The sequence below is a fragment of the Lasioglossum baleicum genome, chromosome 4, assembly GCF_051020765.1.
Source record: "Lasioglossum baleicum chromosome 4, iyLasBale1, whole genome shotgun sequence".
Taxonomy (NCBI): Eukaryota; Metazoa; Arthropoda; class Insecta; order Hymenoptera; family Halictidae; genus Lasioglossum; species Lasioglossum baleicum.
The window spans coordinates 17,579,734-17,866,825 of NC_134932.1; the positions used below are offsets into that span (position 1 = coordinate 17,579,734).

Here is a 287,092-nt window from a genome sequence, read left to right on the forward strand (position 1 = left end):
AATAGCAAATATTCTTGCTCTAGTAGATAGATAAGTTTACTGTTTCAACATCTCGGCCATGATAAAAGACTCGGCTTAGCATTCTTTGCGAGGCATTGCAAAAGTGTCCAACAAAATTAAGATACAAAACAACGTAACGCGAATTGTCGTAAAAACGGCTGCTTTAAAGTCGTAACAGGGTGCGGACCGTGACCGTGATTTTCACGAATCACGATGCACCTGCCCTTATTCGGGTGGCGGGTTTTAATGCCTGGGCGCACCCTCGTCGATACAGTGAACAGCGTAAATGAGACGTGACTCGAAAACTAGTAGGGGTCCTGGCAGATCGAACACGTGCTACCAATGCGTCCACTTAATCGTTATTCTGATGCGTTCCGGCTATTCACAAATAAACAAATTACGAATACCATTGACGGTGAATTATGGCCACTGCATTATTAGTAATAACTGCCTGGCACTGTTTGAGACTCTGCTCGTGCATCCTATGCTACACGAATAAACTTGCTATATTTATCATACTCTTTTCTCGATTTTGTTATTTATTAGAATATGTTTAAGTATTTCCATGGGTTATTATTTACCATTTCCAAACTGAAAATGTATTATTTAAAAGCAAATAGAACAATTTCACCGACGTTATAATATTTATGTTACATTAACAATCACTGTCTGGCATGATACTGGTATTAGAATATGTATTATTAATTTTTAATTACTCGCATGGGCATTTACAATTTTAAATATTTTAATTTATTATTTATGAGCACATAAACGGAAATACCACCTACATTAAAGTATTCATGTCACACTTAAATAGCTATTTTATGTCGTAGAATTTCATAGACTTTAAGGCTAAATAATCGTCAATAATTGTAAATAATTATCAAAATGTTACAGGAACTAGATATTTTCAATTGTCTTATAATCCAGCAGTGAAAGTTAGTGTACGGAAATTTTGTTGGGGTTTTATGAGGAACTCCAATATGTATACCAGTTAAGAATTAATTGCAATGCTAGAATTCAATCTTTATTGATTTGTAAAATAAATATTATAGTGTCGCACATGGATCGCCTTAGACTGAGCTATTTAAATTTGGAGCATGTTGAGATATCAAGGACTTCAGACATCAGAAGAAAGAACCTCCTAAACAGTTCCTGCATCTTGCAACAAGAGGTCCTAATGATCATTATTAAACAGGCATAATTACCCATCATGCTCTCGTAACATATATATGCATTGCCACCAATAGCAGCCTGCATCAATCAAGATTTCACGCACATACAGCTGCACATAAGCGCCGTCGCGACGTACACAACCTGTTCGTCCGGCGTGCATTGTACATTCCCAGGATATCGCAGCGTGTCAACAAATGTTAAAGTACAGGAGCGACTGATACGAATACAGTTTGGTATCAACTCTCCATCTAGAACGCCCCATATTGTCCGGCAATTCTTTCCATTTAAAATCCTCCGGACCTCCGCTCCGTTCCTCGAACGACGATCGACGATCCGGAAGTCGCGGTTCCTTCAAAAGCTCTTGGGCTGGCGGCGGCGGCGACGGCGGCTACCGGTTTTCTGCGACAGAGCACATGCGAAGAAAAAGAGAACGCGGAGGGTCGCGATGAAAGTAAAAAGAGAAAAAAGAAAATGAAAGAAAAAAGAGGTGAAGACACGGAGGGGCGGACTACGATATCGGGAAGGTGGATGTCGTGTACCGCGTACCCGAGACATCGTACGTCAAAGGTTCGAGCCCGTGGGAACACAAGGGCAGAGATGCTTCCAATACCGAGGCGAGGCCGAGCCCGAGAGTGTTCCTACAGGTAGACGATGTCGGAGAACGTCTACGATGGGTGGCGAAAGAAGCATGGGGTAAATTGTCTTTCGAAACAGAGTGGAACCAATCGTCGCGTCGGGATCGGTTGTAACTGTGAATCATTGTTACGAGACCCTCGAAATACCACGGAACATTGAACGCTTGTGTCCGAAGACATTTGGTTGCGTATTTTCAAATTAACATTTACAACCCGTCGCAAGAAGTTTGCGATCGCATTGAAAAATTTGTACAATTGAACCAAATCTGTAGAGATCTCTCGCCGTGTCAGAAGAATTTGTTTGCCACGGGTAAACAAAATTTTGGGAAAATTGGCCGGAACTGCGAAGAAGAATCTTTTTTATCTGAGCCTGTAATGGAACTTTGTTTATAAGGAGAGATTAAAATTAAAATAGTAAAATAAAAAGGAGACTCAGGAACGAATAATGACCGTGACAAGTATAGGATCACTTATTCTGGATCACACATAAAAAATTTGTTTCATATTCTTTTAGAGTTAAAATTTAAATTTAATAATTTAATTTAATTTGATTTCAATTACATTGAATAGTGCAATAATTTAAATTGAATAAATCCAAAAATAATTTAAAAATTATTCACAGACGGTGTAATAGTTCCGCAATCAAGCTTGTTATTAGTATTATTATTTAAGTGATCGGCGATCTGAAAATTCTGATTTTATTTTGATAAGTCGCAATAGAAGCACGGCGATCACACAGAGGGGAGCCGACGAAAAGAAAAGAAATAGAAAGCCGTAGGCATCTCTCTCAGGTGACACAGTCGAAATATGCTCGTCGGCATTCCTAGACGTTTTTTCGGTCTTTGTCGAGCACGGCGTCACTATGTCATCGAGACCGTGGCGATTCGATTTGATCAAGCTCCACACGAGACTTTTGGATCCCTTCGATCGATTCGATCTACCTCGAGCCCTATCCATCTGATATTCACTGTTCGACGGCGCGGCGTCTCGATGCCGGAGTTATGCGGTTGCGATAACGAGAGATCTTGCAGCCTAGTAAGTCAAATTGCATAGCCAGACTTAAACTTATTCGAGGAAATTTTCATTACTGAAATATCTTGATCGATGTTACTTCGTTAACTTCATTATTTTCTCATAAACAAACGGTGAAGTGATATTAACATTCTTGCGGTTCGAAAGTTACTGAACATTTTTGCAAGGGAAAATACTAAAGTTGTATTTCAGATTCTAATATATAAATTTACTATCATTTTCAGAAGATTAATGATTGTAATAACAGTTTAACACGTTACAAATATGGGAAAATTTACATTAGTTATTTTTATTACATGTTCACACACATAAATTTTGATAGTCCGCTCCAGTTTTTCTTCAATTCGTCTGTGTACTTGTCTTAATTAATTTTCGCTAAATATGATATTAGATTACATTATTACGCGATTCGATCAATTTTACAACTTATTAAATAATGTCTGATAGAACGCGTATTGATTCCAATAATGATAGAATCCTTTCGGAAAGCACTTCATTATTGTCTACGAAAACATTAAACAATTTATAACGAAACCACCATACACTTGTACGTGGATCACCCCTCGATTCGCGGTAATTAAATACCGAGTACGTCCCCTACTCGCGAGTGGCACCCCTGCAAGGGGCATACTAGTGGGGTCGGGTTATTGATATTGCACCAGGGGAACAAATGATCCAACCGTGAATATGAATATTAATTTTACCTTACTAACCTCGGCTTCGTTGCAACGTTTTCCTATTTGTCACCGGTATAGAGGATCTTTCCTGCTCGAAAACATTACATCGAATTACAACCTTTGAACATTCATGAAAATAATAATTAATTTTGAACAATAGATCGGCATTCAAAATTAAAACTATTCTGCGTTAGATCAAACTAACAGGGATATTCAGACTTTAGGCGATTTTTATCATAATTTATAGTGATTGATCGGTGATGCACATTAGAACAATACATTTTTTAATGAAAATCTTTATACACTGAATTTTATAAAACTCTTTACTCTTTACACGTGTCCAGCATTTCGTGTTTTCAATCAATGAAATGAAATGAATTTTGCCTGTATAATTTTCAATCGTTCAGGAAATTATCGGAATTTCTTTGTACGTGTTTTACATTTTGTGGAAAGAATGCTTTGCATTTAACACGTTCGATACCACCATTTGTTTCGTTGTCTATCTCCATCGTTGAAATGTTAAAATGAAAGTCATGGACCCCCTGAATATTGTGCTATAAATTTTCGAACGAATTTACATCAGTACACACGTACACATGCATATACATATAAATCTCTTTCGAGGTTTTTTAATTAAAAAAATATATATAATAGTAATGGCGAATGTGATCATTGTATTGAGTATAGAAGAAGATGCTATAAACGCATCAACTTCTCCAAACTACTGTTCACCTGGTCTGATGCTCGAATGCACCAAACATTGCATTGCTTTCCAAAGAAATTGCGAATAGATTACTATTAGCTGTTCTATAAAACTCGAAATGAATTCCCTCGTGAAGTATTCCCAAAAAAGAGATCCAGGAAGTCCGTTGTACTCGCACACAGTCTCGACCTCTGCTTCACGTGGCCCTCACGTGGTTTCCTGCTCTCGGTTTTTCCATGTCTAGCCAGCACATGCACGATTGCGTAACAAAACACACAAATCATACGCACGACAGAAGAAACGGAACAGACTGATTTATGTACGCGGAGCGATGGTCTATCTGCATTCGCCTGACGAAATGCAGTTCGTTGCCTGGAACTAGCGTTTGCACCCGTGGAATGCGCCGCGCCGCGTTCAACCATCGGATACTGGCGACCACGGGGACTTCCTATGGGACTTCGGGCTCTGTTTCGACCAAAGACAACAAGAAGAAAAATATCGTATCGTGATGCATGCATGAGAATATTAGAAAAAAGTGTGAAGCCTATAGCGAGACACGTGCAGGCGACCTCCACGTCTGATTTCGTGAGAGATGCCATCGGAAGTTGCATCTGCTACGGCCATTGTACCGTAAAAAGTTCAATTTATTCATACTCTTTCTCGAAACGTTCATTTTTATGATACTAGAAATTTTGTAAAATAAAACTACACAATCAAGGAAATTATAATAGTTTACATATCAACAATTTTTCGATGAAGCAGTGCTTCTTTAATTTAGCACGTTGCTACGTAACAATATTATGAATTCCAAGTTTTTAGTAATAACTTTTCTTATAATGGACGGAGAAAAAGTCAAAATCATTTGCGCTCTAGCCCTATCAACATTTGTCTTTCATAGCAATGTTCACAGGTATTTAAATGATGTGGTTTTACTACATTAACAACTATAGTAAAAATATTTTACAAATATTTTCGTTATAAGTCGTAACTAAACTTTGCATGACCAGCAGAATAAATTCGTTTACAAAATGACTTTAATAACATACAATTGTCTATAAAAATGTAAATATGAAGATTTTCTAATTTGGTGGAAAGCTTGTATTATGCATACACCAACACACGGCGCAATTAATAATGAGTACAGAATTTCGTGGATTGATTTACAGGTGGAGAAAAAAGTTGGAAAAAGAATTTATTTGCAGGCAACGCTAAAACGTTATTAAAGTACATGAAATTTTAGACAGTCAGTTCGACCGCATAAATTTGCCTTCTAATTACCACAAGCTCTTGTGGTCTTGTGTCTTTGTGTTCGCCGAATCTCCCATCAGAGAACGTACCGATTGCAGCTACCATAATTAAGGACCCATTGCCCGGACACGCGCGAGCTTAGCCAATAAAAAACAAAGCGATAACATCCTCGAACAACTGGAAATCAGTGTTGGTGCCTGTGTGGAAGGGCTTCCCACCGGCATTCAAATTTGATCTTTCTAATGTCCCACGTTCTCTGGAAAACAGAAGATCTAACAGGAAGAAAGATGAACAACGGCGAGCCGAAGGCAGGAGGCACACAAGCGGCGCAGCGAGCGCTACTACGCGACCTCGGTAATTAAAACAAGATGGAACACCTCGGTCAACGCAATAAATCTCACCATTTCCCATTCCTCCCTTCCTGCTCATCTCTCCTGCTCCCCTGTCAGGACCCCTCCCCCGATATATCTTCGGCTTTCCCCTTATCCGACGATCGGTACTGGCCCCTTCACGACGGCCCCGACGATTTATTTTATTATTTGGTAGATTTAGCGGCGGCTACCGTTTATTGGAATCCACTCGTCGATCGGAGATTATGAGGCAACCCAGACGCATCCAGATGCAATACGGCTCTCCCGCCGCGCGTTACGAAACGGATAATTACCGGCGACGGAATGAATTACCGCGAAAACCTCCGTGGTCCAGCGTTCCGCGGATCCCCCACGTCCGCGACAGGATAAGTGGATTTTGTTGTTTCGCTTTATCGACGCATACCGCGCAACTGGAGCGACGGATCGAGATTGCTACTTTAATCGGCCCGCTACCGAGCACCACGCATCCGTGGGAACGATTGATCTTATTAGGACATCGCTATGTACACTGTGTAAGGGAGGGGGAGAGGGCATTTATAGGAATAGCTGAATAAAATGTGATATTAGAGAGATAATAATTTTTGAAGCGAAAACTTCTTTAGGCGCACTGCGCACACAATGGCTGCGAATGAGTCTGATCCGTCACGCTCCGAGGTGAAACGTTATTCGGGTAAATTCTCTGTTGTTTCTCTGTTTTTATTTTCGTTAACGTTGTGTAAATTTCTATACAACCGTTGGTTAGCAAGCTCTTCGTTGAAAACACTGTTAAGTTCCGTTGATTCACTTGAGGAAATTGCAGGATCTCCATTTTGCATTTCTTTTTGTTTATTTAGATCTCCGAGTTCTCATTACTCTTTCTGAAAAATTCTCGCAGGATCTCGTTAAAATTTCTCGCCACCTTAGCGCTCGGTCCATTTACATTCGTCGGCAAATCAGGTTACACGTGTTTTACACGTGATAACAACGATCGTCCGAATCCCAGGACCATGGTCTCCCCTAGGTGATGAAGTTAATTGCTCATTTTCTTGTCTCGTTAACGTTGCTCTCGAGCCAGAAACACGTCGGCGACGTCGGAAACGGAGCGACTCGGCGCACGTGTAAAGGAAATCGTTCGCCGATCGGGACATATGTCTTCCAACCGCGTCCATTGCTATTTGGAATATTAGTTCTATTTGTACATCTGCGTTCCTTCATATATCTTATGCTAGTAAGCATCGGTGCTTTTAATTTCCTCCTACGCCACATGACACATTGGCTTCTAAATATGTATACACATAGATTTCGAATTTTCGCTGTGCAACTAGTTTATTGTCGAGTTGTATTTGAAATTAAAATTTTCTCCATTTATTGCAATATACATATAGGAGTTGCATAGACATTGTGATATTAGAGATTTACTTCTTATCTTAATAATGTTATTAGATAGAAAATAATGTAATAGAATAGTTGTGATGTAATAGTGTTTTTATTGTTTCGTTTTTGATCTACTCATTATTGTCAGAAAGAATTATTAGAAAAAGAAAATAAGTTCTTATTTGGTTCCTGTGTCTTGCAATTGATGCATTCAATTTTTATTTTGCATGAAGTAACATTATTGTAGGAATCAAATATTTATGTGTTGAATTTTTATCTAGACCTTTTATTGATATTTAATTATTGATAGAATTATTTAATAGTTTTTTGTAACATATGAATAAAATATGTATACTTAATATGTAGATTTTTAAAAACTCTATTTATTGCTGTATTCAAATGATATCCACATTTTGAAATACTTTGTGCTATAGTTTATATACATAAATGTCTTATAATTATGTCAAAATTGAGAATTATATAAACAAATATGAACCCTGACTATTATTATTATTAGACTGCGGATCTTTATGCATTCGTAGCAAAATTGAGTAGATGAAATTCAAAATTGTTGGAAAATTTTGAAAATTGAAGATGACAATATATGATTTCTCCTGCATTAAAATCATTAACGGAAGAAATAACACCAATTTGTTTCTATTTCTTGCAATCGATGCAGACAATCTTTATTTTGCATAAAGATCCGCAGTCTAATTATTATATTTTAAACAATAAAATATGAAATTCTTGCATTATGATTTGCAGATTTTAGTATATTGCTTCAAGTTAGAGTTTTATTATACAATTATTCATATAAAGATACATACAATTGCATTACTTCTGTTGCAGTAGTAGTAAAATATTGCAGTAATGCAATTGTTTCTTTCATGTTTAACCAAATAATTGTGTAGACTTCAATAAAACTATTACGATTCCATTTCTGCCTAATAAATAAATGTATTTATACTGGTTTTGTACAGATAATTTTCTCAACTTAAATATCTATTTACATCCGTAACAAATTAGCACTGTCCTCTTTCAAATATTATACATATCAATCGAAGATATCTCGTAATCTAATATTAACATACTACATGTTACCAAATCAGAACTACCTTAAGGTAGGTATTTTATTGCCCAATTGATAAGTTTTGATCAGTTACGTTATTAAATTGCTGTGCAGCCTTATGAACATTTGCAGTAAATGATATTCCATAAAATTATATAGATATCAACTACATCGGGATGTAAAACATGCGATAATTATTAGGTTGTCTGTAATCGTAGCTATTAGAAAGTGCATCTGAAATATGTATCTAGTTTCCAGATTGAACAAAATTACCGAACAGTTGAAACATACTGAACTAAGGGGGTCGAACGAAAACGAAAGTTCCTTGCGTAGAATTCCAGAAGATTAAATTCCCCATTACTTCCTCTTATTACGTGCTCGATTAACTTTCCGGCGCGAGTGGAGCCACTAAATCCAGCGGTGTGTAATTAACCAGCGACGGCGTAACGAACCGCAAAAGCATAAAATTCTATTTTCTCAGTCAGACATACTCTAGTTCCGTTTCGTAGTAACTTCCTAATTTCGGGATTATTAACATAATAGCTATGCAGCCCACGCTGACAGAGTATTGTCCGTCTCTCGCACTGGAAATGATTGCAAGAATCAGGTCAACGGCAAAAGCATGTTTCATTAAAACAATGACTAATTGTGTTCACTTCTTAGCCGAAGATTTCACAACACACTGAACGTTCCACCGGTAGTAGGATTGTAGAATTTTACGTATTTAGAATGTTTATAAAATAAAAACTGCACATTAGAAAATCTTTGATGCAATGTAACTGTAATTTTAGTGTATTGAAATTAATCTCAAAGAATTCAGTGTCGCCAAATTAAGATATGTCCCCCCACTCTACCCTACGTCGTAAATACATATACATACACGTTTCGTCTCTGTCGTGCATGTATCCGATACTGAGAGAGGGGGTAACCTTTCCCCTCAATTCGTACTCCCTCATCTGGCGACTCTGCTCAAATTACGTACCTGAAATGGTCCAGAAGAGCCGCATACTCCACGCCCTCTTATGGTTATCGAGGCATAGTATAAAATATTGAAAAAGAAAGGACAGCAAAGAATTGAAAGAAAAGAAAAATAAATAAATCGTCGGGTGAAAGTAAAATCGAAAGAACGCTACGTTGTATAATATTAATGCATCATTTATTTAACACCTACGATGGCGATAACATGAGATGGATACGATGCGCTTAAGGTAGAATAATCTGCTAGGCAAAATGACGGTGTGCGTGCGTGTGTGTTCTCTTTTCTGAGGAAATGATTGAATGCTATAGAAAGGAAGGTAAGTAAAGAATCACATGTCGACACTTCGGGTGATAACTATTTTAATTTGTTGACTGGGAGAGGTTTCCAGAATTTCTGCAGCGCCCGGTGTTATGATACAATAATAATAATAAGAAGTATTATGTATATGTATATGTATATATATTGCATGTTTATCATATACATACATATATATATATGGCAAGGTCATTGGTCAATAAATATATTTCCTTAAGTCTGCAGCTAAATTCACCAAATAATTAATCTCTTGATCATTCAGCGTCGATCTCGATCCTCCATTCAATAAGTTAGCTATCGTGAGATACATTTAATTAATTAATGGTCTTTATCAAAGAAAATACACTCTATACAATTCGATAATATTACTCGAGGAACATGGACCACCCTCTTCTGTCTCACTCTCTCTCTCTCTTTATGTTCTGTAAATGGATGTACACGTCGTTCGGTACGAGAAGCGCCCGATCCAAGTGACGTCGGGACGATCGATCGATCGGATCCACCGTCCTCATAATTATTTGGAAAATTTAGACACGCCTTCAGTGGCCTAATCCCCTACACTCTATACGAACTAGAGGCTCTTTCGTTTCGATTGCCGGTCGGACATCAGTCACTATGAAGGTAATAGTGCGCGCAAAGTATACCTCTAATACTATCTGAGTTGTACGCTAATAGTAGATCCTTACAGTAATTAGGTAACACTATGTACACTTGCTCGGCACGGAGGGAACGGATTTCGCGACGCGGCGACAACGCACGTCCCTCCGGCCACATAACAAAAGTCCCTCTGTCGATCCCGTTGGCGATCGCACGCCGGGGAACAAAAACCCCCCAACGAATCAGATCACCCTAGCACGCTAATATCACTTTGCGTCGTCGTAAGTAAATAAGTACCGCCTTGTCTCTCTTCCCCGGTGTACGTCTTAGTAATTCGCGATCGCCATTTTGTCGCTGCGTTCCTCCTCGGTGTTCCGCGGACCTTCCTCGTTCCCGATCAAGCACACCCCGATCATGGCGTTCAGCTTCATAGCAAGTAGCGATGATGATGCTTCCGCTGCCGATGCTGCGTTCTGCAGTTTCGGGCTCGTGTTCATCGCAGCTCTCGCGAAACTAGTCCGGCCCACGAGACTCCGAAACTCGCTTCTAGAACCAGTAGAGATCTTTCGAATCCTGGACCTGGGACTCGAGACCTGCAACAAGAATTTCAGCCGATTTTCAGTCGGGACTTCATTCTGAATAGGCAGAGCCTGCTGTAATAGACTATCTACTGTAGGCCCCCATATAATGTCATCAAAGAATTGTTTAGAAAAACTGTATGCAAGGTCTACGTCCATAAAAAGCCGCATTACAGGATGACACTGCTTGTTCAACCACACACTACTTTCCTGTACAATTTTGTTCCATCTTTAATAACAGTGAAACAATCGAGGTATAATTAGCTCCGGTTACTAAGTGCACCCTGTATACAGTGGACCCAAAAAATATTTGCGGCTCTTTATGCAAAATAAAAATTGTCTGCATCGACTACAAGAAATAGAAACCAAATTGAATTTTATTTCTTCCCTTAATGATTTTAATAGAGGAGAAATCATATAATATTACCAACGCTTTCAATTTTTCAAATATTTCAACAATTTTGAATTTCGTCTACTCAATTTTAAGCATAAGGTAGTCTATTTCCGAGACTCGAGAAATGGTCGACATTTAAACAATAATAATTTTCTCATTTCGAAGCGCGAAGCCCCTACTTTCACAGACCATCATTTTTAGGGTATTTTTGTGCATGATATAGCAGGTAGAAAGCTGAAGACGCGTTTTTTGTTTAAGATGGCTGATTACTGGAACAACAGTGCAAACAAATGACTGAAATTATGTCTATCCTGGGTTTACACGAGCCATCATCTGCCCCCAAACTCAATAGTCATGAACATCCACGCGCATGCCGTTGAGCAATCATCGATTCGACCCGACCGATTTCACAGGCTGTCCCCGGGGACAGGACTTTCTCGTATGGGACAAGTAATTGGTTATACGGAAAGGTAGGAATGACTTTTTCTTTCAAGCGACCGGCTCATCGTTCATCGAAATTTATAACGCGGCCAGCCGCGTAATAAAAGAAGAGTCAACGTTTTGACGGATGCGAGGGTGCAGAACTGGTGATGGCACCCGCTGAGCGACACGGACGGACAAACCGACGCGACGGACGACGGAGCCAAGGGAACGAACGAAGGAACGAACAGACGGACAGACGAACGGACGGGGGACAAACGGAATATGTCACGAGATCGACCAGTTAAGATCTCATGTTCCTTACAACGGTTGCACGCCTGTGTCCGGGACTATCTTTGATCTTGATATCTCTCCGAAGGGTGACCGTGCGGATCATCCTGGTCCTCGAGCTACGCTTCGACGATACGCCATCCCTCGAGAATCATCCGTAATTAAGGAGAAGTTTATGGGAATCCGGCGGGTCTTGAGCAAACAGTTGTACTTGCCAGTGCCGGTCAGGTGAAGTGTCGCATCGTTCCGCAACTAGGGCTCGCTTAAATTTGGAAAGTTTGGGGTCCGGAAGTTAAATTGGTGCGTTTGCCTTTCTCTCCCAAAAATTGACCCGAGAGAATAGGACAGTGAAAGCGAGACGTAGACACTTCGAAAGGACGCCGCAAGCATAAAAAATGAACGTGTAAGAAAATGTCAAATTCAGTTATTTTTGTGTTACCTTCCCAAATGTGTTACCAATGGACTGGTGAGATTCTTACGATTAAAATGAGTACAAACACGACGTTAATCGGTCTACTTTTATAGACTTCATACTTATGTCCTTAATTTAACTATTTATATTGAGTCTGTAAAACTAGTCCAATTCACGTCGTGTTTGGACTCGTTTTAATCAGATCAATCTGAATAAACCACTGGTACTATGTTTGAAAAGGTAAGACAAAAATGATTGAATTTGAATTTTATTTCATGATTCTTACGCTCGCGGCACCCCTCTTTGAAGTACGTCTGTCTCTTTTCCTCTAATAGTTTTATTTTTTTTCCATTAATATAATAAAACTTGATGATCAGAACAGTTGTATAATAATGTCTGACATGTCCACACCTGGTTTATCATGCATACAGAATCTTATGTTTTCTTACACGTATTTAAATAGTCTTGCCTCATCTCAGACTTATTTAAAGAGACCCTTTTATTAGGTACTTTCTATATGTATTATATGAAAACTTAGTTAGCAAAAAGTTAACAGAAACATAATAAAAAGATAAATTGAAAATAACATGCTCTTAAATTCTTCTGAAGCTTTTACTGTATTGCATTTCATTTACCTATTTGTGCAATAAATTAAAAATCGATTTTTAGTTTCCTCGTTTCTCGAGAAAATTAATCAAATGTTTTACAGTATATTAATGGCTGTCTCTCAAAAAGACCTGTCGATATTAATGGATCGCGATTCGAATCGTGAAGCGTGGTAATCAGATATTACACGTCGATGTTAAATTAAACGGCCGTGAACGTGCGTCGCATCGTGCGTCGGTGTAATTTCAAGTTGCAGCTCTCGGAGTGGTAGATCGACGTTTTCGAATACTTAAATTCACGGCACGTGATACACGGCACGGCCGATTAAGTTTGTATCTGTCGGCGCACACGTGCCAGCACGTGGATCTACCTGCTTCAAAGTCAGCAACGTGTGCGCCCGTACGTTACCATATTGGCGCATCTACGCTGAAAGAAACACGGTCGGAGGCACAAAAGATTTGATCTTGCCGGTGACAACGGGAACGCGAAGCACTATTTGATAGGGAGCCACTGAGCCGGAAAATGATGCTAGAACACACCGTGAGAAGGGGGCAACTACTCGTACTTGGGGAATCGTGTTTCATTGAACAAATTACAGTACTTGAAACTGAGTCTCGAATGAGACTGTTGACTTTTATAAATAAAAGTTGTTAATCGCTGAACTTGACATTGTAACCTGCTTGTTATATTTTTTCTGCTTGTTATAGTAAAGTTGAGAGCACTACTTTTATTAACTTATCAATAGTATTTATTAATCTAATTAATATAAATGTGTAAAAAAATTTGACCTAGAAATTCAAGACCAAGGGCAACTTCGCGACAATTTTTTTTACAGATCTTCATCGATCCGAAGATGTAGAATACGCATATGGCAGCCAAAACCAAACATTTCTTTACTCCCTGTACATTAATGTATACTATTTTATAATATTGTAATATACAGTGTACATATAGTAATTCTAGTTTGGGAACATGAATTATAGAATTAATAATAAAAATTAAGATTTCGAGAATGGAAGGGTCTACCAAGTAATATTACAGAAATTGCAGATTCTTCACACTATTTATAATTTTCACACGACTACAATAGGTATTTAATCATCGCATTACTCTATTTACCCTAGGGATGTAGGGTCCGCACCAAATAGATTGAAAATATTGAGTTAACCCACAAGTCAAGACTGTGCAAACATTAGGGTATTTGATGGACTCACCCTTACGAAAATCGCCGAGTGTCACAGAGTCTTATTTACACAGATCGCAGTCATGGTTTCGAGCCATCTAACAGTTAGATGGCTGGACTCTAACTGACGATTTGTTACGGTTTATACTTATGTCATAACATAATGTCGTTAACCATTAAGGAGTCTTGGAAATTTGAACAAAATAAAAATGAATTGGTAACATACATATCTTTAAAAACATTAGAAGAACCAAGACATTGCTACACCATCTTCGATTTATCGAAATTATGAAAATAAAAATTACACATTTATTCAAATTCTATCTCTTACGATTAACTCCGAAAATTTTTATTGTATTCAAAAATCCTCGATCAAGTCATCGTTTACATACTTATGGTTATTATTCTCCTGATTGCATTGTTTGCGTATTGTTTTCCGTGTTACTTATTCGCACCTTCCCTTTCATTCTTTATCACTGAATTTTGTTATTATATGTATAAAACAGTGGTATTCCACTATTCAACTTATTAGTTGATCTGACCATCTTCAATTTTAATTGATCTACAGTAATGACCAAAATGATATTTCGTCTATTTGTAAAATTCACTGAACAAATCCCTATACACAGAATTCATTATTTTTCTATTCCATAAATTGTGTGTTATGTTTACAAAGAACAATTTGTAACTAATATTCTTTATTTTGATTTTATTAGAACAATGATTTAAGTGACCTTCATTTCCCCCGAATAAAATTGCGGAGCTTCAATCGACAGACATCAAAAGACGAATGAAATAATTAATCGTAACGATGACATATATAACAAATTCCAGGCAATACGTTTGGCCGGAAACAAAAGTGGAGGAGCCCCTTAGCCATAATCGACGCGGGTCCTTCCACTTAAATAAGGGAGGGTGACTCGGTAGCCCAACGAAGACTGGGCAATATTGTCCGCGCTATCTGACACACCATTTACCAGCTACACCCCCGTCCATTTTGTTCCAGCATATTGGCCTCTCGCATACTCGACCATGAAAACGTTATAGCCGCATACGCGGCTCACATAAATCGTTTTGACACTTATGGTACATTATTCGATGGTTGCAGCCCTCCGTGTTGAATTAGGATGCTCTCTCACGGGAATTATGATCAGACATGATCGCTGCTCCGAAACCGGAACACGACGTCGCGCGTATTTAATTGAATATAATTGGAACTAAAGTTTTGTAATTATTCGAATACTGAATTATATTACATCCCTCAATGATAAAGCGTAATCTTTCAGTAATAATTATTATTCTTCTAGTATTCTAATTCTACTCATTTTTCTCTGTTAAAAAATTTGGTATTTGATTGAATGAGAATCAAACTTGAGTTTGTAAAGGGAAAAAGACTCAAAAGTTTTAATACAATTTGAGATAGCAATAATTTGCAAATTTTACCATTTTTAGTCTCTTTATATTGTAAGGATGCCTTCAATTATAGGAGCAACTAATTTTATTGTTGCCATTTCTTTAATAAAAAATATTTTACTCAACTTTGATTAGGAAGTAGGCAATATTGGTAGCAAGGGTGGCTGAATTAATTTATCTTTGTATCATTCTGTATACATATTTAAAATATTTAAAATATACAGAATGGTACGAAAATAAAGCAAATATTCGGTATATTTAATTCTGTTATTTTATTCCAATGAATTATGGTTTTAAAAAACTTAAAAATCATGTTTCAATATTTAGTTTCAAAATAATGTAATGGAATATCCAATTCTATTATTTGAAAATCGTATGAATTTTTATTACAAATGTTACATGTTTTCGGTACTTCATAAAAACCTAAGTAGTATGAGGTACCATTGTGAATGGTCTGTGCGTTATTAAAAGGAACAATAATCATTTACAACTGAAGAATACACTGGAGCGTGTTTCCGTTTGAAACCTCAGATACGCAAAAGCCGGTGAATACAAAGTTACGGATGAACGCACCTGTTATGAATGTTTCAGTATTCAATATCGCGATATCAAAGAGCATGGCAAGACGGTACAAGGAATTCCCTCCGGCGTTTCCAACAAAGAAGCAGTACACAAAGTCGAAGGAAATTCGGACCGAAACTTCCCGATCCGAGAATTTTTCAATTCTGTCTTTTGCGTTTCATTGTAAACTTAATTATTATTGCATTGGACTAAGATGTTAATAATCATCCTCGTAGTCAAGTTTTATTTTAATGTGATTTCCCAACACTATTGAAAATATAACTACGTTAATAAGATAACTCATATTTAATCATCCTACATTATTTATTTGAACAATACTGCCATTCTATCATTCTGCCATAATTTCCACATATTCTTTAGAAACAATTCTTAACAATTGTATACATAACAAAACATAAGAAACCTATGTAGAATTTAAGAAACATTACTTGTGGTTATTACAATTTTTAAAGATATCTAGCTATTTCAGTTCAATGATCATTTAAATTGTATACACGACAGATGTAAAACTTATAAAATTCTTCAAAGATTAATGAACATTCAATTCAACCAAATAAATAATGAATGTAAAATAATTTTAAATAATTTACAAAATTAAATTCTGTTTTCATTGATTTATAAGGTTTTATTAATAGTATTTGCGATAGTATGTAATAATATTTGCAAGACAGTTCATATTTCAAATGTCAAAGAGAAATTATTGCACGCCAATGTCAAGCAATAAGTTGTAGGGATTTACTGGCTTAATTCTCAATTAATAATCGCTCATTGATGCATAGAAGGTTAGAAACGGGGTGAAATCAATGTAGGGACTTTCCTTTACCACGAGTATATTGGATTTCAGCTAGCGAGGGGTTTGACCCCCATTGATAAGGGTCATCACCATGCTTTTCGATACGCATCCCCCGACAGCGAAAAGGGTCGGTCGGTCGCTAGGGTCCGGTTTTCGCTTTTTAAATCGGCGGTGTTCGATTTAATTTCATTCCTATGTTTTCCTCTCTTGACGTCAACTTTGCCATTCGAGGTTAAGATGATTACTGCGGATCTTTATGCAAAATAAAAATGTTTGCATTGATTACAAGACACAGGAGCCAAATACATATTGCTTACTTTTTAAAATTATCTTATCCAGCTGAAACTAACATACATTTTTGTCATAAATGTATAAAATCTCCAGTCTAGCGATTACGAAAGACCTAAATATACGTTTTGTTTTCTCAAAAGCCAATCAGAGTGTCAGGTTTTATATGTATAACTGTAAAAATGTCAGGTTGTTTTCAAGTTACGAAAAATAAAAGACGATTTATTAATAAGCAAATTTTTTTGAGAAATCAAGAGATAATTTAAACCACGGTTACATGGCTGGTTTTTTGGACGTACTTATTAATATTATAAAGTACTCCTTTTTTAGAACGGTCCTCAATTGTTGAGGATCCATCTTGTTGATTATTTATCGTACAAATTCAGAAAAATTGCATCTAGCATTATCATTGAGTAACTGTTCTAATATCCGAACATGTTATCCGATTCATGTTGGATAATGGAGGTTCTACTGTACTCGCAAATAGTGAAAGGAAAAAAGTACGGTGGATCTTAAGCGGGGGTTTAAGGACGAAGAGGACACGCGTTCACCGCAGAGCCGGGCTCACCGGTTCACCGGAGACACTCCGGCTGCGAACGAGCCGACTTCGAGAGATCGATATAACCGGCGGCTTTCGACCACTCCCTCCATCCGACCGGCTGACCAATCGAGGCTCGCTAGCCATCCCCGGCTACCCTGGTGTCCCTCTTTTCCATTCTCTTCCCTTTTGCTCTCACCGGTAGAAGCGGGTATACAAGCGTGGATTACGTGACGTCAGCGTGCGACGCCATTTTCGAGGCGCGTGCCAGAAAGCCCCGGCCTGCACCGACCCGCGGATCGAGAATATTCTCCAGAGAATGTCCCACGCGGACGAGAATTTATGGCGAAGATTCCCTGAATTAATTCTCTTGGAAATATTGAGAGCGCCTCCGCGTCGCCACCGCGCCGCGCCGTAGAGCGCCGCACCGGCCCCTTTCTTTGTTTCCTCGCGACCGCCGCAAACCGCTTGACCAACACGGCGACGCGACGCGACGCGACGCCGATATCGTTCCCCGAGCTCCACAGTTGGCACACTCTCCGATTCTTTCCAAATATTAACCCTTTCTGCCCCTATATCGTGGCCAGGGTCGACTGTGACTTTGCGCCAGTTGGGGAGAAGTGGGCAATGACGGTCACTTAAGTTGTAGTAGAGCCATATAATACATTTGTTACTATTTCTTCGTATAACTAAAATTGTTAAACGAAAATAATTAATTTTACTCCAAATTAATTTAGTGAAACTCGCCCTTTACACTCCTAGGCTTTCTTCAAGTGTAACAGCAGCTCAATTTATTTATTTAGTATTTATGGAAATAATTACTCTATTTATAAAGTAGAAGGCGGTCACTTATGCTATAGTTGTAGTAGAACAACAATAAAACATTTGTCACCAATTTCTTCTTATAAACGAAAATTGTTAAACTATTTATGGGGTACGAAAATAATTAATTTCATTCGAAATTAATTTAGTGAAACTCACCCTTTGCATTCGATGGCTTTCCTGAAGTCTATCAGCAACTCAATTTATTTGTTTAGTAATTATGGAAATGAGTACTCTAGTTCAATCAGATTTCTAGATCTGGCAAAGGTTTGGACCTTGTAGGTACCATAATTGCCAGCGAAGTGTTTACGTGGAAAATTAAAAGAGACATTTGAGTTGCTTCACTAATAACAAAGTTGTGATAGAATATGGTATTTTAATTAATTAAGCTTTGAATTAAAATTGTTATTTTCAATACCTATTTACATTTAAAACATCTACGTATACAAGAAAATTCGACACAAGATAATGGATACCAATTTAATATAAAAATTATAAAAAAATCTAAGACGTATAGTTATATGAATATTTCTTATTTACCAAATATAAAGTGCTATACTTTTTCAACTTTGTTTCAAACATAAAATATTACGAGTCCCATAGGCGGAGTAAAAATAGTACAAATGTGTAAAGAAGTTAAATGATCAATTGTAAGAGGTATATTTCTCATTCAATAAATATAGATACAGTATAAACATGCTGTACTTTTTCATACACTTTGTCACAGATGTCAAAAATGTTACTACTACAATAGGCGGAATAAAACACGTGCAAACAAGTAAGGAAGTTGAATAAAGTGTCGGCAAGTCGGAGTTCAAATATATCATTCTCAATCAGCACGTTAATTCGACAAAATACCGTGAACGGAATTCAATCTCGTATTCACGAGGCGAAATTCGTATTTGATTTAAACCATCTAGGGGTCGCAACGTCGTTGCGGCTGCGTGCTCGGAAGCAATAGATTTCGCGATTTCAGTTCGTCGCTCTTCCGGTACGGATAACGAATCACGCTCGTAAATTCGTGTCTGTTCGCGGCCGCTGAGAATTAATGTTCATCGGGGAAAGATAAAAGTACGCGAACGGCATTAAATTAACATCTCGGATCCAGTTTTACTGCGTGCAGCGTCGGCCCCGCAATTTCTTGGTTTCCGCGGCACGTTCTTTCGCGACCATTCAACTTCCTACTCGAAGAAATGCCTCGTGCGTATTTTCCACGAAGCTTACTGGAGTACAACATTCTTTGTTAATCAAGTTTCGATTTCTTCCGCTTTTCCGAACGAAACTGTTTCACGTTGCCAGTCTGTTTCGTGTGTTCAGAGCTTTATGTTTTCGTAATGACCGTGATCGTTTGAATGTACTGATGAGAGATCTCGAAAAGGCAGGCTTGGATGGTTCATAAAACAATTAAAGATTACTTTAACAAATATGTTTTGTTACCATTAACTGTATGTACAATTAATACGTATACATAAAATACATATGTACACATTTTTAATTACAGCAATAGTACTTTTTTATTTAATAAGTAATTTTAAAACTGTTCGATTTTCCGAATCATCTCGGTCCCAATTAGTTCGGATAATCGAGGTGTAATTGAAGGTTTCACATTGTACTTACTGTTTTCTCTAACGCAACATACAAATTCGTATTTGAACCAAATTTTTATCCAGGATATAAAAATTGTAATTGATATACATACACGGTGTGGCCGGACGGGTGGTACAACAGAACAGGGAGTGATACTACATGTAAAAATAAGACGAAAAAAAGGAATAAAATTTTTTTCTTTAACGCTTCGTTTTCGAGGAAATCGAGTTTGAAAATGCAGCGTCTGACCGTGTCTGTCTGACGCGTCTGAGCGTGATCAACCAATTCTACTTTGTGCATATACTAAAGCACGCGACCGAGTCTAACGAAAAAATGTTATTCCTTTTTACTTTACTACGTTCTTATTAGCTTGCCGTGTTGTTGTATGCGTCAAATCTTGTAATCCAATTTTAAACCTCTTCACATAGCTCAATCTTGCCGAAATTTTGTATACACACTTGCTTCCGATGACAATAAAAGTAGAAAATAAAATATATAAAAAAAATTGGCTTAATATCACGTTTATATTAAAGTGCACTAAAAAGGAGAAAATAATTTTTTTCCTGGTTCTCCATAAAATACCGAATCCAGTTAAATGATTAATAATATTTTTCCCCAAAATTTCAAGCAATTAGTTTAAAATTTGTTCTGTTATCATATAAAATAAGTGTCGGAATATATAGAAAAATTTAATATTTTTAATAAAATCATGACATTAGTGACTATAAAAATAAAAGCGTGGAGCACCCACGAAGCACCATTACCTTCGTATTCCGACACTAATTTTATAACAGAAGAAATTTTGAAATAATTGCTTGAAATTTTGGGGAAATTATTAATCATTTAACTGGATTCGGTATTTTATGGAGAACCAGGAAAAAAATTTTCTCCTTAGTGCATTTTAATATAAGCGTGGTTTTTATAAAGATTTTTTTCGACTTATTTTTACATGTACATACAATCACCCCATACTCGGTTGTAACACCCGTTCGGCCACACTCTGTATAAGCATCGAGTTTACCAATAAAAGTTAAATAAATATTGAAAGCCTAATTAATTGAAATATGTTGACACAGACGCACAGCAAATTTTTTATTCGGCCACAAACAGTGTTCCAATAGCAGTGGACGCAATTTGAAACGAAGGTCAATTTAGTGAATATTTTTTAAAGGAATAGTAATTATTTTCACGGAGCACAGGTTCGATCAATTTCTACAAATAAATATAGCTAAGTGAGGCATGAGGCGCCGAGAAAATAATTACTATTTCAAACAGTACGATCGTGAAAAGTATCTGCTTTATTTTTAAAAGAATGTTGAATAAATGTTGGAGTTGTATGAGAATCCCTTTAAGGGAACGTTCACATAATTCACTAATCTCTATCAGTGATTTCAGAATTGAACTGTTTGTTGAACCTTCTTCTCCATCAGCGAATCACATTCAAGGAATTCCAAACATTTCCCACTGATTTCTATTCCACGAATCAGAATCGATTCTCCGAAACCACCTCTATCGTGGGAATGGAGAGGGCGCTATTACTATTGTCTTCTTCGGTAACTACAGAATTTACGTTTATTTACTATCAAATCGCGACTCCTGTGAACTCTCGCAGCAAAAACGTACCTTTCATTAGCGTGAATATCAAACTACAATAACCAAGCTGGAGTAACAATTAAATTTCTCTTGTCTGCATTCCTGAAGATTTTGTCAACATTCCTTTTCGCGTTCTGCTTAAAAATACCTTGAACTGGCTGCGACAAAAATGAAAGCACAATTTTCTATTACACACCTAATGTCTAACCGTGTACCTGTTCAATGTCTAATCTATGACAAGGACTAAATTATAAAAATTAAAGCATGAAAGCTGAAATCTATTAAACCACAGTTCCTTGGAACTACATACCACCCATTCCGAGTGGATTGTATAGTTTTGTGTGTAGAGTAGAGAGGAATTCTCCTCCCAAAAAGTGCAGCAAATGAGCAAGGCTGTAGGGAAGACCCCGGAATACCAGGACTTCCGCCATCGTAGAAGTTGTTGCCGCGATCATGTCGAATTTGTCGATACAAGCCGGTGACGGGCAATTAAATTAATGATTTCCCAGAAGTAATAGAGACTGTCTAGGTGGTGAGAGGTGGAGGAGGGAGGGAGTGTATAAAACCGCCGGCAGTAACGTCACACGGTGCGCCATGACCATCTAGAGTGGCGAGCGTCATCAGATGTCGCACGGTAATTGCGATTTATTTCTCTTAATCGCGCTTAAACGGCAGCCAATTTATGCCGGTCGAGTTAATTTTACGCAATTATATAATTACCGAGAGGCTCGGGGCACCGCGGCACGGCCTAATCGGGGTGCCAAGCGGCGTTCTAATGGCGGCACTTCAGATTCGAAGACACCGCGGGGACGCTTTGCTCTCCGAAATTACCTTCTCACCCTTCGAACGCGAAGTGATCCTTTCGAGGACTCGTTAAAGACTCCCCGCGTCCTTCGTGACGTCGACGAAAAACTTGGAATATTCTACTGTGCTTATTTCCGTCAATATTAAACCCCAACGTTAATTATGGAATTAATTAATACAATCTTTGCGACCTTCGTGACGTCGATGAAGGAGTTACAACCCTGCTGTATTTATTGTGGAATAATTGTAACATGGGCCTCCATGTCCTTCGTGTCGTCAATGAAGATCTACTATTGTGTTTACTGTACATTTATTGTATTCATAAATATCAAACTCCGATGTTTATTATTGAATTAATTAATACCTGAATCTTTTTGCGACCTTCGTGACGTCAAAGAAGGAATTACAACATTGCTGTATTTATTTCCGTCAATATCAGACTCTAATGTTAACTATTGTTATTGCATTAGTTGATTGCCAATGCTCGTGCCCGACTGGACAATACTACACAAACGGTTAGATTGTAGAATTATTGTAATTAATAAATGGACTTCCATGTCCTTTGTGACGTCGATGAAGGACGCTATTGTGTTTATTGTACATTTATTTCCATCAATATCAGACTTCAATGTTTATTATTATTATTATATTAGATGATTGCTAATGCTCGTGCCTGACTTGACAATAACGCACAAACGGTTGCATTGTAGAATTTGCGACAGATTTAGGGCCAATTTAGGAAACGCTTACATTCGCCCGCGCGCGCACGCTCGCTAGCTCGCGCTTCTCGGCTAGTGGCTCAGATTGAGAGTTGGTTCGCTGATCGGACCGACCAAACGAGTTTTCAAGAATTTACTTGCCGGAATGTCGGCAACGCTCATTATTCTAACTGGCGTGTGCTACCGTAAGGGCCAGTTGTGCACGCTCGCTGGTTCCGAGTAGCCGCGACCTCGTCGAGTCAAACATCGATTCTGGAAATTAATGAATAAATAAGGAAGGACTCCTCGTCCTCCTTCTTGGTTCCAACGAATGCCGATTCCGCGACTACCATTCTAAAAAAACAACTCCATCGCGCGGTGACGGACTACCAGATTTTTATAAATCGTACTCCGCAGGAACTGCGGGTTTCGGCGTTTCATAGAAAATCGAACGTTTTCGTTTTTTCGTTACGTTACGTTACGTTACGTTTCGTGCATCCAAAATCTTTCATAGAATATGCTCAGTTAGCACGTCTTTAATTTCTGTACACCTCTTTTCTTTTCTCGCCCCCTTTCTTAAATGTTTCTTTTCCATTCGCAAGATAATCATTAATCGATTTTAATTTACAATTAAATTATTGTTGCAATGAAACTAAGAATTAGACTGTGGATTTTTGTGCAGAATAACAATTGTCTCAGTCAACTATAAGAAGAGAAATTCAATAAAAATATTACTGCTTCCTTTAATACTCTCTTAGTGAGCTGAAAATTTGAAATACTTTTAACGTCTTCACAGTTGTGTATTTTTTGATTCAGTTGTATTATAAATGAATAAAATCCACAATAATTGAAAAATGAAATAATTAGTGATTGCATCCATACAGGAGCTATAGTGTAGAATTAACTAATGAATTTATGTCATACAAAGAGTGTCATACAATAGAGCAATGTATATTGACTCGAACGCGAAGGTTAATTATTTCTGCGTTAATACGCTAATATAATTATCCATTAAAACGTTCACTGTTCGAGCAAGGAGTTAAAGATAAAATTAAAGCAAATATAATGAGGAATTTTAATTACGCAATGATATAATATTTTGTTTGTACCGATTGGACAAATATTTCTCCATAATTATGAAGATATTCGCATTATTTTATTTATCTGGTTAGAGAAATGCTGTTCTCATTTTTATTGGGTCGTAAACACTTTTACGTTCAGTGGTAGAACAAAAGACCTTATTTTGTTATTATTAAATTTATTTTGTTGCAGCTAATTCTGATCAAGACGTAGTATAGTATTATACTTTTATAAAATTTGTTGGATTTTTTTTAATTAGAACTGGTACGACGATAAGACAAGGATGAGATAGTGAAAAAATAGAAAAGAAAACATGGGGATGAAAGGGAAGAATCTTCGTTTCTGCAATTGGTACGTTGACATGGCCAAAATGGCTACTGGAAGAGGGTCGGACCCATGGTGTGCGAAATCAATGACAGCGAAAGGGATGAGAGTGGAGAAGTGGAGCTCTAGTATCGATCTTCGACCCTTAAATTTCTATACATACATACACGCGAATCTGAACTAGCGCGTACTGTTGCGTTCTCGTTCCCGTTTTCACTTGTCGATTTGTACAGATTGGATCTCGAAATTACTTCAATATTTTTATCGTATTATAATAAATTATTTTGCTATTCGTAACATCAGTATACATAATAGTAGTCAGCAGATCGATAATTAAATAGTAAGGGATGATTTGTAGACGGCAAAAGTTATCACACAATTATTTAATTAAAATCTAAATTTTTTAAATATTTTTTGCACACCGTGTGACAAATCAGCATACACCTAAATCAAAGATTTAATTAAGTATTCTGTATGCCGATAGTCGGAAATTCAATTCAATTGATTAATTTCCAATCGATACCAATTAACCTTCATCCGTGTTTCCCAACTTAATTCGTCTGTTGATGATGTCAACTTGGCACGATGATAAAAAAATTATATAACGGAAAGATAAAGAAATTAACCTTGATAAGAGTGATAACTACTAAAATGCAACGTACCAAACACCATCAATCATATCATACGTGTAAAAACAATGACGCTGGAAGAAGAATAGAAAATCTGCTGAATAACATGAACAGTCTGCTAAATTTAGAGGACAATATAACAAATCAGATTTATAACAAAACTACACAAACTGTAAGGGTACAGTGTATGTACATATGTAGTGGAGCGGTGGAGATGGAAGATAGCGGCGAGGATAGCGGTGCACATACACTACTGTGCAAAAGAAAGAAGCACCCGGCCATATTTAATAGGGCCTATATAAATCAAATAAGAACACAGTAAGTTTTGAAAAAGGATTCCGCCGTTTAATTGAATAGTTCTGAGAATATGTGCGGATTATCTAATACCTTAAATGCAATAAATCAATCATTGTACAATACAATTTCTACATAAAGATATTGTTTGTCTTTATTATTGTCGTAATTATACTGGGTGCTTCTTTCTTTTGCACAGTAGTGTACGTAGAAACAAAAATCGCTCTCCTCAACGTTACGCTCACTTCGCCACTCCACTACACAATATTCCCATACTAAGTTATAGAATTGCTGGGCGATGAAATGGAAACAATCGAACATTTGTGATGACTAGACTGCAGATCTTTATGCAAAATAAAAATTGTCTGCATTGATTGCAAGAAATAGAAACTACATTGAATTTTATTTCTTCCCTTAATGATTTTAATAGAGGAGAAATCGTATGCAGGTATATTGATATTTTCATTTAAAAAAATTTTTCAACAATTTTGAATTTCATCTACTCAATTTCGCTATAAATGCAACATCTGCAGTCTAGTGATGACCTTGCCGATGACCTTCGATGTTAGAACAGCGTTAAAGCTTAATTAAAATACAGGAACATTGGTTAATATGAAAAATTGAGAAGAGTTAAGAAGAGCAAAACGTGCGACCTATTCAATGTACCGGTACAGATCGTTCGGAGCGAACGGTGCGGCGAAAATACAGCGGAAGTCAAGACGCGGAAGTTCCTGGACGTGGCGGAACGTTACGTCAAAAGTCACGGATGTGCCACATGAAATCGCGTGAGAATGCCTCGGGGTAACGTGGAAGGCGTGTTGGCGGCAACGACGTGCAGACAGATGGGAGTGGTCTCCGCAATCACGATGGGCGTGGTATTTTCACGGCGTGCTGCAGCTGCACCCTCCGTTGCAATTCGCGCGCGTTGCATTTGCCTTCAAACGTGGAGGCGAATTGAGCTACGCGAAATTTATTCGCTACTCCGCGTCTTCTTGCGCGATCGCTTGCAACACGATTCGAACAATTTTATTGAATTATTCAAATTCCTATTTCGACATTATTTCAGTTAGTGAAAACGATACGACGGGTTTCAACTCTTCATAATCGGTGAAACCGATTTTTAGGAATAATCAGCGTACAAATATTAATAAAGTCTTTTCATATTTAATGTGTACAAGTAAACTCTATTTCGTTGAATGAAAATTCATGAGATATGAATAAATTAACTAGAAAGAAAAATGCAAAAACTTTATGGTCAACCTATAATTATATGTTTTTCCAAAATTCTAGAAAACTGTCTGTAATTTAGGTGTAAATGTTGGAAGGATGCTTAAGTTTTCTGACGATGATTATTTATACATATTTACGATATTATTGACTGAATATTACGAATTGATTGTAACAGTAATGAAGAATGATACGTTTGCAAAGGTTACAAATGGAAAATATAATTATAACAAATTCACTTTCATGTTCACAAGAATTATTTAAATTTACTGCAATACTAATTTTAGTCACGCGGTCGAATATGTGCTAACCCCTTGACGTGTACAGACGTCTGAAATACGTCTTATAGATATTTATTATGCCATTGTACACATTGATGTAAAATGTAGTATCAACATAATTTATTGAATCAACATCAACATGTTTATTATGATTCCAGTAATTTATACAAAAATTCATTATACCGAGCACAAAATATACATAAAAATTGCAAGACTAAATTTCTTTGGGTTTTTTGCAACGTCTGGGAGCATCTTTGTAATTCAAATAATTATTAAATATACATATAGTATGACGCGCCGGTCATTTGTCGTAGTACGGTTACCTCGTACATATGTGAAGGGGTTAATAATTTTCACCGACTGTATAAGAACAAAAAAAAAAGCTGAAAAATCGAATTCATTTTATTTGTCTAGAAGATAAGATTCCAGCGAGTCTCCCAATAAATTAACGACGCGCATCCCGACGGCGACGTTTCGCCGCGAAATCAAGCGATCGAGCACGGATCGGAGCGAGGCCGGATCGGTCCCGGAACCATGGAAAAAAGGTGAGTCGCAGCGTAGCAGCAGCATCCCGATTGCAGCGTAGGGTACGCATGCTTTTTATTCACGATTTACATGATAAATCTCGTCAGGAGGACCGACTCGACATCAAAGTTGAAAGGCCGAGGAGGATCGTCCGAACGTCGTTTGTATCGGCCCGGCGCGGTAGAGCGAAAGAGCAAGAGAACGCGAAAGGGAGAAAGAGAGAGCGAGAGAGAGCGAGAGATCGGAGGCACAGAATGGCGCGCAGGTAGCGCAAGAAAGGTCGGTCGGCCCCTCAGATGCTCGCAATTAATAAGAGCTTAATGGGAGCTGCGGGGCCGATATAGCGCCGCCACGTTCGGGGCCCGTTTCTTCGTTGTTCTCCCACCGAAATCATCGATGCCGACAACAAAAACTCACGGCACGGCCGTAAAACATTTCGCTCCACTCGACGGAGGTGCTCGGGACACGTCTTTGCAAAAAGGGCCGCTCCTTTTTAACCCCCGCTTCTCGGCGAATTATATAAGAGACAGGGAAGAGTGTCCCTTCCGAAGGATTAGGATCATGTTGGGGACACGCCGAGCAAGAATTCAGGTCCAATTTTGCGATCGGGAAAATTTTCAGACTGCTATAGACTGCGCCAATGTATCATCCACTAACTTGTCAAGTCTGACGTGTACGAACCGATGTATGGTATTGGAACTAAACCTAATTAAACAACGCGCATTTGTGTATTTAGTATACGTAATATGTACAATATTAAGTCTGGGTTAGGTACAAGATGGTACAGTAGAACCTCCTTTATCCGAACCTCGTTTTATTAATGCTAAACCTCGCGTAGGTACATCAATATACAGCGTCTATCTTACGAGCTATAGCCCAACGCACAGCTACTATGATCGCGTATTTTGAAGTAAATGCTATGACCTTCATGCATCGATTCCAACAAAGAAGAAAACGCGGTCTGTTGTGTCCACACCTTTATGTACGAAAACAACAAACTTTTATAATCTTATCGATCTCTGTTATCGGAACAAACAAGAGCTGAATATGGGAGTACCTGTTCGGATAATCGCGATTCTACTGCACCATTCAAGGGTTGAACAAACCGGCATTCGAAATATGCGGCACTTCCCCTGTATCCCGATAAACCAAGAAAAACGAGTAGACCAATGCCAGACATCGCGCTTGTGTGTACGTAACACCCCTAATCGATAACACTTGGCGACTGGGCGAAATGAACCCTCATTTTACTCACCGGAAAGGGGTGCATACGGGCCATGGGGGTACGGGGGTGCGGAGGAAGCGTCGACGAGTGACTGCGACGGCGTCGCCGACGTCCAGTCCTTGTAGGAGGCCGCGGCGTGCGCGTGGTGCGCCGCATGGTGGGACGTATGGTGGCCAAGTCCTCGTGCACCACCCAACAACAGGCCACCGTAACTTGTCACGGCCGCCATATTATGGTGGTGATACTCGTGCACAGCTCTGCAACACAAACCGTGGAAACCTTTTACTTCGATCCTTGATGTAAATACCGAAGAGACTGCGGTATTGCCTGACCAGAAAGAAGCAAGAAAGAGGGCAAGAACACGGGGTTCTCTTGCGCGCGACAGGAAAAGAAAAGTAACTGAAAATAAAATAAAAAAAGAGAAGAACAGAGAAGGGAGGAGCGAAATGAGAGGGGGGCAAGAGGGTGGCGCGAGAGAGAAGGAAGAAAAGAATTCTCGATATCGTGCCTCTTCTCAAGAACGGTGACAGACTGGTAATTTATACGGCGGCCGACGCAAGATCAGCGCTAAAGATCTCTCCGAGCAGTGGTACCTGCTCCCGACGGTTTTCTGTATTTTTCACGTCTCGTTTTCTCTTTGCCTCCGCGCCGTTCTCTCTTCTTCCCACCGTCTCTCTTTCTCACCGAGCCGCCTTTTGTACGGTCCTTTAATAGGACCTCTCTGTCTGGCTTGCATCCCCCCGGTTCTCAGTCGGTCCGTCCCTCTCTTTCCTCGATTTCTCATGATTTTTCTCAGATTCCTTTTTTTCTCCCTTTTTCTGAACCCTCTACCCCTCCGGGCCTCCTGGCCGGCTCGTTTCCCCGTCTCGTGCACGCCACGACATTCATTTCTGACGGTTTATCCCGGCAGGCTATCGCGTAATGACCGTGTCGCGCCTGCCGGAGGTGGATTTTTGGAATGCGTGAAACATTGGCCGCATTATCGTCTGTTAATTGAACGAACGACGCTCGCGACCGTTCCGTCGATTTGTCACGGGACGGTTTCGCGCGTCGCGCGCGAAACACGAGCTTCGAGTGTGAAACCGGTCGAATTTAAAATGGAGCACGCTCCGCGGTGGACCGGATGGATGAGATTCTTTCCGAGGACTTCTTCCCCGGCTGTTTGTAAATATGCGGTGCAATCTGATCGGACCCGCAGAAACTCTATTTGCTTCAATCCGCCAGTAAAATGAATGCGTAACGATCAATTCGGGGAATATTAAACCGGCGGAAAAATGCTTTTAATGAGAGCGAGATGCGTGTGTGGTATACATATGTATACGGTTAACACATATCCGATAGTATGAATCAAATTAGTAATTTTATCGCCAGTAATGATCGAATGACCAATATTAATGTTAATCATTTAATACTCTGTATCACTATTTAATGTAGTCACTGCATAATAAACTTTTTAATGTGGTTATTAAAATTTTTGTGTGATACAAGAATGTAAGTAAGTTACTCCAGTTTCTTTATATCAAAATGAATTAAAATAATCCAGATACTGACGTGGTTAATCATATGCGATTGTACTAATTAAAAATCTTCCTGGAATTTATTATCAGCGTTTTCAACATACTCGTGCTCGACATGAGAGTGCAGGGTTGGCAACAGATGAAATAATAATTTATTAAATAATATAAGGAAGAATAGAACATAGGGAATCTCCAATTGTTTTAAATATTAATTATTTCAATTGAAAAATTCTTCCCCTGCGAAATATGTTGACGGAAGTTTCAATGGGAAAAAATAGAGTGAGTTGTGCACGATTAACTTCATTCGACGTGTCGAACTTATTACATCTTTTGGAATGCGCGTGAAATTCATTATTTTATTGAACATTTTGTACAAGAGACAGGTATGGAATAAAATTTTAATTTCGGTTGTAGCACGGCGGTTTTCGCAGGGTTGAAATTTTTATGAAATGGTGAGACCAGAAGTGAACTAAAATCGATATTGTAGTATTGTTTTTAACCATTTTGATTGAATTTAATAAATATTTTGTTGCAGCTTCCAGAGATTTTTGTTTGGATATCATGCAGCTGAGATATTTTAGATTTGGAAGTTGTGTATATGTATAGCTTTGTGTGTAATTGTTAATGGAATGATTAAGGAATGTTGATAAAGTGATGGGATTTAAGTTGCTTTTTCTATAATTTAGTTTAAGGAAGGAATTCCTGGTTGTGAGCAAACAATAACAGGACTGTTTAATATTCTTTATACTCAGACGGTAAATAAGTTTTTAATAACAAAACTGCTTTTTTATTGAATTTCTAAAAATTTTCCTTACAAACTTGTTATTCTTGTAATTGATTAAAATAACAAAAAGAAGTGTAAATAAAATATTCGATACAGATTGAGAATCTGACACTGACCTGAGGCAACACTAAACCTGCCAAACACTAAAAGTGACTCAATTGCGATACAATAAAAATGATTACACTGTATCTACTTAGATTTTGTGCGATCTCTACTAAAATTTGTGCTTTGTAAAGAAATTTATTGAATTAATTTTTTTTTTTTAAACACGAGACCGGTCATTTGTTCGGTAGTGGTAACTTTAGTGTTAATAATATGTACATTCTTATAATGTATTATTAAGATTAAAAATATTGAAGAAGAAGAAGAACAAGAGAAAATTGGTCAAATTGGATTTCAACGTGAATGTCCATTGTCCTGCGCTTATTTGCAGTAGATAAAAGTATTAAATGGACTCACCTGTGGTGATATTGTGGGTAATGAGGGTGCCATGGATCCGTTGGATACTCATAGCCTTGACCTGGATGCTGACTGTCCCAAAAGGAAGCCGGGAAGTTCCTCATGGACATGGGAGAGATGTTTTCTATAACAAAATTGCAAATACCGTGTTGTTCAGACATTTTCTAACACACAGGAAGTAAATTGAAGTATAACGAAACGTCCTTTACGGTCACCGAAAAATAATATACAATAAAACAAAAAGATCGTTGTTCAACATTAAATTATACAACATTACATTGGATTTTCTCTTTCAGGACAAACTTGTGCTTGAAATTGTGATAATAGAAAGATAATTTGTTTGATTTCAGGTGACTTTTATGCGTGTAAATAACGGAGAAGTCACGGTATCCTACTTTCACAGCGCAATTAATCCTTAACAGTTGTGCAATGGCATGACGTGCTTCAATTAAAAACCTCAATCTATTTTCCATGTTTTGAACACGCAAATTGTAACAACAGCATTTTCCAGTGAACTAATAATGAAATTTCACGATTCGTAAACATGCTTTGAATTCCAACAGCGTTAAGAATAATTGATTTTATACCAATACAAATGCAAAATAACCAGCAAAAAATGCTGAGTAATTGAGAAAAGTGTCCATTAAAATTAAGCCTGATAACGCCCTTTTAACTCTCTATGTCCTGGAAATAATTTAAAGTAACATAAATGTTATCACGATTCAATGAATTCGAGGAATTCAACAGTTTTGCGGTGCTTGGAATAGAAATAATAGCTGCATGTATCCGTAGAATTCAAAACGTGAAGGATTGAAAAAGAAAGATATTTAATTAGAATTAAATTCTAGATTATCCAATGTTAATCAAAAGTTTATATCTACGATTGAATATTTCTGTACAAGATCGAATAGATTTTAACCCAAGATTAAAACTCATTGATGAAACTGTTCAACGCCATGTTAGCACCGTGCGTAAATATGGACACTGCAGGCTATTCTACGGAGTCTTCCATTGAGAAGTGTTATATTAAATTATAAATAACGCTGTTGTTTTACAATTAATAATTGTTTTACAATTCTACTAACCACGAGTGACAACTCTAATCTTCACAAATAAGAAACAACGCGAAATTTAAAATTACACCCCTTACTGGTAGACCCTTTATTCAGACATGAGATATTTGGAAACATCAATTTCATAATTTCATAAAGAAATAATAAAAATTCTGTGTAGCTAAATTTCAATTTAATACTCTGCAACTACTCTTGTTCACGATTATTCAGATTGTAAAGATGAATTTGTACGGAATTATTCAATAAATTTAATTTGTTTGGCATGTACTATGACAAAAATCACTAAAAATCTTAGTAAATGCACTCTTGTTATTTTTATCAAGTAATTCTCTTCTAATCCTCCACACATCTAGTGTTAAAAGTTAATGAAAACTCGTCAATCGATGTGGAATAATTTGGCCACCCACTGTAATTGTGTCAATATCCAATAAGATTCTATTTCCAAATCGAAAGTGATCCATACACGGGTGACGTGGAAATAACCTTCGACAGTGAATCACGCAGTATCCGCCATAGATCTGCGATCATCGATTGACCCGGATCTCCTCGGAGAAAGAGACGAATAGACGGAGCAATTTCTATCGAAAGCGAGCGATCCCGGCGAAAGCAAGAATGTTTATTAAAATATTTGTATCGTTTCCCACGGGGCCAGCACGCGATTCTTTCGAGGGCTCACGATAAACGGGTAGCCGGATCCCACGAGATCGAACCGCACGACAGAAAGGTACCGCTCGGTTGTTTTACAAGCGACCACTCCAAAGCCAGAAGCTTGTCGTGTATCCTCCCGCGAGTCTCCGGGTCCTTGGTCCCAGGATTCCTTTTTCTCCCTCGAATCTCTCCTTTGGCCAATCCAAACACATATTCGAAGGTTGAACCAACGAGGTCGAACCTGCCGACGATTTATACTTCTAATTCCTCCTCTCGCTCTACCTCGATCTCATCTCCGCCTTCCACAGCTGGCTCTTAACTATCCCATGGTGACCGTGTCGACGACTAATTTATCCTGACTCGTGGAACTCCCATTATTTAACGTAACCAATGTCAACCAGAAGATATTGTTTGAATACACTAACCTTCATCCTTTTCGAATGCGACCATAGCTGTTCTGTCGATCCGTTTAATGATTACACGACATGAATAGCTTCATTTTAGCCCCTAGACTACCAATTATGGGGTAGAGTATCGATCACTGCACCTCGATCCATTGCATCGATATGTTGAGCAAAGCAAGACAAGATTCTTCACAATAGTGGATAATAAAGGTTTACGTTCACAAAATAATTCTCTTCTGGAATATCCGTAGAATTTTGTTTGTTGTTTTGTGTACTGATCTTGAATTTACGTGTACAATATTTTTGTTCCCTGACCAAGCCGTCAATGTTGAATAAATTATGAAACTTATCATGTCATTTACAGAGTCGCCAGGGGACGGAGTACGAGAAAGAGAGAGAGAGAGAATTGAGGAGAAATGTTACCCCCCTCCCTCTGCCAGTACCGGATTAGTCACGTGACATTACGACACACGCACGACAGAGACGAAACGCGTCACGTGACCGAGCCGTGGCGTAAGAGTAGGGGAATAGTGTCGTAGAAGGGGAAGATAGAGTGGGGATTCGAGTCTCAATGTTGCGACTGTGCGCGAATTTTCGTCGTCTTTATTGTTCGAATTTTATTGAACGTATTAAATTTGATTAAACTTGTTTAGTGCTAATCTTTTAATCTAGCAAGTTTAATCTTTTTCAGTAAACGATTAAGCTATGATTGCAGGAAAAATGTGGCATCAGTGACAAAATAGACACTGTTCTGAACGTTACAACATGTACTAAATTCATTTTTTTCTATTGTTGCCAATTTGACAAAAAAAATCTCAAAAAATAAATCATATAATTTAATGTATTACGTAACTGTACCGATTATTTCCACATAAGGTATTAAACACGTTTCCAATATACAATTATTCAGAACTTATCTTTAATGAATGCGTAGCGTACAAGATAACTTACTTTACGTATGAATATTAAAGAGTACTCGTTATCCTTAAGGTAGACTAATTGTAAGAGGTTGAGAGATAACGCAGAGTTACCTCTATTGACCTTATCATTGATATACGTATAGTGTAACAAATAAAATGTTGACAAAAGCTGAATAAATGATACAATCAGTTTACTGTTGATAGTGAATATTACATGCTCGAATCGCTTTGGGTTGCATTCCGGTTACGTAGTCACAAGTGGTAGATGCCACAGTAAATATTGCGCAACAGAGAGACCATCCATAAAATCAAAATTTACAAAGCAAGGTCTTTGAATACAGGTTGAAACGCTTGCAAACTACAATATTGGAGGTTTACTTTGATTTTAACACAAATTTGCATGGGATTAAAAGTAAAATAGAATTTTTGTTACACATTATTTTATACTATCACCATTTATTTCAAAACCTGTTCATTATAGTAAGTTATTATTCGTTGTTTAAGCCTTCACATACATTTTTTATGTTTAGTGTAACGTTCGGGAAGTTAACAAGAATCTATGATGTTTTAGTATTTTAACTATTTCAGCATGTAGATTTGTTACTGGAGTAAATGGTGATAACTAGACAGCGGATCTTTATGCATTTCTAGTAAAATTGAGCAGATGAAATTGAAAATAGGTGAACAATTTTAAAAATTGAAAATGTTAATATATGATTTCTCCTCAATTAAAATCATTAAAGGAAGAAATAACATTCTATTTGGTTTCTATCTCTTGCAATAGATGTAGACAATTTTTATTTGGCATAAAGATCCGCTGTCTAGTGATAACCAAGTTGGTAATATAAGTACATCGAAAATGAAAATAAAATGGCAATATCCGAGATTGGAAGAAAGATTTAATTTTGAACTTAATATAGAGTACGAAGTAAATTTAAAAAACAAAAGAAAAGTGACATACAGTTAAAAATTGGTGAACAGTTCGAGCCTTGAAGATGTGTATCGCAATCCCCGCAAATGTTTCGTCAACGCGGGAGTACCCGTTCGTCCGATGAACATATTAACAACGCTCGCAGGAAGGCAGAAGGGTCGGTTTGCGCGTGTGGAGAGATCGAAAAATGTCGAATCGATCGGCGATCTCCGAAGGGGCCAGTGGTCGGACGACGATACTTTAATCCGATTGGGTATCGGGTCGTCCCGGTAACAACTGACCCGCGACACTTTAAGCATAAAGAAGCCATGGGGCCGCATTGTTTCCCACGCGTGGAATGCCGAATGGAAGGAGGAAAGGGGGCTCGTTCCCGACGAACGTGTAAAATATACTTTCTCGTTGATGCCGGGCTCGGGAACTTGGCCGCGGATTGGCCGAGGCGGCGCGGCATCATCCTCCTACACACGTATCAAGAAAGATTGACTAACTATCGCGTTAAATATTGCGATTTGCTTACGGGGGAGAAGATGCGAGATAGCGGCCGGAACCGGCCTTCCACACACTTTTCGTCCTTCGTTCCTCCGCGTCCTTCGCCCTTCCTCCAACCCCCTTTGATCCCTCTCTTCCACTTTCTTGGGCCAAGCCGCCGCAGCCGCTGGCCACTGCCGCCTCCCTTTCCTCTTTCTTCTTTCCCTATCCCCCTTTTCTGTCTCTTCTGGCCTCGGCTCACCGGCCTCGGCCGACTGTCCTTTATTTATTAACGCAATTAAAGAAACAGAGTGTCGAGCGTCCACGGCCGGCTTTCTACTGTGCCGATGCCGCGGAGACGGCCGACGGGAACGCACCGATGCGATGGGAGAAGGGAGCCAGGGAGATGACCAAGGCAGAATTCAATTCTATGCGGACGCCAACGGAGCCTCCTGATGGAACTCCAAAGGGTTGTCGATGCCAAATTCACGGACATTCAATGTTCTTCGGACTTGTGTCTGATTTGTACGTAATTGGAGAAACAGTTTTGTATCTCTTTGCGCTCAGTCCATAAGTAAGTTACAGTCCCCCTCTAACTCCTGTTCCGAGAGAGGCACGTCTTTATGCGGTGGATAGCTATGTGAGAGTTGCATTGGCGGTGACGTATTGTGAATTTGATCGCATCAGTCAATCGTGTACTGTACTATATGTAGTATATTCATACAGTGGAGTAATTGTGAAACTTTTCCAAGATAGCACACTTATTTTGGTCTCTTTCTCGCACAAATTCCTGGAACGTCACCTGCCCGGATATATGACCAATGCCGGTCCCGGTCGGTGACCACATAACCGGGCATGTACTGTACTTTTCAGACCCATCGTGGACTCGTTGATGCAGTGTTGTTACGCGTAATTTGCGACTCAGTTCCCCAAACAGCCTAACAAATCTTCAACCTAGCGGTTTCCAAAGTTAAAATACTTTGTGCCACTGCAGACTCGCTCAGGCACCGCCAGTACGCTCAATTTGTGGCCCTCTTTTCCCTAAGCAGTCCTCAATTTCTCAACTTAAAGGTTTCTAAAGTGAATCGGCACGGCACGACGACGCACGCCGCCGAGGATCGCGCGCTCGAGGTGTCAGGCGTTCACAAATCAAAAATAGACAGAGACGCGTCATTAGTAGTCGGTGCTGTCTGAACGGTTGTCCAGGGCGTCGTTTCTTTAGCAGCGGCTGGCTGTGCAGCAGCAGCCTTTAGCAGCGACTCGCAATCAGAATAACGAGCTATCCGGTCGCACCGCCACATCAATCTGCTCTGGGTTACGTTTTGACGAATCGCGGCACCGGGACCCGCGACGTCTTTATAGAGCCACCTTCTGGCACGCGGCCAACGCCACGCGTCGACGCCGAGCGGCACGACGCCTAGCCCCGCGAGAAACTTATCCGACTCGTGTCAGCCGATTATTTTCCGAGGGCTCAAGAAATGAAACACTGCGAGACCGTGTCACCGCGAAGATTTACCGACTACATTTGTATCGGGCTATCGCCCGCGAGGTCGACCGATCGACGTCGCTGGATCGGAACCGGCGAGAATAAATCATTCCAGACTGGAATCGGAGGAACGAATGAACCAGAAAAAAATGCATGATCCTGGGATCTGTTCACCTCTTGCGCGATTACTACCTTAAACCATATTATACTTATCGCCCGACAATGTTATAGGATACATTATGTCAAAAAATACCAAGATATCTTAAATAAAACACAAGTTTTCAATTTTCGTCAAAATTTATTTTGTCGCCTTCAAAATAGGCCCCTTCCGAGGCAATGCACTTCTGCCAGCGCAAAATCCAATCATCGAAGCACTTCTTATAAGCATTTTCTCGTATGGCCTTCAGTTCCTTCAGCGAATTTTGTTTCACGGCCTCCACCGACTCAAAACGGCGACCTCAAAGGGGTAATTTGAGTTTGGGGAATAAGAAAATGTCACAGGGGGACATATCTGACGAATACGGTGCTTGGTCGATGACATTCGAGAGTTGTCGAATGTTTGGCCAAAAATTCGGTTATAACGGTCGCTTTGTGAGATACCACTCATATTCTCGTGCCCTCGATGTAATTGAATCACCGAAGGCCTTATTCAACATTTTCAACGAATCGATACAAGAAATTTCATTGGCAACAAAATTTCAAGTAAACTCCTTGTTGAATTTTTATTTCCATAGATTGGTAAACTCGGCAGCTGTAAACAAACTATGCGACAGATCGAGCTGAAAATCCGCGTCGTAATAGTTTACAGTACTACTAACTTCTGGAAACAAAAAATTTGTTAACATCTCTTACGCGGGCAGTTTAAATGAGGATGTCTCGGCACTTTTTGACACAATGTATGCATAGGACGCACTGTAAAAGTTACAGTACTTATGAATTCATGTAGAACAGAAGGGATACTAATTTTAATCTACATCTTATCTTGTAGAACAAGACACTTCACTGGGAAGTAATACTTCATATATGCAGTGACCTATCAACTGGATTGCTCAGACACCTGTTCTTGTCAAGAGTTATCATATATTTATCATTTCACAGGGAACGGGGCGATAGGCTTACACACAATGAATGTCAACAGCTATTTCATATGAAATAAAACGGAACTTTTTATTACTTGCAATACTATTTTGTTTTAAATAGTTCATAACATAAGTACGCAATGCTTGCTTGGGATAAAAGCCAATTTAAAAATCGAATCATCAATGTCCGGACATTAAATACATTCAACAAACCATGTTTGATAAAGTTCATGTAACATAAAAACATTAATACAAAGAAAATCTTATTAATTATACTTGCGTTTCTATGTCCGTCAACGCATTACGTAGGTAATATATTTATGCAAAATAAAAACTTTATACATAAATTCCAAGAAACTCTCTCTCTCTCTCTTTTTTAATCAACTGAAATACTTTCAATCATGTTTTCGATACGATCTAACCATTTCTATCACAAGCGCGTAAAATCCACAATCTAATAACAATCAAGAAATTTCCAGCGTGTCAAAACGTTGTCGTGCTTCATAAATGGTCTACGTTCCGTTCGACCATGCTTTGAAAAGTGGTCGGGCAACATTTGTCGAGTAGACACAGCCACCGCTCGTTGCGCGCCGGATCGGGACTTGATTTAAATCGCGCGACCTACGTCAATATTTCACATCAAACAATTAAACGTTCGCGGAAAGAAAACTGATCAAAGGCGGGCCGATATGGCGAGCGTCGTAACGTTTTCAATTACGGTGCATTAAATCTCGCCGCGTCATAGATTACACGGCAATTTTCATCCGTCACGATCCGCGGCCGAGAGGCGGCCACTGTGAAAAAGTGCGATCGTAGACCGAAGACGGTATCGCTGCTAATCTCGCGGCAGCGCCTTTGAAGACGCCAACATGTCGTGTAAGGGCGATGTCAAGTAATTGCGTCTCTGTTGCGCGGCGCAGGGCGTTAATTTGACGCCACCGACTGGAACGACGCGCTCAATTTCCCGAAGTCAACGTCGCCGCCGTTTCTGAGGCCTCGTATTCGCATTAGAGTACCCCGATAAGCCGCGCCCCTTGCACACCCTTCGAGGACGTTCCAAATTAACCCTTTGGTCGGAAGCATGCGCGCTGATAAACGCCCGCGATTTTTCAGTTTCGCCAAGCCGGTTACGGTGACTGATCGCGAGCGCTGTTCCTGTCGCGCGCGAGCTTGTGCTTTTCTTTTTCTTTGGCACCACCAGAAAATGACGGGGACACGAGCACTTGAGACGTCTAGGGGCTCTGATGACGGGTCTCGTTTATTTAGGCTTGCTGCTGGAAAAGCGTGGAGGAAGATTGAGGGGATTGACTACTGTGAAATTTCTAAAAATGTAATAATGACTATTATGGCTGTACTTTAATTTTATGGAAGTCGGAATAGGTAATTAAAATATTTCTTGCATTGATTATAAGATTGCTTGTGGCAGAAATATTATTCATTTCTATTAATATTCATGCTCTCTCTCTCTCTCTCTCTCTAACATTTTGTGAAATTTGTATGGCCCATAAATATTGTATAGAGATTCGTTAATAATGACATGCTCTTTCATGAACACGTTTTGCAAAACAGCATTTAATTATAACATTTCTAGCTTCTTCAAATGTAGATTGCAATTTTTATACATTTATAAAAATGAATAGATGAAACACGAAGTTGTGAAGGCATCAGAAGATTTTAAATTACACAATTGTTAACCTACTAGAATTAAAAGAAAGAGTTTCTATTTCATCTCGATTCCTTGTAATCGACTTAGAAAATTTTTATTTTGCACAAACATCCGTAGTCTATTTGTTGGTAAAAAGATGACCGAGTGCTACCAGTATATGTAACGTGTTGACCAAAATCAATGTTCAGAACTGGGACTTTCAAAACAAAAATTTTGGTACATAAAATGTTCTCGAGTTCAGCCCATGAAATGATCTTGTAAAGATTGGCAGTTTTATGTGAGTTCTGGTCTTCAAAAAATGAATTTACTGTGGTTTGAATTCCAGCTCAGAACATATTTGATAAAAGCCATCAGCATGTGCACAATGTTGCCAACAGGACACAATCTGTTCCATATAAATAATTTAGACATCGTACAAAGGCGTTCCATATGCACAGTATCGAAACTTCAATAAGCATCTTTCCAGAGGTCTCCGGCTTAGGCCAAGCAGGAAGCACAGAATGTTCTCAGTATACATATACTTAACACTTAGCGCGGTAATTGTCGTGGAAGCGTGAGCCCGTGCACATTCATCTGGACCAGTTTGCAGCACACGTCCCCGCGGAACGCAAAGTGGTTAAATTCAGATGCTTCAGGTGTCGAGCACAAGAAAGCACGATGATCGTTCGTGTAGCTGCGCCGATGCGTTCTTATCGTGCACTCCGGGGGCAAAACGTTTTATCGTCGGCCCGTATCGTTCGGCTCGATCCTGTCGTATTAAGTCACGCCAACCGCTCCTGGTGCAGGCTCGTATACCCATACGAGTACCGAGTACCAGATGCAATTTCTCCCGTCGCATCGCGTCTCCTCTCGTCGCAAGAACTCATTCCCTCGAGAGAGAGAGTAACGTTGCCACCAATTTCCAGGCGAAATTACGATTTACAGCGACACGAAACGCGGCCGGGCCCGCTTAATCTCTCCGACGTTCTTTTTCGCTTTCGGACGGATATTCTCGGGCCAATCATCCTCCGCCGTCTCTTTGTCCTATGTCGCGGGACCCACCGTCGCGGACTTCTTTCAACTCATTAGCCGGTGAAATATGTTATCGGCAGCCAACGGGGAAGACTAATAACGTCTTTAGCCTGACTACACGGCTACTCGGATAATTGATAACTCGGAGCAGAGTAGCTGTGATTAAGGGGTACGCGTATCGTCGATCTAGGTGCTCGGTACTTCTTTGATCCGCCGTGGAAACTGCATTTAGCGTCCAGTTCCTGCTCGATAAGCGGCCTATGGTCACGTCGAGGTGGTTCTCTCTCGGGAACCTTGTTTTACTTCTATCAGATTCTTATTTTATGCATGGTGTCTTAATGCACCGCCTTTATCGGTGAAATACTGGGCTCGCTTCGCTCGAAGCGCTTTGTAACTCTATCGGCTTTGCGGATACTTCTTTTTGGATGTATCAAATATTTTTGGTATAGTTTATTTTTAATTGAAATGCGATTAATCCCTGAACGTTGATGTCAATGCTCGAATACGCAGAAACTGCTACATATTCCCATTTTCTGCAAACGTTGTACATTTGAGGTTATTACAATCTTATTGAATGTCGTAGAAAATTCTGAGTAATGTATTATAAAAACTTGTAGAGAACATGAAATGTATATTCATGGTGAAGGAATCGTACGATAATTTAAATAATATGTAGTAACAATAATTGCATAAAAATTACACTGTCACTTTAAAATACAGTCAAACATGTATAGTGCATTTTGAAACACTTGATCTATATCTAAAATTGACAATTCTGAATGGGAATACCCCCTTAAAATGAAATGCCACTAAAAGTAAAATGACAAAGATTATTTCCCTGAATTCCTTATGATATAAGATCAACCTCGTGTTTAGAATATAACTGTAAAAATTTGCAACAATTCTCGTATGCCACACATTTACCACATTTAAACTAAAGAAGAATGCCAAACTTCGATTTTTCAAGGGTGCGCAGCCCTCTGAAAAATATTCTTCACGGTAACATTCTCGTAGGTAATAAGACATCGCCGCGCAATAATACGATCCCCGAGAGAACGTTTCCGTCGAGCAGCAAACACGTGCCGTAAGCGCCGGTTCAAACAATTCCCAACCCTTCTTATCGTTTCTACCTTGATCCTCGAGCAGAGGGTGTCTTTGTTCTAGCGGTGAACACGTTCACCCACAGAGACGTTCACTCCTTGTACGTATGTTAGCCGGCATACCGCGGCTAAAACTGTCTCCGGCAGTGTCTCTTCGTTCCGTCCCCGCCCCCCGTTCGTTCCCCCCGTTCCCCTGGTCACGGATCGTCGTTCGTTTCCTTCTGCTCTCCCTGAGTCAGCGTACAGCATCTCTCGTATCCAGGCCCGGCGAGAGAGCAGAAGCTCTTAATTTACCTTTCCTACGACGAGGAACCGTGGCCGCGATGAAACGGTCGCGGGGGGATGCAGAGAACACGCGAGCGAGAGAGACGAGGAGGGGCCGGGGAACGCGCACGGCACATAACAATTAGGTCGTGTTGTCTTGAATTCTAAGCAGGCTAGTGAACTGATCCTGAGCACTGCCGCGAGATAAATGCGGCCTTAAACGATACCGATATAGACGGGCTGCTACGCCGATCGCTTGCCAAACTCGCTCGTGCTTGACAACCCCCAACCCCCCTTCTGGCCTTTCTCGTTAGCGGGCTCTTTCTTTCGGGAACGACGTCCGCCAAGCCGCGGCCCTTCTGCTCGATGATTCGCTCAGCCATCGACTATCCGAGTCCTTTTCTGGCGGTTATGAATGTTTCTTCTTGTACCTTCGCTATGCCGTCGATGTCACCCCTTTTTTTTACGAGCCGTATGATTTTAGTAGCTCGACTTCAATCGCGCATTCCACCGGCGAAGTTCACCGTCCACCGCACCGTTTGCGCCATTTCCACGTGCAGAATCGCAATACACGTTGCCATTCGTATTTTATTAGGTTAACGAGTCTATGCTTCTTTATATGTAGAAACGGTACCATTTTTTTCTAAGGTCGTTCTGACCGGTAACTTCGTTCATAAGATTTCTCCTCTTTTATCAATTACCTACTACATGAAAAATGCATTAATACTTTACTCCAAATATTATCACGGTTTTTAAAATACTTTCACTAAATGAAAGATGTTGTGCATATGGGAGTCGTTATACAATGTAGCACAGGGAGCAATTAATGTATTTGTTAATCACTCAAGCGTTGAAGTTAATCTGCCTTGGAAGATATACAGAAACGAGATGGACGTTAATTTTAAAATTTTATTCTCACTTAAAATAGAAGAGTAGCTTTTTGTTTTCAGTCGCCATCACGAAGCTGACTCGATATTATATGGCAAGAGGTTACGGTAAACATAGGTATAGAATAATTTTCTTTTTCTTTTAGGAAATTATTAGAGGCAAAGAAAATCTAATTATTATAATCACGAAGAAAATCGTACTGCAATGTATTAACGCTTCTGTGCAGGTCTGTGAGATCTACGAATTTGCACTGTTTTAATTTTCTTTAAATTAGTTTTATGCAGTAGAGCACGAATATCATTATATTAAGAAAAGCCCTGAATTTTTGCAAGAAAATATCGGCGAAAAAATGGCACTTTCGACCCGTGTCCTGAAGTAACGCGATAAGAGAAAGTATTCCCTGTATTCGCTATAACAAGACAATTTTCTCCATGTCGGTTGTTTCCCACTGATTAGGTAATATTTATATGAATTTTTAAGTATCTTCGCCATTCTATGTCCTTCGTCCCCGATCTTCCTTTTGCCCAATTCTTGTCCTTCTTTTTGTATTCTCGCCCTCGCACGCCCCGTCTCCCGCGCGACTTCCAGTCCTTCTTCTTCGTCTCCTTCTACAGGCCGACAGCGAGGGTTTTAGGTCTCCAAGTACGACGACGGTACAATTGTTACGTGGCTTGTTAGCGTTGTCGCGGGCTAATGGTGCACTTTATTATCGGTCTCCGCTTGCTCCACGTTGCATCCCCGGTGGATGCGTTTAAATCACCGTCCTTTGATGCATTAGTCCCGGCACCGGGCTCATGGCTGTCCAATCTTCGACGCGTGTGCTCCGATGACGTCGTGGCACCGGGATCGTAATTGGAATGAATCGGGACTTTGATGGATTCCCGATGGAAATCGCTACTACCACTTACATTAATCTGCACGTTTAATTTTAACCGACTGTTGAACACTGCATTAATTTCTCGTTGTCATTTCTGATATACTCTTTCAAATAGAGACGGAATTGTGGTCTGTATTTTTATAATGTTGAAGTGCCATTTCATGACACAGGACGTGTAACGTAGTGCGAAAAACAAATTTGTAAAAAGTCGTATGTGTTCAATCGTGCAAGCAACCCTTACACAGGGGGGAGTTCCCGATATTAGTTCGTAATTATATTGTGTGCGTAAAGCCTTGTTTAAATCAACATTTAGATATATAATTCATAGTTTTATCACAACTAAGCTGCAGATTTTAATGTAAAATAAAAATTGCCCAAGTGAATCGTAACAAACTGAAATTAAATAAAATTTTCTCTTTTGCTCATCTTAAAATGTCGAAAACAATCGAACAATATCCTTAAGTTCTACTAATGTGTTTTCAGCTGTGCATTTGACATATTCATTATTTTCATAAATAAATAAAATCCGTAGTTGGTCATATATAAATAGCAAGATTTTATTGAAGTTATAAACGTTTCGGTTCTTTACGTTTATATCTACGATATTGACACTAATTTTGAAAGTTGACACTTCTTCACAGTATCTTACAAATTATAACATTCAGAATCAACAGAATTTGTTCGAATTGTGTTTGGATGGAAGAGAAACGCGATAATTATTGATTGTATAAATTAATTCGTAGTAATGAGTTAATCGTAATTTTATTTTACATCCCAGTCTTCTACCTCCTGCATAGGGCATAGGGCATAGAGAATGATGGAGATTATTTTCGAGAATAGAATGTGTTTTAATCGTTTGTAAATAACTATGAATTCGCGAAGAAAGGGCGATAACTAGACTGCGGATCTTTATGCATTTATGGAGAAATTAGCTAGGTGAAATGTAGAACAGTAAAATATTAGACAAATCTAACAATGGTGTTACGTTGTTATCAATGTAAAAACGCCATTAAGGAATGAAATGAATTTTAATTTGACTCCTGCCTCCCACAAATGATACAGAACATTTTTACTTTGCATAAACACTCGCAGTCTAGCGATAACTATTAGCTACGTTCTTTACCAAACTTCTCTAAGCTAATTTAGCTTCGAAAAGTGAACTGCATGAGTTGATAGAGTAACTTACCTTTCAGTTTGTCGTGCGCTAGTGCCCTCTGAAAGTGTTCCTCTACTTCGGATGCAGCATCCCTTCGGTAGTGAGTGTAGACCACACAATTTGGATGTAGGTACTGCGCTCTGCTCTCGCCGTCATCTGAGTCCTCCGCGGCAGTGCCAGCACCTACGGCTACGAAAAAATTAACAATGGAACATTTTACCAGGCTTTAACCCATTCAGACCTGGCCAACCAATTTCGTGACAATTTGATGGAATTTTTGTTATAAATATAATTAAGTCTATACATATAATAACGAATCAAACTCTCGTCATGGAGATTTAAAACAAAATTCTACCAAATATGAATATCATTATTTTAAGACGATATGAAATTCTTTGCTTTTGTAACCAATGTTTAAGCATTAACGTACAAATATAAATTTTCTTTCCTCTTCTGTGGAATTATTCAGAATAACGTAGATCGCGTGATAAGATATCAAGGACGATTCAAACAATAAATTCATGTAAGGATTGCTGGGAACCACCAGTTCAATATTATATGGTATAGTAGATTCCATTTTCAAAAATTATATGTCAGGTTATTCTTTTATTTAATGAACTGTTTATGGTATGGCAGGTCTAAATGGGTTAAGGCTTTCTTTAGTTCTATATTTTCATACAATAATCTTCACTAAAAATAGTGATATAAACAGATATTTTAAAATAAAAAAACACGGTCCGGGTTAGGTGCGCAAGGATATGCATTAAGTAACCAGGAAGAAAAATAAAAATAATAGGTAACCAGGAAAGTGTGTACCGTTTTAATCATTGGAGATAATGATACATAGTACACAAGGAGGAATTAATAATCTCAGTGATCTAATAACTTATCATGGCTGTCTAGTTAAATGAGATAATAGTTGAATAAGTTAATAGCCATTTGTTACATTCTCCGATAAACAAGTTTCATGTTTTAGCATCTGCAGAGTGTATGCATGTACAATTCCATAATGACGAAACCTAGAAACAGCGCGAACTTTCCTGCTTATCTGGTATTTAAATGAAAAATGATGTAGTTGTTTCTAATGATACACGCAACATATGGTGAGGCGAGTTTTAGAGAAAAATTTAACACCATCTGTATATTAGTTTCAGCTTAATACTTAAAGGAAGAACGATAATTTCATTTGGCTTCTTCGTCATAATCAATGTTTATTTTGCATAGAGAGTCCACTTGTGTATCAGTAAATGAAATCGTTAAGGAGCGACGAAAATGGTACGTCTATCCTATAATTAGTTTAAAAATTGTAGTTCCAACTCACTCAATTGAAAAATGATGTAGTTGTTTCTAATTCTATACGCAACATATGGTGAGGCGAGTTTTAGAGAAAGATTTAACCTTCGCAAGGTAATGTGGAGTCTCTGAGACCTCAGCTTCAGATTTTTGAACAGAATTTTTATAATATAATATTTTTATAATAAAATTAAATCTATTTGTTCACTTTTTAAAAACGAGTCTATTTATGAAATTCATTTGTCAGGGTCTAAGTGACCCCACCTTACTATTTATGTGTTATTAAACCTTACCTTGCGAGGGTTAACAATATCTGTCTATTAGTTTCAGCTTAATACTTAAAAGAAGAACGATAATTTCGTTTGGTTCCTTCGTCATAATCGATGCAGACAATATTTATTTATTTATCCGTGAATGAAATCGTTCAGGAGTCACGAAAATGGTACGTCTATCCTATAATTTGTTTAAAAATCGTAGTTTCAACTCACCGTCCGTCGACCTATCATCGTCTAACGGTCTGGTAGGATGAGTAGTGGTTGCGCCAGCGGGTGGCCGTGGTTGCGGGGTTGGTCTTGGCGACGCTGGACTGGGTGCTGAACCGACGGAACCGGCACTACTGGGCTGTCCTTGCGGGACACTACCACTAGCACCGCAAATTTCAAGGCCCGCTGCCTCTAGTGATCTTTGGTGCACGTTCAACTGCAACAATATTACATTCCTCAATTTTTGAACCGGCTTCGCAAAGGAGGAGGTTACTGAATTCTATGAGTAGTATATTAAACTTTTTCCGGTTTTTTTATTCGTCAACTGTCCTAAGCAAGCAATTACAGTTTATAAATTAAATAATATATCTTTAATAATTATGATATATTTTGCTAACGTATTTGTTTATTTCTTGTTTATTTTTTTCTATTTTTAAATAAACAAATACGTTAGTAAAAGATATATCATCATTATTCAAGATATATTATTATTCATTCGCATCCATCCGAATCAAGTTATTTTAAAATGTATAATATACATTGTATAATAATGTGTAATGTACGATGTTTAATATTATTAATATTATTAAACATCGTTCTCTAAGAGAAACGCAACGAATCTTTACACTATAATAAATTTGAATAGTATTCCGTGTATGCGACAATAATTAAGAACTTTGTTAACATCCATGTACAAAATATCTGTCCCTGATACAAAATTTTCTAGTCTCATTGAAACTTGTTCCATGAAAACATTTTTCAAAGAATACCATGTCCATCTTTTAAACAAAATCTATTAAAAAGTACCATTTCTGACATTCATACCCAACAACTTAATTTCTGAATTTTGCCATTTTTACTTTCTTCTGCTACGTTTATCCGAGATCCATCATGGGCAGTTATTTAACATATACGCTGGTTAATGAAGAAGAAATCATGTAGAGGTATTTTCAATTAAGTTGGGTTGCGCAGCGTTAGAGGCAATTCTTTAACTATCTGCGTACGTCACTATGGTTTATATAAGTATTCTTCAAATATTTATACTAAACAAGTTTCCTTATACAAAAGCAAGCGAGCGTTAAATTAAAGAAATACCTGGCCTCTTTACAATCAATAGATTGTCGTGTGAGCTTACCGCATGGATATACCATTGCGTAGGCAAGAATATTTTTATTCGCTATGGGAATAAAAAAAAATATCGACTTTTTAAATTTCTGTAGTTGAAACGACGACGCGTCTTATACCGCGGGTTGATTTAATGCAAGTGGTAGAGTCGTGTACTTGAAATATTTTCAAAGTTACGTTGCGTCTTGATTGTCGAATGTCTTGTAAGAAATGAACATTTGATAAGCTTTATTAATGTTTCACTGTTTATGCACATACGATGATTAAGATAGACACGGTTCAGCGAAACGTGAACCGTTGGTTTCGCGGGTCTTGATAAATTTCGCAATGTCCTTTCACTTAGTAATTTTCACACGCTTCTCCTGTTGGGTACGTGCGAGCACTGTTAAACCTGGTGATATTTGTAATTATCAGAGTTCGTGCAAACCATCATTTATTTACTTATTCATGTCATGGGCAGTCGCGAGCCATCATGTGCTGCGGACAGTTTTCTCTTAATCTGACGTTCGTATTCATATTGTTCGCTAATTGCAAGTGAATAATCGTGGAAACGAGAGTGTGTATCGAAAATTTAAATTATCAAAATGCCCAGGATATTTTAAAACATATTCTTTAACCACAAAAATTCTACAAGATGGCACCCGCCATAATGGCATATGTATATTCGGTTTGATGGTACTGTTATGGAAATTTATAATAAAATTACAATACAACTCACCCCCTTCTATAACACGGTTGGATCGGACAAGCTTCAAAACATTTTGAATTCTTTAACTACAAAGATGGTACAAAATGGCGGGGCATCATACGTTGCAATGGCGTACATTCAGTTTGGTCACATTATTATTCCGACTATCTAGTAAATTCTAAAATAGTCTCTCTCATATCGCTTGGAGTGTAAAACCTGTATAACATTCTGTACAATACAGTGGGTCGTCCCACAATTATTATACTCAAAAAAATTTTCCGCTAAATATTGTTGTTCCTTCACATGATTAACGACAACATCTGACGAAAATGATGTAAGATGTAAGTGCAGAAATGTTAGTTTCGGGCCTGTGTTAGTGTTGAATTTTTATGTACTTAAGATTGTTCTTAACATTCCATAGAAGCTAGAAAAGGCGGAGTGACGAAATATTCATGAATTTAATATTCTTTTCTAGAATAACGTTGTCAATCGAAGTAAAAGTGTTTAAAATGATATTATAACATTACACCAAGAACAACTATTCCGTCGCTTAAGCTTCGAAAACACAAGTGTGAGTATAATAATCTCACGGTCTGTATGTGAATCACTAGAAATTCATTAATCAAGGATGTTTGGAAAAAGCGTTGTGATAATAATCTCCCTGGACAACGATCGTGGGCATAACCGCACAGAGTATCGACTGCAGTTCCTCAACCTGCGCATCCCTTCCCCCAATCATGCCATTCAAAACCACTCAATAAAGAGCCGGCGGCGGACGCACCAATCGATGCTTGAAATTGCAACAACCCCCGCGTGGCAACGGTATCGACGTGTCCGTCGGGGGCAACGTCAAAATATCGTAGGCCCAACAGGACCGTCGACAACGAAATGCCTGTCGATTAAACGCTTCGATATCCGACTGTCAGCGGCGCGGATAATTCGAGGGATTTTCCACCCCCCCTTCTCCTTCTCCGGACCGGTCCGCCCCCCTAAATGTCATCTATCCGAGCGTCACCCCGTGAATCCGAGTGGAGCAAACGCAGCGTCTGGGTTGACGTTTAGTAGGTAAATCGTACGAGCGACGTCCTTAGAAGAGGGGTAGGCCTCCATTGAGCACATACCAAAACCAGGCGTCGGTGTCCATTGTGCACCCTACCCCGGGGTCGGGCAGACTGCAAATAGCGCGAGAGCTATGCTATGCGCACTGGCATCGTCACGGCTGCTCGCAACGAGAGACCAAATAGGACGTAATGCTCGCTATTCATTAGATCCGAGGGATGCAAATGCCACGCTGGGTCATGGCATTCTGCTCGAATTTTTTCGGGCCGCGTCGCTCTACGCGATACGATCGTGCCCGCGAGCAAGCCAACTATTCGGCCACGCCGGATCGAAAGATGGCACCGGCTAGCCTCTCCGAGCCCCGACGCTCGATTGAGACATTCCTGTCGACGTGTCGATTTAGATTACTCGATACTCGCCGCCGCAACGCGCCGCGTCGGTCGACGACGATCCTGCCTCTGTTTTCAGGACCATAACTAGTGGTGCCGTGCAAAATCACTAACCGTCGTTTATCACTAGATAGCGGGTTTTTATGCAAAATAAACGTTTTCCACTGGAATACTAACGAACTGCAGTGACATACTAATTTATCTTCTTTCTCAATATGTTTAACAGGTTGAAAATGATATAACTACTTGAAATTCTACTGATGTTGTTGCTGTTTCAATTTACATCTTCACATTTTTGTCATAAATGCATACACAGTCGCATATCACATTCGTGATTTTAACTTCGTTCACACCGTGACCGTGAATTTTTTTATCAAGAGCGAATTTGCTCACTGTCGCGTCTCCCCTAATTCTTCTTTTCTCTCATAGTTCTTTTTTTTTAAATATACATCAATTAGCTTGCAACAAATATCTGCGTATTTTAAAATTACCTTAAGTTTTCTGTATATGTATAATGTAAATTTACTTCATTTAATGATAAGCATAAAAAATATTCAATTTTTTTCCGTACCTTATATTTGAGTATTTAAAAAAGAAAGAAAATAATTCTTCCTCTCAGATCTCACATAAGCTATGTATAAAGCTTTACAAAATACCAATGTATTACTTAACAATTATAGGAAACGCATATGATAGTTTGAGAAAGGTCTTACAAATCTAAGAAATCTGATAAAAATGCGATGTAACTCGCAATTTTGTTTCGATGTCGTTAATAAAGGGTGTATCAAAATGACCTGACATTTTAAATTGCGCGCCATTTTTTTGTGGGCAAACATACAGTACTAATCTTTGACAATTGGCATCAGGAATGTATTGAGGTTTAGTCATGGAGAATTACACAAAAATGGGGAAAATATTGCAGAGACGGTTCGAGAAGTCCGCACGTCTTTTGGTCATCATAACGCACCATCTCGCAACACTAATTGTAAGTGACGTCTTGAAGTAATGTATAAGCTGCGTATAACTTAGACTTAATATATACAGTGATCTTTTAACCCATACTTTGCAAGTAATTTAGACTCTGATACTTTTCATAACAATCTTCAAATTCTATGAACTGTGCCACAATAGACTGTATCGTATCTAATCAATCCTGGAGCATTGTTCAGAGTCAGTACAGTGCACATACGTCGTCCCCGAAGACTTAATCTTGATCGTCCCCGTATCCATGTCACGCTTCAGGCCTAACAAGGGAACAAGGCAAAATGAAATCTTGGCGGCTAATTTTTCGAATTCACGGTTCGCGCGACCACTTTAGCCCCTGGTAACGTCTCTGGTCACCCGAGTTACAGACGCTGGGTCGCCAAGGACTTCGCAGAAGTCGCTCGGTTGTCCGCAATCGCGGACAATTGATGTCAATTGCGATCCTCGGTGGACGTTGTCATCATACCTCGATCAATTCCCCGAGCCGGGTCAGGGAAAAGATTGCGTTACCTCCTAGGCGGAACCGTTAGGAGCGTTCATCAACGCGAAAGCTTAACGAAGCTGGCCGCGCAGTTCGACGTTAATTAATTTCGCGTGTATAATCCGGATTATTCGAGGAACTCGGAGGACGGGATCGGTCGACGACAGCTGTACACGATTTTACCTAGCTGGCCGGTGGCTGTCGAGACGTAGTCTCGTCCTGGCGGGAGTCGAAGGTCAGCAGATTGACGAGCGATCGAAAGTAAACGGCGGCCGGTGCACACAAGCGAAAACCATCTAGCTGAGATCGTGCAAGGCGATCCTGTTGCATTACTCACGCGGCCTGCTGATCGCGATGATGGGCTGCACGGAGAAATACAGCCGCGTAAATGTCGGTATTTTAATGACGATAGTCGAGATTTCCCGCGTGGCATCGAGGCCAAATGTTTCCTTCGCCGGCGCTTCCGGAGAGTCGTAGCTCACATATTTACTGAAAGGAATACTACAATGTCTCCATCCACAGTATCCGAAATTCCTATAAAGCTTGTTTCATAACTACTCAGTATTATTCCACACCAATAACAAAATTGTGTTCCGCACCACATTGTACACGTACACGTTGGTTTCAAAAAGACGTCATTCATTTAAAGAAAAATATCATTTTACAAGCCACTTTCATTTTCATATATGTACATATAAACTTAAAATTCGAAATACTTTTCTATTATTTCTGTATTAATAATTAATGTGACCACCTTCATTTTGTTGAATGACTGAATGAACGAAATGTGAATGAAACAATATTTTTCAATATGACACATCTCAACTTTTCAGCTTTTATCTCGTCAAACAATTTATTTTATGGAATTTCTGAGCCTGCTAAGCTGACACTGAAAGCCTTAAGACACTCTTTACAGCAGGATAACTTCCTTCAATTTTAAATGAAAGATTTGAGCGGTAAAATGGAGCTTTATTTGCTCAAATTAGTATATTACAAAATAATGGCGGTAAAGATAAATTCACGATGAGGATGCAAGAAGGACTAAATGTAAATCTCATACAAAATACATTACTTGCATATATTACTAATTAATGATAAAAATTATCAAAAGTAACCCCTACACAATGTCTTTATTCTTTTCTGTAAAAATTAAGGTATTCTTGTCCCCATATAATGATGACATAGTGACAAAATGGACCTAAAAAACTAGAAATACTTAAAGATAAACTTTGTATTCATAGTTAAACTGTTAATAAAGACGGTAAACGTTAATAGCCGTACACACCGTCGACATTTCTACGCTACATAGTGGTACAATTTCCTGGCAAAACCAGCTCGCGAAAAATTCCCAGCACTGTTGCAACGAGAAGAGCACGCGCATCGTCTAGCACCGAATATAAAAGAGAATAGAGGTCCTGGCATAGAACGTCGTAGCCGAGAAATGGACCATGCGCGTACCCGCAGTCGATTTGCCAGGGTTAAACTTACACTTAACTTGATGCACGCCCATCTGTCCGCTGGTCTCACTAGCATAGCGGGAACTCGCGCAATAATAATGGCCACCGCCGACGCGACGCGTACGCAACTGCAATTGCGTGTATCGTCCCGTCGAATGACGAGCTGTGTACGCGTCACGCGGACACGCATACATCTTCTCGGCCGATTACGATCGTTCATTAGCGAGTCTGAAAGTCTAATTCATCGTATAAACTGTCTAGTTTATGCGGAGGATAGGAGCTCCTATGCGTCTGGCCTCACTAACTGCCACTTAGCGAGCCGCAACTTTCGCCCATTGAATATTACGCGTCTGGCTTGCGTCCGCGTAAACCTCGATTCACGGGAAGCAATCAACAGTTTTTTAACGAAATTCTTTGTGAAGGAAAACGGATGACGCCGGGAAAAGTGGAATCGTTCATGAAAGCGAATCTAACTTTGCGACAAATAGTTCAAGTTGGACAGGTGATTTTCATTCTTGGTAAAGATGTGTCAGAATTTTAGGGGATGTTATAAAATATAATTTATTATTCAAGAAGACGATCGATGTTGGACGGACGTTGCTTGACATCCATCGACTTTAATGTACCTATACAATTTTGTCTCTACAGTACACATAATGAACGTTCATAACATCTTTTAAATATGAAATGTTTGCTCAAGTTATACATATACAAGCAAAGAGAAATATTTAAAGATTTTACTATATTTTAAATTTTAACCCTTACCGGACGAAAATGCCTTGCATTGAATGTCCTGTCAGGTTAAATACGCTTATTTTTATATGAAACAAGATTATACCAGATGACTAGACTGCGGAACTTTATGCAAAATAAAAATTGCCTGCATCGATTCCAAGAAAGGGAAACCAAATTGGATGTTATTTCTTTCCTTAATGATTTTAATAGAGGAGAAATCATATATTGACATCTTCAATTTTTCAACAATTTTGAATTTCATCTAGTCAATTTTTCTATAAGTACATAAAGATCCGCAGTCTACTCATGACTTAAACGTAATTCATGTTTGGAAATGATAATGCCAGTACAAATGACCTCAGGAACCGCCCCTTTCAAGGTTGGACGACATTTCTGGAACACCCTGTACACCAATGAAATAAACGCAAGAGTTAAAATAAAGAACAGACCATTTTTTTACTGGTATAGGGGTGACACTCGTTTAACTATTGTTTATACGCGTTGTACAGTGTAATCGAATGACGTCTAAACTATCATGTTAATGTCAACCGTGATCCGATTTAATATACAGGGTATGTAACAATCTTTTTAACACCATTGAAAATTAAAATCTGTGGTCGATGAAGCAACGTAAATTTGGGATCCCGAAATAAAGGGCCTAACTTCGGACGATCAGTCACGGTGGTTCTGGGATCTACAGTCCAGACTATAATTCATGTTCACTCGACTGTCCAGCAGATTTATTTGCGATAGTTCGTGAAACAATAATGGCTACCGACCGTGTATACGCGACTGCAATCGCGCGTCCTTTATCATCGCGTCGGACAAGCATGCTGCACCTCGCGCACACCAGCGCGTGCGGTTTCTTGGATCATTACGATCGTGTTCGGGACAATCTCGAGGATCGATGTACCGGCGGTACTCGGTCCAAGGCGTTAGATAGGGTTCTAGGTATAATGAATTATCGGTCGGTTCCCGTATTCGTCTTCTCGATTTATCTTGTTACTAATATACGCTGGTCCAGGAAAGCGGAATTAATCCGTACGCCTTGATTTCGCTTATTTTGAAGATAGCGGCGCGGAAATGAAACGATGATGGAAATAGAAGTTTGCAATTCCGTGGTGTAGATGGAAATCAGAATTTCCACTCAAGCGCTTCTTTTTACATTCTAATTGTTATGATACGAGAATGTACAATCTAAAAATATTGACATTTTACGTAAATGAATAAAATAATAAAGATTACGAAAAAGTAACCTAGAAGTATAGATTAAAATATTTTTAACAAATTATTGTTAGAATATTTTATATTGTGCCATTAATAGACCAGTAATTAGCTTGTTCAAAGTAATGTTCACCATCTTATCTCTTTTGATGCTAATATATGTTTTAATCTTAAACATATAAATAGACAGATCATTATGCAAAATAAAAATTGTCTGTATCAATCGTAAGAAACAGGAAACAAATGAAAATTTAATTCTTTCTTTAACAATTCTATTGAATTGCAAATAATACGATATTCTTAAATCTTGTACTGTTTCACAATGTTTTGAATTCTGCCTATTCATTTTTATTGAAAATGCATAAAATCCATCTAGTCATAACTGCAACAAATCTAAGTGCAATTTAAAACAGTATGAAGATTAAACAATTTTAAGAGCATTAATATATTATTTTCACTACATTAAATGTATCGGTGATAAATATAAATTTATTGCGTATAAATACTAAAACGATAAAGTACAGGTTTGGAACGAATTTAAGTAAACATACTCTCCCGATTGGTAAGAACGGAATGCATTAATAAATTTATCCAGGATAGGTCAAAACCATGATTTCATTATTTCCTCATGCTAATCCTACAACATCCAGAGATTCGCATCGGCTATGACGGCTGATCTCGCGCGTGATTAACCCATGCAAGGTAAGGTCTAATGACACATAAATAGTAAGGTGGGTCTCTTAGACCCCGACAAATGAATTAGATAAATAGCCTCGTTTTTAATAAATTTGATATAAAGAATAACACAGGATAAAAGTAAACAAACAGATTTAATTTCTTTCATATAAAAATTCTTTTCAAAAATCTGAAGCTGGGGTCTGTGAGTCCCCAAAGAGGACTCAATCGTTCGGAAAAGCAAAGTTCTAGGGAATAAACGCCGGTGAGCCACGCAGTAAGCAGAGTCCGCCCCTGTTTCGCATCCCCCGCAATCAGTTTGTCGTCTCCGCGGATTCTCTTCTGGTCGGTCGCCGTTGACAAGCAGCCTTTTGGCGTGTATATCGAGCCGGCCGCGTACCCCGCCTAACCAATTACGTCCATACATCAGCAGTGGGTAGCAACGCACGAAAATAAGCTGACGGTGATGTATGCAGTGACTGATGGCGACCGGCGGAGGACGTGTGGGACGTAAGGAAAGCCACTCTCTCGCGCGGCTCTGCAACGCGAATATACACGCGCGGCTACGCCTTCGAGATGTTATCATTATCTACTATAATAAACCGGGGCTCCGGCATTCCACGGGGTAGTAGATCACCGACGTGATCCACAAAGAGCGAGAACCGGGCGTTCGCGGAGCAAACGACGCCGAATGATGACCGCCGGCATTCGGGGAACGTGCAATTGATCATGAACTTGGGTATCGCCGTCAGCAAGAAACTTGCTCCCGGTTTCCTGCGTTTTCTGCTGCCAGACTTCGCCGGCCGCCGGTTACTTCGTTTTTTCAACGGCGAATTCCGGAAATCGATCGGAGTCTGCGTCAATTCGAAATGGAGAACGGAAAGAGTATGTTTTATTAGATATTCGTATAAGTGCCTGTGGTTTCTTTGATAAATAAAAATCCTTCTTCTCATCTTCATGGGAACTGAATTGATTGGAATTAATGGTAATCTATGGTAGCACATCTAAGCACTGGTTTTGTGGTCTAGCATCGTCATGTTGAAAAATCACTTTGCCATGTCTTTTGCCATATTCTGGACGTCTTTCTTCCAATGCTCGACTTATGTAGATTGACTAATTGATCTCAATAACGATGAGCAGTTATGGTTCCTGACCATTTTTTAAGTGTCTGACATGGCGCATCATTGAATAATGCTTTTAATTCTTCATCTTGTCTGCCACATCAAAATCATCATCTTTGTTGTCACATTTATTACTCGGTGGTTCCAGTGTTTACTAATATAAGTTATTTTGATTTTGCGTGACCTCTACTTATCAAAATAAACAGTTCGTAACTGAACACAAACCACGAATACGCTGTACATATACGAAAAAGCTTTAAGACGTCACATGTGCCCAGAGAATCCCAAAAAACTCCGAGCAGACCGCATAAAACGTTTCGTTCGCTTACAGCGCACGCTTACTCCAGTTCGCATCAGCTTACACCGGTACAATTAAGCGAGACAGTAATTTGCACCGATGTCCGCGGAAGGGATGAAACGGTCTCGGGAAGAAAACGAAAGCGTATCGACGTATTAAAAGCCGCTACCGCTCGGTAAATCTTCCATAGATTACCACGGCGAGGCATCTAGCGTTCGCCGGACGACAATGTGGTAATTAATCGAAGCAAGCCTGTTCACGACGGGGCCGCTCTTCCTCCTTTGCTTTTTCTCTTTCGCTCGAGGCGCGTTGACTTCCTTCGAAACGGTCCACGTCCTCGACATCTCGCAGCCAACGAGGAGCTCTAGCCAAGAGCTGCTCGCGGTCTTTCAAAGCATTCCAAAGCACGAGCGCCTGTTCCTCCCGTTCCCCTATGGTCCCCTCCTTTTATCCCCCCCTTCTCTCCCCCTACTGCTATCCCTCCCCCTCCTCCGCACCAGCCCTCGTTCGCATCCACCACCAGAGTCGAGTCACTTCGCGTACCTAAGACCGCGTCTTTATTTGTTTCCCCTTTTGTCTTATAGATCTCTGAATCTTTGTATCGCGCCCGCCTCAACCCCCTCGTCGACGGTAAAATACTTAATACCTCGATGATCCGCGACATTGATTTGAATTTATGTGCCAAACAAATCCGGCCAGGTCTCGTTCGTAGACTTCCAGCATTCGACGTGATCGGTCATCGATGTTCTTGCTCGGTAGCCGCGGTGATCTCTGCGCCGAAAGCGGTCGGACCCCTTTGCGGCTTGTTTTTACACGCGACCGGAGGATTAATCGTGTCGACGATTTGGATCGTTTAGCCCGGGAATCTGGCAAGAGTTGGCGAAAGCGATCGTTACCGCTTGAGTTTCGGCTCGGTTCTTTTAAATGGAGTAATAACCGTTTTAGAGAAGATTAATCTATTAGGGCGCGATCGGTCTGGACTTGGTCGAGTGATTGCTAAACAGTATTGTTGATTGTAGGTAGTTCTACATAGGGTGCTAATAAGTTTCATTAGAATAAAATTGATTTAAAAGAACAATTTGATAATATCAGTCAACACTGAAGATATTAACCTTGAAGATCAGCCTTGTATCCTAAAATGATTAACTTAAAAGCGGACATTTCATACGCAACAACTTAATAGAATTAAGGTGGTCCACATGTTCCGCAATGTTCATTTAAGCTGCATGTCTATTGAAATTCACAAATCGTTAAAATGACATATCGGAAACGTCATGGGTTTCGGAGGATTATTTTGAACTTTCCATCATGAACTCACATATGTAATAGCTGTCTAACAATTTTTCATTAAATTTGAGATAATATAAATTATTTATAACTATAGGTATAGCCATGTTCATTTCGTTCTATGTTAACAGTTACATGAGACATATTTAAGGAAGTGTCTATATAAATATAAATGTAAACAAATCTATGAAACATGAATGTTTAATAAAAATTTGGTAGTGAATATTTAAGGATTCGAGTAAATGTAGATACAGACCAAATATCAGTTTTGTGTTTCTATTTATAGTTACAAACAAAAATATTCTAATTATTGTGAACGTGGAGAAAATTGTAGGGCAAGTAGTTAATTAATTGCTATTGAAATCAAAAAGAAATACAGACATTATAAGCATTGGAGATATGTTGGATATGTATTAAAATTACTCACAAGAAAAATACCATGTCTAGACGTATACACACCGCTAGAGAGGTCTAACGCGGAATTCTAACGTAATCGATTGGGTATCGAGGCAGAGATTGAAGCACAGAATCTGGGCTCGCTCATACGGCAGCTTGATCTCCAGGCTCCGCACTTTCTCGTGTTCCCAAAGTGGCTGGTATCGAAGGGGGCGGGGGGCCGATCTCGTTGTAATTTGTCGGTCGGACGAGGGATCGCTCCATCGTCCACCTGGCTGGTTTGCTAATGAACTAAACTTAACTAAAGGGAGCTCGTTCAGCGACGCCTTATCAATAGTCGTAATCCAGCGCCGCGGTCGAGATCTGCGGGCTGAGAGTAGAGAGAGAGTCGGACTCCTCTCATCTTCGTGGAAGATAGGAGAATCGTGTCGACGAATGGCCGTGTCCGGCAAACAAATTGCAAGATACCCCATGGTAGCTTGTTACTGGCTCCGCCTCCCCCTTCATCGCCTGTTCGTCGCGTTCCCTTTTCGTAGTCGATGCTCCTTTTCATCCCTTTTTCGGTCGTCGACCATTCTTTTTCGTATCGCCACTTGTTTCCGTTCTCCCTCCCTAGTTCGCTATTCGCCTTTGTCGAACAGATCGACGCGGCTCCTCAACCGCTCGGATTCGGAATTGATGTGGGAATCAGCCGGCCGAACGTACAGTCATTCGTTTCGGTCCGGATCGATGGGGGTTGTCTGGTTTTACATGGTTTTCGGGAGCCGCCACGGTGTTGTCGCTGCGATCGACAAATTTTACCAAGTTTGACAGCTATTCCCAGGTGATCCAACCACGCTTGACGTGTTAGCCGAACGAAACGCTCGACTGGAACGTTATCTCCGCATCCTTCGGAAATGAAGACCCACCAGTTTTCCACAGCCGTGACCATACTCGAATTATCATAATTTTTCGTGATTTAGTTTCGGTTATATATTTTAGCTGTCAGTAGCTCAGTACAGTTGGTGATCAAATTATTAGAGCCATTTGCACAAATTGCATTCAAAATGAAACGAACTCTAGTTACTATACTTTTCATTCTTTTATAAAATATGCACGTGAACTATACTGTAGGCAACGTCATCTATCACATTGCAAGTATGCATATATTATATTTTACACTGGGAATTTAATAATTTTATCACTATACGCGTTTCCTTGCAAACCATTGCAAGCTTGTCGATCAGTCCAAAAATATATGATCGTGTTTGAAAAACACAGTTGACCTTCAAATATCCTCTACAATTCTCCTGCGCTTATGTGTCTCCTAAAGTCCAAAGAATATAAAAAATACAAATGGAGAAGACCTACTCTTTGAACGTTTCTAGTTACTTGTCTGCGCTCGGAGGAAGGATTGTTGACTGACACGGTTGAAATGCACGTTAACGCGCTCAAATCTTCCTCTTCGAGCAAGAATCGTTCAAACTCCAGTCTCTCTCAATCTTTGTATGCTTTATACATCCTTCGTAGGTGCAAGTTGATATGCACAGAGAGATCTCTTGCACAAATTGCACTACAAAAAACAATTTCGGAAGTGCACGACAGAACAATTTGGGAACACTAAATCAACAGACATGTAGCATAAGTGTTCATTCACTGAATTGTTCACCCTAATTACCATCAGAATTTGGTGCTACAAATCGTTCGTGACTGGATTGATTGGTCCGTGTTTTTCGTTAATAACTCCTTAACGAAGCCGCGGAGAACATTTTTTCAAAGGAAAAAGTTACTTCAAATAATCTCTGGAATCGCCTAGTGTTAATATATTAGCAAATAATTTCCATAAGAATCTTTCAGTCGGAGTTATAATTTGTTTGATATAAACTAGTTAATATAAAGGTAATGTATATGGGAAAATATTTAATTTGTAGACACGACGAAGTGTCAGAATTATTAAAAATCCCTTTCTTACATTTTGCAGCATAGTTCGTTCTTGCCCACTCAGTTGAGTCGCATGGTCTGCATTAATATTTCTACATAAATCATAATGTTCTTACAGAATTTTGGTGCGCTGTCATTTCCAAGATTGTAGCGAGCGTGAACGCGAAATTCAAGGGATCCAACGGCTTCGCACATTAACACTTCTCCGCAGGCTTGTCGAGCGACATCGGCCGAGTATTTTGATCTGTCAGCGACGACTGTTATTCGGTTATTTCTCGTCGACGTTAATGCTAGCGGGAACGATAATGGCGGCGAAAACCAGCGCGGCTTGCCTCGCGGAACACGTGGCGCCGAAATTGAACTGCGCGAATCAGCGCATCAACATCAACGCCGGATCTCGTTGGACTTCAACGCGTCCATGCGATGCGGCATTCCGTGGCGCCCTTGCTCTCTTATTTTCCCCGCGTTGGGCGCGTAAATTGTGCGTGTAAACCGGCGCTATGAATTTCACGGCAACATAATCGTAAAGCGGATAAATAGAGCGAGATTCCAGCAGGCGTCGGGGTATCGTCGTCGGGCAAAACCCCGCGCGAATTTAATAACCCGTCATTTTTATCATATTCTCACCTAACGCTCGGATCGGGGTCTAATTAATCGACGTGTCCCACGACGGAAACCGAACGACGAGGATCGCCTTGCGAACAAGCGCGAGCGCCGCGGGGAACGGTCCGCTCTTTGAAGTTTCGCGCCACGCGCCGACCGATCCACCTGTCTCAATTAACCGAGGCGGTTATTCACCGCGATGCGATTAAACAGACGGAGAATACTTCGCGGTTCTTATTAGATTCTGCTGATTGGCGGACTCGGCCGATCGCGCTCTCCGATTCTGCGGAATGGACGAGACTCGTTCACAGAGATACAAACTTGTTCGACTTCCCCTCTGATTGATAAGAAGCAACTTTGTCGATCATTTCAGATTTTCAGCTTGTTCAAAGTTTAGATGATTTTATTCTATATGGTCAGAGATGACAAAGTTTTACGATATGCATGAAATACTTGAAGTATTTGTAAGGACTTCAGTTTTAGATGGCATACACGATGCATTCTGCAGATCTTTATGCAAAATAAAAATGTTCTGCATTGATCGAGGAAAGCAGAAGTAAAACAAAAATTGATTTTATCCCGCAATGACTTTGTTACGTTAAAAACAATATTACGATGTTCTTAAATTTTTTCATAAATGCATATAAAACCGCTGTCTAATGATCAAATTATTAGAGCCACAGTGGGAATATTCATTGCTAATGCGATAGATAATGCTGCCTATAGTGTTATTGTTCATTGCATATTTTCAATCCGTAGAATATTTCATAAAAATTGAGAAACAGCCTGTGCAGCTAGTGTTTTGTTTAATAGTTGATTGCTTTAATATATTTTTATGTAACTTTCGGAAAAATAGCTCCAACAATTTTTGATGTTAAATGCTTCTTTCGTCGACTTTTTAAAATGAATACATCTATTTACATGTGTTAATGACAGTTATTTATGAACAAACAATAAATATGATTGTTCAGTTAGTTTCAATGCAACATTTGGGACAATACTAGATATTTTCATAAACGATAACTCTTTCAGTAAAACGAAAAAACGCACTGTTTCTCGTGAGCCTAACTCATGGGAAAAAAAGAGAAAGCAACGAAAAGTTATCTTTTTTCAGAGATAGCAAGGATGCGAGATGCAGCTTCTGTAGCTACTTGTTCTCCGAATCAATAGAAGGGTGGGTTAAGTGGTTAAAATGTGAAGATCGACCTCACCGTGCGTGCATCAGAGAAAAAGGCAGAGGCGACGGTCTTGTGATAGAGACGGGGCATAGCAATTATATTCAAAATCACTTTTTTGTAGTTTTTGTGTCAATTATGTCTTTCACAAGTGCATATGGAATATTTTTCGTAGATTCTCCAACAATAAATATGGTATTCTAGAATAATTTCTTCTTAGCACTCTCATCATTACCTAAGATTAACGCTTAGATGAATATCCAAAGTATTCTCTGTCGTTTAACAGCATCGTACTTCACAGTTTCAATGCATGCTTTTATATGTGTCTTTTATAAATAAATCGATTCATAATTACCCAAAAAGGTATAAGTGTATAAAAATCTTGCTACTTGTCGACAAGATCATTCATAAATAGTCTGCGGATATTTATGCAAAATACAAATGTTTTTAGTCAATCGTGAGGAACGTAATGGCGATGTATCTCTTCGTTGCCATGAAGGGGAAGGTAGAGTGGAGACACAAGTTTCAATCTGGCAACTCTGGCCCAAAGGTATGGAAAATGGTAATATCAAAGATATATTTTTATAAAATTTGAAACTAATTTTTGTTCTCTTGTACAAATAACTGAATAATTGAATAATTTTCATTTTCTCATGATCGTGGGTTAAATGTCCGCCATTACCCCCTACTCCGTTACCCAGGTGCATCGACACCAGAGCGAAACAATCCCGAGAAGGGTCCAGCATAAAATCCTATCAATATTTCTTCCATCAACGAACGGTGAACGCCCAACCCGGGGTATCTATCGTGCTGTTCTCCGAACGAGCACACAGCGAGCGGGTGCTTAAAACGTGGACATCGACAAACCCAGGCGGTGCCCCCTTCGATAAGCGGTCGTTCCGTTTGGCAAAAAAGAATTGTGCCGGTATCCGTTTAATGTCCCTCCCCGTAAGTACCATACTGGCGAGATACGGCTGAGTAATATTACCGCATCGCAATATAAATGAAAACGTATCCGGGGACGCGAGATGATCGGGCAGTGGCGTGGCATCACGGGGGCCAAGGCGAAATTCCGTACAGAAGCTAGGCTATCCAGGCCAATGGGATGCGGGAGGGGAGGGGGGGCGGAATAGGCGCGTTAAAAGCCGTTGGAACCCTCGGAAGATACCGGTGAGACGAGGCCTTTAGTATCCTGTTATCAGACCCGATCCGATACGGTGACCAATAACTTCGGCTACCTACCGCAGCGCCAGTACTAAAGGTTATGCTCTCGCTGGCCAGCAGCCACCGGCCGCCGGACCATTTACCAACTTATTACTATGTACCCGTCTCTCGGCTCATTGAAAGTTCGCGCCGGCCAATAGTTGTCCAATAAAAAGCCGCTCTTTACAATCCCACGGCGTAACGTGCTGCCAGCCATAACCGAGATGCATAACTTAATGCACTTTATCGGGAACTTGTTCTTCCGTTTCAACCGGCCGACCGACGACTGTCGGCGAAACCTCTATGCGCCCCGTAATCCGAACGATGAAGCTGTGACGCTGTGCAACGCACCGATTGCGTTAGAATAAAGGGAAAGGGGCCACATAGAATTTTATTGTGAACACGGGCTCGCTGGAAACTGACGTCTCTTTTTATCGGATGCGAATTGTGTAGCGCAGGTTCAATTCGTCCCTCTTCTTCGGCAAGTGTTTCATTGCGCAACCTGTCAATAATGACATCTTTTTGTGGGGAACGCTGGCTTGGGATTGAATAAAGGTTACAATATTGATTCAAGCCCACTCTATGAAGCTAATCGTCATTCCACGTTTACTACCAGCGTTCTAGAAATTAGCACCCCAACTTTTAGAATTAAATAATTCTAAAGTGATTTTGTAACTCCTATGCAATATCAATTTCAAGTCCTATTTTTATTTCTGCTCCAATAACCTCACAATGTCAGCTCTAGTCAAATAAAAAATCACTTTTTCGAACCTTGGATGTTCTGTTATATTTTTTGAACCAATTTTCATACTTGTGCCAGATACCTACAGAGTTAATTCAAACAACAAGTCTTCTATTTCATTGAGTGATTCATATTAGTAGGTGTAAACTATGCGTATTCACTTTGATTATGGTAAAATGATGGTCTTCTCACGATGAACATAGTTTCAATATTTAAATTGTTGGAATATGCAACAAAATAGTGAAGATATATTACAATTGACAAATTTTTCAAACCTCCCAATAGGACCTTAAGACACCGGTGCCGGATTCTCGATTCGTCTTGGCAATTTAACAGGGTTCCAGAAGGGACTGACAGCGAGACCATTCCATTTTCACGCTTCGCAGTAGATTCTATTGGCTTGACTAATCCCGGCGCCTGGGCCTAAGTCGCTAAAATGGTCAAATAAAAGAAACTCCGCCTCCATCCAGCACCATGAAGAATACCATGAAGAATAAGACATAGTACCACTGAATTTCACTTTGCTACATTGGAATTCAACCAAACTGAAAACCGTGGAGATAGATAATCTTTACAGGCTTCTCACGAATTATTTCTTGTTTAGTGCCGTAGTCTTTCGCACTAGAACTACCACCTTAAGCAGATATAAAAATCGTTTTGAACAAAACCAACCCTGTCATAAAGGAATACACATATGTATTGTATAGGTATGTGAAACGGTTTTCTAAAAAATATTTAGTTTATGAATTTTAAGTGACGACATTTTTAAAGAGGTAGTTCAAATGTGCATTATATTTTTTAGTGCTAGTTTAAATATTTATTACACTCTATAATATTAATTTTTCTACTCGGACAAGCAATACATATGCGTGTACTCAGCTATTTTCAATATAATTAGTAAAAAGATTGTTTAAAATTACTACCAATCAAGGAACTGTCTCTTCAATTACGTTTTAAATGAAACACTGAAAATACTAGGGACTTGTCAAGAACAAAATTGAATAAAAATTTGGAGTGCAAAGGGTTAATGACAGAAAAACTTGGATTGTTTATAGATACACGTGTCACATCAATTAGCTTTTGCTATCGGTCAAATTGATGTAATTTTGCGGCGTGCTGAATTCGAGCAGACTGTAACAACTCAATTCTACGATAGTGTAATAAATATCAATCAAATAATAGTACCTACAAGTCCGAAGTATCGACGGTTACGGAGCCGACCTTTATGTGTCTGCACGAGTTTCGCAAGCCGCCTAATTGTTTCCTTATTCGTTGATTAGACAACGATTACACGGTGACACGCGAAACCTTTCATTTCCTTATGACTGGTGCGCGACATATGAATTCCTGTTCGACGTTTCATTGCATCAAATAGTGGCAGAACTGCTCTAGGAATCCGACGAATGCTCTCTGCACGTCGTTTTCCAAGAGTTTTGCTCGCCACGTCGTTTTACCGCGATTCCTTCAGTTTCGCGACCGTTGTTCACGGGCAAAAACGAACTGTACAGTGTAACCACGCGGAAGAATAACCGAGTAATGTCCTTTCGTTAATTCCATTCGATATGAAAACTTTCCCCGTAAATGAAATTTTAGTCTGCTGTTCGATAATAAAATATTTGAAGGAAAATGAATGCTGGAATAAATAAATCTTTGTATATTGTTATGTTAAATATATAGGATTGTTTCTTTCATCTCCATTCTATTAATTTTTATATTTTATATTCCATTTTTATATTTTTCGAAGGGATTTTTTCGTATTTGAAAACGCCTACTTTGAATGACACATTTGCACCTGATATTAAATTTAAGGGTTGACATCACAAGATTTATTTTATAGTTTCAGTGATTAGAACTTTTTTGTAGTGTGTCATTTCCTAAACAAAGAAGAAAACTTATGTCGATTGTATGCTTATATGTTCTCCAATGGCTGTACATTAACAAAACCAAAATAGAATATTATTCCCGTTTAAAGGAAAGTAATAACTGGACTGCGGATCTTTATGCAAAATAAAAATGTTTTGCATTGATTGTGACAACCAGGAATAATATAAAAATTGATTTCATCCTTCAACGACTTTGTAATGACAATATTCTTGAATTTTTTAAATCTTTTAATCTTAATAAAGATCCGCAGTCTAGTAATAATATATTTATTAGACTCTCTTCAGAATCTTCATCATAGATCTTACAATTAGTTGGGGTCGCTGGTGTGATATTCAAAAAGTCAATAAGCTTTCTATTCCTATTTTACAGAGTGTTCCAAAAATGTCGTACAATCTCGAACGGGGCCGTTCCTGAGATCATTTGAAGTGACAAAAAAATATCGTTACAAAATAGATTACACTTAATACAAAACTAAAGAGGAAGCAAATATGGAAACTGCTGAAACAAGTGATAGCAGTGACTCAGTTAAAGTACCCGAATTCTCACCTGCAAATATAAGGTGTATATCAGTGGCAGTAGAAATAAGGTCGAAAGGTAATCTCACGTATCCTATGGAAACAGGTCGATTGATTGCGAACGATCGTGGCGCATCGAAAGAAAGATCGTCTCGGCAATTGCGATCCCCTTTCGAAAATAATTCACCGGGGCCCGTGCGACACTTAAGTGCCTGTCAATCGTTACACGGCCCGAGTGTATAGCCAGCGAGAACGCAATCCTTTGCACGGTGGCCGTGATTCGATTAATATTGAACGGGTTACCCGTTGGCCGCCATCCGATGACTTCACAACTCGAGTTTTCCACCGCATATCTCCGTCATATAGATCTCTTTATCCTTCTCGCGCGTTGCGCTAGCTGCCGTCGGTGATCCCGACGTCTTTTTTTTTGTCGCAGCACGCGGTATCGCATTAGTCCCGATGCAAGTATATTGAGGACGCGCGAGTTCGTCTGAATGCAGCGAGGACTCTTATTACATTGAGTTCTGGAAACCTGAACGATCGAGCGCCGGCCTAAGAAACGCGCCGCAGCGATTGGAAGTCACGAGCGAGCGTGCTGCTTTTACCTGCGCCACAGAATCCGCGGAATCGAACCTCGATTTGCTCGCTCCGAGCGAATCCGGCCACTTCCAAGCTCAATACAGTGGAGTCATTTCACCGGTCGGACTTTTTGTCAACGATCTCAAGGCAACGCGTGGAAGTTCGACAGCGTCGCGCTTGTCCGCACGCTGGAATCTATTATGGTGGATGTAGGGTAATTGCTCCAGCAGTTAACCATGCAACCCTTTCACAGTACAATAAAATAAGGAAAAATTTTCTTATATTTTTATGATTAAAACCGCTACCACCTTCACTGCAAAAAAATATATACTCTAACTGTTTCTTTATATTTTCAATGGTACTAGGTAATCTACGCCTGATAAATATCTTTTTACTATCTTCACATTTTGAACAACATACCATTCTACGACAACTACGTTGAATATTTCTCATATTCTTTTTCAATGTTTTTCCATAAGATTAAAATGAGAACGAAAAAGTACCATAATTATCCCACAAACAATTCTCATAATTGTCCTTTTTCATTAATTCTCATAAAGCCATTATTCTCCTAACATTTCTCATTTAGTTTGATAAATGATTGTGCAGAATAAACATTTGCAACTGTTACATTAATTATTCAATAAAATCATTTTATTATATGTATAGGTTTTTAAATATTTTTTAAAATTGTATCATTATTAGTGAATACTTATCAGCAACGTCAGCAATGATGCTGTAAAGTGATCGTTTAAAATGAAATCTAAGCTGGAACATAATAAATTCAACGATTTGAAGGTAGCTATCTGGCCACGCTCATTATCATACAATACCTCCAATCTGTCAGAGGGGATCACTAAATGACCCAAAGCCGCTTTGGCTAAATCTTCATTTTGAACTACGTTTCATCACATTTTCTACTACAATACAATTTTCTATACAACCTGTATTTTCACATTAGCATACATTAGCATCCCTTAACTGCAACTTTATATTCAACTTTTCTTCAGTACTAAAAATTCAAAGCAATTGAAGCTGTGTAATGAACGACACAAATGATACACCAAAACCTGTTTGTTTAAGAAATTCCATAGAGTCACCTAGAGTCTATCTAACGTAAAATGACGCTACTGAAATTACCGGTCCACTCGATCCTCAACGTCGCAAGGTGATCCGACATCCAAGGAGGCCTAAATGCTTTCCCGAAAATGGCAAAAAACAGAAGGGCCGGACGTTGGTTTATCGAGAAGGTATCGGGATCGAGGATCAATCGCCGGCGTATCAGCGAAGCCAAGAGGCATCGGCGATCGGAATGCGATCCTCAGAAAACAGAGGTGGCCGGTGAACGCGCAGTGGCACGGAGCGTAGCCCCCTTTAGCGCGTGTCGCAAAGAATGGCGTTCCTAGACTAAAAACGGAACAGCGGCAAGGAATGTAACGTTGCAGCACACTTTGCTCGGGGCTGTGTGACACGAGTTCACACGGGGACGTATAGAAACGTGCGTGCACCATGCACACGGCCGACGTAATCTGGCCTGGCATGCGTGAGATATGGCAATGCCGTACCGATAATTGTCGCACATCCCAACAATTCCGCGACCATCTGATCTGCCACCAAGCTATATAGCGAACGTGTGACGTGTTACTCTTCCTAGCCACCCAGCGTTCTTATGGAGCACCTCTTCGATGACACTTCACATTTTAACACGTAGAACAAATCAGCAAAAACAAAATCGAAGTGTTTTATTTGACCCTTACAAGCGCCCCCCTCCTCCAGGAGCAGCTGCGCCAGAGGACCTACGATGATCAAACTTTGATTTACACGGTAGTAGAGTCTATTTAAAACGTGAATCGTGGAACTGTTTTATGAACAATTTTCAAAACAGTTAATATTAAAATCAGAGTGTTTTGTTTAACCCTTACAAGCTCCCGAAGGGCAGTTGCACTAAAGGCTCCTACGATAATGCTGCATAAAATTTTGATTTACACTTTAGTAGGCTCTAATAGGTTTCAATAGGTTCTATTGAACCCCTTTAACGAGCCAGACTTTTTAACAAAGTCTAACAAATATGAATCTTACATGTTTCATTTTAGAAGAAATAAAATTTGATTCGTTTGTAATCAATGTTTATGCATTAAAATAAATGTAGCCATACCAAAAATATACATTTTCTTTTCCCTTCTACGAGATTTTTGTGCATAAAGACGTGCTAATCACTGTAACTGTAAAAGAAAAGGTACGGCAAGGGGTTAAAACGTGAATCGTGGGACTTCTTTAAAATTCTTCAATACGCAAAGAAGTACCTAGTCAATAAAAAGAAATTAATACCACTCTATGGCTAAATAAAGAAAGTAAAAGCCGAAGTACAAAAGGAAAGATTTGTCCACATACTTCAGGTTCATAAACATACCCTGATGTCACAATTCTGATAAAAGAGTAACACGACTAATTCTCGTGTAGTATTAAGATCAATTTGCCTACAAAGTTTACTATCACCGTTACGAAAATTTATAATAATCTACTCGTGCATATACATACATACATACATACATCTGCATATACAATTCAACCATGATTAAATTTAGTAAATTGAACTCCCAATCGCTGTAATCACATTATAACCGGAGTGTCAACGCAAAGTTGCATGAACAGGGTTAACACATAATTGGCTTGCAACTCCCAGAGAGCAGGGCGCACTGCTTCTGATATTAGTAGCAGAAATTTGACGTCGTAAATCTAGCTCAAAGCTGGATAGTTGAATGAAAAGGACAGCTGCTTGCGGTGCGATTCTGGTGCAGTTCGCTGTAATCCAACGGGTCATCCAACGTGATGAATTACCATCGAGGATAGCGCTGTTTCTATGCTCCTTCCTCGTATTTGATGTTAAACTTGATTAAAGTGTTCTTCTGATTTTAACCTACCGTTTGATCCTGACACGCAAATCTTCGCAACTGTTAATAGTGAAGCGGTTATTATATTTCGGGGAATTAAGAATTATTTAGATCGCGTTGGACAAATCCCTCCAATGTAATTGGAATTTTGAATATGTTATATTAAACATATTATTAAAATCAGAATATTAAACCTTTGTCATTAACAAGTGATACTCGTGTGACGAAGATTTCAAATTAAATCTATTCAATTTAATAAACCATGGTGAATTGAGATGGTGCTTGAGAAAGACGATAATACGGTATGTAATAAATAGTTTAACAAATAACACTCATATAAATATGTATCTTTCTTAAAGATCTAATACAATTCACCATGAGATCATGATTTCCAATAATAATTAAGTTGACAATGCCGAAGGAAAACATTATAAATCGATGAACAAGGATACGTACAATTGATATGATTCTTGGTAGCCAAAAGTGAAAGGACGAAACGCTGGCGGCCGAGTTTTCGAGCATTCGTTAACGACTAAATCAGCAATGAAATTGGAACATGTATCGAGAAGCATTTAAATCTCGTTCTCCATCGAACGACCGGCCGGAAACAATAGCCAGCGAGACTTAACTAGGCGATCACAATGAACGCATAAATTCTGGTTAACAAATTCGCCCGGAAAATGGTTGATTCGCCTCGCCTCGCAGGTTGTCCCGTCTCTTTCCCGGGCGCACGAAACACAACGAGGCAGCTGCTACAATAGTCGCCTGCGGCGATTAATGGCGTCCGGTCGGTGATCGTAAATAACAATAAACCAGTTTACTCGAGGTACCGTCGGTCGCGTGGCTTCCGCGGTTCTGGGAACCGTTCGTGCCGCTTGCACTTCGTCAATGCGGCTCTGACGAGAGGCAATTAATTTCCTCGGACATGAATCGCGATCCGTTCGCTGAAAGATTTTCCAACAACCCGCGAGATAACAGTGGAGACGGAACTTCCTTGTCTGCCTTCCAACGTCTCGGGCAAAGAAAAGATGCCCGGCGACAAATGAGTCCCTCCGGAACTTTATGCATCTATACCGCTTAAATACCATCGATCAATTGGGAAACAAAACATTGAATTGTATTAAATACTATCCCATATTTTTCTACCTTTTCCTTTGGCGTCAGTATCCATCTTTTTATTGGATTCAGTACGATTGCTTAATGGCTGTCTTTGGAATTCTGGGTCCAAGTGAACTCAAAACCCACTGAGGATGTGTTTACACAGTGTTTAAATACTTCTTGGATATCAGCATTGATCTTATTCGAATCTTATCAGAATTGCATTGATCTTATTAGAATTTAGATGGAAGGTTTGCAATTCTGGGTCCAAATGGACCTGAGTCCTATCATCCAACGATTAACATAGCGATGATGGAAATAGATTTTTACTCATATTAGTTTCTCTAATATTTGCTAGAAGAAAAAGGTCCTGACAACAAATGAGTCCTCTCGTTCTAGCACTGTTCGGTGTCGTGCGGACAACTTCAAAACAAGAAGAGGGAATGGCAATGTCCTACTCTCAAATCCTGTCCATGTCCTACTCTCAATTAATTGATTTAAGTATACTTGCTGCTTATTGCAGCAGCCCCTTCGACATCAACTAAATTCCATCAACTCTCGAACGGCTTCCGATTTCCACATCCCCGAGAGATCGATCCACGTGTCGATCGCAATCGTGCCAGAAACTTCAGGTTCACCAGGATCTCGAAAATCTTGCGTTTGACGCACGGTGCGCACAAAGACGGAGATGGAGAAAGAAACGAGGGCTAAGAAAAAAGGCGAAGTGAGAGGCATCTGGCCGTCGGCCGCTCTGCAGTACTGGAAACTGGCCCCGGGAGGAAAAGCTTATTCAATTCAATTCTAATGACACGGTGCGCGAGCGAGGTGAATAGTTGCATTCGCGATATCGTTGCGGAGTCGTGTACGTCTAGAGCGTCCGGCTTCGACAAGCCGCGGCGCGACGGCTGGCTGTTGGTTCTGTTCCGCGAGTCCTTTCGAATGATGAGAGTATTCTCACCACGTTTTCCCGCGACAGCGGGGCATTACGGATCTTCAAAGCGGCCGCGTCGTCGGCCTGACGTATCGTTAATATAAATTACACCCACACGCGGCCGTGCGCGCGCGTCACTCGAGGACGGGGCAGCAGCATTGAAAAGCCGCGACGACGTATTACCAGATTCTTAAGAATGCTTATAATTTTACGAGCCTCCTTAATATGCGCTTAGCTTCTGCCGCGGTAGCCACAGCGGCAGCCTCCGCCTCCAATCCCCATCTTTCTCTCTCTCTCTCTCTTTATCTTCGTCTACCCCGCTCGCTCCCCTCGCCTACCCTATTCTGACTCATCCCTTCGCATGCCTACGTACGACATTTTCTACTTAACCTTTGAACCAAGATCGTTCGCGCGTAGCAGGTGCATTCCACCTTGCGGCGCGACGATCACTCGAAAATCCGCTCCGCGGAGGCGCGGTCGCCTCTTCTGTGCGCCGGAGAACGTCTATATTGGACACGGCTCAGCGAAGAGGGATTCCGTCGAGATTGGAGTTTCCTAGACTTTCGGTGTTTTTTTCTTCTCTCCCTGTAGCTTATTTTACGCTTTTCTTTCTTTCACTTTTCCTTCTTCTTCTTCTTTCTTTTTTGTATTAATGTTCAAAGAAATACCTGGCAGAGGCCGCGATAAGGAAGCACGGAAACTTCCGCGAGAGAAACGCCGGGAATGCCCGCTACCGCGCGAAGCAGAATTATTGAGATTGAAGTTTCTGCATCCTTCTCCGGACACTGCGGCGCGAATTGCTCGCCGCGAGATGGAAACGGAAGGAACGAGGACCAAAGAAGCCTGTGCGAAGACATTGAAGATCTCTGTCTTCTCTTCTGTTTCAATTTCCAGGGAATTTTCATTTGATTCTGCCGGAATTGCTGCTCTCTGCTCAAAGAATTATATTGTCTATCTGCGCTGATGAAGAAATCGAGTTAAACGTGTTTAAGCACAAGCTTCATAATTGTATTGTGGCCATACTGACTCGAAAATGTATTTCAAAATGTATTATGCATGCTCGGATTACTAGGTGCGATACACAGTCAAGTATTGCTGTTTACTTGTCACAATTTAATCTTCAGAAAATTGTGGTAACACCATACAATGTGGACCGTATAAGAAGACACAAGTAGATTTTGACGATTTCATGACAGTCATGATCCCATTAATACACATTCATTATTTATACGCGTTTTTGAACATGTTTCGTTAACATCGACGTTGATATTTTTATTGAACTGATGGACTTTCATTTAAGTTAGTTCTAGAAAAGTAGTATTTAGATGGAACGTTAACTGTGGGTCAAGATGGACCCAAGTCCAGCCATCCGAGGGTTAAACAAGTAATTCTCGATACAGTTTCTTAATTTATTCTTAATGGAATTATCTGGTACTTATCGTGGGAAATTTGTGCAGCCTCTTTAATTTTTCACTGCGAGGAATATAATACGAATAAGTTTTAGGCCCAACATTGGATGTATTAATTGTTTCTTATATTCTTATTTGTATCGATTGAAATCACAATCTGTTATTTAAACCGTCTCAAAACTACTGTACAATATTAAATATCTGTTGTGATTGCGAACAAATAAACGAATTGGTATAATATTGTGTGGTTCACTATAGCTAGTGGTTCGAGTCACAAAATCACACGAGGGACGTGTTAATTAAGCATCGGTTAATAGAGTCCAACAAGTTTCTTTCACTATGACACCACTACTACTTGGGTAAGAATTTCAATTAGCCGAGGAAACGATCGAACTAAGACAATTACAGGGAACAGGGTCGCATTTCCGGGTTTTAACGAATGAGCTGCAGATTAATTAAGCTTGCTCCTCTCCTTCTTTCCGACGGTGATCAAGGGAAACGGCACATGCCGGACACCATTAACGATAATTGAGCCATTCAATAGTTATTTAATAACGATCTATATCAATGGTTAACGTACATACGTGATTCTAAAACCGATCGTTTGTGATATTGCTTTTTACTCATACGTGACGTACATAGTACCATCCAAATGTTTGAAAATAATTATATTAAACAGGATGCGGTTAAGTTAATTCAAAGATTTCTTTCTAAATTAGCATCAAAAGAATCTAAAAGCTTGTCATCTTTGTATCTCATTGAAATGACCAACTTTATTTTTCATAACCTTCAAATAAGTATTAGATGCTTTATTTACTATTTAGTCTTACAATTTTGCTATTTTAATAATTTTCATCGAATTATTTTACGATACTGAAAAAATATTCGCAGAAACTGTTAAACACTCATTTCTTCATTGATAGATCCTAATAAAAATCTGCATAGCGTCATTTAGGTCTCCTAAATCTCAACATGAAGAGAAATTATTATTATTAAAATTGATATAATTAAAAGAAATATATTATAGCTCAAAGAGTAGTGGTAAACTTCAAGAACAAAAACTGGGAACATTTTTGCACGAACCTAATAGTTTTCCACGTGACATTTCTGTGCATTAATTTTGCGATTCACAGATCGAAAGGTGAAAGAGATACGATCCTTTATCTCGCAAGGAGTAATGGGAAACTCGTTTTGTTTCTCGCGGCATCCAGGAACCCGACGCCGTTTCGTATATTCCCCGGGGAATAGCGGACGAAATATCAAAGGTTTTCGCGGATCATTTTTCATTCCCATAATCGCTCGTCTCATCTCGAGCAGCTCGTGACACTGCACAAGCTGACAGTGACGAATCGACAGTTGTTGAGTCAACCCTTGAGACACTGGCCGCGACCGGTGTCTCTCTGTCCCACGCGTTTCGTGACTAATGAAAACGTAGCATCCTTTCGAATCCGACGAATCGAACCTTCCGTCGAACTTTATTCGCTCTAGCGTGAGAAATTTTCGATACTTATCAGCATTCAATGAACAACAACCTTTGACCATGTATGCGATGATTTCTGGATCGATTAACCACTATGAATTTACATACAATTTCATTTTATGCTACTTAAACTTTAGCTGATTTAAAGCAATAAATAAATAATAATAATAATTCAATTCACGATTTCAATCTCTTCCTGAATTTACAATTTTGTTTCTCTTTTATTAAGCATTCTCATCTTAGGTACTGAAATTATTATCGTATTAAAATTAAAACGATTTTGTTAATTTTCATAATGCATATATTTCAAAATGTATGTCACCCTTGGATGACTATTCTTACAACTACATGATTGATAATGATTAGAACTATTCACTGCTTTGCTCATCAATCTTTTTAAACATATTTTTGGAGCTACTTCTTACAGACACGATAGCTTTCTGATGTTCCTACTGTGACAGGTGTCCACTTAATTCAATCGCCAGAAACTGAGTAATGAAATTACGATTTTGATAATCTGGGTCAAAATAGACCCAGGTTCCGCCGTAGCGACAGAGGGTTGAAAATGTACCCAGAATAAAAACGTATTTCTCCTCTTAAAATAATCCTGTGACATTTCATGAAAATAAAATATGCAAGTAATAAAATATAATAAAAATTATCTTCATCAATTGTAAGATACTAGAGCCACATAAACATTTATATCTTTTTAAGATAATTTTACAATATTTTTACTAATATATTTACAATATTGTCATAAATTAAATTTTTAATAAAAATCATAAAGATCGTTTGACATATTATCTACAAAATAAATCGTTATTACTAAGTTACTAGACACATTTATGTTGGTGTAGTAGATCGTTTCCTAGTTTTCCGAGCAACAATTTCGTTGCAAAACATCGAACAGTTTCTTCGTGATTTTGCATTATGCAGCAGGCGTTCAACGCGGACAGATTTTAATTCCAATCGAGGTGGCAACTTTCTTCGCGGATTCCTTGCTGCCGATGGGAGACCGCCGCGGCGAGCAAGATTCGTAATTATGGGAGGAAATTAATGTAATTACAACTGGTCGCGTTCATACATTGACGATTACGCGCACACTTAAATGGCGACTCGGGAAGTCTCGCTCGTACAAAAACCGTGGCCCTTCTCCCGTCTCATAAACGAGCCGAGTGACTTTCGCGCACCATACTGGTTTTGCACCTTGAGTATTGAAAAATGCAACGGAGCCGAGAAATCGGGAAACTCGGAATAATAAATTTTCCCTAAAGTATTTTATATGCACATGTGTTTGGCATAGTTGGCGCTCCGTGTCTGAACTGCGATAGCGAAATCTCCCATAATTGCCGAGTTATCCAGGGTCACCATACAGTTTCACGATTCTTCAGCCAAAACAAAAAGAAACTTCGTTGTAACAATTAATTAAAATAGTTTCCTTCAGAAGTTAGACATTTTTCAATTGCTAGGAGCAAATTCTTTGTATAAAATTGGAAAAATATTTGAAATGAAAGAATTCCCTACTTCCACTATATTATCATTTCATAAAACTTTAACAATATAATTATCATTTAACAATTAAATTTGAAAATAGCGTTCATAAGAAGTTAACAATTTTTCAATCACATACTTGAATTATCAATTTATGAATTAATTAATAGAAGCAAAGTCTGTATAAAATTGGAAAAATATTTGATAGGGAATAATTTACTACTTTACTTTAAATTATTTCAAATATTGTGTCCAAGTCATTTTATAAATTGAATATATTTTATAAATAAACATAAAAATTGTTTGTAGTAATAATTTATGTTTCATATACCTTATCGATTGAATTTACAAAATGGAAAACATCATTGTTGAACACTTTGCTTCCTGCCTACGGTTAGGTACCAATTTTAAACAACTACTGTTCGAAGCTGCGGTGTCCGAGCGGTTAAGGAGATGGACTTGAAATCCATTGGGTTATACCCGCACAGGTTCGAATCCTGTCCGCAGCGAAAATATTTTTTTTTCAAAATTTTCTTGTCAACGCATCCGTAACATCTTATTATACAACTTCTGTATATTTATTATGTTTTTGCAATTGAAATAAACAATGAAAAAAATGTTTTTCCATCACCGCCACTGTACGTCACTATACGCGAAGTATACGTGGAGATACGGAATTTTCGTGTGACAATTTCAACGTAGCGTTTAAAGAATTTTATTATTTTTCCATTTTTTGTGTGTGCTTTTCTTTCTTACAGTTATTCTAAGCCAACAACAAGAAGAGCATACAAACGTACCACAGCACACGAATGCTCGGAGAGTGCGGCCACTCTCGCAAATATTCGTTCGTCTGAAAGTATGAAATATGCAGATTTTAACAGCGATTAGGAAGTTGTAATTCGTCATCGCACCTACGCAATAAGTGTTCCATTCAGCGGAGATTTTATGAAGGTGATAATAATTTGCAAGGGGTATATGCAGGACTCGATAAATCCTGCGTTGACGTTGATGCATTGCGAAAGATACGATATTTCTAAACGAAAAGAGTGAAATTGCTATATTGTATGACGCTTAATATTTACCGGAATAATACAATATGATTAAATAATTCTGTTTTATACAAATTTTCCTGTTTATCTAGACTCGAGTAAGAAAATACGAAAGTAATGTTTCTCTTATCTGTATTCGTTAATATTTATATACAAGATATAAATCTATATTGAGAAATATATTTTTTCATGAAATATAGTATCTCTTAGTTTTTAATTACTAGTCGATATTTATATCACTTTTAATACTTTCCAATGCTTATTTATGGGGTTCCCAATTTTGTTCATATTACTCACCGTTCAACGTTATTATATTTAAAACGCGTGTGGTTAAGTGATATTAAAAATGTAACAAATTGCAGAAGTAAAGGTGCTTCACTAAATTAAAATTTCTCTGGAGTAATTATAATGGTAGCAAAGAGTACGTCCTTATTACAACGTGCACAACAGTGACAGACAACGTCATCGTTTTGTAGTACGTGTTTGTGCATTTACAAATTCATCAATAGTAACGAACAAATTGCACCCAAATGTCTCTTTTAATTGTGATAATGTAGAAAAACATTTCGCTAACAGTTTCAAAGGTGCATTCAGATAGTTTGCTGATTTTTGTTATAACTCCGGGACAGGAAGTGATACAACAATTACTCTGCGTTCATTTAAAAACATGTTTTTGAAAAATTTAGCTGCACACTCTGAAAGTGCCATAGCGGCTTTATACTGAGCCAAGCATGATCGACATCTACTGCTTTGTCACGAAGTGTTATGGCACTTTTTTAGACACCGCGGTCATCGCGCGGAGCTTGTTTACATTACCGTCTTCATATTCGTTCACATCTGTCCGCGCGGACCAACAATCCAAAGCAAAACTCGCGCGATCGAAAATGCGCGGTTTCCGCCGTGTTTGAATGGAGTCTAAACATCACTGATGAATACTTGACTGTGGATTATATGTATTTACAAAAAAATCAATAGGTCAAATGCAAAACACTGAAGACATTTCAAGAGCTTAGAAACACTGTCGTATTCATTTCAACTCTATAAAATGATTACGAAAAGAAATAGATGTCCTCCATCTTGCAATTAATACAGACAATTTTTGTTTTGCATGCGACAAGTGCTTCTATAATTTTGCACGCCACTGCATTTAGTTGAGCCACCCCGTCTACATATTGTATCAACTGTTCTAAATGGAGTTAAAGAGTGTAAAGAGTAAAGTTAGCGGGAAACAAATTATTCCTGAAATAATGTGCAACGAATTTTGAACATTTGTCCGTATAAAACACAGCGTGCATATATAATAAAACATAAAGTAGCACGTCAGAGGCTCCTGGTAACATTAGAAACCTTTGACATCCCGGGGTAAACGAACGATGACGGCGGCTGAAGACAGAGGCCATTTCATAAAAATTCCTGGCCACCATTCTTTCTGGCCCCTCGTGTTTCTCTCGTTGCCCGCCTAAGCCCACGTAATTGAAGAAACAAAAGGGGACTGCAATTATGCCTGGCAATTACGCCGGCGTAAGCGCGCAGGCGCCGAGCGCAGAAGCATGGCGGCTTTCTTCCACGCTCGACGCAACTTTTTGATGAAATTATTTCCTCCGGCGGACACGTAAAACTCTTAGAAATGAATGGAGAGCCGCCCTGGTGTGAATTCAAACCAGACCGGAAGCGTGCTTCGCGTCGCGAGTAAAAATCATCCACTACGGGATGGAATTGAGCAATTTTTTCCCGAGATCAACCGTAACCAGACGCTTCCTTACAGGATATCTGACACTTCATCATATTTTTTTCATTTCATATATCATTCGTGCAGCCATTCTGCATTCCGTCATTGGGCGAACACAAGCGTGCTTATAAAACGTCGGTAATTTTAGAAAAAGAATATTTACGAATGATACAGTGAATCCACAAACATTGTACACTCCATTTTCTATTCTCGAGAAATCGTCGATATACGTTATGATAATAACGTTAAAAAATATCTTACAAAAATAAATCCGGGTCATTTTAATTTTAATTTTATCATTCATTTCGGCCTAAGATAATTTTGTATGACGTGACGTGAGAACTGGAGACATGTTTTGTCTAAAAAGTGGTACTAATTGCAGCGTTTCTGAAAACGTTGAAAAATTTTTTTCATGAATGAATCTATCGTAGATTTTAAGATTGAAAAAAATTTTTTTATATTTTTACAGAGGTTTCAATGTTTAGCATTTCTGACGATTTTTGTATAGCATTTTTTAACAGTTCTACAGCATTATAACAAAATAACTCTTAGGAAATTTATAAATTTGGAGTTATGGTTGTTTGTCATTCTCTCAATTACCTTGCAAGATATAGAAAACTTGAAGAACAGAGATTGTTTTTTTTTATAATTAACCAGTTAGTGTTAGAGCTTTTTAATCATTGTAAAAGTTATAAATACTATATTATACTATATTTTAGAGGCATTTTCTTTAACAAGCACTTAATGAGCAATCTTTAATTATAATGAACGGAAGGAAATTACATTTAAGTGACCGCGGACGCTGATTACTATCATACAGTTAAAATATTTATGTGAGTAATTGTTCCACCAGAAGCTTCATCAGAAGTCATAAATAGCAAATGACAGTCATCGATCAGAAAATTACCATCCAGACGATTTCGCAAACGTTGCACAAGATTGCCGACCGTCTTGATGCAATCGAAAAAGAAGAACCCGCGAGACAAATCGCTGACAATTAAGCGTGTAAATAATTAAAGCTTCTACGAACGGCATTCGTGGAGAAACCTGTTGTAAAAATATGATAATGGGAGGAAATAAGGCGACTCGTTAGGCAACAGATAATACCACTGTGTCTAAAAAATATGAGCATTTTTATAAATGTAGGCATCATTTTCGCAGTGATTGTAAAATTCTTCAGAATTTCAGTGCATAATTTTAGTATCAGAATCTTCTTACGATACTAATCGCTGCATTTATTACACATATAGTGTCTTCTATTAAGAAGTGTCATCTTAAATTACAGTTTCTCTGTAATTCTTCTCAGATAAAAAATAATGGGGATATGGCCTTTCCCTGCAGTACAGTTCTTGCGAAGATATAAGAAAATGGCTGACTATGGTAGAATCTATTTATTACATGAGAAGAGGGAGAAGGTTATAGCTAACGATGGAAAATACTTTGGATAAAATATTCTCTATTTTCCTATTCAAACAAAGGCCTATTCACCAAAAGAACGGCAGAGACTTCTTCAAGTACCTAATACATAGTGAACCTCGCATGATTCTCCGCCGGTTCACCGAATGCCGCGGGATACCGCCATAAAAATGCTTGCTCGTGCACCCATAACGAGGCGGCATGGCATAGCAGCTCGCACTCCCCATTTTCTCAAGCTGTTTGGATCGCGCGCGAGAGAAATCAAACCCGCCGACGTGCGCACATATTAGCATACGTTTTCTCTGGTTCGGGATGACCATAAAGCTGTCGGCTATCGCGGAAATCACGGCGAGCCATTGTGTGACCGGCGACAAATGTCCCGTGTCGGCCGAAAAAAAAGAAGTTGCAGAGAGAGAAGAGAGAGAGAAAAGGCGAAGGAGAGGCGAAGAAAGACGCGAAAGCGCAAATAAGACGTCGCCGCGTCGTTTAGTCGATCGTGGAAGCGAATCGGAAATCGCATGCGGAGCCACTGGAAAGGTTTACGACCTTCGTTATCCTCTTTGCGCACTCATCAAGCCAGGAGGAGAACGCTTCTCGGCATATTTCCGAAGAAATAAGTAAGCGGTGGCCGTGCACGCCCGACAATCGCGATCGCCGATGTGTATTCTCCGTTTCCGATTCACCGTTCCACCGTCCGTGATGTACTGAAATGGAATTATCTCGATCCCTTCGATTCGATCTCCCTCGTTCTTTCGTTCGCCGGCTGGTGACGTCTTCTTTCGTTTCTTTCGACCCTTTCCGTGAACGGCCAGCCCTTTGCGCCTTTGCCGGGAGATCGGAACTCGGAGAGGGTTCACGTAGAATCTTTAATTTAAACTCTTCTTTAATAAGACCCGATGTCGCATGCGCATCTTTAAACCGTCCGCTTGCGATGCCTTTTCTCGGACATCTCTTCCGCGTAATCATCCATGCCGGAGTTCGCTTTTCAGCTTTTAATGATATATTTAAAATTTAAACAGGAAACTCGCAGTTCTTTCTATTAAAAAAAAACTATGCGTTGCGCAGCCTTTTGTCGGACGTTTGTTCCGTTCAATGATCTACATACCAGAGGCAGAGTTTGGTTTTTAGCTTTTAAAATTAATGAAATAAGTGCTCTAGCTAAGGGACTGAATAATTGCTTTTTTGATACATATTACGACTATATTGTATTTAAAATTTAAACAGGAAACTCGCAGTTCTTTCTATTAAAAAAACTATGCGTTGCGCAGCTATGTGTCGGGCGTTTGTATCGTTCAATGATGTACACAGCAGAGGCAGACATCGCTGTTCAGCATTTAACATTCATGAAATAAGTGTTCAAGCTATGGGATTTCTGGATACTGATAAAATAATCGCGTTTTTGATACACACTACGAATATATTTAAACACGCGTATCACAGCTCTTTCTATCAGAAAGTAATTGGTGTGTGACATAATAAATGTATTTGACTTCGTGTGTATGTCACGGGATAAATGTGAGCAGTATAAATATAAATGTACCAACGACATTTCATTAAAGAAACAGACATTGTTACGCTTGTTATGCAATATAATTATTTACGTTCGTCAATATATTTCTGTAAATTTTGTAAAACCTTCGACAACGGTTTACAATAATTTCCAATCCACTAACAGTATCTTGATTATTTTATACACAACGTAGTTGTGCATTATTAATTGTTATTTTGCCAATATATGTTTACCTTAATCTGTTATATCGTAATGTTTACAAGAAGATTTTAAATGCTTTTTTTGTTCCTGATATACGAGCATAGTGCTACCTCCGGCCTCTTTTCGTTTCTACTATACTTATCTTTCGGAATGCTATGATTACGTAATGATTCAGTTACACGGTATTTAACATTGATAGAGAATTCTTATCAGTCTGACCTGTGTGTGGAACAAAAGGTGCTGAGACTGTGCGTGCTACACGCTTCGAGCTACACGCTCCCAACTCCGTTAAAGTCTTATCGGTGTTAAATAATTGTCATGCTGTAGCTGTGTGCGAACATTTTGTCGATCGTTTGATAATCCTCTGATCAAGAGACTCCCAATTAGTATTCATTGATGTATCACTTGTTAGTGTACACATATACATACATATTGTGCATAAACACGATCATTGCGTCTACTATATGTATGCTTACATACTTGATTCTACATGTTGTGTCATATTGCAATAACAGTTAAACTACGAAGACAAACTTAGAACTTAAGAAATCCCAACTACTAAAGAGTTTATATCAATTTTATCAAGCATCCATTTTTGAGTTGCCTACTTTTCTATTAGCAAACGAGGGAACTAATCAAACAAGGGCTGATTAATAAGCACGATACACTTTAGTCATGATGCAACTTGCGACGTTACTCATTGCAAGTCACTTATCCCTGTGCGAAAATGTTCTCCGCGGCTTTGTTAACAAAGCAATCAAAGCACGGTTACAGGCGGCAGGGCCAGCTGAGCGTGGCGTTGGCATTGGCCGAGTCGGAATTGGTCTGCTGTAGCGGCGCTCTGATTGGCCCGTGTTTTTCGTTAATAAATCCTATGGTAAACGAAGCCGCAGAGAACATTTTCGTAAATGAGAAGGTTATTTCAAATGGCCTTAGGAAACACCCTTTTCAAGGAAATTCAACATTTTTGGGATACTCTGTAAAATTCTTTAACCTTTTTCCTGTTTTAAACTGTATGGACTAATTTTTGTCCTAAACGTAAAACATTAAAGAGCCTACAGTAGTATCTGTAACGTCACGAATAATGGAAAGAGACTGGGAGAATCATCACACCGAACAGTTAAATAATTAAATTATTGGGTATATATAGATAGAATGTTAATTAGTTGCCGTTCGTTCCCTTGCGAGGACTCGGAAAAATGTTGTTGAGCTCACGTAGTTCACAGGAAAGTTTCAAGTAAAGGTTATAAGGATCCCCGCGAAGCGCTCTTCGCTCGGATGAAAAGCGTAATCGTTTCACCGCAATCTTTAAGTTTGCAGCTTAACCCCCCAAGGAGAAGCTTTTCATCGCTTGAATATCGAAGAATTTGTCGCTCCACTTGAAGCAGGTCGAGCGAGAAGACATCAAAGGATTCTTCCTCGACCCTGTTTCGGCTCCGCCCCCGCCTCTTTCTCCAACGTAATAATCATTTATTATCCCGGGCCGAGTAATAACCGGTACACGGCGATATTATGAAGTTGCGAAATTAAGGCTTTGTTTAAAAATTAGCTGCCCGCACGTTTACCGCGGCCTTATCATGAACTTTGCCCCCGCGAGGTCCATGATTTGCCTCAGCCTTTCTTCCTCGTGCTACTCCACCCAAAAGTAAGTGATGTACCAGGTATATCATAATTAGACTGCGGATCTTAAAATTTCAGGACCTCAAATAAAAATCATCACGATACTACAATTTATCAGTATTCATTTCCGACCTCGTGTGACCTCGAGGTCATTATGTCGTATACGAATGAATTCGTTTTTGCACACCCCTTCGTATAACATAAAAAGTACATAGCATTCATCTCTATATAAAATAATGCAGATAAAACAATTATAGACACTATTATATTGCTTTCAAAGAACAGCATACTTTTTTCCTTGTGACTAGTTTTAGGCGATCGTCATTAAGAAAGTGTCCGCATACTTAGTTACCGCGTGTAACTATTAAAAATTATATCACATATAACAACCTAATAAGTAGACGGCTGATCATTATGCAAAATAAAAATTGTCTACCTGAATTGCACCAAACTGGGCTGAAATAGAAATTTATTTTCTTTCTTAATATGTTTAGTGGGTTGAAGATGATATAGCAGTATCCTCGAGAGATTCTTTTAATGCGTAAACTATTTTAGATTACACCTTTTTTGTTATAAATTTTTGTTATAAATGCATAAAATCCGTTGTCTACGAATGAGTGTATCTTCGCAAGAGCCCTGTAATCACGGGGTCCGATTGTAACACGATTCATTGCAGCTCGCTGCGCTCATAACCGGGATCGAATGAATGAGAAGGAGGGAAGAAAATAGCTGCACGCGGCGATCATCGCGAGACGCACGAAATTGATGAAAGTATGCCGGGTCCGCGCATTCCGCGGAAGTTTCGAGTTCTGACCAGTTTTGGCAGGCCGAGGAGCACGGCGAACGCATCTGTTTGGCCGGCCGATAACACGACGGACGACGCGTCTTGTCGCGTTCGCGCTCTTATTAATGAGAGGACATTCCTGTCGAGCCTTTCGTGATCTTCGTTCACCGACACCGATCCCCCGAATGAAAGCCGAAAACGCGGAGGATCCCTGGATAGCTGCCTCGACCGCCGAATGAAAAACAGATGGTGACAACGCCGTGCTCGGAAATCTTGCTTTTTCGCGCCACGCCTTTGATGCCGGATCACAACACGTGGCCTCTCTTGCTTTGATTTCACCAGGCCTGCCGTCGAATGGTGACGACGGTGATAATTCTCGGGTATTTCAAGCGGAGACGTTAATGCGCTCGCGAACTGCTTTGCATCTTTAGGATTGCTCTCTACAGTCGGGGACGAAAAGATAGGACACCATATTAATCTTTAAGATAGGTTTCTGGTTATTTGGCTCAGTTTGTAAAACTGAAATGTATATGTAAATTTTCAAGATAAATAAATGGCACAATACGATGAGAACATTTAAAAAATGGAATGTACAAAAAGAATTTACGGTTTGTTTAATATTCAATGTGTTGTAGAGCCTCCTTCATTTTTTATCACGGAAATTGTTCGTTTCGGCAGAAATTTGTATAATTTATTAATCGTTTTCTGCCTTAATAGGCGTCATTCACGTTCAATGCATTGTTTTTATTGCAAAAACAAAAATTTCGAAAACATCCCCTATTTTGGTCCATAGATGACGTACACAAAGTCACATAAATATCGATAAATGATTAATAAGAAACCTTTTTAAATGAATACATTCCTGGATTGAAAACACAAATTTTACGAGAAAAAAATCATTGTACTACATTGGTGGTCAAAATGATAAGGCACCTCAAGGTTTTTAGCAATGAACATTCATTTGTACATATGTACATGTATGTATACATGTAGAAAGTAAATATGTAACAAAATAAGGTACTAACTTTTATATAATATACTAAAAATTAAATAACACGTTCAAACTATTTATTGTTTCTACTAAAATTGACTTTTAGTGTAGGCAAAATGATGAGGCACTTTGAATATAAAATAAATTAAAAAAGTATTAGAATTCAACAAAATTACACAATTTTTGGCAGTTTTATTCAATTCGGTGATTTGATTTCAATTCGGATGCTGTACTGTACTGCTTTCCACCTTCGTATAATATTCTTGACAGTCTTCCCCAAACGTTCTCGATAATGTTTAGGTTAGGAGATCTTGCAGGCCGATTCAAAACCGTTATATTTTCCACTTCAAAATAATTTTTTACTATGCGAACAGTATGTGCACAGCTGCATTATCTTGCTGAAATATATATTTTCTACCAGCAAATCTGCGAGCATATGTTCCAATTTGCTCTATAATTAAATTTAAGTAGCCAGCACTATTCATACGGCCTTGAATAAATTTTATTTCCATTTTTCTTCTATGTATAGCTGATTCCTCCCCGTATCATCACTGTACCGCCACCACATTGTCGACGACTCAATACCCTTTGTTCCTTTCTTAAATCATGGAAATAGTATTTGTATCAATCTGGACCATCCTTTAGTTTCATTTCATCCGTGAATATTATATAATTCGTTTCCACTGAGATTTCACGACATATACATATATGAAATTTTGAGTGTGTACAACGGTGCCTTATGATTTTGTCCACCAGTGTAGGTCCTAGACTTTCCAGTTCCCAAGATTAGCAAAAATAACGTGTCAAATATTTTTCAACGAACTATATCCTGTATAAATTTCATTAAAATCGGCGTGTGACACTTGGATAATGTCCCTATTGTTAGTTGCCCACGCTTGATCCAGTTAGAAAGGAACAGTGTCCACAAACGTGACCAGAGAGCTCTAAAATTTTCGACATGTCGTTACGTGTTTAGATGATAATTTTCATGAAAATCCTGCGAGGTATATTAAACGAGCGTGACACCGCGTTTATTAAACGGTGCTGGCAATGAGTCGATCGATCGAAGGGGAACTCGCTAGCTAAGATTCTAAATAGCGGGCGCGGGCGGAAGGCGAGAAGCCTGTATGAACTTAATTTGATAGAAGCCGCGGCGTCTGCATAAAATGAGCTAATATAGAGCGCTTCCCTTGAGCCAGATATTTTGCACGGTTCTCTAGTTTCCAGAGTTAATAGAGACACCTCGGTGCGTGCCGCAGCGGAAGCACACGCGTGCTCTCGAGTCACCTGCGTTTTGAAATCACAATTAAGGGATCGTGCGCGATCATCGCATCAATTCAGAGAGATCCTCGCCTGGCAAGTAGCGACCCTCGATTCGTCGGAAGCGTTAAAGGGCCACTTTAACAACACAAATAAAAATCTTTTTCTAATCATCTTCTTTTCGTCGGTCCATTTTGATCCAGCGTTACGAATGTTATTGTTGTCTTTATTAATTTATTTCAATCACGTACTTAATCTCATTTTCAGATTCAAAGGAATTTCTAGATATGAAATGTTACTTTTTATTACGGTCTACTCTCTTATCCTCCTAGGCTACAAATGCACAAACGTGTACTTATTAACTTGGAAGCATCTAGCACCTAATAGAACTATAAATGCACGTATTAAATCCACAGCGAACAACCGAGCAATTATTAATTTGTAAATTCGCTTACCCCGACAATGCGTTCCATATTTAATAGCAAGTACCGCATAATGAATCGAGTAATCGCCGTGTTAGCTCCTATGTTTCAACTCGCGATCCAGGGAAAAAGATTCCGATTACGATGTTGCGTGTTTACACGGCGCATTGTAGAATGTCGCTGTAATGGATACCATCTTTACGGTCAGACGAGTCCAGTCGCGTCTACATTTCCATTTAGCTGATATCTTTTGATTGGATTGGCCATCGCATCGTGCTGACCACGCACGTTGAAGTTTGAAAAAGTCGCAAAGCTTACCGGCACTGTCCCATTGAAACGTCGAGTACGAAACGATAAATGAAGATACCGGCGACAACATTGCAGAGAAATGTCTGAGAACATTCACACGTGTGTCATTTCTCTGTAGTTGCTGACGAGATTCCCTTCTCCACAACTCATGTTTAAACGTACGGCGACCAGTCACGCGACTAACATTTTACTCGGTCTAGCTCGGCTCGTACATGTAATTGCCAAAGCAGGGGATGTTTTTATTCGACGCGCCGTTCATATTCCGTGGAGAATTTAATTCTTTGCAATTCAAATGGACCCCACCAGGAGGGACCTAACTGTGTATAATACGTTCCATTTTACTGCTGTATGGATGTAGCAGCGGGAACGCTAATTTCAGGAAGCGAAACAAGCTCGAGAATACAGTGGAAAAATTCATACACTGCCGGAGGGAGTGTACGATTCTCTGAACGGAATCACATTTTATTATTTGTTAAACGACTTTAGTGTTCTACGAATAAAACAGGTAAAGTGTGAGACTATTGTCAATAAACGAGCTCTAAAAAAAAATAAAACATAAATTAAAGAGTATTAGTCTTTCAACGAAGAAGATAAATTTTTATTTTCGTTGATTTTTTAAAAATGTTAATTTTTGTAAAAGTCTAATTTTGGAGTGTCATTAATTCTTTATTATTCGTTGAGCGACTTCAATACTCTATGAACAACGTTTGCAAAGATTGTTAGTTTGCAAACGAGCTCTGAAGAAAAATAAACCAGAATATCAGTTTTCGAACAAAGAAGATACGTTTTTATATTTCGTTAAATGTATTAATGCTTAAATATGAAAATGTTAGTTTTCGCAGAGCTCTATATAGAGGTTCGAATGTTTATTTTACGTTAAACATGAAAATGTTAGTTGAATGAGGGTCCAATTTCGGAGTATTAATGATCTTCAAAAGAACGACCTAACTGTTGCAACAACGATGCGTTAAAATTATATCGCAGTTACGTAAAGAATTAGGCAACTGTGTTGCACAATGTAAACTTTTACACATGACGACTATGATGGACGCTGTCGTTCTCATATTAAAATAGACTGACGAGAAGTGGCAAGTTCGACATGCTCGCAATCGCTTGCATAAATTACGATCGAACTTGCATGATTTACTACTACGACTTTAAATAAGAAGTTTATAAATCACGTGTAGTCGGAGATAACTGGTACTGCAAGTATAGTTGACGTGTGACAAAAGTGGTCAAAGTATTCGTGTCGGAAAAATGAAATACACATACAATCTTAATCGTTGGCAGCAATGTCAGTGGTCTATACAAGGTGTCCCAACAATGTTGTACTTCCTTGTAACAGATGATTCCTGACATCATTTGAAGTAACCTTTCCTTTGCGAAAATCTTCTCCGCGGCTTTGTTAAGGAGTTATTAACGAAAAACATGGACCAATCAGAGCGCGGCTTTTGCGGACGGATTCCAGTTTGCCCAATGCCAGTGGTCTGTGTTTTTCGTTAATAACTCCTTAATGTCTATTGGCGGATCTTTATACAAAATAGAAATTTTCATCCTGAATTGCAGCAAACTGGAGCCAAATTCTAATTTATTTTCTTTCTTAATATGTTCAATAGGTTGCAAAAAATGTAATATTATTTTCAAATTGTTCTAATTGTTTTCTACTCCTTAACACAGCTGTGGAGAACATTTTCGCAAAAGAAGTGACTTCAAATGACCTTACGAATCATCCCTTACAAAGAAGTACAACATTTTTGGAACATCCTGTATTATTCTACATCAGTTTTGAGAAACACAAGGCTGGAGAGAAATATTAACACGTTCACTATCATATTTACAGTTACCATCACCATTGAATAATCTTTACTTAAAACGGTAAATAAAACTGATATAATCAATAGAATCGTATTAGTATAATGGAGACATGATGACAAAGAACAATCCAGAATTGGAACAGTGGATATTTAAACATTTTAAACTGGTCAATAGACTGCGGATATTATGCATTTATAACAAAAATGAATAGGTGTAATTCGAAACAGTAAAAAGGTTAAATGACTCGAACAGTGTCGATACACTATTTTTAACATATAAAAATTATTAATTAGGAAAATAAATTGTTACTTAGCTTCTGTAGATCGTATAATTGATGTATAAAAATTTCATTTTGCATAAAGAAAGTATGAACGTGTTCTCAAATCCTACCGTCTCTCTCTAGGGTATAATAATATGATCATAAAGAATAATAAACAATGATGCTGTCGGTAGCCATTCCACACCGTCAAAAGCAGCAGAATTTCCCCCAAACAGCAACGGTTAGGTGTCTGGCATGGACGTAGGTGGTCTGCAACGTTCGTTAGGGTACATTGGGTAGATTCGAAGATAAACAGAAGCTACACCTCGAGTAACACGTACGGAATTAACATAGCTGAGCGCGGTTCGACGTTTAAAAGCCAATCGCATTTCCATACCGGTGCCATTCGGCCCCATTTGAGGCCAGTGCCATTCGGTAACTTGCTCGTCTATATTTGCCCTCGGACCTTTCGAAGACTCATTTATATCCTGTTATCCATGGATCTTTACGCGGTGGGCTTCCCTCGTGTCCGAAGGTCGGTCCTCTAGCACAGGGTCCTCTTCCGTTGTAGCTGGGCGTCACCTTTCTCGTTTTTTTATCCATCCTTTTTCATTCCGCTTTGTTGTCCTAACCTCCACCTTTCTTTTAGTAATTTTTTCCTTATTTTTGTCTCTTTTTATCGTTCAATAAAATCGACTGTTCGGTGTTCGCCTTATCGGTTGATGGAATTTACGTTTTGTTGCGTATTATGCAACATCGTTGATGCACATATACACATGTACATGTATATTAGTAGAGATTATGCTTTCGACTACCTCATCAGTCGAATACTTTCGTGGTTCACAATTTAATGTTAATGTAGAAATCAATACATTTGTATAAATGTGAGTAATGTGACGTTCGTCTTATTGTATGCTGAATATTAGTAGATATTAGTTATTATTAGACTGCGGATCTTTATGCAAAATAATGTTTGCATTGGGTGCAAGACACACAGGAGTGAAATAGAAATATCTTTCTTCTTTTAATTATCTGATTAAGCTGTAACCAATACGCTGATGTCTTTAAGTCTTTGTAATATGTCGACTTAGTCCACTGCTTTAAATTGTGTTTACCCATTTTTGTCATAAATGCATCAAATCCCCAGTCTAGTTATTATTACGAGTTTATTTCTGACTCAACGTCAGAGAAAGAAAAATATAAATAAAACAGGTTTTTATATGTATTTGGTTCTTTCTTCATTTCTTTAATTGTCTTATTTTTTAGTATTATACAAAACAAATACTAGTTCCACGAATATAAATTACAACAAAGTTTGAGTAACATTTAATATAACTGGTAAACAAAATTGTTTAAAATAAGTAGCAGTCAAGGAACTGTCCTTTAAAATAGTATGGAGTTGATGGCAAGAAAATTGAAAAATAATTGGGAGTGCAAAGGGTTTAACGTCAAAATTAAATTATTACTTAAATTAAATCAAGTTAATATTAACATTAATAAAGACACTCCACAAAAATGCTGGATGCAGGGGTGATTGGTATCATGATACATCACTTGCTCATCGCCTGCTTGTTCGTATATATAATTATCGTGAATTGTTTTTTGTTATATATAATAATAACGTAGACAGTATAGTATCCTCACATAATTAATACAAGCATTTTCAAGTCTCTGAAACTTTTTGCTAATAATTATAATTGTACCAATTTGCATTTAGAAGACGAATAAGAGAAAACCATGAACAGGGAAGAAATCCAAAAAAAGTGTTCCGCCGACGAAACGTTGACGCGTCGTTACGCAACGCACAAATCATCACCATCGGCCGCATACTTTCTCATTAACCGATGCAAAAGTGAATTGCGAAACAGCCAACTGACGACGATTTATAAGGAATTTCGGGATTCGAGATTAGAAGAGATGCCGTTGCAGCCGATGAATCACTCGAAGTTTGGGGACCGCGATTCCTGGCATTCAAAAGAGGCGTTAAGTGATTAAACGACTAGTTGTCATCGGTGACATTAACATATTGCGCTCGCCGTGGCTAGAGTTAATGACTTGTATCCAAACTACTGGCTGTCATGTAGAAAAGAATTATATATGACGGAGACGACAGTTCGCGGGGAGACCGATGAAAGTGATCTCGCTGGATGCGAGTGAGATAAAAGATGTATGCTAAATATCGCTACGTGCAAACTCTGTTCACTTGAACGTACCTACTAGGACATTTATCTCTTCCACACTCCGCGGTTTTACGCTTTCACTGTGAAAGACTTCTGTATTGAAGGTAAATGAATTGTTGGCGCTGGAAAGGTTAAGTTTAACTGCCTTTCTATTGTTCACAAGAATCTGCACTTTTCGTTACGTACGCCAGTACAATATAGAATTAATGACGTGATGCATCTTATTTCAATAAAAGAATGTCAGTGTATAAAAAGTAAATAATTCTTTATAAAATGTTACTTGGCTATTTTATCTGACGTCTGCTGATTAGTAATAAACCAGGGTCATTATGAAGCGAACAATTCATCATTAACATCTTCCTATTTTTATACAGCAATTTAAATATTCATCAAATTCATTGAATATCTCAAATTGGTTTAGGCTGCACATAACCTGTTTTGAGATTATACTTCCGATTGTATGTATAGTCCGATCATATTCTCCAATCATATTCTTATAAAATAATTGCAGTTTGTAATACAATGGTTACAGATGGAAATCATCTTGACATAAGCAACAATATTATGTACTAAAAAATAGGTAGTGACCTTCATATTTCATGAGCAAATTCCTTTTTTGAATGTTTTTCTACTGCATCTTGTAGCCGACTTGTTCCAAACATTTTTTTAGCGACAATTACCCTGGACACCTTGTATATACAAATGATTAGACAGCGGATTTTATGCATTTATGACAAAAATGAGTAGGTGTAATTTAAAGAAGTAAAACAATTAGGAAAATTTAAAAACACTGTTACATCATTTTCAATCTATTGAACATATTAAGAAAGAAAATGAATTTCAACTTCACTCCAGTTTGTTGCAATTCAGGTACAACATTTTTATTTTGCATGAAGATCCGCTTATATATTTTTAAGCAATTTATTTTCAGGGAAGCTGACTATCCAATGCAGACTAAAATAAGTTAACCCTGCACGAAAGCAATGAGATTATTAAAAGTTTTAAATTAACGAAACCTGCAATTATTTTTACGCCAACCCAATAGAACGATATTCTGTAGTTCTTGTGTAGATGCGCGTTCTCCTTCGACGATGACTGATCCAGGAAAATCGGACCCGTGGAAGGGGTGTTGGCAAAAAGGTGGAGGCGGGAAATGAATACCGGCGTTTCCGCGAAAGCTCGAAGGTGGAACTTTCTCCCGCGGTCGTAGATCCTCCGGGAGCCTAAAGGAAACGTAACGCAACGTCTGGAAACCGATACACTTCTGTATCTGCGCGGCGGGGACGGGTTCTTGTTGCTCATCGTCCGGCTTTCCGCTCCCGATCGGATCGACGTGACTTTCGGGTCGCGTGCACCGGGAAACCCAAGAAAAACGAGTAACTCTATAAAAGCTAGTCTCATTATGAGCTTGCGTTACCCGCGGACAGCCGTGCGGACCACTCGAGCCGGCAGAAAATACGGCTCGGTATCGTAAAGCACTCGACGCGCGGTTACAACCGCTTACAAATGACTCTCTTAATGTCCGCCGGCCGCTGTATATATTTTACAAGGGAGTTCACTCTCGTCGCTATAACTTATACTTTCTGCGCCGGCTACGCGGCCGGGTAAGAAAAATAAGGATCGACGCCGGAGATACGTTTTCCATCGTTGCGGCCTCTGTTGTGCCCCGTTACACACCGGCTCGGCCGGCCCCCGGTTTCTTCTTAACGAATTGACCGGGGGAACGAGGCCGCGGGAAAAACGCGTCATTTAGCCCGATGAAGAAAACCGCTTGATTCCTTGCGGGACCGTTGCGTCGCGTCGCGTCGCGTCGCCTGCGAGGCCGATCAAATCGGAAATTGAATCGTTCGAGCCACTGATACAAAATCTAAACTTTGCCAATAATACATACAGTGAATCCACATTAACAATCATCGAAGCGGGTAGAAAATGTGTCGGATACACATTGTTTTATGTAAATTACAAGTCTGAACTTGTTTAAATATTTTCACAATTTTTATAATAATACGTGCTTGAATCAAAAAAATTATTCAATAATTTCTGACGGGAGCATTGTTACAGTTTCAATAACTAAGGAATAAACAATGTGAAACCGGTCATTGGACTGGCCGTGGTACGGTTAGTGTTAAAAAGAACTTTTTTTAACAAATACTAGAAGTTGTTTACGACTTTTCTATGTGAGCCCCTATTGAAAATTTAAAAAATACGTTTTGTAGATTTATGTCAGTTATATGTATTTATATTTTCCGAGGTGACGTTTTCTCTCATTATAATCGTACACTACAATACATCAATCGAAAGTGTCAAGAAATGTTTCTGAAACATTTTTTAAGTTGTGTCACATTTGCAGCGATGGTGTATTATATTTAAAATAATTCACTTTCGACCAGAGACTCTATGTAATACATATTTTACGAAGAATACAAAGGTGCATCTCGTCAAACAAATTAAACCAGTTAGCAAAAATGTGACAATGAGACATTTAGATTGAATTTAACTTGTAGCTGAATGGTGAATCAGTGAAGCGAACGTGCCAGTGACTTTCGCGTACGTAAATATAGAGACAGTGAACGGTCCTTGGCGTCGCGGCGCGGAGAATTCGCAGGCATTGTGCTTTAGCGCCGAGCCGAAATCGCCGCGTGCTTTTGTACGGTTTCGTTCGTTTTTCATGGCATTCCCAGCTCGAAAAGTGGCACGAAGTTTGCCCGGTCGGGCCACGGTGCTCTCTGGAAAAATAACAGCGGCGCTTCGCTCTAAATCTGACAGACCGTCGCACGCTAATTTAGTTCCGTTCGAATTGAGTTACGACAGATTAAACGAGACCGGATCGAGAGATGTGTTAAGGGGCTACATGTCTGCGGCAAGATAAAAATCAATTTTTCGAAAATGGGAGATGTATAGGAGAGAGTAACTGAATTTACATAAGAGCCCTTAACTTAGTTAATTAACAGCACTAGTAATAATGTAAGTATCTTTTTGTTAAGGATATTATAGCTGAAGCAGATTCAAAGCATAATTTCTAATCAATTAACCCTCGGACAACGGACGATTTTTGTAACTATATATTTGGCAATGCTTAAGACTGTTCACAATCATTTTTAAAAATTTACTTTTGATGATATCTCGTGTAGACACATTAGTCTTTCCGATATCCTCAATTAAACAGCTATTCAGTTAGTTAAATTGCCACAAATTGAGTACTTAAATGACAATTTCGATGTTCCTGGTCAAAAATGACTCCGACACAGCATTCGGAGGGTTAACACTATTATTAATTCTTGAAAGTCCACTTTTTGCCATTTTTGAGGTAACTTGTCATTAGAGTAAGGATCTTTATGCAAAATAAAAATTGTTTACATCAATTACAAGAAAGGGCAGTCGTATAAAAAGTGAGTAACCAACACAACTAAAGTCATCCAGATACAGAAGTGACGATATAAAACGAATTTTTAAAATTTTAAGTGACCAGATAAAAAACTTGTAAGAAAGCTTTACCATTCTCTTAGTAATTTTGACCAATTGTGCTTTTCTCAAAACTCCGTTTATTTATCTAATTTCTCAAACCAGCTCGACTGTTTCAATTTGGAACAAAGTGATTCTGTTTCAAAGAGCGCTTAATTATATTAGCCACTGCGTCTATGTATAGTCGAATGTCAATCTAATCTGAACTCCGTTTCTTCGCTCCAGCCAGCGAAGCCGACACGTCTCCATTAAAAGTGGCGCAACGTGAAACCGATCCGGTTCGCGTGAAAATGAACGAGAGCTAAACTGCATTATCGTGGTGAAATTTATGGGATCGGGATTCGAAGGAGAGTGGCCGGAACCAACGAAAACAATGAGGCCCGGGAGCAAAACGTTCCGACTGATTTTATGAACCCCTTCCCAAAAAGCGGGGGGTCCCTGGCGCCGCGCCAACTGGCCAACGGTTTATTATAGTTTTGTTATGACAGCGGGGCGTTTCGGTAAATTAATGTTGAAACAAATGTATCTCGTCCTAAGAGAGCGGCGGTTGTACCTCTAATTGAATTGGTAAACACCATAAGTTAACCGGTAAGTAGTCATGTCGGCATAAATCACTTTCGGAAGATGAGCTGTCACCGCGAAACGAAACGACGCGACGGCTCTTTCTCTTTCTCTTTCCCCGAGCTTGCATGGACGAGAGCATCATCGATGGAACGGACGATTACGGGGAACGTTATTCTCGGTGGTTTCGCGCGAAACTTCGTTCCGTGGAACGATCCGTAATGCACTAGATACTAGTCGATTAGAACTCCCGTCTAATTCCTAGTCGCTAATGAATTGATAAATGCTAAGTGCCATTTCCAATTAGATTGCTATCGATTCGTGTTCAGAAGTACAGTCCGTTATACATATGTGAAAGAGCAGTGCACGATATTCGTGATAAATTTCCTTACCTAGAAGCATGGCGCTGGGAAGTATAATATTGTACCGGATTATATATTTCGCTGAGACAATACTAACAAGGGAAGGACCTCAAGTGTCCGACTTCGATTTCGATCATTTTTTGTGAGACGATGCTATATATGGATCCCTAATGATGTCTACATAATATTAGGTGTAGATACTGAATAGTTTTAAAGATATAAACAATTAAACTTTCATACCTTGTTGATATATCATGATTTACCAGGTTGCGTGAAAGTTTAATTGTTTATATCTTTAAAACTATTCAGTATCTACACCTAACATTTTGCAGACAGCATTAGGGATCCATATACCATCGCCTCAAAATCGAAGTCGGACACTTGGGGTCCTTCCCTTGTAAGTCAATGACAAGTTTTGAATTATTTCTTTACCACACTTTCACTAACATATTCGCCACATTTCTCCGATTAAAATGAGCCCAAACACGACGCAATTCTATTATTAATTCTCTTAATCGACCTGTAATCCAGCACTCCAACTAGGTGACAGTTCCATTATCCGAACACGCATATTCCATAGAGTAGTTCGGATAATAGAGACTCTACTCTATCGAGGATTAAACGAGTAAATATCATCAAAATTGTGTCGTGTTTGGTATCATTTCAATCGGAAAAGTGTCGCAAATATACATATTGGTAAACGTTTCATGAAAAAATCATTGAACAATTTTGATTTCAATAAAAAATGTATGACCACATGTTACGCGAACTTCTACCTAAAATGTACAAAAAATCTAGAAACCGTGATAAATGTTGTGTCGATTGATATCTAAAGTTTAACATACGTTTATTTATTCCGAATAGAATTCATTAATCGTAACTCGCGATTCGTTGAAAGCCACAGGGACTCGCCCGAGTATGGTTTTCAAATTCTTGTTGAACGTGATTGATTTATCGAACGCTCTGTCACGGGGAAATGCCATGAATTGGAAACTGTCTTGATTTTACTTCGCTTTCGCTTGTACATTGCGAAGTTATGGGCGTCCACCCTCCACTTGTTCGGACTTTCGCCAATTAGGAATAAGAAGTTGGTAATAATGCTGTCAGCCAATTCGATTGTTTATTGCACTAGTCTTTATCCGTGTACTTCGTTAGGCGCATTGTTGACGTTCTTAATGTAGACAGTTTTATCGATCTTTTGGCGAGTTCTTTAGAACGACATTCGGTTTGATGTATTATTTCCGAAGAATGGATTCGATTGAATCTCTCGAGAAAAATGCAGAGCTTGAAAAATAAAATTCTAACCCGTACAAATTTCAATAACATTGTATCTCATAATTTCATCACATGTGCCTAAATCTATTCTTAATTATAAGAGGAAGTAGAAGTCGAAAAAGTAATTTTGCTATCTGTCCACGATGACATTTCAACAATTTCAAAAATAAATTCGAAGGGTTAGTATGCACTTCTACTACAAAAAGGTATTCAATGATAATGCTATAGGAGTTATCTAGCGCCGGACACTGAAGGTTTTCCTTGAAAACCTGTAGCGGAGTTTACTACATACGAAGACGTTAAAAAGAATGTAATAAAGGCACTTCGATAAAAATGAAACGGTAGACTCCTTTCCAGAATTGCAAGGGTGCGGGATGCGCGTTCTCATTTCTCGATAATATAATACAAAGATGGGATTTTTCAGTAGTCAAAAGCGCTAGATAAAATATCAATCTAGGCAGCGACCGCCCTGCAAAGTCCTATTTTTACGTTTATGAGGCGTAATTTGCATTATTCGGCAGCATGTAATTATGAAAATGCAGTAGAACCTGAATGTTATCGTCTGAATACTTTCCATAAAGAATTAGTTTGCGTTAAACCAACCAATGCGCTTACACGATTTACTGCACACTTCAATAAGGATTAAGTTCAGCACTGAAACTATATAATTGTTGTATTATCCGAACAATCATGTTCCACTAATTGGCACGGATAATCGAAGTTCTGCTGTAGCCACATGCGCAGTTGTATGCTTTCGAATAATGCAAATTACGCTCCCGAATAATACAAATTACGCCTCGTAAACGAAAAAATAGGACTTTTGAGGACGATAGCGGACTAGATCGATCTTTTATCTAGCGGTTTTGACTACTGAAAACCCCCATTTTTGCAATAACGAAAAAGTAGAACGCGCAATCCCGCTCCCTTGCAATCCTGGAAAAACGAGTCTACTCCGAAAAATGGACAAGAGACAAATATAGACAAAGTCATGACTCGACTGCGGATTTTATGCATTTATGACAAAAATGGGCACGTTCAATTTAAAAAGCGGAGGACGTATTAAAAATATTTAAGGACATCAATGTATCAGTTTCAGCTTAGTAGAATAATTAAAAGAAGTATACAATTTTTATTTGGCTCCTGTGTCCTGCAATCAATGCGAACATTTTCTATTTTGCATAAAGATCCGCAGTCTAGTCGTGGCATAAAAATTAGCAAATATTTAGCACGGAGTTGAATGAACGAATGAAGCTCATCAACTGTACTGCGTCAACATGATGCAGTGTCAAACAGATTCCATGACCATCGTGATATTCCAATATCTGTTTGATACGGTAGCGAAATTCTCTGGAATTGATACGTGTAATCCGGTATTAACGAGAATGTGATTGAATTTGTCGTACCGCATGGCTCTATCGATCCATTAAACACGCTCGTAGATCAGCTATCGGCAAAAACCGGACACGTATAAAACGCATATTATCAGTTGTTCACCGGCTGGGGCGGAAGAACGTGGTCGCGGTTGCGCATCGCGCGTCGCACACGAGGCCGATAGAAATATTTTTGCCGGGCTAAATGGGTTTCTTCGGAAAGTCGGAGAGAACACGAGGGCAGCAGCTGGCCGGCGATGCGACAAATCATACCTGCCGGACAGCCTACACGTTGCAGCCAGCCACATGCATGCCGATGCACTCGCCAGAGGGAGAGCCAATGGCGTAACCAGGGGCGGCTTTTCGATTGCAATGGTCGATCAAGGGTTAACCGTCGAACTGGTGTGAACAGCTTTAATACGAGGTGTGATCAAAACTCTGTCACTTTCCTTGCGAAGGTATCAGATCAAAATTGATGGCTTTGCTGGTCGCACTTTTTATACCCTCGTGTAGAAGTCTGGCAATTTTCATCGAGCTGCAAATATTAGTTCCCTTCTGCGTTAACACTAAACCTACCACCACCGGTCAAATGATCGGTTCCAGACTCTTTATTTTTACAATTATTGAAATCATAAAGAGGCTTTCGTGGTAAATAATTAAATAAATACATTTCGTGGAGCAGATATTATAATATGATCTGCGCAACGTTCTAATTGTAATCTTGTTATTTTTATAAGCGATTGCAACAGTTCTACGATTCTTTAATTAACTAGTTGTATGAAATCAGTTTCGTCAAGCGTCTGTTGCTTTTCAACTTCTTCTACATTCTACAACGTCTACGCGTCGCCCTTTGGACTCCGATTTCACTTTTGCAGACAAGAAGAACGTACAAGTAATAGTCACGCTGAAGCAGTTTCAACGTCTCTGTGGCAGATCTTTGCAATTTGACGAAAAATTCCACCCCTGTCCTTTGTTTTTTTTCCAGGTTGAAATGACAACTGTTTATTACACATGTTGAGACATTCGCAGCTCGATAAAATTGAACGAGCTAATACACAAGGGTGCAGGAAAATGATCAGCAAAGCCACGAATGAATATTCAAGCATATTAGATAAATATAAATTGTACAGAATCTAAATAAGTTCAATCTTCTCACAAGCTAAACGAGTGAAAAAGAAAACTGTAAGTATATTATACAACAATTTAAAAATGTTACATTATTTTCAACTTGCAAGCTAAATAAGAATACATTTCTTCGTGTAATTATTTTAACACTTCTTACGATCGACTTAGAAAATTTTTATTTCGTATAAAAATTCGCAGTCTAGTTATGAAACAATACTTCTGGACTACTTTTCCTCCATTTTAAAAACGTAACGAAACCAAAAGCTCTGTAAAATTTACATATGAAATTCTTTAAATTTCGAAGTTCAATTTTTCCACGCGTAGTTAATCCAAGGATTTCCAGATTAAAAAATAAAATGGGTATCTGACGCAGTTAGCCTCTCTTCTAATAGTTCGATCGTGTAACAAAAAAGCTCGCCACGATCGGTAGACAGAGAGCTCCCGAAACGAGCCTACCGTGGAAGAAGAAGCTGGAGCTCGCGGCAAGTAGTATTTTTACGCCAAAACACCAGCGAATTCCTGGGGTCCTGGTGGAGTAGCTGGCTCGGGCAGCGTCAGGCGAGAATAAATCACAGAAAAGGCAGAGGAAAGAAATCATGAGCGTGGCGGCTCGGAGCGGAGCGGCGCGGCGCAGCGGTTGCGCCGCAATCTAGTAGCAAGGAGATACCGAAGGGTTAATAACTTTCCCGACTTTTCCGCGGGCCATTAATTAATCGGATGCCATGTAGCTTTACGCTACCAGTGGGTAGGCAGAGAGACTGTGTGTCTCCCTGCAGGAGGAATAGATAAAGCATCGGCTAGAAGGACACAGCGCGAGTACGGGAGAAGAAGACTATGAGAAAGAAGGATATGCCTGGGCAGTGTGGTTCTACGAAGAAGGGGTGATCAAGGGGGACGGAGGGGGTGCGAAGGAATTGCTGGGACCACGAGTTCCGCAGGGTTAAACAGTCGGTATTTCAGTAATGGAAGCTTATCGTGTGCTACCGCAGAAGTCCGAGTACTAGTCCAAGTTCGAGGCCTGCTGCGGCTCGCTGCCGAGGCTCACGGCGTTTATTAATTCGCCACTTACCGCGCATACCCCGAGCTCCGTTCTTTCGATATCGATGAGGAATTGGGCGCGTTTAATCGCCTCGGACGCTCGTCCCTGGCCACGGGGTTGCGAAACGACCGTGGGCACCGAGGTACTCGTAAATACACTCCACGACAAAATAGTAGCACGCGTGTGCTGGTTATGAAGCTCACCTCGCTGGCGAAGCCTAACCTCACCTTCTTAGCGAGCAGAAGGAAAACGGAAATTTTCAAGGCCATACCATGGCGCACTCAAGATAATATTGTACACTAGCTTGTCAGTTGTCATGCAATCAACAGTTTAGACGATTTTAAATTCCCGATTCGTCCACAATGATAGGTGTACTGATTGTTTCCATCTGCGTTTCATCCAAAATGATCATCCAAAGTGATTGGTGAACACAGTAGGATCTGTTTTGATGAATCGAATGTGGATGCTTCATCCACAATGAAATTCATGCTCGGTTTTGATGTACGTACATATTTCTGCCAGCGAAGTTTAAAGATGTCTCATTTTGAGAACTATTGAATGGGATTCAGTGATTCAAGAAGTCTGAATGCAGTGTTTTTCCAGGATTTTTCACTGAAATTCGCCCGGTTAAATGTGTACGACTCATCCCCACCAGATGAGGAGAGGGAGCCGGATACATGCACAGGACACAAACGAAACGCGTGGGGAATACCGTCGTAGAAGGGGAAGCCTCAAAAATGCAAAAAAACTCGCGAGAATTTCACTGCTGGCTCCCAGACGTAGTGAAATTGAACCGTGCATTACTGTAGTCTGTACTCAAAGTGAAACAGTATAAATTCGCTGTAATATCGTTCACTAGCTTGGGAGTTGTCATGCAGTCAACAGTTAGATATATGTTTTAACACATTGTGGGCATACGAATATGAGTAATTACGATGACAGACGCTTGACATTTGCCAGTATGTGATCTTCGAGAAACAAGAGATACACACGTACTACCATTTTGTTCAGGAGTGTAGGAAGCCGCTCCCGCGAGGACTCTTTCTCGCTGCAATTAACCGACTTTGTCCCTTCTTGCCTCGTTACTCGGTTTTGCGGGAAGATCGTTCGCCGACGGTCTCGTTATAAGCGCCGCGAGCGGTTTTTTCGTGTGGTGGCCGGTTCGACGCTGGAAATTAGAAGCGGGCCTCTATGCGGGCCGATGTATATGAACGCCGCTCGTGGATTCTCCAGGACCCGGAAAGTTTTTGCTCGTTGGTCCCCGTTGCGACGACATTTGCGAGAATTGGAGATATTGAGCTGCTGGAAGTGGAACGACTCTGCCGAGACGAGGGGTGCTGGATAATAGTTTGAACCGACGTCGGTGACCGTTAACTAGAGTTCAACGCTACGGGTTTACGCAACCCGCCAAAACGACGGGTTCTAACATTTTTAATAAATTAGTAATGTAAACGACAAATATTTAAGAATTCCTGGTATAGAAAATCATTTTTCATTGCTTCTTATTTATATTTCAAAGCGACGCTGAAAGTTTTCATAACAGAGTTCCACATATGACTGTTGGCAAATGTGCCAATGACTGTACTATTTGTCTTACGATTGTTATTCACTGAATATATTTTATAATAAAAGATTTATGACTCGTAAAACTGTTTGATTTTGCTGAAAAATCTCTATTAGCTTATAATATTAGAAAGTTAAGCTCGTTTAAACATTTCAAAAAAAGATAAAAAGATTTTTACTACGATTTTGGCGTATGGTGCCAATCATTGTACAGTTTAACCTATATGAAATATTTTTTATAACTATATAGAGTGTTTGCGAAATCGTGGTACAACCGGCAAGGGGGTGATTCCTCACATAAAATTTAGTCGAAAATAATAAATATAACTTTTTCTTACGGGGCTTTATTTTCGAGAAAATCCAGTTTGAAAATTCGTTAGGTACGCGTGTACTTAGACAGAGTCTGCTTTGTTCGCTCGGTCTAGCCCTCAATTTCCATTGCCGCTTGCATCTGTAAACAGTATCGTTTAGGAAATTTCAATATAATTGATTTATTCTAGTAATTTACATTGCGATAGCTTCAGAAATACTAGGAGTTCCGATCTACAGCCAGAACTTGACCGAAATGACAGCAGGCAAGTTATCGGAGGTCAAGGAGTCTCTACATTGTTTATACACACAAGCGGCAATGGAAATTGCAGGCTAGACCGAGCGAATAAAGCAGACTCCGTCTAAGTACACGCGTACCTAACGAATTTCCAAACTCGATTTTCTCGAAAATGAAGCCCCGTATGAAAAGATACTGTATTCCTTATTTTCGACTAGATTTTATGTGAGGAATCATCCTCTTACCGGTTGTACCACGATTTCGAAAACACCCTGTATATGTATAATATGTCGTGAACGATTATTAAGTTTGTAAAGACGCATCTATGAGGAATTATTGAGCATATTTATTCCTTTTATATTATTAAAAAAAGACTAAAAATTTTGACACATTCTTGTTATTTTTATAAGGTAAATATTTTTACGTTTGGGACAAAAATATAGTTTTGCTTGGGTTACTTACTGTCTAGTTTCAGTTCGATGTAATAAAAGATTGCACATCACTCTTCTAGACTTCCATTTTAGAAGTGAAATGAGGGAACTACTCGTAAGGTAAAGATAAGTATATCAATGAAATCTTTTAAGGATTAAAACAATCTTTACCTAAGCAAATAATTGATCGTTGATTACATTGATTATTAATAATTGTCTACGAAAGTTTAGGTAAAGTTAGAATTTTGTAGAATAGTATTAAATATAATATGTGATTTGTGTATCATTAGCAACATTCGAGTTTGTCGACTTAAAATTAGGTTGAATGCCAATTACATACACAGATATCAATCGCGCTAATATATTCAATCTGCTAAACATTAATGCTGCCGGTCTTAAAACCGGTAAATTCATTAAACTGATAAGGGTATTAGGCAACCCGTAATATACATATATAGTATGTTGTAACTTTCAATGGTAGCGTTGATGACTCAACGCATCAAATCGGTTTTGTTTCATTAATTTGAAGCGAACGGACATTCACGATAAGTAATGATGTTCTACATACATGTGTGCGATCTGATTGGATCATTCTATTTGCGTAATAGCGTGAATAACTTATACAAAAATGTAAGATATGAGAAAGATAATATAAAAGTCTATGAAGTAATTACGTTACATGAGGAACATGATTATCTACTTTTATTTACTTTATGTTCCGTACTATACAGACATTTATTGATTTTTATAAGAATTTTAGCGACCTGAAGATAATACAACAATTCTTCCAATTTCTTTAAATATTTGTACTCGTTTACACAAAATCGGTAATCTAGATATTAGAATAAAGTAATTACATACAATATACAATATAGTCGTAATTATTGTAATAACTCGGTTTCGGATTTTATGTATTTATAATAAAAATGAGTAAGTCAACTAGATACTATTTAGTGATACTATTGTATTATTTATTTGTTGTAAATAATAAAATGTCTATTTAACGTCTGTATCCCGCAATTTTAGTGCGAACAATTTTGATTTTTAATTGAAATCCGCGGTCTAGTAGTAACTAGAAATGATTTAACTCACTGTGAAATAAAATGTTAAGAATTAAATAATTCAGATCCGACTTTAGTTCCAGAATGGAAATGGAAAAAATCACGAACACAGTATTGTTAATTTTCTAACGATCTACAAGGTACGACGCAATGACATGCGCTACGCAGAAGAATATTTGGACCGGTGGGCAACGACTTGTCCAGCAGAACAGGTCCTGCACGACAGCTTAGGTATCAAAGAGATTCCGACACAACGTCGGTCGCCCCTACATCCAGATCAGATTTAAGATATCTCAGAAACAATTTCTAATTAATTGCGATGCATCAAAACCACGACGCGGACACCGATCCACGGTTGCGTCAGATGATTTGTCTACCATTTTGTTTTATCATTCCTGGACAATACATATGTATAATTATCGCATATATATGTACCTCATGATTATATTGCGAAATGTTTTCTACATATATGAATTGTTAGAAGGAACAAAAGTTAAAGAATACTTTTGTTTGAAAAACTACCTACGTTTTGTTGTTGTCTACATACAACACATTTTTAAAACATTTTATGTACCATACACTACTGCGCAGAAGAAAGAAGCACCCGGCCATATTTAACAGAAAAGCGTAAGAAATCAAATAAGAACACAGGAAGTTTTGAAAAAGGATTCCGCTATTTAATTGAATAGTTCTGAGCAGGGGCGGATTAAGCGGGAAGCGGACTAAGCCCTGCGGTTTGGTTTAAGGGGTCCCGTGCTTGCAGCAGAAAATTTTTAGCTTGAAAAATTGTGCAACAGCCCCGGCTACCGCTAACAGGTATCCTTGCTAAAAGATAAAAAAAAAGGTCATTCGTTGTTCAATGTATAATGTATTAAGTTGCACTCTGTGGAATTTCTGATTACTTTTCGTTTTTGGGAATACTTCATGAGAGTTTTTCTTGAATCCTTCTTTTAGGGGGCTCTGAAATTTTGACCGCTCAGGGCCCCCAGTTGGCTTGATCCGCTACTGGTTCTGAGAATATGTATTATTGCGAATTATCTAATACTTTAAATGCAATAATTAAATCATTGTACAATACAATTTCTACATAAAGATATTGTTTGTCATTATATCTTATAATACAATACAATTTCTACATAAAGATATTGTTTTTGTCATTATATCTTGTAATTATACCGGGTGCTTCTTTCTTTTGCACAGTAGTGAATACTTCGTTTTATTTATCGCTTTATGTATACGTATGGGAAACAACACATTAAAAAATTCACACCACTGATCTCTGTTACGATGTCATCAAACGAATGAAGAATCACAACAGAATTTGATTGAACTTACCAAATATTCGCAGTTGGTATAAATCCCTTTGAAAACACTATCAAACAATGAATGGACCCCGAATTGGAATTTGATTCGAATTGCGGGAAATTTAATTAAATACGCAGCCGCATAACAGACATTTTTCATAGACAGAATCGTTGACAGCACAATCGTCATTATTCTGCCAACGATATCCTGGCTAATATTGTGTCGTCACTGAATTTCTCGAGCGAACGACAGCGGAAACACGAGAAGAATTTGGCGAGCGGTGAATCGAGCCCAGCCAAAAATTTGTCGTTCCACTGGTTTCACGAATTAATCGTGAATTGTCAGCAATTTGGCTCGTCTCGCTTTGTCTCGATCGATTCAAAATAGCAACAGACTTTGTCCACAATTTTACTACACCGCACCGGCGAGAATGTTTCATTATACACGTCTGTGGAATACTCATTTATTTTATTTGTCAAATTAATCCTCTGCGACGCTTTTTTCCGGATTTTCTATATTTATCTACATTCCCCTTTCTCCTTAAGTGTACAAGCTAGGTTCATGATGAAGGCTACTTCACTATACTTAGTTATATGAATAAGAAAAATATCATAATAATTAATTTTATTGTATTACATTATTTATACTGAAGTGCCTGAAAAACAAGTGCTTACGGAAACCAGAAAAAATGATGATCTACAGTTAACGAATACATCCGATTTTTTGGAAAATTAATAGAAATGTTATAAATGCAGATTTTTTCAAATTTCATTTGCAGTATGTTCGATACGTTCATGTGATTGTAATGAATAAAGTACTGACCACGGAAGGACCTAAATATAAATAAATCACTGGATGCGAAGAGTAATGCGTTCGATTTTGCAATTATAGACGTAGTGTTATTTATTCGAGGCCGATGCCTAGAGATTGTCCATATTCGGCATTGACATGGTCTAGCATTGATCGAGGTAAAACGTGGATCGTCCTAGATCATGTTCTCGGGCGGCCGAAGGCTGTTTCCTCTGCTTCCTGAAACCCGTTGTGGATCCACTTTTTTCTCTGTTGTCGCTGAACGATTCGCCTTTGTCCTCTCCTTTGCAACAGGTTATTTGCTATCGATTCGATCTCGCCACACTTCCGGGAGCCTTCCCTCGTCTACAGAAGAGATCTCGCGGCAATTCGCATTGTTCTCGACTCCCTCGCGACACAGAGATCTTACGCGCCGAGACGCGAATCGATTTCTTGGCATCTGAACGCGATCGACTGCCAGATGGCTTAGCAAATACAGGCAAGCCTCGGATCATGAACAATTCGGTTCAAGAACCAATTTTCCGGACATCAAGCGAACGTGTCTCGATTTTCAATGATAATGTCACATGTGTCACTTTAAAGATATTTCAAAACGAAGACAAAAACAAATAAAACTTTTTAGTGAGAATAGAAGCAGAATTGAGTGGTTCCAAGAGACAGAGGCAAAGAAAAAGAAACCTCTTCCAAACAATAACATTTCACTTGACCTTCAATTATTCTCCTCCTCCTTGATCTGCTTAGTGTTGTGTTTAGTTTACCTTCTTTGTGATACACAGGTTGATTGATTTTGAGTTAAGAACTTGTGCACAAAATACTGTTGTGAAAGTTTAAATAATCATCTGAGATCCAGGAACGAATTAATACATTTACAATTAATTCCTATGGGGACAATATTGGTTTCGGTTTACGGAATTCAGTTCGTGAACCGAAAGTTGCCTGTTTGATTCAGATGACTGCGGATGTTTATGCGAAATAATAATTAATTATTTGCTTTGATCGCTAGAGACAGTAGCAAGATAGTTTTTCTTCTGTTAACAATCTAGAGAAGGGTATGTTAAAGGATCTATCGAAGAATACTTAGCAATGGATCTTACTTGAAAAATTTTCAAATAATCACAGTTGTTGTTTACAACTTTTTAATGTGGGCCTAGATTGAAAATTTAAAACATAAATTTCAGTATTTTCTCTGTAATTCATGTAAATCAGGTAATAAACTAATTCGAACTTCTCGAAAAACTCCAAACCGTACGGTTCAATATCAAAGAAGTTATCGTCCTTTTAAAAATGGCCGAATATTACCTTGAGTCACCGTATGAGTACATAAATAAATTAGAGGTTCCAGAAATAAAAAAAGACATGAATTCACAATATTAGCAATAAAAGACACCAGAAGAAATCTACTGTTGTTGCTTTACGAAAAACGGCGATATTATTGTCGAAATGGTTTTGCTCGTGCGATATGCAATCAACGGTTATTTTCACATCGGAGGATCAGTTAATAAACTGACAAGCTCGTGGTCCCGGGATGACTTCCTTAAAGGCGAGTACAATTGAGTACATAAATAAATTAGAGGTTCCAGGAATAAAATAAAAGATAAATTCGCAATATTTGCAATAAAAGACAGCAGCAGACAGTTGTTGTTGTTGCTTAACGAAAAACGGCGGTATCATTCTCGAAATGGTTTTGCTCGTGCAATATGCAATCAACGGTTATTTTCACATCGGAGGATCAGTTAATAAACTGACAAGCTCGTGGTCCCGGGATGACTTCCCTAAAGGCGGTGGGCGAAGGGAAAAAATTGATATCGGGGGAATGGCTCGTTCGGAATTGCAAATCGGCCGACCAGATGGACGAGCGTTTGTCGAAGGGTGAAATTCCACGGACAGCGATCCAGTCGGACCAATGGAATAATATTTGGGTTACGCAAGCAGGCAGCGTGGATGAGACGACGAGGAAGCAAGGAAGCGAGGAAGGAAGGAAGGAAGGAAAGAAAGGAAGAAGGAAGAGGAACGGTGGCGAAAAGGAAAAGCCAGAAAGAAGAGGAGGAAGTGGCGGCGGCGGCTGCAGAAGACTCTTTGTACACCGTCTAACTGTCCTTCGTGACTCGTGACAAACCACGGACGCGTTCCTTCTCCGGCAGTCATTGAATTGTAGATTCGTATGGACAGATGGACACGTCCGTCGACAAACTTGCAGTACTTACGGCCGGCAAAAACCACCCAGACCCTGGAAATCTTGCGATCGTTTATATATCGTCGACAGATCCCCGGAGACTTCCGTTTCGATCCGAGCTCCGTTCGTTGTCGATTCTCGGTTCCATTCGATTCGATTTACGCGCCAGGACCCTCGACGCCTTCCTTCCGCTGATAGCTTCGTAAACGGAGACTTTGCGCTTGCTAAACGACAGGCAATTTCATAGGATGTGTACTTGTCGCCCCGCTTGAATACTTAATGTCCCTGATCCAGTCTACGGCACTGGGGGTAATTATTGTGGCACGCTTTTCTTGGGGTATACCCTATATTCGCGTCAGTGTGATCGATGAAACAATTAGTATTCAAAATATCGATTAGGTACGAAGTTTACGAACGAATACAGAACAGGGGAATTGACTCGAACCGAGGGGAAAAAGTTACCCCTTCTCCGCCAGTACGGGAAAAAAAGCGTCACGTGACTGGACCGTGGCGGAAGCGTGGGGGAATAGCGTTGTATCAGCGGAAGGTAGAGTGGGGATACTTAATCTGGCGACTCTGTTTCGAAGCGTGAGGTGCTTGATTAGAATTGCAAAATTAATTCCTTGAAGATATACTTGTGGATGCAAGAAGTATTTGATCAATAAATACCCGGTTCCTGAAAATTGCCTAAACTGTGGTAATTTTGTAAAAATTATAAAATATGAAAAAGCTTTTAATTCTTCTGGTATGGGAGACCGAGAGACAACTTGTTTAACTCTTCGCCTCATGACTCCTTTGATGACTACAATAATTTCCCAGCAGGGGGACGGATATGTTTTCATAGCAGGTGTCCCCTCATAGTAGAGGCTAAATATTCGTAGCCACTTAGCGTTTCCATTCAATTTATGCTAACTATCATTCTACTCATATTTATTAAATCCGATTTAAAACTTTCCAGTCCAATCCGATAAAGCAAAAGATTAATATTCGAATGATATGATGATTGTTTTCCGTATTCGAAATAATGTGAATTGTTGTTGGTACTATTTTTTAATTGTTATATATTAGATTATTATGAACTGCAGTGGAACTTGTATATGATTCAAACTAATTCTTATATGAAAATAAAAATACATATATAAAAATATTTTTAATTGATAAATTCTCATCAATTTGTTGAATAAATTAGTTAACGAAATTGTCTGAAATGACTATTCATAATTCAGTATAAGTATTCGCGACATGAAATGGCCACTTTAACTAAATTTATTATAGTTTATAAAATTGTGTTTTCTGTCTACTTCTGAGAAGTTTTCAAAGTTTCTTGAAAGTTAAATAGTGTGAATAAAAGAAAATTATTATTACTCGCTCGAGCATTTGCCGGCTAGCATGTGTGCACAGATTGTAGTTACATAACAGGCAAAATGATCGAAGGTCGATTAACGAGCAGAACAAAAGCGGAATCACGAAATACCAGCTAATTTCGCGGCGTGCCGTGCGCAACTGTGGCGCGGGACATCTTTATTCGTCCGCCATATCCAAGAAACTGTCCGCGCGTCCGTTTGCAACAATCCGAAGCCACAAATCACAATTAGCCTTACGCGTTTTCGCTCGGGTTTGAATTCTTCCTTATTCCGAACGCAAAGGTATATATTTAAACACAATTACGTACCGCGAGCTGTCTCTATTCACTGAAATCGCAAGCTTCTATCAAGGAAGACATATCGCAGCGGATACTTAGAATGCGATTCGAGCAAGGATACTGCTAAAAGTTAATGGTTTCTCGCAAATAATAAGTCACTACCGCTGTTCTATCGATAATCCGTTAAACCATCTGCAATTCTATTCAGTCAAGCAACTTGTAGGTCATCTGTATTTAGTGCGTATCTATTCGCCATTTTATACATACAGGGTCTTCCATTAGTAAGTGTTATTTTAACCAATCTTTTACAATTTACGATGTTTTAATGATTTTACTAACCACGAGTTGAAAACATCTCTTAATGGAAGACCTTTTATTATAAGTAGGGAATGATCTAAAACGAATCAGACTTTCCCAGAAATTATTATTTTTAATACATTAATCAGTTTTTTAAATTTAAGCATATTGTAAACATATTATAACTCATCGTATAGATTAATGAATTTACTATTTATTTTTCGCAAGATTTTGGCACTCTAAGCAATAATTAACAGACACAACGAAAAATACGTCACATACTTATTTTCCGGTATCGGCGGCCTTCAACAAGACTACTTTCGAAGCTGCTAAAGTTAAAAACACTTTCCACTTAATTAAAGTCGTTTAATGAGAGATACGTATCCACGATGAGCGGTGGCGAGGCAGAAAAAGGAACAGGTGATCAGCCGGCAGACGGATATTGTGACATGATAGTGCAATTAATTAAGTGAATTTTTGCCTAGTTAAAATGTGCAAGAATTGACGTAATGCCTTCGCCGTGCAGGTATGTTCACTGCATCGAGTCCAACAATGAAGAAACTTTAGGAAGTGAGGTCAAAGCAACGTCGTGACACGACGAAGATTGATCAAATGATGGATAATGCAGCAGAATTTGGCAACGAAGCTTTGCATTATGTATCAACTCGATCAATATTATTCAATCATTAAATATTATTTCTGTATAAACAAAGTTGATCGTTGGATCGTGGATGTTTATGCAATTCTAGCAAATTCCAACAGCTGAACAAGCTTTGTTTACAGATTTAATGTAAAGTTTTACTCAACAAATACATTATTCAAGTAAATCAGTCTATAAATAAAATGTTAAGTTTATCATAGTGCTACATTTATTCAGATTGTTTGAACTTTGTATTATTCTATGCAAATTAATAAAATTTGATAACTTTTTTTATGACAAAATTTGAGCGGTCCGGTAGTTCCAGTGCTAAAAAGTTGATTAAACTTATTGAAAGCTTTCGCAAAGAAGAAACCTGTAAATTATTGTCATTCTGTGAAGTGTATATAATTGAATAAAATATAAAGAAGTAACAACTGTGAAAAATACAATACAAATTTCCTTTTTTTTTTATAATGGTAGCTATTGATAGATACATTAAATATTTTATTAACTTCTATTTTTGTAAAATAATCCATCTGATATTTAGCATGAAAGGCCCCACAATAATATGAAAAACGACGCGATTTACATGAATTTCCAATTTTTCAAGTAACAAACAATTTAATTTAATGATTTTCTAGTAATCATTTACATTTCCATTTTGTATTGGATTCATAAAACAAATTATTTTGATTATTACAGTCTTACCAGTCTCACCCTTAAACCTCCGTATGGTATATTATTCGTGATTCCTAGGTGACGCATAGGTATCCTCATCCGAAATACGACGAAACCCGATCCTGAGCCATCATCTTATATCGGAATAAAACTGTACATATTAGTGAAGCATCCGTGCGAGTCAGAAACGACTCCGTCAAAACTATTCACTCTACATCAACACACTTGCACAAACATAAAAATATCTCAAGTTTTCGAATGTTCAATTGTTATTAAACTATAATTGTTCAGCTCGAGTAGTTCAGTTTGTATTCAGTTCCAAGCATCGCGTGATTCTCTCTCGAAGATTCACATAAACGATCACAGCACAGACCGAGGCGAAGTACCTGTCGTTAGCATAACCAGAAAATAGCGGGAGTAGCAATTTCCATCGTTGACTTTCGTTTTCAAAGACTTTCACGGTCCACTTGTAAATATGTGTCGATGATCCTCTCCGGCTTAATGCGATCCTTCAACCCTAACACCGAGCCGCTCGATGATCAGCGACGAAATCAAAGGAATCCCGGTGTCGTCTTGTTAACGACCAAGCTACGTCCGCGAAAAAGTGAGCAACGAAACTTTCACCGAAACGTCCGCGAAATCGAGGTGAACCCGCCTTACCGGTTCCCGCGAAAAAATTCATACGTGACCCGACCGTGATCAACGGTTGTGTGGCGAGCATAAAGTCGCATCCGTGCGTTGGGTGCCAGGCAAAGACACCGGTGGACAATCCGTTGCTCATCGTGTAAAAACCGATCAGACGACTGAAGTAAAACCTGATCTGATTCCCCAAAGGACGGGGACGATCATTTCGAGCCGGCGGCAACACGCTCCATTCGATCCAACGACAGCCCGATAGTGTCAGGATCGAAATCTGACGCAGACGATCGACGAAACAACGGTTGCGAACCGGAATATCACAATCGATCGCTAAACCCAAACACAAAGAAAAATTCTTTTGTTAATAATATTAATGTTGCATTATCGCGTCCATCTCATACTCAATTTTGTTTTTAATTTATAGTTTTATAATTTACAGAAATATTTCCCTGAGAGTCTTCGTTACATTCAAAAACAGATTGCAGTAAAAACCTTGGGATTGCTATAAAGCAATATACACCAATATCGTGCTTAGTATCCGGTAGTTTTAGTGTAAATCAACTATGCATAACTAAAGTGCAGAAATTTTTTTATAGGAAAGATCACAGTTCTATTATTTTCGGTGTTTCACTATTGTTAAGAGTGGAAATAAACGTCTATTTATTTTCTGCTTTGCACATCAAAATTTTCAGTTAATCATAATAATATACAATTGCTACCAGTCTTATTAGTTAATAAAGCAGATGTTAAAAGTATATGAAAATAGTTTCAGTGTAGAAAATATTTTTAAATATTGCATGTGGAAAATATTATCATATATGGAGTGTACAATATATACATTTCCTATAATAAATAAAATATATAAATAAAAGTTATTTCCAAGCTATAAGAAGTTGTGTGTGTCACCTTACGATCTATGTTATAATAAATTAATTTCATAATATTTAATTTGATAAATTTAATCGGATTACTACGAAAAGCATATTTGAAATTCGAAAAATATTAGTCAACTTCTGTGTCTGATTAATAATTCTCAATACACTAACAATGCAAAATTAAAAAATTACATGGTTTGTATTCGTATGCCCCGATGCAGATCCGCAGACCTAAATACCCAGCGGGATCACACAGGTTACGGTTCGTTTTTCGATTTCAAATAAGTGTTCTCGTTATCCTGGCAGACTATAGCACGAGAAATATCTTCGAGCTAATTCCGCTAAAAGCCAGGTGAATATACTGCACGCCGGACGACGGCGGCGGCGTCGGACGTTCGGGATTTCGTTTAGGAACCCTTAATTTCAGCGCAAATTCTTTTCCAATTACAGTTACTTTCCTTCGAACTGCATTAAACCTTGAAATATGCACCGCGGCGATGTCGTTCGGTTGAGAGACCTCGATCTTTAATGTCAATTCCCTTGCTCGCGCGGCAGATAAAAAATAATTGAAACTGTCCGGAGGGGGTGTGCGAGCCCAATTACGCCGACACGCCCCGAGGAGACGTTGTCGCTGGCGGTCGACGGATGCAGAAGCGATTGTTTTGCGAATTGGAAGCACACACACATGCGAAATTATATTCAAGCTGGAAGCAAAATTTTAAAATCGAATTATATGTCAAATCATGCTGGATAGATCACTAATAATTCCACTACAGATTTTATAAAAATAAGTACATCCCCTTGCCAAACATTAACGAAATTTAAAGGATTTATAAACGTTTTCAAAAATTGTTAAGAAGAGAAATAAATGTCCGTGTGGCTTCTGTATTTTGATGCAGACAACTTTTATTCCGCATAAAAATCCGCACTCTACTTCTGTATGTTAAATTAATGAAAAAAAATAGAAGTATTTACTTGGTTTGTCGATTTTTTAATGCTTCTGTTTCCATTGATTAAATTTTGGTTGCCCATGCGAATAAAACAAATTCAAGCTGTCCATTGAATACACTACTGAGCAAAAGAAAGAAGCACCCAGTATAATTACGAGATAAATGACAAACGATATATCTTTATGTAGCAATTGTATTGTACAATGATTGATTTATTGCATTTAAAGTATTAGATAATCCGCAATAACACATACTCGCAGAACTATTCGATTAAACAGCAGCATCCTTTTTCAAAACTTACTGCGTTCTTATTTGATTTTTTACGCTTCTCCATTAAATATGGCCGGGTGCTTCTTTCATTTGCACAGTAGTGTATATTTTTGAAAAAACCGATTATTCTTATGTTATCAGCGGTATGCCCCTCAGAAGAGTGAAGTAGGACTGAGTTTTGCGGAGCATTTATGGGTGTAGCTTTGGCGGCGAACGTGTTAGACATTCTGATTTTTACACAGTCACTAAATCACATCTCGCGAGATGCGTTTATGGTTGTTTTGCGGGGTGGGTCGTTGCGACCAGTTCAGTCTCGCGAGACGTTCTCCGGCTCGCTCGCGGACCTATGGCAATTAATTTGTTTTTCCGGCGGCGGAGCACGTGCACCGTGACGACGTCGGCATGAAAATGCCGAGAACCTCGTGAATGTTGAACGTCGGATGCTGAATCGGCGCTGCTTCAGAGGCCGCCAGCAAGAACACCGACTTCCTATGCATCGTTGACTCGGAAAAATGCTGTTGATCGCGTGGTCAAAGGGTTAAGTAAAGACATAGCGTTCTGCGTGCCTATGGGAACCCGAAGTAGCGTTCGACTATACCGCTTCTTTTGCCATGGAATCGCTCGCCGCGTTTTATGGGTAAAGCCCGGTGACGCAGTGGCGTGCTATACGCTTCTTAACCCTTCTGCACTGTTCGACTAACTGTACCGAAAGTATTCGTTGAATAGGGAAAATTAAAATTGCATTAGAAAAACATAGAATTTATGTTTAGGCGATCGGATACGATGCTTGCTGATTTCTATGACGTGATCAAATGTTGACCCCTTGCACTGCAGGTTATTTGCTGGCCGTGATGCCCCGGTATGAAATTCAATGTTTATTCTTTCTGTGGAACAGTGCATGACGTAGAAACTTGCTGTTTTTATCGACAAACTGTTGGTTGTTAGGGTAAGGCAAATTCTTCTGCATCGAATTTAATAATTATATTTTTACATGTACGATTAAATATCGTGAAATTCTAAAGAACTTCCACGCAACGTTTCAACTGTTAAATAGACTCACAACTTTTTCGCTACACATTTCAATTATTTTTAATAAGTGAAGCTCACGTGATTGAATTTCCTGACAAATTCTCTTAAAATATGTAAAAAGCAATTTTTGTCCAGAAAACTATTAACAAATTGGACATAAACTTTCAGGGACAGTACACGATTATGTTATCTTGTTCAGCTTGCCCCTTGTGTCAGTCATGACAATGCAATAACGGACTAATTTTTCTTATAGTTACATACATTACATTAATCTGGAAACTAATATTGAAGTTGAACAATTCATACATTCCTCGAGGTTTCCATAATTCATTAAGAGCCCCATGCTCGTCTACCGGAAACAGTGATATTCTCGTGACTTATTTTCGGTGTGAGCATGAATATCCTTATTAAAATGATCGCGGCGAGTCTCGCGGCGAGCTTATTAGTCCGCCCTAAGCATTGGTTTTTATCACCGGGGCATATAATGCATCCCGGCAAACGTCAGACAGCGGCACCAACCTTTTCCCATTGTATTTCTATTTCCGTTCCACAGTTACACGTCCCATTTCAATTACCTCCATCTATTAATGAGTCAATTATACGGCCAGGAGGGGAGTAAACAATTTTAATACACCCATAATTAACGCGGCACGATTCCGCGTAGGCCGAGCTGGCGGGCTTTTCCAGCGGCAGAACGAATTCCGCGCGGGAAATTACAGGAATCGCAGAAACGGTGCTCTTGTTAAATCGCGATTAAACCAGTACAGCTCGAAGCACGGCCGACCCGTTACCAGCACACCGCAGCGGCGACGACCTGTTCGCCAAAGTCGAAATCGTAATCCACGCTTGAGCGAGTTGTTCGTCGCCTCGGTGAAACAGCATTCGAAATGGAACATAAAAATTCCTTTGGTTCATTCCGAATAATTATTTCCTTTCGTATTATTGGAAACGATGGTTGAAATATTTATTTGATTTTGCAAGTATACAGAGACTGTGACTTCAATTATCCCAAGCGGTCCATAAGTTCGTGCGGGACTTTTATTTCACGTTGTACCATTGCTCCTAACAATTGCCTGTCAACATGCGCTTGGTACAGTCCGCGAAATTGCCATAATTCCAGGTGTAATTTTGTCAATTCAGTTTTAAAATGCACGATCTAATTATCCATGAATACAAACACATCTGAATAGTTTCGAAATAAAATATTTTTTCTTCCAAGTGGCTAATTTAAAATATATTTTTGATAATGGGATGTACGAAATTACCACAGTTCCATATATAATTATAATTTATGTAAAATACAATTTGTTCTCTCAAGTAATTAATTAAAAATATATTTTTGATGATGTGCGAAATTTCTATAGTTCTAGATAATAAATATTAGCTTGTTTATTCTATAAAATCTAAACGCTAATGATTGTACAGGGTGACACAAAAATGTTTAAAATTTCTTTAACAGAGGTGATTCGTCAGATCATTTCAAGTAACTTTTTTCCTTGCGAAAATCTTCTCCGCGTCTTTGTTAACCCTTTGCACTTCTTTGTCGAGTGTGACTCGACATCAGAGAATTTGGTTCTTTCTTTATTTATTTAATTTCTTATTTGAAAACTTTCTTACTAAACACAAATATAAGTTCCATAAATATAAATTACAACAAAGTTTGAGAGCTATATTTAATAAAATTAGTAAACAAAATTGTTTATAATAAGTAGCAGTCAAGGAACTGTCCTTTGAAGTAAATTTCAAATAAAACACTGAAAATAGTACGGAATTGTTGGCCATAAAATGCAAAGGGCAAAGGGTGAAGAGGTTATTCATGAAAAACGAGAACCAATCAGAGCCCGGTTACAGCAGACGGCTGCCGGTTTGACGACAAGTCGCGCTGAGCGTAGCGTTGGCATTGGCTGATTGGCTAATGTGTTTTTCGTCGATAATTCCTGAACGAAGCCTCCGAGAACACTATCGCAAAGGAAAAGGTTACTTCAAATATGATCTCAGGAATCAGCTCTGTTAAGGAAGCCCTGTATATTCAAATACATTAATGCTTGTCTGATCAGTGCTGGACGCAACCGTGTTATAGCAGGATTGACTGTATTTTTGTTATCTTAGGTTGCTGCATATGAAATGTCGGATTTTGAAATAAATATTATTGCCAATTTCTGTAAAGTGCCACAATATTGTTGTATGATTAGTCTCCATTCTGACAGCAAGTTGTCTTGCTGTTACACTTGAGTTTGTTTCCACGAATCTTTTCAAAACACCGTTATTTACAGACGTTTTAATCTCCAGAACGAAACTTTGCGAACCAACGCTGCACTTTCCTCTCGTGCACAGTGTCCTCCCCAATTGATACTACGAGTAGTTTTCGCAGCATTACTGCCAAGTTTATACTCGTACAAAAAAATGACACCAATATCAGAAGAAACCATATTTAAAGAAAATTCAAAATAGGTTTCGGAAATGCACAATTAGGAAGAAAACTTTCTCACCAAAATATAACTCTGATAACAGACGATAAGACTATAGAAAAGGTTATGTCAAAAACAATAGCATAACGACAGCAGCAACCTAATAAAAATCTGCACCAACCTAATGCATTGAATAGAAAACCCTAGACATCTTCCCCGGATTACCCTAAATGGTCTGGAGCTGTATCAACTGTGTAGTCCGTGTAGTAGCAATTAAATCAAAGTAATTCAGTGACTATTTCGAATACTTTTTCTCCGAAGTGTACCCAGCTCGGCTGGCCTCGCAGCTCACGATAGGTGGTCCAAGGAGAGTTCGCCTCTCACGGGTTTCGCAGTTTCCAGTCCCGGGTCGCGGGATTTGTCGGGTACGCGCATCCGACGAAACCGCTTTTCATTAGCGAATCGGCGAGCCGGCGACGAATCGGCGATCGTGTGTGTGTGCGAAGGGGGAAATAGAAATGGGCGAAAAAAAGAGGCAGAGAGGCAAACCTGTTCGCGGATTCGATCGCGGTTTTCCACCGCGTTCCCGATCGATTGCGCAACAGAGTTTCGCGGTGGTGCGCGCCTTATAGGAAACGCGGACCAGCGCGGAAAACTAGTCCGTAGAAATTTATTCCAGCGAAGCGAGAACAACAAATTACCGACCCGTAATCGATCTTTGCTAATGCGACGCGTCTGGAATGCCTCTCCGATCTCTGGACGGGCACACCGACACCGTTTAGACGACCGACGCCGGCGTTGATTTACGTGAAAATAAATCATTTCGTTCCGCGTGTCGTCCCGTTTCGCTTTAACGTCGCCGAGGAAAAACGTGAATTATAAAACGACCCTTTTTACCTGTATGCATTTTTTCCTCGGCCGAGTAAAGACCCGCGTCAACGTAATTGACGTATCGAGACGCAGGGAGAAGCTGTACGATCGATAATCGATTGACTAATTGCGGATAAAACGGAGAACTCGTTGCCGTCGGATTTTCCCGGTTGTTCAAGAATATTCGAAGCCTTCTGTCTAATGCATTAACACTAAACGTACAGAGTCTTAAAAGTAACTGAATGTTCCCTTATAAAAATGATAAGACTGATTTTAGTTAGACTTTGTACGGATCCTATTGTAACACGTGCTCTAATAAAAATATGTATACAATCATTTCTTATGTAATCATTTTTATTATTTCAATAATTGTAAAATAAAAAATCTGGAACTGGTCGTTCTGACCGATGGTGGTATGTTTAGTGTTAACAGAGTCGTCAGATGAGGGGAATTGACTCTAGTTGAGGGGAAATGGTTACCCTCTCTTTCTGACAGTACAGGATTAGCCACGTGACATTGTACGCATGCACGACAGAGACGAAAAGGGGGGGAATAGTGGCGTAGAAGGGGAAGGACAGAGTGGTAGGCAAGTCTTAACCCCTTACTCTACATCTACAATATCGTGTCAGACTTACTAATGAATTTTTACGATCGAGAAACAACAAAATAATTACTAATGAATATTCTGAACAGAGTCTAATAAATTTGTATGCTATTAATTTCTTTTAAATCGAAATAAAATCCTATTTTGGTTTTGTTAATGTACAGCTATTGGAGAACATATAAGCATACAACAGATATACGTTTTCTCCTTTTGTAAGAAATTACGAAGTACGAAAAAGTTCTGTTCACTGAAACCGTCATATAAATCGTAGCACTCTTTCCATAGCTTTGACTGTAGGTGTTGCTTCTTTTGATTGTACATGTGTAAACATAGCAAGTGAAGGAGAGTCCCTCGTTCACGTGTATGTTCATTTCACGAATACTCGTGTGTTTACGTGAATCTATTGATGTCTCGCTTGCGTCTCACTTCTGACATGCACAGTCGAAAAGAATCTGATCGAAACACAAACAAATCTTTAAACCGCAAACTATTTGGCAAAAAAGTATTATAATTTCGTTATTTCAAGGTAAAATAGAATCGAATTTTTTTATTCAAGCAATAAACTTTAATAAATAAGATATTTTCTATTTTGTTTGATTATCTTTTGCCGAAAAGAATAAATAAGAAAACATTTTATTGATTGAATTTCAACGCTTGAATAAAAAAATTGGGTTTTACTTCATTTTAAAATACCGAAATTACTTTCTTGACAACCCAATATTTACACAAATATTATAGATGTAAGTAACATATATATAAACTGCATTTGCGTATATCTATTCAGGATACCATTATAACTGTAATAATTATTTAATATTCTTGTAATACTCTCTCTATTCACGTTAGCTTCAATAACATTGATGAACAAGACAAGTGTGCTTGTTGTAGAAAATATTTATTTTCAAAATCTTTTAATCATTTTTCCTCAGTTATTCTCATCGGACCTAATAATGTGAGAATGTTACAATCCCTTGGTAGAAGTTAGATTTCCGAATTTAGCTGATTTTGCATGAGGAATTGTAAAATAAGTGAAATGGAAAAATTGAAATACCGAGGCAATTCGATGGCACACATTTGATGATTAACGTCAAAGAAATGCGTGAGTAAACACATATTTAGAGACATTCCGATTCATGTTCGTTATGTGGCCATGACCATGAATATGGATGGACGTGTAATGGGCTACGCGGATTGGTGGAGGATTAATTAAGTATCTGACAAATCGCTGGCTAATTTAAGTGAGTCGCTTTAGTGCCTGATCCCTCGATTATTCGTCATTCAATGGAATCACGAGAGGAAGAAAAAGCCGGACGTGAATCACTCCGACCAAACTTACTTGCGAGAAAAAAGAGAGCACAAAGATAGGACATTCGACGAGCTTCAGTCCATATTTTCTTGGGACGTGATCGGCTATAACATTGCTTTCTCGTGACGTCGACGGTGTTCTTTTACTGTCGTCGATTTTCAACCATTCTATTCGTTTACGATCAACTTTTAACTCGGCGTGTCATAATCTGGAAATGAGATTGTGTGTATGGTTAGACTGCGGATCTTTATACACTTATGAAAAGAAATGTTTAAAATAAAGGGTCCTCCATTAAAAGATATCATTTTAAATTTCGCGCTATCTTTTATTTGTGAGCTGTCACTCTTCGATAGGTGGTTAGTAAAATTGTATAAAAAATTTGTTAATTGTAAAAAACAGCGTTTTCTTATAATTTAAAACAACATTTCTTAATATATGACCCTGTATTAGGAAATACTAAAGTTGTGATAAAGAATATTCTTGTGACAGTAATAGAATTATATCCTAATTCTTCTTTCCATAAAATAACTCATGAAAATCATGTATGTATAAGAAAATAATTGCTTTTAGAGATACGTTTGTTTTGAACATTTATAGTACTATAAAGTCTTGCATTCATAATGATAAATATTGAACTAAACATTTGTGAAATAGAAACTAATAAAAATTTGACATACCACTCTATACAATACAAATAATTTAGCTATATCCAATAAGGAAAACCGGCATGAACTTTTCGTTCGATTTAACGTGTACTGACATGAACAAATTCCCGGGAAACAGGAATACAACACGCGATCGTTTAATCAAGCAAGCATACTGTAAGACCGCGAAGAAAATGAAAGTCTTATTAAATTTTATTAATACTGGTATAACGGACCGCGAAAGCCAGCTCTTCTACTGACTCATGCTTAGACACTGTACACAGTAGTACCGGTTAAATGCTTTATTTTCAATAGAACCATGCGTTAAATCTGAACACGAACTAATATTGTATTCATAAATATAAAATTAGAATAATTATGTCTACGAACAAATATCTAATCTCCATATACTGTTTTAATTGATGCGTTAGGACCATTCACTACTTTATTTATGAATTATTTTAAAACATATTTTCGCAGGTACTTCCTGTAGACATATTAATTTGTATATCATTCCTAGGGTAGCAACTTCTTATGTAATTAACCCCATGCCTTACAATATCGTGTCAGACTCGTGATAAGATTTTGAACGGACTCTAATAAATATATGTGTGTTATTAATCTCCTTTAAACCGAGATTAAATTCTATTTTGATTTTGTTAATGTGTAGTTATTGAAGAACATGTGGGCATACAATAGATACAAAAGTTCTAATCACTGAAACCGTAAAACAAATCATAGGGCAAGGGATTAATTGGTAATAATGACTAGACTTTATGCATTTGTGACAAAAATGATTAGGTGCAATAATTATAATCTATTAGAAGCATTGGTTTACGAAATGATATGCAAAAAAGATTTTCCAAAAATTATAATTCACAAGCAAAAATAAAAAAGGAATTTTTTAAACTCTTTTATTTGGGCCCTTAATGAAAATTTAAAATATATGTTTTGTAGATCTATGTTAGTTATGTAAATAGATCTACAAAACATATATTTTAAATTTTCATTAAGGGTCCAAATAAAAAAGTTTTAAAAAATGCCTTTTTTATTTTTGCACGTAACCTTTTAAATTATAATTTTTGCATATCATTTCAGAAACCAATGCTTCTAATTGGTTAAAAAAAATCAGGTCGTTTGGTACAATTATAAAAAAGTTATTCTGTTTTAAATGGCGTTCGAATACTTTCGTGGCTCACTGTATGTATTATACCTATGTATACATTGATATCTGTCGAAACTTGCGTTTTCGCTAATAGATGTCTACGACCGGGACACCTTTCTCGCTGCTATTCGATCCGTCACCTGTTTGTATATAAGTCGGTTTTGAAGATGCTTTGTTTGTCCCGGCGTCTAAGGCAGGGCCTGCTAGATAGCCTTACTGATGAGTCCTCTAGCAGGCTCAGGACGAAACGCTCCCTTCCGCCTCCTCTGTCTTTCCTTTCGCTCACACACATTCGCAATTGGCGTCTCGAGGAGAACCAATCATCCAGAGGAGGAGGAGGATACTACCATCTTGGAGCAAAACAATCGAGGACTACATTTCGCGCCCCGGGAAGGGGATGGCGGCTGTCATTCGCTCATCGCCTCGCTCGATGCGTAGTGCTCTACGAATCTTGCGCTATCGTTCCTTGCATTCGCAATTCGCAAATTTCCTCGCTCAATTCGCAATTCGCAATTCGCCTTGCTCAACTCGCAATTCGCCTTGCTCGATTCGTAGAGCCTCGGACCCTGCGGGCCTCTTCGCCCCGCGCAGTTCGCTTTGCTCGATATCGTAGTGCTACGGTATCCCGCTCGACATCGCAGTGCTACGTTATCCTGTCCCCTTCCGCCCTTTCGCGCTTCTTCTTCTCTACAAGGAGACCCCCAGTACACAACGTCCTCTATCAATCGTCGTCCTAATCCAGACCCAACCTCGTGTCTAAGGCAGAGCCTGCTAGAATAGCCTTACTGACGAGTCCTCCTAGCAGGCTCAGGACGAAACGCGGTTCCTCCTCTTTTTTTTCTCCTCCTTACTATTCTCTAATTTTGCAATCGTCAATTATAACGTTTTATAAATTCTTAGCTAACGTATCGGCAACGGATGAGACATGAACGCTCTCAAAAGAAATTTATAACAACTGGGACCAGAGACATTAAAATTCACGATGCAAAATGTAGTGCAGTACTTGCAAAGCAGAAAATGGGTGTCACCCACGCGACGTTATTTTCTGAATTGATAATATTTAATGTATTTTAAACCAGAGTAAAAATAAAAGCAAATCCGTCAAAAATAGAAGTTCACCTTTTAAAAATGAGAAAGTGACTTATGGGCCACTCTGTATTACCTCATCGACACTCTGGTGTTGTGTTTACTCGCTATCCTTGTTTTACATTCGACGCTGGCGACAAGAGATCGAGATACAAGTGACCAAAGGTATTAATAACACACGTGTATTTACAATTTACATACACGTATCTTAGTGTGTGTCGCGGTCTTTTGTGTCGTATAGTATTGTCTCGGACTGTACCTGAACGGGATCCTCGTATTGGCGCAATAATCGTAGTTCCCAGCATCCCTGCGTTCCGCGGGTCCGAGGCCCGAGCCGTGTCCGAGCGGCGCTGCCTCCGTGCGATTTTACGTAAGGACACGGCGCGGCGCGGCGCAGCAACTATGAAATTTCAGCGGGGCCGTTACCGTGAATTCATTAAGGAAACTTTTCTCCTCGCTCGCCAAGGCAATACCTGCATATTAAGCGTAATTACGCTCTCTGTCCGCTTTGTGCCACAGCCGCGCACACACGCCGCGACCGGGTGTAATATCGACGAGCACGTGAGCGCAGGCGCGCTATACATTTTTACGTGCAACCCTCTCGGTCCCTCGATGTTCTCCAGCCGAGAGCAACAGAGACAGGGGATCGGGAGAGGCTTTTAGAGCCCTTCTCCACTCGCGGGGGGAAACGCTTCTCCGCGTTTAATTTATGTAGGAAGCTAGGAAAGCCGTCGGAAAAAAAGGCCGAACATGTGACGCCGCAAAAACCATGTGTGCCCGCCGCCGTTATAATTTATACGCTAAAACGCCTCGCACAGTGGAGAACCGAGCTAGCTTCTGGCCAGAGTTTTCGGTCGGTTTCGTAAGTTACAGCGCCCGTAGTTCGGCCCTACAGTTTGCCACGTGGTAACCCGAGCCGTTTCTTTCCGCCTCCGAAACATCGAATTTTTCTACGTTTTTTTTCTCTCGCCTCTCCACTCCTCCTCTTTTTGTATTCCGCTTCTGTTTTCCCCGGTGTCCGCAGAGAGAGAGAGAGAGAGAGAGAGAGAGAGAGAGAGAGAGAGAGAGAGAGAGAGAGAACAACAGGAATGCAGGGGCGAACGGTAAAAGTTGTCCGATACGTGTTACTTAACGATGCAATGAACGGGTCTGAATGAAGAGAGAGAGGCTGAAATTGAAACTATCCGCTCGACTGTTGAATGGGAGAAAGCTGGGGAACGACGGAAATCTATACGTATGTCCGCCGGCAAAATGGATCCGCGGTTGATTTTGATCGATTGGCGAACGGAACTGTACTGGCTTGTGAAGTCAATCTTTATATGTATGCATGTTTTCACTGTATTTCTTGTCTTGGTTTTAATTATTTCATTACCGTCTTTGTTTAATTTATTTAACACTAAACCTACCGAGCCTCAAAAGTAACTGCTACATGTTCCCTTAAAAAATGACAAGACTGATTTTATTTAGCCTTTGTGCGGCCCCCATGATAATACGTACTCTATTAAATATATTTATACAATCAATTCTTATAAAATCATTTTTATTATTTCAATAATTGTAAAATAATAAATCTGGAACTGGTCATTTTGTCCGGTGGTGGTAGGTTTAGTGTTAAAGTCTACGATATCACGACATGCTTTTAACCGTTTCGGTCACGAATTGTTTATTCCTGGAAAAAATCATGGCTTTGTTAAGCAGTTCTTTAAATTAAGAAGAAAGGGTTAAATTTATACAGCTCAGTTTAAAGCGATCCGTAAGCGACACTGTTTATTGTACAAATAAATATTTGATTTAGCATTCTAGTATGCCAAGCTTCACGTTTCTCTAGTTAGTTCGGATAATCGAGATTCTAATGCATATATGAAACATTTCCTAGTCGAGTGTATAATTTCCAGCGATTTCAATTACAATGATGACACCTTAACTTTTAACTACACCTTAAGTTTGAAAAAACAATGGACTTTTTTACATAACTGATAATTCATAATTCATCTCCGAGTTATTGTTATAAAGATGTACGCTGTGAATTGCGCGTATATTGAGGAACGATAAACCTATAGTAACATGAAGTATCTAGAAATTGGTTTTACATGAGTTTCCCGATATTTTTAGTTGACGAAGACGTGATCAAACATGGAAGCTTTTAATTCAGTAAGTAAAACGTACATTAAAACAAGCTAATAGCTCTTCAAGCACACTGCGGCCTATTACTCTGAATAATAAATTCAAGTGCCTTACTCTTGTCTCAAATTTTATACAGGGTGCGGCCGAATAACATTTGCAAGCGGACACGAGGTGGTTCCTTATGAAAACATAAGAACAAAATATGGAATAAAATTTTCTCATTTAAAGCTTAGTTTTCGAGAAAATCGAGTTTGAAAACTAAGCTTTAACTGAAAAAATTTTATTCCATATTTTGTTCTTATTCTTTCATAAGGAACCACCTCGTGTCCGCTTGCAAATGTTATTCGGCCGCACCCTGTATTTAAAACGTTGTACTTCAGATTTTGTCTCCATTACTGTTTGATATTAATCATTGATTAATATCTGTAGGAACAAAACGGAATTATACTTCCACTTTTACAAATAAGTTTCAAGACAGCAGTGTAATAATTTTCTATTGCAATCTATAGTTGATTGAATACTTTTATGAGTAAAAAATATGTGACCATTGCAAGAATATAAGATACTCCGATGAGGCTTTACACAACCAAACTTGTTCCCCAATTTTGTTTTATAAAACAGTAAAAAAAATCGTAGATCAAGTTTTAAGCAGCCGTTGTGAAGATTCAATCTTCAAGTCTGCGATAGACTCGTTCATAGAAAAATGTGTTGATGCTTTCACAGCCGATTCAATTTAGCATTTTCGACCAAAAACGTGTCCTCAGTTTTTCACCTGCTATATCGTGCACAAATATCCTAAAATAAATTGGTATTAGTTTGTGAAAGTATAGAGGTTTTGAGCTTTAAAAAGAGTCCTTTATTAATGTCCTATATTTTTTAAGAAAATTATTATAATTCAAATATGGACAATTTATGGTTCAAATACTTTTCGGAACCACTGCAAATAAATTCTTGCTATTCCCGCAGAAGTTCCGCCATTCTACAAAGCGAGTCGAGAGTCGACGAAGAGAAAGAAGACGAAATCGTCACTGGAAGATTTTGTTCTTGTAGAGCCGCGTGTCCTCAGCCGCGCCACGTGATCGTCCCACCGATTTTTTCCCTTTTCTATGAAAAAGACGCGAGAAGAACAGACCGTCGGCGCGGCGCGGCGAGGCGACGGGAGAGGAGAGACACGAGAAATGGCAAAAGAAACGGTGTTATAAATAAAACTGAAACTCAGAGGTACATTAAACGTACGTGTTTTCTCCGCGCCCGTTCAGCGCCGCAATTTATCGGATGATCAAGAGACGGTGGAATAAAGAAACAGTCAGGAAGTCGCGATACGATGAAAATAAAAAGCTGATTGTGCGGCGCTTCCTCCGTGAATTTCCACCGACTCCGACGAACCGATCCGACGCAACGATCGAGGGAATACGCCGGTACAAAAAGAGGCACAGCACGAGGAAGTTCGCAGCGTGTGCGATTTTGAAATTTCCATAGGAAAATGGTTCCGTATGGGTTTACTTTGTGAATCTCCGACGAGATAACGAGCTACTAAAATAGTCGGAGAACGCTACGTTTCACAGACAATCGCGCGTATTTGAATAATTAATGAACATTGTAGAGTGGCTTTTCACAGTAGACTTACTTCTGCCGTAAAGGATTACGTTACTTCAACTTGACGAGTAGACTGCGGATTTCATGGGTGTGAGTAAGTCATGCAAAACTGAGTAGATGAAAGAGATGGCAACAAGCTTAGAGGATTTTAACAAATTGTTTACTATCGATTATTCCGTGAAAATTGGAAGTCTATGATCTGTGACTGAGAATTTTTTAATTGATCCTTATAGACAGCAATTTGAATCCGGAACTCACCGTGAGTAAAGAAAAGCTAAAAATGATCATGATCGCTAGTCTGAGGATTTTATGCATATGTGTACACACAACAAAAATAAATAGTTTTAATTTAAAATTATTAACGTGAAAAATAAACACCTGCAGCTGGCAATCGACACGTACAAATTTTATTTTGCATAAGGGTCCGCATTCTAATGATCGCCACTCGCAAAGAGCATGTTCAAAAAGCATCTTCAAATGCCGGCATGGCCTCTGAACATGTCCTTGCCCCAGTATTCAACGAGCATATAGTCAAACTCCGCAAACAGCCGCGATCCGCGCGCAAATCCATCATGAGCTACCCTAGGGACACCGCATTCCGCTCGAATCACCGTGATCCAAAAGATCGATGAATCACCGAACGGAGGAGAGCCGGGGATCCCCCGTCCAAAAGGTACCGCGTCCCCAGCCGTGTTCCGGTTGGAAAGATCGATCCATCGAATTGGCAAACGAGGTCATCGTCTATCGTAGGTAGATACGAGGACCTCTTCTTCGGGCCCGGGGGCCTCTCGGTTTCCCACAGAGTGTGGAGCGGAGCGGACTCTATTCCTGCGGGAGAGAGGAAGAGACGTAGAGGACAACGGGAGCAATAAGACCGTGGGGCGGAAGGAAAAAGAGCTAATAAAAGGCCTACACCGTGGCAAGAGGCTGCTTTAGGCCGGCCAGATCCCGCCCGGACGATAACGGGAGGACACATCGCCACCTCGGCGCGACGATCGTAAAACTTGGTCAGGTAAAGGCGCGGTTCGTTTGAGACCTGCTGCTAGAAGGACGGACGGGAGCTGGTTATAGTTTAGGTATTATAGTCCGAACGACGACTGCTCCTCCGGGGCCGGTCTATCGCGAAGAGGGGTGTTCGCGTACCGTACGTGTTCCCTTCGGGGTGGTCCCCGCGACGACATCGGTTCATTAATCGGCGAGATACCCAAGAAAAATGCGCTTTTACGACCCCACTCTTCGGGAGGTTGCTGGCTCCGATCATCCGGACATTGGTGCACGCTCTGACGCGATCCACCAGCGAGCTGCGATGTTGCAGCGATGCTCCCGATGGTAGCTGTCCCCGCAGCTCTCCTTTATTATCGGACGATTGCCAGATAACGCCCGATTACACTCTCGTCGCTCATTTAAACGGATCAGCCCGGGCACAAACGCTGAATCAAGACCACGTGTTCCGACGATCGCGCCGTTCATTTTCAGCATTAATATCACCGCAGTTGATATCACTGGAAGTGCATCGAGCTGTTCGCTAATGCGTAGCGGATGCGGGAACACGGATTTCGGCTTCTTTGCGAGGCCACCGCGGGGATTTTTGTGCGATTGATTGAGTTTGGTTGTTTCCAGTATCGCTGCAAGCTCTAGATCGGACAATCTTTTCGATTTGGGAACCCTTTGCTATAGCCTGCCGGGTTAGGCTCGCGATGACAATTTTAAACAGAATAATATTATACTAGATATGAATCCTTTCTTTCGAATGAACTCCTTTATTGAAGCACATACTACTATGAAAGTTGTGTGGATATACAATATCTGTATAAGTTACACTTATAGAAAAGATTGCTGTCAGGAAGACAACAAATAAACTATAAATAATTGCGTTTGCAGTCACGAAACAATTTAAACATTCTATGTATATGTATGTATAAGTATATGTATTTATATGTAAGTATTTCAGATTGTTTCATTGTTAGTTACTTCCATGCAAGTTGTACATCGTAATAATTTCTCATAGGACTGCTCTTCTCAATCACGCGTTAGTGCCTGATTATCGCTACTCGACGAGCGTACATACATTAATTAACGAGCTACAACGTGTTGATTGAGTGGAAGAAAGGTCTATGCTATTTTTTTATGGATCATCGGTTTCTCTGAAATTTGACTCACCAACAGCACGCAGATCTTTCGACGAGATACATCTTTACGGTTCTCCACTCCGATAAATTCTAATCAGCTGGTTACCATCTTGGGACGAGCTTGTAGCCGCAGCTCTGCAGCAATTAACTGTCATCCGTTAACTATTAAAAACGCGGTTCGTGGTGCACAGAGTAGTCACTAATTCCGGCCCACCCAATTATATAGAAAATAATACTGATTCGATTTCGCTTTAAATCTTCGACGATGGGAATGATCTCTAAAAATACACTGCGTTGGTTCCCGTAGTTCTCGCATGATTTATGTATACTGTGGCCTTTTAGATGTTCGGGTATTGTGGCCTCTTATGTGTTTTTAGGGTGACATAGATTAATGTCTACTACTGTTTTCGTACATTAAATATTTTCAGGACATTGTTTGCCCAGATTTAAAGATGAAGTTTCAAGCTAATTAATTAATATGTTAAATTTTGTAATCTGTAAAATGTAAGAAATCAGAGAGAGAGAGAGAGAGCACACAGTGTCATATATTTTAATTTTTTAATTTTTATTTCATTAAATAAATTAGGGTAAATTTTTTCCAATCTCTACCACCCAATCAGCCTTTCTATGAATAAATATTAATAAAATAAAGTAAATAAATATTGACTAAAAACCTATATTTGGGTATATTTTGGTATATGTATTCTAGTATATTTTAGTAGGTGTTAATATAATTTGGTACATGTCGGTATATTATAGTATATTGTACTCTACTACATTCTAGTGAATTCTGGTATATTCTAGTATATTTTGGCATATTTTAGTATGTTCTAGTATAGTCTGGTGTATTCAAGAATGTTCCAGTTGTGTAAATATGTAGTAAATTTTATTAAATTTTATTAATTAGATAATAATCGAATCCTTCTGCCTGGGACAGCATTATCAAATTTCTATGTAACTCTTTAAGGGCGACAATGGATTGTCCGTTTCGATGACTTTCTGATATTGTCCCTAGCTATCTTGAAATTGCCTAAACGAGACCAGACCTCCTGTAATCAATATTGAAATAGTCCTCACAGTCAGTACAGCGTACTGATGTTGGATCCGAGAGGTTCAAACTCAACACAAACAATACGTCTAGAGTGCATCTTTCCCGCATGAAAGAAGAAATGATTTGAGTCTCGAATAGTCAGCAGATTCCCGCAGGAAGATCCTAAACTCCGCAAACAGCTCCATTCCAATTAAGAGTCCCTCATCGCCGGAACAAACGTAACAAACGCTGTGCCACAATGGCACAAAGCGGACCGCGAGAGGAACGGGGATCGCGTCAAACCGCAGAAATGGCAGTTCCTCGCCGATACGCGTCCGTGCATGAAGAAACGGTGGCCTCCGTAACGAGAGTGCTAATGAAGGATAGCTAAGTTCTTGCAGAGTTCGAAGCGGGAGCGGCCTCTGCACCTGTCTTCTCTCCCTTTGTACGAAGGCGCGGCCCCGATGAGGATACCCGAGGGCTCCTAACCGAACCACCTTCTCGATTTCTTGTTGACTAATTTCTTGCCGGGGACCTTCCGCGCGCAAGGAATTTATATGCGAAACGCCCATGTGATACGCCAATAAACCGCCAGGACCAAGTCGTCCGGTGGGCTATCGTTTCGCCTCGGAACCGAAGTGTCCTCTTTATGACTTTATTGCGCGAACCACCGACCGGATTTTATATGAACTCTTGTCCTCGTTAGGAATGCTAGTCGAGAATCACGTCGTTGCCTCCGAGAGATTTTTATTGGACCTCGTTTGACGTTATAATGATCAGTCCGGGTGGGAAGTATTCGTTTGATGACCGCGGACAGCGTTCTTTTTCTTCCGTGAGTCGTATCGTTCTGGTGATTTATTCCGCGGAACCAGTCATTCCCCAGCATTTTTCAGACCCGCCATCAGACGGTCTGGATTGAGCAATCGATGCAATCGGGTGGCGAATTTACCCTTATGGCAATCTCAAAGGTTTCAAACATAGGTTCAAAAATGTGTCATATAAAATTGGTGACCGAAGATTTGAAAGACATTCCTGTATGTACAGGGTCTGTTCGGAAAGTAATGCGACCACATTTTTTTAAAAATCTATTAAACTTATGGGTACAAACATCTAAATTTCTACAAAGTAGGATCCGTGGGCGTCGACACATTTTTTCCAGCGCGATTTCCATGCTTCGTATGCTCCCTGGAAGGCGTTTTTTGGAACCTCTCGTAGTACCTTCGTCACAGCCTCTTTGACGCGTTCCATGCTTTCAAAATGCATTTCCTTTTAGCACATTTTTAATTTTTGGAAACAAAAATTCATTTTTGTCATAAATGCATAAAAAATCCACTGTCTAATAATCATATTTACACGCACATTTGTTTATAATCGGTATCCGGGTTCTCGTTTATATATATATATAATCGAGGTCCTACTGTGTTACCATGATCTCTAATCATAGCATGTAAACACCAGCTACAAATGTGTTAATTTTGCTTGACGCGACTCCCTTGTGTCCGCAAGCAAGATCCCGCATGAACATGGATAATTAACGATCTGTCCTTGTAAATATTATGAATCGGTTGTTTAACATGGGAATCGCGGTTGTTGGTGGTCACGGTGGAACCGCGGGAGCCCCGCTGCTATCGGTATTTAGCGTTCTCGTCGCTGACGATGGTAAGATAACAAACGGCGAAGCGTTAAACGGACTACCACCTGAGTGCCGATGCCGGGCCCCGGTGGTCGTGGAAGGCGCGGGCGGGTGTCCCGTGACGCGATAAAAATGATTAAGATCGAATAACGCGGAGTCCGCGGTGCCATTACGACGATGATCTATCGACGGGCTTCCGTCCCTCGTATTTCTCCCGTTGCGATTTAAACGGCCCCGCTTGGACAGACGTGAAAAATAACGCAGCCGTAAATGGATTTTAATCGCGTGACGCTACTGATTCACTCCGCCGTCAGATATGCCCAGGAATTAATAATCTCGATAAACGACCCTGTCGCGATAAGATTATCAGCCGATCCTCCGTGAAGTCCTCGGGAACCACCGCGAACTTCACGGCTCTTCGTGTTTCCTTCTTCACTAATCTGATTTGTTTGAGAATTATTGTTCCTCGTAGTCTGTGTGTGTTGAGATATATTTTGAGATTGTTTTAATCAGTAATTATTATATCCGTTAACCCTGGAGCTTCTGACTCACATTATAGTGTGACCGTGCATTCCTGAACCCTAGAGAAAAGAAGATTTTTGATCTTTAAATCATTTTAAAACTAGTAAATGCAGGAATAGTTCAGGAGTGAGAGAATCACAATTGCATCAATTAGAACATGTTTTTCATTTTTGAATTCAGATTGTTGTTCATTTTACCATTGTTAATAATGTGTGCATATTACTGTATTTTGAATGTTTATGGTGTAAATTCGATTTGAAACGTAATGTATACTTTTATAATCATAAATAGCTGCAAAAGCATCTTCATTATACAGATAATTTGACTTCAGTCGCATTTGTTAAGTCTAAATGTACAGAGCGTTCCAAGTTTCAACGGTCACACTGCAGACAAACACATTTCATTACGACTATACTCGAGAAAAACGTGTTGCATAAGTATGATAATCTAACAGGTGTTAACACATTCTGCCAATTAAACGTTGCAGTCCAGCTAAGGGTGCCGACTCCTGTATTTGTGCAACTGCAGAAGAAAAACGCGCATCGGGTTGGCTGCATAAGTGATATCAGGTAGTGGAAAAAGTTTATTCGATTTTCCATTAACGGTGAACCCCAAGATAATTTTCTGATCAAGTTAATAAATAATATGGACATTAAAAGCTCACGTTGCACGTCAGTGCTAATTACTATAGACAGCAAAATAGTATAATATTATAAATAGTATAATTATAAGATGTAATCACAAACAATATCTTTATGTAAAAATTGTATTGTACAATGATTGATTTATTGCATTTAAAGTATTAGATAATCCGCAATAACACATATGTACATACATATATATATTCTCAGAACTATTCACTTAAACAGCGGAATTCTTTTTCAAAACTGTGGTCTTATTTGATTGTATACGCTTTTCTATTAAATATGGCCGGGTGCTTCTATTTTTTGCACAGCCTATGTGCAAATTTAGTATTCTTGATAACAAGAAATGTGACAACATTAGTTACGAAAAGAGTCCTGGCGGGTCAATTACCACACAATATTTTCACGTCTCTTCAGAATACAGCTAGACATGCATAGTAACTCTTTTGAAGAAGATAAGTTCTTTAGAAGAACGATAAGATTGAAATCGACCATGTGCGAATGAAATGGAGAAATGCAAATACGCGAGCAACATATTGTACAAATATTGACTACGTTTCCTCAATGAAATAATTATCAAACTTAATTATTTAGCGAAAATGAGAGACGAATGAGTGTTCCAACAGGTACCCAACCACTTCCAGTGGTGTACCGTTGACCCCATAGACTGGAGAAACAATTCAATAATCCCTAATGCACACAGCACGTGCGTTTACCCTGTCACATTAGAAGAGCCACGAAATACCTTAATATATGTGGTGGGGGTTAGGCTGCGCATACCGGGTGTCGAAAAAATGTCTAAGCCTATCCTGTATCAGCTTACACCCATGCCGACTACGTAACACGAGCTAGGGAACACAGGAATCATCATCTAGCCATTGAACGGTCCCGAAGCGCCGATCCCCGCGATCAAGAACAACAACCTGACGCGGGAGAGAGGCGAATCAACCCCGTGTCCACAAGCTCGTTATCCAGAATCAAACATCCTATCCGTAGGATCCCGGCGCGGCGTGTAAGCACCGTTATAGGCCAAGAGGGAGCCGAAAAAACGCGTCTCCGTCCTCCCCTGAGTCGGTCGCATTCTCGACGATCGTCGGATAACGGAGGCGAGCGTTAAAGCTCGCAATCGCGGGCATGGCAAGGTCGATCTCTCTCGGTCCTCGGACAGGTTTCGCGAGGGAGTTCGGGCCGCGATCTTCACCTCCGTGCAACTTTTCTTCAGACCTTTAGTTTCTCGCACGGGGAAGTTCAGGACGGACCGTGGTCGGGTCTGAGCGGGTCGGGCTGGACCGCTCCGGGGCCACGGCGACACGAGTTTACTTTTATTTAAACGTTCCCTTCTTTCCTTTTATTTAGGGCCTGACCCAAGGGCGCTCATTTTGTTCCTTTGCCGGCGCTGACCGGTGTCCACCGGCTCTGAATTAATAGCCTCGCGTTTTTCGCCGTGCCGGCTAATATACGCTCGCGCTCGCGCTCGCGCGACCGAGCTCGATTTCGTCTTTCTCTTCCACGTTCGTTCTCATCCCCTCGTTTTTCTCTTCCTTCCTGCCAACCTGCCGCGGCCCACCTCCTTACACTCTTCCCTGCGGCCGTACGTGTATGTGCAAACTTCTATACGCACCGACGTCGCTTACAACGCCGCGTTCAAAATCCCCGAGCCGTTTTCTCACGCCGCGCCGCTACGAGCGTACACGCGTGTGCTTTATTGCCTCCGACTCCGAGACGCGGCAGACTACTTTCTGCCTTCGTAAGCGCACGGCCCGTTACCCTTTTTCCCGAGTTTTTCTGCCGCCGCCGATTGACGGATCGGTGATAGTACCACAGGTCCGTGGAAAGCTCGTTTCGTTTCGATGAAAATCTATAATGTAAAGGTACCTGTCCGTCTGAGAGTTTCTGTCGATCATTGCTCTCGAGAGTCAATTTGCGTGCCCATTTAAGAGTAGACTTCAGACGTTTTTTGCTCTCGGAGATTGACGTGAGAGTCAACCCTCGGAAAGTCCACTCAGCTATCTGGCCATTTGAATTTCATATACACTCCGGATTTTATGCATTTATGACAAAAATGATTATAAGAGACTTCAAGAGTATTAATATACATATTATTTTCACTACTATAAAATTATTAGTGAAAAATATAAATTTATATCTAGATTCTGTGTCTTACAATTGATGCACGAACTTTTTATTTTGCAGGAAGATCCGCAGTCTAGTTATGAGAATACTCGTGAACAGAATAGATGCGTCAAAGTTTGCTGCAGTTGTTGCAATGTACTTAATAAGAAAACAGAGATATTCCAAAAAGAAAAAATGCTGGACTAATTATATTGTAATATCTCATTATATTGTACTACAATATTGTACAAACAATACTATTCCCGATGTTTAATTTCTTAATTAATTTTTTAATAAGAATTGAAAAATCGGTGTCGATATTATAAATATCTTTAAATTGAGGATTTTATTTTTTCTGCGTTAAATCATACTTTCCCGCTCATTGTTTGATTTATGTATTGTATGTATAAATATACATATGTACTTAATGACTCTGTTAACCTTATCTGGAGTACACTGAAGGGTTCTTTCTTGAATAAACTTGAATAAACATTCAGCAGTATAGGTAGAATACAGTGACCAATGTGCTAAAATAAAATTAGTTAAAAATAGAAATGAAGGATTTCATTTAATAATTGCACAAGAATAAGAGAGCAATCTAACTCTTTCTCTCAGCTCGATCTTACTTGTTGCATGATCTAATCTCTGTATGTAATCAGCTCGTTTGGTAGCAAAAATACGTATGTGCACCAAACAACTAATCAGACCCGCAATGCAGCTCCGTATGATACTTATAAAGATATGGTGGACGTAATTCTGCTACTGAGTTGCCTCATATCCATGTATATGTATAATAATGTAGCCTAGGGTAAACATTCTTAAGCCAGCATGTAACAGTCGAGTTTATAACACTTTCGCTGTATGAACCGATTATGGCCGTGCAATATGCGTATTTTACTCGTAAACCCTTGTTAGTTATTCGTGTATTTCTTAAATACAAATATACGAATGAACCACGGAGTAGGTATTTAGTAGTAAATTTAGTAGTAAAAAATTTTATTACATAGAGGAATGACGGGCTAACTATGTATTGGAATATTAGTCTGGTTACTAGACTGCGGATTTTTATACATTTATATGTGATTCTTTACGTAAAAATAATAGATATATGTGGAATACCATTTTTTCCTCCGAGCCTTAGTTTTCACGAATCGTGTTTGCATATCCACGTACGCATGCAATTACGGCTAAGATACGACTTTCCGTGCAAAGTATCAGATCTTAAATTGCATGCGTAGGTATGTACATAGTTGATATGCAAACTCAATTATCTTAAGAACTGAACCTCGAACAAATTTTACCCCACAGAACACCGGGGGGGGGGGGGAGAAGTAACACGGGGTGCAACGTTGTAAATAATTGAAAATGTATACGATGAACGAATCTGTAGTTTAGCCATCTAGGGTTAGTCTTTTTATCGTGCCATACAAGTTCAAAAAATTTTTTCTATATTTCTTCATGCATATTCCGTGCCTACCATTTTGGTGATCCATATACTACTTTAAATGGGATACCACCACCCGGTTTATTTAATTTGTTTATTCTTTCATCCAATTTATTTAGACATCGCGCGATTCTTGTTGCAATCTGTGCTCTAATAAAGATATTTATTAAATCATTTCTCATAAAAGCATCTCTGTAATTTCAATAATCGTAAAATAACAAATCTAGAACTGGTCATTTGACTGGTCGTGGTAGGTTTGGTGTTAAACCGTTTTAGACAGATATCTTAAAAATTGAGCAGATAAAAATTTGTTAGCCTACATATATTTCTTACTTTTCCACTCGACGCTATTCTGCCTCTCTCTAGACAAATGATAAAACATACTATGTGCATAAAAATGCATAAAATTGTTTTGGTGATCTATTAGGTGCGCAAATATAAGTTCCTTCCTCTTTTTTCTACGATCATAACTTCTGACTGAATTCGAATTACTTCCCGATTTTGGGTGCCATCTGAAAGAGCGTTCTTTTAGTTTTAAGAAGAGTCGTGATGAGGGCTCTAAGAGTTTCCAGTCCTATGCAATAATTTCAAGCAATATGGCGTGCGAGAAGCATCATTTGCGTCACTGCTTACTCTTTACATTCCAGCTTAGGAAATCAGCTGTTGAAGTTACTGAAAAGGTTTGTGTGGCACTGGGAGAGAACGCTGTATCTTACAGAACATGCAAAAAGTGGTGCCAAAGATTTAAAGCCGGAAATATTTATTTGGAAGACGACGATCGTTCAGGTGCAACCGAGAAAGTTTGATGACGGTCAGTTAGAGGAATTGCTCAACGAAAATCCGACCCAGACGCAAGAAGAATTGGCAGAAAGATTAGGAGTGACACCAGACCAGATTTCATTACATTTTATGTACATAAAATTTGAATCTGGAAAAAAAGGGGAAAGAACTTATTTGCACACCTAATACATACTACTTTAAGTGGGATTACATCGACTTGGAAGAAAATTAAAACATCAAAATCGATTTATACGACTTTAAAAACGTTTTAGACAGAGATCTTAAAAATTGACTAGCCTCCATACATATGTATATTTCTTATTTTTCTGCTCGACGCTATTCGGTCTCTCTCTGGACGAATGATAAAACATACAAAACAGTATAGCGCAGTAAATGTCAACGGATCAAAGAATTCTTGATACATTTTTTCACATATTCCGTTGCTACTTTTTGGGCGATCCAGATAGAATCCGCGGACACCATACTTGATAGGTTGCGGAGGCCCATCCCCATAAGGGTGTCGACTGACGCGCGCGCACTCGCTCGAGGTACCGAAAGTGATTTGCGCTCTCGGTCGTCGGAACGCGGTGCGCCTTCTTTCTGGAGGATGTCCAACTACTGCCGAGAGACCCGGTGGCGGTTGTGGTCGCGCCGCGCAGCGTTCAGAAATTTCTCTTCACTAGTCCTCACCGTATCAGCGATCTACGTCGTTTAGATGCAGTTAGATCTGCCGGCCTCTCATTAGCATATTCTCGGCTCGTATAATTTACCGCATGATAAACAGTTTAAGTAGGTAAGCAGCGTGATACCTCATCGTCGTTCCGACATTCCTCTCAATGTCGGCTAAGTAATGCCGGCCGTTACTTATTATTTATCGCTCTGCCATGACAGGCGTATCGGGATTTCGACGATGCTACTAACTGGCAGGGTTTGATGTATGTACCATGTGATCGCGCAACAACGTCGCCGCTGATAACGCCCAATGATCCTTCTTTTTATTCTCATTCACGCCTTCCGCAGTCGTGTAAAACGTGATTCTGGCAAAATGATTATTGTCGTTCTTCCTCGAAGTGAATATACATGGCGTTTCGACAACAGTGGTACAACCGGACATGTGGGTGATTCCTCGTGAAAAAATAAGTCAGAAATAGGAAGAAATTTTCTAGCTTCGTTATAAGGAACGAAAGCTAACTGACGTATTTCTTCCTTTAATAGTGTAATTCCAATAAGTCGACAATAATATAACAGTATTTTTTAATTCTTTCAATATTTTCACTATTTTAATTTACACCTTCTCATTTTTGTCGTAAATAAAATCCGCTGTCTATTTATAATAACTGACCCCCCCACCCCGTTATTTCAGACTTTCAATATAAGAGCGAAAGGCACACAGCTATTATGGCCAGATTAAGACTTGTATCCCCACTCTACCTTTCCCAATCTGGTGGAGAGAGGGTAACTTTTCCCCCTCAATTCGTGCTCCCCCCGTCATCTGACGATTCTTACCTCTCCTCGAAGAAGTCTAATCTTCTCGATCTACTTTTTTTAGTCAACTTCTCGATTGAAGTACATATTTAAACAAAACTGGTACAAAATCTAAACAAATGCAATTTTGTCATTATTATAAGGCAATGTATGCCAATTGCGTTTAGTGCTCGGTAGTTCTAGTGTTAAATTAGATTGCGGATATTTATGCAAAAAAGATTGTCTCCAACAATTGCAAGAAACAGTTGCAGGAAAACTTACTGCTGTAAATTTCATTATCTTATTAGTGACACGAATGCATAAAATCCGCAGCTAAGTTATTATTCGAATATCTAAACGCAGTGTTCCACCGAAGTAGTATTCTCAAAATTGGTGTCACATAAAAATGGAGCAATATTTGACACGTTAATACGGAAATTAATTGCAGTGCACAGTGAATATATCAGAACCAAGTAATTACTACAATCGTTACTAACAACGCTGATCGTTTCTATGAACGAGATAAGTGACACTTATGTGAAACGAAGAAAATTCACGCGAACACTGTTACTTTTGTAATTTCTGGATGTCGATCAGGTACCCAATCGAAGGCAACTGAGTTTGCCCGGTGGCGGCCGAGTATAATAACCGTGTACGGTCAAATGAAGGATTCATTAAGGCCCTCGCAACTCTCGACGGAGATTTTTATTGTCACGGTCGAACGGCCGACAGATATCCGCGGAACAAATTGCCGGCACGCACGATGGAACGGCAATCGCGTTGCAGTGAGACGTAACGCGCGGCGTATTTGGGCAAACAATGAACGGAATGATTAGGAAAATCTATCGCTCGGGAATTCAAGAGAAATTCCACCGTACCCGTGGCATTACCGCGACTAGTTTTCTTTATTGAAGAACGAAACATTTTACATGTCCGGTTTCGCGAGCATGTCCTTACCAGAGTGGCCAGATATTAAGACTTATCCCCCCACTCTAACTTCCCCTTCTCGACGCTATACCCCCACGCTTCCGCCGCGGTCATGTCACAAGTTTCGTCACAATGTCACGTGACTATTCCAGTACTGGCAGAGAGAGGGTAATTTTTTCCAACTCAACTTTCTCAAAAATAAAGCCCAATACGAAAAACTTTATTCGACATTTTTAACTTACGAATGTTCTCTATGTATACAGGGTGTCCCAAACTGATTCACTTCCCTGAAATGGGCGGTTCTTGATGTTATTTGAAGCGACATTTTCCTTTGCAAAACTGTCCGCCTCTGTCTCTGTCGTGCATGTGTTACAATGTCATGTGACTACTCCGATACTGGCAGAGAGGGGGTACATCAGGTGACTCCTTGCAGTGTCGTCCTTCGTACGTGTGCGTGTATACTCGCGGGCGCCTCTTTTCTTGAGAATGTTGCGAATACTTTTTGGATCGTAATCATTGGATGCGCTTAATTATGAAATTTAAATGAAGAAACATGTAGCTCGACATTAATGCGGATTCGTATGTGCATATGCATGAGGTCGAACGTTATCTACTCGGTATTATTACATCGCGAATATGCATGTGCAAAAGTTTCCAGTTTCATAGATCAGGCACTCTGCGAAACGAATCAAAGGAAAACTGCTTTCGTCAATTAAGGGGATTCCGAAGGCAAAATGGAATACAATGTTTATTTTACGTTTATTAAAGCCTGTATCGTATTGCTTTCTTAATATCTGTAGGAGCCGCATAAACTACACAGTCAAATTACTATTTATATATTCCGAGAATGTAATCTTTCTGCGATTAAATAACGAAAAACGGACATTAAACTTCGCGTATGCAATCTAGACTCTAATACTCTAGACTGTAGGTCAGACGTATCTAGGCATTTTCATTGAAGGTACAAAATTATTCTGAAACGTTAATGTACGTGTAGCTCTCACAATCAGTTTAATCCTACATTCGAACAAAATTATTATAAAGCAACGAAAAGTGGACTAAAAGTATTATACAATCGAACTTCACGTGTATGCAATCTAGAGTGTAGATCTGACATATCTCGGAATTTTTATTGAAGATAGTATCTACACTGATTTAGTCCCAAACGTTAATGCACATGTAACTCTCACAATCAATTTAATTCCATTAACGAAACTATTATTATAACGACTAGCACGAGTAGCAATAATTAGAATCCAAGCTCTAAACTAATGAGTCACGGATCTCTATAAAATGTTGGGGCCACTTAATATGGATATAAAAACTAATTATCTAACCTCAATTTTAAGACCATATTGGAGATATTAAAAAATTTAAACAAGCTTTTGAAACAATTTGTGAATTACAGGGTGGGGCACCATTACCACTTCGATTCCCGTCATTATTATTATTATACATCATTTTTCGACATGCATAGGTTAAGAGCTTTTTATAGACAATAAAAAGCTGAAATCGATTGATACATAAAAAATATATGATTCCATTTAAAAAATCAAAGTTGACCTTCATAAGTCATTGATGCGTCCTGGAAACCAACAATCTCTATCGAAACACTTCTCGCTATGTATAATAATAATGACGTAAATCAAGGTCACAATATCTGGTGCCCCACCCTGTATATGAACACTAAACCTATCTCGATAGATTTCTGACTAAAACTGACTAATGCGTGCAGCTTTATACAAATATTGAATTTATTTCAAATCTGTACTGTTTCCACTATATGTATTTAGATAATGATTTCCCATGAAAGCGTCTTCATAGCTTCAATAATTGTCAAATGAAAAGTTATTCAATAACAAACTGAATTACTCGTTATTTACGTTAAAGTTGATATTTTAACACTAAACCCACCGAGCACTCAAAGCGACTGAAATGTCTTAGCTTTACAAAAATTACAAGGCTCTATTTATTTAGATTCTGTGCAATTCTTATCACAATATGTGCCTCAGTAAAAAAATCTATCGAATCAATTTTCATGTAACCAACTTCATAGTTTCAATAATTGTGAAATGAAAAATATAAAACTGGTGATTTGACCGACAGTGGTAGGTTTAGTGTTAAAGAAATTGAAGAGCGGTAAATGCGTTCGATAAATTATGAAAAAATTCCTAGTACCCATTTATAAAATCTCAGCCAAGAGATTAAAAAGAATATCAATCTGCGGGTTTTTCAATGTTTAACGCGACCAACAATCAGTTTTACGGAGTCGTTCGTAAATCACTGAATTGCACGCGGGGTCGCGGAAACGCGAAAGAAAAGGAAGAATGCGAAAGTGGCCGGTGTATAAATAATGTGAAAAAACGGTATTGGATACCCCACGGTGAACGGATGAGTTCATGGGAGGGCAAGGAGTACGGCAGGCAGAGGACATATTAAAATGATGCAGGGAGAATCCATGCGATGAAACTCGCAGAAATTCTCGCTCGCTCCCTTGTGTGCCAAACTATTTCAGCACGTGCAGCTAAAAGCAGGAATTCGTGGACTATGCGCGTCAAGTGAAACATCTCGAAGCCGCTTTCTGTTGTTTGTAAACATGTTTTACCAACAAGGTAGCTCTTCTTCGCCAACGATCGATTGGAGAAAGTCAAATACTCCGCTTTCTTTCACGTCGAGCATTGCAACTCTTGGACTATAAATATTTAAAAGTTATTTTTCCAGTACATATAATTAGACGGTGGATTTTTACGCAAAATAAAAATGTTTTACCTGACTAGCAACAAACTAGAGTGAAATAGACATTTATTTTCATTCTTAACATATTTAACAGCTTGAAAATTACATAATAGTGTTTTAAAATTTTTCTAATGTCCTTACTGTTTTATATTACACCTACTCGTATTTGTCATAAATGCATAAAATTCTCTGTCTACATATAATATGCATATGTATAATGTACTTGGGTCTATCATGATCCCAACACTATACTGTACAATAATTAAATTATATTATATATATATTAAAATATGAGTTTAAGGTATCTGAGAAAAATACGACATTTTAAAAAGGCCCTAGTACGATACTTCGGAATAAAAATAAGAATTTCACATATCTGTTTTTATTATAGGCATCTTTCCACCATGATAATCGGCATCCATTAATTTGTATTCAATTTCAAATTCTCGTTACAGTATATCGTATTTTAATTACTGCTCGTCAATGCAGCTTTTTCCCAGAAGAGTTGATTTCACTTTAACGCAGCACTTTGAACAAAGTGACGTTATCAAAAATGGCCGGTTGCATATTCGAACGTTGCGGAGAAACGTTTTGACAGGAAAGTTTCGCATCACCTGACAACCATGTGGATTACCTGAACGTTCGAGCCGCTTGCACGAATGAGACAAACTAGTTCCTCCAGTTTCGAAACAAACTCCACTAACTCGAATCTAGCGCTCGGCGATTTATGTATAACGCTCTGGGCAGTTCGAATATCGGAACGAATACTCGCGGGGTGTCATAATCTCGAGACAGGACTTGTCCAACGAGATTTCAACGCTTCTGATGCCCTCGATCACCCGTGACATTGTCGCAACAAGGATGTTGACGGCGAAATTATGGCAACTAATCTGTGTGGAATTTGGCGAATTCGATGAGAAATTCAAGAGTGTTGAAATGAATATTTCTCCTCGCCTCTACTGATTTCGATTGGAACTTTGAGCTTGGAAATGTTTTATTGTAAACCTGGTCGTCTTTTATATTTTAAATTTAAATACGTTCGGAGTCATAAGCAGAGTAGTCGGATGAGGCGAATTGATTCCAATTGAGGGGAAAAAGTTACCCTCTCTCTGCCAGTAGCGGATCAGTTACGTGACATTGTGACACATGCACGGTAGACACGTCACGTGACCGGGCCCCGCGGAAGAGGGGGAATAGCATCGTAGAAGGGGAAGCTAGAGTGGGGGGACAAGTCTTAATCGGATAACTCTGGTCATAATGGCTGTGCCTTCCGCTTTTATTGTATTACAAGTCTGAAATAACAGTAGGGGTATAGTTATTATAAGTAAATAGCAGAAAGCTTTTAAGTGTAACTTAACCCTTTCACTCCGAATTATTTTTCAATTTTATTGCCAACAACTGCCCACTATTTTCAGTGTTTTATATATGAAATTTACTTCAAAGGACAGTTCCTTGACTGCTACTTATTTTAAACAATTTTGTTTACGAATTATATGTATTAAATATAGCTCTCAAACTTTGTTGTAATTTATATTCGTGAGACTTATATTTGTTGTTAACTAAAAAATAAGAAATTAAATAAATAAAGAAGGAACCAAATATACATATAAAAACCCGTTTTATTTACATATTTCTTTCTCCGATGTCTAGTTATACTCGCCAAAGGAGTGCAAAGGGTTAAAACAGTGGAAATGTTAAAAGAATGTAAACATACTGTTATCATCGACTTATTGAAATTATTGAAGGAAGAAATGTCATTCAGCTCGCATTCATTACAATTAGCCAACGGAGCTCTATGCAAAACAAAAATTTTCTGTCTGAATTGCAACAATCCGCAATGAAATAGACGTTTATTTTTTTTCTTAATATGTTTAATAGATTGAAAATAATACAACAGTATTTTAAAATTCTTCTAATTGTTGTTGCTGTTTGAAATTACACCTACTCATTTGTGTCGTAAATCCATAAAATTCGCTGTCTAATTATAATCAACCTAGAAAATTTTTATTTTACATAAAGACTCGCTGTCTAAATATGTATAATTATGAGTACAACGCGGATCTTTGTATAATATAAAAAAATTTTCTAGATTGATTATGAGTGGATTGCGGATCTTTATGCAAAATAAAATTGTTATCATTGATTGCAAGAAATAGAAACTAAATTTAACGTCATTTCTTCCTTTAATGATTTGAATAGAGGTGAAATCTCATATTGGGTTGGAACGAAAGTTCGTAGCGTAGGTAAATGAAAATTGAAAGCTAAAAATATTTATTCATAGATTTATTCAACAACATATTTTTCATTCTGTTCTATTACTTTTTGCCATTTTCGAGGTTACTTCATTTTATCTTCGATTCTTAATTTGAAAACGCTACGAACTTTCTTCCCAACTCAATTATTGACATCTTCAATTTTTAAAATTTTTCAACAATTTTGAATTTCAGCTACTCAATCTTGCTATAAATCCATAAAGATTCGCTGTCGAATTATGAGGAATGTAAGCTAAGTCCTTGAGGGCTCTCGGTCCTGGAGGGATTAGAGAATGATTACACTATTACACGAAGGAACACGTCCATTGAAAAGCAGTTCAATGACGAAAGGTACAGACGCCTGTGATCGTAGAAAATTTAGACGTCAACGGCTCGTCAGCATCCCGTTCCTGACACATTATTCATAACCTTACGTGCTGTCATATGGCTCGTGTATCGCACGAGCTTGTCTCTTCCCGAGATTACAAGCTGGTCGCGGTTCAAACCGACCCACCTCTAAAAGAACCAATACGCCACCGCGTTGACTGACTCCGTCGACGAACATCGTACTTCGAAATTGGTCGATTTTCGAGATAAAAAGATGCTTGAGCATCATAATTCGATTAAGCGATTTTCTGTTTGTTTAACACGCTCGTTTTGCTATAACTTTCTTCGCTGTATTTCATAAAATTGCAATTACTATTTTATGTTTCAACTACACGCTTTTGCTATAAATCTACACGGAACATACAATTTCTGAGATTTTCGGTCTGGAGATGATTTATTAATCTGTTCTAAAAAGATCTATGGTAAATATGAAAGAATCATTTTTAGAAAACAGCGTTTTCAGATATCCAGACGGTAATGTTTAGCACAAGCGTCTTAGAAATTTTGTAATCAATTGTTTTGGCAAAATGTTTTAACAAGTTTTTTCAAAAATTAATTCTTTCGTCCAAATGTGATTTCTTAGAAAAAAGACGAAGCGTATGACCGATTTTATTTGACCGACAATGTGCAGAAGCGATACAGACAATAAAACAAAAATTTAATTAAAAGCCACTGTTTTTATTCAAATAAATATCTCAATTTAAAGTGCATAAAAGTTTAAGAATTTTTCACACAATAGCAGGATACTTTTAATTATCTTCGTAGGCTTTACTTGAAGTGTATTTTTAAATGACATTGTGGAAGAACTCAAAGATTATATTAAAGTGTGTTGTTTGAGAAATTTATAAATACATATACTGGTACTCTATGAATTTCTTAGTTAAGATTACAATATTATCAAAATTGTTGGACTTCATTAAAGTCAAAATACACATATAATATCGTTGAACAATTTCTCACGTATCCAAGAAAATGAACGTTCTCTCACAAAATACATTTAAAAGCAATTAATAATATTTTCTGAACAATGTCTTGTCTTGCTAAATTTACACGAACCTAATAATTTTCTAAATAGTGTAAATCCGTTTCCTAAGTAAATTTCGTGGATGTATAAGTTATAATTGCCGTGAAAGTTTATTTTAAATTATAGAGATTTCATATAGCACGCAGGTAATACCGTCGCGTCGGCTTTAGTAAGTTTCTATTCGATCCCAAACGAGATAATATCTTAAAATATCGATTCAAAATTATATCAGAAAATAATAATTGGAACATTTACAAAAGCTTGCACAATAATTTCTAATCTTGAAGTACTCACGTGTATCCAAATTTAAAGCACGTAATTATTGTGGAAAAACTTGTTAATACATTCTAATTCTATTCAATTTTCGTATTTTAACAAGAAAAAGTTTCATGTAATACAAACAAATTGTATTAAGCAAGCATAACATATATTAACTATAGTTTTAAACAATATAAACCAAGTATACAATGTCGGTCATGCACGTTGTCATTCCTGTGTACGAAACTGTTTCTTAATAACCATGTACTCAAGTATGATGGAATTATTTACAAGTAATTTATCCGCGACCGAAGTCTATTAAAGCGCACAAGCAATCTGAAATATGATGTTCTATTGCAATTAAGTATGACAACGAGCCTATAGATGTCGAGTTGTGCACACACCGTTCACGTGCGCTGTACTCATTTAACACAGCATCATCACCGCTAATTTATTACGGCACTGATAACTTTTCAGACATCTCACACCGAAGATGGTGAACATAGAATAACAATAGAAAGCGACATTAAAAGTTACACACACTTTCTTTCGAATGCGATCGGTAGCTTAATTTGTTTATTTTCGAACATAGCGAGAAACTGGGAAGAAGCTGTTCACATTTGTGACAGGTAATGTTGTCATTCTTTAAACAATCTAGAGGATTAATTATCCGTCGTGACTCTCCGACAGAAATGCAGAGATCAATTTAATATTTAATGTATCAATTAATGATCAAATTTAACCCTTAGCACGGAGAGCATTTTTAAAAAATGCTATCAGCACTCTTAACTATGAAAGCAAAGAATATACTTGTGAATTGCTTTACTTTATTCTAATATAAATGAAAATGGCAGGTTATGTTTCCACAGCGGCATCACGGAATGCAAGTGAATTACTATGTACACAAAACATGTCAATTACGATTTGAACACTGCACGTAGGTTAATTTTGACACAATTTTATTATTCATAAAATGTTTTACCATATTGATCGAGAGACGAAAATTTGATATAAAAAGTAATTAACACCAGAAATCTTAACGCCTCAGTTCTTGTTCTATTAAATAAATTGCTTTGATTTTAATTAATTTCTATGGTCGCCGAGACGGTAGTCAACATGTCAACTTATTAAGATTATTAAAGCAAGGAAGAATCTTCTGCGTGCCTACTGTTTCTTGCAATTGACGGAGACCGTTTTTATTTTACATGAAGATTTGCAGTCTACATGTAACACTCAGCATGACATTCGGACAGTTTATAAGTTCTCTATGACAATGTCTTTATCCACAGGGTACATTTCATAGAACATTATGAAAATCGTAGCCGACACAAACGCCGCACTTCCCCTATATGTATTTTATAACAAACGAATGTTGTAACAAGTTCCCAAACGAATTACACTCGGACAATCCTCCCATTACAATAGCACAATAATCTTAGACAACCCTCGTTTTTATTTCTAAAGAATTGGGTGTGTAAGTGAACTGGGTCTATCATCACGATTTAGACTTGGATAATCCTCATACATTCTTCTGGTTTGCTTTTAAGTTTCACTCAACACAGTGTCGATGCAACGGTGTTACAGCGGGATCGAGTGTATCTCGTTCAGGATATGGAAAATAATATTTCACTCACCCTGTCGTATTGATGCGTCGCCGTGGCCGCCGAGAAGGATTGAAAAGGCGCCGGCCTGGCCGGACTGTGATGGGCCGCATGCGGATTTGCGTGGGGATGGGTGTGCGGGGCCGCATGTGGGTGGGTCGGGTGCGGCGGCGGCGGTGGCCTCTGATAGAGGTAAGGATAATATTGATACATCACCTCGGAACAGCTCATCACCCCGCCCGGGCCCGGCACCCCAGAGCCGGCCTGCCGACTTGCGTACCCGAACGTCGCACCACCCGTTAGTACACGATTTCTTGTTTCCACCTCTGTCCACTCTCCGCCTCTACCGTCCTCTCCTCAGCTCACAACCCTCGCCTTTACAGGCTACCGATGTCGACCACTGGATTCCTTTCGAGTCGCACCACAGAACTCTTTGCTGAAGTTCTGTCAGGCTGATCCGCGCATCTTCACCGCGAGCAGTTCATCAACAAATACCAATGATCACTCGCAACCTTCGATCTTAGATGCGGCTTTTAAATCCCACGAACCTCTTTTCGATCCCTTTTCGGAGTTGATTGATCACGGTGGTATTTGTGTATCAAACAATGCACTCAAGCTACGTCTTGTTACACGTCACCGGTGTATTTACTAACGGGGTGGCTGGTAAACATTGGAATTGAATCGAACGAAGCACGATAATGGTTCACTAGCGAGGAGGGGTTCTGATACTCGAGTTCACCAAAAATCCTAGGGTACACAGTATCACTGCGCGATTATGATCACCTTTAACACTGCCCCTGATTTGTAGTCTCCCAACAGAGATGACAACACGACACAGATCGTAAAATACAAATTCAATATTCAAGGCTAACGGTGATGATGCCACTTCAGGTTTTCATTTGATACTACCTGATCGAATGGTCTCTAACCTCACGGTGCAGCACTTGGTCGCAGTGTCCAGAGATTACCTTTTTCAGGATGACACGACCCAATTGGCTGAACCCCCTTACAGTTTAAGTACGATAACCGTAAACCACTGTAACAGTGCGGGATCAGTCATGTCACAATCCTTAATCCAGCCGATCGTGTGACAACGTTCGTAAACACCTGTTCTATCGTGAAAACCACCTAAAATCCTAGTTGCCCGCACTCGAAATCTTGTCACTGTCGGCGGTGGGTCGCTGCCGATCGCGTTCCCGTCTATCGAAAACGGCCGTGGCGCACTGTCAAATTCAATCGGCCGATCAGCGTCCAGATGCTGACCGGAGTGTCATGGAACACCTGGTTTACAGGGAGGCAGGTACAACCCTCGCGGCGAGAGACGTAACCGGACCGTATCCTAAGCTGGTGATGTGTCTCTGATGGGCGAACACAGACTGAACCCCCCGACGTCGTGTCACCCTCTCCGTAGGCCCGGTCCGCCGTCTTTTTCCAACTGGTCGCGCGACGGTTCTCCGTCTTTTTCGCTTGCCGCGTGTTCTCTCCTTCCCGGCGAGGGTCAGGGCCTGGCCTCCCCCTTTCGTTCACCCCGACAGAGAGGCTATCATGAAAGGGACCGCCTCCTGGTAGTACCACGGCCGGCCAATCACCGCGCGGGAACCGCGCGTCCAATGAGGCGACCGTTTGCCACTCCTACGCCCAGTCGTCTCTGTATTGATCCCACAATGAACCCGACTGCCGTCGCGGTATTAAGAAGTTCCTACTCGGGTTAAACCATCCCCCTTCCTCCATCGTCTCCCTACCTCTCCTCCTATTCTAGCGAACCCGATCTCCCTCCCGTTTCACTGCCTCGGCCAGCTACCAACGCTGCTCCCATCTCCGGCGTCTGCTTCGTCTTCTTCTTCTTCTTCCTCCTCCTCCTCCTCCTACTTCTCCTCCTCCTTTTCCTCCACCTCCTGGTCCTCCTCCTCTACCTTCTCTTCCTTCTCCCTTCCCCTCGCTGTCCCTCTTCGTACGTGGCTCGGTTCGCCACCCTTTCGCCACTTCCAACCCCAACACCCGGACGGCCGGAGCCAGCCCGCGCGCATAATGAGTCTTAATTAACAGTTTCGCGGTGTTTTGGGAAGCTTAATTTGCCGCGCCCGGCGAGCCTAGGAGGAGAGACGAACGGGCTCCCAACCACCTCCCGGAATTTTCTCCCGGCAGCCCGCTAAAGGAAAATCTGGCCCCCGCCGAGACTTCCGCTACCGATCGGCTCCCGTGAATTGATTTGACAGGGTTAATGGGAACGGTGATTGTGCTCGAACGATGCCGGACCCGGCCCGCTTTTTCCGTCTGCCGGCGCGGCTGTTGCGTTCGCATTTCAATTCTTTGATGACGATGCTCCTTCCACGGAGCGGCGGACTGGCGAATGTGATGTAATTTGTGGATATTGCATGATCCCCGCAGAATATGCGAGCGGACTTTGAATAAGTGTAATTGTTTGTGTATGCCGGGTACTGCAATTTCTAACTACATCGCAGTTTTGGGTAATTGCTAGCGTTTCAATGGTAGCTTGCAATTTAATTATCGTGTGCTCCCGTTGATTCTCGACGTTGATCTTTCTTGAATATTATTTAGTGATTCCGGCAGTTTTGGTGAGGTTAGAAACCGTCTTCCTGTATTATAGGGAAAAAATTAAGTAATAGTACTAAGCTGTTTTTCTTTAATAAGAAATATGTGTTTTTATACATAGGCTTTTCGTGAAAACGAATTAATCAATTTGGTGAAAACGGTTCATTGTATTCCAATTATTTACATTTATGAATTTAGTTGAAACATAATAGTCATTGTTTATTACCTTTTGAGAAGACGTGTAACATTATTTTCTATACCATGATAACTTTATATGTATTATTTGAAATTGTAAGTGTTACGAGTATAGATAAGACTAGATAACAACTAGATAACAATTTCTTTCTTCTTTCAATAATTTCAACATGCCGAAAATAACGCAACATTCTTAGATTCATCTAATCTAATGTATTCACAGTTTTGTTACTCGCCCGTCCATATTACACGTGTTGTACATTATTTTATTATGTGATACATCAAAAAATGGATGTGCAAAAATTTGAATTGGTCTAGCTGTAGCTGACATGAAATCATAAAAATCATCCACCCGGTAGACTGAGTAATTGTCAAACCAGAAATGTGAAATGATTAATTTCGACCCCTCGGCTAGTTCTACCATTGAATAAAAAAGTTAGTATAACTAAATTCGAAAGGGGGATGACTGTAATCGTCACTAGCGCGACGACAAGGTCAAGAACGCTTTACGATACCATTGATCGGGGGGTGAACGGTGACACTGGCGGATAAACAGCGTGAAAATGATAGGAGCAAACAGCATCAGGACTCGAGACACTTGACCGTGACGAATCTTGTCCTAGCTGGCGCCTAATCTCGCGTGTAACTCGGCAGGTCTGTGAAGGACGCCCCGTAGCGTCGGCTAAATCCAATAACCCTCGACAAGTGTGACACGGGGCGCGAGGCCTTTTTTTCTCCTGTCGCAGTGTCCCGTCCCGGGGGTTCACCGTGAACGATCTCCATAGAGGATCGACGATCTTCGTAGCCGGCTCTCGCCTAACCGATCAAACGGTTTTCGCCTGCTCGCGGAACAGTCATCCTGCACGTGGCCACTCGACAATGCGGGAGGTGCACCCCGCTGCTAATAGTCGGGCATTAAATTTGTCGGTGATATTGCTGAACGGGGTCGTGGTCCCCCTTCAGCTTGGACCCCCCTGAATGGGACGAGACGTCTGAAATATGCTTCCTCGCGATTCAACCCCAGAGGGATGCGTGCACCCGGACAAATAGTAGACAATGACAGCGAGAGAGAACAGGGACAGGGAAACACTGGACCGTAGATCTTCCAACAGGGTTGCACGGTTTTTCAAGTTAGCCCTTTGAAAGGTCCTTCAAGAGGATGCTCCTCTATCGTGGCCATAGGTGCGCGATCAACGTTGTAATAACTAAAGTAATTTCGCTACTCGATGGGAGATGCTTCGATGAGTTCGATGTAGGGGATGGACTATTAATAACAGAGATCGGGAAAGTTCTGGAAGTTTTTAATGGGCTCTATTTAGAACGGAGAACAGTAGACTCTTTTTAATGGGACCCCACCAAACCACGGATTCTAAATTTCTTAACTTATTGTAATATACACGCAAAGAAATTTTATTGAATTAATTCCCTACTAATGCGCCGCTTGATGTAACAATGGTGCAAATCAAAACAGTTAATCATTGGATAATTAAGTAAAGGTTCATTTCAATGCGATAATATCGTCGGATGTGTTACGTTTGTCTTATGCAAGCCATGCTAAAATTAAAATGTTGACTCACACAACTTTTGCATTAAACGGCACATTAGTGGGGAATAAATTCCATAAATTTATTTCTTTGGGTGTATACATGTTGCAATGTAAACGCTGAAATTTTGAAACAGCATACTCTTGCTATTTTTATAATGTAATATGAAATTTTCAGCGATCGGTAAATCTAATATTAAAAAACATTTTCACATTACGAGTTCCGATGAGGAGAGATAAAGGAAAGTACTTGAAAGTAAAAGTTTCAGTTCGAATAGACATTTATAAAATATGTAAGTAAGATATTTTTTTCTAACAGGAATAGATAGTATTTTGTTCGTCAGTATTAAAACAGTTTTCAATCATTGTTAAAGATTACTAAATACCTGGAATAGTACGGAATTATTCGTAATATTCTCGTACGTATGCATAATGTATAATTCACTGTTTAAGCTTGTCTGTGTTCCTCTTATGAAACTTTCTTTGATGAACTTTCTACAATAACTTGATTCCACAGAATTTTTATTATATGGATTCTAAAATTCTATTAAAACACTTTATAAAAAAGATATTTAGAGGATCACTTCTTTCCATAAAAATTGTCTAGGGTGTAGGCAGTTCCTCAGTTTAAAAACTAAGGATAACTATTTATTTCCGTCTGCGATTAATAATGCTTTCATTCGAATGATTGTGTATTATAGAAGTTGAATATTGGTTGAAGGTTGTTAACACTGAGAAATGAAATGTATAGAGAACTGGAGAATAATTTTTAATTGGGCGCAGGTATCGTTTTTTTACTTTTCTATAATATGAACATTAAACAAATTCTAATAAATTGTATAGTAAGTATCAATACGTATCAGAAATTATGTAAAAGTAAAAAAGTGAAAAACATTGATCTTCTAATCATGTGATTTCACTACAAATAGCAAATTAAAACTAACTACAAATAGGTCTTTAAAACCATTTTGTTTACAAAGAAAATTTTCAGTATTCTACTAACTATAGTTACAATAATGAAAGCAGTATTAAATTAAACAATAGTGACTTTTCACACCTACCACGTTCAAATGACTTTATATTTCACAATTATTGAAATTATAAATACGAAATTATAAAAGCTGACTTCTTTATTTGAGCATTATAATGAAAAGTGACAAAGTTTAAGTAAATTAAATCTTTTATGTATAATTATACACAACAGCTTGGTAGGTTTAATGTTAAAAGGCTGGAAATTTTATGTCGGATATGTGCGTTAACTGTCGCTTCGAGTTATTATAAAGTGAATCATTGCGCCGCAAGTATTTCATTTAAAATGCACCTATGCGACCATTGTGTTAAATATGGATCGTTGAAGTATTTTCCTCGATGTAGAAACGAGGTATGTGAAGGACACTTTAACGTATAATCTTAATCGAGAACGGCATACCAAACGCATTTTTCCACATACAAGTTTAATATTTCATAAGGGAATTTTCACTGAAATCGTTGACTGTATCCTGTACTCACTATCATTTAAAATAATATATTTACTTTAATTCTCGTGGAAGCAGTAATAGCAGTTCATCAGATGAACTGTTCTAGCATTGACAAGAACGTCAGTGGATATTGTTACGCGATTTTATTATGAGCCTTTTTAGAACAATTAATACTTTTAGAATGTGAAATTTTGAATTTTTTAAAATGATTTAAATGTAATAGAAAATCGTAGAAACGGATATGTATACTAACAAAAGCCTGGAATGCAGTTACCTCTTACTGTTTGTCAGAATTTCTGAATTTCTTGGCTGAGTCGTAAACTTGCGACTTCTTGTAGCGAAACCACGCAGCGATTTCCGCGGGAAATTTTCCGGCGCGAAGGGATTGATCATTAATTGGTGGTTTATCATCGATTGCTCTGCGTATATTCGCCTTACAATCAAAGCCGCCTATATCTTATTTGTGGGACTGCACGAAGAAATTCCGTATTTATCTCGACGGTTCTGTATTAAAGGATTCAAGCGAATTCTCGTAGGGACCTCCCTTAGTAAGTGCCGTCAGAGACGAACGTACCGACTGCAGGTGTGAAAATTCGCTAAAGCCAGGCGAAACAATAGATCATTACGAGGTTAAGTTTGTCGGAAGGGTTCGTGGACGCGGCAGAAGCGGATCCGCGTTACTCTAGAGCGGAGGAGGACAAAAGCGCAAGGTCGGGATAAGAAGAAAGAAATGGAAGAGAGACAGCAGATCTCCTGGAATTCTCTAATTTGCTATTTCGGCATTCCGGGCGATCCTTGTGCCGAGCTCGTTCGTGGGACTTCTCTCGTGAGAGGCTGTAGCTGATCTATCAAAAAACGCGATTCCGCCGGCTCTTCTTCTGTGCCGAACCGCGCAACGACCAAGGGCTGCTGCACGGCTGCCGATGGGAAAGACCGGTTCGAATCTACGATGAAAACCCTTGGAAACGAAAAGAATTCCGTGTCGCCAGGGAATACTGCGGCTATACGAAAATTATATCGCGTTTATGAACTGTGCTCGAGAAACAAAGGTTTCGAACCTGATCTTCGTTTTTGACGCATGAAAGAAACAAAATAAAATCGTACATGAAAATTAACTAACAGAAAACAGAAAGTATTTCAACACAATGGTCCAGAAATCTTTTCCTCCCACTACCTTCCATTTCTTAAAAGTGAGAACAGTCCTTATAGGTCAGTAAGCTTCTTCTTATTTTTAACCATATTCTGAAAATTATTAGGAATATCAAAATCTCTATCGAGATATAAAAAAAAATGATCTGTCATCGTAATTATTTTAAAGAATCGTTTTACAATTCTCTAAAGGTATACATTAAACATAGTTTATAGTTTATAATAATAAAACCTTTTCTATTGTTTTCCACTCTTCAGTGAAATGTTAACGAACATTTGTGTTAAATATTCACAAGATACTAATTTAATCAGTGATATTTTGTTCACTTATTAAATAATAAAGTAACGTAATATACATACATACTGTCGGCGATACTCCAAAGGAAATATTCACCCTTTCTTTCCTTATTTTAATAAATAAAATATACATTAAAGTAAACGCAGTCAGTTTGTTTTAATATTAATATAAAATCCATATTTACCCTATTGAAGAATTATTCATACCAAATGAAAATCTTTGTTATCATTTTAAAATAAACATATTAGAAACTTCCAATTTTTCGCAGTTTAATGAGTCGATTGAATGATGTGTCATAGCAGGCAAGATCTCGAGGACTAAATTTATTAAAAATTTGTTGTAATAAAAAGAAGTGCTGTTCAAATAGATTAGTTTACATATATTGATGCTGATAATAAAAACAATTCTAATTGATAAAAAAGCGGCTGGTGCAAAATATAAAATACGCGACTTACCTCCACTTGTTCTTAACTTTCGATGAACAAATGTGCTGAAACTAACATTATTTCTGAAAACGCAGCGTTTCCTAGGAAAATAATTAAATCAGAGATTACAAGCAAGGTCATTTTTTTATTCTGATCGAGCAACGACAGTGTTACAATGTAACTAATGCCACAGTATTGGTATGATCAACAAGAGACACAAATCAGTACCTTGTAATCTAGAAAAAATACTTCTAATTGTGATCGCCATCGTTACTCTCCGTTACGGTTGTTCAAACGTATTTTCTTTTGTTCTTTTAATTGCTGTAATTTTATTTGGTTGTCCGACCCGAGGTCTCGGTATTTGTCGGCGTTGTTTCAGGCATTTTTACATTTTCTGTCGGTTGGTTTGTCTCTCTGTTTCCGACCGGCTTTGTTTTCAGCTTTTCCTCTCCTTGTTTTCGTTGTTACTTTCCCTTCTATTCCGATTCTCCTTTTTGCTTTTCGTCTTCTCCGCCCAGATATTCATCCCATTTAGCAATTCGGGCTTCAATTTCTGCGTCAGTTTCCAAGATTCTGAAGAAGAGTAAAATAATATATTAAGATTAGTCACTTTCTCAGATTTTATGCGATAACGAAGAGTAATATCTACAAAAGTTTAGAGGACACATTGTTTTTTGAGAACAATAAATTGTTTCACTGTTGTTAAAACAGGATTTCGAATAAATAACGCCGATATAGAAGGAAAATAATTTATCGACGACCGGTTAAGCATCGGCTAAGTATGAACATGAGCCGGTAAGGAGAGAAGGCAGTCGATAACTTACTTGTATTTCGTTTTTCCATCCCAGATTTCAGCTGATATTTTTCTCTGGCTAAACCAGCGGCCGTTCAACAATTGCACGCAAGCCTGAGCTTCCGCTGGTTCTCGGAATGTCACTTGTGCAACTCCTTCAGGATGTCTCTGCAAGCAGAAAATATTCGAGTTTGAATTTTCAGAAGCAGTCGATACGACGGATTTCTTCTTTCTACAATATTTTCATTCATAAATGTTGCACAAAAAATTATTCATACCATTTCTTCCTTATGCTATGCAATTTCCTACACATGAATGCTCCGGAAGTGAAAAAGAAACATTTTAATATTTTTTAAATAGGAAACATAATTGTAGGTCAATTTTCGAACTTACAGTTGACTTACAGCTGACTCTTTGTAAGAAATGTTTATTGCAATTCTAAATATAATTTTTCATAGGAGAAACTTGTGTGTGTGTGTGTGTGTGTGTGTTAGGATAATACTAAAGATTTAGTTTATGTTTCTATTTTTCAATTTTTAGTGTGTTCAGAGTCTCTTTTTAGAATTTCATTTGCACCAATTGTTGATTTAGTTACCCCTCGCTTTATTCTTACAACGGGACCCATAAGGTGCATAATTAAACAATAGCTCGTGAGATGGATGTCTTTTCACTTTCATTACTCGCGCTTTGTTATGCGACGCAGCCGCCGGTCCTCCTTCCTTTTTACGATCTAAAGCTGTTTATGTCGTTTACAGTTCTCCATAACACTTTTCAGGTCTCAGCTTAAACCACAATTTACGAGACTTCGGTTCCAACATTCATTTTACTGCCTGATCCCGACCGACATAATATTCTGTTCTTTTAGTGAGTTGCCAATGGTACTAAACCAACCATTTTGCTTCTGATTTTATGTTGCTCGTATTACGTGATATGTATAATAAACATTACGTGACCCGTCTGGTTATACAATCCGTAAGAGTATTTTTTCACATGAAAAAACAGACTGAAAATTGTATCGGATTTTCACATGTAATGTGACAATTGTTACCAGTTACTATGCTGAGTTACTAGACTGCGGACCTTCATGCAAAATAAAAAAATTACCCAAGTCAATTGTAAGAACCAGAAGTTAATTTAATTCTTCTAATGTCTTTACCGTTTTGTCATTGACCAATCCATTTTTGTCATAACTGCATCAAATCCGCAGTTACGTTTTGCATGTTACTTTCAAGTGCGTAACATTTGTTAAACAAGATTTGCTATTTACAAATATCCCTTAAAAATCCTACGATTTTATTTCACTGTTTTATGAAACGAAAATGAGGAGCAAATCTTTTTCGAGATTTCGTTTTGGATCCACTGTATATTTTTATGCACAATACAAAAAGTGAAACTTGATCTAAAAATATTATATTATAAATTGTCGTGTATACAATTAACAATTCCAAAACCAACAACCAGAAATTTCCCCCACTACGATTGACGCCAAACAGATTTCGAATTCATGAGAGAATAAAAATAAAACGAGCTGTGAACTAGTAGAACCGAGGAGTATAAAGCAAATTTCCTGAATCCCAATGAAGTCAGAGATGTGAAACAGTTGAGAGAGCCGAGGCCATGGACGAACCTTCTGAACCGACTGATTTTTTTGCCAATAATTCTGGCCCTTGTCATTGTGTTAGAGGATTCGGACCCTTTTGCACGGATCCCGTGGAAACACTCGGGAAAATGTGATCGCGGCGCTTACGGCAAATTGGCTGCCATGCGAATTTCCTTTCGCGCGCGGCATCGCTTTTGATCTCGATGCTGGCGTTTTTCGCGGCCGCTGCGCCGTGCTGGCATGGCAGTGAGTCTAGCGGCGAACAACCGGCCGCACCGGTAGACGACGGAATTCACTTTGACATTGAATGGATTCACGGTTGAGAAGCGCCGACTGGGAGTGTCTCGTTGCGAATTTATGGGGTTAGGTCATCCCCTTTCGAAAGTTTATTTGCGTCGGCCCGAGGAGGACCTTCCAGCGAGTTCTTTGTGATCGCCGTTCTGGAGCAACTTGTTCCTGCTGGCCCCATATACCTTCGATCCTTCTACAATTTTCAGCCGAAGCGCATTTTTAAAATGAACTTTCGAACTTCCTCTAAATTTCATTCGGTAGCCTAAAGGCAGCCATCTAAATTTCTTCTTTGTCTGTGCTAACACGAAAGGTATTTTGTGTGCAGTTTATTGCAGATCAGTTTCATATTTAACTTTAATATTGAATGTTGAAGAACACTCTCCGGGCATGTCATATATCTAAATAATAAGTATAAAAAAGTAATAAATAAGTAGTGCAAAGTATATCTACACTGGAATGAATTTCAACTTCAATTTTAGTAGTCAAAGGTCATTGGGTCGTACTTTACCTTCAAATAATAAATAATGAAAAATGTATTATATTTACAATCATAGTGGGTGGTCAAATTTTATTAGCGTCTATGCATACAATAGTAAATATAATAAACAAATGTATTAGAAAAAATACTATTTGTACATACTAATGTATGTAAAATTACTGTACGTAATTATGAAAAGGAGAGTCATTTTTTATTCACAATTTAGGTACATTCCTTCAAAGAAATTTATGGGGATTGATTTAAAAAGTTATAAATTCGTTAAACTCTTCAGTAACTCCCTGAACCAATTAAGAAGTCCACTCATTATTAAGTTGGCAGGCCGTATTAACGCTGCTAGAAGTATGAAGAGTCGTGTGATCGATACTTCTTTTAAAACTAATACGACTAAACGGAGTTTATTATTTTATTGATCTCGAACATTTCGTATACGTACGTAGCGAATAAAATTATATAAAATGTGGTCAAACAAAATTAGCTGGAAAAAGATATTTCAAAACCCTGAAATTTCTAAACTACATGTTTCAAACAGGCAATCACACGAATCAATATTAATTTGAAATTTAAATTGAATAGTGTATAATGGAATATTAACTAGCAATATGTCTCAAACTTTCTAGCAATGATTGGGCAGTATGTACAATGGTTTCTATCAATTAAAACTTTGCTTTAATTAGACGAGTGAAATAGACTGGGATCAATTAGATATTCGTAGAGAATCCATTTGTCCCATTATGAATAATAACGTCCCCGTGGATTTTATTATTTATAATCATAATATTATAATTATTTATAAAAGTTAGTATTAGTTAAATATAAATATTGGTGAACTAGTATGTACCTTAATTTTTAGTTTCTTGAAAGTGGTATGCAAAAAGGATTTGAAAAAAACAATGAAAAATTAGTTCTAAGAATAATACTTTCAAAACAATTTTGTTTTTATGAAACAATAATTTTTAGTAAACACGTATTTCATTCTGTATTAAAATTTCTATACATATAATTCTATAATTCCACAATACGAACTAATTATTCTCCAATCATAAGTTAATAAATCAATATGTGAGCACAAAGTTGGCTTCTACGTCACCATAAACCACATTGTTAAATTGTTATACCGGGCTTAATAACTTCCATGGCCGGGTGTACATATACATGTGTACAACTTTCTATTACAATAATTATACAGCCGTAGACATACATATAATGTTGGCCTACCAAACAGCACTATACCATGATGAGTATAATTCAGAGATTAAATAAATCTTTAAATGTTTTCGGCGCTACGGTTCGATCTTTTGTCACGAACAAAGCAATTTTGCTAATTTAGTCAAACATAATCAACGTTTCGATCCCGGTTTGGATCTTTCTCAAGATTAATAATTTGAATTGCGTCTGTAAAATAAATATGTTATAAAAATGTTGAAAAACAGAAATTATTCAGTGAATTATTGTTATTGAGTGATTTAATGTAAACAAATATTATTCATAAAGACACACTCACATCATCAATCCGAGATTAAATATTTGAAATACTATCATATTCAGAATTAGAAATAATATAGCAAGGATAAACGCTGTTAATACTTTCACAATTCGATGCATAAAATCGGACACCGTTATACTGTATTTTAAATATACACCCGTCCCTCAATTTACGCAAATATACGTTCCACGTGGATTTGATTTACGCGAATAAAAAAACGTGTAAATTGAATCGGTAAACTTGATAAGGTTCCAGAGGCCACACTACTAATGTTTTCCTTCCTTTCCGCGTAAATTGAGGTAAATTTGTCGCGTAAATTAAGATAAATTTGCCGCGTAAAACAAATGTAAAAATGTACCGCGTAAATTGAGAGACGGGTCTACATCATATTTTAATGGAAATATAAATAGGTACATTGAGTACTGTATCATGATGTGAGAAATTATAACCATTTGCCAAAGTAAAAGTACTGCTTAATTACTACTCCTTGTGTGTAACAAAGTAGTTTACTAAAAATGTTCCTCGTTTCTGTTCCTCTTTCATCAATAAGGGATAGAACCAACAAATTCGAACAGAAATCTATAAAACTTTCACTATTCATTTAATAAAACACTAATTTTAATCTTGGATGTCCCAAACATGTTGTACTTCCTTGACAGGGATGATTCCTGAGCTTATTTGAAGTAACTTTTTCCTTTGTGAAAACGTTCTCTGTCACTTTGTTAAGAAGTTATTAACGAAAAATGCAGACCACACAATGAGAGTGGGGCTACGATGGTTCGCGTTAAGCTTGGCGTTGACATTGGCCGAGCCGGAATCCGTCTGTTCTACCCTCGCTTTGATTGGTTCTCGTTTTTCGTGAATAAGTCCTCAACAAAGCCGCGGAGAACATTTTCGCCAAGAAAAAACTTGCTTCAAAGAACATTTTTGGGTCATCCTGTATATCTGTGTTAACACACATTAATGCAGTTATAACTGATTCATTTTATGCAATGTACGTGAATACGACCTTCACAGATAAGCAATGTGAGAATCAGCATATTTATTCATTTATTCCCGACACAGTGCCGTCTCGCTGTTAATATTAATGCACAAGAATAAAGTTATATTGTTTACGCTGTTCATTTCGAGGGAACACGCAAACCCGCTTAATAAGAGAAACAAGGTTTTCTACTTTGTAAGTAAAGAAGACCCTTCCGTAGACACGCGTGCTCTACATACGCGAGAATTCATATTCATGTAGCACTGGTATGTCAAAACTCGTCAACGATGCAATCATAATCTATGCAAAACGGGGCACGCGGAACAGAGATAACGAGCGACCCTAATGTGCTCTGCTCGTTACGTTTAGCCGTCTGTATATTAGGGCTGGACGAATAAGGTCAAAACCTTAGAGACCTCTTCGATTTTTGTCGTACACAAAGTCTTGCAACAATTAAAATTTATTGAAGTGCCAAATGGTTAGAATGTACTGTGTCCTATGACTCCTATGCAAAGTGTTACGAGCTGTTTTTTCCGAAACTACTGCAAATATTGTCTTGAAATGTTTATGTATTAAATGGATTGAAGTAACGTTTAGAATGTTGGACGTTAGTAGCAAAGTTTTAGACTGGATCGTCTTAAAATTTTTATCTGTCGCATGGATCAGACCAGCTAACGTTTCACATAGAATGTAAGAATTTGTATTACTACACTAAAACATTGATTTATCCTTCCCACCACATTTTATGGAATACCATTATTTTACCAAAACAGTGAAAATAGTCCGAGAATTTAAAAAGCTGTTGCATTATTTTTGACACTTTGATTATTTTTCTATGAAGTACTGATGTTTACTTTGCCACATGCTGAATATTTTTCGTATTGTGATGCCAATAATCTAAATTTTCACTGTATGTAGCTATGATGATTAACCCCTTGCCCTTATCACGTCCGGAGACTTGTGGCCCCCTCTACCTTCCCCTTCTACGACGCTTTTCCTCACCTTTGAGGGTAACTTTTTCCCCTCAATTCTCCCTCATCTGGCGACTCTGCCTCCAGCACGGTCATTGAACTGAAGTGCAAAATAGTGCAGCAACAAGCCTACTTGCCTAAATGCCACGCTGCAATCGTCAAACTTCGAAAATATATTTCTTATCATTTCCGGATTGATTGCAGCACATGCTGCAGTGTTTCTTTGATACAAGCACAGCGTTATGCATTACTTGTTGCACTGGATTACACGCGGATATTTATAGCACAAAATGAAACATGCTAATGGTAGGGAATATAAATACATGGCACAGAATGGTTTTAATTCTCACAGCATCGCTTCTGCGAATGCAAGGCTTCACGTTCAATTCGATCGTCGTGAACTAATCTGAGAATTAATGTGAATTATTTCAAACACGCCGACATCGTTGCTATAGCAATGCACTCTTTCGCGCGATGTTGAGATGCTGGGTGCATTAAAGCTCCCAGAGTCTTTTAAATTTTAAAATGTTCGCTGAAACATATGGCGCGAAGGAAGTTTCTTTATAAGCAAGGAGCATATCTAATTGCCCACCGAGTGAAAATTTCATTTTCGCAGGAATTACTCGCACAAAGTCCTTGTCATTTCGTACTGTTTAGATTTTCTGTTCATTCTCTGCCATTCGCAGAGTATTAAAATGCAAACATTTTAATTTCCATATTATTCATTCAATAAAATTATGAAGTATATGATATTATGTATTGTGAAATCAAACTAGCACACTATCATTTGACTTTTTCATTTATATTCTGGAAAGGGTTCTAATACATAACATTATTAAACATAATTTGTTTCTTTAAAATTGTAAGTGAAGGTTCGAAGCTGCATGTTAAATAAATATGTCTCTTCTAATTATTTGCTTATTCAATCGGATACTTACGCAGACGAAATCTTCTAATGCAGAAGAAAGGGATGAAAGACATGTATAATTTTATATAAGGTGTCCCAAAAATGTACTTCCTTGAAAGGGGTGATTCCTGAACTCATATCAAGTAAATTTTTCCTTTGCGAGAATGTTTTCTGTGGTGTTGTTAACGACTTATTAACGAAAAACGCGGGCCAATCAGAGCACGGTTACTGCAGACGACTCGGCGACAGGTGGTGCTGAGCGGGCCGATAATTCCTCAACAAAGCCCCGGATTTATTTTCGTAAACGAAAAAGTTATTTCAAATGACCTTAGAAATCACGCTTTTCAAGGAAATACATTTTTGGAACACCCTGTATATTTTACAGAAACTTTAAATGTCCGGTACTTGGAAAACTTCCCCTACATTCAGCATTGTCACTATTTCTTGTAGAGAAGCTTCGGTATTCGGTACGTACTTTTGATGGACGTTCTTTTCGTGTTTCTTTCGGAGAGAACCGATAAAAAAGGTTAACTTTATTCTATACTCACGTCGTAAACAACAACTTTTCGGACATCTCCACATTTTAGGCACTCGGACCTGATATCCTGTTGATATTCCAATAGCAATGCGACCTCCTTGTCGAAATCCGCCGGTGAGAATAGGTTTTTAATAATTACCACTCTTTCATGTTTGAGTGGTTCGCCCAGCGGACGTTCTGGTCTCCAATCGAACAATCTGTAATAAACATATAACGATGGAAAATCAAATATTCAATATGAGCCAATTTAGGCCAAAACAATTAACCACCTTTCGAGTATTATTTTACATTTCACTGTCAAGGAATCCTTAACTCTTTCTATGTATTAATATATTTTTTTAAATAGTTGGGCTTAGTATTGCTGAATGAAAAAAATATTTTAAAAAACTACACTATTTCACTAATCTTCTCTACTTTTTAATTTATGGAGTTAATCAATTTGACAAATCAGCGGTTCATTATATCGAACTGCGTTCGTACTGAAAACAATGTTTCGGCATGTTTGGATATTACAATTTGGAAAGCAGAACAGAAGTTAATACAATGGAATTTGATGATACGTATCAGTTACGAGATTGATGAAATAGTTCACATATTAATATTGTTACAACTGTAATTGACGTGTAACGCAATTAGAAGCGAACGAGAAATGAAGAAGTATCATAAATATACAAATGTAAATGAAATTCCAAATAATAAAAAGAAATGCCAAAGAAAGATTAGGTTTCAAGTAGAAAATATTTTCTAATTGGCCTTGTAAACCTACAAATGCTAAATGGGCCTTTTATACTTTTTTTATAATATATTTTCATATTTTATTTATGCTTTTATTACTGGCATGTAGGTAAATTGTACAATGACTGGCACCCTAAGCCAAAATCGTAGTAAAAATCTTTTTATCTTTTTTTGAAATGTTTAAACGAGCTTAACTTTCATTCGTAAAATGATTTTTCTATACCAGGAATTCTTAACATTTGCTGTTTAAATCAGAAGTTCCAATAACTACTGCAGTGCCAGCAATAGTACAGTTTATCCTAATATGCAAGGCAAAGATGATCCAACGATCGATAATATCACGATATTTACGTAGTGTTGAGGAAAATAAATAGAAATAATTAACGACCAATTAACGATAGAATAGTGGATAAAATAAATTGCATGGTGTCCAAATTAGGTGGGTGTACAATGTACTTATCTTATGACAGTAATGAAAGAGGTTGATTATATTGGATCAAGTGCCTACAAGGCGCATGTGTATTGTGTCCACACAATAAATCTAATAATACCTGGTTTGTAACTACAAACACTAATGTTACTTAAATGGCATGCTATTGAATGTCAATTAATGCATTATGACTTCGATTACAACGCTATGACAACAGACATATAGTATGCCACTTAATAATCGTTGATGATCTACGATCATAAACGGGGATGGCGTCAGAGGCGAACCTGTTTGTAAAGCGATTCTCGTTATCGTTTTATCATCTTCATTTTCGATAATGATTTTAATGACTCATTCTGTATTTAGAAATTCCGAGCCATTTCATTAATTTCATAATCAATAATTTACCTTTCGATGGGTGAAACAAAACCATTTGTTACTTATTGCTTGTTTACTGACTTCTTCCCCAAAGTAGTATGTGCTGATAAAACTATGTTATTTCTTAATAGATATTTATTTTATGACTGGTAGAGCGGCGTTCTCGATAACAATACACAGTGGTGATCAAATTATCAGAACCACTTGCATAAATTATAGTTAAGTAGAATTTTATGAAACATTGCAAATACGCGTTTAACTAATTTCAGGGAACATTATCCGTCACGTAATAAAATTTTACAGTTATTGGCTTCAAAATCCTGAAACATCCTTTTATTACCGAAATTAGGATTATGTTGCTAAGTTTTATATTCTCGTAGGCAACAACCAACCTGTCAATTAAAACGTTCACATCTATTTTAAAGCATTTCCATATTATTTTATAAAAAAAAATATAATCTATTAAGATCTAGACACTAAATGGTGAAATGTAAAACACAGCGTTTGATTATTCATCATTTCCCCAAGTTTTCTTTAGAAAATAAACTCCGCAAAGAAAATCCTCTTAAAATCACATAATTCCGAACGCAGCGTATCCAAAATTTCCAAGAGATAGGATCCTCCAAATACCATCACGCATGGATTAATATTCAAGCAAGCCCTAAATGCGGAAATTCCATGATCCATTAAACCCGGTAAAATATTAAGTGCTGCGTTAAGCACTTGTCTTCATTGTAACTAGTACACCGCCGATAAATCCAAGCAGAATGGATCACGCGGGAATAAAGCGTTGAAGGATCAATGTCTTTCGAAGCTTGTATCGCGAGCATAGATCTCGCTTTATTCCCTCGTAAGTGCGCGGCTCAGTTTGCCTGGCCGATTAAATGAAGCGTAAAATTTCGCGGCATCGTGTGTGGTAGACTCCCAACGAGTTCTGGCATTGTGGGAAGTCTTAACACATTTGTTCGGGAACGCATTCCAACCGGACCGTTCAACCTTTTTTGCAGTTCGGCAAAATAAAGCTTCCGTCACGAACAATACAGAAATGTTATCTCTCACTTCGCATCTCCGTGCGTTCGAGCCTGCCTCCATTCGTATTTCCGGTATCTGAATGTTTTTATTTAACGCGAACGAACCATTTGTCTTTCTTCTACCATATCTATTTATTTATCTAGGGTAACGGTACCCGCGTCATATTCCGGTATATCATGCTTCGATCGTACTTTATTATTATTAGTATTATTTCTAATTTACCATCAAATAATATGTGTAAGCATTTTATGGAACATGAAACGTTAGGCTGACGTGAAGCTCGTTTCTCATCGTAGTTGCAAGCAGTATTAGGGACATTCCTATTGATTTTTGTGTCGCAGTAATGAGCTCCTCCTTCACTTTAATGTACATAATGCTGAGGGCTTAATTTGTTTACTAAAAATACAAGAGATGTTTCGTTCTATATTCTTATTGTATAATAAAACTCCCCTATGCAATTTAAAGCTATATGTATAAAACATGTACAATCATATGTACAACAGTACTTTGGTGACCGAGAGGGAAGAAAAATGGTCTTATTTTGACCTTTTATGAAGAATGTTTTTTACCACGTTTTTATTAGCTCGCTTTCTTGTCTGTCTGTTTGTCTGTTCGGTACAAATTTTGCAATTGATTTTAAACTCACTTCCCGATAAGCTAGAGACTTGAAATTTTAAACATAGCTCAGAACTGGATGAGAATGCAATATTAAAAAAATTTTTTTAAAAGCCTATGCGTTTAAGAGATATGAACTATTAAATTTAACCGTTACACCTCCCCGCGCGACGCTCGGTAGTACGTGATCGCGTTCAGCGATTCCCACCCTGCGCGACAGCGCTCCCTACTCCACTACGCGTTCCCACATTGATTCAATCCCACTCCACTGTCCTGCTTCGCACCGAAGGAGCTCAATTTGCGTTCGAGCTCCGTGCGGTGTTTAAAAAGTTACTACGTGTTATTATACTATAATGTTTGTTTACTCTTTAGCTATAATGTTTGTTAACCTTTAGCTTCGACATTTTAGCATGGCGTTTGTTTTCGATATAACGCGGACGGAGTCGCAATACCGTCTGAAATTTACTACATGTCTCTGTTATAATCTCATCAAAATGTACAAAATCGATTGAAAAATTTCACACACACAAGACTAAAAAGCAGAAAATAATTATTTAAATAAAAATAAATTTTTAAAAAATACCACGTTTTTAAAACGGACTAAAAAGTATAAAATAATTTAAATAAAAATACATTTTTTTTAAAATATGTTTAAAAAACGGACTAGAAATGTTATACTTTTTAGTCCATTTTAAAAACGTGGTATTTTTTAAAAATTTATTTAAAAATTTATTTTTATTTTCCAATCCGGAAATTATAAAAATATGAGAACGCTTGACAATTTTGTTTGTCGCGCCAACGAGAATACAATCTCATTGAAATGTACAAATTTATACAGGGAAAAATATTTATTTTTACGTGTTTTAATCTCGTTGGGAGAAAATACTGTAATAAAATGTACATTTGCAGTAATAGGTACATTTACCCCACCTGTCTAACTGTCTAGAACTTTGTACCGAATTGGTTCAAACGCTTTCCTATCATTCCAGCCAACTACGTAGACGTTTGCCCAATCAACGATGCTGATTATTCATCTGACGATCTGTCGATTTATACAGTTACTTGGCTATTCACATATGTATCGTCAACTATGTAGCTGTCCGCATATCCTCTGGTACGTGCATCGGTTCATCAAGTCGTTTTTCAATTCATTTAGTGAGATACTCGGTAGATTCGACTGATTCTACAGCTCTCTTGTTACATATTGTGTATTCATTATATGGGTCATCTACTCACCTGCATACCTAACTAGTTTTCCGAAAAGTCTATTGTCCGCTTCACAGTTCTTATTATGAAGACACAAGTTGAGAATTAGAAACGTTTACTTTCACATTATTAAAGATCTAGGTCGTCTCAAAGTGAAAAAATATGTCAAGTCCTTTTTGACCTTGTGTGACCTTGGCGGTCATTCTCTCGTATACGAATAAATTCGTTTTGGTACACGCTTTTAACCCTCATCGGTCCCGCGTGTCAATTTGACACAGTTTGCCCGAAATAAGTTATATTGTTCTGTTATTTCTAGGTAAATTTACCCGAAACTTCGTGACTTTTATTTTTTAATGCGAAGTACATACCCGAAAAACCTAAGATGTAAATGTTAACTAGTCAATTTGAATAAAAAACATTGAGAAATAACTACTATTTACCTTGTTATTTCATCGATTAACCACCGTATCAGTTTGACACCGAGAAACAGATTCAGTTCGTGGAATGAGGGTTCAAAAATTTCAGACACCATTATATTGCCTGCAAAAACAGTATAACTTTTTCCTCTGTTCTAATTTCGTTCAGAGAAAAATATGCATAATATTTTTTAAATATTCTCATCTGCAAACTGCACATGTACACACATGCACACCTCTCCGAATTTTCAGACAGATATAAATCAGCTATGCTCAATAGAACGTCACTCTCTATTTCCACATCTCAATCTCGGTGGTAATTGCCACCTCGTTCGGATCAATAAATCAAGGATCGTTGGGAATGAAAAATTATGCTTCATTACCATTGCCTACGAGGATAATTAATCGTTGATTTCATCCTATCAATCTGTTAAGCTAGACGAGCCATCTACCAGATAATATTAATTAAGATGATGGGGCGTGTCATTGGCGATTCGAATGCTTCCCGTACCGAGACTCAATTAATAATTAGTGATTCGTACCGTAATTAACAGGGTGTGAAATCGACAACGATACCAATGGCTAAACAGCCGCGGCGCGTCGCTCCGATAAAGTTCCTGCACCGTTACCGCCACAGATTCGAAAGATAAATCGATAAAACGCCACTGCGCGAGGTTTATTGAGCATGTTCCTGCGGGCAGGTTATTAAATACGATAATTTTGTATCGCATAAGATTATGTATACTGATAAATGGACAGCCATGGTACACCGTGCAACGTGTGTACCACATACGCGCAATAAATCTCTGTCGCTGGAAGGACATTCTTCAGATAGATTTACGATGCAGCACTGACAACTTGCCATATGTGGAAGCCATTTCCCTTTCTTTCTTTTCTCGCTATTTATTGAGTGAGACGTTTTGTTAATAACCAAAGAAAAACATACATACAGTGGATCCAAAAAGTATACTAAATTTCCCATTCTCGACAAATTGTTCATATTTCAACTGTGACACTTTCATTAAAAAAGGAAGTTAGATAAGTATGCTTGAACTCATTTTCAAGCTTGAAGCCTCATGCACAAATATTCTAGAATAAAGTAAATGATCGTCTGCGAAAGTAGAGTCTTCCAGCTTTAAAATGAGTCCAAATGTATTGTTGTACTATTTTTTTAACAAAATTATCATTGGCCAAATATTGACAATTTTTTGAGAATCGGAAAAGTGTTCAAATATTTGGATCTACTGTATTCAGTGTCGTCAGACCAGGGGAATCGACTCGAAATGAGGGTTTCTTGCAATTGATGCAAACCATTTTTATTCTGCATAAAGATCCGCAGTCTAATCATTAACAACTAAATACTAAAAATTTTATAAAAATAATGAGTCTAATTCGAATGATATAATTGTTTCCTTTTTAAATGTTTCCACCGTGCAACGAGTTCTTGAACAGTGTTTTAATTAGCCCGCAATTTTTCGTTTCCGTTTCCACGGAACAAGATTTTTAATTTCACTCTAACAGAACACATTCGCACAGAATTCTAACAGAATTCGCAGCTTCCGACTGTTCCGTGTGTAGAAATCGCGATAAAAAGTTAGTTAAAACAAAAATGGGGCATATGTACATTACTAACAAACACACATCGTTCCTTACATATTTATCGTGGAAACAAATGTTTACAGTGCGATGGGGGAATGCGTGGAATGCGTTATCTGGTTAATTTGCGAGCGACACTGTGAAATCTCTGCTACTGATAATTCACGAAACCCAGAACTGTGATTTTAATCTTTTCATTTCCTGGAAATCTAGAATATCTCGAAAAATTCTCCAGTAAATAATTTCTTTTTATGGAGAATATTTGCTCCAATGCTTGTTTTAATTGCTGAATAATAATGTGACTGTAGTTACAAATTATAATCTCCTTTTCCTAAAATTAGCGAAATTAATCAGATTTTAACCTTAAGAGAAGAGGTTTTTCTAAAGACTTCGATCAAAATTACAAATTTCTGAGAAAATGTCACTGCGTCATGAGCGAAGCTGCGCAAAAATAATTTTATCTTCTGCTATATAATTTCAGTACGACAGGATAGTATGCAGATAAACATGTACCAAAGATTTATTCATGAAATTTTTAATAAGATCACTGACACGTCGTGCAAATTGGGCACTGAAAATTCTTATCACGGATAATTTTCAAGCTCGATTCGTAATCAATTTATTCGAGAGATATAATCTGGAATATTTAAATTTCACTTATGTCATCCCAGTAATCGCTCGATCAAGATTTAAGTCGCTCGAGGAAAGTACCGCATGCATTGTATTACTCACGCGGTTCTGAGAACTTGGTTCATCCAAGGCGAGCGAGTGATTCGTGTCCAAAAATAAGGACGTGCTCAGACCGTGATACGTGAAAAGAAAGTTGGCTGCCAAAAAATCTGTCTGTTACATCGGCAACGTAAAACACGGTGCAAAGCCGTGGAATCAGGAAATTCTTGCGCAAGCGATGATGTGGGGAACAACGAACCGTGTGCTCGCTAAACAGAGTTAGAATCACATGCATGAGGTGTAGAATCACGCTATGGTGGTCGTGACATATAATTTTTATACACCCTGTACATAATTCAATACTGCTCGTCGTAGTCCAAAACGCGCATATTCTTGTGATGAACTGGTTCGAAATCGCTTTCGTCACTTGAAGATATTAGAATTAATAAGTCCTTATTGACCTAACCTCGCGGCGAACTTACATATGGCGAACAGAATCTCGGTATATTCATATGTATATCGCATAAAAAAAATCGCACAAAACAAATCGCATAAAAAAGACCGCACAAAAACAGGTTTGACTGTACTATAAACTTAGAAGTGTGCAAATACTTTTTAAAAGTGAAAACTGCTGTATTCTTGTAATTAACCAATATCAAATTTGTTGTAATATTCGAAAATTATAGATTCAGTAGTTATCTATATAATAAAATCTATATAATAAAAATGAAATGCTGTTCGTTGGTCACGACATCACGGGAGAACGGCTGCACCGATTTGGCTACTTTTTTTTTTAATGTTCGTTGTAGTCCGAATCAGGTTTTAAGCTTTAAAAAAATTGGAAAAGTTGCCCGGAAACATGAAAATTCGGGAAAAACTAAAAGTGCTTTTAGAATCATATTTCAATGCAACAAAAAAACGAACGTCGTAGCTTTTAATCAATATTTCAATAGAACGTCGCAGCTTTTAATCAATATTTCAATAGAAATTTACATTATCGACGTCTGTTTGCATTATCGACATTATAAACATTCGCCAATTAGTTAATTTCGGTTACAATTTATTCGCGAGCTCGCAAAGCCCCCTCTAGTGATTAATAAAAATCCATTAGCCTAATATTGGGAAAGTAATTTTCCTTCCATTTACATATGTGTGCCAATACTTTTGCTTCAGTGAGAGCTGCTCTGTTCTTGCAATAAAGGGAAATTAACTTTATATGTATTGTGATTTTTCTTTCATATATTCGTTTGTGTATTATGAACAGTCAGATGTGTTTTTGTTCCTAACAACATTACTATGCTAGAAATAGTTGAAAATCTGACCGAGTACGTCGCTGTTATTTCTATAAACAAATGTAAAACAGTCGCTTTAGTGGTCCGTAGATCAGGCGTTAAATGCGATTAATCCGTAACACGCTCGGTGAAACTGTAATTCCCTAACAAAACTGAATCCAGTCCGATGCACGACGATAGAACCCGGCTAACAGAGGAATCAGGAAATTCTTGCGCGAGCGATAAAGGGACCAGGAACCATGCGCGCGGTGAACAACGTGGGAATCGCGCGGTGGAATCAACGGTGGATGGTGGAGAGGCGAGCGGATCGAACGACATATTCTGGCGAACAGAGAAAATGATCGGGATACGAAACGAGATAGTCAACCGATTCGTGAACGCGAAAAGACCGTTAGACCGAAGACTTCCGGCAAAGAACAGTCGACGGAGGCCCGGGCTCGTTCGCAAATAACTGGTTTTCGCGGACCCGAGGCCATCGAACCTTCTCTCCGCGTTCCCGTCCTACGACGGACAACCGTGCGCGCGGATGAAGACGGCAAACAGCCGGGTAACTGATGATTATGGACACCGTGCAGGGATAAGGGCCCTGTTCCACAGTGTGTACCTGCGGATGTCCAGGTGACGGGAGTTATTTTGCTCTCTCAACATGGCGGCGCGACCTCTCTCGCTGATATTCAGGAATGGCTGCGCTGATAGAGGAGACAGGGACAACTACGTTGACGCAGGCCCGTGTTGATGCCGAGGAACTTTTTCGACATTCGGTGCAGTGCCGCCAGATCGAGGAAATCGAGGGGAATACAGTTTACCCCCTCTCTCATGACCATTAATACGTGACCAGTAGGGTGGAACTTATTTTTCGACCATGAAATAATTTTAGGCACGCACCCCACCCCCTCACAATTGTTCCTTTTCATGAAAAAATGACATATCCAAAGTTTTAGATCAATCGGACGTCGGGAAGACGTGCCACATTAGAGTCGACCTTAGCTATACCTGGTGAAATATTTTTGCGAGTTTTTTTCAGCCCCCCCCCCCCTAAAATTGTGTCATTGGGTAAGAAAATAATTCCTGCAAAAGATGAAGTTGATCGGATAAAGGACGGACGTGCCACATTGACGTTGAAGTTGCAAAAACATAAAATTTTATAGGAATGGGAATATTTGAAGGAAAGACTAGGAGAGAGATTATGACTAAAGAAAAACGTTTAGGGGGTCTTCCCCTTATCCGATCAACTTCATGAAAAAATCTGAAAAAATCTCGCAAAAAAATTTCATCAGGTATAGCTAAGGTCCATCCTAGTGACCAGTCTACAGTCTTAGTGGGGGATGTTGGAGTATGCTCATGGTGCTGGAATGTGATAGTGGAAGAGGTACAGGAGGAGAGGAAACATCGAACAGTTTTGGTCTAATCTGGCGGCACTGATTCGGTGTACGTCAGGGCACGGTCGGGGCCCCTCAAACGCTACCGTCTCCCACCGTAACGGCGCTTACTGGAAGTGGAAGGGGATCCACACAGAGATAGAAGATCATGTCTACTGTTTCATATTTCACCTACTTATTTTTCTGCAACGTCTATTGATCTCCGTATAAAGCGAATTAAATTTTTGTAGTTTATGATCTTACAAACCTACAGAATATAAACTTGTTCCGTTAAGTATTTATTAACCGCTGTCGTTGATATGGATCTAGATGCCACAGTTTTTTGAAAATTAAGTAAATTATCATTGTACTCAATGTGGTACACTCAACGATCTATACTAATTTCCTATTAGACTTTTTATAAAATAAATAGAATAAAGGCGATATGTTTTCAGTAAGACATTCAGTAATAATTGAGTAAAAGATAAAAATAATGTAGGTAAATGTAGGCTCTATTATATCAACATGTTTGATGGATGTAAACGAGAGCTACACATATTGACAACTGATCGAATCTTTTTCTTGTGCTTACGTAATGATGAACGGTGTCTAGTGAATCATCAGAATAATGAAATGGGCGAGGTTCGACAAGCTCTGCTGTTCTACTGCCTATCCCAGAAAGTTATACATATAAATATGCAGTGTGAGTCACCTGAGATTAGAATCTATAATAGCTTGGTTGCTTCAATGATGCAACAGTATTTACATGGACGAAAATTTTCGATTGCATGAAAATTATATGCAAATACCAAGTTCACAAGCACATTTAAATTTTTTGTATATAAAATGACATATTACCATTATTATACGCAGTCTGGCGAAAGACAACTTTAATATTAACGTCAAAGGACCACTTTCAAGCATACGTACGCTGAAACTATGTACGAAGTTCGGAGACGTTATTAATTAGTTGCAACAATGGTCGTTGTGGATGCTTTGCACAGTCACTCGCTGAAAAAATCAGTCTCAAAACTTCGTACACATACTGTGCTATGTCGGTCAGGTGTGAGGGGTAAAAATTGTTTCAGTGGTGCTTCCTTGGAAAGCGTAATTAACACACTACACCCATTTCTGGATGTACATGAAATGTTTTGTACAGTTCTTGTTTTATAATGAAAATAAAGTTTGAAGTATGAATGTTGACGGTCTACGTACGCGTACACAGGTATGGCACAGCTAAAAAGCTTTAATTTCTAGTAAAACAAATAAATCTCGTTCGTATTTAGTAGAAATGCTATGATAAAAAGATACACGGGGACTTGCTTGCTTGCACATTTCAGTAATGTATACGTAAAAATGGAAAATCTGTTTCCAGTACGAGAATTGTTGAGTGAATATAAAAATGATGGGAATATTTAAGTTAATATTAGACTGCCATTTCCTCTATTAATAATTTTAATAAGATATATAATGATGTCCTTAAAAACTTTTAATGTATTTCAGGTTTTATATTTGATTTGTTAATTTTTGTCATGAATTTATAAAATCTGCAATCTATTTATTATTATACTATATGTATTATTATACTATCATCATTTCATGTTTGCATTTCATATTTTACGATAATGTTTTGTGGTACTTTGTTGTCACGTTTTACGTATACAAGTAGACTCAATATTGGAATAAACTTACTAACATAATGATATTAAACTCTAATTATAACCCAGTTTTGCTTTCAACACGGTCGAAAAATGATGGAAAACGCTGTTGTAATAAGGCGTTTTCGCTGAGGGAGCACAAAGTTCAAGGAAAAACTTCAGAAAAATGTGTCGGTTTATAAAAATCTCTCAGGAAAACGTAAACAATCAAAAATAAAAAACTTTTTGAAAAACTGGAGCACAGAAATAAAGACGTTTCCGGACGAAGCTCAGCAGGGGTATTTCGCAACAAAGAAAATGTTCTGCTAAGCACCAGCTCGATGGTGATAAAAAGGAAAAATGTTAGCGTCAATTATTATCGCACATTTACCCAGCGATCACATAACAGGGAAGCAATTATTGTTAGAAATACGACTTCACATAATTGGCTAATTTTGAGGAATATAAATTCCTTGTTTCGAGTGGAATGTATGAATTGAATTCACTCGAATGAGCTATTCACTGAAGTACACAACTACGAGGTTGTGGATGTCACGTATCTGTGACAGTAGCAGCGAATGGGTTAATCTTTCTATTGTTTCAAATTGGAACTATTTAAATTAAATCCTGTTTAATACTCATCGTACGAGAAGTGCTGAAAAAGTTTTCAGTATATTTATAATTAAGAGTAAACTTGGAATTTATTTTCTCCGGCATTCGTGACAGTGCTACAAAATAAAAATAAAACGTTTAACTCAGTTTGTCTCTTTATTTGCGTTTTTCGAGAATATATCAAACGCCCGACGCACATTTCTTTCGGGACACATTCTGTCGCCCCAATCTGAGCAGTAATTAACGTATCGCGAGACCTCACGCAAAACAACTTTCAGCCAAGATTTATGGGTTTGCTTTCCCTCGAGCTAACAAGTAGGTATCTGTAGTTGTTTCTGTTTCGAAGAAAACGCCCATACCTTTCTACTGGACATTGTATCTCCCTCGGTTGATTACATTTTCATCTAAAAAGCGTACCAAAACTATTTTCAGAACATTGATTTAATAAAAGACGAAATAAAATTTGCTTGCTTTTGGTATCTTTCGACACTTACTCTTGCCAAGTTATTTATCTATTACAACCCCTTAACACAACAGAAGAAAAGCAATTGTTTTACATAAAAGATGTTTGATAACGTTTTTCGGAATACCGAAAAATTAATATACCATCCCACATAAAAAGAATAGGGGTTGCATCTCTTCCACCTTGGAGAAACTCACCCCCACGATATCTCACGCTCAAAAATCGTTCATTCATAAGAAGAGTGACAACTCAAAATACATTTCTAAAACAAGTATGATAATAAATATATAAATTCTGGTCTACTTTTTAGAAATAATGTACATGACAATTAACCCAGTATAAAAAAATGGGCAATTTTAGGTAATTTTCAAATGGCTCTCCTGTAAAATTTTCTTTGTTTGACTTATGTCACTTTTCTTCTGAAAGACCGATATCTCTTCCCATCATTTATGTAACACCTACAAGTTCCAAGTTGATATCCGCTATGGCCTCAGGAGAGCTTGTAACACTTCATCTGTCCGACCCTGTCTATTTCTTTACCGAACAACCTTCAAACGGCTATAAAGTTTGAAGAATGACTAAATGTGCCGGATAACTGCAAGATATCAGCTCACACGTACGATATTAAATACAGTCAATTAACGCGCGAGCATCCGAAGGACGCAGTAAGTAAAGCAACCTGTGCCAAGACGGTATCACATGTGTCTGGCAAACGAAAGACGGAGGGAACGGTCTTTTTGCTCGTCACCGGGAGGAAAGTGGACGAGTGCAAGAAAGTGCAGCCGGTTGATGCGCCAAGACGCGTTATACGCGCGAGCCGTGGCGTCCTGACGTGAGTAATCGAGTCTTGCAGCTGCTTTTACCGGAACCCGCCAACGCCAAGCAGTCTGGCCGAGTCGAACTTGGTCCAGAGGCATCCGGTCGGAGCACGTAAGCTTCTCCTCATAGCCACCGGGCGCTTTGGATTCGATTTTTTATTTCCAACGAGAGATTAAGACCGGGGCTAGTTGAATCATTTTTAACCTGTCACGTTTTGTTGGCTTGATGCGTACCAAAAGCTTGTTCATTTATACAGTCGCAGGCAAAAGTGGACACCCTCTAAAAAGTAATAACTGTTCAAAAATTGGACCAAACGACTTTAGTTTATTTCGAGATGTTAGGATTACTAGATAATGTATAAATGATTTTTTTTTGAAATGTTTACTGCCTGGAATTTCGAAGAAAAACGTAAATGTTTTCAACTTTTTTGATCTGTGCCTATAATGAAAATTTTGCAATACTTAGGCAACATTATCTGTGTGTCACATAGACAATAAATATATTCGTACAGTGGCGCTAATCATTTATTTATCGACTGTAAGTGTATATTTTTTTTTTTTACTTCTAAAACTGGAATCAAATATGTAAATCATTTCGAATAAATTACATACAATATATTTTTTATATCGACGCAACTGAAGAAGATATTTCTGTGATTGCAAGGAAAAACGCCGCATGTCACAATCTCAAAAAATTTGAGTTTATGCATCCATTGAGCTTCGTAGTACAGGATTGACGTATTTACCAGAAAAGAGGTCATGCAAACAAATTCGAAAGGCTCGAAAAAATAATACAATTTAACCGATGTTCTATGTCGAAGCATTAGTGATTAAAACTTTAAATGGCTATATCTCGAAAGCGACAGTGTGTGACATGCGGCGTTCTTCCTAACAACCACAGATTTATGTGGCAACATTTAGGTGGACCATTCTGTATAAGCAATGGATATAAAATAAATATGAATATAAAGGATACTATGGATAGAGTGCGATTTAGTTATATGTAGTTGCGTTTAGTATTTAGCTGCGCAGAATCCAATTTACAAAAAAGTACAGGGAAAACAATCTCTATAAATTTAATACCGTTGTCAGCTTCAACGAAAGTATTGAAAGAAATACATACATATGTATATTCCTACATTACTATTTTCACGGGGATTTTTGTGCCGAGTTTGAAATGTGAATACAAAATCGGATTTCAGTAGTAATAAAAGTTTTATCGTGAATATTGTAATAAAATAAAAATACTTCCTATTCATTCAATTATTCTCTACTGGTGTACCTAAATGCTTTTTAAATGTTATCTTTGTGTAACACTTTTTTGTTTACATGGCATAGCGACTACAGTATCGACTGCAGTGTAATATACTGTTTCATATTATCGAGAATTGGAATGAATATACTCTTTCTTTAGAGTAAGAAAGAAATTGTGAAACAAGGGATTAAGCAATGCATATTCTCCAGATTACGTTTAATAAAAATGTGTAAATTCCAAGCGAATAAAATAACCGATTAAATTGCAAATTTCCGTTCCGCTGGTTGCACATATTTCTAAAAAGATTTCGCATTCATCCGTCGGCCGAGGCTCGACTTCCGCGGGGTTAAACGGCTCGACTATTTCGTATCCGCACTCGACCTATTTTTTCCCTCCGGCTACTGTTTCAATTTTCCGAGGGTACATCAGTGCTTTCACCTAATTATACACGGCGCGCATCAAACGGTGTGCGCTCGCAAATAAGGCAAAGAAATGGTATCGCGGCAGATATATCTGCAGGGATCATGTTTGATCGCGGTAGCGAGCATAAGGTGTTTCGACAGAGCAAATCAACCGCCTAAAGTGCGCTTGATAATATTTGCTCAGAACAGGGACGCATCTCAAAGAAGACCGATGCCATACGAATCAAACGCATCCGATGATGAACGACCAGAATCTTTGTAACCATGCTAATGTGTACAGTGTACTTCTACACTATCAACAGGTCGGAGGTCAGTGTAAATTGAGAGGGGGGTAGCCTACGATCCGGCAAGTAGCAATATCTTTAACAGTTATTAGTAGATTGCGGATCCTTATGCAAAATAAAATTCCGCATCGATTGTGGGAAGCGATAGTTAAATAAAATTTTATTTCACCCCTTAATAGTCTTTTAACCAGTTAACTGTGGCGACCTCTTTTCAGAGCGCGCACCTACAGTCGGGAAAATCAAACGACGGCGTCAGTCCATACGGAAATACATCAATCCATCTCAAATTATTTATACTTTTTATTTGTTCGTTTTATTTCGTCTTGACCTCCAAATATTCTAAACATATTGAAATTTACGAATACATTTTAGTTTTCGCTAAAATTACAATTTAAACAGCCAATGGTATCTAAATTTTACGCATGACGAGTATACTCGTCATGACACAAAATACTGTCATTTCTCCATGACGAGTATACTCGTCAATCACAGCTAACTGGTGAAAACAACATAACAATATTCTTAGATTTTTAAAGTGAAATCTGACGAATACACTTTTTGAATTTTCTGAACGGTCCAATACATTTTTTTATTTATTTGAGAAAACTCTTGAGTGTCCGGTACTAGAGGAACTCCGCCTACAGGAACCAGGCGAACGGCGATTTCCCGGGAATTGAGTGGTAACACATGATACGCGTTCTCAGATGGCCGCGCCGCTGGCCCGGAGATGAATGAACTGAACTGAATGAAAAGAGGAACGCTCGAAATGCGCAGAGATGCGATTTCACGGGGAGAGCCGAGCGTGAGAATTCGTTCTTTCCGGAGATTCCTTTCTGATCGAGATGCCAAAGAAAAAACAAGACACGGTTTTTCTTTGATCGTGCTCGGTTGCTGGACGTGGAACGACTGAATGCGTCCTCCTTTGAGCTCTCCCGGAGGATCGATTTAAAAAAGGCTCGCCGAGTATACTTTATTAATGAAACTGTTGGGTCGAAGGAATATAAGCTGTCTTCTGGAGCGATAATTAGTTTGTGCATATTAATGGTTGACGTTTTTGACTAAATAACGCACTTTACACGTCATAATGAATATAAACGGTGTACTGATTGTTCAAGTACGCTTTGTAAGGGTGGATTTATAGTGGAGCTGCGAGCATCGATAATAGCGGCGCGGTGAAAAGAAACCAACATTCGTGACAACATTTCGACACATACTAATGAAAAAGTACATATGTATTTTCTTTGTTTTTCTTTTTTTTCACCGCACAGCTCACCTCGCTGCTCCACTATAAATCCATACTTATAATGCATCTATCACAAAAATGAATAGATCAAATGCATGACATTTCAATAATTTAGAGATACTGTTGTCTCAGTCTCAACTGATTAAAATCATGAAGAGAAGAAATTACTTTTATTTGGCACATCAACAATCTATGTAATAGGTCGGAAAGAAAGTTCTTGCGGTTTTGGCGACCTAATAGTTGTAATACTAAGTGGATTGTGTAAATGTTTCTGATAGATATAGGGGAACTGTATTAAATATAGTAAATTGTTTTGTTTGTAATTTATCGGTTATATAGACACTATTTTTTCTCAAGTTCAGGGATGATTATGAGCAAAGTAAAAATTCGTATTGTTTTAGTAATATTATTAAGTTGTTCAACGCACTGTTATTTAGAAAAAGCTACATAAACGTGAAAGGCCCACGGAAGTACAACGGCTTCGAGAATGTCCCGTCGACTTGATTGATTTTGACCCCTTGATCCAAGAAAACCGTAGCAAATCCCATTTTCCAAGTTTCATTACATCTGCGGAATGGCCGCCGTACTCACCGGATCTCAACCCTACGAACTCCAGCGTTTGGTCGATTTTGGAGGCCAGGGCCTGTGCTCAGCCACATAAAAATTTGGAGTCATTGAAAAAATCTCTGCGCCGGGTGTGGGACCGAATGACGCCAAAAGAGCTGCGGCCCATTGCCGAAAATTTCAAAACACGTTTGAGCCTCTGTCGGCTCAAAGGGTGGCCATTTCGAAACCTCTTAAATATATGAATACTAACGGTCTATGTTATCGTTGTTATTATTTGGTTTTTCAAAATTCGTCGATTTGACAGAATTATAATAAGAAATGTTTAACTCCGTTATTTCTTGTCACCCTGTACAATGACCTGTCTGATACGTGCTATTGGGATGAAGTCACGTGGTAGCCTCGTTATGGGATAATTGCTTATAAATTGTTTAATGCATGCAACTTACTTTTCATGGATCTTCTTCTGGCGATCCTTGTCCTTCTTTTTCCTCTTCGGTTTCAAGGCTGGGTCGTATGAGTCCCCTTTCATTTGAAACTTTGCCCTTTGAACCGAGAGCGTTTTGCCCCTGACTTGTGAATTGTCCAGTAGCTTCAACGCCAAATCCACTGACTCGACCTAAAAAACAGAGTACCAAAATCGATGGAGTTTGAAGTGGGTACACTTCATAACCTATATTCTCGAGGTATAATAACATTAATTTTATTACTGAAAATGTCAAGAGCATTATGAATACGGACCAAGCAGAAATCTGGATTTTATGCGTGCACGTATAAAATATAATGTTACACGAACTTCAATATGGTATAACGGAATTATCATTTAGCTCTCAATTTAATGTAGTAACATTAATCATGTGTTGACATGAATTTACATTTTTATTCGCTTCACGAACCGTTATTAATATAATCTATAGCTGACTATTGAATATGGATTAGATAACGTTTCATTAATACAACCGAGATATTAATGAAAATAATTAAAACAGATTTTTCTGAAGAATTTCACTTCTGTTTGCAGTTTCATGTAATTAACAATCTAACAAAGAAAAGCATTCGGCAAGCCTACTTCGCCAGTCAGTAATTGATGCTCGGCCATATTAATTAATTCATCTTTGCGATGTGTTATAATAAACAGACGTTCATTTATAGTGGGCTAATTAAATATCATATCAATAGCAGAATGAAAGAGCAATAGCAATGTAAGAACAGTTGCACTGACGTTCCTTCATGGAACTTAACCTTTAAATAAATGTTAGGACATACGTACATTTCTTCTCCTCCGTTTTATAAATTTTCTCCGACATAGACGGTAGACAGTATAATAGGACCATAGTTATTAGAAATTCGATTAACGGTATGATCGATTATTGGAACGTCGATTAACGGAGAATTCTAGTATCGGAAAAATGTTGAATAACAAGCACGAAGAGAAGTATCTATGTATTTACACACACTATGTATTTCATTTCGCCCATGCTTTTTCTCTCTATAAATCCGCATTCTTCATTATAAATAAATAAAATTTCGAATCATTCTGCATTTACAATAAAAGCATTTTAAAAAAATCGCAAAATGACAACTTAGAAAAATTGGGTAACAACAATGGAGATTAAAGAAGATGGTCAAATTTTGATTCATAAGTTTCTTTCTATTCAATACTGATAAAGGAACTACATATGTTCATTCACAGACAAACAGAATTCTTCCATTATTCCATTTGCTACCACCATTGAGTTCAACAATAGCATTTATAATTTATAATTACAATATTTTAATAATGCATTGTGTCCTTTGTATAAAATATTAATCAATTTAACAGAGAGATCCCATCAACTTCCTGAATATTGCATCATGCAGTATGGCGTTAAATAACAATGCAGGAGAAATTAATTTGTTCTTTTTCTTTGCCTAATTCAAAATACACAATGGTAATTGTTACAGGTAGTAAATGTATCATACTTATTTGCAACCACGTTCCTGTGATCGATTAATAACGCTATTCATGTTATTAAAAATAATAAATCAACATTTGAAGTTAAAATATATTAGCTTCTAATTTACTATTTATTAATCAATAATTAAAATAAAAGATTTATGAATGATTTATAAAGTTATAAGATTAAAACTTCCTGTACATTTTTTACATTCTTTCACAAAATCTGCAGTTTATTCATATGATTCAGATAAAGAATAGATATAATCAAATTTTTACAACAGAATATATAAAACAATTTTATAATAAAAATTCGTAGTACGATATAATCACGCACAGGAAAAAATCGATTGCCAATTAAATAGAACACAGTTCGTTCATCTGGTAAAAATTCAATATGATTAACTTTGTAAATTCCTCCCCTGAAAATGAAAACCCAGGATAAATTGAAATAACTTTGAAATGAATTTAATTAAACAACGTGCCGAACATAGTATTGATTTAGGCAACACACACATTGAAAAATGTGTCAAATTGCCTCGACGGACGTAGGAAGTATTGAACGAGTTTCTATCTTAATATTTATTGCAAATTCGTTATAGAAAATCACTATTTAAAATCAGACTAAACGAAAAATGTCGAAATACCAACAATACACGAAGAAAATAATCAGATATGCTAATACACATACATACAACTCTTATTATAAAACACATTATAAAATTATATTTTTGTGTCGTCATTAGAGGAGTCGCATATGTGACGCTAGCAAATGTGTTCCTCGAGAAATTCAATTACCCGAACCTTGTGTATCATAATAAACCACGTACATATATTATGCATACTATAATTATACATATAATATTATAATACAATATCATCAAGGCACCGCTGTATAACTAGCCAGAAATTATAACCACTTCTGTCTGCTCATCAAAATTTTTAAATAGGATAATTCAATTATTTAAGCTTTCTTCTAATCATAGCAGTCTCATTCGGAGAGCAACGATGAAACCTACAGGTGGGCCATAACTCACGGATTAGATTAAAATTATTATAATCTTTTTATTCATATTATTTATAATATATTTTTAATAATATGTTTATACAAATAAATATGTTTGTGTTGTTTTATAAAGCACGAAATGAGAGAAAGTTTAACACTGATACTATGACATGCACGTACTATTTTTTTAAAGAAACTATCATAGTTCAACTATTGACAATTTCTCGAGAATCGGAAATTGTTCAAATACTTTTTGGATCCACTGTATAGAAAGTACTATTTTTCGTTTTAATAAACGCCCAAGTAATTCTTCCAGCAATCATATTTTCAATTTTCATCGAATATTTTCTGCTGGGGCTAGTATATGGGTCACTCTGTACTGTGTACACCCCCGTCCATAAGTATCTCCACGCTTACGGATTTGCGAATGTTGCTTATTGAACTGATTTGCCAAATCGATTAACTTCACCAAATCAACAGTGTGAAGAAATTGATAAAATATTACACATCTATAAGCAAATCTTTTTCATTTAGTAGTACTAAGGAAACTGTAAGGAAGTTTATAATTTCTAGCCTATAATTACTAGACCGTGGATCTTTATGCAAAATAAAAATTGTCTCTACTGTTCTACTGTTGGTCGTTCTACTGTTTTATATTTCACCGAACCATCTTTCTATGAATGCACAAAATCAGTCGTCTAATAATGTTTAATAAAAACATTACTTTTGTCGAGAGATAATTATCATAATCATATGAGCAATCATTGTTATCATGCAGATGTTATCATAGTGAATACATAATTTATATGAATGTTCCGTCCACATACTTATGGACGGGAGTGTACATATAGAAGTTGAGACCGCAAAAATATTCCTATTTTTACAAGTGTATTTCGATCTCCAGTATCCGAATTGCCTCAGCCTAGTGTGAGCCAGATAGCCGCCGCTAACAGAAACATCACGTTTATCGCGTCCGTAATTGCCAGTAATAGATAGTCGAGTTACAACGCGTTAAAACGCCACCGGACGTCATGCGTACCGAACAAAAATATAGCGATAAATACGCACTAGAAATAGTTAACACCGTGTAATATCGTCGAACGGACAGAACCGGTAGTTCTGTCAGATTTATTTTCAAGCTGCATGCCTGTCCGAGTCGTATGGCATGGCATGGCGTAGCGATGCGCGGCACTTTTAACCATGACTTCATGTCGTTTGCGGATGGCAAGTCTCGCTGAGAGACGACCGTGTCGAATCATGAACGTGTATTTTCACTAGACGCATATTAGCCTACCACCTACCGCTGCAGGGTGTGCACGTACACTGCGGCTCAAAACTATCAGGGCACCTACTGATCTCAAAATGGGTTGGTGTTTAGGGGTGGTTCTTCAAACTTTAGGTTACAGCATACGCGTTTCCCGACGAACACAATAATGCCGCGATGTGTGTCACAGAGATGTGCACGAGATATTTAACGCTAAACTTACCGAGCCTTAAAAGTAACTGGTACACATGTTCCCTTATAAAAATGACAAGATTGATTTTATTTAGACTTTATGCGGGTCTTATTGTAATAGGTGCTCTACTAAAGATATTTATACAATCATTTCTTATAAAATCATTTTTATTATTTCAATAATTGTAAAATAATAAATCTGGAAACGGTCATTTTGAACGGTGGTGGTAGGTTTAATGTTAAAAAATATATATATCCTCACAAAAATGTGCCCTTTGAGGAGTGACACATAGTGACAGCGGGCCTTTATGCATTTATGACAGAAATCAGTACGTGCAATTTGAAACAGTGAAAATATTAGAAGATTCTAGAGTATTAATTATTTTGACTACAGTAAAATTATTAGTGAAAAATCTAAATTTGCATTTACCTCCTGCAATTAATGCATACAAATTTTACTTTACATGAAGATTCGGAGTCTACTAATGATTAGACTGCGGGTCTTTATGCATGAAGAGTATCTAAGAGTATCAATTATTTTGACTACACTAAAATTATTGTGATAATATAGATTTATATTTACCACCACAAACTTTTGATTTGAAATAAAAATCGTGAAATAAATAACAATCTTGTGAAATCAAAATTTTCTGCATCAATTGCAAGAGATGGGAAGAGGATTTCTCTTCACTAATTCTAACACGTGGGAAATACTAATAATTATTCAATTATTTTGGTTTTCCTGTTTTAAATTGCCTCATTTCAGTTTTGTTATAAGTGCATAAAATCCACAGTCTACTAGTGCCTTTAACTATTTCTACACGAAACTGTCATTAACATATCTGTGACATTTTTAGAAATTGTGGCATTTCTAAGAATGTTCTTGGAGTTCTTTTTACTCGTGATTCTGTAATATTTCGAATCTTCGCGTTACCCCATGGTATTTTGATCGAAACGTATGTGCATCACGCGTTCTCTTCTGCCCCATATATACATATAGCCAGTCAGGAAATAACTTGAAGATCACGTTCAAACTTTTTCCAGCGCATCGAAGTGAGATATCGAAGACGAACGAACGAACCTCATCAGGTGGTAGTTCGATATCTCGATACGTGTCCGCAGAGTAGGCGATAAAGCTTCGGCTGATTTATTCGCGACAGACACAGATACGTATGTGCGCACCTGTATACGTTGCCACTCAACAGTATTACGACACTTACGAAAGGTGAAACATGCAATGTTGCTAGAAAATTACTAGGATTGTTCAAAACCTTTATCAAGATGATATTTCATCTAGAATTTGCGTGGCAAATATTGCAATAGAAATCACTATGACATCATGTGAAGACATTAAATTAGTTTTGAGACAAGAATGGCTAAACCTGTTAATGAAGCATGTGTTATTTCTCTAATACATTGCATCAGTAAAATGGCATTTGTGCATTTGTTAAACAGTTTTGCAAATAAATATGACAGACTAACGTATTGCAGTAAAATAATTATTTTACTTCAATTATATGCTTTTGCTTCAATTATATGGTCTCCGAAAAGCTTTAATTACGAAATCATGCTCGAGAGAGTGCAGTATCAATTTCTCAGGTTTCGTTTATATGTATAATATAAGATAAATAATCTTATGTCAATCTTTAATCATGATTACTCTACAATATTAAACACAGTCAACCTGGAAACATTGTCAGCTCGAAGAATAGTATCCGACCAGAGCTTTATTCTTAATTTGATTAACAATAATATTGATTGTCCTTCTCTCCTTATGCAAATCAATTTCTATGTACCTGAACGTGTTTTGAGATCTAGAGCAGGATTTCAAACACTTAAATCAAATCCACATATGGATTAATAAATCCTATAAATCGCATTATTGCAAACTCTAACACTATATGTATACATATAACAGTATTGATTTTTTAAATGGGTCGTTATATACATTCAAAAGAAAATTACGCACGATTATCTGATGATACCATATCTGTATTTCAACAGTTTTTCTGCATGTCCCCTCGTAATTAATTTACGTTAATTCTTTTTTATTCTATCGTAAACATTTGTGCAAAAGAACTACGGTCCGTTTATAATAAACATAATAATAATGTGTACAGTAATGTCTCTATACATATACTGGATGTCCCAAAAATGTTGTACTTCCTTGGAAGGAATCATCTCATTCAAGGAACTATAACATTTTTATACCCTGCGTAATAAACCTGTACTAACATTTGATCATCGGAACGCTGTCTAACATCTGCATTCTAAAGTCAGACATTTTATAAGCAATAACCTAACACAGGAATGAATATAAACACATCAACATAATGAAAATTGACAGTATGTTTGCGAATAAACTGAACGTCATAGATTTGTAATTTATGAAGCGTTGTTTTCCTTTAAACATTGTAACGTGAACAACATTGGTTGACCAAAGCCAATGGTTATGCAAATTTGCCTCCGTAAAAGTTTAATGAATTTAGCAATAGCGACTGTTCGGAAATCTGTAAACCGGCAAAACGTTGATGGACTTTTGATGCACCCCGTGTTCTTCCCCGTGCGCGCCGACAAACAACTAAACTTTCACAATTGACGACCAGTCGCCGTGCAAATACAGTTCCACGGAATCTTGTTCGGCACGATTTCCATGGTTTTTTGGCGAGTCCGCTCATCGCGGAAAGAGTCATACAAACGACGTGCCGGGAATAAGGAATAGATAACGTCGCTGGCCAATGAACGAGGACAGGCCGCTCATGTTCGGAGAGCACACGAAGCTCCCTGACGGATAACGATCGCTAACAGCGAAGCCAAATTCTTGGATGGGAACGTGGATATCATTCAATTAACGTACGGTGATGCGATGATCCTGCACTATTAAAAGAGAATTTTTAATTCTGAGAACCTTTTAATTCTGTCCACTCGAAGTCATCCCGAAGATTTACATTTGTGATAACTAGGCTGCGGATCATTATGCAAAATAAAAATTGTCTGCATCGATTTCAAGAAGTAGAAATCAAATTAAATGTTATGACTTCCCTCAATGATTTTAATAGAGGAGAAATCATATTGATATTTTCAACTTTTAAAGTTTTCCAACAATTTTCAATTTCATCTACTCAATTTTGCTATAAATGCATAAAGATCCGCAGTCTAGTAATAACTTTTAATAACTGAATATTTATTATTTTTGCTATTTGAAGACACACGGATAGGAAAAAATAATAATATCTATCAAGCGTGAAGAAAAATAAGTTATTAAGTATAAAAACAGATAGTTTTTTTGGATACCTACTTTGCTTAAACATATGCAATATTTTACCAAGCAGACCTTGTTAATTAATCTTTTAATGAACGAAGACTAAAAACGATTTTGTATATGTATAGTCAATTGTACAAGTAATAACACAGGAGATGTACGAAAGAAAATGGAAAGGTATTTTAATACGAAAAGATAACGATAAATCTGACCTATTCAGTATTAGCACTGTCTTCATAAAAAGTAATTTGTAACACATACTTTTTTCATATTTCCCACACGTGCAGAATACTTAAAAAGAACTGTACTTTGTAGAACGAGATAAAATACGAAACCTCAAAAGCTTTTTTATGAATTGCCCTTATACATCTTGGTTTCCATACAAGATTTAACTACAAAGTCATTTTCTGAATGCTTTCAATTACTTTTTAATGAGCCTGGACTTTTAGGACCTCTATTTGCAAAATGAATGCATACGTTCTTATACGTATGCTGTGCTATGAAAAGGGTGTCACGATATGACCATTTATTGAAATGAAACTTTAACCTGTTTTTTGTTTTAGTACGTATTACTACGTGTTTAAGTACGTATTAATAGACATTCTCTTCAATGTAAATAGAGAACTATGCAAATAATGATGTCATAAGTAGAACGTTAAACTTCTACTGTATTTTCATGTTGAAACTTCCCTGCAACAATAATAATTTCGGTCGCTCAAAATGTTTTCTTAACACTGTTCTATTCTCTCCTGTTTAATAATACTTGGGATTTCACTGAGATTAAGATACTAAACGTGAATAGATCTACGGTATGACCAATCTCAATTCTGATAAACCGTGATAATAGATAAAATATTTCAAGAATTATATTCGTTTCAGTGTGAAGATTCAAATATATAAATAATTCATTATTTTATACTTGTGTTCAACGTCACCCAACTACTAATTCCTGAAACATCAGTTATTTTCAAAATGTCATAAGTCGACGTAATCAATTCTAAAGGCACAGTATACAAACGACTAATGTCATTCAATGACTAAATATGCAGATTTATTGGCGCCAGCAGGAACAATGACGTCACCCTACCAAGTAAGTCTCTGTTGTAACGATGACCTAGAAAGTGTTCCCTCAACTTGTATGTAAACCTCGACGGACTGTACGAAAAAAATTCATTCAAGCTGACGAATGAGTCATTGATAATTAATTCCGACACAATACATGTATAAATACATATACAGGGTGAACCACGGAAAGCGACTTAGATTACTTTGTGATTAGCAGGATGATCGAAAATATTTTATGAAGTATGGCACCCTATGCCTAAGTACTTGTCACCACATGTAAAATTATCTTAGGCAAAAATTAATGATGAATGGTAAAAGTAGAAGACTCAAGTATTAAAATGAGACCAGAATTATAATTGTACTATATTTTTAAACAAAATTATCATAATTTAAATATCGACGATTTCTCGAGTGTAGAATATTCAGTGTTTGGACAATGTTTTGATTCACTGTGTGTACAGAGTTTTTTGAAAATTGCGGTAGAATACAAAAGATTATTGTACCTGTAACAAAAATTAAAATGCAAATTGCAAACGCTTTCTCAAGGTTTACAATTTTTCTTCTTATTGTGTGTAACAAAATTACTAGTGTGTATATCGATGTGAAACGTTAACAACCTGGCATTAGAAGTATGATAATGGTTAGTTTTATACGCAAACGAGATATTAGTTAGTGGCGTCGGTTACACTTTCTAGTGACCTTCAATTCAATATGAAACAATGCCTGGAATGCACTATCTGATTACGACCAAGTAGTAATTCACTTGAACAATTGATCGCTTATTGAATTCGATCATACAAGGAAGATAAGTGGCCTGAAGATAGATCGATCCCATCGATTCCATTAATGCAAATTGTTGACCTCGATTGCGTGTGACACAGAAAGTGCAGACATAAAAATGAGTAAATGCTTCGTGCACGAAGAAGCCATTAAAATGGGTATTACTCGACAGGAGGAAATTTCTGGTCAATTGCGCCATTTCTATTTCGATATAAGAATTGTACACTTTATATCGTAGTTCGTATGTTCACGATACCGTAGAACCTCGATTCAGAGCAGTGTCGCCAGAATCGACCAAAACTACTGAATCAACCACTGTCCCATTCCAGCACCATGAGCATGCTCTAACATCCCCCACTAAAACCGTAGACTGGTCACGTATTAATCTGGTTATCAGAGAGGGGGTAAACTGTATTCCCCTCGATTTCCTCGATCTGGCGACACTGATTCAGAGTTGCCAGATGAGGGGAATTTACTCGGATTGAGGGGAAAAAGTTACCCTCTCTCCACCAGTACAGGATTAGTTACGTGACCTTGTGACACATGCATGATACAGACGGAACGCGTCACGTGATTGGACGGAAGGATGGGGGGACAGCGTCGTAGAAGGGAGAGGTACAGTAGGGACGCAAATCTTAATCTAGCGACTCTGCCTTGATTAACCGAACCTGTATATTTGTATTTTCAATGATTCGAACAGGTTTCAGAAATAAATAGTTCAAAGGCGATCCATACGCAACACTGTTTATTGTACAAAACATCAACGAGGATATTTTCATTCATTTTCATTTCATCACCAATCGTTAACTTACTTTCCGACTCAGCTGTACCAGTTCTATTATCCAAACATTCGTGTTTCCCCGTTCAGTTCGAACCTTATAACCTTGCCCACTAATGTAGTCGCATTTCCTATCACTATCGTTGACCATCGACGCTTCCATACGTAATCGAACAAATGACGCGTACGTGATACCGCGGAAGCAGTTCACAGCTCGATGACGTCGCGCCGAATTACGTATCCCCGGTGGTGTATCAGTATCACCCAGCATCCCATCAGCCGGGGAGGGACTAAAAAAACGAGGTCATGGTATAACAAAACATAGTTCGAGCCGGACCCACCCACCAGTTTATCGTCATATTTCCACCCACACGATGACGTACGACTGCGGGATATAATATCGGCGGCCGTCGCGTCGACAGGTAAAAATCGCGGTGGCTCGCCTCGCTGAATGAACCCACGCGCGCATCAGACAGGATGCGCTGTCTATCCGTTTTCTGGTGGCAGATTCGAACCTTTTTGTTTCCCACAGCCGTTCGCCATTCCATTTTCAGTCGTTTTCAACCGTGGTGCACGTAAACCAAGACTGCGTATCGCACGCGACGCCCACGACACGTTTCGCGCGGGTAGGGGCAGTTTCCCTAACCATAGTCGGCAGATTAAGACTCGTGCCCCCACTCTACTTTCCCCTTCTACGATGCTGTTCCCCACGCTTCCACCGCGGCCCGGTCACGTGACGCGCATGTCCGGTCTACTGGCAGAGAGAGAGGGTAACTCCTTCCCCTCAATTCGTGCTCTCTCCCCTCACCTGGCACGAGTTCCCAACCTTTACGAAAAACGCCATTTCGAAATGCAAAAAACAAAACAGATTTACATAGCGATAAGTGCACACTTCTTTTTGCACATTTAAACTACATTATATTACCAACAAATTAGATATATATTTAAGCAATCAGGGTTGAAAAATAATAAATATACAATACAACTATTTAGAACATATTTTTAGCCTTTGCTTTTGGCATAGCTACACTGAACACGACTTGTTGCTTCTAATAATCACGAAACGTTTGTTAATAAACAGAAATAAAATTGCCAACCATGACATTGGTATTTCCAGTGCGTTAATGTGGAAAAAAGCACTGTCCCAACTTATACGGTATTTCAATATTTACGGCAGTCTTTTACCTACAAGCATTTTGAGACTAGTATTATCGGTAGCCAGACTAGGTGCTGGTGCCTTCGCACACCAGCCAATGCGTAAAAGTAGCCAAGACCCTATTTTTAGGGTTCCTGGCGCGCGACAACCAAAAATGGTATGTCGCGAACAGTGTTCTCCCGTTCCCAAGAACCCCGGAGATTTATGCCGCTTGGGGTTGATGCGTTACAACGAAAGGATGCGAAATGTCGGACATCAATTTTCCCGACTTGACATGTTTTTGAAGGATGACGGAGCATATATCCTCGGCTTTCTACAGGACGTGCATGCTAGGCAGCTGAAGAGCTGCCGCCCGAGAAGAACGCGCGTCCCATTCGCTGCGATTTAACACGTACGCCGTCATAGTGACTCTTTTTTTTACGCTGTTACTGCGCAGACGGCGTGGGAGTATCGCGAACAGAAGTCTCCTTAACCCCTTGTGCCCCCATTGTTTTGAGGACGGTAGTGCGCCGGGAATGACTGCAGCAACGCCTCGATGTATACTCTTCGAGGGGCCCAGAGGATCGATTGTGGAGAAGTGTAACGTGATACGGGATTTAGGTATAACGGCGAGGCAATATCAATCCAATCGCAAAACTTGTTTGTTTTCAAGTATTTTTTTGTGAAATTCTTATCACGTATTTGTCACATTTTTCTGATTACATTGACATCGAACATGATGCCACTTGTGTCGTCAAAATTGTGTCGTGCTTGGTGTCACCTCGACCAGAAAAATATCACGAATATGTCTGTAAAAGTTTCATAAAGATTGGAAACAAAAAAGTTTTATCATTGAATTGGTATGTCTTTCCTAGATTCTATAGAATATGGTCTGTATATAAAATAAAAATTTATTTCTGTCATTAATAAGTTTAATATATTGAAAGTAATATATGTAGATGTACTCTTAAACCCTTTTAATCTTTCCACTGTTTTAAATTGCACCTATTCATTTCTGTCACAAATGCATAAAATCCGCAGTCTATTAATAACATTTCCTACGTGACATACATATTGAGATTTACTGTCCCGCCGGCTGGCCGCCATTTCTCCATAAACTATACGATATTTTTGTGTGCAAATATTCATAAAAAGACTTCCTTCGCATCTATCAGATCAGCTGCAATATCTATGGGGGGAGAACAATAATAGTTTCATAGCCACCCGAAGTCTAACACGTAAGTTATGCATAAGATGATAATTATCGTTTGTGCAACATTCTTGCCACATCATTTTCTCTGATATTAATGACAATGTATGGTAATAACGTCTCATTTATGACGCAGTATGATTTTTTACTGTTGTCCGATATTGCTCAAACCTAAGTCGCAGACGTTCAATGTAGTGTCTTGCAAAACCGTATATTTCATTATTCTAATTAGTCACGTTGCGTTTGCGGCTGCAAAAGCTTTGATGGGTTTTTCGTAAATCGATGGTGCTATTTAATGAGATGTAGCTATTGTATTGTATGTTGTAACTATTGTATACATACAATATATATTGTATATGTATGTATAAATAAGTGTATATAAATTATTAATGTAGATTGACTTTTCTCCGAATATAACAATCTGTTTGATTAGAATACAATACAATTTTGCGTATGTTAATGCATGTATAGTTATATTTATGTTTATAATTTTCAGATATGTATATAAAATAGCATTTGGTACTCAGATCAACTTCTGTGCTAAATACACATTTACACGAAACATAATAAAAATTAATACACCTTAACAATATATATTTATATTAATATATACATATTATTTTCCTTTTTATAAATTAGCGCATAAAACTGTCAATTTGTATGAAAACTGAAAGTTGAATATAATTAGACAGCGAATCTTTATGCATTTATAGCAAAATTGAATAGATGAAATTCAAAATTGTTGAAAAACTTTAAAAATTAAGGGTGTCAATATATGATTTCACCTCTATTAAAATCATTAAAGGAAGAAATGACATTCAATTTAGTTTCTATTTCTTACAATCGATGCAGACAATGTTTATTTGGCATACAGATCCGCAGTCTATTAATAATATTAACAAATCGTCCAATACACAATATTCTGAGAGATTTCTCGTTTATGAATATTAAAGGATTGGAGGTGGGAAAAAAATAGTAGCATGTTGCATGTAGTAGTCGCTTGTCAACAAGTCAGCTCTTCAATTTCCAGCCGCACGTGGTTTATCGCGAGGATTACAGGAGTGAAATTTTTCGGTGTCAGTTGACGACACTGAGTGAGCACCGCGATATAAAAAATGCAGTATTTGAGTACTTCGTCGTGTCATGTCACGAAAACGCCACGTCACCGTTTGCAGAACGTCAGAAAACTCGTAGCTTTCCGCTACCACTGAATGTCGCGTTTCCGTTGCGTCGATTGGCATTATACATATTCTCTACCACCAACGACGAAAGTCAATGTAGGAAAGCATTGCAGTAGCGAACGCAGATGCAGCACAAGCTCGCTGGAAGTTGTAAATCTCGAGCTTTTATTTGACGTCTGGCGTATACAAATGGATGTTTTTCAAATACTGCATAAACTTTGATTTATTTTTCTCTGTATCCAACATTGAAAATAAGTGTTGACATTCATGGTGTCTTACGAGTGAAATTGTACTAATTTCAATGCAGCTCTTTACAGGTTACATTTCGTATAATAATTGAATAATTGTTACTACCAGTAGTATCCAGTTTTAATGTAAGTGTATGTATTCAATAAAATTTTCTGAAAGTTTTAGTATCACTTGTCTTAGCTAATTTTGGAAATGTGATGATCTTTCCTATTTTTAGTAAACAATAATGATAGCAAACAATGTTGGCTAGCAATTTTAGCATAGTGAATATATCGCATTTGATTTTATAAATAATAATTTACACTCTCTTGAATTCTCTCTGAAGATTTTAATCAGCTATAAATGTATAAATATACACAATTTACTCGTAGATAAACCATGGATTTTCAGTATTTATGACAAAAATGAGTAATTGAAACACGAAACAGTGAAAACACTTAAAGAATTTAATATTGCATCATTTTTAACTTATTGCAATTATTAAAGGGAGAAATAAGTTTCTATGGAATTCCTGTCTCATGCAATTAATGCAAAAACATTTTATTTTAAATACAAATCCGCAGTCTATTCATGAATGTTGCTTAAGTTTCCACTATCCACCTCTATTATTATATGTTAATGCAATTTAGTCGTGTTCTTAGTCCAACGTTAATACGTATTTCCAGTTCAGGTTTTAAACTGCCCTTGGCTGTGCCTCACCTTTGTGCAAGTTTGCATACATTTCGTATTGTGACACACGTCTAGTTTTCCCTCAATAAACCACAAATAACAGTAATAATAATAACAACAACATTAATAACAAATCGGATCCACCGAATTCACCTGGTTCCCCATTGGATTCAAATAAATCACCATTATTATACGCGGCGTTACGTTGCTCAAATTGTCCGGCATTGTACGCAAATCATGAGAAACGTGTTAAGTTTCACGGTGGTAATACGTCGAGTGAACATCGTCGACCATTGTAGAACATCGTAGCTCGCGGCATTGTTACGTGCAATTTATTTAATTCATCCGCGTGAAGCGCAATGCGCCGTGCAGCAAAAGTGAACAGGAAATCGATTGTTACTTTTAGAAAAATGTGGAACAGCGAACGAAATGTAGACTCATTACCAAGTCTTTTGCTTTTCGTTTCCAATGCCGGCTGATTGGTTCTGTCACGCGGAAATTTTGTACTCGCGTCTCACCGACCATCTCTAAGAAACAGAGTCGCCAGATTAAGACTTGTGTCCCCACTCTATCTTCCCCTTCCGCGACGCTATCGCCCCACGCTTCCGCCACCACCTGGTCACGTGACTAATCTGGTACTGAAAAAGAGAGGGTAACTTTTCCCCTAGATTCCCCAACATCGTAAATTAAATTCAGTAATGGTCGTCAGTAGACTGCGGATTTTATTTATTTACGACAAAAATTAGTGGATCAAAATTAAAATAGTGAGACTATTCCAACAATATAAAAATACTGTTTTATTATATTGAATCTATTTAAATAATTAAACAAAGAAAACAATGTATATGTAGCTCTTGTATGTTGTAATGAATGCAGACAATTTTTATTTTGCACATAAATCCGCAGTCATTAGTTATCGTTAGATTTTACGTAAAATAAAAACGATCTGCCTGAAGTGACAATAATTGCAATAATATTGTTTCAAATATCACGTGTTCAATTTGCCATAAATGCATAAAATGTGCAGTCCAGTGATCACTACCAAATGTTATAAAAATACACTAGGTCGCGACTCGTGATTGGTAATTAAATACATGTCATCGCTTTTCACCAATTAAAAATCGTAGTTTAATTAATGTCCAGTCTCACGCAGTTATAACTGAACGAGCAAAAAAGGCAAATCAAGTGGCTTGTGTACACGAACTCGAATCTCCAGTAAAATGATCATTACTACCATGAAGTCAGTGTTTTAAAAATACTTTGTTATACTATATTTTTGCCAGAAATTTCGCACGCGTTTATAGATCGTTTTAGAACTTTTTTTATAGAACAATTTTACAGTTTGTCGGATGGAAAGAAACCCAGAACCGTAATTCCGCGAGCACGTGTACAGGGTGTTCATGCTAGCACCAGCCAGCTCTGACCTTGAAGGTCATTATGTCGTATACGAATGAATTCGTTTTGGCATACGCTTTCATATGATATAAAAAAAATACTTGGCATTCGATGTAAAAAAACTTGAAAGTCACCTTCATTTCTAAAAAGTATTTTTCTAATATTTACTATCTGCAAGAAAATCATTGGCTATTGTTAGCGTGAACACCCTACATACTTTGCAGTGCAAATTTATGGTGTTTGAAATTACTCGATCAAACTCGAGGTAGAGTTACAATTGCCAGAAACGAGTCATTTTTCTTCGAAGATTCTGGTTCATGTTTCCTCTGCTCTTCAGGAACTCGTTGACGCATGGCACGGGAAGAGGAAGGCAATTGTCCCGATGCGTTGATAGCAAATATTTTGCAACCATTTCTACCAACACGGTCTGCTGCAATTGGTTTATTTGCAGTTAAACGATGGTCTACTAGACCCGTGATGCCACTCGTCAAATACTGAAGTTTTTGTAATTACGCAAATGACGACAACACGGCGATTCAGGGGCCAAGTTAGTTGACTTGTGGAACGTCATGCTTGAAAAAGGAACACGGTTTCGCGTATTGATTTCGATAGAAGAAATAATATGCAAAAATCACGATTAATAATATGCGGTCACTAGATTGCGGAATTTGTGGATTTATTTCGACACTGTAGAATAGTGTAGAACATTTAATTTAATTCTGGTCCCTATACATTAATGCAGCCAACGTCTCACTATTAAAACAAAAATTAAATAAGAAATAACGAAGAGAAGTTAATTTCGAAGAATAGGATTCACATTTTAATAAATTGATTTACAGCTAATTGAATTGTCTTGTCTTTCATTAATGTCACATCATGCCTGAAGATCAGATGCAATAAGTGTGTGTATAATATACACTGTATATGTATTTATGTAGACTATTCAATTTATAATATTTGCGAATGCGATGAAATCTGGGTCATCGCGCACGTGCAAATCTAACCAGGAGCACGATTTTAATAAAGTGCAATGATATTCATACGTAGTTTATCTGCCTAATTGACGTCTTAATAAATGAAATACATTTCACCTTAATTACCACTGCTTCGGGTCACTTTCTGAAATGTAAATTTGCATAAATTATCCACTGCTCGACAGTATTAGCCATTTCTATTTGTAGCTTGGAATACGTGGTGCGCTATGCATGGTTAGCTAACAGGTATCTGAGTTTATTTATTTATTTAACCTACTGTAATTACAGCAATGAATGTCAGCCGCAATATTGGACACTTTTGAAAAAACGATAACCTTTTTAATATTGGTCTGTGCGACTTGGATTCTTTCTTTAGAAGTTAGAGCAATTAGCTATGTGACGCGTAGCAGGAATTTTGGAAAAATTGCATTTGGTCGGAATTGTAGAGGAAATACTAAACGTTGTTTTTCACAACCTTTTTATGTGGGTCTATATTGAAAAATACCTAATGTTGCAATTTGTAGATCATTGAAAACCGATTACATTTTGTGCAAAACATTTTTCGACCATCAGAAGTGCCTACAGAATCGCGAGGATTAAATGTTGAACCACCCTATATACAGTCTACTTGGCATCGACCATGCTATAACTTTATTTGCAATGCCACGTGCCTACAGTATATCGCCGATAGCGTGCTTGTTAAAATTTGGACAATACAAAGTCTCTAGCGAGCAACTCATTGATAAGAAAGCAGTAATAGCAGACCCGAGCTAATCTAGATTAAGGAACATTAATGTCCCATGACGTAAAGAAGAGATCATTGGGGCTGGAGGACCAGCAAGCCTCGACCCGGTCCCAGGAGCCTAGTATCGATGGAGTCTGGGTCAAAGATTGAGTGGAACAAGGCTTCTAGAGAGTCAGAGAATGAGAAGAGAGGAGGAATTGGTGGTATTGTGTTGGTCTGGGGCATGAACAATAAACGCTCTGGATTGCCCCCGAGGGCACTGCTTTCGGGAAAATGACGTCAAAGAAAGAGATGAAAAACTAGAAATGAAAGACTGTCTTGTTCTCTCTGTCTAGAACACACTGAGGAGGCGTGGCGTCGTTGTTCTTAATTTCAGTATAGTCAGGGCGGCGCTGCAAGGACAATTTCTGTCTACGTCTAGTCTACTATGAAATTGAAGCGTTTAATAATGAAACGAAGGAATTATTGCTGGAAGTGGAGCACTGTGGAAGTGCGATGTAGTGAGTCGATGAGATGAGAGGAATATAGGTAATACTGTGCTGACGTAGACATAGATTATGAGTGCTTCAGTTTAACACTTTCATGGGACCTGTACCAAAGATACTTGGTGTCTAACAAGCCAATCAATAAGAATAGTGGAACATTAATAGTATTATACCAAACTGTTCAGATAGGCCTTAGATAGATCTGGTGAACCATTAAAACTAGGTACTCAATACCAAAAGTAGTGACTATTGAGGTCAGGACACCACTGGAGCTATTACGAATCTAGCACCGATGGAGCCTGCACGAGGGGCTTATAAATATGCGATCTCTAACGAGTTAGTTGATGAGCAGGGTGAAATATTAATAATATTAAACTGATGTAGACTAAAGGCAGGACATTATCGAGACTAGGACACCGCTGAGGCTGAGTGAAACACTGATGGAACCTGCGTCAGAGTATTTAATACTAGGTCTCTAATAAGCCAGCCAATGAGAAGACATATACATGGTGACACTAATCTGATGTAGACTATTGAATCGATATTTGGAAGCTCAAGAGTTGGCACAGTAGGTACATGGACAGTTTGGAACTGTCCATCCCTAAAATGTGTGTAACCGTTTGGCCAATGAGAATATGCTCGTGGCATTTTTCTATGCTGTGCCAATTCTCAAGCTCTCACAATCAGGGGTAGATTGAGCAAGCAACGAGCTTGGAGAACTGAAATATTACAAATTGAAATTTACAGAAGAATTTTATCACATAAATAGAATTGTCGCCATTACTAAAACATTGTACACTTCTATGGCTTAAATCCAAGAAAGATTAGTCGAAACTTAATTTTGATCTCGAAGGAGAGAATTTTCAGCAGAGGGATCATAATTTGACAAAAGACAAATCCAGGATATTGCACCGATGTAATCGCGGAAGACGTTTCCAAATTTATGGAACAGTCTGTTATTCGATCGCTATTATTATGTTAAGATTGGAGCCCCGACATTTATAGGTTAACGATCAACATGCAGACGTTCCGAGAGTATCGACCGTACATACTATTTTTATTTGCGAGCATAAACATCGAAAACCTGTATAGAACCAGCCGCAAGGATTGACCCGTTTTTGCTATTACTGCTCGTCAACGTTCAACTGGGCTACTGTTGCTGGAAGTAATATTATTTCTAAGAAAGCCTCACCGGTGCAAGCAGTATTTGCTGCGTAGCAAAGTAATGAGCTCTTCTTACAAGGCGTAGAATGTGACACTACGATAAACATTAGTTTCTAACAACTTTTTTTCGTTGTGAACAAGTTGTAAGTTGAACTATGTAAGTGGTAGAAGGTAATAGAAAGCTCTCTAAATATTTATAAGTGATCCTTTAGCAGTTTCGTAACGAGCAAAATGATATTTTCCTAATTAAATCTTAATTGGGTAAACGAGACGAATGACTAGACTGCGACGTTCCATGGACAATGAATTTTCTAAGAGCAACATAAAATAAAAAAATATATTTAAAAAAAACTTTTTAAAAACCACGCTTATATTAAAATGGTCTAAAAAGGAGAAAATAATTTTTCTAGACATTGGTGACTATAAATAAAAGCGTGGGGCGCTAAACTATATTGACGTAATCGTCGTGGGCGCTCCACGCTTTTATTTATGGTCACCAATGTCTAGAAAATTATTTTCTCCTGTTTAGTGCATTTTAATATAAGCGTGGTTTTTAAAAAGTTATTTTTAATATATTTTTTTATTTTCTACTTTTTAGTCTTTTTTAAATGGAACGCTAGATAATACTGGTATGAATAGTAAGATATAGAAACGCAAGATATGGAAATACGCGAGAAAGAACGAGGGAATGAGTTAGAGAGACGACGTCTCTTGATGGAGTCCGAAATTGTCCGAAATGGAACTGAATGAACGAAACACCATACTGACTGAGCTACTTCGGTGCGAAGTGGTTCAGTGGAGTGGGGATGAGTCGGAGTGGGAACGCGTAGTGGAGTAGGAAGCGCTGGCGCGCAGAGTGGGGAACGCTGAACGTGATGACGTACTACCGAGCATGGCGAGTATGACGGTTAATATTAAAATTTGTTTCTCCTAGACGCACAGTTTTTTTAAAAATTTGTTTTTTAATCTTGCAGTGTGTCATCCAGTTCTGAGCTATGTTTAAAATTCCAAGTCTCTAGCTCATCGGGAGGTGGTTTAAAATTCGATTACAAGATTTGACGCATACAACAACTCGGCAAGCTAATATAAGCGTGGCAATAACAAAAGATTTCCTTCAGTAATGGTCGGAATACATTGTTATTGAAGTGTAAACAATGATGAATTCAATTGTACCTACAACCAGAGTCGCCAGATTAGGGGAAGTGACGCGAATCGAGGGGAAAGAGTTATCCTCTCAAGCGTGGGGCACCAGCGCCGTAGAAGGGAAAGGTAGAGTGGGGTGACAAGTCTTAATCTGGTGGCTTTGACTACAGCGCGAAGCAAAAAGTATTAATCACAATACATTTTCATGAAATTGAACCAAATTAGTTAAGATTTTGGGACACGTTAGTACACGAATTGCGAAATGTGTAGATATATTTTGGCTTAACATTTTGTTAATATCATTTATATATTTAATGAAATAAATATTTAAATTAGTTTCGTTTACCTAATCTTGTTTTTCCAAAGTATTTTACATCCTCCTGCATTAACCGCAAGTAAGGAAATCACTTTCTTTCAAGGATTTCGAGAAAAACTGCGACTTCCGGTAGATTCTGGGAATGGGAACATTCAATTTATATATCCGGGTGAGCGCGAAATTAAAAGGCGGCGTCGCGCGTCGAGGTGCAAGCAATTTTCTGTACGTGATGCAACCGGGTCCCGCGTGTGCAATTCTTAGCAGCGCACTCGTCCCGATCCATGGATCTAAGACCTAGATCTCATGGTCGGACCACCCAGCGCACCTCCCGCGGTCATTCCGCCGTCGCCGTTCGCATTACGGCAATTGGTGCTTCGCGTTAAATTACATGCACTTGCTTGCACACGCGTCCTGCACGCACAGTCCTTGTGATGTTCGATCAGGTAGCCACGACAATCACAATCGAGTAATGAGCGAAAATTGAACGACGATCGACTACACAACGTCCGGCTGAGCAAAGTTTTCTTGTTTACCCAGACACTTAGTTGTACCGCGGCGAGACATCCACGATCGGAACATTTTAGAGCAACAATTCCGGAATCGAGTGGGGCAATGTGAACGCTTTATGTGTAACTAATAGTGAACGAGATATTACCGAAGGACATTTAGGACATATAAAGGTCAATACATTTGTACGCAGAATTTGATGCTCCATCGATTCACGATACAAAAGGGTAGATCATTCTATTAGATTGGCAACTAAACTCGCGACCTTTTGTTTCTTAATTCTTTTATTGTATCATTATATGTAACCTCATTCAGTGACCATTCCTTTTGAACTGTACATCATTGGAAAGCTCTGAATTTTGCAATTAATTTGATATAAAATACTCGCGCGTGCTTAAAAAATATATTATAAATAACTTTGTTTGAGAAAATGTGGAGGTCGCGATCATTGTTTCCAACCACATATAAAAAAACATTACTGTTCGTGAGTACTCGAAAAATATGACCTTGAGATGCGATACCTTTCAAATACGATAACTTTCGCTGCACTTTCTATATCTGTATAAATAACAGGGTTATTAGGGGTGGTAGAGTTAGGTGGGAGTCAATAATAATTAACAAGCAAAGGGCATCATATTACAAACGTAATTATATTCAAACGTGCAGTTTGATGGTCAGTGGTCAGTCGTACTAAATTTGATAACAGCGTTTACAATTAGTTAATATGTAGTACGATAGGTCATGTTTGCAGGTGTAATTAATACGGTGTAATAAGAACGTGAGTTTAATGAACGAGTATGCTGAATGATGAACCCAATCGATACCTGAAAATAGGCTATGATTCGGCGAATGAGATACCCACAATCTCCACGTAATACGACATAGCCTGTACAAGCCAGTATTCAGTGAATCCGACACGAAAGCTTAAGACTAGGCAACATCGTCGGATGCTGTGCATCATGGACTAAGCTAAATGGGCAGTAGGCTCGAATGTTAATAATCCATTCGAATGAATCAATATGACAATTCGGGATTCCAGGATTAAGGCATTAATAACGTAGAGAAGTCATGTGCTCTTCAGGTAATTCCATTCATGCAACGAACAATTTTGTGGTAATAATTTCATGAGTAGGTTGGGCAAACACACCACTATTATTCTTGGTAAAATGAATAAATTGCTTTCTTGGGACTATTTCGCGTGTCTAGCGAAAGACCGTCACCTACATAACAGCACAATACGTCGCGTCGCATCGACATCAATGTTTCGGTCGGTATACCTCAGGGAAACATTTCCCTTTTCCTGAAGTGCGCACTGTAAACAGTTCTCTTTTCGCAATGCTATGATCAAATCGTCAGTGAAGTTTCATAATTGTAAAAAAACTTACAGAATGATTGATTATGTTCAAATATTAATAACCATACTAATTTAGACGATAACGAAATTAAATCTGTGCCAAAGTACTCTGATACAGAGTACTTCATTCAGGGCAATTGTGTAAATTCTTGCATTGCACAAGCTTTTCAAGTAGGTAAAGCTTGTGCAATGCAAGAATTTACACAATTGCCCTGAATCACTTGAAAATCGCTAATGAATGAACGCCGTTTCAAAGTATGAAATCTCTTGATTCTCGATAAAAAGTAGAGTACTTCACGGGTGTACAAATAAAAAAAACAATACTGAAGTCTTATTCTTCAGACCTTTAACTATGTCGGACAGACACAAAACTTTGAAATCAGCTTTTTTCCGACTTTTCGGGCTAAATACATTGCGTGGCGTTCGAACGCTTTCGTGGACCACTGTATGTATTATATGTATATCCAGGAAACAACACGTTTCCTTTTAAACCGGTGCTAAGCATCGCTTCTCTAAACAGAAGCAGGAAAAAAGCTCGAAGCGGAAGAAGGATTCCAAGGAAAAATGCAAAGGTACCGGTAAGCCTCGATACAAGCTCGCACGCGGACAACTGGAGGAAATAGCAAAATCGTGTAAGTTGCGGGCTATGCCAAACAGTACCGTAAAGGATTGTCTCCGAAAGGATCCTTTCACGTTCACGCGTGTCGCGATGGTAGTACAGTGTAAATTCACTCGGGCCAAGTTTACCGTCTTCTGTACGTATACGTGCAAGTATGCACAGTTTTAGCCTGTCTCTCGCAGAACGTAAATTATTGCCTCGGGGTTGAGTGACCTTCGCGCAGGCGATTATCAATGGAGAACCCCGTAAGAATGAAATTTGATTTATTCGCGTACCGAGACATCGCCCGCCGGATATTTTACTTCTGATGCATTGTTCTTCCGTTCTCCACGTTCCCGTCGTGCACGCAATAACTTACGGTTAAACTGTTTGTAGTAGGTAATCGTTTTCGTTTGTACAGCGCACAACCGTTGCTGTAAGACAAAAATAGAGACTATGGAGGACCATATGTTCGGAAATGAGAGAAAGGTTTATAAACAAATAGACGAGGCCGAATTGCTTTGGGATTTGTTGCTCTCGTGACGTAACACGGAAACACCAGTTCGCATTCAATTTTGAACGCGTTAAATGTCGAATATCTGAAATTGTGAAATATCTGAAATTAGAAAGATCAAATTTATCAGAGCGGATGCCACCCTTCTGTATTCTAGAAATCCTAATCAAATTTAATACAAACTAGCAGAATATGAATTTCCGAATCTTGTCAAAATTATCAGTATTATCCACACATGAATTATTGGTATGAAAATTAAGACGTCATTTTTATTAATAAAATTTGTTCAATGAATCGTCTGTTCTTAGGCATTGTCTAGTAAAAATATCTTTTGCAGGTATATAAATGTATTCCCAGCATAAAATTATAATTGATAAAAAATTCTTCACTTTTTGAAGTAGGGAATTCCATTAATTCAAATAAGGGATGAATAATGGTAAAAAAAAGTAATTATGAATTCATTCCTCCACATTGCGAGTGTTGTAACGGGTCAAATATATTTCGGTAGATTTCATTTTTAAACTTATTTCAAGCAAGTCGGAAATATTATTAGTTCTTGTTCGCGAAGAATAAAACCGAGTTAAATCCAGAGGTTTTTAACTTCGTCCTGGAATGTTAGTTTAATCTACCACCTAACGTATGGCTTTATTTTATTTTTATTTCTGGAGTACTCTAATAATTCAGATCACCATAAATTAAATAGTGTTTCTTCTAAAGTGTGTCTTAACACTAATAGTAACGTATTCGTGGAAATTACGAAGTTAGATCTTAGATAACCTCGGGCTATTTATAATTCCTGGACGGTATGCAAAAGATTATGATCAAAAATAAAAAAAACCCCCAATGTCGTAACTTATCATGGCGTAATCTGTGGTGTTTCATATAAAATGATGAAAAACGATCGGGATCAAGGGGATAAAGAATTATATTGGCAACGTAAAGCATTTATTTTCATCTGTCAAAAGACATGTAATATTCTCTCTTTACATTGTAACCTGAACGGAATGCTGCAGGGGATTCCGTGATATTTCACGTGATGAAATATATACAAGTTATTAAAATATTGTTTAAAATCGAGGATATCGAGTTTCAAGTAAAATAGAAACAGAGGATTCAATGCTGTAATTCTCCAAAAATCAGATGTCGTAACTTAAACGATTCTAATAAAATCTGCAAGAATTTTTATATGTTTGGTGTAATCGCGACTCGCATAATAGATGAAATAGATTCAATTTTTGTAAATCACTATTATAGAAGCAAGAATCTACATAAACAGTCTGGTAGTCTGCTTATGAAATTATGGCGAACATTTGCTAATGGTTTTCCGATATCAAAAACGCTGAAATATTTATGTCTTGTCGTCGACTTATATAGATCAAGGGAATGCCGATAGAATTCTTTTCAAGAAAGAGTTTTCTTGAATCGTCGCATAAACATTTCTTGATATCATTCATTTCAACCGATATCGTCTTCATTACTGATCAGCCTCGTTCTATTCGAGGCAGATCGAAGATCGATAGATCGCGGCACAGTAGCCTGAAGTACGCTACTGAAATACACTTCGTTCTTAATTATTTTTCCTCCTTGTCCATATCTGGAACGTTAATATGCAAAACTATGAGCAGTGGCTTATCGGCTTCAGATATTATTTACTTATGCATGCGCGGGTGTGCAAGGCACGCGGGAATGAAAAACCAATGAAATGATACTTCAATGTCATATTTAGTCTATAACTAGACTGCGAAACTTTACAGTAAACCAAAGTAATATTCGGACACTTTTAAAAGGAAACTTTTAAACAATTTATCGTCCTTTTAAAAGAGTTCGAATATTACTGTGGTTCCACTCTGTATGTAAGATAAAATTTGTCTGCATTAATTATAAGGTACGGGATTTTTTCTCTGAAAATTACATATTGGTACCCTCTAATTCTCCTTTTAATCTAAAAATTCTTTTATCAAAAATGTTTTATGCGGTCATTTGAAGTTACTATTTCCGTTTCAAAAAATGTTCTCCGCGGCTTTTCCAGGAGTTATCATCGAAAAACACGGTCCAATTAGAGCACAAGTCAGTAGCCGCGTTCTGATTGGTCCCTGTTTTGCTTTAACACAAAACCTACTATCACCGGTCAAAATGGCCGGTGCCAGATTTTTTATTTAACGATTATTGATCTAATAAAAATATCCATAAGAAATGATTGTATAGATATCTATAGTGGAGCACATATTACAATAGGAGTTGCACAATGTCTACATAAAATCAATCTTGTCATTTTTATAAGAGAACATGTACTAATTACTTTTAAGGCTCGGTATATTTCATGTTAATAACTCCTTAACAAGCCTGTAGAAAGCATTTTCACAAAGGAAAAAGTTATTAGTTCAAATAAACTCAGAAATCAGACCTTTCAAGGAAGTACAATATTCTTGGGACAGACGGTATAATATTATTTTTAAATAAATTTTATTTCAACGTAAATCAATGCGACTGTCGTGCACTCTTTTTATATGAGTGGAGAAACAGCATTATTTGATATTTTATATAACATTTATTACATAATTTATGTAATATTCATAGTAAAAAAGCTACAAAATGGAGGTTCCAATATAAAGACATAATAAAGGGTATCCCAATAAGAGCGCCGGATTTAAATGTCGCGCCAATTTTTCTAGATAAAGTTGGCAGCTCTAGAAATGTCTTGTGTTTCATTTGTCATCCTCGCGATTAGTAAATATGGGACGCTACACAAAAGAACAACGCGTTATTATTGTTAAAACTCATTATAATATTGAGCGTTCGGAAGAAAAATTTCCTGGTCGTGTAATTTCAAGAAATATGGATTAGAATTGGCCAGCAAGATCATGTGATTTGACACCATGCGGCTTCTTTTTATGGTGTTTTTTGAAGTCACGTGTGTATGCCAATAAGCCACAAACAATTAGTCAGCATAAGGCGGAGATCCGACGTGTTATTGCCACAATTATGCAACGATGTGATCTTTTTCATCAAAAGTGCAAGAGTTTGCAAAAAGAGCTGTGGTGCGCATTTGTCTGATATTTTATTCCATACATAATCGGAACAGTTGGTCTTTGTAATGAAATAAAAATATAATCACTTTTTAAATGAATAATGTGTTTAATCCAAAAACTAAATCCGGCGCTCTTATTGGGACACCCTTAATAATAGAGAAATGTGTAATGCATTGAGAGTATACGTTGTTCACAATGATGCTGGTAAAGATTGGACATTAACAACATCAGAAATCAACATTCCCGTTTGTTTAGCCACCAGCTTATAAAAATTGAACAATATTTTATTTTAATATAACGGATGCATTCTACGCTTAAGCAGGCAATAGAAGAAGAAGAAGAAGAAGAGGAACAGTGAGTACTTAATACGATGGTGTACGAGCATCGAGTCATGTAGTAACAGGTACCGACGCGGAGTTTGGGTTAATCACTGGTTCTCGCGGGAAACGCAATCAAGGTGAACACACGGTGCAGTTAGTAGAACGCTTAGGCCAGTGTTCGGTTGCGCGCAGGTTGCGTAATGGTAAATCTGATCGGTAACGTAACATTATTAAATGCCGGTACGCACAGTCGGTGTTCCGTTCACACGCACCAAGGGAAAGAGAAGCTCCTGTTGGTCTGGAGCAGATTTCTTACAACTTACAACACGCATACGCGACGCGACGTTCCCGGTATTAATAACGAGGAACTCGCACCAGCGCAGCGAGCAGAATCTCCACGACGACGCAACATCTGCAGCTGCATTAAATCCAGATACACGGAGATCGTGTTAATTGGATCGAATGGAATGCCGTCGGTGGGGTGGTGTTGCCTTTGAAATTCAAAATGGAAGAATTTAGAAAATGAAAACCGAGAAGCCGCGGCGCTTCTTCTCGGAAAGTTTCATTAGGTTCGTTATAAGCCCCTCGAGAAAAAAAAAAGCGCGGAACAGCGTGTATTTCACTTAATCACCGAATAAAACTTTACCGGGTTCTCGAATCCAAGAGCGGCGTTTAATTTCGAATTTAATTTCTAGCTTTGTTTCCGAGAGTTCTCATTCCGCGGACGAAATTTCGTCGAACTATAATAGGGTTGGTGCAAAAATAATTGCGGTTTTTCTGCTTGAATTTTAAAACTGTATAGTTTGTGCTTCTCTTGCTAATTTGAGCTAAACATCGAATTGACTGTTGAACTCCTATAATAAGGTCGTACGAATTTTCTTTTTGTCCGTTTTCATTTCACGCGCAAACCTAACCCAGTAATAGACATTCACGACAAAAGAGTACAAATCGACAGGTGAAGAACAATCGCTGAAGTTTAAACAGATGAAAACCGCAATTATTTGTGCACTTAATACTTTCATCTAGTTGGAATTGACTTTCGATCCTGGGAGGACAAAAAAAAACAGTTTAACAAAACACTAGGTTCGTAATTATAGTTTAATGTGCGGGGAGAGCAGTGACGGTTATTAATCACGAGGTGTTTTTACAGCGAAAGATCATGGCACGAAAGTAATGAATAATTGAAGGTAGAAATTTCCGAACGAGAAGAATTTTAACAGGATCTCCTTCATCGCGTTCGTGTCGATGCCTGTTCGATTATGCGACGGTCCAATTAAAGCAACGCAATATGAGTATTCCGAGCCCGAATGTTAATCGCAGGAATCGATGTGGATAAATTATTCATTAGCCCCGTATAACTTCCCTCTGTAATGCCACCCTTTTACTATAGGAGGATTGAACGACGGGAAATTCTTGATACGTAATGCTATTTATAACGAGCCTGAGGATTTCATGCGTTCGCGAGAAATATGATTAGAGGTGTAATATCAATCCGTTAGAAAGACTTATGAAATATTTATGTACCAGCGAGTGATCGATAGATTAGACCCACTTGGATACATTCACGATTTCACAGTCGATGATCAAATTATTATGAACAGATTGAAAAATCATGTCTTCATGATTGTTGTATTACAATAGATTATTATTACTACATAATATTACTAAATATTACTATACAAGAAAATAATTTATAATTTTCTCAAGCAATGTTCCCTTAGAATTTAGAAACAATGTAACACCTATTTAATGTAAGCCCAATGTAATAATATTGTACTTGCTATATAAACCACTTGGTTTAAAGACATAACAAATAAATAAATATTACTAAGCGTAATATTCCTCACGATCCAGAAATAGAACCAGCCTAGAAGATTTGTCACATAATCTAGAAAAGTGAAATTACAGCGTGAAACTAATTTCAATTGCAGGGAAGTTTAATTTTCCTGCGTAATTTTCATTCCCTACGAACAGAAAAAAGTAAGATTAGAACGTAGCATTCACTTTAATTGCATCACAGCGGAATAAGAAGAGAACGGGAAAACTTCCATTCAACATTATGAAAACTAAAGTTGATATGCAACTACATTTAAGTGTAAAATCAAATTACTAGACTGCGGATCTTTATGCATTTATGACTTCTAAAAAGGTTCAAAAAATGCTAGAGTCTCAAATTTGACAGAATTTAATACGATTTTATATTTACTCCCGACCTGCAAAGGCTAGTGCTACTGAAAATAAGATTTCATTTGATTCCACTTCCTCTTAAAATTCGTCAACAAAAATTGCAAATTGCATCCGCAGTCTACTAATTACAGTTAAGAAAGGATGTAAATGTTCTAAAATTCTGAATTGAAAATTCATTGAACAGTATCATAGCATCGAATTCAATGAAAACAGAACGGACTGTAACTGCATAGATCGGTTTGGCATATTCTACATGGGATCTAACGACCTTGGTGTGAACTGTGTTGGACCTGATAAATCCCACTATGTAGGTCGCATCAGTTCTGGTGAGTATGAGTGCGGTATGGTTTGAATGACTGTCAATGAGTTCGTTATGGGATGGATCTGGCGAATCTGGTAAAGGTTTTATCAGGTCTGATGAGTGCGGAACTGGTTCACAGAACTGGTTCACAGTATGATGTGCATCGAGTTTGAAGAGTCCGATGAGTGCTACATTGTTCAAGTTTGAATGGATCCATCGAACAAGTCTGAAGAGCTGTGTTTCTAATCTAACAAGTCTGAGAAATGCTTTAGATTAGCTTTCTTGTTTCTCGTGTGTGTTGCACATGTGGTGCACCGCGCGTATGATAGCAGAGAAAGTGCAGCATATATCGGGAATACTGAAGCATCTGACAAACTATTCACATTATCTAATTTGTAACACAGCAAATCATAAAAATGGACAACCTGCTAGCTAATGGTTAGATCGAGGATGTTTATACAAAATTGTCTGCATCAATGGGGACACACTTTCCGATGTAGATACGTTCTTTCTATGGGGACGCGTACAGGTCATATGAAGGTCAACTTTGTTATTTCTTACGTGTAAGTACTAAATCGCTCATGGCAAAAAATCATTAGTTTATTCATTATTATTAATTTCAAAGAAACTAAAATTCAAACCATGTGCTGCACTTTCTCTGCTACACATCACAAATGTGAGAAAGTGAATTTCAGAAGCAGTGGTTTCATTGGATTACAATTTCTGTATTGTACACAACATTATACCCGAATGGCGTCGACGTGAATTATTATCTAGCATTACATCTACAACCGGTTCGATGCACGCAATGAAATTCGGAGACGCTATCGATCATTGTTAACATCGGGACAGTGCACGGAGTCTACGAATGTCAGTACTGCTTTAACTGTGTGTGACGTCCCGTTGGCAGACGCAGTTAGCGAGTGTCTATCATCATTAAGAAGTTGGCGATTATCCAAATCTGTCACTGCTATGCACTAAAGACTCCCCCTGTTGCGTGCGAATGAAGTGCAGCGAAAAGTAACGTGTAACGCTGTCCCGGAAGTTGTTAGAACGACGCGTATTGATTAGCCCTTGTTCTATCATCTGCCGCCATTATCGGTGATTCTAAGTCGTGCATCAAAATAGACTAAATTAAATTTAGATGGTTTGATCTCTCTTTCTTTTCCATTTATACCAAAATAAAAATGATATGAAATGTTCCAATTTGTGAAATGCTCAGATAGTTTGAAGACTGATATTAGACAGAATTAAAATAGCTCATTTAATGGTACCAGAATAGAAAAACAAACTTTATCATAATAATGATTTTCGTAACACATTCATAGATCCATTTATTAATAGATTGCAGTAAATATATGAGGCGGCACTTAAAGTGTTAAAAGTTGGAATAATTATTAATCCATTTTCATATATGTAGATTCCTGAATAAGTATAAGTATTTTGAAATTGACCCAAATTGAAAATGTCAACGTCAATTAAAAACACGAGTATTTTATTTCACGAAGAAATACGATACGAGAAATAGAGAAGCTATACATATTTGATATTGAATTCATCGAATGAAACCTGTGGCTGAGGTATCATAAAATTAAAATGCCGCCATTCTTTTAAGAAAAGTTATCTACGATGCATTGGAATGATTTAAAAAAAACTTTTTTTTGTCATGACGAAGTTATGTAGCCTGGTAAACAGCATGTGTACGGTGTTTTAAATTAATTCACCAGATGCAAATATCCTTTAACCTTGACAAGTGTGCCCGTGTTTCTCAAATCCGCATTAATTGACAATAATCGTTGTCAGTCATATACGGACACCTGACAACGAAAGGTGATAAACACTATTATTCATCCACGATAAATGGACAGGAAATTACAGGGTCAATGTCAACGCGTACGCAGCTGGCTCGCGTGTAACCTGCAAAAGGAGCAACGTGTCTGTAAATATATGTTCGTAGGCGCGGATGATGGCAGAGGCACTCTCCGAATGCCCGCTGCCATTATCCAATTACAGAATCGAAGGTGGAGAATCGTCTGAACACACTGGAATGTAATTACAGAAAATTATAGAACTCCGTGTAGAGTTTGATAACGTCGATAATGTGCAATGATAGTGCGATTGTAATAATAATAACTCAACGGAGCCTCGGTCAGGCACAAACAAATAAATAACGTTCGACGATGTCTTTTCGCCAATTTATAGGAATTTCTTTCAGAGAACTTTCAGAGCACTATTAAACTTTTTGTATTAGAATTTCACACATATGCTTAGCGGTGTCTGAAGTACATATGTCATTGTTTAAAGTAAAATTAACCAAGATTTGATAAGTTACATATGTTTTTGAAGAATGTTTTGGAAAAAGCATGTTGATCAAAAACAGAAAATGAGGAAGTATATTAATCAGTATGAATTATATGGTTTGAACTAGGATAAATTAAACATCTTGATTGTTTACAATATTACAAATGTAAATGTATGATACAGTAAATACACACTATTTATCTTTATAAGCTGAACAAAAATTTACGATACATTAAATATTAACCATTTATTGTTCCACGTGGAATATCTTTTTGACCTACAATTTTCTAATTGAATAAACGATTTTAATTGCAAAAATCACGTTGCTTTATCATTTTTGTGTCTTTTCAGTCGATGTCCATTAAAATGAGCAGTGAAATATTCCTGCATCTGGCGGCCATTATTCACTCGACCGTAACGAGAATTCTGCATGCAAAAACAATTTGAATAATTAGCACGATGGCACACAATTATTAACTTGGCCGTATAATATATAGCAATCAATTATGCAAAATTTTTAATAATCCAGAAAATTGCATGAAAGTTGCTGCTGTTTCGGCTACCAATATAATTAATCGCGTTGCAGCTAACTGCGATCGGATGATAATCGAAAGTAATCGATGCACAGATACGTGCGTGAAAAATGAACGTATGTTTGATCAAGTGTTTGAATAAACATTGAACTTAATTAAGAGATTATTCTGTGACATGTTCATTTCATAATAACGCATAAAGCTAAATAACAATCCATATGTGTACTTTATTGCATATTCAAATTTTGCAATTGTAAAAATCATATAATAAATATTCTGATACTGTGTACATATGTATGTATACTGTATTTACTATTCTTTCACATAGCCATCCTCAATTAAGTACAGTATTTTTTAACCACGCTTATATTAGCTTGCCGAGCTGTCGATGTTTTGTCGTTGTTGTAAGCGTCAAACCTTGTAATCGAATATTAAATCACTTCCCGATGAGCTAGTGACTTGAAACTTTAAACATAGCTCAGAACTGGATGACAATGCAATATTAAAAAACAAATTTTTAAAAAAACTGTGCGTCTAGGAGAAGAAAATAATTTTAATATTACCCGTCACACCTCGCCGCGCGACGCTCAGCTCAGTAGTATGTCATCGCGTTCAGCGATCCCCACTCCGCGCACCAGCGCTCACTACTCCACTACGTGTTCCCACTCCGACTCATCCCCACTCCACTGGCCCACTTCGCACCGAAGTACATATGTAGCTATTGTAGCTCAGTGTGGTGTTCCGTTTAGAACAATTTCGGACTCCATCAAGAGACGTCGTCTCTCGGACTCATCCCCTCACTCTTTCTCGCGTATTTACATATCTTGTGTTACTATTTCATACCAGTATTACTATATCTTGCTTTCCATTTAAAAAAGACTAAAAAGTAGAAAACAAAAAATATATAAAAAGAACTTTTTAATAACCACGCTTATATTAAAATGCACTAAAGAGGAGAAAATAATTTTTTTAGGCATTAGTGACTATGTATAAACAAAAGCGTGGAGCGCCCACGAAGATTACGTCAATATAGTTTAGCGCTCCACGCTTTTATTTATAGTCGCCAATGTCTAAAAAAATTATTTTCTCCTTTTTAGTGCATTTTAATATAAGCGTGGTTTTTAAAAAGTTTTTTTATATATTTTTTAATTACCTTATTCCACGCATATAGAACTCCATCTCAACGATAAACACCGACATATTTATCTATTTATATTATTACATGTAGCTTATATTATAGAGCATTATTTGAGAAAATTATAAATTATTTTATCGGTAAAAAGTTTTACCAATTTCGCTCGCTGTAACTTACACGATTTTGGCAAACGGAAGTGTGCGAGATAAATGTGTTTCAACCAGAATTGGAGTAAAAAGAATGTATCGCGCGGAGGATCAACCCTTTTGCGAGCGTAGCTCGAATTTCGAGAGAGCCACCGTATATATTCTTTACAACTAAAGATAAAAAGGTTCCCATCGATACGCTGCAACGTTGCACGAAATTGGGATCTCGATGCAGCCATTATTTTAATTGCATCGGCACGGAACAGGTCTGCCAGACGTATCACGTGCGTCGTTGGTGCGCAGAGACACGACTATTGGCCGAAGATAATTACGGGCCGCGAGGCTTGGCAGAACATATCGGCAAAGGAGAATGATGCTCGCTGGTCTAGCGCAAGGACGTTCGTTAGATTAATTTATCTAAATGAGGAGATCGTGTTATCACTAAAGTATTCGCTTGCGCCGCTAATACGCCTACGCAATTTACCTCCGATACACGGAGAGGCGTGCTGCAATTCCACGGATGATTCATTCGGTAGCATTCTGCCACTGATTCAACACATTAGGTTAGAGATTAGAGCATCAAAACCGCCGGTGAATTCGTATTTTGCAGAGCAAGAATTCCGCGACGAGTAAGAAACTAATCGGTATTCATTATACAATGACTGCTTAGCCTTGTTTTGCACAATAATCAGTAGAGCGCGGAGTTTTGTGCAAAATAGAATAAATGTTCGACGAAGTCGATTCTATAAAACAGGAGATCGATGGCCATGCTTTCTTCAATCATTTGAATAAGTCGGAAATAATATAATGTTCTTAAATTCTTCTAATATCTTGACAGTTTGGTATTACGTCTGCAGATTAACCCTTTGCACTCGGTTGTCCCCTCTGAGGCACCACTAAAAATTGCTGTACCATTATTCAAAATATTGTTTGCATTATTAAATATATCGGTATCTAATCAATTACTAAACATTTATGTATTGTACGAGGTATTATACCTATTTCATATCCGTAAAATTTCAGAAATCATAGGGAATGGAAATATGCAAAGGGTTAAAATATTGTTCAAAAAGAATGTGTACGTACTGTAACGCACAGCATTTTCGCAAAGGGAAATGTTACTTCAAACGAACTCAGAAATCGCCCCTTTCAAGGAAGTACAATTTTGGGACACCCTGTATACAATTTGTCATTAATATAGATTGTTTTTATCAAATTAATATTATGTATGGGTTAAGATGGTAAACATAGTAAACTGAAAAAGATAATCGCAAACGCATTTAAAAGTTTAAACAAAACTAACCAAGTCTATAATATGGGTTATGTTATGAACTAGCGTTATTTAAAACTGTTTTTCGCCAAGAATATGCAAGTACTTCGTCCATTAAAAATAGTATAACCTTTTTACATTGTTAATACAATATTAGGGTCATTCGAGTAATGATATTTTCGTTGTCCAACAGAATTATAATAAAGATCACTATGCGACAAATGGAACCACCGCTATATGTTAGAATACTGTGGGTTCATACGTGTAGTAAAGTGTGATGTATTTAAACGGGATTGCAGTCACTGTGCGATTAACCGAACTTCCACCGAGTTCTTGCTGTGTGAATTACTGCTGAACGATTCTCCAGTTATATGAGCGTCTAATAACCAAGCTGTAAATATAATAGACTCCACAATTAATAGAAGTCACATTTACTAAACCTTCAGGCAAACGTAATTCATTTTGTTCATAATTGTTGAATCACGCACTTTATATCAGACAATGCTTCACAAATGCATTTATAATATGCATATGTATATTCACGATAAAGTTGATTAAATTGGGGAATATCATTTATTTATCGTTTATATTTATCATTCGATATCGAGTCGATTAAAGGTATTACTGTAATTTATGTATTATTTAATATTAATTTAATGTTAAGTTATATAAAATTTGTTCGGTGCCTATTGTGGTTTTCTTATATGTACAGGGTGTCCCAAAATTCCTTCAACAGCCGGAAATGACGTCAGCCATTGGTGGAGGAATTTTGGGACACCCTGTATAATGAAGAGATTTCACTAAGAATTGCAACATTAACGTTTTTACAAACTCGCATTGCAAAATTCGTAAAATTTAGAACGCTATATATAATATTTAATAGAATTTATTTGTTCAAACACGGGAAACGACTACATGAACGAAAAATAATAAACGATGGGAAGAATTATGTGGAGTGCTATTATACAAACGACCCAGTTATGTCAACTTCTTGCGCCCCCGACGGATTCATATAAATGGAACTTTACTGCAATTGCAATTTATGTGTACCTACGTAGAACATGTCTTTTACAATCTCTGCAATCGCCACAATGGTGCCATTAAAACTTGTATTATCGGGACGCCACAGTGAGAATGTATATCCAATTAATTGTAGTCGTTAAAAACTCGTTTAAAAGACACGTGATCTTGCCTTGAACTAAATCTACCACTATTCAATAGGAAAAGAGCTACATAAGATGACATAATAAAAGGTTTCCGGGATGGTAAAGCAACAAAGAACATATTCGAGATTACCATTGCGGTTTAAACGGAAAACAGATACGCAGACCGGCAAGCTATTACACAAAGTCATAATGGCGATCTAGATTCATTTAGATTACATTGTGAACGCACGCACACAATATTCTCATGGTACTGCAACCGCGATAAGATACCCATTAGCAATTATGTATCCGGATCGATCAGTTTATTAAAGAGAAGCAACTGATCAGTCAAGGGTCCACCCCGTCTCTGGCGGCGTATCTTATCGTGAACAACTTGAGCTGACGATGATTTAGTGACTTCGCCGCAATAAGGTATTTCGGAACGCACTATCTCATAGTTTAGTTTACCCGTCGCCGTAAAAAATATACGACACAGAATTTTGATAACGATAGACAATTGTAAAAATTAAAACGAAACTCTACAACACAGAAGTGCATAACAGCGTCTAGCAGTTCGACAACAATTTCACATTATTATTATTAGACTGCGTATTTAAATAAGAATTGTCTTGTCATTTCAATAATCCGTAAATGATATTTTCGTAAATCGTTTTAATCGACCTACTGTTTTAAACTGTAAAACCTGTTTGGTTTTGTCGTAAAACGGAAAAATCAGTTTTTGCCTTATTCTCCCCATTTAATTGGACGTGATCGATTGATATCTCTCCAGTATCACTGTATAATTGTAAGTATTGATCATGAATTTGTTCAGATTTTTTGGCGAGCTCCGTCGTTATAAAAAAATATGCATTCTGTAAGTGTTAAACATTTATCAATCCACGAAAACAATATTAAGAGATTCTCTCGAGATCCGTGATGGGTAGTCCAAAATGTTTACATGTCACTTTATTATTTCATAATGCATGCGATTGTACCGTTTTAATATTTGATCGTAGTGTGCCACTGCGCAATCCATACGAAATAATAACATTTTTGCTGTCCTTCCTCTCAAATCCAATTTCGCGGTGCGTCCTGATCCGTGAATATATCGTGCGTAACGAAATTTCAGTGCAGTCATAGAAAGTTAATGTGACTCGCTTGCAGCTAGCTTGCTAAAAATTTATACGTCCTCGTATGCATTCCAAAACGTAATAACATGAAACTCTAAGATACAAAAAATGGTCACTTTATACACCAAATCTGCACCAAAATCTCACCGACACTGACGCATTTCAGTAGCTGGACGAATGCGCTTCAAAAGGAATTTGATATATGTACATACGCCATAATCAAATGCGATATCATTTTATCCGACAATGTTTCCAATCACTGTTTTTTTAATATTTATTTACTGTTTAACGATCAGATGCGTCAAGCACTGCACGTTTTTGTCATTTAAATAACAGAAAATTAATCCCAGACGATTTTAACAATTTGTTCGCAGTGTGAACCGCGTTTCGTCAATCAAAATGCTTAAATATTTGAAAAGCTTGGGCTTAACCATTACAGTCCAATGAATTGTGAATACAAAGCTGAAGGATCAACAGAATAATTCTAAACAATCGAGGAAGCATTTTGCCGTAGAAATGGCGTACATGGGAATAATTAACGCTGTCATAAAAAGCGATATAAAATTTAATAGCACTTACATAATGTTTCCGGGATGATCTATGCAGTTACAACATTAATTAACTTCTAAATATAGCGTGATGCATTCAAATGGCATCAGAGAGAAGTTATTTATTGTATATTATATTGTGTACTTTTTGCATCAAACAATTAGCATTAATGTCTTTTCACTTCTGCCGTTGTTTCAGCTACCTGTCGATTAGTTTGTATAAGATTGAGTTGGAAGTATCCTTTCAATCATCTTCTAGAATCTCTCAGACTTCATTTTCAAACTTCGAACTGTTTCCAACTTTACTGTCAAGATGATCTTGATGAAGTTATGCAATTTACAAATAACGTAAACAGGATTTAAAGCGAGAGAGCTCAATTCAAAATTAGTGACACGACTCTTCAAATCTGTGAATTTCTGTTTGCGCACAGTTTTCCTAAATCGGCTGTGAAAGCGTACGCATCGACTACTGCATAGAAGTTTTAATTTCATTGCTTGTTCGTTCGTTAACTTGTCGCATTAGTATGCGCATACATTTACCGAATTAACACGTCCACCGTATCGTACACGTCCAGATTTAGATTAAAATCAATCTGCGTGCAGTTTAAGAAAAATCTTTAGCTGGTTTAGCCGGTTGAGTGATGGATTGATTTTTCAATCGAGAAATCAACGCTGCCCCCATAACGAAAGCAATGTCGGGGATCAATTCAGACCATACTTATCAAGATGAGGTCTCCCGTTATACGATCGATACAGGGGAATTAATATCGGAGTGCGGAAACATCGTAATTTAAAGCGCAGATTAAATTACCAGACGCCTCCGAAAAGAGAAGATACATCAGCAGCTGCGAAGAAAAAGGCTTTTGAAGGTCGAGGAGAGAGCATCGAGTCGCCATAAATTCGTTCAATCTTCCGGCATCGCTTTAATAACATATAATAAACTTTATGTACAGAGAAAACTGTTCGGCCCACCTGTATCCCCGAGATTCGTTCGTGATTTATATTCCCAAGAAATAAAGGATCCTACGACATAAACTCTAATCGATATCCTATAAAATCGAATAGAGAAACGCGAAAGGTAGCAGTCCTTCAAAATTTAATTGTATTCGGAAAGTCTGCAGTTTTTTCTGAGTAATTAAGTTCGATAATTCATCGACTACAGCAATTCCTGTTCTCGAGTAAATGATTAAATCGATGACTCATGAACTGTTCATAATACGCAACCCAGATCCAGACCGCAAGTACAGAGTTATGGTTTTCTATTGATTTTATGTTTAAATAATGAGCTACGGGCTCACTAATGTGGAAAATCTAATTTATATTTCCTGTTTGAAACCTGTGTTGTTGATTCGAGTTTGAATGAAATGGAATTTACAGATTGAGATGAGGATATATTTTTAAAGTAATTGTACATCTCTGGGAACATATTTTAATAGAATCCAAAAATAACTTTTCGATCAGCAGATCAACATATCTCATTACGAAAAAATTAATTATAAAATGCACGATATTTATTTCGGGACAATAACAAAGTCCCATGATTTCGTATGTTCTCTCTGCAAATATTTCCCATTATGTGCACAAAATTAATTATCTAATTTGATTCACGGAAAGTTCATCAAAGAAATATCAACTGAAAAAATACAAAACTGAAGTTACGTTGAACGTGCGTTACTTCTCAAGTATGTAATTTATTTCCTATTATCTTGCAAGCTAGAGCAGAACATCAGCTCGGTAAGTAGATTTTGATTACATAGATTAATTTCCTGTATACGAGAATTTATACATCATAGTAACATGCGTATGCGAAACCATGGAAATCATATCGTGTGAAGATAGCCAGAATAACAAAGGCAATTGTTTAAAACGTATATTTTTACAAATATTACGAATCTCTCGCATAGTTGTTCTTGGGAATTATAAAACAGGCAGGCACAGTAAATAAAGTGGAGAAGAACAAATATTAAGAAATATTTGTAGGTGAAAAGCGACTTCTGATAAATTAAAAAAATTAATTCAACCTATTATTAAACAGTCTCTTTGCTGGAGCAGGTCAGCCTTCCAGAAGCACTGTACGCAATGAAATACCCTATTTTTCTAGTTAATTGCAGTGAAAATAACCATTAGTAACATATAACAAAATTAAATTTACTGAGGATTATTCAACAAGAATCGCAGTATTTGAATTAACTGTGATGACATTACTTTGGCAGGGACTAACTAAATAAAATTATAAATTATTCATCAACACTAAACCTACGGAGCCTTAAAAGTAATTGGAACATCTGCTAAAGATATCTATACAATCATTTCTTCTGAAATAATTTATATTATTTCAATATTTGTAAAATAAAAAATCTGGAACGGGTCATTTTCACCGGTGGTGGTATGTGTAGTGGTAAACGATAATTAGTTGTTGGAGATACAGTAGTGCACGGTTAAATTTACACGAGTCTCGCCTATTCTTCTCCCAACACTGTCTTGAGCACGATGAACCAACCTCTGTAGACGAGGATAGAATGTATGCCATGCCACAACTAGAATTGTCGCCTCAGTTGTAGCCCCAATGGAAGGCTGAAATTCTTCCGATTAAAATGAGCCTAAACACGAGTTGAATCGGACTAATTTTGCCGGCAATGTGCACGACAGAGATGAAACGCGTCACGTGACCGGACCGCGGCGCATGCGTGGGGAATAGCGCCGTAGAAGGGGAAGATAGAGTGGAGACAAAAGTCTGACGACTCTGACTGTGCGTGCGATGGTAGGGAAGCCTGGATAGAGTAAGACCACATTCTCTAACCATCATCCGATGGATGAACAGTAAATTTAACCGTGCAGTATTGTACGCTGTACACAGACTGTACGTTGCGCGGAGAAGACACCGGTAAATTATTGATACGCGAATTCCAGTTCTAGCCAAGCTACCTGCCATCAAGCGTTCCAATGCGACGATCGTGTTTCCTTTCGAGGAAAACGATCAGGGACCGATCCTGGCTGCGAAGAAGAACGTATCCGCTCAGGTATCCGGTCGAGATACTCGCGGGATCGAGTTTGCCGCCTCGGCTTAGCTAGCGTCTCTTCTTCGCAGACTCAACCGTTTGTTTGCTTGCCCCTTGCTCTTCATTGATTAACTCTCGCCGGCTTTCATTCCCACGAACTGTTTTGCACGATAGAGACCGCAATTAGGGATGGGAACAAGTCCAATATGTATTCACGAATCCGCACGTCAATTTGAATGCGCCCAAGTTTCGTTTCACTGACTGTGAATATTATCTGTACCTGTTTCGACGATTACAATGTCCAGTATTTACTTAGAAAATTATTTTTTTCTCAAAGACTGATCAAGTTATAGCATTTTCCGATAGGCTAAATGTATTAAATTTTGCATTGCAGCAGTGCTGTGACACTGACAAGTCGGGCAAAGGCAAAGTAATTAATATTTTTACGACCTGCCCAATTAATCAAACATTTTTATTGCATGGCTGCAGTAACGAATTCGCGCGTGGCAAATACAAAATTTCCTGATTTCTGAAATCGATTTAAAATTAGTAGGCTGTGGAATTCGTCGTTCAACAAATTGACGAATAATGTCAGACAAAATATTCATTATTTCTAACATATATACATTTATAATTCTGCAAAATTGACGATATTTAAATTCTGATAATTTCGTAATAACAAATAGTATAACCACAGACCTGGGCTCATTTTGAAGATTGAAGTCTTTACTTTCGCCAGGCTGTATTCACTTTCCTCTAAGATATTTTTACATGATGTAGCAGATGGAAAATTAAAGAACCTTTTTACCTAAAAATTGCTGCAAATTCAAACGTGCCCAAAAGCTTTCAAAAATTTGTCTCGTGAATGAAACTACCATAGATTTGAAGATTGAAGCCTCCTCTTCACAAAGCTTGCTTGCAAATTGATGTACGGTTTTGTTTTGTTGTTTTATGGAACAAAAACGAGTAACAAGTTCGTGTAAAGATATAATAATTTAAGTGCACTCACTACAAATACAGTTTTAATGGTGCTTCCTATTTTAACGTACATACTAAATTGGCTTGAACTTCTGATTCGGTAAGAGCCCGTGAAAATTTTACTGTGCAAAGAAAAAGGATTAAGCTACGCCAGAATTCACCTCGGCAGTAAGGGGTTAAAGCCTATCCGACCCTCGCTTCATTCTTCCAGAATATCTCGATTTAGCATTCCTGAGAAAGTTGAAATCGCTAAAGCGACGTTAAACTTCTTTCGTTTTTCTTTTCGTTACATACAACCGGATTCTCATGAAATGTACCAGTACAAATCTGGCGCATGATAACGTGACGTATGCAGGGAGAATCTTTATGAAAGTTCGCCATGTTTATGACATTTTATTTATTCAAATGGTACGAAACGCGACACAGTTTAGATCATACTTACTTATTTAATTCAGGATTGAATAGGACCTCGATTATCCGCAACGACGATATCTGAATTCTCCATTATCTGAGTACGTGTTTCACACGCAAGCAGTTCAATCTAAAGTGAATGTATATAACACAACTGCAAATCAGTAACAATTTAATGTAGCACTACAATTCCACTGATCAGTACGAATAATCGAGGCTCTACTACTGCCTCACATCGATATTTCATTCCGATATAAGACGATGCCTTAGAACCGCCTTTCGCCGTATTTCGGATGAGTTAAACATCTGAATACAAACCAAATAGTGTCATGTTCACAGTAAATTTAATGAGAAAAAACTCACAAATATGTTCATGAAAGTTTCATAAAAAATATATTTAAAAAAACTTTTTAAAAACCACGCTTATATTAAAATGCATATATTAAAAAGGAGAAAATAATTTTTTAGACATTAGTGTCTATAAATAAAAACGTGGAGCGCTAAACTATATTGACGTAATCTTCGTTGGCGCTCCACGCTAGTATTTATAGTCACTAATGTCTAAAAAAATTATTTTCTCCTTTTTTAGTGCTTTTTCTATATATTTTTTTATTCTCTACTTTTTAGTCTTGTTTTAAATGGAACGTAAGAAATAGTAATACTGGTATGAGAAATAGGAAGATATAGAAACACAAGATACGGAAATACACGAGAAAGAAATTGTCCGAAATGGAACTGAATGAACGGAACAGCACACTGACTGAGCTCCTTCGGTGCGAAATGGGTCAGTGAAGTGGGGATGAGTCGGAGTGCGACCGCGTAGTGGAGTAGGGAGCGCTGGCGCGCGGAGTGGGGATCGCTGAACCCGATGATGTACTACCGAGCGTCGCGCGGCGAGAGAGGTGTGACGGTAATATGAAAATTATTTTCTTCTCCTAGACGCACAGTTTTTTTATAAAATTTGTTTTTAATATTGCATTGTCATCCAGTTCTGAGCTATGTATAAAGTTTCAAGTCTCTAGCTCATCGGGAAGTGGTTTAAAATTCGATTACAAGATTTGACGCATAGAACAACGGCAACGACAACTCGGCAAATTAAATATAAGCGTGATAAAAAATAAGTAAACACGAGGAAAGTTTTGCCACTGAATTAGTTTTTTTAGAAATGAAGGTGATCTTCCATTTATTTTTAATGGAACCCTATGTATTCTTTTATATCATATCAAAGCATGTGCCGAAAAGGATTGATTTGTTGTTTGATACACTGGTGAATTGACCTTGTACGACGATTTTAAGGTCATACAAAGTCACTATGTTTGCAGGACATTATTTTAACGTCATTTTAACGCAGACAGAGACCAAGAAATAGTGTCTTGACATTTCGGTTCGGAAGTTTTCCCACGTGTACACATGCCTCGACTATGAGAGAAATTCTCTGGAAACTTTCAAAAGGAACCGCGCGACGTTCTCTTAAAACGGGTGATCGCGAGAATCACCATCTTTTTAGCGTTTCAAAGCAGGTTTCCACTTAAAGTAACGCTGGAAAAACAGACGTTGAAAAAGTCTTGGAAAATAAGCATGGAACACGGATCGCGCGTCGGTCGTACGGTCAAGGCTGCAAGACACCTCGCTTATCTGCGATCCAGGCGGAATAACGTAGAAACCTCGCCGCGCCGATAAAAATTTCAGCAAAATCGCGGGTGAAATCGCAACAGCGCGCGGTTCGCACCTCCGCCCTGGATTCGCTGGGGCCGTGGCCCGATCTCCAGGCCAAACTCGTTCAACGAGACAGAAGAGAAAAAAAAAAAGAGTACTGTGAGAGTCAAAAGAGCCGACGGTGCAATATCCACGGTGTAATGCAATATCTGAATAATCGAGGCTGGCTGTCAGCCACCTGGAGAAAACTTGTATCTTATTCCTCTCGCGCGGTGCGTGAGTCATCCAGGAAAGCATCCATGAATTTATTTACGACGTAACGTGCGGGCGTATTTCTTCGAAACACACGGACGTAACTGGATCATAAATGCTTCATGGCGTTCGTCATCGTCGCAATGCTCTGCGGTGCAATGAATTGTTTCCTTGGACAGGAGAAAATGATTTTGCTTCAAAAATAGGGTTTGTCTTGAGAATCTCGTGAAAAATAATATTCAATGTAGCTTCATCCGAAACAATGTTTTCATAAAATCGAAAACAACGCAGACTAGCATATCCAGTTATCACAGTTTCCTTGTTCTTACACTGCCTTCAACGTCAGCATGACTTGTTCGCCTATGTCATTCATTTCTAATTGTAAGAACAGGGTTATGACAGTGCTCACAGCTCTACATATACGTACTGGCTAATCATATCATAAAATATTCAATTTGAATTGGTAGGTAACTAAAATTGTACAATGAGCTGAACCATCACTAGGTTAACCGCCAAAAAATATTAACACTAGGTTTACCGAGCATTAAAAGTGACTATTTTAGATTGCTCCATAAAAATAACAAGAATAGCTCTACCCAAATTTTTTAAACAATATGTGACCCAAGAAAAATAAATTTATCAAATAACTCTTAATAATCGTAAATTAAAGATATTGGAACCCGCCATATTGGCGGGTTCATGTAAAGCATTCCATTTAAAAAATTGGAGGTCACACCTACATTTCTAAAAAAAATGCAGATAAAAAAATTAGGGACACAATTACATTATTTCCAAAAAATAGCGTAACTTTATCCTCTTTCATTTTTTCTAATGTTTACTACTCGCACGAAAAACGCTGGCTAGTATTAGCGTGAACACCTTGTATATGATAATAAGGATTATAATCCACAATTGTAACATTTTCCACACCCCGTTTTCGCGGTGCTGTAGACATAGCGTTCAAAGAAAATTACTTTGAAACTCGTACCTTCATCGTTGCATTGAATGAGCCCGAACAAAAAGCGGAACCTTTGATGTTTAATTACAGAACTGTAGAAAAAATACTGTTACGTCAGAGATCCGGAAGAACGAAGGTAATGCGTGTGGCCGGTGTTATTTAATTTCAAAAAAGGTTCGTAATTGTCTTCATCGTTGCAGCCGGCAAAGAATGAATGGAAATTGCAAAGAACTATATCGTGTTGGGGAAAAATTCGCTTAATTTTCTGTAATTAATTTAAAGATTGCTTGACCTGATTTTCGCTGTATTGATAACTTGGCAAAGAGGTTGATAAAAAGAACATAAAATAATTTGCGCTTGAATGGCACGCGACGCAAATGAAATTTCGTTACACGATACGCCAGACAAATTTTAATTAAAACTTCATTTTAAATTAACTCGTGGAACCTAGTTTTATTTATTCTGGCGGGTACGCAGCAAATTTTCGGTTTCCGACATGTTGTCAATATTTAAATCGCTGTTTTCTGTAAAACGGACGACGATAATTTTGAATTCATTTTTTATCGAAAATGCTACAGTAAAAACATTGAAAAATGTTAGAACACATAAAGAGAAGTTTGAATATAAACGGGACTGTAAAATTAACTATAAAATGAATGGATCGTAAAATTAAAAAATTTGAATTTCCTACAATAACTGAATTCATTTTTTATTGAAAATGGTAAAAAATGACACGTTCGTAAAAACATTGAAAATTTGTTTTATTCCTATTGGAACAGATAAAAAAAGGTTGAATGTAAATAGGACTGTAGAATTAACTGTAAACTTAATAGATTGTAAAATTTAAATAGTCTGTTTTTTATTGTAAAGTTTAAATCGTAATAGATTGAAAAACTGGAAGCAAGGAATAGGATTGCCGTTTAATCGATTGCTTAACTCCGCAGGGAAGTTTGTTTGCTGACGGTTCCTTTTCCTGAGCGCTGCTTGGGAAGTTTCTTAACTGCGGTATTGTTATAGCGTTTAAGTTGAGGCGGCGGCTTGCGGTATTATTATAACTTTACAAATTGAAATCCTTATTACAACTTGCCGGTGAATTCGAAAAGAGGTGCGAACTGCGCCGTTATTTTTGGCGAGCAGTGTTTCAAATCGAACGACGTAATATCCTTCTCGTGCAGCAACGCAAGTTTCGTTCACGAATATCGCCGTGAAATCAAACAATAACCAAAACGTGCGGCGTTCTATATGCCGGGGGCGTTTCGTTACTTCTTAACGTAATCGTTCGGTATTCATTTCCCCTGTTTTTTCTACGTGACCCGACATTTGAATAGATCTTTGTCCGTGAACGTTTCTGTTCCTAAAAAACCAGCTGCGGACCTAGGCAGTCTAGCGTTCTAACTTCAATGAAACGTTTACGCTTCCGACGTAGAAATAATTTTCCCTTTCTCAGTTTTCATGCCTCCGCATTTCCAGCGACATGGTGTACAAAACACTCGAAATAAACAGTTACCTTTCGTGTCTAACTAGATTCTTTTATGTTTCGTCCAGATTATACATATGCGTCGCCAGATTAAGACTTGTCTTCCCACACCCTACTTTTTTATTATATTATACTTAATGCACATAATATTAGCTCCTTTTATAAGATTTTTAAAAACATTCCATAGTTCATGTTTGAAATAGAACCCATCAAAAAGTTCCAATTTTTTCGATCTCCAATAATAATCAGTCCAAAGAAAAACGTGTATTCTCTGTATTCTCTTCTGTATATGATAATATTGGTTCAAAATTTCACGAAAATAAATTATCTCACGTGATGAATATTTGTCATACGAGTGGAAACATGTTGAAACGTCACGGAACACTCATTCATTTCGGAGTAGGAACAAAAATTTGTTTTACGATCAGGCGGATAGAGTTCCAGAGAGAAATAATTTTTTCTATAATCGTTCGACGTTTTCATGCTCCTCGACAATGGCGGAATGAAATGAATTGGCTCCCGGTGCAAGTCACGAAATTGCGTTAATCCAGTTTCGATGGCGTTCTTTGACTGGGCGCCATGCCGGTGCGCGACAAAGCATACCGTGTCGTATCGGGACCGAGCGTAAAAGCAAGCTTTCAGAAAATTGAGAATTTTAAAATCCGCTTTCGATTATTCGACTTACGTCCGATCGAATTATCGAGCGCCGGCCGGGTCGGGTCTTGCCGGACCCTGCAAGATTAAACGACAGATTCGGAAATTCTCCGTGGAACTCGATTATTTGAATAGTTCTTGGTTAATTATCCCGGCGATCCTCGACGACGAGCTCGTTAAATCGCGATGCTTTCCTGCGAAACATCGAAAATAATAAGACGGCTTTCCCCCTAGAGCTCCGGCTCAATGGCTACACGAGCTCCAGTAAAACAGTCAATCGTTAAATTTCATTGAACGTTGTACCGTAGTTTCAAACTCCGTTCAAACTGCGCCGGTGAGATCATTTCTGCCAAATTGAGTCACACATTATATCATCGTAATCAAGGTCTTACAAAGTTCGCGAATTGTCGAATTCTGATTTCGGTGTTTTGCAGGATTGATTGCGACGAATTCGGCGAAACGCGAAATCGCTCTCCAAAGTTTGGTGCCCGAAATGCTAATTCGGAAATGACCAGAAATAAAGCGTTTCAGTAACAATTGAATGGGTGTTCACGTACTTAACATTTTTGTTCTCAATTATTCTTTTATGGAACCTTCGCCAACATATTCGTGACATTTTTCTGATTAAAATGAGTCCAAGCACGACACAATTTGAACCTCGATTATCCGAGCCTGTTTGTGTGTGTTTTTTTTGTCTCACTTGAATTCTTCATTCTAATCTGCGGAACATGATTGTTCGTATAATATGTAGAACACGATTTTTTAAGGAAAAGTGGATCTTCAGTTTCCCGCCTGCTACACGGGTCCGGGCTTATGGTTGTACTATTTGTTTTAGCGAAATGATCACAATTTAAATAGCGACAATTTTGCGAGAATCAAAAATGCAGTGAATATGTAATTTACACAGAGAAGCATACGTTTCTATATGAAAAAATGGTGCAATTCCAACGTGAGCAATTCCGAAAAACGTACTAGCAATTGATGATAGCCGCATAACTCTGAAAGTGCGGTTTCCTCTGAACGATTAATCTTCATTCCGTAACATCTTGCCCCATTTCCAATCGGAAAAGAGATATGACTTGTTCCAGTTGCGTGAATCACTCTGAATAGCTTAATTACCATACTGGCGGATCGAATAAAACGCGACCACATGAAGTCACTTTTTAGACCGCCAGTAAACTAAACTTAGGCGTAAACCCACTTCGAAAATACCGTGACGGGCTCATCCGCGGAATGGCTGCGTGCCAATTAGATAGACGTCTATCTGACAGCTGCATCTGCGGGACGTTCGACGTTCAATTGATATCGCTTTGGCGAACACCAGAATCCGGAACGTCGTCAACCCGTTATTCTTCCAGGCCAGACGTGCTCAGACATCGCTTTCGAGGAATTACGTTCCCCAGAAACAATTTCGCGACTAACGAAGTCGTCGAGGAAAATTTATCGGCGTCTCAACGATTGTCCGCCGACCGGATTTTACCTCGGCGCTCGACATCTATAATATCACCGGATAATCATCGATCTGCGTATCGTCGTCGATGGAATGTTATGTGGACATAATTCGAATGTTTTCGAAATATCCACGACAAGATATCAAACGGTATTTAATTGACGAAAATTCGTACACTGTCCGAATAGAAGTGCGGGAAAACCGGGGCTAAAAGTTCCCGAGAGGTAGGTTGTTCCGATTATTATTTATAAAAAAGGAGAAGAACGTATGATTCGTTTGTAGTTGTTTTTGTTATAAAAGTGGGTAAACATCATTTGTTATTCTTGAGATACTTTCAAATTTTTTCAAGGGCTGATTCCACCCCTTAATGTTTGTGTGGAAAGTTTAATAATTTTTTGAATTCCCGGGTTCGGCAACTTCTCTTGTGAGTATTAAAAGCATTCCGTTGACAAATGCGCGAACTACAATTCCCCGAGACTGCAGATTAAAAAACTCAATAGGATTTAACGATGTCGTTATTTTATTCTCGGGCCAATAGGATCTTTACAGGAAGAAATACATTCCCAAGAAAGTCGCATTTCTTTAAACTCTTTCATAAAGGTAGAATGTTGTCTGAGGAATCGTTATTTCATCTTCTTAAATATTTGTACGGCGAACGGTTGATTGGCCCGACGGATCGCTCCTTCAAATATTATTCTTGAATAATGATAGGCATTTGATTGTGAAATTAATTATATGGAAAACCTGCAGAAGCGAAAGCACTGGGGCGGATGATTAAAGTTTTGGTTTCATTTGGAATCTACTCAACTTCTTAATGAATAGAAAAACATTCTCCTCGATCCGGCGATCCGTGATACACAATATGAAAATAGGGGAGTTTCCATATGCATCCGTGGATTTACTAATTACAGTCTTGCAGAATATCTCTGCTCGGGATCTATTATTGCAGTACGCGAACGTTCGTTGTACCTAATTAGTATTGATACGGATATCGGTAACTTCCAACTAACGCTGTAAATTTCGACCGGGGCTGCCCTGTGCATACAAATCACGATTTTGTTGTTGCGACAGAAATAGTATGCTTATAACCAGTCCTCTAATAAAAATGATAAATAACAGAACGAGTACGGTGTACTCAAAACATGTAAAAATAGTTGATTGACAATTGTAAATTGTAAAAATAATCGTTAATATAGTATACAAGATATAGTAAGAATAATTCGGTGCAATAATTGCGAAAGCCGATCAAATCTTCTTAATTACGTTTCTCGGCAACTTTGAGAAAGCACCTGTCACCGATTTGACACTGAAAATGCAATTATGATATTAATTTGCAGTTCCGTGACGTTTACGCGTTCGTGTCTGAAATGCAGAACGCGATTCATTTTGCTTTCTCAGTCTCATCAGCGGATATTAATTTTAACGGTATTCACGAATGCTTCAAAAAATTGCGGTGTTGAGAGAAGGTTATACATATATATTCGTAAGATTTATTTCATTGCAGAGATTTAATCATGGATATTATTTTAAAAAATATTGCGATAAGACAATACGCCAATTTATATGACCATGTACTTTTGTACTCATATGTATTCAATGTATATGTAGTTTTATTATTGGAAATAATTGTGCAAAAGATTTCACATCTTTAAAAAAAAATTTGATATAATAATTTTAATAGTTTGAAAACAATATATCTTCAGAAATTTTTATGTATTCATTGTTTCGTTGTCTGTTTACTAATTATGGGAAGCGACACGGTCCCCAACATCAATCAGTCCTTTCCCCCACTACTTAAGCCTTATTCCGGTTCGGTCACGTGACTAATCCGGTACTGGCAGAGAGAGAGAGAGAGAGAGAGAGGGTAACTTTTTCCCTCGAATCGTACCCCCTTCCCTCATCGGGCGACTGTGAGATGAACTTCCTTTCACTGAGAATCGTAAAATGTGTGATTAATAGACTGCAGATTTTATGCATTCGCGACAGTAACGAATGGACGAAACACAAGATGAAGAAAATATCAGAAATGCAGTTCGATGCAGTTAGTCTTCCTTGCAATCGATGGGAAAAAAATTGTATTTCGTATAAAGATCCGCAGTCTAGAAATTAATGACTGAAGCATGAATAAAATGCGATTGAAAAAAAAAACAATGAGGAGGCAAATCGTAAATTCAGTTCTAAATAATTCGCGATAACTAGGAGAGCGAGGGGCCTTCGAAATGCAAGCACAGGCGACAGAACGATACACAAGAGACCAGGGAGAATCGAGAACACGGTGCGCGGAGGCCGTTATTCCTCGGTGAGAAGCGACCCAATAAATCACCTCTGATCACATGTAAAAAGAGAGTCCGAGGAGACCGGCTGATATTGTAATTCGTGTAATTAAGAGAAAATTACAGCCTGTTAAGGCGCGAAACGACAAGGCGCGCGGGACGAGACATGAATCGACGCGATTCGCGAGCACGCCTCCCCGCCTCGTGGACTCGCGCGCGACTGTGCAAAAACGTTCGGCGAAAATGAAGCGAAATGAAACGGAGTAATTAAGATAGGATCGCGCGACTGAATACGAATCCAAGAATCGACGGGAACGGGGCCCAGTAGCGAACGCGGGACGCGTAGCGTAATAAAAATACTACGCTGCTCCGTGACAGTAAATACGAATTAACTTGAAGCGCATCCGCGTTCTCCTGGATACCTTCCAGGCTTAGAGATGAAAAACGGCGCGAAGGAGCATTTCACTAGAATGCAAACAATGATTAACGACAACTGCGCGCGGGACACGTTCCATGAATCCCGAGAATGTCGGCTGGAAATATTCGAACTACTGAAATAACTTCGGCCGTCGGAACAGATTACAAATCGCGGGCATCACCGTCTTTCGACAGAGTCGAACGCGTAGGCTTATTATTAGTTCGCGAACGCGGCTACGGTAAACAAAAGGTAGTGCATTCTGTGTCAGACAGTTATTTAATTGCATTTAAAGGAGAAATGGTATAAATTCGAATGTTTTCCAACGTGCAATAGGGTAAATGTACTTATTACTACGGCATTTTTTCCCAATTAAACTACGTAAAAATAAAGATTTTACCCTGAGTAAATTCAATGAGAATGTATTCTCGTTGGCGAAGCAAACAGAATTGTCGATTATTCTCACATATTTTTATAAATCCCAGGATTTGGAAAAATCGATTTCTAATCTAATATTTTTCATAAATGGTAAAAATAGGACCATTTTTCTTCTATCATGTTCTTTATACGTATTTGTACGTTCTTTATGTTGCTTTAAATTGCATAGGGAAAAGTTTTATTATTATTTGAATACCTATTTCAATACAATAAATATAAAAAAAGAAACTTCTCTTGCCTTTTTAATTAAAAAATTGAACCCTCAGCATTACGTACATTAAAGTGAAAGAGAAGCTCATTACTGCGGCACAAAAATCATTAGGAATATACCTAATACTGCTGTGTGAATTGCAACTGCACATTGTTTTTACATAAAATGCATAGACATATTATTTCACGATAAATTAGGAATAATATTAAAATAAAGTACGATCGAAGCATGATACCGCAGTAATCGGTACAGTTGCAGATGAATTGGTTACTGGACACAAATTTTTGGAAACTGTTTAAACTTTTTAGCGACGTATTCGAGACATTTTTCTTTGTCACAATAAATCACCCTTCCTTACAATTTAGGGACAAGATTCACACTGCCTTTTCAGAGGGAATGATGGAACGTAACCTCGCGATTTTCACGAAGGAAAATGCGTAGAATGTGGATTTTCCGGTAAAAACGTCGATTGGATAGCACACGGCTGGCACAACAGCTGAACAAATATCATTACCCTTATCTTTGTTTTCTCGTCCTTGATCTCGAATGCCCACTCTACGTCTAACGGTGCACGCAGGCTTTTGCATTAACAAAATTTCTAAAAATAAGTTTGTCCGGTGAAACAAGCTAACACCACGTGCTATCTTCGTTTGCGTTTTTCTTTGCATGACAGTCTCTGTGCACGATGAATACGCAGCAGTGATCCCCTGTGGGGAACAATAATCCCCGAGTTTTTATAAAAATGTTCATTAACGCCGGTTAAAAATAGAAAATACTGGTCGAGGCGCGTGTATAACGAGGAACAATTGTGGCGGTACAGCAATGGATCAAAAAATACTGGTTTCTATGCTACACACAGTGGGTGCAAAAAATTTCGTACACCCTTTAAAACAGAATAACTTTTTATAATTGTACCGAAGGACCTGATTTTTTTTCTATAATCAATTAGAAGCATTGGTTTACGAAATAATATGCAAAAAAGATTTTCCAATAATTATAATTTACAAGGTTACATGCAAAAATAAAAAAGACATTTTTTAAAACTTTTTATTTGGGCCCTTAATGAAAATTTAAAATATATGTTTTGTAGATCTATGTTAGTTATACACATACTGAAAATTACATCGAAATCGGTTGACGCAGGAAGAAACGACACGCGTCGAAAGATCCTGTGGATTTTAAGCAGAAACTGATCAAAAATCGTGTGAAACTACGATTTCCACCATTTTTAACCACTTGTATAGCTCGTGTGTATGCTAATCGATTTCTATGAAATTTCAGCATGTGTGTAACTCCTACAGATCTACAAAACATATATTTTAAATTTTCTTTATGAGCCTAAATAAAAAAGTTTTAAAAAATGCCTTTTTTATGTTTGCATGTAACCTTTTAAATTATAATTTTCATTTGCTACATAATGCAAATCCTTAATTTTCGAGTGCAGTTATGCGAATTTGGCTCACTACAGCGGTCAGGTTCAACTTAACGCGCGTCTTTCACGAGCACGTTGTACGTTCCTCTTGATCAGCCGTTTTTTCATACCGGAATCTTTCAGAATCCAGAGAATTTAACAAGTACCCCGAGGAATCTTAACGATTTGGTATTATGCCGAAGCTGCAAGCTATTTAATAATTTGCGGCGAAACCATTGGTAATTCCCGCTTTCGGCACGGCAATTAAAATGCACTCGAACCCCACGAAAATCCTCGAGAAAATTGTGCAACGCATCACAATTTGCCTGCATAATTGACGTCGCGTCGTTGCCTTCCACGCTTTCTTTCTTCTATGGACGGTCATCGGTTATTTATAATACTCCAAATGGAATTGGAAACTCGTGACAGTGCCTAACCGATCGCGATTACACTTTGTAATTTGCGGATCCTTGACTGACGACAAATGCCAAACCCTGCCGGCTGAACTTCTTTCGCATTCAGTTATGACTGTACACGGTGATGTAACGAACGAGCTATTCGCAATCGAGTCGCTTCGCAAGAAACTTATCAAATGTCACCTTTAAAATTAATTTATCGGGTCTTTGTAAATTGTACTATATTTTTAAAATTTATTTTTTCAATTGCACCAACCATAAAAATCATATTGCTTCACATAAACACGTTTATTGTTAGTAGGCTGCGGATTTTATATAGGTACAGCTAAAACGTAAAACAGTGAAAACTTCAGGAGAAAATCAACAAATATTGTTATATTATCTCCAGCTTATTCAGATTATTAAAAATAGAATTTTTATTTACACCCCTTTCCCTTAGAGTTAAAGCAGACGATTTTTATATTGCATGGATGTATGCAATCTAATTATGTCAATATCTATAATTCTTTTAGCTATAGTAGCTCATGTTCTCTTTTGTTATGATGTGAGCAACCACACTCACAATCAGTCTAGTTCCTGCCAGGAGACTCCCTGTGAGTCACGGAGAGTACACGATCTTTTTAAACAATTTCTTAGTCAGGTTACACGGGAATCTACTACAGCTACGTAGGGTTAAAACATTTGAAAAGGAAAGAAAGACGATAATGGTTCCATTGCATTAAGGCCTCCATCTCTCTTTCAAGAAAGGATTCATTAATCAGCAGGTCAGACTGCACGTAGAGAAAGCCACGAAGATTGTTTTTTAGAATGTATCCCGATTTTTTGTATAAATAAAGGGTGTCTCAAAATGACCTGACATTTTAAATTGCGCGCCATTTTTTTTTTTTTGTGGCGAACATAGAGTACTAGGGGTGTGCGAGATCCCGTCGGGACTCGGGACGGGTATTTCTCGCGGGATTCCGTCCCGATCTCACGAGAAATACCCGTCCCAACGGGATCTCGCACATCCCTATAGAGTACTAATCTTTGACAACTGGCATCAGGAAGTATTGAGGTTTAATTATGGAGAATTACACGACCGGGCAACGCATAGAAATTGTGAAAATTCACTACAAAAAATGGTGAAGATTTTGCAGAGACAGTTCCGCAAAAGTCTTTTGGTCATCATAACGCACCATCTAGCAACACTGCGGTGCATTTAATCACAAAATTTGAGGGATAGTGATTAAATTCTGACCGCGAAAAGCAATGGCCGTCCTCGTACCGGTCGGTAGAATGAAAACATAGCCGCAGCGAATGCGAATGTTGACGAAAGTCCTTCCACCTCCGATTCGCTCTGAGCAGCGAATTTTGACGAAAGATATGCATTTGCATGCCTACAAGATCCAATTGACACAAGAACTGCAGCCAGCAGACCATGCGCAACGCGGTACATTCGCCAATTGGATATTGCAGCATCAACAAACTGATGGTACTTTTTCGAAGAAAATCATCTTCAGCGACATGGCGCATTTTCAACTTAGTGGCTACGTAAATAAACAAAACTGTCGAATTTTGTAATTAAATGCACCACAGTGTTGCAAGATGGTGCGTTATAATGACCAAAAGACTTGCGGATCTTTCGAACCGTCTCTGCAAAATTTTCACCATTTCTATGCGTTGCGCGATCGTGTAATTCTCCATGATTACACCTCAATTCTTGCTGATGCCAATTGTCAAAGATTAGTACTCTATGTTCGCCACAAAAAAAAAATGGCGTGCAATTAAAACTGTCAGATCATTTCGAGACACCCTTGAAGTGACACACAAAGGAAGGGTGACTAACTAATTTGCACGCTTAATAAATCAATCGTGCACTATTCCTCCAGCTTCCGGTCGAAACCGCACAGCAATTACAAGTGCGCCCGTTCAAGGTAACGTCCGTTAGACAGCAGACCTGTGGTAAATTCCCCGCGATACATCTCAGTCGTGAAATTCACGAGACCCCGAAAAAAGTTGTTTCCCGTCCTAATTAGAACGGAACGAGTTGAACACTATGTGAAGTTGTTACCATTCCAAATGGTTGCTCGGCGAGAATGTTAATGATTTCAGCGATGACGCTTGTCCACAACAACTGCGATGATTCTTATCTCGCGGGTCATATGTCGCTCAGAAAAACCCGTCAGAATTTTCGTGGCATCGCTATGAGACGCGACAGAGAAATGGCACACCTTTAAAAGAGGAATAATGAACCGCCGAACCTAAAAAGTGTCGATCGTGCATCTGCTTTCAGATATGCTGCACTAGATAACGTTCCCGGTTTTGCCTTCACATTTTGTTTATGTTGACAAGGCATAGCGGGTCTTGATTACGTGTAGATGCGTTTTGTTATTGTTTCTCACGTTAGCATTTGTATACAACAAATACGCGAAAATGTTTGGAATAAAAGTTATAGGATGTGGCCGTGGAAGATATTGGAGATCGAAACAAACAGTTATCCCTTGTTTCAGGAAAAATTCTGTTCGAACTTTGTTTCTTTCAGTGGAATTTCTATGGAAGGAAACGCTACTTAGACTTTATAAAATAAAGGATTCACGGAAACACTTTGTTTGGAACAAATCTTTGAACTCTGAATTAATTGCATAAATGTTACAAATAAATAACATCTCATACGTACGCCATATTGCCTTTCTCTTTGTATACTGTTCACCGGCGACAGACAACAAATTCTTAAATAAAGAATGGATATAAATTAATATATAAAAAATAACTTTATGCACGGTTTAATATAAAATCAAATTTACTGCCCGAAATAATATTGACCTAAAGTACCAGCAATGTTGTTACGCAATTATTTGTCGATAAAATAATCGTTCCTTATATAACTTTCCTGTCACGGAAATGCATGATGGATACCAATGGAAATGAGAAAATACGCTGCATCAAGCAAGCAATTAAATCGGACTATCAATCGTATTTTTTGCATGCACTTTACATAATTCGTTACTGATAAGAACTGAATAATTAAAGCGAGTTTCATGCAATCCAGCCACCGATTAACTGCAACAGTAAATCCTGTAGTAAGCAGCTTTCCGTCGTTTCGATATCTGCAAGCTCTGTCGTCATAAAGATAAAAAATCCCCGAATTTCAATAGGACAGGGTTGATACACCTACGATGTTAACACGATTTTGTAAAAAAAAAAATCAAATGAATGTACACATTGTTATTTCAAAGTAAAAACATTCAATCCTTTGAAGCCCGAATTGTTTGACATTTTTCATTTTAGGAATTGTTTTTATTCATTATTATTAAGAATTTAACATTAAAGCTCGTCCAAATATTTCTGTGAAAGCAGGGCGACATTTTTAATATCAACAATTTTCCTGCGAGAGAAATATTTCCACAGGAAAACACAATTTGACAACATAAATGATATTCGTTCCGTGAGCTTCCCTGTTCCCCAGTTGAAACTTTTATAGCACGATCCATTACACGTGCTCTTGAACGCTGTTACGTTTCAGATTTATTATACTACACTGGCGTTAAGCGTGAAACCCTCTAAATCCCGATCCATCGGCGAAACAGTTTTTACAAACAGCTCGCGAGGAAAATAGTGCCCGCGGAAAAGTAACGGTTGCAGGGAACGAAATGTTATTTTCAAAACACCAACTATTTCCGCTTGCTGCGGTCACAGAATGCCGAATGCAATTTCGGCGCGTGAAATTCTTAAGGTGTATTGTTTGCAATCTACAGGCGACTTCCATCAAGAAATGTCATTTTAAATGATAAAAATGGTGTTTTTTACCATTCTAATCGGACAACTCTTCACGAATAACCAATGGCACGAAATTTAAAATGACACCTCTTAATGGAAGACCGTTTATTTTCGAAAAGAATTCATCCCTACGACGGTCATCGACTTTATGAGCAAATTAGCCAATTGTTAACGCTGTTTAATAGATCTTCGAGCTCTCGAATCTATAAATTTATTTAATTCTAGTGTGTAACAAATTTGCAACTGTGAAGAAAAAGTTAAGCTTGTCGATATCTAGAAACAGATATGTGTCGTTTAGTATTTATTAATATCTCTCAATTTCGACGTATTGATCACTGACCAATTGTTTGCGCGTTTTTACCTGTATGCAGCACTCGAACAAGTACTCTCATCCAGAATATCTGTCGATATTTCCTCGCAGCAAATCAAGTATTTTTATCGTAGAAATTATGCATTATATAAAATCTCTACAGTGATTCGTTTTTCTTGAGATGTTTTGAAACAGTCATTTGTAATTGAATACATTTAATATCATATAAATTAATGAAATTAAAAGATCAAAAAATTCTATAAATCGATAAAAACACAATTTTCTCTCTCTCTAGTGTCGCATGATTGGGACATCAAGGCGACATGAATGACATGAGCTGAAAACGCGATGACAACGAGGAAAACAACATGAGGGCTAACAATGGAATTTAATTTTAATCAAGAAATTTCAGGACTGAAGTCTCTTTAGTACTTCCTATTGAATTATGCAAGACAGCTTTTTGCATGCTTTGAACTTTAAAAAACGAATTTGACTTAATTAAATGAGAGTTTATATGACATGTTTATTTATTGATTTATTATTAGGAAATATTTACTTTTATACATAATACCATTTTAGCATCCGTTACTTGCATTTCTGAAATTTTGGAATGCATAAATGAATAGATAATTCATTTTTTCAGATTTTTGAAAAATACCTGTTTTGATGAAAATAACAATTGTCCCGTTTAAACAAGGAAGAAGTATATTTGCTATTGATTGTTATATAGAAAAATAGGTGAAACTCCAATTGTGCAGAAGGAATAATATTTATTTTGAACTTATGAAGAGATTTTCTTATAATAGCTTTCCAATATACACAGTCTTTTGACTTTATCTGCTAAATGGGTTCTATGTTCAAACACAAGAATACCGGAAATGGAGAAGTCTCTCACCCGTTTCGCGCCAAGCTTGGTTTTGTACACAATAGCACATTTTTCAGAATTTCTAAATTAGAAGTTACATATTTTCCCGATGCTTCGTAAAGATTTCATTTCCTCGGATATTACATGGAAATACTAGGACTACAACGTCCACGGAGATATTATATAAAAATTGTACAGATTTACCACAGAAATTGAAATTAATACAAATTCCGAAAACTGAGCCATTTTATAAAAGCATAGCCAGTACCAAATTTAAATTTAGAGTGACTGACTGAAATAAAGAACAATTCAATTCAAATTCCAACGTTTACTAGATTTCAGTTTACTTTAAAATATTTAAATTGCCTCGAGATGACCCAGTTTTTAATTCATCGCTCAAGAAACCTTAAAATAACAAAGAAAACGAGAATAAAAATATGAACTCATCGAAATTTTTCAAAATTACGTAGTTTTGCAAGAACATTGCTTGAAAATTTGTAATCTCAAATATGAAAACGATAAAAATTCTTAGAAATCGGAAATTGAAAATTTTTATGGCGAGATTGACAAGCGTCATTAAAAAAGAGAAACGATCTTGTGGTTAACCAAATATCCACAATTTCATACAAATAATAATTAATATCTATTGGTCCGTGCAAAATTGCTAATATAAACGATATTATAATCATTCTGATGTAATATGACATTATATTAATTCTTTAGATAGGTTTATTTCAACAGAGAGAATGCATTTGTGAATTTTCAAGTTTTCTTAAAATCGATTCCATATACTATTTAAATATCACAAACACATTCTACTCTTTACGGTGCAAACTTTCTATACATATGTTAAAAGTCAGAATGCACTCTTACACTTTCGTTCCATTATGAAAGTTGCTACCATTTATGCTTCTAAAATATTTCTCTCATCTTTACTGCTAGAGTATGGAAAGTTCGAAGGAAAAATTTCGAATACCTGACGTGCATCACGTTTCAATGAAAAAATAACTAATTACATTTTGAGATCTTGGCGTTTAAAAGAAAGATTAACCATTATTGCTTAATATAGAAATAAACTTTTAATAAGAAAATAAAATAAAAAATTAAACATTAGTTGTTTTAAACAAAATGGGTAATGTCCACTTTTATTCCGCTCTTTTTCGTTAAAACGTAACATCCAACGAATTTTCATTCGGAATTCCATGTATTTTTGTTTTTAATTACAGTGGGATGAAATAAATTTAATTCATTTTTGTGCGTTTTTTATAGGTCGCGCTAGATGTATTGAAATTTATTTCTCCCAACAGTTCTTCAAACAGTTTGAACAGTACACGTTTAAATGTCTCTGTTAGGACAATAAAATGGAGTTAATAGGAGCAATGCTATTGTCAATGCAAGGACGACCACTCGCTTTATTAATAGTCGTGTACTTTGGTTTTCATTCACTTGCTATGCATGAAACGATGCTTCATACAGTCGTTAAAACTGATAGTATGACAAGATTTTTTAGCATCAAGCAATTTTCATATTTTACAGAATTTAGAAGTTTCACATGCGGATTTTTATAAGAGTATCCATCTGTCAAATTGTCTTAAGAGCGTCTTACTTAAGTGTGAATCCCAGAATGGCTTCTTTAATTTTGACAAGGCAAAAAATGTTTTATCTGCAATTTGAACGGGATCGGGTTGTCAGTATCCCGCACGGGTTGTTGCATCCTGTAGCACATTAAAAATTACATTTAAATGTGTACTGTGACATAACTTCAAATGACCTTGAACCCTGAAGATAAAGGTCAAATTTAATTTCTGCTTGTAAAGAAAATGCAGACGTTTGGAGAAATCCTAACACCTGTAAATCTGTAGAAGAATTTTCAAAAAAACTTTCAGCTGTTTTATGCTAATGTACCATTCCAATTGTATCTACTAAAACTTCACGTTCCTTATGAAATGCCTATAATTCAACTTGCTAGTTAAACTACGCTGTATCTATTTATCTACTCACGTTGCGGTAATAATTTACATTACCAATCGATTTTTACTGTTCAAAGTCTCAAAAATGTTTAAAATAGCAATATAACCATCACTGAAAGTACCAGTAGCTATAAACACAACGATCTTAACAATTTTAATGCTACAATTTAAATATCTGTATGGTGGAATTGCCGAAAAAAATCACTCGACGAGAAGATCTCACCTTGACATATCGACATAAATTAGCATAAATGTTTTTGTACCTTGGAACGAATATACTCTCAGTCATAAATTCGGCCCGTGTCTTCAACAATGCTCTATTTAAACCAGTTACTACAGATTCTAACAATTTTCAAAACTCAGCTTTTTCATTTTTTGAAAGTACATTGCCATTTAATCAACAGAATATTAATGATTCCTTTCATTTAATAACACAAGTAGAGAATTATAAGCAATCAATCATAAAATCATTGAATATAAGTAGTATTTATTTAATCACAGTTAGCTGCATTTGCAAAAAACATATTTACATGTGCAACCGAACGATATTATGTCACAAGCGAATATTAAACCATAATGTTTGCTTAATTTTCTATGAGAGCATCAATCAGCTTTCCTGTTCTGTCAAGTTTTCTATTTTTCACACAATTTCGAGCCAAATACCCATTCGTTTCCCAACATGATTATGCACTTACACTTAACCACTGGAAAATTATTGCCTGTTGAATTCAAATCGAAAATAGTACCCACTGCATCCACTGATATACTATGTATGTCGCCTATGTACAGATAAAATCGATAATAGCTCTGTTCAAATATTCAATTTTGATGTGTGCAGCTTGAAAAGCACATCTTTTTCTTCATGTAGTATTACTGATTTATGTAGCAAAAATGAATTTGCGCGAATTAGTCAAGTGATTTACATATTTAATAGTTTTTAATTATAAATAGCATATTACTTCCTTGTAGGAACAATCACGTCATTAATAAATACAGGGTGTCCAAAAAATGTTCGAGTACCTTCAAAGGGGTGGTTCCTGAGGTCAGTTGAAGCGACATTTTCATTTGCAAAAATTTCCGCCTCAGCTTTGTTAACACTAACCGTACCGGGTACAAAATATGTTGAATATATACGGTTTTATAAAAATGACAAAACTGAATTTATTTAGATTTTCACCATTTTTATAAGAAGATGTGCTCGAATAAAGAAATTTATTGAATAATTGCAATAGTTAAAAAATAAACGAAGTGAAAGCGGTCATTGGACCAGTCGTGGTACGGTTAGTGTTTACATGTTACCAACCAGTGATTATTGCATGATTTTGAAAAATCTATGATAAATGGCTAAACAGTTTTTAATGGAACCTTCAATAGCAACAATAATTTTCATTGTGAACTAACAAGTCACTTTCAGTAACGTCATCTAATAGTTTCATTTAAGATTGCAATGTAAAAGAAAATTTCTATGCTGTCTTTTTGGTAGAGCCTATTATAGGCTTCCGGTAGGGGAATTATTAACTTGTTCACTGCTTCACCATGGCGCGACACCAACGCTACGCTCAGTGGAACTAGTCTGTGTTTTTCGTTAATAACTCTTTAACAAAGCCGAGGCGGACATTTTTTCAAATGGAAATGTCGCATCATATGACCTCAGGAACGAACCGTCCCTTTGAAGGGACATTTTTGGGAGACCCTGTGTAAGCACGATAGAGGCAATATGAAATAATTGGTAGTGAGGGAACCGGTGCACTGGTAATGAGGGAGTCGCTACATTAGTAGTGGAGGAGTCGGTCCACTGATAGTGGAGAGTCGTGAAGCGACACAGCGAAGAAGTTGATCAGGTCTGATCTAAAGTATGCTTATCAAAATTTCTATTAGACTACCCACGCAACCATTTTCGATAACAGAACAATTTCTACAAAAATTGAATTGGCTTCCGAGATGGCTGGATTTATCAGCTCCCGATTTTCTCGTGGGGGAATATCTCGAGAAGCGAGCTTACGCGAATAAACCAACGGTCCTACATCAGTTAAAGGCCAACATTATGACCGAAATACGCGTTTTAGCATCGGCGACTTTACGGTCAGACGCGGGAACTGTTACTGGGAGAGCAATGAAGGTCCGACAAGTGAATAGCGGTCATTTATGGGATAATTTAGCAGTCGTTGTCATAAAAAGTTCCATAGAATACGCTGCATGCTTGCAAAAATCGTGATTAAAAAACGCATTACTTCGAAAGTTATACGTCAATCTGGCGTCATGCATTTATGGACGGTGATGTGCAATTTTTGATAGGATGTTATCAGAATTTATATCTGTGCATGTTGTTCAGAGTTATCAAAAAAACGGATTTGTATTATATGTACATTTTTTTCCAGAAAATATGTACGTAATCATGAAAAATCACTGAAAAATCAAACATCAAGCAAACAATAATTAAAATCTATTAAAACCTGCGAAATCAGCGAAATTTTAAGTAATAATAAAAAATTAACAGAAAGTAATCACACTGTTTTATACAAAATTTCGATAAAATGATTATTAGACTGCTGATTTTATGCAGTTATGATACAAATGAAAAAATCAAGTGCAAATTTTTAAACAATTTAAAAACACTCTCGTACTATTTTGAACTCATTGAGATTGTTAAAGAAGGAAAGTCTCTCGAGTCTAGTAATTAATGACGTATTTGTGTAAAGATATGCAATAATATATTCCTCATTTGATGAAAGTGGTATCTCAAAATTTTTCTCTATGATGTTCTTAAAATATCCTTTGCGTAGTCGGTGTTTTGTACAACAAAGTACATTTACATAACACAGCCTCGTACAACAAAGCGCAAAACCTGTGGCAGTATTCGTATAACATGATAAAGAGCTCATATAACTACGGAATACACACGCTTTTCGCGGGTCCAGGAATACATTTTCACAGTCTAACGAGAGAAAATGCATCACAGAAGATAGTTAGCGTATGTACAGGGTGTATAAAAAGTAATGGTCATCTGTTTTAGGATTGTATCTACACCTCTGGGTCGGTGGACATTTGTAAAAGAATCCTGCCGCAAAATTATTTATACCAAAGAAAATTGTTGTTAATGTTTGGTTTTTGCATCAACACCCTTCATTCATCGAGAATAGAAAACGTTTGAAAGGAACCATATGTCGCAAACAAATTGTTATTGAGATATATGCTGTTAGAGTTCTTGCAAAATTTGATTGTATGGAGTTACACCTACTACATACTACAATCCACCTAACCGTGTCGATGAGACAGAGAACAAGCCGTACCAAGTCATCATCGTCTCCCTGCCCATTCAGACCATTTTAAAATTGCAAAATATCAATGAAAACCTTATATCCATTTTTTGTACATAAGAATACTAATCCTACATTATAAAATACTAATGTAAAGTATAGGTACTTACGCATTTTCCAGCATCTTCTGTTCCTCCGTCGGACCCAATGCCCACTGCCATTTACGCGAATACGTCTTAACACAACACACTTTCCGAAATCATGACAGCGAACGAGAAGAAGTTACGCAGACCACGATTAAAATAGTACTGCGATTGTCATCGTAGTTTTTTCGGGAAAACAGGATTTCGGTGGGGAAATGTAGCGTTTGTTAATTGGACGTGGGTATGTCGGCTTTAGGTTGAGAAGTGAGGAATTGTCAAAGAAATTCTTTTTCATATTGTCTTCGGTCGTCAATGGCGTGATTTATAAGTGTATGTTTACTCGTCACTTCGGTGAGCCTGTCACCCGTTTTGTAAAATAATCGGCCAGTTCGCAGCCGATTCGCATGCGTTTTTTACCTACTATAACATTCTTTTCAGGTATATCGCCAGTAATCGGGCCTTTGTACCCACACCAATTATATGAAGAAGCCGTACGCGATGGAATACAGATGATCAAGATAACAATGGATACAAGATTATTGTAATATATAAGGTTTTCTCTCATATTTTGCAACTTCAAATTTATGATCTGAATCGGCAGTGGGGCGATAATGATTTGGCACGGGCCTAGCGACTAATGTCTCTTTAAATCTCGTTTGTCTCGAGGCACGCACACGGTCATGTTCTGTCTCATCGACACGGTTAGGTGGATTGTAGTAGTAGGCTTCTGCCTGTACGTATAACCTCATACAATCAAAGTTTGCAAAAACCTTAACAGCTGATATCTTCATAATTATTTGTTTGCGACATATGGCTTCTTCCAAACTTTTCCACTTCTCGGTGAGTAGTGGGTGTTGGTGTAAAAACAAACTTTAACCACAATTTTCTTTGGTAAACACAATTTTTTGCGGCAAGTTCCTTTTACAAATGTTTATCGATCTAGTGCTGCTTTGTGTGCTTTAATGTGAAATTGGCGTTTCTTCGCTTGAGAAGATAACCCGTACAAAATTGAGTCTGGCCTGTTTGGTCTTTCTAACGTCTCGAAAAAAACTCAAGAGTCTGGTCTAACAATTTGAATAAAGTTATTCATTTCCGAAGGGCGTACGAATAGTTTCTACAGCCAGTGTAAATAAAAATGAACAAATTCATAGGGTGCCCTATTGTATTGTTCCCGACTGTATAAATGTTCGCAACTCTCGGAAATTTCATCGGTGCTATGGTTACGCTGGACGGTGTATCTAGGCATCGCTTACTCCCGCGGAAAGGAGAGAAAGAAAAGCCCTCTGTCGAACCCGAATCACGGGGATCGAAGCAATCCGGTGCAACGATATCTCGGGATCCAATTTTCGGGCGGCCCGAATCGAGCCCGCGCTACGGGTGGACTTGTTCCGGTGTCGTGTGTCGAGGAATCCCGGGTGCCAGCGGGACCATTTGACAAACGAAACGGAATGAATGCACAGCTGTGTCTGTCGAGGACCCTGAAAAATACCGAGAGATCGAGAAAGTATGCGGCGCACACGGGGGAAGCGCGCGAGTCCGGATCGAAAGCTCGGCCCGCGTACCTTGACGACCAGCGGAATGGAAGCAGGCAGCTTCAGTTGCTCGCGAACCTCCACCGTGGAAACGTCTGGCCGCGTTCGTGCGTTTCGCGTGAACTTGCGCCTCGTAGTTGATCGTTGAAAATAGTAGTTGAATCAGACCGAACGTCCGGGTTCAGTGACAGAAAACGTGATCGCCGAACCTAATCGATTCGTTCTCGGCAACCTCGATCTCCGGCCGGTCTTGATGCGAAGACCAGCACAGTGCGACCCGTGAAACGAGGATGAGGACGATTCTGTTTGCACGTTCGTGTCCGCGTGCCGACCACTTCGGAGAGTAAATCGACGAGACCTAGAACTCGGGGAAACACCATGCGGAGTTGCTTGTTTCTGATCCTTTGTGCCACAGGTAAAACGCAGGACCGTTTCCTAGCGTTATTTTCGCGAAAAGTTGCACCAAACGGAAAACGAGAAGCGGGAAACCGCGTGCGATTCGATATCCGGTGATCCGTTCGCCGATTTCTCACAGAAATCTCGATCAAGGTGTCTGTTTGATCCTCGTCGAGTGCTTCCGGGTATTTGTGGATTCCGGTAGCTAGGCTTCGATAGAAATGGGAATGTTGATCGGACTGATCATCAAAATTAGTCTCACTCTGCGTTACACCTGAGAGGACTGTTGCACGATGACTTTGAAAATGTTGATTATCAAATTGTTACGCCGTGCAACTTGAAAAGGAAGCTCCAGCCCTTCAGAGGATGGAGCAACTGGTTAGACGACTGTGCCTAATACGTTCAAGAGCGAGTCTACTATTTATATCGCGTTTATACCTTGTGAACTTAGAAGAGTTTGATCCGAAAGTATACCTTTCGGAGCAGAATAATTGAAAGCAGTTATAGTCTTCTAGAAATGAGTAAATTGCCAATAACTCATATTTCAATCCAGTTGCAAGCAAGACCAATTTAATGCCAATTTGTGTTGTGATGTAACGAGGCTAGTGTACAGAAAGTACGTTAAAAAGTTAGATTAAAAAATTGATGATGGTCGTGTATTAGAATTCATATCTTGAATAAAATATGTCTGGGACAATTCTCTATGAGAATTGATATTTAGAACTATAGAGAATTGAATATCTAGTATAAAATATATATAGAATTGTAGAGAATTGGTATCTAGGATAAGATATATTTAGAATGATGGAGAATTGATACCTGGAATAAAATATATCTAGAATTATAGAATTGATATCTGGGGGAGGGAATAAAATATTATTAGAATTATAGAAAATTGATATCTAGAATAAAATATATCGAGAATTATAAAATTGATAGAATAGAATATCTAGAACAGAATGTCTAAAATTGATATCTTTTAAAATAAGAGATAACTTAAATAAAATAAGATTTTCATATTGAATTTATATTTGGTATTCCAGTATATGAGAAAAAGTATAATTTGTAGTTATAGAATAAAATTCTGAACAACAGATTGCACGCGCGAATGTGAAAAGTCATGCTTGAACAATATTGTGGAATTGGCAAGAGTTTTTATCGGAATAATAGCAACGCCGGTAATTAGGAGGCTGATTCGTCATGTCAGTAACTTGCTGAAAGAATTCTAATTGCGTGTAAGAATGGGAGCTATTTCTACTATAATTGCTACAACTGCAATTCGATTGAGGTTCGTGTTGTGAAACGAAGGTTAACAGGATCATTCAACTATGACATGCGAATTACAGTGTTCGATAAAAATGTTTGATCGTTAAAAGTCGACGTATACACCGTTATGGGAAATTGTTTACGATTCGCCCAGTTAACCTCCAGTGTATATAAATTTTTCAGACTACTACTATCTTCATTTCACCATTTTCTAATACACAATACGACACTGAACGTAATGATTGGACATCCGAATAAGTTAGAAAATACTATCACACTTTTGGAAGACAAATTGTACCGTAATATACTTTAAGAATTATTATTACATACTGATTTAAAAATGTTATAATTTGTTAAAACACCTTACAGTCGCGGATAACTAAAATATCGATGCGACTAAAAATAAACGTAATTAAAAAATAAAATTTTAATTCACTTGAACATTTCCAATGCCGACGAATATTAAAGATAAATGTATTATCTATAGAAATAGAAATTATTTGACGAACGCAAACGAATTTAGCAGTACACTGCTAAAACATGTGTCACCCAGTGCACTATAAAAATCGTTCGACGCCAAACGATGGAGTTAGAAGATGCGCTTATCGATAGTCTCGCGGCGAGTTAATTAGTACAGTTGAAATAATAGTGACTAATGGCGGTCTGAGGAGAAACCAGGCGAGCTGATAACGCAACTTCAGATTATTATCCTCGTACCTGAATTAGTCAAAGCGCCATGAGATAATCTAGAAAGGAAACAGTGACATAAGCACTATTGTGTCGATGGTGAAAAACCTTCCTTTTCAGAGAATATACATGGCGATCATTTAATCGTGCACACTAATCGGAACCGAAAATATGCAATCAATAATGAAATACAAATTGAAATAACATATTACATGTAATAAGTTATTGGATTTCATGCATTTATACCGTGCACTTATGCGTGGGGTGCAACAAATTGAAATTTTAATGAAAAGCAGATAAAATTTTCATGGTATTCGTGACCAGTTAATATACGAATCGTGTAAGTTACTAATGAATTCGAATTACTGAAAAAGAAAATTGGAAAATTTCATTTTGCGTACAGATTTATATTTCGTTTAGTACACGAATGTCTGAACAAATAAAAATTGTACAATCTCGACTATACTTGCACGAGTAGATTGCGTCGTAAGTAGAGAATTACTTTAAAAAATTATACTTTTGTTTTTATCAATTGCTGACTAGGAAATAGACTTTTTGAGGTCACAAGTTACTTTGATTTAAATTTAAAGAAGTGTTTTGCTCTTTCGTAAGTAGAAAATTATTTTAAAAATTATACTGTTGTCTTTCACTTAACTACTGAGTAGGAAATAGACTTTTTGAGGTCACAAGTTACTTTGATTTAAATTTAAAGAATGAGTGCTTTGCTCTAGATTCGTAAGATGATGTTCTTTTTAAATTGTGCTGCTGATATATGAAACGAAATGAAGATTATTGATTGGCTGATGTAGGAAGAAATATTTCAGTTACGTAACGTGACATAGGCCCAATAAAAAATAAGGCCACATACACCTATTGAATAGCCAGAAGTCCGAAGTGAACAGATCGGCCATCTATTTTTGTTAGAGGGTACACGAATCTGAAGAGCAGGAGAGCAGATTACGATGGTACCGAATCTCGGATGTGTCATAAAAATAGCCTAACCATTAGAAAATTTTCATCATTGAGAACCCATTAAATTGTGTAATTCGCGGGGCCCCTTATCAGTGATATATTATACGTCTAGAAATACAGGTGACATCAGTACGGAAGAAACGAAATTCAAAATAATAATTGTATTTCGGAGACATTTAGAGCATTTAGATCATATGAATGTAGAGGCATTGATAATATCGATTAAAATCAATTTATTCTTATATGTTTCAGAAGTGAAACTACTTAATCCAAGATATGAAGAATGAGTACATTTGATAGCCCTGTAAATAGAGAGAGAGAGAATCTAATAAATCTTTATCTCGTAATAATGTTGTACAAACTGAGAAAAATGTCAGCAATGATACTTCTGTTTAAAAAGTAGTTCCTCTAGTTAGACAACATTCAACTCATATAATCGTTATTAATTATATTCACATACTTATTTAAAAAAATTTTGCGATTCCATACTTGGTAAAGTTTTGTATAATTGTTTTAGAAATTGGACTGTATCAACCAGTTTGTAACTTGAAACAACATGATCTAATCTTACATGACTACATTGTTAACAAAACAAGATAGTACGAATGGAATTTATGGAGCAGTTATTAAAGCTGATATCTGCAAACAGATTTCACAAGGAAGGTACTTTTTACAACTGACAAACTCGTTAGAACTTTCGACTGCTTTTTTTTAACTAAAAGAATATTTATAATAAAAATGGAAACGTGAAAAATAAAAAGCTCTATCTTATAGCATTTTAATGGCAATAAAAGAATAAATATTTTCGTAGTACTTGAGATCTTTTTTTTTATTTTTAAACATTCTTTTATCTGGCTACCGGAAGTGCCCGAAAAACTGTGACAACAGTTACGTGTGACACCTTGTATATGCAATTGATACAGACAATTTTGATTTCGCATAAAAATCCGCTATCTAATTAGAATGGTTTTCTAATTTCCACTAACACTATAGGAAACGTGAAACAATCACGCGCAACAAGTGTACGCCCAGCTTCGTACCACATGTATCCTGCCATTTCTCTTATGAATGGCTGAAAGTAAAAATCGTGGGAAGATCGGCGATCTTATTATTCATTTATTCGTCATCCGCAGGGATGCGACATGAATTATGTGCATCGCTCTCGCGAGCACACGAATCAAGACGAGATTGTGAGCTAGAACTCGAGTCGCGGCAATGTTTGACTACCAATCGTCGGCCATCAAAAACCGGCGTAACTTAATTATCAAAGTTCACGAATTGCACTAACCTGAAAACACCTAATGTCAATATCGCTCAGCCATTTAACATGCAAGCCGGTTCGAAAGTTTGCTATTTCTGGGACAAAACCATGAGTCGTGGATGTTCATGCATACGCGACTGTTGACTATAGATAAGAAAACAGTATCGTTGTGTGATCTTGTAGAAACGTGATAAAACGTGTTCAAGGCGTCGTTATCGTCGCTAACTCGGCCGAGAAATGCGAAACAGTTTTGGCAGCTGCTTACAGAATAAAGTTTTTGTGTCTAGTCTAATCTAAAAAATATTATACAAATGTTTCGTCCACTTCGAAAATTTTGGATAATGATTAATTCGGTTGAAAAGCAGATCGGTTTTTGTAACCAGAGTCCCAGAACAATGTTACAGATCAGTTTTTCTTGCGTCGCGTCTTGAATGTTGATTTGACTGTAAATTAATTCACAAAATTCGGAATTAAAAATAATTTTAATTAATTAAAATTCTATTTATAATTTCATTTATACACCGACATATCTTATAGAAATTAGCAAAGTTGAAAAATGTTGCTGTTTGTCACCTACAGAGTTACCCATAAGTAAATTCATTTTAATAAAATTTGGAACCATTTATTGGAACCATCCAAAAGCTTGCCTCTCTCAGAAATACCCACGACAAAATGGCTGCGAGTTCGTGCAAACTGTTGAAACTATCTTATGCGTGCACAAGCAAATAAATAAAAGGTATACCGATCACTGTGAGGTTAATATTCAACAGGTAGGAATGCACGTTCTAGCAAACTGCTGACAAGGAAAACTCCCGGGCAAGTGTCGCACAGAGAAAGCAAAAATCACACAGAGAAATAAAAGTTCCAAATTGCTTTCGAATGATTCGCCACACGTGGGGCTGCTAGACGCTGCAGACGGACGTTTACGTCGATTATATCAGCCGCTTATTTGTCATAATATGCCTGGAGCGAAGGGACCACTTGCTCACGGTACTCGTCGAACGATGGATTTACATTGAATGTGCGCGACGTGTGCGCGAGGAAATATTAATGATACCGCATCCAACGCAATCGTGAATGAACGCGCGAAAAAATAAAGAGAACACCGGCACCTGCCGTATCGTTTATGGTCCGTGGAAAGGAATATACTATATGTGTGAAACGTGTTTCGAATGCCATTCGCCGAATGCAAATTCCACCAAGAATTCACGGTTCGATGGGAGTACAGTTTACTTGTTTAATCCCTCCCTCTCAACTGAAATTGTTAATTGAAATAATAGTGCTCATAAAAAGTATCTGAAATAATTATTTGAAATCATTCATTCGAATAGCTGTTTATTAATAATTCTTCTTTCGGTGTAACATAATATAAATTGAAACCATGTGTAACATGATCTACACGTCAATTCTTTAAATACAGCAAATGCAATGTATGGCTATTATTACTACGATGTACACAATACATTCAGTGCATGCATCGTATACAATTGTTCAATGCATGTAGGTACAGGTCAAATGTCAAGTGGAAAAGTTTTCAACGTAATACCTGACTTCTACTTTTCTTTAGCTTCCATAATACAACTGCAATATCAGAACAACGGTTCAGTCTAGAGAACTGATAACGTACGTCGTAAACTTAAACTAGTTTACGTCATGCATTTCGAATCGTCCTCACAGAAGTTGTATTATCAGAAACGACACGTCGAACTGACAATGAGTTGTTCGTTACACTTGAAATGCAACATAAGAATGCTTATGAGCAGGTTTGTACTGCAGAACGTTACGTTAATGACAGATTGCTCAGTATCTCAAAATAACAAAATTGGAAGATAGAATAAAAATTACAAGGATTAACGATGAAACTAAAAGATGTACTTGAAATTTTGCTGACTGATCAAATGAACAGTATTATACAGGGTGTCCCAAAACTGTTGTACTTCTTTAAAAGGGGCGATGCCTGAGAACGTATGAAGTAACTTTTTCCTTTGCGAAAATGTTCTCCATGGAAAAGTTAGAGTTATTAACGAAACACAGTCCACGAAAGTCGCGCTCTGATTGGTCCGTGTTTTTCGTTAATAGCTTCTCAATAAAGCCTCGGAGAACAGTTTCGCAAAGGAAAAAGTTACTTCAAATGACCCCAGGAATCACCCCATGCAAGTTCAACATTTTTGGAACACCCTGTAGAAACGATTACTTTGCTTTAACCCGAGTCGGCATCGTACGATTGTTGGAATCGCAAGTATCACGAGGGTTCAAATATGCACATCTTATGCAGCGGACGTTGAATATTACGCGATGTAGTAATACCTACGTTACGATGAATATTTTCCTTCATGAATATAAAATCACAATGCAGAACATAACCGTACAGTCGATCAAATGTATACACTAGCGTGCGGTTTGCGGAGAATGAGGTGAATAGACGATTTCATATTTATCAATCCAGCTATACACGCCCGATTATGTGTACGTCTTCTCAGAAAAGAAAATTAAGTTGCTGTTTAGGTGCGTTGAAGTACATTTCAGAACTAGTTTTAATACTGCTTCATGTTTTTGGAAAAGTTTTAGAAAAATTCCTTGTATCTTGTTTTTAAAGTAGATTAGCTAAAACTCTTGCTGCATTTACATTATCATAAAGAAAGAATAAAGGCACTGCTTGTCACGCTATTTGTCTATGCGATTGCATTGCTACCTCTTTTCTCAACAGTGTTATTAATTATAGGTATTACAACTTAATTTTAACTTCGAAATCGACAATTAATTCGCATAATGATTTTCTGTTTACACTTCTGTACGAAACCCACGCACGAACACAGTAGCTTCAGTATGTTTAAGAGCAGACTCCGAACAAGAAATGATACATAAACAATGGACAATTTGCTACCGCTGTCGACATACAGATCGAATTAATGATACGTTTAGCATTAGAAAGGTTCTTCGCGATATTTAGTGGTGTGGTCAATGGAAGCACGTCCGCTCCCGCGCGTGGCGACAGTAGATACTCATTTCGAACAATACATATAAATATCAGTGCAATGTGTCATCGTCAAATGAAATTGCGCTCAATTTGAATGCGTAATATTGTACATTAAAACAAAAATCAACGAAATTGCGGTACCGACCACGTTGTCAAATTATTTTAGTACGTACAGGCATTAACATTTCATGCAGACACACACCTATAGACCAGAACACTCCCTTAACCCTTAACACTAGGTTTACGGAGCTCTAGAAATAACTATTTCACATTATTTTATAAACACAACAAGCATGTGTCTATCCAAATTTTTTGTCATTCTTCCAATAATATATACCCAAAGAAATAAATTTGGTAAATAATCCCTCAGGGAAGCATCTTTATAATCTTAATAATTGCAAATTAAGAATATTAGAACCCGTCATTTTGAGTAAACCTAATGTTAAATGGACCTTCACAATATACTTGAAAATGCAATGATTCAATTAAATTATATTTAAGATTATATTTGAGATAGCAACATTTCATCTAAATCCACAAATAGTTACACTACTAATAGTTACACATTCAATCATTATTAATATAAAATTAAGTGAGGCCGCCTCGGACCTGGGGACCGACAGTATCGAATTACATAATAAAGTATAATATTATTCGTAATAGATTTTATTGAAAGATTAAATAGAAATGGAATAAGCTAGACTTTTGCTTACGTACATTTCTGTGTTTAAACTTAAATAAAAGTGAAATCAAAAACAAAGTTAGCTCAGCGTTTAATATGTTAAAGGTCTGGCTCGCCGCGAATGGAAAAGGATAGATCGTTTAATTGCATTTGCACATTTCCACCGTAGTGATTATCATATATGGAGAGGGTACTATTACAACTGATGCCCTTACAAGTTTCTCAGATGATATCATGCACGCTCCGCGGAACGGACAACATCAAACGCATTGAACTGGGTTAGGAACCCTTCGCCACACGCGGAAGTTTAATTCGCATTAACACTTCAGAGTGGATGGTACAAAAGCCCACTTGAGCATGGCTGCCGATGAACCAGTTGCAGAAGGCTACGATCATTCCCTTGTTTTATTGTTATTACTATGTATTGCCTCACGTTATGATTATCGTTCTGATTCAAATTGCTGTTATTAATAACCACAGCAATGGCGGTTATGCGTGCACGGAACCAGAGCCAATTCAATATTAATATTTTAACGTCCTGTTTTATAACGCGAGATCATTTGCAACTCGTTACCATCCTGAAATCGCCTCGATTCTTTCCTCAATGTTTCAAATCAATTCCTTTTAATGGAGAATCTAATGGAAAAATCTACGACTTTCTCCTGAAAGCGAGTTAAATGTCATGGCAATGTGTTTACATATTTTACTATAATTTTTACATGAACCTCGAGGTCTTATTAACCTGTAATCAGGTGAATTTTCAATTAGAAACACTTAGAAAGACCTAACAAAATTTTGTTATAACCGTATATAATACGATAATGTTTGTGAGACCGTGGGAAATAAATAGAAAATATTCCTCCTCTTATATGAGAGAGTTCTTTAAAGAAACTGAAATGAAATTACTTTAATGAGAGTCTTTATGAGCAGAGTTATACAGTTGGTGGAGTTGCAGTGAGATGGGTGGGGTAATGGGGTGAGCTAAAGCAGCGATCATATATTTCTGTTAGGATAGATTGTCGCAGAACTATTAATAAATACCGGGGACCATTAACCTCTTTAACTGCTGGCTCTCCGTATACAAGAAAAATGTATACTTTCGCACGATGATTAGGTTACACAATGCGAACCTCAAATGCTCAAATAAACATGTCCATATTTGCATACGCATATTATAAACATAATAACTGAACTGCGGATATTTGTGCGAAACAAGAAATGGTTCAATCAATTGCCAAAACTTTCTTTAACTGTCTTCAAAAAGTTTAATAATTCCAACAAATGCATAAAATCCATAGTATAATAATTAGTAAATTACTGCTTTGAATTATACTATTTAAATGATTATTATAAATACAAAAACAGTTTCAATCCCTATACTAGTCTATGGATAACCTGGCACCTACTTCTAATTCATTTATAAAATTATTTGAATGTTCTCGTTGACAATTAACAAACTTTCTATAGACTCCTACTTTTCTGGATAATTATAATTTGATTTATCTATCTACAAAGTACAATGTCATAAGACGGAGTTGCCATATAAGGAGAATTGATTCGAATTGAGGGGAAACAGTTTCCCTCTCCCTGTCAGTATCGGATTAGTCAGGTGACGTTGTAACTAATGAATAAGGCTTAAGTAGTGGGGGGACTGATTGAAGGTGGAAATTGGACATTTCTTTGTCAGTCAAAGTGTTAATAGTGGTAGAGAATTTTCAAAAAAGATGGTTCTTCGAAAGGATTCTCAGTGTTGCTACTGTACTGATTGGAACTTTGTTCCCCGGTACAATGTAGATGACCAAACGTTTTCCATGCGCGTACCAAAACCTTTCGCGGCTATTCATCCGCAATGCACACGGTGGTTGCATAATCTTCGAATTGCGTTCAAGGCCAAAAGAGATGAAGATAAATCGACTGTGAACGATCGGCGTGGCGTCTTGACTATTCGCAATTCGATATTTTATTCGATTCCATGCCGATTGTCTCCATAAAAGGAGAGCCGCAGAACGAAAGAGATGATTGCATGCAAGAGAATCGCCGTAACACTGAACTACTTACAGTCCCGCTGCATATTACCGTAACGCGTGACGCAACAAATTTCTTACCTACAGTTCACCATGCTAGACGAACAGATAGCTGGGTGCATCTATTATGCACCGAGACGTAAACTGTGCAAGTACCATCGGTGGCACGTGGTCATAACTTCTCTGACCTTCTTCCCGAGTTATGGCTATTTTTTATGACCGAAGTGACAGCGCAGCATCTTCACAGGAGTTCGTCCTGGGAGGACGTACATATTCGGCGCAAGAATAAACATTTCTTAACAATAACGAAGGACGACGCAGAAAAGAATCGGGAGTACGCTTGATAAATGTGACATTTGAAAGCAGAAATCGAAAAACTTATGGAACTTTCTGGCAGGCTCTGTTTACGACATGAACCGTGGAACTTCTTTGAGAAACGTCTTTATGTTACAAGTTCCCATGGGGTGGATAAAGAAGAATTCTGGAAAGTCGTAGTTTCAGTTTGAATAGAACTTGTAATAAGATACGGGAATGTAAATTTTTCCATTACAGGGTCGAATAGTTTACTCATTGATATTATTTTCATACTTTCAAAATTCCTGAGGGTAACGTTTCTATGTATTCATAAAAGTTTCACGAGCAAAGATATCTTAATGTAATGTAGAAGTTCGAAACGAATTCTCCTGAAAACTAAAAATGACTATATAAAAACAAGAAGTAAAAAAAGAACAGTAAAAAAAAGTACAAAAAACTAAAAAGACAATTATTCTTTAAACCTACGTCACTAATAATACACTCTACAAATAAAACTGCATACATGTCTGCCTCATTATACTTTATAATGTATAACGCCTCTGAACGCATTGTGACAGTGACATGATCATATAAAAACAAGATATAAGTAGATTAATAAATGCAGCTCCTGTATCTTTCAATTAATGCAGACAATTATACATAAAAATCCGCAATCTAGTAATAAGCAACGAAATATTTTTTAGCAATCTATGGCACTGTTTTATTATTCGAAGAGTTCCAAACCTTTTTAAGAGAATGTTAAACACTTTAAGTATTGAATGAGTTTAAAATTTTTCCTCGATAGTTATAATATAAGATTGAAATGAAGGCTTGGAAAATTGACATTAATGCAATATACGAAATTTGTTTCAGGCATATCTGCTTATGTGGCGGTACCCTACAATGTCAGTATTAACCAGCCAGTTGCGAACCGCCTAGGAATCACTCGACAGAACAGACCCATAAAACGCTTCGCCTGTCCCATAGGATTTTTCCGATTGAAAAGATACTGCTATTATTTAAGCGCAGGAACGGCACCCTGGAGGGACGCTCATTTTCATTGCAAAGACAGAAATGCAACCCTGGCAATTCTCGATAGGAGTGGGAAAGATAGGATGTTGAGAAAATATTTGATGGGTGATCAATTCAGTAAGTAAAATTAATCATTCCCAATTTGGCAACGAAAATCCGGAAAGATGTTTCGATCTTTTCAACCTTTCCATTACTTAAGTCAAAACTGAAAAGTGTAATACTGGAATATGGGAATATCATTTTCCAGCGAAACTAGAAAGATGGATCGGCGGAATATTCAACTGGCAGAAGATGGCCTGGGAATGGGGCGTGACCGGTGATAAGATGGACTTTCAAAATTTTGGTAGACCTCAATCCGGTCAGTTGAAGCAACAGTATGCGTGGCATTGCATCACGATCGACCCGAACTTAAAATATAGATGGAGTCCGCAAAGTTGCGTCGAGCGAAAGCATTACGTTTGCGAAGTACCGGCTGGCCGTATAGGTAAGATGTTATCAACTTCTTCAATACGCTTCCATGAAAACTGAATACATCAGTTCAAGATTCAAGAACCGTTCTGTATGAAAAGTGACCGCGGAAGATGGAAAGAGAAACCGTGCGTGATTTCGCCGGTCTCCGAGCTCCGTGATTCATGTGTGCAAAACATGGTGTAACAGGAAGTTTTGTTTAAAATCCAGCGAAAAGACTGAAGAAGATGACGGACCCCATGGCGCTGAAGAAGCCTCGAAAGGGCAAGAAGTATTCGAAGGATATGGCAAAGCCGCAAAAGGGCAGACGTAAATCGCGACCGGCGTGGAGAAGAAATTGGGCGGAACAGAATGCGAACGACTATTGGGCCCATGGTGTTAATTTAGGTTCAAGACCACCAGCCAAGTAAGATTTCTTACGTCCTCGGCCGCAAATTAGGCGTGCACTGCGTCTGCAAAAACTTACGGCGCTAACGTAAAAGATTCTTGTTAACACTAGAAGAGATTTTAAAGATACGTCAATGAGGAATTATTTAATAAATTTCTTTCCTTTGGCATACATTATAATAAAACTACCGGAATGTAGTTTTCTGTTCCTCTGTAATAATAACTAATTATTATTTTAATAGAGAATATGTAAAATAGACAGTTTAGTGTAGATCTAGTGTTAATGATCACTGAAAATTCAAAAAGAAATATTAATAATTTAAGAGACGTGGCAGTAAAAATTCATTTTTTAAATGGAATCAAGAATCAATACATTCTTTTGTCATCAAATGTACATACTATATTACTATTTAAGTATTTTTCTATGCGACCATCAACTTCAGTTTACTTCGAAAAATTTTGTTCCAAGGACAAAGAGAGAAAAAGTATTACTGTTAACATTGTAACTTGCAGAGCACATTATGAATGTAAACGTACACATACAGTGTTCCTGAAACTATTCAGAATCAAATTTATACAACATATCAACCCTTGTAAGCTGTTCAGAAATAGTGAAACTTCAGAAACAACAAATCATGCTTCAATTATAGCATCACATTTTATAGAAATATATCTCACAACACAGACAGAAAGAGGTGAATCCCTTTACAATACATAAAAAAAGTAAATGGGTGTATTTATACCCTGAAGAATGTATGAGGGTTAATAAGAAACCCAACTGAACATATATGGTTACATTTAACGACTGAAATTTAGCTGTCACGTCTCCTGAATTATTAGTACAAAGAAACTTAGCGTGAGCCATAAAATGTACTGCCTTGTACCATGAAACAAGTAAAATGGTTTGCCCATATTTAAGCTCGGACACGCTCAGTATGGTCCCAATCATTCTGACGGTCGCTAATATTTCATCTTCCTTCAGTAGCAGAGTGCCGTACCCGAAGACACGAGTGCGACATCATCCTAACAGAACCCAGCTGCATTATTCTGCACCGACGGTGGCACAGATCCTGCCTCAAGGACAAGCGTATAGCACATTTCTCGGCGACGGACCCAGCAACGGCCCGCAAAGTTTAACAGACATAAGCAAGGTTCTTTTGCAGAACCCAGGGAAGATCAATGACTTGGCGAGCGAAGAAGTACTTCTGAAGCCTTGAACGAATGTTGCTCGCAATGCAATGATGTCTTTTTAACTCTTTATTTGGTGAATTTTTACTCCCTAACATTTTGAAAGGCTTCTGTCTATTATTTTTATACTTTATACCTTAACATAAAATGTGCATTAAATGCTTTTTCTATGTATTGTTTCGACTCTTGCATATTCACGAATTTACTTATTTGGATTTAATTCGTCAGATAAAGAGTGCGAAACCATTTGAAAGTTTCGTTCTTGTGAATAGTGGAAGGCGTTCCAGCTGTACGGATACCATGTTAGATGACAATGAAACCGAGCACAGACTGAAATAATTTATTCACTTAATATCAGCGAAATAGTTTCTCATGTTCCTTTCTCTGAATAGGCGTTAGATTCTCGACGGTCACTGTCTAGTTAGTAACGTTACCTCAGATCTGTAGATTAATGACTTTAATATCGGTGTATCGTGTACGAAGTGAACAGATTGTATTGAGAATTCGTTTCATTTCCTGCTACTAATAGATATTTATACAAATTATTATCGTATGCATGCGAAGGATTTATATTTTATTATCTATTTATCATAATCGTTTTTCTTTTATTTATCGTGTGTGCGATATTTCAAAAGCGTTCACAAGAACCGATTTATGCAGTTCTACATGAAGTACATAAATACATTTTACTTAAAGTATTATGTATTAAGTATTGTATAATACATTTGAAGTATTATATAATACATTTAAAGTATTATAAAGGACATTTTTTAAAATGCTTTTTAATAATAAGAATTTTTGGTGTTTAACTTTGTGCGTCGACAGAACTGTATTATAGAAACACATTTTTCTTGAATGAATATCTTCGTTTCTCCGATCTAAACTTCTCTAGTGTTCATAATACAAAAATTATTGTCTCGCGTTAAATAAATGTTTAGAGTAACAATGTAATCATTATAGTACATTATGTACCACAAATAGTCAGCTTGCTTCGACATCAATTAATGTGTTTCAAATATACCTGTACTTCCATATTACCTTGAAGAAATATTGTCATATAACATACTTCACCACTAACGGTCAATGTACTGATTGCATATCAATATTACTCAGAGAGTCAGGAATGTATTCGAATATTATTATTTAATATGCATTGTGACAGTATGAAGTAAGATAATATGAATATTTTTATGTTCTGCGTTTCATTAGTCATATTATTTAGGTAAATATGATAGAATAAAGCTTTTTTTTCACCATTAAAATATTTTACGACATAAGTTAATGAGAGTCTACTTTGAATTATAAGTTTAATATCGCCTTGAAATAATAGAGGCTCTACTCACTACTGAAGTACAATAATGTACCAGCTAATATCATTATTCAACGATACTAGTTACAGTAGATAAACTTATTGTATGCTATTATTAATGAACTATTTTGCACTGTTTTCTTTGTAAATATGACAAATGTCAACTTCTATTTTCTGTATTTAAAACAATGTATATTATAACAATGAAAAGATGTGTCAAACTATCAACCTGATAAATTTCTATTGGCATATGCAGAAATCAGCTGTACACCAATTATAAAAACATATATATCAAAATACATATATGTTTAGGTACATAAATAAGCAATACACTATCTCATGTGCTCCCATAAAAAACTAGTAGATTCGTTAATATACCTAATAAATAAATAAATAAGTAATCACTTACCTTTATGTAGATACACAAAGCATCACCCTTGGGCTGTCCATTTGAGTCTCTGTACAACTTGATTCTGTTCTTTCCTTTTTCATCTCGTGCAATGAGGCCACATTTGCTGAAAAGTTCTACGAGTTCCTCCATTGTGATGTCCAATGGAAGACCAGATACATAAATAGCTGTATTATGTGCTTCGTCCACTTCAAACCAAGTTGGTGGCTCCTGTGCTTTTCTTTTAGCATCCAATTTCTTCTTCTCTTTATCAACTTTGGCTGATTGTTCAGGCTGTTCTGTGGGTGTCGATGCAGACCCGCTTGGCTCTGTAAAGCCGTAACTCATCTGATACCTGGCCATGAAATCATCATCCACCTAAAATGATACCATTGCAATTAATATCGAAGGTTTAATTGTATTTAGAAAAAAATTTTATGAAAAGTCTTAACCAGACATAAATAATAAGAACACACCTCACCTTTGGAAACCAAGCATTTTTCTCTTTATCCCAAAAATATACACTGCCATCATTTGGATCTGTATACGTGTGGGTATCATTTTCAAATCCAAATACACCCTCTTGCGTCTTAGCTGTATCAGCATCCGAATCTTCAGATTTTGTTTCCGTTGTTTCTTTCACTACCCACTCATTTTTCTCTTGATCAAATCTATATACTACATTATTAGCAGGATCCTTGTACGTGTAAGACTTTCCATCAAATGTATAATGTTTCATAGAGTCATCAACTTTTTCAGATTCTTGACAATCAGCCATTCTGATTGCTAATAGTGTTGCATTTAAAAAATGTTACTATATAATTTGTGGAACACCTGTTGAATGTCCAATTAACAAGAATCATTAATATAAATCACAGTTAAATTTGAACTTATGCTAGTTGTACACTTGTTTATACATGTCAGTGTTCTAACATTATGAACAAAAGTAATAATTCTTCATTGTTATTTTTATATATATATTTTTTTAGTCAATCTATGTATAATTTTCAAAATGTACCCTATACTGTCAAAATCTTTTCCTAACCTATAGGCACTATTATATATCGCAATACACCTTATAAAATAAAGTTAATTTGAAGTTTTGTGAGGTTCAGGACGTTGAATTATACGTGTAATATTAATTACACTTTATATAACGGACAATATCTAGTAAAATATGAAGTAATATCGACTAATGAAACAAATATACAGGTTATGTATATTACACTAGAATATAAATTGTATACAAATAAGATTTCTGAATTGTTTAGCTTTACTTATTTGTATGAAATATTTCTTTTGTAATACTGAACGACTTTTTTCAACTACAAAAACGTTTCTTTGAAGTAAATGAACGTTATCATTTAGGTTATAGGTTAGATATATATCACATACGAAAAAACAATGTCATCAAAGAACCTACCTCTTAAAATTTTGTTAATCGATGAATTTATTGCTAAGGTACTTGGCAATTCAATTCCTTGGCACAAATTCGATTTTTACAAAGAAAAATTCGCATTCATTTACAAAACTTGACAGCGATTCCGTTATAAACACGCTTTCCCACACGTTTGCGACACCAATGCGCTCTATACAACTTTCTAGAACCTTCTTTAGTTTTACGCCGGTAAAGAAAATCATAATCAATATTTTGAATATTTATATTTTACATTTTCATTTTATTAAGAATTCAATTAAAAATTCTCTTCCTGAATTTTACTAAGAATTCAATTAAAAATTCTCTTCCTGAATTTTACTAAGAATTCAATTAAAAATTCTCTTCCCAAATTTTACTTCAGAATTGTATAAATATTTTCTATGAAAATTCTATCTTACTTGGGAAATATATTTTTATAATACAAATCATCTACTAAATATACAGGGTATGGCCAGACGGGTGATACAACCGAGCACGGGGTGATACTAAATACATGTAAAAATAAGTCGAAAAAACGGAATAACATTTTTTCGTTTGACGCTTCGTTTTCGAGAAAATGGTTCGCGTGCTTCAAGGTTGGCGCACACTAGACCGCACCGCGATTGCACGCCGACCGCCCGCCTCCGCTGTTTTGACTTTCTTCTATTAGTTTCAATGGGAGTGCGCACACCTAACAGCAACGTCACAGCGCCAGCACGCCTCCGTACCGCTACGAAGTTAGGTGTGCGCACTCCCATTGAAACTAATAGAAGAAAGTCAAAACAGCGGAAGCGGGCGGTCGGCGTGCAGTCGCGGTGCGGTCTAGTGTGCGCCAACCTTTAGTATACATATGCACAAAGTAGAATTGGTTGATCATGGTCAGACGCGTCAGACGATTTCTATGCAATAGCACGTGTATCCGCTGCATTTCCAAACTCTATTTTCTTGAAAACGAAGCATCAAACAAAAAAATGTTATGCCTTTTTTCGACTTATTTTTACATGTAGTATCACCCCCTGCTCGGTTGAACCACCCGTCCGGTCACACTCCGTATATATAATCATCATTATTTTAGTAAATTATTAACATAGAATAAAATTCCGAGAGAAATTAACGTGTGAGAATACTAAAACATAAATGATTTTATTTCAAGCTTTTATTATGTATTATAATACATATAAAATAATTTCCGTATTATTTGTGCAAGTATATAATCATAAAAATTACATAAATATATAGCCTGTACACGTTGTTATTTTGCATTATATAAACGAAATTGTATAACATTTATTCAAAATATCAATTGATCATTCGTTTCCATGTTCTTAGAACAATTATATCTATTTTAAGTAATTGCATAATTTTCTCGCGATTTATGTAATTGCATAGAAGTTTTTAGGCTTATTTTAGCACAAAAGCAGTTATACACATTTGTGACGACCAGGGCTTTGTATGTCACGAAGAGAAAATCAAATTAATCTTGTACACGTCATTTAGAATTATAACGCATAACACTCCGAGAATTTCCCATTTATCTGCGACGAGAGATGATGACCTCATGAGAGCTATGAACAAAAACATAAAATCTAAAAAACAAAAAACATAAAATGTTATAACTGCGAGGGCTGTTAAAATAAATACCGTGTGCAGACATATTTAAAAGAATCTGCTTAAACTTGAATCATACAAATTATTCGACAAAACGCATCACTGAAAATGTAAATTAAAGTCTTTACAGGAATTCCAGTTCTATTTACAATGTTCAAGTTTAACAATCACGGCTGCGGCATCAATTAGTAGAACGAGGAATGTTGGCATTTCTATTTTCGTTCGATAGACAACGCACTATGCATATGCAGCGTTACGTTGAATATTGGATGACACCAGGAAGTAGCGGCACGCGACGGAACGCACAGACAACGATGCATTGTTTTTAATTTTCACGCGAGACACACTAGCGGCGAACGATCGCTCCCATTCTTATCGTTGAAACACGCGTTCAGTGTGGTTGCCATTGGAAATTGATTTCCAGTTGCCTGGCAACGTTCAGTTTAAGTTGCCACCAGGATAGCCATGCCTGACCGGTAGTTAGTCGGCTGCAAGTTTCGCGGCGCAACGTGTAAGCATGGGCTTGTCGGACCTAGAAACGATACCTGGTAAACCTTCTACGAACACGCACTCTGTGCACTCGATTAAATGCACTTGCTTCGACTTTCTGCGCAACCAGCACCTTACTTCAACATTGACAACTTTTCCTTTTCTTACGTTGCCGAAAACAGACGCTATTCCTCCCGTTGGACGTAACGCCGCGCCGCACCGGCGAGCCGGCATTACAGTCATCTATAGGCTCCGTTTGTTTATGCAAACTTGCGGGCCTGTAGATTGGTTTATAAAAGTGTTATCACCTAGAAATTTATCTTCAATAACAACACGTTCACTGTCACTGTTTGTTCTGAGAGGTGTCTTCATAGATACGATCACATTATCTATCAACGACTATTTTGCAGTTCTTTACAGTTTATAATTCGAAGTTGTAAATTTCTTAGTAGATTATGTAGTATTTCTTAGTAATATTCATAAATCACTCCTTAGGAACAGGATGATAACACTTTCTTTTGCAACTGTTATTTTAAAGAAGATTTTTAAGCTCATGACGTAATTACTACAATCCTGTATTAATAATATACATCTGGCAGTGTTAAATTCAATTTACTTCTTGCAACATTTCTATGCCACAACTTCTTTGCAAAATATTGGAAAAGAAAACATTTTTAAATATAGCGTTATACATTATGACTAATTCTTTCAGTTGAAATGTCGCCATATTGACGACATCGGGCCTATAAATCTAATTCCTGGAGTTACAAACCATTTAATTATTTAAATAGCAAAAGCTTAGTGCACAGTTTTCTTTTTTTGCGAGAATTATTACTATTAATTCCCAGTGTGATTCCCCTTAAAACATCTCCGTTCACAAAGGGTTGAATAACGATATGCGTAAAATTAATTCGGTGTGTTGATCGTGGTAAATATGTGACGCCGTTGGCGTGCGTGTTAATGGCTCCATTAGATTCCTACTGAACGTTTATCAAGTGAAAAATTAATGCATGAATATCATTGAAGTTTTCGTTTTACCGTGCTTTGCATATTCAGAATTGCTCAGCATGGCCATAATGTATTAACAATATTGTTAGTGTTGTCAACACGTTGAAAATTACAATTTTTATATGTTACAAATGACTGTTGAATACTTATTGCGTTCCTTACTGGAGTTTCTTAAAATACTAACATGTTTATGACAGTTAATTTACACGTTTAAACCATTCATGAATACAAGTTTGGTATAATAGAAAACCTAATCCAATACGAATTATTTCTTTAATTGTGATCTTGAGATAATCAAATTATTACGTTTTCCGTTATACCAAACTTGTATTCATGAATTTTTAAACATGCAAATTATTTAAGTAATGTGCTATTTTAAAATGAAACAATTTTAAAAATAGCATTTTCAATAATTTTTTAGTTGCAGAATTAATGAATTTAGATAATTGTTAAGGAAAATGTACAAAATTATGGAAGAATCAATTTCATTTGTTAATTAACAAATTACAAATTACGTACAATTGTACGATGTTTGGAATAAATGTTTGCGACAACAAAAATTATTATTAATGTTTTCAATTATACTCGAAAGTGATTGCCTACGTGCAACAAGTTAATATTCATAGATTCATTTCGTTGCATGCAATCTTTGTGCTCTCCGGAAATTAACAAATAATTGATTAGCAAACTGAACGTTCACATAAGGTATATGAACTAACGGCAATGTAGTCATTACGCATAAATGTTGCGTCGGCAGAAATGAATTTGCTTATCACTTTCCCGTTTGCTACTTTTACGGACGTGTGGGCTCATGTCCGCAGAAAATTGTTCCTCGACACAGTTATGTCGTAAATGGCGACTATTTGTGTGAAAATAATTGAACAAATTATTTCTAGGGAAAACGGTGACGTAGGATATACAAAACGTTTCGTACGAAATGATTTTCACATTACTTAAAGCGCGCGCGCGCGCCTTAAAGCTTTCCATTAATATCTTTAAATAAATACCCTAAATAAAACTTGGGTTGGCAAGAAAGTAATTTCGGTATTTTAAGGTGAAATGGAGCCCAATTTTTTTATTCAGGCAATAAACTTTAATGAATGAGTTAATTTCCCTTTTGTTCGATGATCTTTTGTAAAAAAAGAATAAATAAGAAAATATTTTATTGATTAAAGTTCATCGTTTGAATAAAGAAACTCGGTTTTATTTCACCTTAAAATATCGAAATTACTTTCTTGCCAACCCAATGATTGTTTCTTACACGACTTATATACATATTAATCAGAAATTGCAAAAGGGATGAAAACTTTGGTTTCATAAAATAAGACAAAGTAATGTTGGAATACCTAAATACACGAATTATAATAAATATCTATTTATTTTTACAAAGTCGATCACGAACAATATGTGGAACACCGTCGCCATAAATATTGTAATATTACTGAGTGGTCATAGGTTTTGCATTACAGGTGCAGAAAGAATGACAATAATACATAGATTATTTACACGATGGTGAATAAAATATTTAAATCGATTGGGCCGTTGGTCGTACATATTTTAATCTGTTTTCATGTAACTATACACATAACAAACGATGTGTACTCGGGTTAACGACCGAACGCAGTTCCACTGGTAGAAAATGAGCGCATCGATGATATCGGCATAGTGAATTTACCATTCTGCATGTCACGTCTCAAAATAAGGGCACGGTCTACATTAGGGGGGGATCCGAAGCAATACATTCGATCATTGTCTCTACTTTATGCTATACATAATTCTGTGCTTCGTCCTCGCGGACATCAAGAGTCAAGCGAGACCAATTAAAACGATGGAACCATTTTAAACTGTTCGTTTAAAAATGGCGTAAGTCACTTTTCTGACCGTGAGCAGTTCTAACTCATTTTTCTCAAAAAGTGAATCAAATGTTAACACTAAATCTACCACGACCGGTCAAATGGCCGGTTCTAGATTTTTTATTTTATAATTATTGACATTGCAAACACGGTTCCATAAGAAATAATTTAACAAATATCTGTATTACAGCACATATTACAATAACAACCGAACAAAGTCTAAATAAATTAAATTTTGTCATTTTTATAAGGCAAACGTGTGTGCCTGTTACTTTTATAGCTTGGTACGTTTAGTGTTAATAAAACATGTAGGTGTGTAGACATTGAAAAATAAATGGTTGTAATTAAATGCTATAGAAGGCTAAATATGTGAGCTGCAAATTTTGTCTTTGATAACCATTGGCGATTTCTTCCAATGCGGAAGTCAACGCGTTGCTTGTTCCATTTCTTAAAGTTCGCGTCGTGGGCGTAAAATGGATGCACCCAGAGGTAAATCTCGAAACTTGGACTGATAACCGTAATAGGCGATTAAAGTCAACGCAACCAAGGGACATGCCGTACGCGAAAGATGGATGCGCGATGAATTATGCAAAGGAATGACGTTTGAACTTTTGACAAGTAGAACATAAACATAAGCTCTGCGAAGGATTTACGCCTACGGCTGCATCATTGACCTTTCGAAATGAGAAACTGTAATCACCGCTGCTTGTTCTGGGGCCAGTGATACAGTTATTTCATCTTTCCACCCCGACGCGTTTAAAGATCTCTGTCCTCTTTCACTCGGAATGATTACTATTACCAGCCAGGAAGGGTTATGCAAACTCAGTTCGAACTACACTTTGGTAAAAATAATGAAACTCTTGGTGCACCAATTGAAATTAGAAGTTCCAACGCGGAAATGAAGTTAATTTCACATTCTTCGCAGAAATGAAATGCAACCGTTCCTCAGAACTTCCTTGGCATTGAAGTATTCACAAAGGCCAGGTTACAAAGCAGTTCTTTGGACTCGACCACGCCTTTGTACATGATAATACGTGATTGTTTGTAGTTTGCTCGTAAAGTTTAATTTCACGTGCCATAAACCCGCCCAAATGAAATAAATTACATGGGACGTTTTAAGTGCACAGCCGGTAAAACCATGAAGAATGTAATTCAGTATAAAATCAAGACCTTGAAGAATTTTTTTTATTAAATGTGAACGATTGATATAAATCGATCTATTGATCTCACGGTTATAATTGTGAAACTTTCGAACGATTTCCCTGGAAAACTAATCTCGATTATGAAAGAAACAACAAAGGCCAGATTTCGTTGATCCCGCGCACGTAACAGTTCGCTTTTCAGATACGACTCGCTAAATGTGCCTTTAGATTCGAGTTATTACAGTAATGCTTTGTTTATCTGTGATCCGATTAGATGGCCAACGTGTGATATTTGAATTTCAAATGGAATGAAGTTTTTATGATTCCTGTTTACAGTCCGTGGGCGCTGACGAAGCTGAAGGTAACGGGGGCGGTTCGAACGTTGGGAAAATTTGTCTCGGCTCCGCGTCGGCAAATAATTTTCGCGCGACCGGCATTTCGTGCCAGACGAGAAAGAAAGGAGCGATTCGCCCGCTGATACCGCGCTATCGCGTTAACCTCCTTGAGTAAATCATTGGAGATTTAGCGCGTCTGGGCTATAGTCAAGGGGTATTGTAAACTGCGAGATGGTAGATGCACGCGACTTAAATTTGGCAATGGTGAAACGACCCTAGAGCCTTCGCCGATAATCATTCTAACCTGAAAGAAAAATAACAGGCCACTGTTATAAGTAGACTCCGGATCTGTATGCAAAATAAAAATTGTCTGAATCGATTGCAAGAAATAGAAACTAAGTTAAATAGTATTTCTTCCCTTAATGATTTTAATAGAGGAGAAATCATCTATCGACATCTTCAATTTGTCAAATTTTCCAACAATTTTGAATTTCATCTACTCAATTTTGCTTTTATGCATTTATAAAGAAATTGACTGGGTGAAATATGAAACAGTGCAAAATATAAAAAATCTAAGGTTGTCCTTATGTTGTTTTTAACGTGAAAAGGCTATTAAGGGATAAAGTTAATTTTTATTCAACTACTACTTCTCACAATCGGTGCAGGATATTTTTATTTTGCATAAAGATCCGCAGTCTACTTATACCTAACTAATTGTAAGATGAAGCAGTATACATATTTTGTTAGGCTACCGTTGATGCTACAATTGTTACTCGAATAAATTTCTGCTGTTTCGGAAAAGTCCTTTGTTTGAACAGGGAAATAGGGAATATTTTATTCATAGTATTTTCTCTATCGTTAGAACTAATTCCTTACTTTTTAAATTTTTTACTCCTCACATTCTGTTGAAACGAAGGATTGAGATTCTATGAAACCTGATAAGTAAACTGCGGAATTTTTTGCATTTATGAGAAAAATGCTAACGTGAAACATAAAACAGGAAAAACATCAGAAGGATATAAGAACACAGGCATGCTGTTTGTGAAAGGTGAAAATATCAAAAGCAATTCAAAATACTGGGTCACTTCGGACCCATTAAAATAATTAAAAATAGAAATAATTGTAACTGTAATTAATTCAGGCAATTTTAAGTTTGTATTCGCACGTTATTGATGAGGATAAGAAGTCCACTGAGGTGGAAAATATTAGTTGGTACTTTTGATAATATTCTACATCTAATTTTGCAGACTCGGGCGCAGTATTTACAATAGGTCGCAGTCGATTCGCAGACAACATTGCATCGCACTTCTTTATACGAAAGGATCCTGTGGTTTCCATCACGTGCGGGGACGAGCACTCCGCTGTCATTTGTCGTAAGTCAAACAATTTTTTCAGTTTGTTATCGCGATCAAAATATAAACATTGCATGTAGTTAATCCTTGCATGTAGGATTTCTGAAGAAAATTTGTATTACATGTTTTCTGTTTCACTCTCCTTTTAACGGTTTTAATATATCACTGTGTATGTATAAAATGGTAGTTAAAATTAATCGCGATCGCTTAATGCGCAAGTGTTGGAGCAAGTTGTTGAAGAAAAATATTACAATTGTATTTTGTTAGAAGCAAAAAATTGCATCGCAGATAAAATTCAACGAAGATTGCAATCCAATTGATGCTATAGCATCAACTACGTGTTCGGTCATTTCTCGCATCTATGTCCCGACGTGTACCTACGAACTGTCTTCTTCAATGCTATCCCTAGGTCAGAAATTACTTATGTTCCCAGACAGTGTGACACATTGTCATTTTTTATGAAATGTAATCACACATGACTGCGTAACATTTCGTAGAGTAAGATGTTCTACACGTTGTCCTATTGATTTGTGCACGACTATTCTTGAGTTTAATGGAAATCAATAGGCGAATGCGTGAATGACCATGATTCCACAGTGATAGAAAAGTGACGCGTCGCCATCTTGGTACTGACTCCATTCCACCTAATTTCTATATCGAACACAACAAACTAGTTTCACTAACCATGATTACTTGCTAAAAATAATTTCCCGTCATTTTTCCGGCTTATTTTTACCCCTTGACAATGTTTACACTCTCACTTTAACTTCTTGCACGCCAACTTCAGTCATAGTTTACTTGCGTCATGACGGTATCACGATGTATGGCCCCCAAGAACATTATGAATCGCAGCTATTAATAATAAAAGATTAACGGTTGGAATAATAGTCGTAGATGGTTTATCTACACACTTTTGAAAGGAACATTTATTTAAACAAATGACTTAACCCTTTTAATTGCATTTCTTATATCATTGTATACATTGAAGTAGAATACTGTTTAATATTAATAGCAAATATTATCAGCAACTCAGGATTTATCTTAGACAGTTGCTGTGAAGCATTCCGTACAATTTTCTGTGTAAATATTTTACGACACTGAACGTTGATGCGTTAGCTTCCGTGCAAAATGGCGGAGGTCGAAAGTCATACAGTTTGCAGCTTCTGTAGCATGCCACACGAAGAAGTCACAATCGACCTGTGCTTTTAGAGGGATAGCCACTGTCCAGTAAATCGATATGACCACGCAATACTCGTGCACGTAACATACCTATACGACCCAAGCGGATACACTGTAATTATCAACAGTTCCAGTTAATCGCGGGGCTATCTGAACACGTGAATTTTTTCCCGCAAAATATATAGTCTATAAAATAATTTATTATTTTTGCTATCTTAAGTGTTTCATTGGATAGCTCGAGAGAACGAATTTTTATAGAAACTCCCTCAGAAAGTAAAGTCTCTTTCCCTGACGTCAGATTTAAAAATATGTCGATGGAAATCATCTTATTGTTAGTTAAAATGAATTGTAGGCTTCAGATTTAATAGGCTTTTTCGAACAGCTAGGCCTTTTATACTCATTTTTAATCGTATTGAATTATCGCAAAAAATTTATAGAAGATAAAAACAAGTAGCTCCTATGTTTGGTGTTCGAATATGTCAGTATTTAAAAATGGAAACTTAAGAATAGTGGCCTAGTTTTACCGTAAATAAATTGTCGTATAATAAATTTTCTATTTTCATACAGAAACTGGCAGGCTTTTTGTCTTTGGCAGCAATGATTGGGGCCAACTGGGGCTCGGTCATAAGAATCACATTAGCAAACCATCATGCGTAAAAGGTTCGTATCTCCACCATCATAAAAACATTAAACCACCATTTTACAGATCAACAATTTTAGTTACACCCTGAACTTAACGATAACAAATCAGATTTTTTAAATGTACGGTTCACAAATCAGATTGAATGCTTCTTAAAATTATTTATTCAAATTATGAAATGAACAATTTATTATTAATGGATCATTATAAAAATTTTCAGTTCTGAAGCCAGAAAAAGTGACACATGTGGCCTGTGGACGAGCACACACTTTGATTTGTACAGGTAAGGTACCTTTTAATTCTAAGCATGTCACAAACAGTCTTGTTGCATGCGGTAATCTTATGCAATTATATGCAAGGCATTGCATGTTGCATATTCTACTATACACCAGTCGTTCACTTTTCAATTTTACAATATTCCTCAAACCATTTCTCTACAGTATTCTGATAAACTTTTCTTTACTCTCATAATATGTATGTAAGATGATACAATGTATACATAGAATTTCCGCTAGTGACTTCATGAAAGCTAATGCTTCGATTCAATAGCTTCTTCAAATCCACGATCACTGTTCCTCGTGAACGGAATATTTTATTCTGTAGAAGCAAATCCGCATCGAGAAAGAAATGGTAATATGTAAGGGGAAGGTTTGGGAAATATGGTGGATGTGGTATGGTTTCACGTTTCAAATCAGTTAATTTTGTTATCATAAATCTAATTAGCTTTTAAGAGGCTAAATATTTTTGTCAAATGAAGAACCGATTTTTCAAAAATGGTATATTCGGTTTTTTCAAAAACGGTATAAATCTGTACAATTCTCCTCTTTTATTTGACAACAAGCATTTTAACATAACAGTTTTATTAATCAATTACATAGTCGCCACCATTTTCCATAATCATCCCCTAACATTTTACAAGCACAATGAATTCATGTGAGATAAAAACTGCGTGGATTTTCTTTAAAAAATATGAAAATATAAATCTTTAAAAAATTGTACACGTATGTTTGCAATTATCCAATATATTCGAGTTCAAATAGCTGTTATCTTTTCAAAAATTGTTTTGTCAAAATTCACTTCGGCTAGGACTGGCTCTTTTTGTCTAATTTAATGCAAAATTAAAAAACACCACAGAAATATGTCTGATGCTAGAAACAGGTTTTTGCAGAAATGGCTTTGGGGAAATGATTGTCACAATGGCTGAATGCCTCTTATGTCTCAATCGTTCAAAGGTATAGCCCCTTAACCCAAATCTAACCAGCCGTCGTCGTAACATATTCATACCTAACTCACCCGCTCCTAATTTATTTCAACCCTACGCGTTTCAGCTGTAATTCATTCCAGTTGTAAGTGGGGACTGAAGATAGCTACGATATCAATTTCTATTTTCGGAACAGTTACAAATAACCATTGTTCTACAGTGAAAAATTGTAGTAAAATACAGTACAAAATCCTGCGATATTTTCATTTCGTCAATGTATTGTATATTTGTATAATATATCAATGTACGGTTTGCACATTATTGATATTTTGTAAACGGTTAATTATTAGACCTTTTTAACAAATTTTCATCTAATCGAACTAGCATTACATGATTCATAATTCTTGGTTAGCACGTTAGGAAAGAGTAGGTGTACTATTGTTATCAGTGAATTAATTTTGTTACTGACAAACTATTTTAGTGACCTTAACTAATGCGAATTATTGCCAATTAACATCTGATTTATCCTGTGTACTATATTTTTTTCACAAGTTACTTTAATTGGTAAAAAAATTCGGTACTATCTAATAAATAGTATATTTACTTTAGCCACTATCTTGATTAAAAATACGTGTTGCAAGTTCTTGCATTCACAGGCCGTTCGATAAGATGCTTAATTAGATAAAGTAGCTTTTTCAGGAAGGAAAATCATCAGTTACGTTTTAAGCAACAAAGCATGCTGCAAACACATTTATCATTCTGAAGATTTCTATCTATCATTTCTGACGCCCTGCATTACCTACACCAGTGTTCGTGACACCCTTATTTTCGAATGTTAATCACTTCAATGCTCTTTCAATTTTAGAATTCCTCTCAAAATTTAAAACAACTTTTACGACGATAAAGACTCTTCAAAGTTTTTCCATGAAATTCTTTTTAGTATTAACCCTCCAACGGCTGAGCCCAATTTATGGCGACTTGATCAAATGAGCAGCTACTGCATTAGAAACAATAAAAACATTACAATATCTACAGGAAATACTGCCAAAAAATATTTTCAAAAATTGAGAAATAGAGCAATGAAAGGGGGAAGTAACAAAAATATAGTAGCTCGAAGTAATCTTATTCGCGTCAAGACAAAAATCAAATGAACCAGCTTGAATAATGTATTCTGTTCTGAGAGAAAGTGACATTGCAGAATGTTATGGAAGGGGAATAAGAGTTTGAAATAATCATAGATATATCAATTTACAAGATCTAGCAAACTCGAAGTGTGCAGCTATTAGGTCGATATTATACACTACTTGTAAGATACTAGAAGCTTTTACAAATAGAGGGTGATACCGATTGCCCAGGTCTCACCACGAGGAGGTTGCTGCACAAGAGTCCCGGAAAGGGAGTCAGAAGGAATTCAAATATTCCTTCTGGCTCCCTTTCTTACAACGACAGACTTATACTAAATCTCACAGGATGTCGAGTAATTATTGCGGAGCAATATCATAATCAATGAGACGGCAATCGAAGTCAATCAGGAGGAATCAAAGCAGAAAGCTGATATCATACGATATGTGATAGATGAATAGTTATCCAATTGCAAATATCGACATTTCAGGTTCGCAGAAAATTTTTGCCTGCGGTAGTGATCAAGAAGGACAACTAGGTCGAGGAACTTCTGCAATAGGAGATTCCGCGAGTTCTCCAGTGCTAGTGTACGATACTGGCCTAGCTGGACCAACAATAGTTCAAATTGCAGCTGGTTCGCATCATTCCCTAGCTCTTACTAGCGATGGCGGAGTTTTTGCGTGGGGCAGCAATCTCGAGGGCCAATTGGGATTGCCTGATGTTTCCGGCTTGGTGAACAAACCAACGAAAGTGCACATACCTGAACCAGTCAAACAAATTAGCACCGGCTATTACCATTCTTCTTTTCTGACAGGTGATTTCCTGCTTGAGCTATATCTATCTTTTTATCTTACTTCATTATCAACAGTAATGGTTGAGCTAATACTATACTGTGAATTTTATACGTGCATGAAAGTGTGTAGCCATGTGTCCAAAAGTGCAACAAAAAATTTCTTTCTTATAATTCTAGTTTTATAATTTAATTCATAGAAATTGAAGCCTGCTCGAAAATTTGCACTCTAACTACCAGTATTGAATACAATGGAAATACGTCCATTAAAAAGTCAATTATTGCCTTACCTTAAACCACATTATTAATAATAATTTGTTCGAATTTTGAAATAAATCTTGTACATTAATTAAGTAATCACTGGGAAAACTTGGTCTAGTTTCACTGTATAGTTTAAAATGTGTCGTGTTCGAACTTCCAGACATCGAATTATATTTCCAGAAAGCGGTCTCGTTTATGTCTGCGGCGAGTCAGAAAGCGGGAAATTAGGAATCGATGTGAAATTTTCAACGCAGATTGTGCCGAAACAAATGCAATTACCTAGTCCTGCTGTGCATGTAACGTGCGGTGGTCATCATACTATTATCTTAGCTGGTAAGTAGCATGCGATACTCTTGACACACACACATTTGTTCGTGCTACTTAACTAAAACTCTCTCTAGTCACATTAATTCCAGTACTCGATTTTCAAATATTCGACAGAAAAATAAGTACAGAAATTAAGACGACACTCTTATTGTCAAAACAAATTTTAACATACTTCATTGATTTAGTTAATCGTTTAGTAATTAGTTTAGTTAATCGAAATGTTAGAACCACTCGCATAAATTGAAAATTTTTCAATAAGACTAATAAATTTGATCACTCATTGTGCTAGGTACTGGTATTACGAAGGAAATGGTAAATTGGAAATATTGTACGAACTATGAAGAATATTCTAATGAATACGTGATAATTGTACAAAATATTATTTCGTCATTTATAGATAATGGAAATTTATATTGTACTGGAAGTAATTCGTGTGGTCAACTGGGGCTGGGATCGAATGTCACGGAACTTTACACGCCTAAGCTTCTTCCACGTGGTGCGCTTCAAAATGAAACTGTTTCCCATATCGGTTGCGGGGAAAGCCACACCGCCATTGTTACTGGTATATCAAACTTCAAGTATTTCTGTTATTTATTGCCTACCTATCGGTAGGTGCTGAATATTTTGTATTTCATTGTTTCTAACGTTAATTTTCGGTAACAGACTCTGGAAAATTGTTTACCTGCGGTGATGGGAGACACGGAAAATTGGGCTTAGAGGAAAATGAGAACAATGTTCACGAACTAACTTTCGCTCCAAGATACAAAGATCTTATCGTCTTAACTGTAATTATACATTATTATTATCGGAACATATCATAATCTTCATTAACTGAACATTGTTCATGTACTGACTCGAGTTTCGGGTAATTTATTCATATTTTTGAAATTTAAGGTTGCGTGTGGTGGCTGCCATACAATTTTAGTTGGCCGTAGACGGGCGCCCATTAACCCGACGCCTAAAGAAAAGGATACAATGGTAATTCAAATTCAGATTAGATGCATACTTAAATTGCCCATTAGTGGTTTATATTTATTCTAGAATTAAAAATCCAATTCGTATAAATTTATTATACTATTTAATATAATAAATATTATAGTGCTCAATATATAATTTAATACTTAATTATAAATTTTGTATGCTTCAATAATTTTAGGAATCTGTGCAGAGGAGAACTTTGCCGCCCTTGAAAGTTCCGGTATCTAGACAACACAACGACGTTCACGATGAAAAGACAAATGAAAACATAACAGAGATACACAACGAGGAAAAGAATACATCAGAAGAATCATCAGCTCCAGTAGTGCCAGAATCGAAATCAGAAAGTGTTCAGATGAATGTAGAAAATAATCAAGACAACGTTACGAACCATGATACCGATTCAATGAATAATGTCGAGAAAACTGACAATCCCGAGAAGCCTACAGAACATTCGCCGAAAGAATCGGAAACGGAAACGACCAAAGCTGTCGCAACGGAAGATCGTGAAAGTACTGCGACGGAAGAACTAAAACCAGAGAATGACAACAAAGAAGCAGAAAATAATAACAGCGTACCAGAAGCCAAAGTAGATAGTGAAAACAATGTCCAAGAAACAAAACCGCCTGAAGATACGAATGATGAACAGAAGAACAAAGAAAACAATAACGTAACAAACAACGAAACGACAGAAAACAATTCGGATAATACGAAACAAATGAGTGAAGAAAATAGTGCAATTCAAGGGAATGAGAGCCACGATCAGGAGCCAACAAATCTGGAAACAGAAACGAAGGAGAAAAAGAAGGAAGAGAGAAGCCCGGAGAAGATGATGACTTCCGGTTCTACACCGCCGCCGAAACCACCGAGGCTGAAATCTGGAAGCAGCGATAACTCGTCAATAGAGAGAATATCGTCGATGGAAAAGGAAGACGAGCCTAATGAAATGAATGCAGTGGCGGAAATGGCTGTAAATAAAGAACCGGAAGCAGGTAATGACGACGAGTCTGCGCAAAAACGCGAATCGCGTTCGATGAAGTCTTCGACGAAAAGCGAAAGCTCTAGGTCGACAAGGTCGAAACACGACACGGATGAAACGATAGAAATCGATAAGCAAACTGACAAAGAGAAAATTACGGAGGAAGAGAAACTGAATAATGACAATGTCCAAGATGACGCGGACGTTGTGCAGTCACCTGCACCGAGAACTGGTAAGGCAAATAGTAATCAAAATCGCACCAGTTATATCCGACATCCTATATGTATGAATTGTATACTGATATGAATGAAACATAATAATCTGTAAATTTTATTTTGTCCTCGTTGTTTGATTAAAACATTCTAGATTGATATAAGTTCCTTGAATTATAATTATTAATTAAAAGCGTCATTCACAGTTAAGAATGATTATTACTCTGTCTGTTTACCAGGGAAAATGGCGAAGATATTCAAAGCTAAAAGACAACAAGCAATTGAGAATGGCACTAAAATAGCAAGTAATGCAAGTCATAAATCAAAGGTACAAAATTATTATTTCTTGTCTAGTGCATGCAATAAAGCCTCTATTACTCGTTTATTTAAATGATCAAAGTTGATTTCAATGTAATTATGATATAAATGCAGATGATAGAAACGTATAAAATGTAAAGAGTTTTCAAGATTATAGTTTAAATTATATATACAATATTTATAACCGTTTAATAATGAATTTAATAATGAATTTTTAACAAGTGTGATCGAATACATATGCATATTTAAATTTTGTTGTCGAATAACAGTGGGTCTATTATATGTAAAATACTCAAAATCTTCAGATTGTTAATTAATTATTTTCTGTTTTCAGTCGAAAACCTGTAATATCCTGTGATCAAGTCGAGTATGTATAATAATTCATCGCATTTTTTATAATACCGGCGTGACTGACGTGTGCTCGGGACCAATGCATCGAAATGAAATTTCATTAACATACACAAACAATTTTTCTTTACATTATACTCATAACATTGAAATGCTAGTACGCGTCATATATCCAGATTGTACCAAATTCAATCATTTTTCCGTGCCTTTTTACAAAGCAATCCAGTCTCCGATAATAATAAATACGTGATGAAAGAAAAAGTTATTTCGATGTACACGTGTCAAAGACGCTAGTGAAAAATGTTTGTAAATAAAATTAAATGTACGACGGGAAAAACGACAATTGAACTAATAAGTGACTGAGTTTGACGCATAGATGAAGGGAATTAAGCTTAACTGTGACATGTTTTAAATTAACGTTAATTCTAGTGGTACAAGTAATATTTTAAGCGGCTTTCACGTATCCAGTGTTTTGGTTCCAGACGTTCTTTTGTATAATGAGCATGTACAAATAAATGTAGACGCAAGGGATCCTAATACGTTCATTGTTTTTATTGATACAATCATGAAGAATATTCAGTGGAGCAATTATCTTATAATCATCTAAATATTTCGAGACTCTCGGTGTCGATACTGTATGAATAAACAATTTAACATTAATGTATTACAAGTACACTACTGAAGAAAATCTAATTTTCAATAAAATTACATCTTGTGACAAGTTAATACTTCTCAAAATTGCTATTAAAGCTATCAGTAAAACTATATCATATCAGCTATAAAACCATATCAAAATTTCAGCTGACAGCAGCGTAAGTATTTAAAAAATAAGGTTCAATAATCTCAAACGTAAATTGTACAATGTGGACGAAATAGTTGTATATACCATCTACTTTCCCATTTTGCACGAAGCTGTTAATTTGTCGAGTGGCGCCGCTGTTATGTAGAAGTTCCGTTTCTTCGTATCGAAATACGAGAACACTAATTGCGGCAAATTATCGGACAGCACGTATAATTTGTTTTGAGCTTCATCGATAGATATATCGTTAGGGAATACCAACGTTGTGTTATCCTGAGCGACGTGTACTAGAAACAATAAACATAAATTGAGGTATTGTTACATTCTATTTATTCGCAGACTTCCTAGAACTTGTCGTTGCATAATAATTGTTCGTAGACACATTAATTACACGGAAGAGGCAATTTTCTACGACAGATGGTAACTTCTCTTAAACATAAATCAATCTGCAACCTTTTTCACGGATGCTATAAATATCGAACATGTTCAATTAAAGTTAATAGTATTAGCGTATCTGATATATACAGAAAATTTTTATTTTGCAGAAAGATCCACCGTCTAGTGATGAAGTGAAAAATAAAATAGTTGAGCAATACTACATTGTATGAAAATCTGCAATTTTTATGCAGAACTATACACTTGTTAACAATAAAATAACTGATGATGAAATAACAATTAATTTCGTGAATTTTAAAACCATTTAGTACTTACCAAGTGTGTCTGGATTCAGTGCTACATTGGTGTCCCAGCAAGCGACGCCGTTTTTACTGACTTGAGTGAGGTAATTGATACCAGTCTTTTGATCGATCACGGAGGAAGGTCCTTGAGTGTTGGGGCCTTTATTACCTTCAATTTTAAATGCGTAATAGTCTTCGTACTTCTTCGATTCGTAGTCTTGCAAAACTTCTGTGGGTACTGAAAATTCTGTGATACCGCACATCGCATGGAAATACAAAGTTCTGTGTCCATCGCTTCCTTTCGGGGACAAGGACAATCCAAACACGCCGTCCGTCCATTGGAAATTGAAACCGCTGACATTAAAATTACCTGTAAAAATAAATATTAACTCTCACATTTTCACTGTGAATTTATCAAAGATTAACACATTCAGACATGAGATACGGCCAAGAATTCGTACCGTGAAGAGGATCGAAATGGAAGTAATTGTGTGAGACGCGCCAGGAATCGTTTTTAGCCCAACTATAGACTACCAATCCATATCCACCCAAGTCGGAAATGTAAACGTGGGTGTTCTCGCAATCATTTGCATCGGAGTCCACCACTAAATCGGCGAAGAAAGAATTGGCCGTTTGATCCGAGTCCTTCAATGGATAAGTCCGAAGTATCTGTAATCATACAATGAATATTATTTCCAGTCTTTGTTAGCTATCATTCAACTTACGAATGATTTTATTATATTCATACATACATCTCAGAATTTTATTTCGACTTATAAGACAGCAGAGTAACTTTAATACTTGATAGATCTTCGAGTCTGACTGAACGGCAGGGAGTTAAGAGGAATAGATTAAACGAACGAATTTCTTACCTGGTCTGTTTTTAAATCGATCGCGAAAAGTCGTGGACCATCCACGATGCGAGACGTATTATAGCCAAGAATATCATCGATTCCAGTATCGACACCCCAAAGTCGACCACAAGCGTCAGACCTTACACGGAAAGCACTGACTATACTACCCGGTGTATTAACATCATTCGCTTCCCAGTTAGGGTACGGAGTTAATTTTGGAGATTCTAGAAGAGGAAGCAAAGGTAGACATTTTTCCTTTTGATACTTATTTTAATTCTTACAATTGCTGTTTTCTATATGGGGTGATCGTTAACTTATGGTAAACCAAAGGTGATTTTACATTAAAAAATTAAGTCGAAAATGTAGAAAATATTTTCATGTGAGCCTTTGTTTTCGAAGGAATTAGTGAACACATCGCGGCGTGCTATTGAATCGGAATCTCCTGAAGCGTCTGTTCACGACCCATCTATTCTACTTCTTACAAATGCTAAGCACGCGAACTTGACAGATTTTCAAAGTCGATTTTCCCGAAAAGAAAGCCTGATATGAAACAATTTTATTATACATTTTCAGCTTATTTTTGTATGTAGAATCACCCCTTTTCGGTTGTACCACCAGCCACCCTGTATATTAAGTGTACAAATTAATTCGTAGCCCATTTTTCGTGAATTTATCGATTATTTGTGAACAACTACAATTCACTCCACTTTCCAAAATAATCTCCACCTCTTTTAAGGCAGATTCTCTCCCTATTCCTAGGTCGTCTCCACCAAACTCCTGTGGAGTGTAGGTTGGGAGATTAGGGGTGTATGCCTCGAAATAGTTGATAGTGGGGGAACCGGTACATACTGGTAGTGGGAATCGTGAAGCGACAGTGAGGAAGAAGCTGCCCGGGCCTGTTATAAATGATGAATCTTGAATATATGCTGATTGAAAAATTTGAATTTACGAGGCAAATGAGAGCTACATATTAATTTGTACTCTGAATAAATCTGAAGATAATTATGTTGTATTTCCATACGTGACTTGTCATCCTTTGAGAAAACATTTAAGTTTGCCACCACACCCTGCTTCCATCGCGGTATAGTAATGAAGATTTTGTCTTCCCACACATGCATTCCAAGGGGCATATTATTTTCCGGGATATATTCCCCTTTAGACAGCAACTCATTTTTAACACTGTCGTTTGGAAAGTTAAAATCTACCGTATTCCATGTGTAAAGCGTTTCGAAGTCATGGCAGCTTGCCATTGCCAGCGAGGCGAGTAAGAGAAGACACCGCATGACTGTAAAAACAATAAATAAATTAATGAATTTACCGTTTACATTGTGGCGTTTTCAAAATATTACATCCAATGTAGAAACTTGTCATACGATACCAATTATTCTAATTTTTATTTTTGTAAAAAAAGATATTATATATTTATATAATATTATACATATATATACATATATATATATATATACATATATATATTGGGTTGGCAAATAACAAATATTAATAATAAGTTATTATTAATAACAAATATTTAGGTATACTGTCAGGGTCACTTTCTTTCACATAAACCTGCTATCAATTCTAGAGATCGCATATTGCAATGGCTTCTATTGAAATACTCTTATGTAAAAACTGGATCCGATGATTTCATGCATAATTCATAAACTCACAACCAATCATATATTCAAGTTTAGCTTTTCCTAGATACCTTGAACGTTTATTCAGGGAAATTCTAACTTTCTAATACATAAATAATTTAACCCTATTCCAACTTAATTCAACATGTAAGAGTAAAATCTTGATAATTTTTATTGTTATTTTATTGTTATACAATATGTCATCCATGAAACAATTAGTTTTGTTACAAATTTTGAGAGTATCAATAAATTATGAAATTGTTAAAATTAATTGTTCTTTTTAGTAAAATAGATTCCAAGAAATATTATATTACAATTACGTAGCAACGATGCATTGAAACAAAATGTACGAGAAACGTGCAATCGCGTGTATGATCTACAATAACATTGTCACTTCTGTTTTATAATGGTAGCGTACTATCATTTTATACATAATGTCCTGTCAAAGATTTGATCTGACGTCTCGAGGATGTGCGCGGTTTTGTTGAATTCAATAACAAATGGCTAACTCGTCACGCGAACACTTCTAAATACTTGTCCATCTTTTGTTCACGTTTTCAATCAGTTTTAAATATTTATCCTTCAAACAATATCATAAACAGATTTTTTTACAACCGTTCATTATATTCTGTAAACACAATAATAAATCCTCAAACGCTGTAGAAGAAATACTAAACTAAATTAAATAGCACGTGATCTGGTTGACATATTACTGTGGAATCAATATATAAAAACAATCCTACAAAATCAAAGCAATATATTTCATGAAGTATCCGGTCGTTAAGTATAAAACTTGACAAAGAAAACGCAAACCTCTTGACATTTGTCAAGTTTCATACTTAACGACCTTATATGTATAAACTAAAATTAAAAGAAAATATCAATGACTCGATATATGTATAACAAAAAAAATTAATTTTTGAGTCTAGACAGAAAATAGCGTTACTAATAATAATTTCATTAACGTAAGGAATAATCAAGAACCTTTTTAAAAATTACGTAAGTGGAGAAGTAAGAGAAAATCATGATTAAGTGTTACTAATGTTGTTACGAGTGTATATTGTGCAATGTATAAAGGCCACATGCTTCTTTGTTTGGAGTGTTCGTAAATATTTTGATTGGATAAATCGCAAGATACATTTAAAAAAATTCCATATAAAAATATTCTGTGATATAACGAGTATTAAATATATATCTTTTTTACAAAATCAAAGTTTTGCACAATGCCTCACCTGTGTTTAAACCTTGACCAGTGGATTGCAATCCGTAGCAAGCAGCGCAACAACCAAAGAGATAGGAAGAACTGAGGCTACCTAATGTTAATGTCCTCTGGACACACTGTGTCCGTCACTCTTGCACCCAAAGAACGAATTGGCCTTCTGCTGGTACGGTCCACAACAGAATGCCACTATAGTCCACTCTCGTATAGCACTTTATATACGGAGAAGCCTCGAAATGTCTCTCTGCCGGCACGGTTCGTACCGGTGAATTGAAAATGGCCGCTGCGGTCTCTCTTTTCGTATTATGAATACACGTTTATAATTATATGCATGTCCTGAAGCAAAAGCAAGAAATGATTTACATACTTTCAGACATTAATCGCATTAAGGCTATTGTCAATGGAGATTGAAACGAAATAACAAGAAATAAAGTAATCTATCAATTTAATCTTTCCCTCAGTAGGTGGAAGTTTATAAATGATTCTTGTCATGTATGATTTTGCACAACATAGCTATTTATGTAAAGAGAAATAATAAGAATTTTAATTATAATTGACATCTGACAGATGTCTATTAGATATTGTCGAAAGTGAATGATCACATACAATCGGTATGATTGATTTCTTTAAATCGTAAAGCACACAAGTAATTACAAGTATTAATTACAATAATAAAATATTTTTCGAATATACCGCACGAAGAAGATGTTAAACGCAGTAGGATTCACATTCAGGTGACAGTATCATGTAAACTTTGTACACACGATCATCGCAATTTCCGTTAATTGTTGTTCCAGTGTTGCGTTCTGTTTCCGTAAAAAGCTCCACCGACAAATCAACATCATCAGGTACTTTAACGTTTAAACCATTCCATCCGGTAGACGGAAATGCATTCAATAACACATTCGATGCATGACTGTTCTGTTTACACTCGTAGCAGTACGCAGTAACTGGAATTCTGATTTACTACAGGGATTCATAATTGTAATAAACATCATCAATTGGAA

The 287,092-nt window shown here is 37.6% G+C and overlaps 5 protein-coding genes, 1 long non-coding RNA gene and 1 other non-coding gene across 10 annotated transcripts; 4 read left to right on the top strand and 3 right to left on the bottom strand.

Moving 5' to 3' along the window:
* Nucleotides 1-8,038: 8,038 nt before the first annotated feature.
* Vg (transcription factor vestigial) lies at nucleotides 8,039-152,215 on the bottom strand. 2 transcript variants are annotated; one of them, XM_076421614.1, is made up of 6 exons: nucleotides 149,517-152,215; nucleotides 47,255-47,465; nucleotides 45,504-45,656; nucleotides 31,503-31,626; nucleotides 28,773-28,999; nucleotides 8,039-10,748 (listed from the first exon to the last, which is right to left on the bottom strand). In XM_076421614.1, exons 1-6 carry the CDS (start codon nucleotides 149,712-149,714, stop codon nucleotides 10,702-10,704), a joined length of 960 nt encoding a protein of 319 aa, XP_076277729.1. In that variant the 5' UTR covers nucleotides 149,715-152,215; the 3' UTR covers nucleotides 8,039-10,701. The 2 variants fall into 2 exon arrangements, with proteins under 2 accessions (XP_076277729.1, XP_076277728.1); XM_076421613.1 differs by having other exon boundaries at nucleotides 8,041-10,748; nucleotides 45,504-45,662; nucleotides 149,517-152,186.
* On the top strand, nucleotides 77,516-77,597 carry Trnas-uga (transfer RNA serine (anticodon UGA)). Its single transcript has one exon. It is a non-coding gene; the product is annotated as a tRNA-Ser (tRNA).
* Nucleotides 152,216-157,249: 5,034 nt separating the features above from the next.
* Barc (RRM1_TatSF1_like and RRM2_TatSF1_like domain-containing protein barc) lies at nucleotides 157,250-264,928 on the bottom strand. The gene is made up of 7 exons (XM_076421331.1): nucleotides 264,767-264,928; nucleotides 263,825-264,177; nucleotides 263,365-263,721; nucleotides 182,663-182,832; nucleotides 165,199-165,385; nucleotides 157,949-158,085; nucleotides 157,250-157,697 (listed from the first exon to the last, which is right to left on the bottom strand). Exons 2-7 carry the CDS (start codon nucleotides 264,119-264,121, stop codon nucleotides 157,601-157,603), a joined length of 1,245 nt encoding a protein of 414 aa, XP_076277446.1. The 5' UTR covers nucleotides 264,122-264,177; nucleotides 264,767-264,928; the 3' UTR covers nucleotides 157,250-157,600.
* On the top strand, nucleotides 201,765-203,195 carry LOC143207664 (uncharacterized). The gene is made up of 3 exons (XR_013008714.1): nucleotides 201,765-201,860; nucleotides 202,302-202,598; nucleotides 202,678-203,195. It is a non-coding gene; the product is annotated as an uncharacterized LOC143207664 (long non-coding RNA).
* Nucleotides 248,083-263,298, top strand: LOC143207663 (uncharacterized). 2 transcript variants are annotated; one of them, XM_076421334.1, is made up of 5 exons: nucleotides 248,083-248,427; nucleotides 259,445-259,720; nucleotides 259,851-260,087; nucleotides 260,282-260,477; nucleotides 261,444-263,298. In XM_076421334.1, exons 1-5 carry the CDS (start codon nucleotides 248,391-248,393, stop codon nucleotides 261,673-261,675), a joined length of 978 nt encoding a protein of 325 aa, XP_076277449.1. In that variant the 5' UTR covers nucleotides 248,083-248,390; the 3' UTR covers nucleotides 261,676-263,298. The 2 variants fall into 2 exon arrangements, with proteins under 2 accessions (XP_076277449.1, XP_076277447.1); XM_076421332.1 differs by having other exon boundaries at nucleotides 248,084-248,427; nucleotides 261,441-263,287.
* A 1,667-nt stretch (nucleotides 264,929-266,595) lies between the features above and the next one.
* LOC143207795 (uncharacterized) lies at nucleotides 266,596-281,373 on the top strand. The gene is made up of 12 exons (XM_076421573.1): nucleotides 266,596-266,916; nucleotides 272,443-272,568; nucleotides 274,294-274,386; nucleotides 274,587-274,649; nucleotides 277,180-277,503; nucleotides 277,921-278,073; nucleotides 278,465-278,629; nucleotides 278,731-278,852; nucleotides 278,962-279,045; nucleotides 279,224-280,256; nucleotides 280,476-280,564; nucleotides 280,889-281,373. Exons 1-12 carry the CDS (start codon nucleotides 266,886-266,888, stop codon nucleotides 280,910-280,912), a joined length of 2,307 nt encoding a protein of 768 aa, XP_076277688.1. The 5' UTR covers nucleotides 266,596-266,885; the 3' UTR covers nucleotides 280,913-281,373.
* Nucleotides 278,901-286,373, bottom strand: Y-f (yellow-f). Of its 2 annotated transcripts, XM_076421580.1 has the most exons (7): nucleotides 286,099-286,373; nucleotides 284,254-284,517; nucleotides 283,251-283,456; nucleotides 282,840-283,047; nucleotides 282,413-282,748; nucleotides 281,789-281,988; nucleotides 278,901-279,025 (listed from the first exon to the last, which is right to left on the bottom strand). In XM_076421580.1, the coding sequence occupies exons 2-6, from the start codon at nucleotides 284,513-284,515 to the stop codon at nucleotides 281,792-281,794; spliced, it is 1,209 nt and encodes a 402-aa protein (XP_076277695.1). In that variant the 5' UTR covers nucleotides 284,516-284,517; nucleotides 286,099-286,373; the 3' UTR covers nucleotides 278,901-279,025; nucleotides 281,789-281,791. The 2 variants fall into 2 exon arrangements, with proteins under 2 accessions (XP_076277695.1, XP_076277694.1); XM_076421579.1 differs by lacking the exon at nucleotides 278,901-279,025 and having other exon boundaries at nucleotides 281,434-281,988; nucleotides 286,099-286,372.
* Between the last annotated feature and the right edge of the window lie 719 nt (nucleotides 286,374-287,092).

Coding starts and splice junctions, on each gene's coding strand:
- Vg (XM_076421613.1), bottom strand. CDS start 149,714: ATGAGCTGTTCCGAGGTGATGTATCAATATTATCCTTACCTCTATCAG. Junction 47,466..149,516: donor CGACGCATCAATACGACAGG/GTGAGTGAAATA, acceptor ATATTGTTGCAG/TTGAACGTGCACCAAAGATC. Junction 45,663..47,254: donor CGATGATAGGTCGACGGACG/GTGAGTTGAAAC, acceptor ATTTTTTCGTAG/CCGTAGGTGCTGGCACTGCC.
- LOC143207663 (XM_076421332.1), top strand. CDS start 248,391: ATGCGGAGTTGCTTGTTTCTGATCCTTTGTGCCACAG. Junction 248,428..259,444: donor TCTGATCCTTTGTGCCACAG/GTAAAACGCAGG, acceptor AATTTGTTTCAG/GCATATCTGCTTATGTGGCG. Junction 259,721..259,850: donor TTTGATGGGTGATCAATTCA/GTAAGTAAAATT, acceptor ATCATTTTCCAG/CGAAACTAGAAAGATGGATC.
- Barc (XM_076421331.1), bottom strand. CDS start 264,121: ATGGCTGATTGTCAAGAATCTGAAAAAGTTGATGACTCTATGAAACAT. Junction 158,086..165,198: donor GAAAAGTTGTTGTTTACGAC/GTGAGTATAGAA, acceptor TTCTGCTTGCAG/AGACATCCTGAAGGAGTTGC. Junction 157,698..157,948: donor GATGGAAAAACGAAATACAA/GTAAGTTATCGA, acceptor ACTCTTCTTCAG/AATCTTGGAAACTGACGCAG.
- LOC143207795 (XM_076421573.1), top strand. CDS start 266,886: ATGGGCTTGTCGGACCTAGAAACGATACCTG. Junction 266,917..272,442: donor GGACCTAGAAACGATACCTG/GTAAACCTTCTA, acceptor CTAATTTTGCAG/ACTCGGGCGCAGTATTTACA. Junction 277,504..277,920: donor CCATTCTTCTTTTCTGACAG/GTGATTTCCTGC, acceptor TTATATTTCCAG/AAAGCGGTCTCGTTTATGTC.
- Y-f (XM_076421580.1), bottom strand. CDS start 284,515: ATGCGGTGTCTTCTCTTACTCGCCTCGCTGGCAATGGCAAGCTGCCAT. Junction 283,457..284,253: donor CTCAAAGGATGACAAGTCAC/GTATGGAAATAC, acceptor TTCCTCTTCTAG/AATCTCCAAAATTAACTCCG. Junction 282,749..282,839: donor CCATTTCGATCCTCTTCACG/GTACGAATTCTT, acceptor TTATTTTTACAG/GTAATTTTAATGTCAGCGGT.